The 288,358-nt window shown below is 40.4% G+C and overlaps 1 protein-coding gene across 3 annotated transcripts; it reads right to left on the bottom strand.

Annotated features, from left to right (window-relative positions):
* Positions 1 to 130,528: 130,528 nt before the first annotated feature.
* Positions 130,529 to 259,841, bottom strand: PCDH19 (protocadherin 19). 3 transcript variants are annotated; one of them, XM_042241775.1, is made up of 6 exons: positions 257,667 to 259,841; positions 254,740 to 254,880; positions 253,737 to 254,064; positions 197,341 to 197,399; positions 188,965 to 189,137; positions 130,529 to 136,315 (listed from the first exon to the last, which is right to left on the bottom strand). In XM_042241775.1, the coding sequence occupies exons 1-6, from the start codon at positions 259,811 to 259,813 to the stop codon at positions 135,726 to 135,728; spliced, it is 3,438 nt and encodes a 1,145-aa protein (XP_042097709.1). In that variant the 5' UTR covers positions 259,814 to 259,841; the 3' UTR covers positions 130,529 to 135,725. The 3 variants fall into 3 exon arrangements, with proteins under 3 accessions (XP_042097709.1, XP_042097708.1, XP_027818881.1); XM_042241774.1 differs by lacking the exon at positions 254,740 to 254,880; XM_027963080.2 differs by lacking the exon at positions 254,740 to 254,880 and having other exon boundaries at positions 188,965 to 189,134.
* Between the last annotated feature and the right edge of the window lie 28,517 nt (positions 259,842 to 288,358).

Genomic DNA, 288,358 nt, shown 5'->3' with positions numbered 1-288,358 from the left:
GAAAAAAATGACTCATTACATTGTAATGGTTCCAGTGAATGCATTCTGGTAGAAGTTTGGAGAAAATGACTGCCCAGAAATAGCCATCCTCTCTAAACAGATAGGGCACTGATAACCCCAGGTCTTATAGAAAAAAAAACTGGAAGCCCTTTCTTAGCCTCTAGGAAGTCCATTATAATAAAACAACAAGTTGTATTATGACCATTGGTCTCTGTTTGACCTTAGTGCCTAACACTTTTCTCACTCATTCCTTCATTCAGTCCACAATCATTTATTAGGTTTTTACTATGTGCCAGAAACTATGTTAGACCCTGGGTATACAAAGATATGGCAATCCACTCCAGTAGTCTTACCTGGAAAATTCCATAGACAGAGGAGCCTGGTGGGCTACAGTCTATAGGGTCACAAAGAGTCAGACACAACTGAGTGTGCATGCCCACACATACAAAGATAAATAAGACCAAGTTCCTTCCATCAATGAACTTACAGTCTACTGGGAAAGACAGACACAAATAATTACAATACAGTACAATAATTGCTCTACGAGAGAGAAGTATGAAGTGAGATGAGAATTCAGAAGGAAAAAAAAAAAAAGAAAGCTGCTTTTCTAATACTTTCCGGGGCCTAATCCATCAGCAAAATCCTCACCACACAGGACTAACAGGAAAACACAAGCAGATCATTTGTCCTGTCACTTGGCATTCCAGCTGCAGTCAGAGACTTCCACTCAAGAAAGGTGGGCAAGCAGATGAAGAGGAAACAGTGACATTAACAAACATAGCATGCCATTCTAAACTCAGGACACAAGTGAATTTCCTTCCTGGAAACTCATCCCTGACACCTCATTGCAGAGAGAAAAAAGTCTCCCACTTCACCCTACCACCAGGCTAAGGATGGTTTTGTGTCTTTGAAGCAACTTATCTACACATCTGTCTCAAGTGCACTTACCTGCCACCCAGGGCTCTTCTTAGCCTTTTCCATACTTTTTCCTTTTTAAACAATTGGAGACATAATTTATGTCAAACATATAATGAGAGCTACTGTTTTACCTAAGTCTACCCTTCATCAAAACACTTAACTCCAACTAGGGAGATGCAAGTATAAAGAGGTAAGCATTTTCAGGAAAAATAATTAAATTAATATTATATATATATATATACACACACACACACACCATAACTCTCTTTTTCAGTCATCAATTACAGGAGAAGGGACAAAATTCTAATATCAGCTATTGAACTGACCATATTCCCTGTTGCAATAAGTAAGCAATTCTAATAAAATAGTATATGATCCTTATCTCTTTTAGGTCAAGCATGTAGCAATGTGTTAAAGCTCCAAACTGCCCTAGAATCCTGGAGGAATAAAGGAAACTCTAGGATCTTTTCAAGGGAGCTCAAACCTAGTCTCTCTTGTTGAAAGGTGAAGGGCCAAGAGTTTCTAATGCTAAAGGTACTACCAACAGAAATAGAATCATTTGGGGAAAATGACACCAGTTTTCAAAGAGAATACACACTGAGGGAATCTCGCAACACTTTTTCCATCAGTATGTGGTATACATTAAGATTTACATGGATACATATGGCATCACACAAGACTATCGTATGCCACATCTGAGCAATTCACGTAAACAGTCCAGGTAATCTGCATATATTATTTCAAACATGTAGTGTCTCATCACTCCAACCCAGTATAGTGCTGATTGAGGTCTCCTTAATTGCATTCCATTTTTTTCTTTTACTCCTTTTGCAAGATAAAATAGACCTATTTCAGCATGGTAAAAAGAACCCAAATATCCCATTACTGCTTTTGCAAAGGTCACTCTCTTGCTTTGAGCTGGGGCTATTTTTAATCACAGGTTATATATCTTAAAGGCAAGGCCTTTATTGAAACCTCAAGTTCATTTAAAAAAGTCTCTGGACATATTGAATAAATCACACTCAGAAGTAAAATGTAGTGATAGGCTCTCCTTACATGCAAGGCACTAGGGAGCCTGTCTCCAACTAGCCTTACTTCCAATGCAAATTAGGTCTTCACCCAGCCAAGACCAAGATGATAGTGCTCATCTCAGTGTACTACAGGCTAGGAACCTTCAACCCATTGAAGACCATGGAACTAGTTTTAATAAAATGTAGACCAAAAGGAGCTAACTTCATGGGTCACTTAAAATCTCCTGGAAGCATTTCAGGAAGAGAATCAGAGAGATAATATTCTGGCTAAGTTCCAGGCTGAAGAACAAGGCAGAAGCTAGAATACACATTCATTTAAAAGGATAACTTCTATACTTCACTTGAAATATCTCACTCTAAGATTATCTCAACTTTTGTTACAATGTCTCTGTCACAAACACAGCTGGATTTCTTTGGTAATTGAAACTAAGAAAGTCTTATGAATAATATTTGTATTTGTTGTGACTCACCAAAGGTAATATATAAATAACTATTTATGGATTTTATTCTTCTCAGGCTCTATCTTTTTGATTTACAATGTTGTTTATATTACTGTTTAAGGTTAAAGCTGTGTTATATACCTGGATATTATATATAAATAGGCCAAATTTTGAATCAGATTAAATATTCAGAAGATAAAGTGGCTGTCAGCGTTTTCATTTGCTTTATTTTGAATGCCAAAGAACGAATAGCTTTCTCCAGATCTCAAAATCCAGCATAAAGAATCGGTTTCCTCCTGTTCGAGCATATTTTCTATTTAATATGTTAATATGAATTTGTTTCTTAGTTTCAGAAAATTGACTTGGAGGTTTGATATAAGAACTAAGATGCATAATCTTGCATTGTCTGTAATGAAGTAGCCCCCAAACATTATCTTACCATCAGCAAGATTGAGTTCTGATAAATGAATCCCAGTTGTCAGTGAGCAGTAACAAATGTTCTTGGCCTACCCATGTAACATTTCACATGGATTTAAGTACATTCTGCCATCCTATAATGACCTTTAATGAAGACCTTGTAAGACTGTCAACCTCCTTTAAGGGATAAGTAATAAAATTCTTTTTTTACATTTTGAGGGAAGGCAATAAAAATTAGATTCCAGCATATAAAGTTCTGCACCAATAAGCTTCTGTTATGCATTATTACCATTATCAATGTAGTAATCACATCTAAACTACTCTTTGGACATTAATAAAAAAGTGTTTCTAAAAGATGATTTTAAAATGATTGGTAGAGGTAGGGGATTATGAGGTACAAACTACTATGTGTAAAATAAATAAGCTATAAGGATATATTGTACAGCAGAGGGAAATATAGCCACTATTTTGTAATAATTATAAGTGGAGTATAATCTATAAAAATGTTGAACTGGTATTTTGTACACATGAAACAAATATAATATTGTAAGTCAAGTATAGGACAATTTTAAGTTTAAAAACTATAGGCCAAACTTTAAAATTAAAAAAAACACAAAATAATTGTTGTACTTCTTTAAATGTATCTTTATAAAATATTTATAGTCTTAAATTAAGGTATGTGTGGCTCAAAACTTTTCTACTGGAATAACAAGTAAAACGTCAAATTGAATAGCACTTGAAATAAGAAAATTCAAATACCTATCTTTATTTGCCTTATTTATATTTTAATTAATCTCTTTATTTTAATTGAAGGACAATTGCTTTACAATATTGTGGTGGTTTTTGCCGTACATCAACATGAATCAGCCACTGGTGCACATGTGTCTCCCCATCCTGAATGCCCCTCCCAGCTCCCTCCCCACCCCATCCCTCTGGGTTGTCCCAGAGCACTGGCTTTGGGTGCCCTGCTTCATGCACTAGTTATCTATTTCACATATAGTAATATACATGCTTCAATGCTATTCTCTCAAATCATCCCACCCTCGCCTTCTCTCACATAGTTCAAAAGTCTGTGCTTTACGTCAGTGTCTCTTTTGCTGCCTTGCATATAGGGCTGGCATTACCATCTTTCTAAATTCTATATATATGTGTTAATATACTGTATTGGTGTTTCTCTTTCTGACTTACTTCATTCTGTATAATAGGCTCCAGTTTAATCCACCTCATTAGAACTGACTCAAATGTGTTCTTATTTCATAGCTGAGTATTTACCACAACTTCCTTATCCATTTGTCTGCCAATGGACATCTAGGCTGCTTCTATATCTTAGCTACTGCAAACAGTGCTGCAATGAACATTGGGGTACAAGTGTCTCTTTCAATTCTGGTTTCCTCTCTGTGTATGCCCAAGAGTGGGATTGCTGGGCCATATGGCAGTCCTATTTCCAGTTTTTAAGGAAAAAACTGTTCTCCATAGCGGCTGTACCAGCTTGCATTCCCATCAGCAGGGTAGGAGGGTTGCCTTTTCTCCACACCTCCTCCGGCATTGATTGTTTTTAGACTTTCTGATGGCAGATACTCTAACCAGCATGAGATGATACCTCATTGTGATTTTGATTTGCATTTCTCTAAAAATGAGTGATATTAAGCATCTTTTCATGTGTTTATCATCCATCTGTATGTCTTCTTTGGAGAAAGGTCTGTTTTATTCTTTGGCCCACTTTTTGATTGGGTTGTTTGTTTTTCTGATATTAGGCTGTATGAGCTGCTTGTATATTTTGAAGATTAATTATTTTCCAGTTGTTTAATTTTCTATTATTTTCTGCCATTTTGAAAACTGTCTTTTCACCTTGCTTACAGTTTCCTTCATTGGGCAGAAGCTTTTAAGTTTAATTAGGTCACAATTGTTTATTTTTGTTTTTATTTCCATTACTCTGTGAGGTGGGTCATAGACAATATTTCTGTGATGTATGTCAGAGAATGTTCTGCCTATGTTTTCCTCTAAGAGTTTTATAGTTTCTGGTCTTACATTTAGATCTTTAATCCATTTTGAGTTTATTTTTGTGTATGGTTTTAGAAAGCGTTCTAGTTTCATTCTTTTTCATGTATGTGACCAGTTTTCCCAGCACCATTTGTTAAAGAGATTGTCTTATCTCCATTTTATATTCTTGCCTCCTTTGTCAAAGATAAGGTATCCATAGATGCATGGATTTATATCTGGGCTTTCTATTTTGTTCCATTGATGTATATTTCTGTCTTTGTGCCAGAACCATACTGTCTTGATGACTGTAGCTTTGTAGTATAGCCTGAAGTCAGGCAGGTGGATTCCTCCAGTTCCATTCTTCTTTCTCAAGATTGCTTTGGCCATTCGAGGTTTTCTGTATTTCCATACAAATTGCAAAATTATTTATTCTAGTTCTGTGAAAAATACCATTGGTAGCTTGATAGGGATTGCACTGAATCTATAGATTGCTTTGGGGAGAATCACTATATTGATTCTTCCGAACCATGAACATGGTATATTCCTCCACCTATTAGTGTCCTCTTTGATTTCTTTCACCAGTGTTTTATAGTTTTCTATATATAGGTCTTTAGTATTTTAGGTAGATATATTCCTAAATATTTTATTCTTTCTGTTGCAATGGTGAATGGAATTGTTTCCTTAATTTCTTTTTCTACTTTCTCATTATTAGTGTATAGGAATGCAAGGGATTTCTGTGTATTAATTTTATATCCTGCAACTTTACTCTACTCATTGATTAGCTCTAGTAATTTTCTGGTGGAGTCTTTAGGGTTTTCTTTGTAGAGGATCATGTCATCTACAAACAGTGAGAGTTTTACTTCTTCTTTTCCAATCTGGATTCCTTTTAAGGAAATTCACATAACTTTTTAAGGACAAATTTTAGCAGAACAGATGCTGTATCTATATCGTTTTCTTAACATTCTCAGCTTTTTAAATTTTTAATTGGCATATATGCATTAGTCACTCATTTGCGTCCAACTCTTTGGAACCCCATGGACTATAGCCCACCAGGCTCCTCTGTCCATAGAATTTTGCAGGTAAGGATACTGGAGTGGGTTACCATTTCCTTCTCCTTCCATTCCAGGGATTGAACCCGGGTCTCCTGCAATGCAGGCAGATGCTTTACCATCTGAGCTACTATATAAGTTGATTCAAAATGTTGTATTAGTCCCAGATGTACAGAAAAGTAAATCAGTTATACATGTATATGTATATCCATCATTTTTTAGACTCTTTCCCATATAGACAATTACAGAGTATTGAGTAGAGTTCCCTGTGCTATAAAATAAATCCTTATTAGCTATTTATTTTATACATAGTTGTGTGTATGTCAATCCCAATCTCCAAATTTATCCCTCCCCCTTCCTCATCACTTAGTGACCATGATTTTCTTTCTACATCTGTAACTCTGTTTCTGTTTTGTAGATAAGTTCATGTGTAGCCATTTTTCAGATTCCACATATAAGTGATATTATATGATGTTTGTCTTTGTCTGATTAACCTCACTCAGTATGATAATCTCTAGGTCCATCCATGTTGCTGGAAAATGGCATTATTTAATTCTTTTTCTGGATGAGTAATATTCGATTACCTCATATATGCAGATGACACCACCCTTATGGCAGAAAGTGAAGAGGAGCTAAAAAGCCTCTTGATGAAAGTGAAAGTGGAGAGTGAAAAAGTTGGCTTAAAGCTTAACATTCAGAAAACGAAGATCATGGCATATGGTCCCATCACTCCATGGGAAATAGATGGGGAAACAGTGGAAACAGTGTCAGACTGTTTATTTTGGGGGGCTCCAAAATCACTGCAGATGGTGACTGAAGCCATGAAATTAAAAGATGCTTATTCCTTAGAAGAAAAGTTATGACCGACCTAGATAGCATATTCAAAAGCAGAGACATTACTTTGCTGACTAAGGTCCATCTAGTCAAGGCTATGTTTTTTCCTGTGGTCACGTATGGATGTGAGAGTTGGACTGTGAAGAAGGCTGAGCGCCGAAGAATTGATCCTTTTGAACTGTGATGTTGGAGAAGACTCTTGAGAGTTCCTTGGACTGCAAGGAGATCCAACCAGTCCATTCTGAAGGAGATCAGCCCTGGGATTTCTTTGGAAGGAATGATGCTGAAGCTGAAACTCCAGTACTTTGGCCACCTCATGCGAAGAGTTGACTCATTGGAAAAGACTTTGATGCTGGGAGGGATTAGGGGCAGGAGAAGAAGGGGACAACGGAGGGTGAGATGGCTGGATGGCATCACTGACTTGATGGACGTGAGTCTGAGTGAACTCCAAGAGTTGGTGATGGACAGGGAGGCCTGGCATGCTGCAATTCATGGGGTCACAAAGAGTCAGAAATGACTGAGCGACTGAACTGAACTGAACCGAATATTCCATTGTATACATGTACCATGTCTTCTTATCCATTCCTCTCTTGATGAACATTTAGGTTGCTTACATGCCCTGGTCATTGTAAATACTGCTGCAATGAATATTGTTGCGTATGTATCTCTTTGAATTAAGCTTTTCTCAGGATATACCCATGAGTGGGATTGCTAGATCATATTGTGACTATATTTTTTAGTTATTTAAGGAAGCTGCATGCTGTTCTCCATAGTGGCTTTACCAGTTTACATTCCCACCAACAATGTAGGAGGGTTCTCTTTTCTGCACACCCTCTCCAGCGTTTCTTGTTTGTAGATTTTTTGATGATGGACATTGTGACCAGTGTGAGGTGATGCCTCGTTGTAGTTTTGGTTTCCTTTCCCTAATAATTAGTGATGGTGAAAATCTTTTCATATGCATTTTAACCATCTGTATGTCTTCTTTGAAGAAATGGCTTTTTAGACCTTCCACCCATTTTTTTTTTATTGCATTGCTTGATTTTTTTAAATATTTAGCTGCACGAGCTTTTTGTATATTTTGGAGATTAATCCCTTGCTGGTTGATGCTTTTCCAAATGTTTTCTCCCATCGTGACTGTTGTTATTTTGTCTTATTTATGGTATCCTTTGTTGTGCAAAAGCTCTTAAATTTAATTAGGTCCCATTTGTTTATTTTTGTTTTTATTTTCATTACTCTAGGAAGTGGATCAAAAAGATATTTCATGATTTATGTCAAAGAGTATTCTGCCTCTTCTCCTCTAAGAGTTTTACAGTATCCAGCCTTGCATTTAGGTCTTTAATCCATTTTGAGTTTATTTTTGTGTATGATGTTAGAGAGCGTTCTCATTTCATTCTTTTACATGTAGCTGTCCAATTTACCCAAACTACTTATTGAAGAGACTGTCTCTTTTCCATTGTATATTTTTGCCTATTTTGTCATATATTAGTCGACTGTAGGTGTGTAGGTTTATCTCTGGACTTTCTGTCCTGTTCCATTGGTCTATATTTCTGTTTTTGTGCTGTAACATAGTGCTCTGATTACTGTAGCTATATAGGATAGTCTGAAGGCAGGGAGTCTGATTCCTCCAGCTGTTTTTCTTTTTCGAGACTGCTTTGGTTATTTGTGGTCTTTTGTGTTTCCATACAAATTGTACAAAATCTTTTTCTAGCTCTGTGAAGAAAAATATCATTGGTAATTTGATAAGGATTGCATTGAATCTGTAGATTGCTTTGAGTAGTATAGTCATTCTGACAATACTGATTCTTCCAATCTCAGAACATAGATCTCCATCTATTTATGCCAGCTTTTATTTATTTTATCAGTATCTTATAGTTTTCTGAGTACAGGTCTTTTGCCTCCTTAGGGAGGTTTATTCCTAGGTATTTTATTCTTTTTGACGTGATGGTAAATTGCATTATTTCTTTCATTTTTACTGTACAGAAATGCAACCGATTTTTCTGTATTAATTTTGTATCATACAAATTTACCAAACTCATTGCTTGGTTCTAGTAGCTTTCTGGTAGTTGCTGGAGGATTTTCTATATATATTATCATGTCATCTACAAACAGTGACAGTTTTCCTTCTACTTTTCAAATTTGGAGTCCTTTTATTTCTTTTCCCTCTCTGATTGCCGTGACAAGGACTTCCAAAATATGTTGAATAAAATTGGCAAGAGTGGACATCCTTGTCTTGTTCCTAATCTTAAAGAAAATGCTTTCAGCTTCTTCAACATTGAGAATGATGCCTGCTGCAGCTTTTTTGTATGTGGACTTTATTAATATTATGTTGAGAAAGGTTCCCACCATCCCCCTTTCTGGAAAGTTTTTATCATCAATGTGTGTTGAATTTTATCAACAGCTTTTTTTGCATCTATTGAGATGATCATATGGCTTTCGTTCTTCAATTTTTTGATGTGATGTATCATACTGACTGCTTTGCTAATATTGGAAAATCCTTGCATCAATGGGATAAATACCACTTGATCAAGGTGTTTGATGCTTTTAATATGTTGTTGGATTCTGTTTGCTAGTATTTTGTTGATTTTTGCATCAATCTTCATCAGTTATATTGGCTATAATTTTCTTTTTTTGCTATTTCTTTAACTATTTTGGTGTTAGGGTGACAGTGGCCTTGTAGAATGGGAGAGTTCCTTGTAGTTTGGGAGTGTTCTTTTCCTGCAACTTTTTGGAATTGTTTCAGAGGGGTAGGTATAAACTCCTATGTTTAATAGAATTTGCCTGTGAAGTCATCTGGTCCTAGACTTTTGTTTCTTGGAAGATTTTTAAAAATGTATTTCCTTATTTGAATTGGAGGATAATTACTTTACAATGTTGTGATGGTTTTTGCCATACATCAGCATGAATCAGCCGCAGGTATACATGTGTGCCCCCAATCCTGAAACCCTCTCCCATCTCCCTCCCGACCCTATCCCTCTAGGTTGTCACAGAGCACCAGCTTTGGCTGTTCTGCTTCTTGCATCAAACTCATACTAGTCCATTGACAGATGAATGGATAAGGAAGTCATGGTACATATAAACGATGGAATATTACTCAGCTATCAAAAGGAATGCATTTGAGTCAGTTCTAATGAGGTGGATGAACCTAGAGCCTATCATACAGAGTGAAGTAAGTCAGAAAGAGAAAGACAAATACTGTATATTAATGTATATATATGACATCTTGGAAGATTTTTAATCACAATTCGATTTCAGTACTTATAATTGGTCTGTTCATATTTTCTATTTCTTCCTGGTTAAATCTTGGAAGGTTATATTTTTCTAAGAAATTGTCCATTTCTTCTGGGTTGTCCATCTTATTGGTGTATAGTTGCTCATAGTAGTCTCTTATGAGTCTGTATTGCTGTCATATGTGTTTTAAGTTCTCCTTTTCCATTCCTAATTTTATTGATTTGAGTCCTTTCCCTTTTTTATCTTGATGAGTCTGGATGAAGTTAGATCAATTTATCTTCTCAAAGACCCAGATTCTAGTTTTATTGATCTTTGCTCTTATTTTCTTTGTCTCAATTTCATGTATTTCTGCTCTTTATGATTTATTTCCTTCTATTAACTTTGGGTTTTGTTTGCTCTTTCTCTGTTTGCCTTAGATATAAGGTTAGGTTGTTATTTGAGATTTTTCTTATTTCTTGAGGTAAAATTGTTTTGCTACAAACTTCCCTCTTAGAACTGCTTTTGCTGTGTCCCATAACTTTTTGATTGTCTTGTTTTCATTATCATTTGTCTTTAGCTATTTTTTTATTTCCCCTTTGATTTCTTCAGTGATCCATTGGTTATTTAGTAACATATTATTTAGCATCCATGTGTTTGTGCTTTTTACAGATTTTTTTCCTGTAATTGATTTCTAATCTCACAGCATTATGGTCATAAAAGGTGCTTGATATGATTTTAATCTTCTTAAATTTACCAAGGCTTCATTTCTTACCCAATATGTGATCTATCCAGGAGAATGCTCCATATGCACTTGAGAGAAAACTGTATTCTGCTAGTTTCAGATGGAGTGTCCTATACATATCAATGTAGTCTATCTGGTCTAATGTGTCATTTAAGGCTATGTTTCCTTATTAATTTTCTGTCTGTACAATCTGTCCATCAGTGTAAGTGGGGTATCAAAGTCCCCCACTATTATTGTGCTACTGTCAATTTCCCCTTTTATGACTGTTAGCATTTGCCTTATATATTGTTGCTGTTGTTGTTCAGTCTCTAAGTTGTGTCCGACTCTTTGTGACCCCATGGACTGCTGTAGCTTCAGCAACAGTCCTTCCTGAATGAATATTCAGTGTTGATTTCCTTTAGGATTGACTGGTTTGATCTCTTTGCTGTCCAAGGGGCTCTCAAGAGTCTTCTCCAACAGCACAATTTGAAAGCATCAATTCTTGGCACTCAACATTCTTTATGGTCCAACTCTCACACATCCATATATGACTACTGGAAAAGCCATAGCTTTGACTGGGTGGACCTTTGTCAGCAAAGTAATGTCTCTGCTTTTTAATATGCTGTCTAGGTTAGTCATAGCTTTCCTTCCAAGGAGCAAGCATCTTTTAATTTCATGGCTGCAATCACTGTCAACGGTGATTTTGGAGCCCAAGAAAATAAAATCTGTTACTGCTTCCAATGTTTCCTCATGTTTTTGCCATGAAGTGATGGGACTGGATGTCATGATCTTTTTTTTTTTTTTAATTTTAAGTTTTAAGCCAGGTTTTTCAGTTTCCTCTTTCACTCTCATCAAGAGGCTCTTTAGCGCCTCCTCACTTTCTGCCATTAGAGTGGTATCATCTGAATATCTGAAGTTGTTGATATTTCTCCCAGCAGTCTTGATCCCGGCTTGTGATTCATCCAGCTTGGCATCTCACATGATGTACACTGCATAGAAGTTAAATAAGCAAGATTACAATATACAGCCTTGTCATACTCTTTTCCCAATTTTAAACCAGTCAATTGTTCCATGTGCGGTTCTAACAGTTGTTTCTTGACCAACATACAGATTTTTCAAGAGACAGGTAAGGTGGTCTGGTATTCCCAGCTCCTTAAGAGTTTTCCAGTTTGTTGTGATCCATACAAAGGTTTTGCTCATTTTCAATTCGGGTAATTTGTGTTTGTGTCTGTGTTTTGCTACTGAGTTGTATGAGTCGGTTGTATGTTCTGTATATTAATCACTTGTCAGATATGCAATTTGCAAGTATTTTCTCCCATTTCAAGGTTTCTCCTCAAAAATCTGCTAATGGTCTTATGGGGTTTCCCTTGAACACCATAAGTTGCTCTTTTCTCACTGTTTTTCAGATATTCTCTGACTTTTGACAATTTAACTATAGTGTTTCTCCATTGTATATTCTTGCCTCCTTTGTCGAAGATAAGGTGTCCATAGGTGTGTGGATTTATGTTGATGTATGGCAAAACCAATACAGTATTGTAAAGTAAAATAAATAAATAAAATTTAACTATAGTGTTTCTCTGTATGAGTCTCTTTAGATTCATCTTGTTTCATACTCTTTGCACTTCTTGGATTGGATATTTGTTTCCCCAAGTTAAGGAAGTTTTCAACCATTATTTCTTCGAATATGCTTTCTTCCCCTTTCTCTCTCACTCTTCTCTTTCTGGGACCCTTGTAATGTGTATATGAGTTCACTTCATGGTATCCCAAACTCCGTTAAGCTATCCTCAATCCCTTTCCATTCCTTTTAGTGTTTTGTTCCTGTGCTTAAATGAATTCCACTGCTCTGTCTCCCATGTTCTATAGTCCTATGGCACTCATGAGCACAGCCCCATTGGCTTTCAGAGCTAGATCTTTGGGGGGTGGGGCCCATAAGTCATATGTGAGCCTTAAAATTAGGGGCACTAGATGTGTGGTCTAAAGCTCCTGCTTCTCAAGAAGAAGCTGGGAGTTGAGGATTCCTTCTAAATTGTGTGGTGCTGTGCTGGGAGTGGGGTATAGGGTAAGAGTGTATCTCAACATTTTTATTTCAATGTGGATTTTATTTTTTTTTTGGCCCTATGTGTAGGTGTCACTCGGCTAGTTTCTAGATTACTTTCAGAAAAAATTGTTGCATGTGTAATTGTGTATTTGGTGTGTTTTGTTTTATTTTTTGACTGTCAAAGCAGCAAAGCCCTAGTGATAGGGTTACAATAGTCAAAATGAGACACCCAGAATAAAGAGTGCAGATCCTCTCTATCCTTGCTTTTGAATGATAGGCTTCCTGTAATACAAAATTCTACCATAGAAATAATAGCACAAATACTTGAATTATTCATTAAGCCTTCCTTAAAGAAAGCTTGGCCATTTAATGGATAACTGTGCGCTAGAAATATTAAATACTCAAGTATTTTAGGGATTGTTGGATACTGACTTTCAGTCAGTGGTAATCTCTGATGACTCATCAGTTAAAGTGGACCATGATGCAGACCAAGGTCAATAACCTTTCAGTGATAAATAGGGTACTGACCTCAGTCTGCATCAGGGGCTATTTAGTTAAATTTTAATGCTACCTTGAGTTTATTTCTTTAGTTCCTGAGTTAAATAGATACCTTTACCAACTGGTATGATTTCCATTTATACTCCATGAGCAATGCAGTAAGAATTAATTTATGAGAAAATAAAATTTAAAATTTTGTTTTATTTTTTGAAGGACAATGCAGCAAACCCCAATGGTAGGGTCACAATGGTTACAATGGAATATATAGAGTAAGAGAGTATAGGTTGTCACTATTCAAAGAAGATGTCAGTGCATATATATACAAATGAATATAATATGTAAAGGCACTTCACCAAATGCTTTAATTTCCAATTTCATTTTTTTCTGAATCTTCTTCTACTTTATTATTTAGGACTGTTAGGAGGAATCAATATTTCATGGTATGGTACTCAGTACTCAATGCTCTCTGACTAAACAGACATAACACTAGACACTATCAAGCTCTAGGGTTTCAGAGATGAATAGTGCACAGTTTATATGCCCAAGCAATTCATCATCTAGCCATGGACATAGACATGAAAATAGATAATTATAATAATAAGTATATTAGTATAAGTAGTGTCACAGTGACAAGCAAAACCTGACTTGGGACTAGGGCAACAGAGAAACTTTCAGGATAAGTCTTTCATATTGAGTTGAGATCTAGATAGACTCACAGATGAATAAACATTTCAAGCAGAAGGATCAGAGCATGCAAAAGTACAGGGGCATGTACAGGGCCTTCTAGGAATACAGGTAGTTTGTCGTTGTGGGAATAGAAGGTACAAGAGTAGTGACTAAAGGAGATTGGTAGATAAGGAGTGGATTAAAACGGACATTATATGCCATATCAGTAAGATTCCAGGCAGCTACCGATGGAACACTCAAATTGGGTAATTTAAGAAGAGTTCAAAAAAGGAACTATTTACAAAGATGTAGTATAGGATTTAAGGCAGGTAACAAAGGGTGTAGTTCAGTTCAGTTCAGTCGCTAAGTCGTGTCTGACTCTTTGCAACCCCATGAATCGCAGCATGCCAGGCCTCCCTGTCCATCACCAACTCCCAGAGTTCACTCAGACTCACGTCCATCGAGCCAATGATGCTATTCAGCCATCTCATCCTCTGTCGTCCCCTTCTCCTCCTGCCCCCAATCCCTCCCAGCATCAGAGTCTTTTCCAATGAGTCAGCTCTTCGCATGAGGTGGCCAAAGTACTGGTTTTTCAGCTTCAGCATCATTCCCTCCAAAGAAATCCCAGGATTGATCTCCTTCAGAATGAACTGGTTGGATCTCCTTGCAGTACAAGGGACTCTCAAGAGTCTTCTCCAACATCACAGTTCAAAAGCATCAATTCTTCGGCGTTCAGCTTTCTTCACAGTCCAACTCTCACATCCATACATGACCACAGGAAAAACCATAGCCTTGACTAGTCGGACCTTAGCTGGCAAAGTAATGTCTCTGCTTTTCAATATGCTATCTAAGTTGGTCATAACCTTTCTTCCAACGAGTAAGCATCTTTTAATTTCATGGCTGCAGTCACCATGTGCAGTGATTTTGGAGCCCAAACTAATAAAGTCTGACTCTGTTTCCACTGTTTCCCCATCTATTTCACATGAATGATGGGACCAGATGCCATGATCTTCGTTTTCTGAATGTTGAGCTTTAAGCCAACTTTTTCACTCTCCTCTTTCACTTTCATCAAGAGGCTATTTAGTTCCTCTTCACTTTCTGCCATAAGGGTGGTGTCATCTGCATATCTGAGGTTATTGATATTTCTCCTGGCAATCTTGATTCCAACATCCAGCCCAGTGTTTCTCATGATGTACTCTGCATATAAGTTAAATAAGCAGGGTAACAATATACAGCCTTGATGTACTCCTTTTCCTATTTGGAACCAGTCTGTTGTTTCATGTCCAGTTCTAACTGTTGCTTCCTGACCTGCATATAGGTTTCTCAAGAGGCAGGTCAGATGGTCTGGTATTCCCATCTCTTTCAGAATTTTCCACAGTTTATTGTGATCCACACAGTCAAAGGCTTTGGCATAGTCAATAAAGCAGAAATAGATGTTTTTCTGGAACTCTCTTGCTTTTTTGATGATCCAGCGGATGTTGGCAATTTGATCTCTGGTTCCTCTGCCTTTTCTAAAACCAGCTTGAACATCTGGAAGTTCACGGTTCATGTATTGCTGAAGCCTGGCTTGGAGAATTTTCAGCATTGCTTTAATAGCGTGTGAGATGAGTGCAATTGTGTGGTAGTTTGAGCATTCTTTGGCATTGCCTTTCTTTGGGATTGGATGAAAACTAACCTTTTCCAGTCCTGTGGCCACTGCTGAGTTTTCCAAATTTTCTGGCATACTGAGTGCAGCACTTTTACAGCATCATCATTCAGGATTTGAAATAGCTCAGCAGGAATTCCATCCCCTCCACTAGTTTTGTTCATAGTGATGCTTTCTAAGGCACACTTGACTTCACATTCCAGGATGTCTGGCTCTAGGTGAGTGGTCACACCATCGTGATTATCTTGGTGATGAAGATCTTTTTTGTACAGTTCTTCTGTGTATTCTTGCCACCTCTTCTTAATATCTTCTGCTTCTGTTAGGTCCATACCATTTCTGTCCTTTATTGTGCCCATCTTTGCATGAAATGTTCCCTTGATATTTCTAATTTTCTTGAAGAGATCTCTAGTCTTTCCCATTCTGCTGTTTTCCTCTATTTCTTTGCATTGATCACTGAAGAAGGCTTTCTTATGTCTTCTTGCTATTCTTTGGAACTCTACATTCAGATGTTTATATCTTTCCTTTTCTCCTTTGCTTTTTGCTTCTCTTCTTTTCACAGCTATTTGTAAGACTTCCCCAGACAGCCATTTTGCTTTTTTGTATTTCTTTTCCATGGGAATGGTCTTGATTCCTGTCTCCTGTACAATGTCATGAACCTCAGTCCATAGTTTATCAGGCACTCTATCTATCAGATCTAGGCCCTTAAATCTATCTCTCACTTCCACTGTATAATCATAAGGGATTTGATTTAGGTCATATCTGAATGGTCTAGTGGTTTTCCCTGCTTTCTTCAATTTAAGTCTGAATTTGGCAATAAGGCGTTCATGATCTGAGCCACAGTCAGCTCCTGGTCTTGTTTTTGTTGACTGTATAGAGTTTCTCCATCTTTGGCTGCATAGAATATAATCAATCTGATTTTGGTGTTGACCATCTGGTGATGTCCATGTGTAGAGTCTTCTCTTGTGTTGTGTTGTTTGCTATGACCAGTGCATTTTCTTTGAAAAACTCTATTAGTCTTTGCCCTGCTTCATTCCGTATTCCAAGGCCAAATATGTCTTCCCTGGTGGCTCAGACGGTAAAGCATCTGTCTACAATGCGGGAGACCTGGGTTTGATCCCTGGGTCGGGAAGATTCACTGGAGAAGGAAATGGCAACCCACTCCAGTACTCTTGCCTGGAAAATCCCATGGACGGCGGAGTTTGGTGCAGGCCACTGTCCATGGGGTTGCAAAGAGTCAGGCACGACTGAGCGACTTCACTTTCACTTTCAAACTGTAAATGAGCTCATGTTTTAGACAAATATTGATTACAGCAATAAATATAATCTAAAAATATTTTGTGAGGCAGCACCTTATGGAACCTTTGATATAAAGCACTTCATTCATTATTTATTCTACAAATATTTATCAAATATCCACTATGAGTTAGGTACTGTGCTAGGTGCTAAAAAGAAAATGGAGAACAAAACATATAGGATATTTCATTCTTGTATGACTTAAAAACTAGTGAGTAAGATCATGGAACCATAAACAAATTATAACATGCTGCCACTGCTGCTGCTAAGTCGCTTCAGTCGTGTCCAAATCTGTGCAACCCCACAGACAGCCCACCAAGCTCCCCCGTCCCTGGGATTCTCCAGGCAAGAACACTGCCATTTCCTTCTCTAATGCATGAAAGTGAAAGAGTGAAAGTGAAAGTGAAGTTGCTTGGCCGTGTCCGACTCTTAGAGACTGAAGCCTACCAGGCTCCTCCATCCATGAGATTTTCCAGGCAAGAGTCCTGGAGTGAGTTGCCATTGCCTTCTCTGAATTTATAACATAGTATCTGATAATTTCTAACTACTATAGGTAAACATACCTTTGATAGACAATAACAACAGAGACATATTAGACTGGGTGATCACCATTTTGTCCATGACAAGCCACCATTCACATACATTCCAAACACATTGTTACCACTGTATAAAGCACCAATATCATCACAAGTACCCAGAATATTAAGAGAAAAATAATTGCTCCAGGATAGAATATATGTTCAGACTAGCATGTCTTATCAACTGAGCACAGCACAGTACACAATTAGAAAAAGTATGGTTTGGGGAACTAATACAATTTTGAAAACAGGTGATTCTTAGATCAACTAGCATTCCAAAAAGACCAGACATCTCCATCAATACACTTAGTGCCTCTATACCCACGTAGGTGGAGTATTGTTCCCAACTTTTGACTCATGAGCACATAGCAATCTTATCTTCCAAAAACTGGTATGGAAGTGGGGTTTTTGTCAACATGAATGTGGGTTTATGTTATTGCTTGCATTTTTTAAACCACCCACAAAAATTGTTTCAAAAGCCTTCCAAATATTTTAGAAAAATAAAGTGCGTTGGGTTTGGAAGACAATTCGATATCAACTTTTTATTGGAAACACAAAGCATGAATGTATTTTTAAACCTTCGTTGAGATCCCATGTTAAACAATCCAAAGACATCAAGGTAAGTATGAATCCCAGAAGTCATGGAACAGCTGAGGAGGCCTTTTTACAAATCACAATATTGCCACATGTAAATTTTTTTTTTCCGCCTTTGTTATCTAAGCCTGCCAGTTTGTTGCCAAGAGCTATTCAGTAGCCAGTCAATAATAACGGGAAGCCATTGATTAATTCAGTTTTAAGAGAGCTAGGATGCAAAAATGAACATTTGAATCTTGAAAACAAGCCTCAACAGAGATGCCTGACCATGTCTATAACACCCCCCACTTCTGCAAACTTGGGCCTCAAGAAGCCCCAAACTAACTTAACATGTTATCTTCAGATTCAGGTAAAGCAAAGGACACTCATCAGGCTAAGTCACCTTTGGACTTACAGGTTTTAAATGCCAGTATCACTATCCATACAATGGAACAATTAATCCTGAGCTTTCAGATTCTCATTCAACTGATTCAAACAACTTTAGACACTATTTACTATGCATTTTAGTCATTATAATTGCTAAGTACCAAGTACATCAATGTCTCTTAGGCTGACTCATTAGCATCATATCAAATCAATATTTTATTTCCGGTTTCTGGGTTGGACTTCTACTCCAGAGAAAATTATCTGATATCATGACTTACATCTGAAATGAACATTAAAGTTACCATAAGGAATTTGGTTTGCACAGAGTGGAGAATTAAGCTGTTAAAAGAAATTCAGAAATATGACAGATTGGGTTTTATTTTTCAACCATGCAAAAAGCCATCAAATAGTTCTCATCAAACAGAAACTGGATCTTTCCTCTAGTGCTGAAGTCATCAATGCAATCATGTTTTCCTGCCAGCACTGTAGGCTTAGCTTGGCTTGCCTCTCTCATCTCTTTACCCAGTTCCAAAATCCCTTCTCAGTGCCTCTAGATATACAAGGGAAATATATCCTGGACTGGGATCAAGGCTAAGGAAAGGAAAGGAAGTAGGCATTTTTCAATGTACTGAAAAGAATAAACAATCACAAAAGAACCCCAGAGTTTGCTGACCTGAAAGCTTCCATGTTAATAGTCCAACCCATTTCCAAACACAGTCAACTCTGTCCTCACCCTCTTGGTATATAAATCCCATTCACCAAAGTTCAAAAGAAAGTTCGTGAAAAGGGCATTTTGCAATAATGGGCAACTCATCCAGGCCCAGCCATCAGGGAATTCATCATCAGAATACACTGCTGTGGTTAACAATGCTACAGACATATGGATCACATCGTGCTAAAAATGTACAACAGAAAACAGTTGGCAATTATTAAGCTCTTTATGTGTGCTAGACACTATGTTAAGTGATTAATCATTAATCACATTATTCTAATTCTTATAAAAATCCAACCAGATAAATACTGTTGATGTTCTCATTTTACAGATTAGAAAAATGAGGCATAGAAATGTAAAGTGTTCACACAGCTAGTAAACAACAGAACTAGGATTTGATCTGAGGGACTCTGCTTCTAAATCCACATTCTTCCCCCTTCCCCACGCTACATTCTTATTCACCATGATATAGCATCTCACTACTCACATGCAGAGGTATCAAGATGATACAGCATTAGCACTAATAGGTAAATTCACAGCCTCTTTCCCACTGAAATTAAGGGAAACTAATGCAGTACTTCATTCCTGCCTTGTCCTCTTTCCCCTTTCCAGATGATGTCTTACACTTTTCAGTTTCATCTTGTTATCTCAATTCCCTGTCTTCTGACAGAAACTTCTTTCTGCTTTCTGTTCCTGAACTTTAACCATTATATTGGGCCTTCTTAACGTCTCAATGTCCTGATGCCATCAACGTACTTTATAAAAATTGATTAACACTTCCTGTATGTTTATATGTGTTTTCTAAAATTAGCTCCCCTCATTGCCTCTTGTATTTCTTCTTGCTACCTAGCACTGTATAACCTTTCTTACAAATGAATGCATGAATATATTATCCATAATCTTTTCCAAATTCAGCCATGCAGGTCTGGTGACAGTCTCTCGCAGGGCACTGAAATAGGCATTTATGCACTTGAACACTCGTTTCAGGTATCTAAATATAAACATTAGCACTCTATATTCTGAACCACTTCTCAGTTTGTATAGAGGGCTTAATCAATAAGAGTTGTATTGTGCTTGATTTTTCCCTTAGTGGTTGGTGAATACACTATAGAGGGAATTTCTTGGTTGAATTACTAAAGGAGTTTAAAGTAAAAAGTTGAATTCATATGTTTGCACAGCTGAATAACCCTCATCTGGGCAGGCAGCTAGAGATGATGAGCAAAGGTCCTCCTATTTAAAATTTATATTTGTAAGCTCCATTTATGGAGCTGTTCATGAGATCTGCTTCTAAGTGTCAACTTCCCAGGATATATAAAAGCCATGCTTACAGTGTATCATAGTGGTTAGGGGCACAAGCTTCAGCAACAAATTTGAATTTTAATCCCAGCTCCACCACTTATTGACCTTGGACAAGTCACTTCACTTCCCAGACCTCAGTTTTCTCATCTATGCATGGAGATAGTATATACCCCATAAGTTCACCGTGGGCTTTAAATGAGATATTATATGAAAAGAATATGCACTAGTAAGCAGCCACCATAGAGCTCACCAATTCTACAAAGGCATTCTACCTTAAAAATTCTGGAAATGGGGCATAGATAATTCAGAAAACAAGTTTTAGGCCATCATTAGCTTCAAAGACAATCTTAGCATTCTCCTAAATAAGATGAAGGGAAAAACTGAAACCACTTCATTTGCAGTGTAGTCTGGTCCCATTCTGGTTGATGTCAGAAGAGATAACCACACATTTTTGGCTTTTGTAATAAAAAGTAGGAGGAGGACATTATAAGAGAGTTATTATACACAACAAATGCTCTTAATTTCCCTTGTAATGAAACAGAATGAAAGTGGATCATTGAAATCTTTCACTGGGAAATCAAGTAGCTCTCGTATTAACACATGTGAAACAATGATAACTTTGGCATGATTCTAGAATGAGACTGTGAGTGGCAAAATGCAAATGTCAAGGGAAATCAGTTGCTTTATTTTTTCATTATTAATGTTTTCCTTTTGTCTACTGAATTATGGAGATACGTTATTTAAATTCAATATTTGTATGTAATCTTGCCTGTGCTTGGCATTCTTCAATAAAAATAGTTCAGCAGAATAAAAACGAAATCTAGTAATTATGGCTGTAGCTACAATATTTGTTAAGACTCGAAAGCAGACAATAGAAATGGTTGTTCAATCATTGAAATTCAAAGAACAAAAAGCATCTCCCTGTTACCCTTTTGCTGAACCTGGCCCAGTGAAAGAGAATTACAGCTGAATGAACAAATGCAGATGTGTGCCTATTTTTAAAATATTTTTAAGGTGCAAAACAGATTGTCCAAAGCAAGTCTGGTGCTGATGAATTTTCTTCATTGATAAATACTGCCTATCAGGCTCCAGTTGCCAACATACAAGACAGGTGAAAATATGATTGTAAGAGGTGTGATGACAGCTCCTTCACCACACTTTATTAATTCCAAGATACACTTGTACAGGCGTTAAGTACTTTTTTGTGCTTTTTACTAAAAGACTTCAGGATATTTTGAGCAGGTGCACCAAAAAGGTGATGAAGAAATACATCTGTGTTTTACTACAATATAATGTGATGGCAGTCTTATGCCACCATGTGTTGAGATCATTCATTATTTATTAAGTCTTTCAGTGAATATTTATTGAGGGTCTACTATGCACCAGGGAATCAGCAGCAAACCTCAGTGATGTGATCCACTTCATAGAACTTTCAGTCTAGTAAACATGAGCAGTAAGCAAATAAACATAGTAATCCAAGTTGAGAATAAAAATATAGCAGGGGCCTATTGTTACCAAGTTCCTAAAGGAGATGAAATGTTCCTATGTAGGAGACAGGAAGAATAAAAGAAAAGCAGGCCCTGGCAAGGGCCGCAAAAGAAATTTATAATTATTGGTAAACTGGATGCTATAAGGCATGAGACGCTTGGAACAAGTCCGGAGAGAACAGTTCGTAATCTTGAAAACAAGACTGTTTCTCAACTGGCATCTCAGAGTTACATGTTTTACATAAATAAGAATATTAGTCTTAGTTACTGATTTGTTATTGATTACTGTTTCTTACTCATTACTCAGTGGTTAATGATCATTTTGTTCTTTGGCCTTGAAGGCCACATGAGTTATAGCTTAACTCCCTGCATATTCTTTCATTCACGACTGAGAGTATAATAGACTGGCTAGGATTCAGTTTTGGCACCTTCACTTTGGAGCAGTGTTGGTCCCCTGATCCTTGCTTTTCACTGAATTTTTGTGTCTGGTTTCTCATTCTCTTGCTGTATCATGCTTTCTGAAACCCTGCTTGCTGAGCCGGTCTTGACATTCCTAGAAAGGACTGAGTCCACTGGAGAAATTTTACAGTTTGACCACTTCAAGGATGAACTGACCACCCTGAGGCATGAAGATTAATGGCCCTGGTAAGTTTATCCCTGCTACTGTACCTGCTCAAGGCATTTACTTTATCTAAGGAAAACTTAGCGAAAGGGGGAAAAAAAAAAAAAAACATGTTGACATTCTGGGTGACATAGATGCCCTCATTTATTTCATGTGACACATGGAAAATGATTGGCTTTGAACTTTTTCCAGGATGATTGTTGTTTAATTTCACAAAATATTCTCTTATTCCCACATCATAGGAAAGCATAAATAAAGGTACCACTCAGCTATCCCTCTATCATTAATCATGCTCCTTCTTGACTTCCCCAATCCCTCCTCTCTTTTCAAAATGGAAACACTCTAGAGAGTTTAAATCTTCTCTCTTCTAGATATTTCTCATTTTGCCAATCATTTCCATTGCTGGGCTTTGTTTTTAATATTTTCTCTTTCTTTTGAAGGGACGCTGAACATGAAATAAAGCATCCTGAGCTGTTACCTCCCCTTCTGCAGCACAGAAGTCTTTATTGCACTGCTGACAAGATTCCATGAAAATGTTAGAGTGTAATCATTCATGTTATTAAACAGTCCCAGATCTGGCTTCTGCTGCTGCTGCTGCTAAGTCGCTTCAGTCTAACTCTGTGCGACCCCATAGATGGCAGCCCACCAGGCTCCCCTGTCCCTGGGATTCTCCAGGCAAGACTACTGGAGTGGGTTGCCATTACCTTCTCCAATGCATGAAAGTGAAAAGTGAAAAGTGAAAGTGAAGTCGCTCAGTCGTGTCCAACTCTTAGTGACCCCATGGACTGCAGTCCACCAGGCTCCTCCGTCCATGGAATTTTCCAGGCAAGAGTACTGGAGTGGGGTGCCATTGCCTTCTCCAGCACAAAGGAACAGAGGATGTCTTAGGTGGGTAATGCATCTGTTTGGCTGCTATAAGGAGTGGAGCTGCTGAAAGATCTTGCCCTTGTTGCATCTGCTTATATTGCCAAGAACAGCCATGCTTTCAAAAGGACTGTTTATTGTGGTAATGGTTTGTTTGAGTCTTAGAGCAGCAAATGATCAAATATGACAAATCCATGATGTTATATAAAACCACGGTCATTTATCAAATTAGGGCCCACTTCCTGGCACTCACAATAGGGTCAATGCCCCAATCAACCCCTGCTCTGATCTCCTCTGAACTCTGTCAAAAAACAGGGACCGTGTTGTTTATTACCATTATTCCAGGAAGGTACAGCTTTCTCTCATTTTCTGCATTACAACCCTCTCTCAAACTACTTTGTTGCTTCTATCCTTTACACTGTATCAAATCAATAGCTTCTTTTTGGAGGAAACTGCAGTGACTTTGGGGGAGGAGTAGTGGCACTGTGGCATAAGAAAGAGCCAAAGTACGCTCCTTGACTGACTCTTGGGGTACAGAAAAGAGCATAGCATCAGGGATAAACCAGGAAATGGGGTTATAAGCGCATACTCTTCCCTACACTTTTCAAAATGATTTGAAAATTGTACTGAGAGTAATGCCTAATTTCCACATGGCTGAGTTCTGAACTGATAAGCCCTATATTGTTTTTGTGAAGTTTTTTGTTGTTTTTGTTTGTTTGTTTGTTTTTACCTTTGATTGTTGTGGGCATTTAAAAAGGAATTTTAAAATAAAGAAATACTCTTCAGAATGTGTCTGGCAATAGGTATGGATCTCTCAGTGATGGGACAGGTACAAAAGGAAGGTGTTTATTCAGTGGGATTTCAAAACTGCAGAGCAATTTCTGGCATTTCAGCAAGGAGCTATTAAGCTCCAACTAACTGCTCAGTAAAATGGCCTTTTAATAGTGCGCTTTTAGGAAATTCCTTTGTTTGTTCTTTTTTTTTTTTTTCCTTCACTTACATAAGAAAGTGGGGGAAATCCCCAGCACCATTGCTCAGCAATATACTAAATTCCTATATAGTTGAGTGATGCTGAATATAAGTTGAAATCATAATTCTTACATAAACCATCCATTGGGATTTATGGATATCATGAAAATACAAAAGTTAGAAATTCTACAACCTTGCTTTAACACTATCATTGATTATAGAGAGACCACTGTTTGCAATATACTGGTAAATGTGTCTGAGTCTGCCTGGTCAGTCATGTCCGATTCTTTGCAACACCATGGGCTATAGTCTGCCAGGCTCCTCTGTCCTTGGGATTTTCCAGGTGAGAATACTGGAGTGGGTTGCCATATCCTTTTCTAGGTAAATATGACTATTTGCTTCTATATTGATATTCCAAATAATTATAAGCATCTGTCCTAGCAAGCAAGCCAACTGGGCAGCAACTCTTTTTGTGTAATCAGATTCTGTTGACTGTATCCTAATAATTGGTGAAAGAAAGACATGTTTCTCATTTCAATTCGCATAATATTCATCAAAATCTGAATTTGGTGCTGTAAGGAAGCCCTGTGCATAGATATGGAAGACGATTCTTTATGGGCTTTCCAGAAATGTGCGCACTTTTATAAAAGTTTAACAGAAGGCCAATGTAAGAACACAAGAAACAGGGATGATCTAAATGGTCATTTGAGAAGCTGCTCCTTTCAATCAAAAAGCCATAATTGATGAAAAAGAATATGGAGGGAGGTATGCCTGTTTGATTTTTACACAATCACTCAACGAACAGTAGCAGCAGGCTTCACAGGAAATAGAAATCAAGGGATTAATAACCTTGTCTTACCACACAGGGATCTAAAATGCAAACAGCTTCTGGAAAAATAATTAAGGCTTGGAGTTGCTCATGATGTCACCAAACAGGTAACTTGGGTAAATGATTCCCCAAGGCTCTCCAAATAAAATTAGAATAAAAAGAAAATCTCATATTACTGGAACAAAAATGTCTTTCAAAGATTTGGAAATTTTAAAAGATGATATGTAACATAAAATTAAACCAGTCAATCCTAATGGAAATCAACCCTGAATATCTGCTGGAAGTACTGATGCTGGAGCTCCAATACTTTGGCCACCTGATGCAAAGAACTGACTCATTGGAAAAGACCCTGATGCTGGGAAAGATTGAAGGCAGAAGAAGAGGGTGACAGAGGGTGAGATGGTTGGATGGCATCACCGATTCAATGGACATGAGTTTGAGCAAACTCCAGGAGATAGTGAAGGACAGGGAAGCCTGGTGTGCTATAGTCCATGGGGTCACAAAGAGTTGGACATGACTAAGTGACTGAACAACAAATCCAAAGCTAAAAGTTTATCTTTACAACTTTAGCTATAGCTTTTCCATAAACAATATTTTAAGAGATCCACACAATTTCACTAGATGTTAGCACTGATGGTCAAAACAGATATTTGAACACTTACTTCTCAAGGCAACCCTTGGTGAAATGAAGTTGGCAGTGCATCCAAAGCTTGGTAATCTACTATCCCAAACCCTACTGCAGTGTAAAAGATCAGTTAGCTCCAAATATGTGCAAAGTGGGAGAACATCTCTGCAGAACATTAATGTTTGATTATCAAACTCCCATTAGACTAAAAAAACTGTCCTGGGAAGATGCTATGCAGTTATACTGTTAGTAATGCTAATGTGTGTTAGTCAGTCAGTCGTGTCTGAGTATTTTTGTGACCCCACAAACTGTAGCCCGCCAAGCTTCTCTGTCCATGGAATTCTTCAAGCAAGAATACTGGAGTGGATTGCCATTCCCTTCTCCAGAGGATCTTCCTGACCCAGGAATTGAACCCTGGTCTCCTGCATTGCAGGCAGATTCTTTACCATTTGAGCTATAGGGAAGTCCTAATTGAATGCTAAACTGGGACTCAAATGGGACTTTTAGTACAAGTTACCTTTGTGAGTGGCAGTCTAGTAGGCCAAGAGTTACCCTTAAAGACTCATTTAGGATTTTATTTTTCCGATGAGTGCAATATACTCAACTCATGAGTATCCTTGTTGACATAAAATTAATCATTGTCTTGCATTTAAATACTTTTTTCCAAACATTTCTCCCCAAACTGATGTCTTTAAGCTGACTGGAGCTATACCAAGTACTGAAAGCCAGTAGCACCATGTTTCTGTGGAATTGCTTGAACTAGTGAACTCCAACTCAGAGAATCCTTATGTTCCTAAATATGGAGTCTATCACCAGACATTTGAAAACCAAACCTATGAACCATCAGTTAACATAATTTGACTTACCAAGCCAAAGATAGCAGTGCTTTAGGTAAAGGTTATATCCCTCAAGTAACCTATACACACACACACACACACACACACACACACACACACACACACACACACACACATATTTAGCACATTTTCTGGCTTGAGTTCACTCAGAGCAGATCCTGAGATAAAATTCAAATACAATAAGTTTTGGGGAAGCTAATTCCAGGAAACACTCAGAAGAATGGGAAACTGAGGCAGGGAAGGAAAAGAAACCGGTAAAGAGTGGCAACAGACAGTCAGTCTTGGTGTAGAACTCTGGAGAAAATTTTCTCTCCTGAGAGACAAGGAAGCTGGAATATTTATCCATGATATTCCCATCAGAGATTGGTTAAGGACTGATTCTAGGGCCATTAATTCGCTGGCATTTGAGGCTTGTCCTGTATACAGAGCAAGCACTCCCACAATCAAAAAGCAGAAATAAAATTTTAAAACAAACAAAATTAAACCCCTCAAGCAGAGAGTCAAAAGTGTTAGCAGTAAGCAATTTCCATGATGTAGAACTGAGTGGCAAGAAGCATAGGTACTGAGGGGACATATGTGTACCTATGGCTAATTCAAGTTGATATATGGCAGAAACCAATGCAGTATTGTAAAGGAATTATTCTTCAATTAAAAAAAATAAAACTGTAAAAAAGAAACATGGGTAATGTACTACCATCATCCATTTCATTCTGATTTATTAACCAGGGTGTTGTCCATTGAACAGCGACATCAGAACACTTAGGGATCTTCTTAGAAATGCAGAATTTCAGGCTCTACCTAAGATCTATGTATATTAAAATTTGAGAAGAGTTCTGGTATAACAGACGAGAGAGAGAGGAAGAGTAGATAGACAGAAACCTCTCAAAATACAATCAACAATGTGTGCGTGCAAAGTCACTTCGGTCATGTCTGACTCTGCGTGACCCTACAGACCATAGGAATTAATTATAGTTCCTTATCTTATAGGGTTGGGAATTATATATGTGAAAATATATAAGTATATATGTGCAGCACATATATACTTGATACATGTTAGATTTCATGTTTATAATGATTTTATGGATTCCTCATAGAAGTAACAGTGCATTATAATACAGTTAAAGTGTGTGGAAATTTGTAATTGGAGTTGCAATTCAGATTTCAGTAGGGTGTCTTCCTTGTCAACATGATAATGAAATTCTTAGATGCATGACTGGCTACCTGGGTAGCAGATTTTATTCAATTGAAGCTTCTCACTTTGTGACCTTGGCCTTGTTAACTCAGTATGCATTCCAGATATGAATTTCCAGCCCTCAGCCTCTCTTGTGCATGTGTGCCTGTTAAGTCACTTCCAACCCTTTGTGACCCTATGGACTCTAGCCTGCCAGGCTCCTCTGTCCATGGGATTCTCCAGGCAAGAATATTGGAGTGGGTTGCCATGCCTTCCTCCAGGGGATCTTCCTGACCCAAGCATCCAACCACCTCCTATGGTTCATTCATTGCAAGCAGGTTCTCTACCACTAGCACCACTGAGGAAGTCCAGTCTCTCATGCTGCTGCTGCTGCTAAGTCGCTTCAGTCATGTCTGACTCTGTGCGACCCCATAGACGTCAGCCCACCAGGCTCCCCCACCCCTGGGATTCTCCAGGCAAGAACACTGGAGTAGGTTGCCACTTCTTTCTCCAATGCATGAAAGTGAAAAGTGAAAGGGAAGTCGCTCAGTCGTGTCCGACTTTTAGCGACCCCATGGACCACAGCCCACCAGGCTCCTCCATCCATGGGATTTTCCAAGCAAAAGCACTGGAGTGGGGTGCCATTGCCTTCTCTGCCAGTCTCTCATAGACTGTGTTAAAATACCTATGGCGGAATAGTGCTTTCTCTCCTACCTCTACTTTCCTTGTATGTATGTGGAAGTCCTAGCACTGACAATTACTTCTGGATGGCCTGCAGCATGGGCCTCTGAGGGACTGTTTTAGGGATTTAAAAAGCTTAACAATGTCCATCACTGCTTTTGATTTTATAGTCCAGTCAACATTTTCTCATTAAATATACATTTTCTAGTATCTTTAATGAGAAAATGGATCAAATTTGGATCAGAATAACTATCACTGTGGAAACAGTAGTATATTGAGAAGCACCTACTATAATGGTCTTGACTGGTTTTCTGCTTGGAGATTCACAAGTTGCTAAAGCTCAAGGCAGCCTTTATGTCATGACCTTACACCCTTCAGGTATTAAGGCCACAGGAGTCTTGTCTTACAAGTGTCTGGGTTGGGAGAGCCCTTTCTTGTCTTGTTGATATTTGTCTTTGAAACTTTATATTTGTTGGCTCTGACAAAGCATATTAGTGGATAACTGAGTGTGGATTCTTTTGTTAGAATTCCAGATGACTCTTGTTTGTTTCAGCTAAAAATAGCACCTTAATATCCTTGATTCTGGGTTTCCCAGGTGGCACTAGTGGTAAAGAACCTGCCTGCCACTGCAGGAGACATAAGAGACCCAAGTTCAATCCCTAGGTTGAGAAGATCCCTCGGAGAAGGGCATGGCAAGCCAATCCAGTATTCTTGCATGGAGAATCCCATGGACAGAGGAGCCTGGCAGGCTAGAGTCCATAGGGTCTCAAAGCGTTGGAAGTTACTTACGAGGCACACATGCACAAGAGACATTGAGGGCTGGAAATTCATATCTGGAATGCATACTGAGTTAACAAGGCCAAGGTCACAAAGTAAGAAGCTTCAATTGAATAACATGTGTTACCCAGGTAGCCAGTAATGCATTTGAGAATTTTATTACATTGACAAGAAAGACATCCTACTGAAATCTGAATTGCAACTTCAATTACAAATTTCCACACACTTTAACTGTATTATAATGTACTGTTACCTCTATGAGGAATCCATAAAATCATTATAAACATGAAATCTAACATGTATCAAGTATATATGTGCTGCACATATATACTTATATATTTTCACATATATGATTCCCAACCCTATAAGATAAGGAACTATAATTAATTCCCATTTACAGATGAGGAAACTGTGACTAAGGGAAGATAGCTAACTCACTTGCACAAGACCATGTAACTAGAAAGTTGCAGAACTGGAATTTGAACAGAGATCTATGGTGACTCTAGAACCCACACTCTGACACCCAAGGCTCTCCTCTATCATTACACGATACTCTAATCCTTCCTATCACACTAGACATAGTCAAAAAAGTAGTCTCTCAGAAGTAAAAACAGGATTAAAAATTACTGGACTACCGTCTAAGTTAGAACTGGAGGATTTTCTTCTCTGCTCATTAAGTTTACTTTTTAATGTCAAAAGGAGATGATGTTTCTTCAGTGCACCCTCACCTTTGGATACTATATCCAAAGAATTATTTATATTAAAAGCTAATCTTATAAAATGTAGGAGATTGGTCAGTGCTCCCTGTTGAAGATTTATGATTCCCTTAAGGATGATGTCAGTTGAATTCTGGCCTTGTGTTTAGTTGAAAAAGATCTAGATTTTCATAGTAATACAGGGAAAATATTAAAGACATGAAGACAGCATGAGTCTGAGGTTTGGTGTCTTATTCTAGTCTTATGTTAAGCTGTAAGAAAAAAGAAAGAAATACAGAAAGGAATAAGGGCTCTGAGGAGAGAGCAGTAGTGCAATCAAGATCCCATCATGGAGAAAGGGTCAAGATAGGTTGACATGAAGGAAACTATCAGTATAAAAACAGACATTTAGAAAATGTTTTAAAGACTTCTACATAGAGGGACATTAGCAAGAAAATGCAGGTTTAAAAAAAAAAGATGATTTACCTTTTGCTTCACAACTTTGCTAACTCAGAATATAGTCAAGCAAGTTTACTTTGAAACAAAAAGAACCAGAAAAAGTATGGAAAAGAGCTAACTAAAGACTACAAGAAAGAGAGAGTGAGGGTGATGAGAGGGGAAAGGAAGAAGGCAAAGGGGGAAAGAGGAATTAAAAATAAGAAAAGATGGAGATAAATGACAACACATTCAATTTTTTAGCTTGTATTGAGTTGTCCAATAAACAAGAGAGTCTTTTAAAAAATATATATTCAGTCATAATAACTTTGAGTCAGAGTCATTTGCCTACAAATGAGATGACTATATATTATAGACACTTCATCTGTCTGATTTAAATAACAATAATTCATAGTTCAGTTGCTCAGTTGTGTCCGACTCTTTGCAATCCCATGATCGCAGCACACCAGGCCTCCCTGTCCATCACCAACTCCCGGGGTTCACTCAGACTCATGTCCATCGAGCCCGTGATGCCATCCAACCATCTCATCCTCTGTCACCCCCTTCTCCTCCTGCCCCCAATCCCTCCCAGCATCAGAGTCTTTTCCAATGAGTCAACTCTTCACATGAGGTGGCCAAAGTACTGGAGTTGCAGCTTTAGCATCATTCCTTCCAAAGAAATCGCAGGGTTGATCTCCTTCAGAATGGCTTGGTAGGATCTCCTTGCAGTCCAAGGGACTCTCAAGAGTCTTCTCCAACACCAGAGTTGGGGAGGGAGGTGGGAGGGGGGTTCATGTTTGGGAATGCATGTAAGAATTAAAGATTTTAAAATTTAAAAAATAAAAAACTAAAATTAAAAAAAAAAAACCCAAAAGTATCAATTCTTCGGTGCTCAGCCTTCTTCACAGTCCAACTCTCACATCCATGCAAGACCACAGGAAAAACCATAGCCTTGACTAGACGGACCTTTGCTGACAAAGTGATGTCTCTGCTTTTGAATATGCTATCTAGGTTGGTCATAACTTTTCTTCCAAGGAGTAAGTGTCTTTTCATTTCATGGCTGCAGTCACCATGTGCAGTGATTTTGGAGCCCAAAAAAAGTTTGCCACTGTTTCCACTGTTTCCCCATCTATTTCCCATGAAGTGGTGGGACCAGATGCCATGATCTTCATTTACTGAATATTGAGCTTTAAGCCAACTTTTTCACTCTCCACTTTCAGTTTCATCAAGGGGTTTTTTAGTTCCTCTTCACTTTCTGCCATAAGGGTGGTGTCATCTGCATATCTGAGCTTATTGATATTTCTCCCAGAAATCTTGATTCCAGCTTGTATTTCTTCCAGTCCAGTGTTTCTCATGATGTACTCTGCATATAAGTTAAATAAGCAGGGTAACAATATACAGTCTTGACGTACTCCTTTTCCTATTTGGAACCAGTCTGTTGTTTCATGTCCAGTTCTAACTGTTGCTTCCTGACCTGCATACAGATTTCTCAAAAGGCAGGTGAGGCGGTCTGGTATTCCCATCTCTTTCAGAATTTTCCACAGTTTGTTGTGACCCACACAGTCAAAGGCTTTGGAATAGTCAATAAAGCAGAAACAGATGTTTCTTCTGGAACTCTCTTGATTTTTCTATTATCCAGCAGATGTTGGCAATTTGATCTCTGGTTCCTCTGCCTTTTCTAAAACCAGCTTGAACATCTGGAAGTTCACAGTTCGTGTATTGCTGAAGCCTGGCTTGGAGAATTTTGAGCATTACTTTCCTAGCGTGTGAGATGAGTGCAATTGTGTGATAGTTTGAGCATTCTTTGGCATTGCCTTTCTTTGGGATTGGAATGAAAACTGACCTTTTCCAGTCCTGTGGCCACTGCTGAGTTTTCCAAATTTGCTGGCATATTGAGTGCAGCACTTTCACAGCATCATCTTTCAGGATTTGAGATAGGTCAACTGGAATTCCATCACCTCCACTAGCTTTGTTCGTAGTGATGCTTTCTAAGGCCCACATGACTTCACATTCTAGGATGTCTGTCTCTAGGTGAGTGATCACACCATCGTGATTATCTGGGTGGTGAAAATCTTCTTTGTACAGTTCTTCCGTGTATTCTTGCCACCACTTCTTAATATCTTCTGCTTCTGTTAGGTCCATACCATTTCTGTCCTTTATCGAGCCCATCTTTGCATGAAATGTTCCCTTCGTATCTCTAATTTTTTGAAGAGATCTCTATTCTTTCCCATTCTGTTGTTTTCCTCTCTTTCATTGCATTGATCACTGAGGAAGGCTTTCTTATCTCCTCTTGCTATTCGTTGGAACTCTGCATTCATATGCTTATATCTTTCCTTTTCTCCTTGGCTTTTCGCCTCTCTTCTTTTCACAGCTATTTGTAAGGCATCCTGAGAGAGCCATTTTGCTGTTTTGCATTTCTTTTCCATGGGGATGGTCTTGATCCCTGTCTCCTGTACAATGTCACAAACCTCAGTCCAGAGTTCATCAGGCATTCTGTCTATCAGATCTGGGCCCTTAAATCTATTTCTCAATTCCACTGTATAATCATAAGGGATTTGATTTTGGTCATACCTGAATGGTCTAGTGGTTTTCCCTGCTTTCTTCAATTTAAGTCTGAATTTAGCAATGAGTTCATGATCTGAGCCACAGTCATCTCATGGTCTTGTTTTTGTTGACTGTATTTGAGCTGTTTCAAATCCTGAAGGATGATGCTGTGAAAGTGCTGCACTCAATATGCCAGCAAATTTGGAAAACTCAGCAGTGGCCACAGGACTGGAAAAGGTCAGTTTTCACTCCAATCCCAAAGAAAGGCAATGCCAAAGAATGCTCAAACTACCACACAATTGCACTCATCTCACATGCTAGGAAAGTAATTCTCAAAATTCTCCAAGCCAGGCTTTAGCAATACACGAACTGTGAACTTCCAGATGTTCAAGTTGGCTTTAGAAAAGGCAGAGGAACCAGAGATCAAATTGCCAAGATCCGCTGGATCACAGAAAAAGCAAGAGAGTTCCAGAAAAACATCTATATCTGCTTTATTGACTATGCCAAAGCCTTTGGCTGTGTGGATCACAATAAACTGTGGAACATTCTGAAAGAGATGGGAATAACAGATCACCTCACCTGCCTCTTGAGAAATCTGTATGCAGGTCAGGAAGCAACAGTTAGAACTGGACATGGAACAACAGACTGGTTCCAAATAGGAAAAGGAGTATGTCAAGGCTGTATATTGTCACCCTACTTATTTAACTTCTATGCAGAGCACATCATGAGAAACGCTGGACTGGAAGAAACACAAGCTGGAATCAAGATTGCCGGGAGAAATATCAATAACCTCAGATATGCAGATGACACCACCCTTATGGTAGAAAGTGAAGAGGAGCTAAAAAGCCTCTTGATGAAAGTGAAAGAGGAGAGCGAAAAAGTTGGCTTAAAGCTCAACATTCAGAAAATGAAGATCATGGCATCCGGTCCCATCACTTCATGGGAAATAGATGGGGAAACAGTGTCACACTTTATTTTTGGGGGCTCCAAAATCACTGTACATGGTGACTGCAGCCATGAAATGAAAAGACACTTACTCCTTGGAAGAAAAGTTATGACCAACCTAGATAGCATATTCAAAAGCAGAGACATTACTTTGCCAACAAAGGTCCATCTAGTCAAGGCTATGGTTTTTCCTGTGGTCATGTATGGATGTGAGAGTTGGACTGTGAAGAAGGCTGAGTACCGAAGAATTGATGCTTTTGAACTCTGGTGTTGGAGAAGACTCTTGAGAGTCCCCCTTGGACTTCAAGGAGATCCTACCAATCCATTCTGAAGGAGATCAACCCTGCGATTTCTTTGGAAGGAATGATGCTAAAGCTGAAGCTCCAGGACTTTGGCCACCTCATGCGAAGAGTTGACTCACTGGAAAAGACTCTGATGCTTGGAGGGATTGGGGGCAGGAGGAGAAGGGGATGACAGAGGATGAGATGGCTGGATGGCATCACTCACTCGATGGACGTGAGTCTGAGTGAACTCCGGGAGATGGTGATGGACAGGGAGGCCTGGCGTGCTGCGATTCGTGGGGTCGCAAAGAGTCTGACACGACTGAGCCACTGAACTGAATGAGCTTCTCCCTCTTTGGATGCAAAGAATATAATCAATCTGATTTTGGTGTTGACCATCTGGTGATGTCCATGTGTAGAGTCTTCTCTTTTGTTGTTAGAAGAGGGTGTTTGCTATGACCAGTGCATTTTCTTGACAAAACTCTATTAGTCTTTGCCCTGCTTCATTCCACATTCCAAGGCCAAATTTGCCTGTTACTCCAGGTGTTTCTTGACTCCCTACTTTTGCATTCCAGTCCCCTATAATGAAAAGGGCATCTTTTGGGGGTGTTAGTTCTAAAAGGTCTTGTACGTCTTCATAGAACCATTCAACTTCAGCTTCTTCATCGTTGCTGGTTGGGGCATAGACTTGGATTACTGTGATATTGAATGGTTTACCTTGGAAATGAACAGAGATCATTCTGTCATTTTTGAGATTGCATCCACGTACTGCATTTTAGACTCTTTTGTTGACTATGATGGCTACTCCATCTCTTCTGAGGGATTCCTGCCCGCAGTAATATATATAATGGTCATCTGAGTTAAATTCACCCATTCCAGTCCATTTTAGTTTGCTGATTCCTAGAATGTCAACATTCACCCTTGCCATCTCTTGTTTGACCACTTCCAATTTGCCTTGATTCATGGACCTGACATTCCAGGTTCCTATGCAATATTGCTCTTTACAGCATCAGACCTTGCTTCTATCACCAGTCACATCCACAACTGGTATTGTTTTGCTTTGGCTCCATCCCTTCATTCTTTCTGGAGTTATATCTCCACTGATCTCTAGTAGCATATTGGGTACCTACTGACCTGGGGAGTTTCTCTTTCAGTATCCTATCATTTTGCCTTTTCTTACTGTTCACTTAGCACAGGCAGCTGCGCCCAGTGCACTTAGCATGGCAAAGAGGAGCTACCCTATGTCTGAGGTCAGGGGCAGAAGCCGGGAGAACCCCATGCCCCAGGGGCAGCAGCCAAGAAATAGACCAAATCAATGCCCCTTCTTAGAAAAGAAGAAAATGACCTTTAAGTATAGCTAGCTACACAGAAACCTCTAGAGTAGACAATCCATTCCAGCATTCTCTACACATATCTCAGCATCAAAACTATACAGTCTTAAAAAAAAAAAAAACTATACAGCTTTGTTAATTGCCCAGGATATTATTTTCAAAAGTAGCTTGGTCCTACCAGTGCCTAAATCCATGGCTGGGTGTAAAATCCATAGTGAGCTCTAAAAATGGAAAAATTTTCCTTGACAGCATGGGAAAGTATTGACAGATTCAACAAAAGAAGGAACATGATACTTTTGAAGGTGATAAATAGTTACAGGAAAGATGGCACTATTTTCTGTCCATCAAATATAAATGCTTACCATAGAAGCACCTAAATTTGTAGTATCCTTGTCTATAAATAAGTAAGAAAAATAATATAAATAGTAAGTCAATTGTGTTCTAATGATCAAAATCACTGATGGTGCAAACATCTCAAAGTGCTTAATCAGAAGTAATGGAAATGGACCCAGATAATAGTCCTATAGGGTTGTCCAGTGGCTTCCTTTAGCAAAGAAATAAGATTATTTATGTTATCATTTATCACTACTGTGCAGCCTGGATTCCTGGAAATTCTCTTGGGAATTTCAAGGGGCCTGTACATCATCAGCCAATTAAAAGTGATACCCAATTAAAAGGAGCTCAATCAATAACTTTGCTTTAAATCTGACCACAGAACCCTTGTCTACTCCCTTCTTTGCAAATGGGAATCATTGAACTCCATTATCCCACAGGACCAGCATGAGGAACCATTGCAAATCACTCTCCTCTTACATTCTACATCAATAGTTGCAAGGATAATGATTGTGTTGGTTTATAGCATGAACATTGAACCTAGTGTTTTTCCAAGGAGGCTCTCACAAACCACCAAATCATTTCCCTACCTCACTCTCACTTAATTTCGAAGTTTCTGCTCTGGGCATTAGAGTGGCTAAAATATTTTAACAATTAATTACCCTAACCTCACAGTGGTTACTTCCACTCTCTTACAGAAGACTTTCCTCACTCAGGGATCAGGGTATATATTTTTCTCCCTTTCTTCATTGCTGTCTTCTCTTGGCCTCAATACCACTCACCCACATTCTTTGGTACCACACTCTCAGTGGGTCTCTCTACCTCAACTCCATTCATTAACCTGTGTGTCTTAATCATGCTGCAAGACCAACACTGCTGCTAACTGTTCTCTGACATCTTTTACTGCAAGGACTTTCTCCTGAATCCCATTTTAGAAACTTACTCCCAGGGCCACATGGTGGACTTCATCTCCCACCATAACTGCTCCACTTCAGAATCCTTAAATGCCAATAGTTCTTTCTTTGAGTACTACTTTTTATTTGATTAATTCACTCCATTACTCTCACTTCTGTTCTTCATCTCACTGAGTTCTCCAGTCCTCTGGGGAGATTTCTTATTTTCATCAGCTTATTGATCCATTTCTGGATCACATTTTTCCTGTCCCAGCCTCAAGTCTGTGATTCAGTCATTAAATACTATTTTGCTAATACCTTTAAATCCATTGCCTCCTTTGGCAATACTATCGAAATTGTCTTGCAAATCTTTACCTTTTAATCAATCCAATCACCTACCTTCTCTATTCCTGTTTACTGGGTCCAAGCTCAGTCTGCTTGCTGGAAAATTAACCAAAAGACAAGGTGGTGAAGCTTGGAATATGAATCAAAAAGCTGGTTGACCAAGAAGATGGCAGACTAATGTCTCAAAATAACCATCTTATCTGGGTCTGGATGTCAAGTTCTTTTACAGAACAGAGATGCAGGAAAGGTGAGGAAACAAAGTGAAAAGGCCATTAATCTTATAAATATCTCCTAGAATGGCAAGCCTCAGGGAGGGGATGTGTTAAATTTTTCTTTCCTGTTTTCCCCGATAGACATGGTCCTGAACAAAAGCACTTTAGTTTAACAGTCAGGCAGAGTGACAGGGTTCTCTGAGGCAAGCCATTAGGTATGATTATAATAACAAAAACAATGAAAAGCAAATCAAAGAAATAATTCCAACATGGGGTCAGAATTGGCTCTTCCCTGCAACATTCCTATATTTAGACAACTGACCCTAACCAAATTTTAAAAAATCAAGCAATTGTTCTTGATACTCTGAAACATCAGTCTCCAAACTAAGTTCAGTTCAGTTCAGTTGCTCAGTCGTGTCTGACTCTTTGCGACCCCATGAATCGAAGCACGCCAAGCTTCCCTGTCCATCACCAACTCCCGGAGTTCACTGAAACTCACGTTCATTGAGTCAGTGATGCCATCCAGCCATCTCATCCTCTGTCATCCCCTTTTCCTCCTGCCCACAATCCCTCCCAGCATTAGCATCTCTTCCAATGAGTCAGCTCTTCGCATGAGGTGGCCAAAGTACTGGAGTTTCAGCTTTAGCATCATTCCTTCCAAACTAAATTAGACCCTAGTAAATAACCAAATAACCACCTCCCCACAGGTACTCAACAATCCTTCCAAATGTCTCTGATCTACAATTCTACTCTACTTTTCCTCTCTTATTTAACCTTTCATCCTGTTACAATTTGACTTTGTCTCCAGAAACAGCTATTGTCTATTTCATTCATCATACTTAAAGGCAAGAACCAAGGTTGCTTTGTCCCTCAGAGTATAACGGTAAAATCACTGGGCATCGTTGCCATTTTACTGAGCAGTATATGCAAACCAAAAGAAGAAAGGTGACTTTAGCAGGATATGAGAACCTTCCATGAGCTTCATTACACATATCAAGGATTCAGAATAACACATTCAAGATGGTAAAGTGAGGAGAACAAAAACACTGAAAAGGGAGTCACACTTCTTAGTTTGTGTTTCAAAAACCTAGTGGGAGCTAAACAATACAATCATAGCATGGGTACCGAGCCTTAATGAATCAGAGTTATATGGGTCTTATCTACTTGGAAGCCAATTTTACTTCACTTACTCTGTTACCAAGATCCAAGTAAAGGAGCATGACCTCTAGGCTTCCCTTAATTATTGTGTTACAAGAGAATTATCTCACTCCATCCATTCACTGATCAACAATTGAGAAAATGTCCTAAAATAGTTTGCATGAAAGTCCACTTGCCTTCTGTGTGTCAGCCTTCAGCACTCTAAAGTTATAGCAGCAAGCACCTATTCCATATGTAAGTAATAACAACCCTCATAGTCAGGAAATCATGCCTGGGAATGATATGATATAAGCTTTCTTTCCAAATCTATGCCAAACCAGCTACTAGCTGCATCTCAGTGGTACAGGGAGGCACTTTGTAAAACTAGCTCAGAACTTTTCTCTTTTGCTCTTGGGGAATTTGTCATTCAGTGTTTCATTGTTTCAACTCAGCATACCATCCATTTAAGAGTCAATGGCTAGAGGCGACGGTCCTAAGATGGCAGAGGAATAGGATGGGGAGACAACACCCCCCCCAAATTCATTGAAAGATCATTTGAACGTTGAGAAAATACCACAAAACAACTTCTGAATGCTGGCAGAGAACACCAGGCAACCAGAAAGGCAGCCCATTGTCTTTGAAAGGAGGTAGGACAAAATATAAAAGACAAAAAGAGAGACAAAAGATTTAGGGACAGAGACCTGCCTGAAGAGGGAGTTGTAAAAGAAGAGAACTTTCCAAACATCAGGAAACCCTCTCACCAGTGGGTCTGTGGGGAGTTTTGGAATCTCAGGGTAACATAAACGGAAGGGAAAAATAAATAAATAAAACCCACAGATAAACACGCCTAATCACAACTCCCAGCAGAGAAGTAGCCCAGATGCTCACGATCACCACCAGCAATCGGCGGCTGAACGGGGCAGCGTGGGCTGCATTGGTTAGGGTAAGGACCTTGCCTGAATGCCCTGAGGGCAATCTGAGGGAGCTAATTTGAGATAGAAACACAAATTGTGGGATGGCCAGAGAAAGAGAAAAAGAAAAGGAGGAAACTGAGAGAAAGAGAGAGAGAGAACTTTCCCACAAAAAGTGAACAAAGGACTGAGCTAATACCAGAGGAGAGCTAGCCGGCAACAGACTGGCCCATCTCCCACCAGGGGCAGAGAGGCAGGTGGGAGACAGCCAGAGCCAGAAAGCAAGGGGCAAACTCAGCCCCTCTATCAAATGTGAGCAGGCTCCCAGTTGCTAACCAAGTCTTCCTGGGATCCTGGATGGTTGACATCCACCCAGAGGGTGGCAGCCAGAGATCAGTTCCACAGAGAAGACATGGCACACCTGAGATGGCATTCCCGCTGCACACTCAGGAAACCAAGGGCCAGGACCAGGGAAGTGATAAGAGTCACCACCCCACCTAGGGAGAGTGTGTTCACCAAGCACCTAGTAGCCTGAGCTGCTCGGACCTGGGAAGGGCACAAAACACATGCCCAACTGATTCTGTGCCTTTGAGGACTACCTGAGAACCTGAACCTGAGTGGCTTAGACCTGGGAAGTGCATGCAACCCAGGGCCCGCTTTAGACAGTTCCTTTACAGAGCAACCTGGAGCCTGAGCAGTATAGACCAGGAAAGCACACACACCACGAGCGGGGGCAAACCCAGTACGGCTCAGACACTGAGAGCACTCCCCATACACACCAGTGGCATTTGTTTGCAGAGTTCCTACCTCCCCACAGCACAACTGAACAAGTGAGCCTAAATAAATGAATACCTTTTCCCTCTTGTGTCACGGCGGAAGTCAGATACTGAAGAGACTTGCAAACAGAGAAAGCCAAATAAACATAGAAGGGGGAACTGCTTTAAAAGAGACAGTTGCAACAAATTAAAACCCTATACTTAGCATTGACTATATTGGAAGGGACCTGTAGACCTTGAGAAGAAGTATAAGCTCAAACAAGGAACTATCTGAAACTGATGAAACCGCACACTGCCCTCAAAAGGTCCAGAAAAATTCCTAGGTATATTTTACTATTACCATTTTTATATTTTTTTTATTTTTAAGTTCTTTATTACTCCTTCAATTTTCATTTTTATAACCTACTATTGCCTTGCAAAAAAGAATATATTTTTAAAGAAAATTTCATATATTTTTTTGTGATTTTGCCTTGTTTTTTCATATTGTATTTTTGTGAGTCTTACCTCTAGAATTTTAATCTTTGCTTTTTGGTATTTCTTATCAATTTTGTACCTTTAAGAACCCAATCTTCAGTACCCATTTTTATGTAGGAGTGTGATTACTGGCCTGACTGCTCTCTCCCCTTTTGACTTTTCTTTTTCTCCCCCAGGTCACCTCTATCTCCACCCTCCCCTTTCTCTCCTCTAGCTAACTCTGTGAATCTCTCTGGGTGTTCTGGGCTGTGGAGAACACTTAGAGAACTGACTACTGGCTAGATCTGTCTCTCTCTTTTTGACTCCCCCTCTTCTCCTCCTGGTGACCTTTATCTCCCTTCTCCTTTTTCTCTTCTCCATGTAACTCTGTGAATATCTCTGGGTGTCCCTCAGTGTGGAGAATTTTTCCACCATTAACCTAGCTGTCTTACCATCAGTGCTGTATGGATGGAGAAGTCCTAAGGCTACTGTAAGAATAAGACTGAAAGCCAGAGATAGTAGCTTAAATCCAAAACCTGAGAACACCAGAAAACTCGTGACTCCACGGACCATTAATTGACAACATCTCATCCAAAAACCTTCAAATCTACAATGAATCACACTTCAACCAAGAGCCGACAAGTTTCAGAGCAAGACATACCAAGCTAATTCTCCAACAACACAGGAACATAACCCTGAGAACAAAATTACAGGCCACCAAAAGTCACACCAAACCCACAGACACCTCAAAACACACTACAGGACAATTCATTCCAATCCAGAGAGAAAAGATCCAGCTCCACCCACCAGAACATGGACGGAAGCTTCCCTAACCAGGAAACCCTGACAAGATACTCATCCAACCCCACCCACAGGGAGGAAACTCCACAATAAAGAGGAACCACAAACTTCCAGCATACAGAAAGGCCACTCCAAACACAGCAACCTAAACAAGATGAAAAGGCAGAGAAATGTTAAGCATGTAAAGGAACATGATAAAAGCCCACCAAGCCAAACAAAAGAGAAGGAGTTAGGGAGTCTACCTGAAAAAAAAAATCAGAATGATGATAATCAAAATGATCCAAAATCTTGAAAAAAAAAATGGAGTTACAGATACATAGTCTGGAGACAAGGATTGAGAAGATGCAAGCAATGTTTAACAAGGACCTTGAAGAAATAAGAAAGAGTCAATAAATAATGAAAAATGCAATAACTGAGATAAAAAACACTCTGGAGGGAAGCAACAGTAGAATAACTGAGGCAGAAGATAGGCTAAGTGAGGTGGAAGATAGAATGGTGGAAATAAATGAAACAGAGAGGAAAAAAGAAAAAAAAAACAATTAAAAGAAATGAGGACAACCTCAGGAACTTCTGTGACAATGTTAAATGCCCCAATATTCGAATCATAGGAGTCCCAGAAGAAGAAGACAAAAAGAAAGTCCAAGAGAAAATACCTGAGGAATTAATAGCTGAAAACTCCCCTAAAATTGGGAAGGAAATACCAACCAAGTGCAAAAAACCCAGCCCCAAACATGATAAACCCAAGGCAAAACACCCCAAGACACATATTAATCAAATTAATGAAGATCAAACAGAAAGAACAAATATTAAAAGCAGCAAGAGAAAAATAACAAATAACTCACAAGGGGATCCCCATAAGGATAACAACAGCTGATCTCTCAATAGAAACTCTACAAGCCAGAAGGGAAGGGCAGGACATACTCAAAATGATGAAAGGGAAAAACCTACAACCCAGATTACTATACCCAGCAAGGATCTAATTCAAATATGAAGGAGAAATCAAAAGCTTTATAGACAAGCAAAAGCTGAGAGAATTCAGCACCACCAAACCAGCTCTTCAACAAGTGCTAAAGAATCTTCTCTAGACAAGAAACACAGAAAAGGTGTATAAACTAAAACCCAAAACAACAAAGTAAATGGCAATGGGATCATACTTATTAAGACAAAGATTGGCTGAATGGATACAAAAACAAGACCCTTATATATGCTGTCTATGAGACCCACCTCAAACCTAGGGACACATACAGACTGAAAGCGAAGGACTAGAAAAAAAAATATTTCATGCAAATGGAGACCAAAAGAAAGCAGGAGTAGCAATACTCATATCAGGTAAAATAGACTTTGAAATAAATGCCATGAAACGAGACAAAGAAGGACACTACATAATGATCAAAGGATCAATCCAAGAAGAAGATATAACACTTATAGGCACCCAACATAGGAGCACTGCAATATGTAAGGCAAATGAAAGAGGAAATTAACAGTGACAAAATAATAGTGGGAGATTTTAATACTGCATTCACACCTATGGATAGATCAACTAAACAGAAAATGAACAAGGAAACACAAAATTTAAATGATGCAATGGGCCAGTTAGACATAATTTATAGGACATTTCACCCTAAAACAGTGAATTTCACGTTTTTCTAGCCTTGGTAAATTCAAAAGAATTGAAGTCATCTCAAGCATCTTTTCTGATCACAATACAGTAAGATTAAATGTCAACTACAGGGGAAAAGATATTAAAAACTCAAACATTTGGAAGCTAAAAAAACACACTTCTGAATAACCAACAAATCACAGAAGAAATCAAAAATGAAATCAAAACATGGATAGAAATGAATGAAAATTAAAACACAACAACCCAAAACCAAAAGGATTCAATAAAAACAGTGCTAAGAGGAAGGATCATAGCAATACAATCTTAGCTCAAGAAACAGGAGAGAAATCAAATAAATAACCTTTCTCTACACCTAAAGCAACTAGAAAAAGAAGAAATGATGCACCCCAGGGATAGTAGAAGGAAAGAAATCATAAGAATTAAGACAGAAATACATGAAAAAGAAACAAAGGAGATCATAACCAAAATCATCAAAGCTAAAAGCTGGTGCTTTGAGAAGATAAATAAAATAGACAAACCAACAGCCAGACTCATCAAGAAACAAAGGAAGAAGCAAATCAACAAAATTAGAAATGAAAATGGAGAAATCACAACAGACAACAACACAGAAATACAAAGGATCTTAAGAGACTGCTATCAGAAACTATATGTCAATGAAATGGACAACTTAGGAGAAGTGGGCGAATTCTTAGAAAAGCGTAACTTACAAAACTGAACCAAGAAGAAATAGAAAATCTTAACAGACCCATCAATAGCATGGAAATTGAACCTGTAATCAGAAATCTTCCAACAAATACAAGACCAGGACCAGACGGTTTCACAGATGAATTCTAACAAAAATTTAGAGAAGACCTAACACTTATCCTACTCAAACTCTTCCAGAAAATTGTAGAGGAAGGTAAACATCCAAACTCATTCTAAGAGGCCACCATCACCCTAATGCCAAAGCCAGACAAAGGTAGCACACACACAAAAAGAAAACTACAGGGCAATATCACTGATGAACATAGACTCAAAAATCCTTAACAAAATTCTAGGAAAGAGAATCCAAAGATTAAAAAGATCATACATCATGACCAAGTGGGTTTTATTTCAGGGATGCAAGGATTCTTTGATATTCACAAATCAATCAATGTAATACACCACATTAACAAATTGAAAGATAAAAATCATATTATTCCAATAGATGCATAGAAAGCCTTTTTGACAAAATTAAACATCCATTTATGATTAAACACCCTCCAGAAAGCAGGAGTAGAAGTAACATACTTCAACATGATAAAAAGCTATATATGACAAACCCACAGCAAACATTATCCTCAATGGTGAAAAACTGAAATGATTGCCCCTAAAATCTGGAACAAGACAAGGGTGTCCACTCTCACCACTACTATTCAACATAGTTTTGGAAGTTTTAGCCCTTCAATCAGAGAAGAAAAAGAAATAAAAGGAAACCAGATTGGAAAAGAAGTAAAACTCTCACTGTTTGCAGATGACATGATCCTCTACATAGAAAACCCTAAAGACTCCACCAGAAAATTACTAGAGCTAATCAATGAATAGAGTAAAGTTGCCAGATGTAAAATTAACACACAGAAATCCCTTGCATTCTATACACTAACAATGAGAAAACAGAAAGAGAAATTGAGGAAATAATTCTATTCACCATTGCAATGAGAAGAATAAAATATTTAGGAATAAATTTACATAAAGAAACAAAACACCTATATATAGAAAACTATAAAACACTGGTGAAAGACATCAAAGGTGACACAAATAGATGGAGAAATATACCATGTTCATGGATCAGAAGAATCAATATCATGAAAGTGAGTATACTACCCAAAGCAATCTATAGATTCAATGCAATCCCTATCAAGCTACCAATGGTATTTTTCAGAGAATTAGAACAAACAATTTTACAATTTGTTTGGAAATTTTAAAGAAAAAAATGGAATAGCCAAAGTAATCTTGAAAAAGAAGAAGGAAACTGAAAGAATCAACCTTCCTGACTTCAAGCTCTACTACAAAGCTATAGTCATCAAGACCGTATGGTACTGGCACAAAGACAGAAATATAGATGAATGGAACAAAATAGAAAGCCAAGAGATAAATCCATGAACCTATGGACACCTTGTGTTTGACAAAGGAGGCAAGAATATACAATGAAGAAAAGAAAATCTCTTTAGCTAGAACACTTTCTAACACCATACATAAAAATAAACTCAAAAAGGATTAAAGATCTAAATTTAAGACCAGAAATATAAAACTCCTAGAGGAAAACATAGGCAAAACACTCTCTGACATAAATCATAGCAGCATCCTCTATGACTCACCTCCCAGAGTAATGGATATAAAAGCAAAAATAAACAAAAGGGATCTAATTAAAATTAAAAGCTTTTGCACAACTAAGGAAATTATAAGCAAAGTGAAAAGACAGCCTTCAGAATGGAAGAAAATAATAGCAAATGAAGCAACTGACAAAGAATTAATCTCAAAAATATACAAGCAACTCCTGCAGCTCAATTCCAGAAAATAAATGACCCAATCAAAAATGGGCCAAAGAACGAAACTGACGTTTCTCCAAAGAAGACATACAGATGGCTTACAAACACATGAAAAGATGCTCAACATCGCTCATTATCAGAGAAATGCAAATCAAAACCACAATGAGGTACCACATCACGCCAGTCAGAATGGCTGCTATCCAAAAGTCTACAAACAATAAATGCTGGAGAGGGTGTGGAGAAAAGGGAATCTCTTGCACTGTTGGTGGGCATGCAAACTAGTACAGCCACTATGGAGAACAGTGTGGAGAGTCCTTAAAAAAACTGGAAATAGAGCTGCCATACGACCCAGCAATCCCACTGGGCATACACACCGCAGAAACCAGAACTGAAAGAGACACGTGTACCCCCAGTGTTCATTGCAGCACTGTTTATAATAGCCAGGACATGAGAACAACCTAGATGTCCTCAGCAGATGAATGGATAAGAAAGGTGTGGTACACATACACAATGGAATATTACTCATCTATTAAAAAGAATGCATTTGAATCAGTTCTAATGAGGTGGATGAAACTGGAGCCTATTATACAGCGTGAAGTAAGTCAGAAAGAAAAATAACAATATAGTATATTAATGAATATATATGGAGTTTAGAAAGAGGGTAATGCTGACCCTATATGTGAGACAGCAAAAGAGACACAGCCGTAAACAACAGACTTTTGGACTCTGTGGGAGAAGGTGATGGTGGGATGATTTGAGAGAATAGCATTGAAACGTGTATATTATCACATGTGAAAGAGATCGCCAGTCCAGGTTCAATGCATGAGAGAGGGTGCTCAGGGCTGGTTCACTGGGATGACCCAAAGGGATGGGATGGGGAGGGAGGTGGGAGGGGAATTCAGGATGGGGAACACATTTAATTCCATGGTTGATTCATGCCAATGTATGGCAAAAAGCACTACAGTATTGTGAAGTAATTAGCCTCCAATTAAAATAAATAAATTATTTTTTAAAAGAGTCAACAGGCACAGGTACACTATGTTTAGGCAGCGTAAATTAAGTCCATTTATGAGCTCGTGAGCCAATGAATTTCCCCAGTAGGTTGCCACAGAGTTGTTGAGCTCAAGTCTGTGTAATTGTGATACATAGAGACAATTCTTTCTTTTTATTTAATTATTTTACTTTACAATACTGTATTGGTTTTGCCATACATCAACTTGAATCTGCCACGGGTGTACATGATTTCCCAATCCTGAACCCCCCTCCCACCTCCCTCCCCATACCATCTCTCTGGGTCATCTCAGTGCACCAGCCCCAAGCATCCTGTATCCTGCATCGAACCTAGACTGCTGATTCATTTCTTACATGATATTATACATGTTTCAATGCCATTCTCCCAAATCATCCCACCCTCTCCCTCTCCCACAGAGTCCAAAAGACTGTTCTATACATCTGTGTCTCTTTTGCTGTCTCGCATACAGGATTATTATTACCATCTTTCTAAATACCATATATATGCATTAGTATACTGTATTGATGTTTTTCTTTCTGGCTTACTTCAGTCGGTATAATCAGCTCCAGTTTCATCCACCTCATTAGAACTGATTCAAATGTATTCTTTTTAATGGCTGAGTAATACTCCACTATGTATATGTACCACTGCTTTCTTATCCATTCGTCTGCTGATGGACATCTAGGTTGCTTCCATGTCCTGGCTATTATAAACAGCACTATGATGAACACTGGGGTACAGGTGTCTCTTTCAATTCTGGTTTCCTCGGTGTGTATGCCCAGCAGTGGGATTGCTGGGTCATAAGGCAGTTCTATTTGTAGTTTTTTAAGGAATCTCCACACTGTTCTCCATAGTGGCTGTACTAGTTTGCATTCCCACCAACAGTGTAAGAGGGTTCCCTTTTCTCCACACCCTCTCCAGCATTTGCTGCTTGTAGACTTTTGGATCGCAAACATTCTGACTGGCATGAAATGGTACCTCATTGTGGTTTTGATTTGCATTTCTTTGATAATGAGTGATTTTGAGCATTTTTTCATGTGTTTGTTAGCCATCTGTATGTCTTCTTTGGAGAAATGTCAGTTTCGTTCTTTGGCCCATTTTTGATTGGGTCATTTATTTTTCTGGAATTGAGCTGCAGGAGTTGCTTGTATATTTTGGGATCAGTTGTTTGCCAGTTGCTTCATTTGCTATTATTTTCTCCCATTGCGAAGGCTGTCTTTCCACCTTGCTTATAGTTTCCTTTGTTGTACATAAGCTTTTAATTTTAATTAGATCCCATTTGTTTATTTTTGGTTTTATTTCTAGTATTCTGGGAGGTGGGTCATAGAGGATCCTGCAGTGATTTATGTGGGAGAGTATTTGGCCTATGTTCTCCCCTAAGAGATTTATAGTTTCTGGACTTATGTTTAGATCTTTAACCCATTTTGAGTTTATTTTTGTGTATGGTGTTAGAAAGTGTTCTAGTTTCATTCTTTTACAAGTGGTTGACCAGTGTTCCCAGCACCACTTGTTAAAGAGATTATCTTTAATCCTTGTATATTCTTGCCTCCTTTGTCAAAGATAAGGTGTCCATAGGTGCGTGGATTTATCTCTGGGCTTTCTATTTTGTTCCATTCATCTATATTTCTGTCTTTGTGCCAGTACCATACGGTCTTGATGACTGTGTCTTTGTAGTAGAGCCTGAAGTCAGGCAAGTTGATTCCTCCAGTCCATTCTTCTTTCTCAAGATTGCTTTGGCCATTCGAGGTTTTCTGTATTTCCATACAAATTGTGAAATTATTTGTTCTAGCTCTGTGAAAAATACCGCTGGTAGCTTGATAGGAATTGCATTGAATCTGTAGATTGCTTTGGGGCGTATATTCATTTTCTCTATATTGATTCTTTCGAACCATGAACATAGTATATTCCTCCATCTATTAGTGTCCTCTTTGATTTCTTTCACCAGTGTTTTATAGTTTTCTATATATAGGTCTTTAGTTTTTTAGGTAGATATATTGCTAAATATTTTATTCTTTTCGTTGCAATGGTGAATGGAATTGTTTCCTTAATTTCTTTTTCTATTTTCTCATTGTTAGTGTATAGGAATGCAAGGGATTTCTGTGTGTTGGTTTTATATCCTGCAACTTTACTATATTCATTGATTAGCACTAGTACTTTTCTGGTGGAGTCTTTAGGATTTTCTATGTAGAGAGGATCATGTCATCTGGAAACAGTGAGAGTTTTACTTCCTCTTTTCCAACCTGGATTGCTTTTATTTCTTTTTCTGCTCTGATTGCTGTGGCCAAAACTTCCAGAACTATGCTGAATAGTAGCGGTGAAAGTGGGCACCCTTGTCTTGTTCCTGACTTTAGGGGAAAAGCTTTCAATTTTTCACCATTGAGGATAATGTTTGCTGTGGGTTTGTCATATATAGCTTTTATTATGTTGAGGTATGTTCCTTCTATTCCTGCTTTCTGGAGAGTTTTTATCATAAATGGATGTTGAATTTTGTCAAAGGCTTTCTCTTCATCTATTGAGATAATCATATGGCTTTTATTTTTCAATTTGTCAATGTGGTGAATTACATTGACTGATTTGTGGATATTGAAGAATCCTTGCATCCCTGGGATAAAGCCCACTTGATCATGGTGTATGATCTTTTTAATGTGTTGTTGGATTCTGATTGCTAGTATTTTGTCAAGGATTTTGCATCTATGTTCATCAGTGATATTGGCCTGTAGTTTTCTTTTTGTGGCATCTTTGTCAGGTTTTTGTATTAGGGTGATGATGATCTCATAGAATGAGTTTGGAAGTTTACCTTCCTCTGCAATTTCTGGAAGAGTTTGAGTAGGATAGGTGTTAGCTCTTAATTTTTGGTAGAATTCAGCTGTGAAGCCATCTGGACCTGGGCTTTTGTTTGCTGGAAGATTTCTGATTACAGTTTCAATTTCTGTGTTTGTGATGGGTCTGTTAAGATTTTCTATTTCTTCCTGGTTCAGTTTTGAAAAATTGTACTCTTCTAAGAATTTGTCCATTTCTTCCACGTTGTCCATTTTATTGGCATATAATTGCTGATAGTAGTCTCTTATGATCCTTTGCATTTCTGTGTTGTCTTTTGTGATCTCTCCATTTTCATTTCTGATTTTATTGATTTGATTTTTCTCCCTTTGTTTCATGATGAGTCTGGCTAATGGTTTGTCAATTTTATTTATTCTTTCAAAGAACCAGCTTTTGGCTTTGTTGATTTTTGCTATGGTCTCTTTTGTTTCTTTTGCGTTTATTTCTGCCCTAATTTTTTTTTTTTTTAGTTTTTTATTTTTTAAATTTTAAAATCTTTAATTCTTACATGCATTCCCAAACATGAACCCCCCTCCCACCTCCCTCCCCATAACATCTTTCTGGGTCATCCCCATGCACCAGCCCCAAGCATGCTGCATCCTGCGTCAAACATAGACTGGCGATTCAATTCACATGATAGTATACATGTTAGAATGTCATTCTCCCAAATCATCCCACCCTCTCCCTCTCCCTCTGAGTCCAAAAGTCCGTTATACACATCTGTGTCTCTTTCCCTGTCTTGCATACAGGGTCGTCATTGCCATCTTCCTAAATTCCATATATATGTGTTAGTATACTGCCCTAATTTTTAAGGTTTCTTTCCTTCTACTAACCTTGGGGTTCTTAATTTCTTCCTTTTCTATTGCTTTAGGTGTAGAGTTAGGTTATTTATTTGACTTTTTCTTGTTTCTTGAGGTATGCCTGTATTGCTATGAACTTTCCCCTTAGCACTGCTTTTATAGTGTCCCACAGGTTTTGGGTTATTGTGTTTTCATTTTCATTCGTTTCTATGCATATTTTGATTTCTTTTTTTATTTCTTCTATCATTTGTTGGTTATTCAGCAGCGTGTTGGTCAGCCTCCATATGTTGGATTTTTTTTAATAGTTTTTCTCCTGTAATTTGATATCTAATCTTACTGCATTACAGTCAGAAAAGATGCTTGGAATGATTTCAATTTTTTTGAATTTATCAAGACTAGATTTATGGCCCAGGATGTGATCTATCCTGGAGAAGGTTCTGTGAGCACTTGAGAAAAAGGTGAAATTCATTGTTTTGGGGTGAAATGTCCTATAGATATCAATTAGGTCTAACTGGTCTATTGCATAATTTAAAGTTTGTGCTTCTTTGTTAATTTTATGTTTAGTTGATCTATCCATAGGTATGAGTGGGGTATTAAAGTCTCCCATTATTATTGTGTTATTGTTAATTTCCTCTTTCATACTTATTAGCATTTGTCTTACATATTGCGGTGCTCCTATGTTGGATGCACACATATTTATAATTGTTATATCTTCTTCTTAGATTGATCCTTTGATCATTATGTAGTGTCCTACTTTGTCTCGTCTCACAGCCTTTGTTTTAAAGTCTATTTTATCTGATATGAATATTGCTACTCCTACTTTCTTTTGGTCTTTATTTGCATGGAATATCTTTTTCCAGCCCTTCACTTTCAGTCTGTATGTGTCCCTTGTTTTGAGGTGGGTCTCTTGTAGACAACATATATAGGGGTCTTGTTTTTGTATCCATTCAGCCAGTCTTTGTCTTTTGGTTGGGGCATTCACCCATTTAGGTTTAAGGTAATTATTGGTAAGTATGATCCCGTTGCCATTTACTTTGTTGTTTTCAGTTCAGGTTTATACACCCTTTTTGTGTTTCCTGTTTAGAGAATATCCTGTAGCATTTGTTGGAGAGCTGGTTTGGTGGTGCTGAATTCTGTCAGCTTTTGCTTGTCTGTAAAGCTTATGATTTCTCCTTCATATGTGAATGAGATCTTTGCTGGGTACAGTAATCTGGGCTGTAAGTTGTTTTCCTTCATCACTTTAAGTATGTCTTGCCATTCCCTCCTGGCCTGCAGTTTCTATTGAAAGATCAGCTGTTATCCTTATGGGAATCCCCTTGTGTATTATTTGTTGTTTTTCCCTTGCTGCTTTTAATATTTGTTCTTCGTGTTCGATCTTTGTTAATTTGATTAATATGTGTCTTGTTGTGTTTTGTCTTGTATTTATCCTGTTTGGGACTCTCTGAGTTTCTTGGACTTGGGTGATTATTTCCTTCCCCATTTTAGGGAAGTTTTCAACTATTATCGCCTCAAGTATTTTCTCATGGCCTTTCTTTTGTCTTCTTCTTCTGGGACTCCTATAATTCAAATGTTGGAGCATTTCATATTGTCCTGGAGGTATCTAAGATTGTCCTCATTTCTTTTAATTCATTTTTCTTGTTTCCTCTCTGATTCATTTATTTCTACCATTCTATCTTCTACTTCACTAACCCTATCCTCTGCCTCCGTTATTCTACTATTGTTGCCTCCAGAGTGTTTCTGATCTCATTTATTGCATTACTCATTATATATTGACTCTTTTTTATTTCTTCTAGGTCCTTGTTGAACCTTTCTTGCATCTTCTCAATCCTTGTCTCCAGGCTATTTATCTGTGATTCCATTTTGATTTAAAGATTTTGGATCATTTTCACTATCATTATTCGGAATTTTTATCAGGAGATTCCCTATCTCTTCCTCTTTGGTTTGGTTTGCTGGGCATTTATCCTGTTCCTTTACCTGCTGGGTATTCCTCTGTCTCTTCATCTTGTTTATATTGCTGCTTCTGGCAGTTTGTGGAGTTCTCTTTATGTGGGTGGGGTTGTATCAGTGGCTTGTCATGGTTTCTTGGTTAGGGAAGCTTGTGTTGGTGTTCTGGTGGGTGAAGCTGGATTTCTTCTCTCTGTAGTGCAATGAAGTGTCCAGTAATTAGTTATGAGATGTCAATGGTTTTGGAGTAACTTTGAGCTGCCTGTATATTGAAGCTCAGGGCTGTGTTCCTGTGTTGCTGGAGAATTTGCATGGTATGTCTTGCTCTGGAACTTTTTGGCCCTTGGGTGGTGCTTGGTTTCAGTGTAGGTATGGAGGTGTTTGATGAGCTCCTATCGATTAATGTTCCCTGGAGTCAGGAGTTCTTTGATGTTCTCAGGATTTGGACTTAAGCCTCCTGCTTCTGGTTTTCAGTTTTATTTTTACAGTAGTCTCAAGACTTCTCCTTCTATACCGCATCATTGATAAAACATCTATGTTAAAGATGAAATGTTTCTCCACATTGAGGGACTCCCAGAGAGGTTCACAGAGTTACATGGAGAAGAGGAGAGGGAGGTGGGAGTTAGAGGTGACCCAAATGAAATGAGGTGGAATCAAAAGAGGAGAGAGCAAGCCAGCCAGTAATTACTTCCTTATGTGCACTCCATAGTCTGGATCACTCAGAGATGTTCACAGAGTTATACAGAGAAGAGGAGAGGGAGGAGACAGAGGTTGCCAGGAGGATAAAAGATGGGAATGAAAAGGACAGAGACAGATCCAGCCAGTAATCAGTTCCCTAAATGTTCTCCACCATCTGGAACACACAGAGATTCACAGAGTTGGATAGAGAAGAGAAGGGGGAGGGAGGAGACAGAGGCGACCTGGTGGAGAAAAAGGAGAGTCCAAAGGAGGAGAGAGAAGTCAAGCCAGTAATCTCACTCTCAAGTAAAAATGGGTACTGAAGATTGGGTTTTTGAAGGTACAAAATTGATAACAAATGCCAAAAAGCAGAGATTAAAAATCTAGAGTAGAAGTTGGATTTTCAAAAATACAATATTAAAGAAAAGAAGAAGAAAAAGAAAAAAAGAACAAAGTCACAAGAATTATTAAAAATATATATGTATGAAGTTTGCTTTAAAAATAGGGTCTTTTTTAAAGTAATAGTAGGTTATAAAAATTAAAATTAAAGGAGAAATAGAGGACTTAAAATTTTAAAAGTGTTAAGAAAAAAAGAAAAGAAGAAAAAACAAACAGCAAAAAAAAAAGAATGATCATAAAAATAGTAAAGATATAACTAGGACTTTCTCTGCTGTTGTTGTGGGCAGTGAGGGGTCAGTTCATTTTCGGATAGTTCCTTGGTCTGGCTTATATTTCTCAAAATCTATAGGCCCCTTCCTATGTAGTCGGTACTAATGACAGGGTTTTAATCTATTGCACCTGTCACTTCCAAGGTGGTTCCCTCTGTTTTAGCTTCTTCTGTTTGCTGGTCTCTTCAGTGTCTGATTTCTGCCCTGACACAAGGGGGGCGGTCGTGGACACTTTGTTTTAGGCTCACTTGTTCAGTCGCACTGTGAGGAGGGAGGGACGCTGCAAACAAATAACACTGGTGTGTGCTCACAGTGTCTCAGCCACGTTGAGCCTGCCCCCGCTCACAGCGCACACAGCTGAGGCTCTAGGTTGCTCCATGGGGAACCATCTGAGGCTGGCCCCGGGCTGCATGCACCTCCCAGGTCTAAGCCACTCAGGCTCAGGCATTCAGGTAGTCTTCAGAGGTGCAAACTCAGTTGGGCCTGCGCTTTGTGCCCTTCCCAGGTCCGAGTGGCTCAGGTGTTTGGTGAGCATGATCACTGAGACTTATCGCCTCTCCCATACCTTCTGCTCAGTTTTCTGGGTGTACAACTGGTGCACCTTCTCAGGTGGATGATGACTGTCCAGAAGCCCAAGAAGTCTTAGTTAGCAAAGAAGCCTGTTTGCAGTTTGGTAGTTAATGTCTCTCTGGGGCTGTGATTGCCCCCTTCCGGCCCTTCCGGCTCTGGCTGCCTGTCACCAGAGAGGGATAGTCTGCAGCTGGCTATTTCTGTTCCATTCTTTGTTCTGTGCTTGGTCCTGGCAGTGTCTTATGTTAGAGCTTTTCATGTGGTAGCTATCCCACAGTCTGGTTTGCTAGCCCAACTCAGTTTGCTCTGGTTCCACTCAGGGCATTCGGGCCTGATCCTTAAAAAGCAGTGCAGCCCGTACCTCCCTGCCCAGCCCCCACTTGCTAGTGGCGGATGCAGGTGTCTGTGCTGCTTCTCTGCTGGGGGAGTTACTGTTGGGCTCGTAATCTGTGGGTTTTAATTATTTATTTATTTCCTCCCTGTTATGTTGCCCTCTGTGCTTCCAAGGCTCGCTACAGACTCGGCAGTGAGAGTGTTTCCTGGTGTTTAGAAACTTCTCTCTTTTTAAGACTCCCTGTCTGACTCCAATGCAGGAGACCCAGGTTCAATCCCTGGGTTGGGAAGATCCCCTGGAGAAGGAAATGGCAACCCACTCCAGTATTCTTGCCTGGAGAATCTCATGGACAGAGGAGCCTGGTAGGCTACAGTCCAAGGGGTCACAAAGAGTCAGACACGACTGAGTGACTTCACTTTCACTTTCTCTCTTTTCCCAGGACAGACCTCCCTCCCTCCCTCTTCTGTCTCTTTTTTTGTCTTTTATATTTTTTCCTACCTGTTTTCGAAGACACTGAGCTGCTTTTCTGGGTGCCTGATGTCCTCTGCCAGCATTCAGAAGTTGTTTTGTGGAATTTACTCAGCATTGAAATGTTCTTTTGATGAATTTGTGGGGGAAAAAAGTGGTCTCCCTGTCCTATTCCTCAGCCAACTTGGGACAGCCCCTCGAGACAATTCTTTACTGAAACACAGGAGTTCAGTGCAAAGTGCACTCAGGGACAGGTGCTGAGGTGATACTTGAAGGTCTGTATGGAGTATAAGTAAAATTCCTACAAAGAAAAATGCTCATCTAAAACTCTGAGTCATCCAAAGTTGGGAGAGTTTCAAAGGAAGCCCAGAGGGTGAGGAATAAAGAATAACAAACTTAATTAGGAGGACTATTACCACTGGAAGCCTTAGGCAGGGAGGAACCCCAGTTAAACACTCCCAGACATAAATCACCAGTGCTTACCAGCTACATAGGCGAATTGGCAAGCTTTACAAAAGACATGGTTGGCTTCCCAAGTCACACCACTTGAGACTTGGGAATGGAAGAAAACGAGGAGGCACAGTAGCAGCTGAGATAGCCAAACTGTTAAAGCAAATGCCCCCAGGAGATTCAGCAATGCAGAGCTGGAAGCAAGCAACAGTTAAATCATTCTCTAGTGGGGGTTTGTGCCTCCCTATGTAATGGACTTATAACTGTACATATTTTTATAAATTGTCTATTAAGCAATTGCATTTTTTTTCTCCCTAATTTGGTGCTTCCAGTGCTAGTTTCTCCCCTGGAAATTCCTCTGCCCTATGGTTGCCTGCAGGGTCTATGATCTCAGGAGCCATCTGGAGGCAGAAAGAGCTCAAGTTTAGGATTCCAGTCATGCTCTTCTAGGTGATTGCTTTCAGAGGCATTTACAGATTTTCTCTGATTGATTCTTCTTGGGAGGTGAGGGTTACGTCCTGCCCTCAGGGCCTTCCTTGTAACTTGGCTGAAGGATAGATTCCTTTGAGCAGGCCTTCATTTGCTTTTATGTCACTAATGGCAGGACTGAATTTCCTTGTGCTCTGAGTCTTCTGGAAAAGGATGTTTGGCCCTCTCTCCTCTTCCCCTAGCCTCCTTTCCTAATCCATGCTTCCTACACAGGTTCTCTTTTTTATTGTCTTTTCTAACCTTAAGTCCCACATCCTCAATGAAGGCTTCAGCTCACATACACTTCCCCTTCTCCTGAGCAGTTATGAAGCTTAGGGAAGTATTGTGACCCAGAGAGAAAAAAAATAAAACAAATTCTTGGAGTTATACAAACTTGGATATGAATGCCAGCTCCAGAATTTACTACCAAGGTAACTCTGAAAGAGTTACTTCACCTCTCTAAGGTTCAGCTCCCTCAACTGTAAAGTGAATATCACCATAGTCTCTACTTTATAAAGATTTATAAGGATTGAATAATAAAAATAATAACAACCACAACTTCTATTTGACTTAAAATGGGCTAAACTCTTTTTAAACTATGTTGGATATATTATTCATTTACTTTTGAGGCACAGAGATGTTAAGCAACTTGCCCAAGGTCACACAGCTGGTGGGTGAAGAAAGGAATTGAATCTAGGCAGTCCATGACCTTAACCTCTATACCACAGTGATAGGCTATATGCATATGATTTTAACAGGGATATAGCAAATATCCCTCATCAAGAGGTATGATAGAAGCTTTGTTTTTCCACAGGAAAGAGCATAGTACATACTATAAAATGAATACAGGTGGTCCTCAACTTAAGATGGTTCCACTCACAATTTTTAAACTTTAAAATGGCACAAAAGTAGATATGCATTCAGTAGAAATCATACCTTGAATTTTGATCTTTTCCTAGGCTAGCAATATGCTGTATGATACTCTCTCAAGATGCAGGGCGGCAGCAGCAAGCCACAGCTAAACAACAAATACACTTAGATTCTGTGTCCATGCAACCATTCTGTTTTTCACTTTCTGTATAATATTCAATAAATTACTTGAGAAATTCAATGTTTTACTATAAGACAGACTTTGTGTTAGATGGTTTTGCCCAACTATAGGCTAATGTAAGTGTTCTGAGCATGTGTAAGGCAGGCTAGACTAAGCTATTATGTTCACTAGGTTACATGCACCACTAAATACACTTCTGATTTACAGTATTTTCAACTTACAGTAAGTTTACTGGGACAAAACCTCATGGTAAGTAGAGGAAGATCTGTAGAGAACTGACAACAGGAATCAAAATCTCAGATGTATTACTTATTACCTGTGTGACCAAGACAAAATGACTCTACTGCTCTAAACTTGTTTACTCATCTGTAAAATGGAAATAATCATAGCACCAGTCTCTTGTGATTCTTGTGAGCCATCAATGGCACATAGTAGATACTCAGCAAATTCTAACTTACTTCTTAATTGTTTGCATCCATCATTTGACACTTACCTACACTGCCTCATATTGCTGATTCTCTCTTCACTTGTGAGTCCTGTCTTACTCAGTCTATAAGCTTTGAGGACTAAGACAATATCCTAAGCCTCTTGATAACCTTTTAGCATAATGCTGTGCCCACACAAAATTCTCATTAAATGGATTCTTAACTTTGTTGCACACATGCTTAGTCAAGCACTGTGTTAGGTGCTCAAATGCATTACTGATTTAAAATCTCATAAATTATAAAACTTTCTGTTTTTTGATAAATTTTATGTTTCCTGGAATAAAATTTCCACTGAGAAACTCGACATGTCATTTTCTTTGGGACTAATTACAGTGTGTAAGGATAACTTCAGAATCTCTCAAGCCCTTTTGTTGGCTGATAGAAATAAACCTTCCATCATCCTCCTTTCTAAATACCCTCCACTTGGTGACATTTTCTAAACAATTGATAGTGTTCATGCAGGTGGGAGTCAGGTTCTTCCTCTAGGGCTCAGCTATGTGAATCACCTTGAGATTCTTTTTCCTGGGAACTTTACCCTCAGCTACCTTTTCTCACTCTTGTTTTATTCATCTTTTTCAAACCTCAGAGAACATGGAAGAAAGGGCTGTGTAACAATACTGATTCTTAGCTTATTTAGGAGCAAAGAAGAAAAACAGAAAACTGACTGTGAAGAAATTAACCCTGGAGCTTTATTTCAATAGGCCAAAGAGTCATAATACAGACATGCTGAACCATGATTCTGTGCTCATTATTTTCATGATTGTGGCTTTATAATTGCTTCTGATGAAAAGCAGGGGGATGAACATTCAACATATAAACATAAATAACCAGAAAAACCTGACTGTGTGGGAAATGCACTGTACTAAAGGATTTACTTTCCCACACAAAAGACTGAAAATAACTGGGTTTGCTCCTATTGAATTCAAAGCAACTAAACTCAGCTTCTTTCTGTAGTTCAAGTTTCCAGCAAATGATTTACAGTATAAATGTACCAGTGGTTTTCACTGAACAAATGGTTGTGTATTGTACACGAGATGTAAATTAAGGATACTCGAGGGCAGTCCTAAGGTGGTGGAGGAATAGGACAGAGAGACCACTTTCTCTCCCACAAATTCATCGAAAGATCATTTGAACGCTGAGGAAATTCCACAAAACAATTTCTGAACGCTGGCAGAGGACACCAGGCACCCAGAAAGGTAGCCCATTGTCTTTGAAAGGAGGTAGGACAAAATATAAAACATAAAAAGAGAGGCAAAAGAGTTAGGGATGGAGACCCATCCCGGGGAGAGAGTCATGAAAGAGGAAAAGTTTCCAAACACCAGGAAACCCTCTCACCAGCGGGTCTGTGAAGAGTTTTGGAATCTCAGAGGGCAACATAGCCAGGAGGATAAATAAATAAATAAATAAATAAAAATCACAGATTATGTGCCTAACAGCAACTCCTAGCAGAGAAGTAGCCCAGACACTCACATCCACCACCAACAAGCAGGGCCAGAACAGGGAGACGCAGGCTACATTGCTTAGGGTTAGGACAGGGCCCGAATGCCCTGAGGACAATCTGAGGGATCTAACGTGAGATAGCAACCCAAACTGTAGGATAGCCAGAGAAAGATTTAAAAAAGAGAGAGAGAGAACTTCCCCATTGAAAGCTCTAACCTAAAGCACTGCCGGCCCGCTCACAGAACAAAGGACTGAACAATACCAGAGAAGAGCTAGCCAGCAGCAGACCAGCCCATCCCCCGCCGGAGGCAGAGAGGCAGGTGGGCAACAGCCAGAACGAGAAGGCAAGGGGCAAACTCAGCCCCAGAGACAGCATCCTCTACCAAACTGCGAGCAGGCTCCCAGTTGCTCACCAAGTCCTCCTGGGATCCTGTACGGTTGACATCCACCTGGAGGGTCACAGCCAGAGATCACCTCCACAAAGAAGACACATGGCACACCTGAGATGGCACTCCTGCTGCGCAGCCAAGAAACTGAGCAGCTGGGATGAGGGACGTGATAAGAGGCACCATCCCCCCTGGGGAGAGTGCGATCACCAAGCACCTGGTCGCCTGAGCTCCTCAGACCTGGGAAGGGCACAAAACACAGGCCCAACTGAGTCTGTGCCTTTGTGGAGTACCCAAGAACCTGAACCTGAGCGGCTTAGACCTAGACCTGGGAGGTGCATGCAACCCAGGGCCCACTTTAGACAGTTCTCCTACAGAGCAACCTGGAGCCTGAGCAGTGTAGACCAGGAAAGCACACATGCTGTGAGCAGAGACAAACCCAGTGTGGCTGAGACACTGTGAGCACTCCCCACACGTACCAGTGATATTTGTTTCCAGTGTTCCTCCCTCCCCACAGCACGACTGAACAATTGAGCATAAATAAGTGACCACCTTCGCCCCCTTGACTTGACTCAGGGCAGAAATGAGACACTGAAGAGACTTGTAAACAGAAGAAACTAAAAAAAAAAAAAAAAAAAAACAGAGGGAACAACTTTGGAAGTAACAGGTGCAACAGATTAAAACCCTGATCTTTCAACAGAAACTCTTCAGGCCAGAAGGGATTGGCAGGACATACTTAAAATGATGAAAGAAAAGAACTTACAGCCCAGATTACTGTACCCAGCAAGGATCTCATTCACATACGAAGGAGAAATCATAAGCCTTACAGACAAGCAAAAGCTAAGAGAATTCAGCACCACCAAACCAGCTCTTCAACAAATGCTAAAGGATCTTCTTTAGACAGGAAACACAGAAAGGGTGTATAAACTCAAACCCAAAACAACAAAGTAAATGGCAACAGGATCATACTTATCCATAATTACCTTAAACGTAAATGGGTTGAATGCCCCAACCAAAAGACAAAGACTGGCTGAATAGATACAAAAACAAAACCCCTATATATGTTGTCTACAAGAGACCCACCTCAAAACAAGGGACACATACAGACTGAAAATGAAGGGCTGGAAAAAGATATTCCACACAAAGAGAGACCAAAATAAAGTAGGAGTAGCAATACTCAGTTCATTTCGGTTCAGTTCAGTCACTCAGTCGTGTCCGACTCTTTGAGACCCCATGAATCGCAGCACACCAGGCCTCCCTGTCCATCACCATCTCCCGGAGTTCACCCAGACTCACGTCCATTGAGTCCGTGATGCCATCCAGCCATCTCATCCTTGGTCGTCCCCTTCTCCTCCTGCCCCCAATCCCTCCCAGCATCAGAGTCTTTTCCAATGAGTCAACTCTTCTCATGAGGTGGCCAAAGTACTGGAGTTTCAGCTTTAGCATCATTCCCTCCAAAGAAATCCCAGGGTTGATCTCCTTCAGAATGGACTCATATCAGATAAAATAGACTTTAAAACAAAGGCTGTGAGACGAGACAAAGAAGGACACTACATAATGATCAAAGGATCAATCCAAGAAGATGTAACAATTATAAATATATATGCATGCAGCATAGGAGCACCGCAATATGTAAGACAAATGCTAAGAAGTATGAAAGGGGAAATTAACAATAACACAATAATAGTGGGAGACTTTAAAACCCCACTCACCCCTATGGATAGATCAACTACACAGAAAATTAACAAAGAAACACAAACTTTAAATGATACAATAGACCAGTTAGACCTAACTGATATCTATAGGACATTTCACCCCAAAACAATGAATTTCAACTTTTTCTCAACTGCACATGGAACACTTTCCAGGATAGATCACATCCTGGGCCATAAATCTAGCCTTGGTAAATTCAAAAAAAATGAAATCATTCCAAGCATCTTTTCTGACCACAATGCAGTAAGATTATATCTCAATTACAGGAGAAAAATCATTAAAAATGCCAAGTTATGGAGGCTGAACAACACGCTGCTGAATAACCAACAAATCACTGAAGAAATCAAAAAAGAAATCAAAATATGCATAGAAATGAATGAAAATGAAAACACAACAACCCAAAACCTATGGGGCACTGTAAAGGCAGTGCTAAGGGGAAGATTCATAGCAATACAGATTACCTCAAGAAACAAGAAAAAAGTCAAATAAATAACCTAACTCTACACCTAAACCAACTAGAAAAGGAAGAAATGAAGAACCCCAGGGTTAGTAGAAGGAAAGAAATCTTAAAAGTTATGGCAGAAATAAATGCAAAAGAAACAAAAGAGACCATAGCAAAAAGCAACAAAGCCAAAAGCTGGTTCTTTGAGAGGATAAATAAAATTGACAAACCATTAGCCAGACTCATCATGAAACAAAGGGATAAAAATCAAATCAACAAAACTTGAAATGAAAATGGAGAGATCACAACAGACAACACAGAAATATAAAGGATCGTAAGAGATTACTATCAGAAACTATATGCCAATAAAATGGACAAGGTGGAAGAAATGGACAAATTCTTACAAAAGTACAACTTTCCAAAACTGAACCAGGAAGAAATGGAAAATCTTAACAGACCAATCACAAGCATGGAAATTGAAACTGTAATCAGAAATCTTCCAGCAAACAAAAGTCCAGGACCAAGTGGCTTCACAGCTGAATTCCACCAAAAATTTAGAGAAGAGCTAACACCTATCCTACTCAAACTCTTTCAGAAAATTGCAGAGGAAGGTAAACTTCCAAACTCATTCTATGAGGCCACCATCACCCTAATACCAAAATCAAGACAGCTCAGTTCAGTCTCTCAGTCCTGTTCGACCCTTTGCAGCTCCATGAATTGCAGCACCATCACCAACTCCCAGAGTTCACCCAAACTCATGTCCATTGAGTTGGTGATGCCATGCAGCCATCTCATCCTCTGATGTCTCCTTCTCCTCCTGCCCTCAATCCCTCCCAGTACCAGAGGCTTTTCCAATGAGTCAACTCTTCACATAAGGAAGCCAAAGTACTGGAGTTTAAGCTTTAGCATCAATCCTTCCAAAGAACACCCAGGACTGATCTCCTTCAGAATGGACTGGTTGGATCTCCTTGCAGTCCAAGGGACTCTCAAGAGTTCTCCAACACCACATTTCAAAAGCATCAGTTCTTCGGTGCTCAGCTTTCTTCACAGTCCAACATTCACATCCATACATGACAACTGGAAAAACCATAGCATTGACTAGATGGAACTTGGTTGGCAAAGTCACATCTCTGGTTTTGAATATGCTATCTAGATTGGTCATGACTTTCCTTCCAAGGAGTAAGTGTCTTTTAATTTCATGGCTGCATTAACCATCTGCAGTGATTTCTGTACAGTTCTTCTATGTATTCTTGCCACCTCTTCTTAATATCTTCAGCTTCTGTTCAGTTCAGTTCAGTTCAGTTCAGTCACTCAGTCGTGTCCGACTCTTTGCGACCCCATGAATCGCAGCACACCAGGCCTCCCTGTCCATCACCATCTCCCGGAGTTCACTCAGACTCACGTCCATCGAGTCAGTGATGCCATCCAGCCATCTCATCCTTGGTCGTCCCCTTCTCCTCCTGCCCCCAATCCCTCCCAGCATCAAAGTCTTTTCCAATGAGTCAGCTCTTCACATGAGGTGGCCAAAGTACTGGAGTTTCAGCTTTAGCATCATTCCTTCCAAAGAAATCCCAGGGTTGATCTCCTTCAGAATGGACTGGTTGGATGTCCTTGCAGTCCAACGGTCTCTCAAGAGTCTTTTCCAACATCACAGTTCAAAAGCATCAATTCTTTGGCGCTCAGCCTTCTTCACAGTCCAAATCTCACATCCATGCATGACTACTGGAAAAACCATAGCCTTGACTAGATGGACCATTGTCGGCAAAGTAATGTCTCTGCTTTTGAATATGCTATCTAGGTTGGTCATAACTTTTCTTCCAAGGAGTAAGCGTCTTTTAATTTCATGGCTGCAGTCACCATCTGCAGTGATTTTGGAGCCCAAAAAAATAAAGTCTGACACTGTTTCCACTGTTTCTCCATCTATTTCCCATGTAGTGATGGGACTGGATGCCATGATCTTCGTTTTCTCAATGTTGAGCTTTAAGCCAACTTTTTCACTCTCCTCTTTCACTCTCATCTAGAGGCTTTTTAGTTCCTCTTCACTTTCTGCCATAAGGGTGTTGTCATCTGCATCTGTTAGGTCCATACAATTTCTGTCCTTTATTGAGCCCATCTATGCATGAAATGTTCCCTTGGTAGCTCTAATTTTCTTGAAGAGATCTCTAGTCTTTCCCATTCTGTTGTTTTCCTCTATTTCTTTGCATTGATCGCTGAGGAAGCCTTTTTTATCTCTCCTTGCTATTCTTTGGAACTCTGCATTCAGATGCTTATATCTTTCCCTTTCTTCTTTGTTTTTCACTTCTCTCCTTTTCACCGCTATTTGTAAGTCCTCCCCAGAAAGCCATTTTGCTTTTTTGCATTTCTTTTCCATGGGGATGGTCTTGATCCCTGTCTCCTGTACAGTGTCACAAACCTCCATCCATAGTGCCATCCAGGCACTCTATCTATTAGATCTAGTCCCTTAAATCTGTTTCTCACTTCCACTCGATAATCATAAGGGATTTGATTTAGGTCATCCTGAATGGTCTAGTTGTTTTCCCTACTTTCTTCAATTTAAGTCTGAATTTGGAAATAAAGAGTTCATGATCTGAGCCACAGTCAGCTCCTGGTCTTGTTTTTGCTTACTGTATAGAGCTACTCCATCTTTGGCTGCAAAGAATATAATCAATCTGATTTCTATGTTGACTGTCTGGTGATGTCCATGTGTAGAGTCTTCTCTTATGTTGTTGGAAGAGGGTGTCTGCTATGACCTGTGTGTTATCTTGGCAAAACTCTATTAGCCTCCTTTGCCCTGTTTCATTCTGTATTCCAAGGCCAAATTTACCTGTTACTCCAGGTGTTTCTTGACTTCCTACTCTTGCATTCCAGTCCCCTATAATGAAAAGGACATCTTTTTTGGGTGTTAGTTCTAAAAGGTCTTGGAGGTCTTCATAGAACTATTCAACTTCAGCTTCTTCAGCATTACTGGTTGGGGCATAGCCCAGGAGGGCCAGCAGGAGCTACTCCACGTTCAAGGTCAGGAGGGACAGCTGTGAAGAGATACCCCTCATGCAAAGTAAGGAGCAGCAGCTGCGCTTTGCTGGAGCACCCGTGAAGAGATATCCCACGTGCAAGGTAAGACAAACCCTGGTAAGACGGTATCAGAGGGAAAACACAGAAACCATAATCACAGAAAATTAGTCAATCTGATCTCCCGGACCACAGCCTTGTCTAACTCGATGAAACTAAGCCATGCCCTGTGGGGCCGCCAAAGATGGGCAGGTCAGGGTGGAGAGGTCTGACAGAATGTGGTCCACTGAGAAGGGGATGGCAAACCACTTCAGTATTCTTTCCTCAAGAACCCCATGAACAGTATGAAAAGGCAAACTGATAGGATACTGAAAGAGGAACTCCCCAGGTCATTAGGTGCCCAATATGCTACTGGAGATCAGTGGAGAAATAACTCCAGAAAGAATGAAGGGATGGAGCCAAAGCAAAAATACCCAATTGTGGATATGATTGGTGATAGAAGCAAGGTCTGATGCTATAAAGAACAATATTGCATAGGAACCTGGAACGTTAAGTCCATGAATCAAGACAAATTGGAAGTGGTCAAACAGGAGATGGCAAGAGTTAACGTCGACATTATAGGAATCAGCAAACTAAAATGGACTGGAATGGGTGAATTTAACTCAGATGATCATTATATCTACTACGTGGGCAGGAATCCCTTAGAAGAAATGGAGTAGCCATCATGGTCAACAAAAGAGTCCGAAATGCAGTACTTGGATGCAATCTCAAAAATCAGACAAAGATGCCACACAAAAAAAGAAAACTACAGGCCAGTATCACTAATGAAAGAATCCTTAACAAAATTCTAGCAAACAGAATCCAACAACATATTAAAATGATTATACATCATGACCAAGCTGTCTTTATCCCAGGGATGCAAGGATTCTTCAATATCCACAAATCAATCAATGTAATACACCACATTAATAAATTGAAAAATAAAAAACATATGATTATCTCAATAGATACAGAGAAAGTCTTTGACTAAATTCAACATCCATTTATGATAAAAACCTTCCAGAAAGCAGGCATAGAAGTAACATACCTCAACATAATGAAAGCTATATATGACAAACTCACAGCAAACATTATCCTCAATGGTGAAAAACTGATAGCATATCCCCTAATGTCAGGAAGAAGAAAAGGGTGCCCATTCTCACCACTACTATTTTACATAGTTTTGGAAGCTTGGGCCACAGCAATCAGAGCAGAAAAAGAAATAAAAGGAATCCAGATTGGAAAAGAAGAAGTAAAACTCTCACTGTTTGCAGATGACATGATCCTCTACATAGAAAACCCTAAAGACTCCACCAGAAAATTACTAGAGCTAATTAATGACTATAGTTAAGCTGCAGGATATAAAATCAACACACAGAAATCCCTTGCATTCCTGTACACTAACAATGAGAAAAGAGAAAGAGAAATTAAGGGAACAAGCCAATTCACCATTGCAATGAAAAGAATAAAACTTAGGAATATATCTACCTAAAGAAACAAAAGATCTATATATAGAAAACTACAAAACTGTGATGAAAGAAATCAAAGAGGACACAAATAGATGGAGAAATATACCGTGTTCATGGATCGGAAGAATCAATATAGTGATGATGAGTATACTACCCAAAGCAATCTATAGATTCAATGCAATCCCTATCAAGCTACAAATGGTCTTTTTCACAGAACTAGAATAAATAATTCCACAATTTGTATGCAAATACAGAAACCTCAAATAGCCAAAGCAATCTTGAGAAAAAAGAATGGAACTGGAGGAATCAACCTGTCTGACTTCAGGCTCTGCTACAAAGCCACAGTCATCTAGACAGCATGGTACTGGCACAAAGACAGAAATAGAGATCAATGGAACAAGATAGAAATCCCAGAGATAAATCCACATACCTATGGTAACCTTATATTTAACAAAAGAGGCAAGAATATACAATGGAGAAAAGACAATCTCTTTAACAAGTGGTGCTTGGAAAACTCGTTAACGACTTGTAAAAAAAATGAAACTAGAACACTTTCTAACACCATACACAAACATAAACTCAAAATGGATTAAAGATCTAGAAAGACCAGAAACTATAAAACTCCTAGAGGAAGACATAGGCAAAACACTCTCTGACATAAATCACAGCAGGATTCTCTATGACCCACCTCCCAGAATATTGGAAATAAAAGCAAAAATAAACAAATGGGACCTAACTAAAATTTAAAACTTTTGCACAACAAAGGAAACTATAAGCAAAGTGAAAAGACAGCCTTCAGAATGGGAGAAAATAATAGCAAATGAAGCAACTGACAAACAACTAATCTCAAAACTATACAAGCAACTCCTGCAGCACAATTCCAGAAAAACAAACGACCCAATCAAAAAATGGGCCAAAGAACTAAACAGACAGTTCTCCAAAGAAGACATACAAATGGCTAACAAACACATGAAAAGATGCTCAACATCACTCATTTTGAGAGAAATGCAAATCAAAACCACAATGAGGTACGACATCACGCCAGTCAGAATGGCTGCGATCCAAAAGTCTACAAGCAATAAATGCCGGAAAGGGTGTGGAGAAAAGGGACCACTCTTACAGTGTTGGTGGGAATGCAATCTAGTACAGCCACTATGGAGAACAGTATGGAGAGTCCTTGGAAAACTGGAAATAGAACTGCCATATGACCCAGCAATCCCATTGCTGGGCATACACACTGCAGAAACCAGAATTGAAAGAGACACGTGTACCCCCAATGTTCATCACAGCACTGTTTATAAGAGCCAGGACATGGAAGCAACCTAGATGTCCATCAGCAGATGAATGGATAAGAAAGCTGTGGTACATATGCACAATAGACTATTACTCAACCCTTAAAAAGAATACATTTGAATTAGTTCTAATAAGGTAGTTGAAACTAGAGCCTATTATACAGAGTGAAGTAATCAAAACATAAAACACCAATACAGTATACTAACACATATATATGGAATTTAGAAATATGGTAATGATAACCCTATATGCGAGACAGCGAAAGAGACCCAGATGTATAGAACAGCCTTTTGGACTCTGTGGGAGAGGGCGGGGGTGGGTTGTTTTGGGAGAATGGCATTGAAACATGTAAATTATCATATGTGAAACGATGGCCAGTCCAGGTTCGATGCATGATACAGGGTGCTCGGGACTAGTGCACCGGGATGACCCAGACGGATTGGAATGGGAGGGAGGTGGGAGGGGGGTTCAGGATGGAGAACACATGTACACCTTTGGCGGATTCATGTCAATGTATGGCAAAACCAATACAATACTGTAAAGTAATTAGCCTCCAAAAAATAAATAAATATTTTTTTAAAAAAGATGCAATTGGTAGTGTGTGAGCTATAGAAAAGCAATCTTTGTTGCTTTACAAAACATTTTTTTCTAGACTTTAAAATGCACTAAATAAGATTAAAATTAAAAAGTAAAACATTCAAGAAAAAAAAAAAAGTCCAAGAGGGGCTGTTAAATGACAAGTTAGTACCCTAACTCAGTAAAAAGACCAAATTGATATAATCGGCAATCCCTAGCCCCTCACTCTCTGCTCCAGCCTGAGGAACATCTTCCAGTTGTCCCAATGTCCTGTTCTCTTTCATTCCCCCGAGCTTTCACCTCAGCTATTCTCTCTGCCTAGTTTATTCTTACCCTGCTACTTCACTTGTTTTACTTCTCTTTCTGGTCTAATCTAAAAATGTCATTTTGTCAAAAAGCTTTCCTTGACCAGCCCCTCTCCACAAGTCTGAGTTAGTTGATACTGCCACATGTAATCACAACACTATAAACTATTCCTGTCAGAAAACATAACACAGTGTATTATAATTGCTTATTTGCTTACCTAATCATCTGTGTTAAAACATAAGCTCAATAAAGCAGAGACAGTGTGTTTCTTTTTCACCATTATATTTTAGTACCTAGCACACTGCCTAGTAAAAAATATTTGTTGAGTTGAATCAAATTGAATACTACAGTATTTGAACTTCCATAGATATGAAAGCTACCAAAGGAGTAAATTTATGATTTGGAAATTTAACTTTTCTGGCAATATAGTGCAATATTTATGAGCTAGATTTTACCAAACTGTAAGCTTCTAAGTGCAATTACCATGTCTTTCATGTTCATTACTATATCCTCAGCACATTGAACAGTGCTGAGGATATGATGGGAGTTCAATAAATGTTCAATTAATGAATGAACAAACAGTTATCATATCAGACTTTCTCTCAATCAGGAAGAGTTCATGTCCTTGGAGAATAAGGGAGTCCCACCAGGACCTTAACACAAAATCTACCTCCTTCGTGAAGCACTCTAATTCCTACTAATCCCCCTAAACAGAAAGCTTTATACCAACTTAAATGAATAGAAAAGGCAAACCTATAAAATGTGAGCATTACATAAAGCTTAGAAAGAATAGTCAATAGGATGGATTACCAAATCAGGATTCAAAATGATCTCAGTAAACAAGAATAAAATGCCTACACCCAGAAGATTCAATTTAACTGAAATATGTGCGAAGTCTAGTATTCAGGTTCAAAATATCAATGTCACAAGTACAGGATAGGATGAGACCAGTCTCGACAGCAGTGTGTGTAAAATAGATCTGCGGATTTTAGTTGGCCTCAAGATCAATATGAGCCAGCAATGAGATGTCAATGCTAAAGGTGTGAGTGCAATATAAAAACTATACTAGAAGTATTTTGTCCAGTTCACTAAATGCAATGGTCCCACAGTACACTGTTTCAGTCCAACCACATCTGTGCTACTGTTTCTGACATTTTGAGAGAATCATTTACAAAGTAGATAAAGTTCACAATAGATAAACTGAGACCTGAAGGACCTGGGGACATTTGCATTGAGAATAGAAAATCTGAGGTCAGAGAATGTAACAGCATCTTTGAGTAAGTGGAAAGGAACAAGAGGTAAGGAGTGATGAGGGTCATATGTAATTTGAAGACATCTCACCAGTGACTCTAATATACACACTATTCACCATATCCACCCCCATAATGGTTGAGAACCACTGTTCCTGAAAACATAAACTACTCAGCTGAATAATACAGGAAGGCAATCCTAGAAATAATAATATAATGTTACTATAGTTGAGGCAATCAAGCAATGCAACAGACTTGCCTTATGAGGCAGATAGCACCACCACCACCACTGTGTTAGTGTGTGTATTAGTCTTTGTCATGTCTGACTCTCTGCAACACCATGGACTGTAGTCTGCCAGGTACCTCTGTCCATGGGATTTCTCAGGCAAGGATAGTGGAGTTGGTTGCCATTTCCTTCTCCAGGGGATCTTCCCAACCCAAGGATCAAACCTGGGTCTCCTGCATTGTAGGCTGATTCTTTACCATCTGAACCACCAGTGAAGCCCACCGTGTTCCTGGAAAATTAAAAAGAAACTGGACATTCACTGTCAGGACTATTAAAGGGAAAATTACCTTTGGAGTAAGTTGTTGAAGATGGCCTGAACAACGTCACCATGTTGTAAAGACACTATGATTCTATACTCTTCCAATCTTCTAAATTCCTAAATCATCTAGCTTACCCTGTTTCTCTCACGATTACCATTCATTTATTTCAGACAGTATTTATATTTAAGACAAAATTGAGGTTGGATTCTATGCACAGAATTTTATGCAGAGTAAGCTGTCAAATGTTTAGTGAATACATGAATTCTTGAATTGTAAAAAAAAATATTAAGAGGGTTCAGAAAACCAAATGTTTGCAATGCTTACTATAAAACCACTGAGTTTGGATTTAGAATATCAGGATTCTCAATCCAATTTGTTGTTTACCTTAATCAAGTCATTTGAAGTTAATTAACATCAGCTTTCTAATCTGTAAGATAAAAACAATAATGAGATAGTGGAGTTTATGATACTGCTGGAGCAGGGGGCAGTGGCTGCATGGCACTGGAGTGACAGGCAGCCGAGAGGAGATACTCCATGTCCAAGGTCAGGAGCAGAGGCCGTGAGGAGATACTCCACATCCAAGATAAGAGAAATCCCAGTAAGATGGTAGGTGCTGAGAGAGGGCATCAGAGGGCAGACAGACAGAAATCACAATCACAGAACACTAACCAATCTAATCACACGGACCACAGCCTTGTCTAACTCAATGAAACTATAAGCCATGCCGTGTAGGGCCACCCAAGACAGACGGGTTATAGTGGAGAATTCTAAAATGTGGTCCACTGGAGAAGGGAATGGCAAACCACTTCAATAATCTTGCCTTGAGAACCCCATGAATGGTATGAAAAGGCAAAAAGATAGGACACTGAAAGATGAACTCCCCAGGTCGGTAGGTGCCCAATATGCTACTGGAGGTCAGTGGAGAAATAATTCTACAAAAAATAAGAAGACGGAGCCAAAACAAAAACAATACCCAGTTGTGGATGTGACTGGTGATGAAAGCAAGGTCCGATGCTATAAAGAGCAATATTGCATAGGAACCTGGAATGTTAGGTCCATGAATCAAGGCAAATTGGAAGTGGTCAAACAGGAGATGGCAAGAGCAAGCATCAACATTTTAGGAATCAGCAAACTAAATGGACTGGAATGGGTGAATTTAACACAGATGACCATTATATCTACTACTGTGGGCAAGAATCCCTTAGAAGAAATGGAGTAGCCACCATAGTCAACAAAAGAGTCCAAAATGCAGTACTTGGATGCAATCTCAAAGAAGACAGAATAATCTCTATTTGTTTCCAAGGCAAACCATTCAATATCACGGTAATCAAAGTCTATGCTCCAACCAGAAATGCTGAAGAAGCTGAACGCTTCTATGAAGACCTACAAGACCTTTTAGAACTAACACTGCAAAAATATGTCCTTTTCATTATAGGGGACTGGAATGCAAAAGTAGGAAGTCAAGAAACACCTGGAGTAACAGGCAAATTTGGCCTTGGAGTACGGAAGCGGGGCAAAGGTTCATAGAGTTTTGTCAAGAGAATGCAGTGATCATACCAAATATCTGCTATAGGGGAAAAAAAATCACGTCCTTTTTTCTAATTTTGTCATAATAGGTGGTGTCTCATATGAAAAATAAATCTCCTTACTTCATGTTCTATGTCAAGACTGGAGAAAATAATTGACCAAACTATAAGATCCATATTCGAACCTCACTCTGTCAATAACCTCCTGTGGGTCCCTAGGTAAATCACTTTCCTTTTCTAGGTCTCACTTTATTCACCTGTAAAATGAATGTAGTTGGACTAAATTGCTTGTTCCTGAATGGTAGCTCATAGTCAAGTACCACTCAGTGACAATATTTACCGGTCCTGAGCAAAAATGAGATAATGAAAATGTAGAAGGTTTTTCATTAAGCTAATTTTTTTGAAAAAATTATGAACCAAAAAAAAAAATTCTGAACCTATGGACTTATTGGTATTGGACAAAAAAGGCCATTGTTTTTATTATATGGTAATAATAGAAATGGTAATATTTTTCTTAAACAATGTCTCTAGTTGGCAAAATTTAGTTAGCAAGCTTATATCAGTTTTCATGTTTTGATTTCCTTAAAATTAATGATAGATTATAATCAAAAGTCAATTACATAGTTTCTAAGATCCCTTCTTGCTTTAAAGTTCCCAGGATTATGCATCCTAGAACAATTTCTTGTCCAGATTTTGCCGTATATCATTAGAACTACACTCAAAAGTTTTGTCTTAAGAAACAAGGTATTGAGCAGTCACTTCAGAGGCATCTCCAAGAGATGTTGACGGAATCTGTTAAAACTTGGGGGTTTTCTCTACTTTCTCAATCCAAACCCCAATAAGCTTCAATATCCAAATGTTGGCCATCTTCAAAATTGGAGAATACAACTATAGATGATATTTTAAATATTCACACACACACTGAGAGAGAGAGAGAGAGAGAGAGAGAGAGAGAGAGAGAGAGAGAGAGAGAGAGAGAGAGAAATGACCAGAATTTCACTTTCTTTGTTCCCAAAGGATTTCGGGATCCTAGGATAGTCTGCCTTAAACATCACTGCCCTCAACATGAAGTCTTGCCTTTCTCAGTAACACACAAAAGTTTGCCCAGCTTGTCCTTACTGTGGTAGCCACAGATCCTGGTTAATCTACAGTGATACAACTACCTCACAAAGGTGCAAAGCTTTATGCTTTTCAGAAATTTTTCTGTACTTTATCTTGTTGGAGTTACACTGCATGAGCTGGGTTTACCACATGAGGAAGACACGTCAGTTCAGTTTAGTCACTCAGCCATGTTCAACTCTTTGTGATCCCATGGACTGCAGCACGCCAGGCCTCCATGTCCATCGCCAACTCCTGGAGCTTACTCAAACTCATGTCCCTTGAGTAGGTGATGCCATCCAACCATCTCATCCTCTGTCATCCCCTTCTCCTGCCCTCAATCTTTCCCAGCATTAGAGTCTTTTCAAATGAGTCAGTTCTTCACATCAGGTGGCCAAAGTATTGGAGTTTCAGCTTCAGCATCAGTCCTTCCAATGAATATTCAGAACTGATTTCTTTTAGGATTGACTGGTTGGATCTCCATGCAGTCCAAGGGACTCTCAAGAGTCTTTTCCAACACCACAGTTCAAAAGCATCAATTATTCGGTGCTCAGCTTTCTTGATAGTCCAACATTCACATCTGTACATGACTACTGTAAAAACAAAAGGTTTGACTAGATGGACCTTTGTTGGCAAACTAATGTCTCTGCTTTTTAATATGCTGTATAGGCACCCCACTCCAGTACTCTTGCCTGGAGAATCCCATGGATGGAGGAGCCTGGTGGGCTGCAGTCCATGAGGTCGCTAAGAGTTGGACAGGACTGAACGACTTCACTTTCACTTTTCACTTTCATGCGTTGGAGAAGGAAATGGCAACCCGTTCCAGTGTTCTTGCCTGGAGAATCCCAGGGACGGGAGAGCCTGGTGGGCTGCCGTCCATGGGGTCGCAGAGTTGGACACGACTGAAGCGACTTAGCAGCAGTAGCAGCAGCTAGGCTGGTCATAGCTTTTCTTCCAGGGAGCAAGCGTCTTTTAATTTCATGGCTGCAGTCACCATCTGCAGTGATTTTGGAGCCCAGGAAAATAAAGTCTCTCACAGGTCATTGGCATGAAATTTGTTGTATAAAAACAACAATAAAAAAAATAGTTACCATTAACACAAGAAGTGTCTCTATTTTCCTGATTTAAAGTAGTCTTTGTAAAATTGTTCCAGGTTACTCTTAGAAGCTCAAAAGAGAAATAAGTGTCTGTTTGCTTATTTGTGGGGAAATGTGTGTGTGATATAGAATTTTTTTTAAAAAAAACACAGCTGCAAGTGAAGATTTATCTGGTTGTATTGGTGATATATCAAACTTAGCTTTGTTGTTTTTGAGAACCCTTCTAAAGAGAATTTCTAGAAAGTTGTAGGACATTAGTCTCATGGCTTGGCCAAGGAGTTTTCAAAATGAAAAAAGAACACCAGAAACCTGGAATAAGGAAATAGTAGAAGTGAAATAGGCAGAAAAGGGGTTTTTGATGTCCTATTTCAAAGATGTTTAAAATAATCAGGAGTCTCCTTCTCAATGCAGAAACTTTGAAACCAAAGTTGCACCTCAGGATGGAAGCAATATAAGAGAAAATGGGGGGCTTCCATGAATTACCCTATTCCAAGAGAGCAAAGATTATCTAAAAAACCAGTGAGTAGTAAAGTTTCTTGCCAGTTAAGACTCTGCAACTTATCATTCTTTGCTCCCTTCTGCCATGCCATGAAGGAAAGAGTGACTAGAATCAACAGAGTATTTTGTCATAAGGTAGCCCCGTAGAACTTCAGCTAGCAGAGAACTTGACATATGTTGTTGTTGTTTAGACACTAAGTAGTGTCAGACTCTTTTGTGACCCTGTGGACTGTAGCCTGCCAGGCTCCTCTGCCCATGGGATTTCCAGGCAAGAATATTGGAATGTGTGGCTATTTCCTTCACTGGGAATCTTCCCAACAGGGGGACATTCAAAATTTGGTAACTTGGTTATGGTCAGAGGATAATCAAATACTTTTTGTCATTCAAACTGAGACATTTTTAGGAAAAGCTTGGCTGCTATTAATAATTACACTTGAACTTTCCTGATACCTCATTTGGTAAATAATCCACCTGTAATGCAGGAGACCCCAGTTGAATTCCTGGGTCAGGAAGATCCGCTGGAGAAGGGATAGGCTTCCCACAGTATTCTTGGGCTTCCCTTGTAGCTTAGCTGGTAAAGAATCTGCCTGTAATGCAGGAGACCTGGGTTTGATCCCTGGGTTGGGGAGATCCCCTGGAGAAGGGAAAGGCTACCCACGCCAGTATTCTGGCCTGGAGAATTCCATGGACTGTATAGTCCATGGGGTCGCAAAGTGTTGGACATGACAGAGTGACTTTCACTTTCATTTTCAGGATGGCAGGTATAAACCATAACTGTCCCCAGGCAAACCAGCATGTCTCATCATCCTAGTGATGAAGAACAGAATTCAGATGGTGAATTTAGTCCCAGAGACATAGCTAAATAAATAGAGGCTATGAAGTCTGATTGCAGAGAGGAGAGTTAAGTTGGGCTACTCAGGAGAAGTCAGATGATTGTTCAAAGATAACCAGATGTTCGCCATAGAGAACAAAAATCTGTCTGAACTTATCTCTAATTTTAGGTTTATGATGATTTTAATTATGTAAAACTATTAATTAAGAAAGACAACTGTCACAGCACAGAATAAAAAGTATGTAAACAATTGGACTGCATTATCATATTACCAAGAGTACGTAGCAGGCAAAAACTTTCCATTGAAGATCCAATGATCTCAAGAGAACAAGAAAACTGGTTCTCCCCCAGGAAGTTTCCCAAACAGCTCACTGCACTGCCAATAAGCTAACTTACATCAAGGTGAAAATGGCTTTAACTAAATGTCCATGAATCAAGTTTCCAGTCCCAACATGATTGCTAGAGTTGAAGGACAGGCCATCCAACCCTTCTTATGAGAAACTGAAAAGTTCTATGGATCCACAATGCAGCCTCCATTACATCTGACCCTCTCTCAATATTTATCAAATAGAAATCTTTCTGAATTAAGAGATATCATACATTCCAGCATGCAGTAGGCATTGTGCTGGTAATCTTTGTAAAGAAAACTTGCCAGGTTGGTCAAAGCACTGACTATACCAGTAAAGGCCACATGACCAACCAGCAGCCACTTAGCAACAATTCAAGGCTGGCTCCAGAATAGCTGGAAGCAATACAATTCCTGAATTCTTATTCAGGGAATCCCAAGAGTTCCAACAAAATTGGAGTCAGTCATTTAAATCTTTTAGGAAAAAGAAATTAACCCTGTATATTAGCATTAAGAAACCATGTTTTGAAAGTAAACATAATTCTGAGGGTGTAGAAAAATGCACCTAGATTTGTGGGATCAAAAACATCCTCAGTTCTGAAGTTAAGCAGCAGAAGGGAGGTGCAGTCTGGTTGGTCAGTGTCTAGATGGTTACCTGCACACGTGCTAAGTCGCTTCAGTCCTGTCCGACTCTTTGTGACCCTATGGACTGTAGCTCGTCAGATTCCTCTCTCCATGGAATTCTCCAAGCAAGAACACTGCAGTGAGTACCCATTCCCTTCTCCAGGGAATCTTCCCAATCCAGGGATCTAACCCACATTTCATGTCTTCTGAATTCACAGGCAGGTTCTTTACCACTAGCATCACCTGAGAAGCCCCTAGATGGTTAAGTGAAGTGAAGTCGCTCAGCTGTGTCTGACTCTTTGTGACCCCATGGACTGTAGCCTGCCAGGCTCCTCTGTCCATGGAATTTTCCAGGCAAAAATACTGGAGTGGTTTGCCATTTCCTTCTCCAGAGGATCTTCCCACCCAAGGATCGAACCTGGGTCTCTTGCATTGTAGGCAGACGCTTTTACCATCTGAGCCACCAGGGAAGTCTCCTAAGGAAGAGTGAAGTGAAAGTCACGTTTGACACTTTGCGACTCTGTGACTCTCCAGGCCAGAATATTGGAGTGGGTAGACTTTCTGTTCTCCAGGGGATCTTCCCAACCCAGGGATTGAACTCAGGTCTCCCATGTTGCAGGCAGATTATTTAAAAGCTGAGCCACCAGGAAAGCCCTAGATGGTTAATCCTGAGTAATTAAGAGCTGGCTTAAACATTCTTGGGTGGCCATACACTCAAGACAGGCAGGTCATGGTGAAGAGTTCTGACAAAATGTGGTCCAGTGGAGAAGGGAATGGCAAACCACTTCAGTCATCTTGCCTTGAGAACCCATGAACAGTATGAAAAGGCAAAAGGATAGGACACTGAAAGATGAACTCCTCAGGTCGGTAGGTGCCCAATATGCTACTGGAGATCAGTGGAGAAATAATTCCACACACACAAAAAAAAGAGACAGAGCCAAAGCAAAAACAACACCCAGTTGTGGATGTGACTGGTGATGAAAGCAAGGTCCGATGCTATAAAGGAACCTGGAATGTTAGGCCCATGAATCAAGGCAAATTGAAAGTGGTCAGACAGGAGATGGCAAGAGTGAACTTCAACATTTTAGGAACCAGCAAACTAAAATGGACTGGCATGGGTGAATTTAACTCAGATGACCATTATATCTACTACTGTGGGCAAGAATCCCTTAGAAGAAATGGAGTAGCCATCATAGTCAACAAAAGATTTCAAAATGCAGTCCTTGGATGCAATCTCAAAGAAGACAGAATGATCTCTGTTTCCAAAGCAAACCATTCAGTATTTCAGTACTCCAAGTCTATGTCTCTATCAGTAATGCTGAAAAAAGCTGAAGTTGAACGGTTCTATGAAGACCTACAAGACCTTCTAGAACTAACACCCAAAAAAGATGTCCTTTTTATTATAGGGGACTGGAATGCAAAAGTGGGAAGTCAAGAAACACCTGGAGTAACAGGCAAATTTGGCCTTGGACTACAGAGTGAAGCAGGACAAAGGCTAACAGAGTTCTGCCAAGAGAACACACTGGTCATAGCTAATACGCTCTTGCAACAACACAAGAGAAGACGCTACGTATGGACATCACCAGATGGTCAAAACTGAAATCAGATTGATTATATTTTTTTCAGCCAAAGATGGAAAAGCTATATACAGTCAGCAAAAACCAGACCAGGAGCTGACTGTGGTTCAGATCATGAACTCCTTATTGCCAAATTCAGATTTAAATTGAAGAAAGTAGGGAAACCCACTAGACCATTCGGGTAAGACCTAAATCAAATCCCTTATGATTATACAGTGGAGTGACAAATAAATTCAAGGGATTAGATCTGATAGACAGAGTACCTGAAGAACTATGGACAGAGCTTCATGACATTGTAAATGAGGCAGGGATCAAGACCATTCCCAAGAAAAAGAAATGCAAAATGGCAAAATGGTTGTCTGAGGAGGCCTTACAAATAGTTGCAAAAATAAAAGAAGCGAAATGCTAAGGAGAAAAGGAAAGATATACACATTTGAATGCAGAGTTCCACAAAATAGAAAGCCCAGAGATAAATCCACATACATATGGACACCTTATCTTTGACAAAGGAGGCAAGAATATACAATGGAGTAAAGACAATCTCTTTAACAAGTGGTGCTGGGAAAACTGGTCAACCACTTGTAAAAGAATGAAACTAGATCACTTTCTAACACCGCACACAAAAATAAACTCAAAATGGATTAAAGATCTAAATGTAAGACCAGAAACTATAAAACTCCTAGAGGAGAACATAGGCAAAACACTCTCAAACATAAATCACAGCAGGATCCTCTATGATCCACGCCCCAGAATTCTGGAAATAAAAGCAAAAATAAACAAATGGGATCTAATTAAAATTAAAAGCTTCTGCACAACAAAGGAAACTCTAAACAAGGTGAAAAGACAGCCTTCTGAATGGGAGAAAATAATAGCAAATGGAGCAACTGACAAACAACTAATCTCAAAAATATACAAGCAACTTCTGCAGCTCAATTCCAGAAAAATAAAGGACCCAATCAAAAAATGGGCCAATGAACTAAATAGACATTTCTCCAAAGAAGACATACAGATGACTAACAAACACATGAAAAGATGCTCAACAACATTCGTTATTAGAGAAATGCAAATCAAAACCACAATGAGGTACCACTTCACACCAGTCAGAATATCTGCAATCCAAAAGTCTGGAGAGGGTGTGGAGAAAAGGGAACCCTCCTACACTGTTGATGGGAATGCAAACTAGTACAGCCACTATGGAGAACAGTGTGGAGATTCCTTAAAAACTACAAATAGAACTGCCTTATGACCCAGCAATCCCACTGCTGGGCAGGCACACTGAGGAAACCAGAATTGAAAGAGACACATGTACCCCAATGTTCATCGCAACACTGTTTATAATAGCCAGGACATGGAAACAATCTAGATGTCCATCAGCAGATGAATGGATAAGAAAGCTGTGGTACATATACACAATGGAGTATTACTCAGCCTTTAAAAAGAATACATTTGAATCAGTTCTGATGAGATGGATGAAACTGGAGCCAATTATACAGAGTGAAGTAAGCCAGAAAGAAAAACACCAATACAGTATACTAACACATATGTATGGAATTTAGAAAGATGGCAATGACGACCCTGTATGCGAGACAGCAAAAGAGACACAGATGTGTAGAGCGGACTTTTGGACTCAGAGGGAGAGGGAGAGGGTGGGATGATTTGGGAGAATGGCATTGAAACATGTATACTATCATGTAAGAAATGAATCACCAGTCTATGTCCGATGCAGGATACAGGATGCTTGGGGCTGGTGCACGGGGATGACCCAGAGAGATGTTATGGGGCGGAAGGTGGGGAGGTGGTTCATGTTTGGGAACGCATGTATACCCGTGGTGGATTCATGTCAATGTATTGGAAAACATATACAGTATTGTAAAGTAAAATAAAGTAAAAATAAAAATTAAAAAAAAAGAATGCAGAGTTCCAAAGAAAAGCAAGGAGAGATGAGAAAGCCTTCCTCAATGATCAATGCAAAGAAATAGAGGAAAACAATAGAATGGGAAATTCTAGAGATCTCTTCAAGAAAATTAGAGATACCAAGGGAACATTTCATGCAAAGATGGGCTCAATAAAGGACAAAATCTTATGGACTTAACAGAAGCAGAAGATATTAAGAAGAGGTGGCAAGAATGCACTGAAGAACTATACAAAAAAGATCTTCATGACCCAGATAATCACGATGGTATGATCACTCACCTAGAGCCAGACATCCAGGAATGTAAAGTCAAGTGGGCCTTAGGAAGCATCACTATGAACAAAGCAAGGGGAGGTGAAGGAATTCCAGTTGAGCTATTTCAAATCCTGAAATATGATGCTGTGAAAGTGCTGCACTCAATATGTCAACAAATTTTGAAAACTCAGCAATGGCCATGGGACTGGAAAAGGTCAGTTTTCATTCCAATTAGAAAGAAAGGCAATGCCACAGAATGCTCAAACTACCACACAATTGCACTCATCTCACACACTAATAAAATAATGCTCAAAATTCTCTAAGCTAGGCTTCAACAGTACTTGAATTCTGAACTTCCAGAAGTTCAAGCTGGATTTAGAAAAGGCAGAGGAACCAGAGATCAAATTGCCAACATCCATTGGATCTTCGAAAAAGCAAGAGAGTTCCAGAAATACATCTACTTCTCCATTATTGACTACACCAAAGCCTTTGACTGTGTGGATCACAACAAACTGTGGAAAATTCTGAAAGAGTTGAGAATACCAGACCACCTGACCTGCCTCTTAAGAAATCTGTATGTAGGTCAGGAAGCTACAGTTAGAAGGGGGCATGGAACAACACTGGTTTTGAATTGGGAAAGGATTACTATGTATTGTCACCCTGCTTTTTTAACTTATATGCAGAGTATATCATGAGAAACGCTGGGCTGAATGAAGCACAAGCTGGAATCAAGATTGGTGAGAGAAATGTCAATAACCTCAAATATGCAGATGACACAAACCTTATGGCAGAAAGTGAAGAACTAAAGAGCCTCTTGATGAAAGTGAAAGAGGAGAGTGAAAAAAGCTGGTTTAAAACTCAACATTCAGAAAACTTAGATCATGGCCTCTGGTCCCATCACTTCATGGCAAATAGGTGGGGAAACAGTGACAGACTTTATTTTTCAGGGCTCCAAAATAACTGCAGATGGTGACTATAGCCATGAAATTAAAAGATACTTACTCCTTGGAAGAAAAGTTATGACCAACCTAGATAGTATATTCAAAAGCAGAGACATTACTTTGCCAACAAAGGTCCATCTAGTCAAGGCTAAGGTTTTTCCAGTAGTCATGTATGGATGTGAGAGTTGGAGTATAAAGAAAGCTGAGTACCGAAAAATTGATGCCTTTGAACTGTGGTGTTGCAGAAGACTCTTGTGAGTCCCTTGGCCTGCAAGCAGATCCAACCAGTCCATCTTAAAGGAAATCAGTCCTGAATATTCATTGGAAGGACTGATGTTGAAGCTGAAACTCCAATACTTTGGCCATCTGATGTGAAGAACTGACTCATTTGAAAAGACCCTAACGCTGGGAAAGATTGAAGGCAGGAGGAGAAGGGGATGACAGAGGATGAGATGGTTGGATGGCATCACCGACTCAATGGACATGAGTTTGAGTAATCTCTAGGAGTTGGTATGGACTTGGAGGCCTGGCGTGTCGCAGTCCATGGGGTCGCAAAGACTCAGACAGAACTGAGTGACTAAACTGGAAGTAAACATTCTTAGTTCATAATTTTACATGTAAGGCAAGCTTCTGATTAACTAAGCAGCTTTCTAGCTCCCTCCTTCTAGCCCATCTCTTACCAAGTCACCTGAAGCTATACCAAAGATTATGAAAACTTATTGATTTTATCAAATGAAATACTTCCCTGCTTATTCATATTTTGAAAGAGAATTTAAGCCTGCAACTTGCCTTCAAAATAAGCATGCCTATAGTGAGGTAAAAGACAGCCTGGTTTAAAGCAAATGTCACTAAAATGGAAGCCAAAATTCTAGCTTTTTCAGCAATTCTCTGGTTTATCTAGACAAAATTAATTTTGTCCTTATATTTTTTTCTTTCATGCAGTGGAAACTTTATAGTAAATGACCTATAATTGCACTTCCAGTATTGACAGTCTACATTAACTTTGGTCAGAAGAAATTTCATCTAGAGGAAGGCTGAACATATTCACAAATTTTATTTGTGTGAGTATCAAGACTATCCTGCATCAAACACACTTAATTCCATATCCTTGAATTATAGTCTCAGTCATACCACTGGAGCATCTTGGGCAAATCATTTAATTTATCTGGGTCTTTCTCTTGCTCTGTAAAAATATCAGGATAAAAAGGATCAGTAATTTTCAAATGACATTCCATGGAGACCTACAGAGCTTTGGGGCTTCCCTGGTGGCTCAGATGGTAAAAAAAAAAAAAAAATCTGCTTGTAACGTAGAAGACCTGGGTTCGATCTCTGATCCGGGACAATCCCCTGGAAAAGGAAATGGCTATCCACTCCAGTATTCTTGCCTGGAGAATCCCATAGACAGAGGAGCCTGGTGGGCTACAGTCCATAGTGTCACAAAGAGTTAGACACGACTGAGTTACTAACATATACATAGAGCTCTGAGTACCTCAAAAACCGCCATGAAAGAAAGCAAGACGAAACACCAGTCTTATGTGAGCCTCTTGGACACTATCACTATTACATACCAATCAAATTTCTATCTATATTAAATTGAGGGTTAAGTAATATTTCACTTGAAAAGGGTGTTCAACAAATAATAGAAAATTTGAAAACCATATGATTAAGTGGCTTCTTGAGTTCTGCTTTATAAAAAGCATTTATTATTTATTAAGTGACTGATTCTATGGATTTAAACCAGGCATCAGCAAACTTTTTCTTAGAAAGGCCAGAGGGTAAATATTTTAGGCTTTGTGGGCCATTCAGTCTGCCACTACCACTCAAATCTGCCACCATAGTGTGAAGGCAGCCTCATTAGACAATACATAAATGAATGGTCATGGGTGGCTGTGTTCCAATAAAAACATATTTATGGACCCTACAGTTTGATTTTTATGAAATTTTAATGTGCCACAAAATATTCTTTCTGGTTTTTTCCATCATTTTAAGATATAAAAGCCATTTTTAGTGTGCAGGTCAATAAAAACAGGTAGTGGGCCATATTGGGCCATAGACCAAAGTTTGCTGATTTTTTTTTTTTTTCTGAACTACATGATACTAAAGGAAAATCAGATGGAAACAACTATGTTATGAAAGGAACCTGCTCCCTTTCTGCCAAGCTGTGATTTGGAAGTTCCTATCAGGTAGCCTTCTTTATATGGATCTCCTTTCCAGTTTTCAGTAGCATCATTTTCTCCTCTGTCTCATCAAGTCTAGAGTAGTAATCACTTCTTATTGTTGTTAGTCTCAGGAAACTTCACCGCCCCTTGTTAGTTCCCTTTACCCTGTTCACATCTTTGTAAATACTGTCTTCAGCAATATCTCTTCAGTTGCCCTTTGAGTGTGCCATGTGCTTCCTATTAGAACCCTGACAAATACAGAGATGCTAAGTACATATTCACAACCCCATTCCTCTGAATACATGCTTTTCTATATGCTCCGTTTCATATATTTGATTCAGGAATAACCAACCCCAAATGCAGTACAGATCCAAATCAGTTTCCTTAGCAGAAATCTCTTTCTCTGCCCAAACCTGAATTATCCTTCATTAAACAATTGCTAAATACAATAAACTTCATAAAGTCCTACTTTCATATTTGCAAGTGTCTTACAACTCGTTGAAATTAAGAAAGAAGAAACAAGAAATGTGTCTTGGAGATTTAACAGGAAGCTTTTCTGTGTGAATTGCTTGACTCCTCTAAGGTTGAAATCAGCTCTCCTTCATCTTTGGGAGTTACAGTTCTGCTTTCATGAATCTATGGATCAGGCCAATGGCAACCAGTAGTTACATAACCCCTGCACAAACACCTAAAAACGACTTCTGATAATAGAAACACTGGAGGCATGACAAACGAATCTGACAGATTTTTATTTGTTTATAAATGGTGCAATGTGTTGATAAAGATATGAGGAAATAGATACACTCATTCAAATTGGTGAGAGTTCATACTGATAAATCCTTTCAGGAAAGTGATTTGAAAATAAGCTTTAGCATTCAAAATGAGTAAAATAGTTGACACATTTGATCAAGTAATAATGAGAGACTTAATGAAGAAATAATGAGAGACTTAAAGATGTATATATAAGGATATCCTTACAGAATTATTTATTACCATAATATTAATGTTAAAATAAGGAAATCAATAGAGTAGTATATTATAACCAGTATAATTGGGCACTAAAAGTGAAAGTATTAGTTACTCAATCATGTCCAACTCTTTGTAACCCCATGGACTGTAGCCCACCAGGTTCCTCTGTCCATGGAATTCTCCTGGCAAGAATACGGGAGAGGGTAGCCATTCCCTTCTCTGGGGGATCTTTCTGACCCAGAGATTGAAAGAGGGTCTCCTGCACTGCAGGCAGATTCTTTACCATCTGAGCCACCTTGGAAGCACCAATTAGGCACTATGTAGTCATTAAAAAGTATATTTTCAAATAATATTTTATTTTATAAAAATGTTCATAAGCATTTGTTAAATATATAGAAATGTGTTGTTCAGTCTCTCAGTCATGTCTGACTCTATACAACCCCATGGACTGCAGCAGGCCAAGCTTCCCTGTCCTTCACTATCTCCCACAGCTGGCTCAAACTCGTGTCCATTGGGACGGTGATGCCATCCAACCATCTCATCCTCTGTCATCCCCTTCTCCTCCTGCCTTCAATCTTTCCAAGCATTAGGGTCATTTCTAATGAGTAGGCTTTTCGCATGAGATGGCCAAAGTATTGGAGTTTCAGCTTCAGCATCAGTCCTTCCAATGAATATTCAGGATTGATTTCCTTTAGAATTAAATAGTTTGATCTCCTTGCATTCCAAGGGACTCTCAAGAGTCTTCTCCAACACAGTTCAAAGGCATCAGTTCTTCAGCACTTAGCCTTTTTTATGGTCCACCTCTCACATCCATATATGACTACTGGAGAAACCATAGCTTTGACTGTACAGACCTTTGTTGGCAAAGTAATGTCTCTGATTTTTAATATGCTATCTAGGTTGGTCATAGCTTTTCTTCAAAGGAGCAAACGTCCTTTAATTTCATGGCTGCAGTCACCATCTGCAATGACTTTGGAACCCAAGAAAGTAAAGTCTGTCACTGTTTCAATTATTCCCCATTTGCCATGAAGTGATGGGTCCAGATGCCATGATCTTATATATATTTACATATGTATATACACACGTATTTATATATGTACACTTACATACATACACACACGCTTATGAATGCATGTGTGTATAGGTACAGATATATAGGTATTATATAGATAAAGATATAGATATAGAAACCCAAGTAGCTCAGTGGTAAAATATCTGCCTACCAATGCAAGAGACATGGTCTTGATCCCTGGGTCAGGAAGATCCCCTGGAGAAGGAAATGGCAAGCCACTCCAGTATTCTTGCTTGAAAAATCCCATGGACAGAGGAGCCTGGCAGACTACAGCCCATGGTGTCACAAAGAGTCAGACACGACTGAGTATGCATGCAGCAATAGTATAGATTTAGATATATAGTGGTAGGCAGAATGATGGCCTCCCAAAGATGTGAACTTCCAATCCTTAGAACCTGTGAATATGTTACCTTCCATGACATAAGGAACTTTGTAAGATGTAATTAAAACATGTGACTAAGCAATTAAACATGGAGATACCCTAGATTAACTGGATGAGTTCAACCAAATCACATGGGTCTTCATGTAAGTGTGACTACAGAAGAATTGTCAGAGGGATGAAACTGCTTAGAAGATGCAGAAAGGGGGTCATGAGCCAAGGAAAGCAGATACCCTCTAAAAGTTGGGAAAATCAAGGAAATGGATTCTTCCCTAGAGCCTCTAAATAGGAATACGTTCCTGCTGACACCTTGATTGTAGCCCAATAAGATCCATTTCAAACTTCTGACCTTCAGAATTTTAAGATAAATTTGCATTAAGCACTGCAGTTAAGGTAATTTGTTACTGCAGCTACATACACACACACACACACACACACACGTGCACACATTATCTGTAAGTCATATCACTTCAGTCGTGTCCGACTCTGTGTGACCCCACAAACGGCAGCACACCAGACTCCCCCATCCCTGGGATTCTCCAGGCAAGAACACAGGAGTGGGTTGCCATTGCCTTCTCCACATTATCTGTAAAGTTTGATTCAAATTGCTTTGGAATTTAAATTAAAATAGGAGGAATTGCCATTTCCTCAATGCAGTGCTGTTCCCAATTGATTTTTTTTTTTTTAGTAATATTATGAAGAAGGCAATGGCAAGCCACTCCAATACTCTTGCCTAGAAAATCTCATGGACTGAGGAGCCTGGTGGGCTGCAGTCCATGGGGTTGCTACTAGTCGGACACAACTGAGTGACTTCACTGTCACTTTTCACTTTCACACATTGGAGAAGGAAATGGCAACCCACTCCAGTGTTCTTGCCTGGAGAATCCCAGGGACGGCAGAGCCTGGTGGGTTGCATAGAGTCGTACACGACTGAAGCGACTTAGCAGCAGCAGCAGCAGCATACTTAGCAAAATTAGAGAAAAACAAATACTGTATGTTATCACTTGCATTTGAAACCTAAAAAATAAAACAAACAAATGTTCCCATTTGATCTTCGTAACCTTGTTTAACTCTTTAACTCCAATTCTCTTGACTCCATCTCATGTGTTACTAATGTCAGTATTTTTAATTTTTACTTTTACATTACTCAAGATAGTCACGACAGGGTATTGATGCTTTATAGAATAAATGGTTGTTAAATTTACTCATGTTTGCTCATTTCTTAGGCTTCCCTGATAGCTCAGTTGGTAAAGTATCCACCTGCAAAGCAGGAGATGTTAGTTCGATTCCTGGATCAGGAAGATCCACTGAAGAAGGGATAGGGTACCCACTTCAGTATTCTTGGGCTTCTGTTGTGGCTCAGCTAATAAAGAATCTGCCTGCATTGCAGGAGACCTGGCTTCAATCCTTGGGTTGAGAAGATCCCCTGGAGAAGGGAATGGCTACCCACTCTAGTATTCTGGCCTGGAGAATTCCATGCACTGTATAGTTGCAAAAGTCAGACACAATTGAGTGACTTTCAATTCAACTAATATCTTATTTGCCAGCTCTTGCACCTCACTCCCTTTTTCTGAATTCAGTGCTGTTCATTGTTTTAACCCTTACTTTGAAGATTTTAGGACTTCCCTGTAACTCAAATGGTAAAGAATCTGCCTGTGATGCAGGAGACCAGGGTGTGATCCCTGGGTCAAGAAAATCCTCTGGAGAAGGCAATGGCAATACACTCCAGTATTCTTGCTTGGAGAATTCCATGGACAGAGAAGCCTGGTGGGCTACAGTTCATGGGGTCACAAAGAGCTGGACATGACTGAGTGACTAACACACACACACACACTCATTGGAGCCTTTATTCTACTTTCTTCTGACTTCTATTGTTGCTATTGAGAATTTTGCTGTCAGGCTAATTGTCATTCTTTACAGATAAACTGTCCTTTCTTTCTGCTGCCTTTTAAGATCTTCTCTTTGCCCTTGGTGTTCTATAGCTTCGCTGTGATGAAACTAAGTATAGATTTATTTCTATTTTTCCTGTTAAGGATACACTGTACTTCCAGAATGTGGATTCAAGTCTTTCATCAATGTTGAAAAATTCAGAGGTACCATTTCCTTGAATTTTGCTTCTCTCCCCATCTATTTTTTCTTTGGAGATGCTAATTATTCCCTGGTGGCTCAGAGGTTAAAGCATCTGCCTGCAATGTGGGAGACCTGGGTTCGATCCCTGGGTCGGGAAGATTCCCTGGAGAAGGAAATGGCAACGCACTCCAGTATTCTAGCCTGGAGAATCCCATGGAAGAAGTCTGGTAGGCTGCAGTCCATGGGGTCACAAAGAGTTGGACATGACTGAGCAACTTCACTTACTCACTTACTTACTTACCTACTTGCATAGTTTCTTATTATTCTTTAATATTTTTAGTTCTTTCTCCTATTTCTGTAATGATTTTAAATACTAATTTTATTGACTATCATATTGTGCTATTTTGTGATGTGCTTGGGATTCTAATTTTGCATTTTGTTGTATTTTCACTTTTCATTCATGGTGATATTTCTTTTTCAATTAATTTTGAGTTGTGAGCTCTTCTGCAACAGGACTTTGTACAACAAAATCTTTTGCAACCTGGTTTTATCACTAAAATCAGTTTTATCTGAAACCAATTTTCTGCTAAATCTTTGGCTTGCAGGCTCCTAAACCATGCAGGAAAATAAAATATGCAGGATACCATCCACTGTTACAAATTTTCAGGAGAGATTTTTTCATCACCCAGATTCCAAATAATGATAGGCTTCCTTGTTATTTTTCTGTATTATTGCATATAATTTTTTCTACTGCACATTTTGTGGGCTTCCCTGGTGGCTCAGAGGTTAAAGCATCTGCCTCCAATGCGGGAAACCCGGGTTCGATCCCTGAGTTGGGAAGATCCCCTGGAGAAGGAAATGGCAACCCACTCCAGTATTCTTGCCTGGAGAATCCCATGGACAGAAGAGCTTGGTCGGCTACAGTCCACGGTGTCACAAAGAGTCAGACACGACTGAGTGACTTCACTTTTCACTGCACATTTTCACTGATGTTGTAACCCTCATGTTCTTGTGTTTTTTGTTTTCTTTTGTTTTTTCTTGTGAGAGGCACTTTTCACTGACCCAAGGATTTACCTTTTGTCCCCTAACCATAACCCTAACCCTATAACCCAAGCCTTTAGACCACTGAGTGTGATACTCCACCCACTACCTCTAGGGTATCTGTATCATCAAATATATTACCTCATTGATTTTCCCTCTTTGTTTTGCAATCCTACCAATATTCTTTACTTTACTGATAGCTTAGTAATGTACTTAATAGAACGCTTGTTATAATTTATCTAATATTTCCAGAACCCTCCTGGAGGGTTCTCATGATATTTAGTTTACATTAAGTCTCTCAATATTATTAAAGTACTTTTAAAATAACATTTGCAAAATTTATTTTTTAGAAAAAGGGGTACATGGAATCACAAAGGAAATTTTTAAATAATAATGAAATGCAAAATCTTCTCTAATGAAGATATAAAACCTGGAATCTGTAAAGGAAATATTTGATAAATTTGGCTACATAAAAAACTTCTGCATGACAAAAAAATTAGTTTAAAAATAGACAACAAATGGCAAGCTAAGAACAAGTATTAGCTATATATTTGTCAGGAAAAGGCTAATTTCTCTCAAAGAACTATTAAAATTCAATAAGAAAAAGACATAAATAGAAAAGGAAAAGTCCACAAAATGAAAAATGAAAATCACCAATAAACATACAGATACATATTTAACCTCATTTATAATTGAATAATTAAAAATAAAACAGTAAAATACCATTATTTACACATTGTATCAACAAAGATGAAGATAATATCAACATTTTTTAAAGCTACAACAAGGGTGTATATATGTGCATAAATATATCTGCATATAAAGTTTCTGGAAAGATATATAAAAAACTTAAGTGACTACTGACTGCTACAGAGTAAGTAGCGTTGGGGAAGGAAGAGGATTTTATATTTCAACTTTTGTTCTTTCTTTACAGCTTGAATTTTTACATGAATAGAAATCACTTTTTCAACAGCAAAAGGAAAAAAAATACTAGATAGTAATAGGAACAATAATAAATGCCAAAATGAATAGGGCTCCATGGCCATAAACACAGGGAATCAAAGAGGAGAGGAGGAGGGAAAACTAGGACCCAAGCAAGCACTGAGCTGTTATATTTTCTGGTTGCTTCAAGAGACACAAGCCCACATAGAGATGAGGGACAAGGTGACTGTAAGCTCTTCAGTGGGGACAAGTGAGGCTTATTTCTATGCTGAGAGTGTTATATTGCATTCTGCACTGTAATACTCGGCGTTAATTTGACAATTTTCATTTACATGCACATTAATTGTAATTGCATTCTAACTTTCAATCCTTTTTTGAGGAATACAGGTGGCAGCCATTATCATTAGCTATTTACCAAGTATACAGACATATATAAAACTGTATTAATATAAAAAAGAAGAAAATAGACATATGCTAGCAAGAATTATAGTTTGAGAAATTCAAAAGTGCTTGAATCTCTTTCTCTTCCAGCTTAACTTGCAAACCCTTAGTCTAAGATCCAAATGTTCAAGCTCCCCTCAGATATTGCCCTTCCATTTTGATAAAGCATATAGTGCACAGAAGGGGAAAGTTCTGTCATCAGACTGGATCCGAATCCTAACTCTACCACTTCCTAGCTGTGTGAACTTAAGCAAGTTGCTTAAGTTCTCTGAATCCTAGCCAGTTTCCTCCTTTACAAAACAGAGACCATAAAAGTACCTACAGGTGTTGTTGGGAGAATTAAATGAGGTGATAAGCATGTAAAACACTAAGTGAAGTGGCTGGCACATGGCAAATAATCCATAAACATTAGCTATGATTATTGTGAATAATTAATCAACTGTATATTGAGGTCCCAGAACCATACTACGATGATGTGAGGGATAGTCTAACATCTTATAATGTTGCTGAGTGATGGAGCATGTAAATTCCAAGATGAAGCTATTGAAATCTTATATTGCTCACTGCCAGTACCCCAGAGCAGCCTTACATTCAAAGTTTAAAGGTTCAGCAGTTAAGCCCCAAAGAACAAAACTTCTCTTGTCAATAGTGGGTCCAACTAAAGCAACATTTCCAAAATGTAGTGGGAGGTACTTTCATGGTCATGGAAATAAAAGGAAATTCAGTGAGTGGGGAAAACCAGACTTCAGTGGGGTTGAATAGTCCAAATCCACAACACTGATTATTCTCAAGGTACATGATCTGAAATAAGTCACTAATTGAACCTTAACAGCTTTATATAGCTAAACCTAGAACTCTTTGATTACATTGGTTTTGTAGGAACTGGCCGACGAGCCAGTCAGCCGGAAACTATCAGCAGAGGACAGACCACCCTTTCCACAAGTGTTTCCTAGAAAGAACAATATATCAATCAAGTGGTTTACAAATGAAAGACAACTGTATCTGATGGTGCCAGAGGTGGGTGGGAGTTGATGATAATAACAACTGACTGGTAATGAATCTCAGAAGTGCTCTTATGCATTATAAATAACAAAATTGGGACTAGTCAAAAACTCATAGAAGTACAAAATATTAGAGCTCTAAAGGACATTAAGTCCTTCAAAGCCTGATATATGGTGGGCATCAAAATTACTTGTGGATATGTAAAGAATCTGCCTGCAATGTGGGAGACCCAGGTTCCATCCTTGGGTTGCGAAGATTCCCTGGATAAGGGGATGACTACCACTCCAGTATTCTTGCCTGGAGAATTCCATGGACAGAGGAGCCTGGTGAGCTACAGGCCATGGGGTCACAAAGAGCTGGACACAACTAAACAACTAACACTTTTCATGTATTTGTTAACATGCAGGATCCTGGGCTCATTTGAATTCTGACATTTTCATATTTATCAATGTTCCTATGCAATTTTTATGCAGCCTAAAGTATAAGAGGACTTCCCAGGTGGTGCTAATAGTAAAGAACCCACCTGCCAACGCAGGAGACAGACATGAGAAGTAACTTCTCTTCCTGGGCCCAGAAGATCTCCTGAAGGAGGGCACAGCAACCCACTCAGTATTCATTCTTGGAGAATCCCATGGACAGAGGAGCCTGGCAGATTATGGTCCACGGGGTCGCAAAGAGCCAGACATAGCTGAAATGACTTAGCTTGCACGCACACAAAGTATGAGGGTCATTTTTTAAAATTAATTTATTTATTTTAATTGTAGGCTAACTTCTTCACAATATTGTGGTGATTTTTGCCATACATTGACATGAATCAGCCACAGGTGTACATGTGGCCCCCATCCCGAAACCCCCTCCCACCTCCCTCCCCATCCCATCCCTCTGGGTTGTCCCAGTGCACCAGCTTTGAGTGTCCTTTTTCATGCATTGAACTTCGACTGGTGATCTATTTCACATATGGTAATAGAAATGTTTCAATGCTCTTCTCTCAAATCATCCCATTCTCTCATTCTCCCACAGAGTCCAAGTCTGCTCTTTATATCTGTGTCTCTTTCGCTGTCTTGCATGAAGGCTCATCGTTACCATCTTTCTAAATTCCATATATATGCATTAATATGCTGTATTGGTGTTTTTCTTTCTGACTTACTTCACTCTGTATAATAGGCCTCCAATTTCATTCACCTCATTAGAACTGACTCAAATGTGTTATTTTTCATAACTGAGGAATATTCCATTGTGTATATGTACCACACCTTTCTTATCCATTTGTCTGCCGATGGACATCTAGGTTGCTTCCATGTCCTGGCTATTGTACACAGTGCTGTGATGAATATCGGGGTACATGTGTCCTTTCAGTTCTGGGTTCCTTGGTGTGTATGCCCAGCAGTGGGATTGCTGGGTCATAAGGCAGTTCTATTTCCAGGTTTTTAAGGACTCTCCACACTGTTCTCCATAGTGGCTGTACTAGTTTGCATTCCCACCAACAGTGTAAGAGGGTTCCCTTTTCTCCACACTGAGGGTCATGTCTTTAGAGACCATTATTTTATTTTACAAAAGATGATCTTTAGCTGTGTTGAGAGTTACCTGCCATAGAATAACCAAGAAGCATGCTTCTTGGAAACAGCATAATGAAAGTGCATTAGCATAAAATTAGGCAGCATGTGTGCTTGCTCAGTTACTTCAGTCAAGTCCAACTTTTTGCAACCCTGTGAACTGTAGCCCACAAGGCTCCTCTGTCCATGGGATTCTCCAAGCAAGATTACTAGAGTGGGTGGTTGTGCCCTCCTCCAGAGGATCTTCCTGACCCAAGACTCAAACCCATGTCTTCTGCTTTGCAGGCAGATTCTTTACCCACAGAGCCATCTGGGAAGCCCTAAAATCAGACAGCCCTAAAACCAAATTATGCTTGTGCTACTTATAGTTCAGTCTTAAACAAAATACTTAATCTTGTGACCCTCTGTTTTTCTGATAAGATGAAAAGATTTACTTCTTAAAGTTGTTTCAAGGACTGAATAATATCCCACGCCTAAGCACACAGAACATAGTAGATGTTCAGTAAGTGTGCTTTCTTTAATGCCACACTGGCCAAGGAGATTTGAAAAGAAAGGAAGTTAGTATAGATTTAGTGTTCCCTGTGTGTTGGTAGTTTACATACATGTAAACTCCACAGGCTTCCTTGGTGGCTCAGAGGGTAAGGAATCTCCCTGCAATGTGGGAGAGTTGGGTTCAGTACCTGGGTTGTGAAGATCCTCTGGAGGAGGGCATGGCAACCCACTCCAGTATTTTTGCCTGGAGAATCCCATGGACAGAGGAGCATGGCCGGTTACAGTCCATGGAGTCACAAAGAGACAAAGCTAAGAGACTAAGCACAGCACAGCACAAACTCCACAACAACAGGGAACTTTTTCTGTTTTTATAACTGATGTATTTTGTTCACTGATACCTAAGACAGGATCTTGAACAAGGTAAGTATGAAATAATAATGTATAAAATAAATATTATTGTCTATTCTCTGGATCTCACACTACTCTTGACGATCAAATGGAAGGAGGGGTGGAGTAAGGTTAGGGTAAAGTTCAGGAATGAGCCAAAAGAGAAAGCTGTTGTACATATTATGTGTAACAAATATGAAGTTTGTATGCGTGTGCATTCTATATAACTGTTTTAACACTTGGACTAACAACTGCTAAGTCGCTTCAGTCGTGTCCGACTCTGTGGACTAACAACATAAGTCCATAAACAGTTAGTGTCAAGTGTGGAAAAGACATGAGTCCTATGTAAGACCTAGTGCAGAAAATGAGAATAGGCCTTGATCTAAAAACTGAAATCATGTTCCAGATTCAGGCAATAGAATTCAGGTGAACAGAACTTGGAAAGCTATCTTGGATGTTATTTAACCTCCCACCCCCAATATAGGAATTCTCTCTACCATATCCCTAACAGTTTACCATCTGACCCCTATTTCAACACTCTCATGGAAATGAAGGTCATTACCTGGCTAGTTAGTCCATCCTTTCTAAGCACCCCTGATTTTGACAAGGTACCCATGTTAAACCAAAGTCTGCCTCTTAATAACTTCTGGCCATTAGTCCTAGATTGTCCTCTGAAGCTCCAGAGAGTATCTACTCACTTTCCCACATGACAACTCTTCACATTTTAGAAGGCAGCTCTTCAGTCCTCTGAAGTCAGGCTGAAGTGAGGAATACATTCCTTCCTTGCCCTCATATACAACATGCCCAGGGCCAGTGGTCTCAGGAACATCCCCAGTGCCAGTGGAGCCCACCCAAAGGTGGAAGCATTTCTGAAAAAAAAAAAATAGAAATGTAAGTGAGCCTGGTGAGATAATCACTGCTAAAGACAGCAACTTGCTGTGTGGCCTCCAACCCACCAAAGCAAGCAGCCAGCACAAATGTGTTCAAGTGAGAAACTGGGAAAATGGATCCATTTTCTCTTCAGCAATTGTTCTTCCTGAAATTGAACAATTTCTCACACTGTTCTGCATTACACACTAATTATTCTCTGGTGCAAGGTCAGTGGAGGCTCCTTAACTCAAGTCCCAAAGAGAATAAGGCCCTCCCTCTCACCCCCTCGTTTCTACTGTCCTAGGTCAGGGTTTATTTGTCCTTGGAATCTCGGGGAAAACTGGAGTGCCCGCAGGATGGATGAGCCTGACACATGTGTTTTCACAAAATGACAAAGGGAGTGATTGCACTTGCAGAATTTCACAGCAAATTCGAAAGAATGTTGAGGATGGGAAGAATTTTATAAGAAATATGAGCATTGTCAAAAGTAGTAGAATTTCTGTGAAATTCTCTAAAATTCAGCCACACTCATCTCACAAGGAAATTGGTCATAACCTAATGGAACAGATTTTAATTTCATACTCTGTCTATGCAGCTTTCATTTATAGCTTAACAGTTTTAGTGAAGAGTTCATACCACACACTTTTGCTGAGCAGATTCATGTTTCCTAGATAATTTCAGGCACTTTCTCCCCACAGACTAGCTGTTGCCTACATTTCCAATGGTAACCTCCATTCCATCTTTTACAGATCAGTTTACTGGCCATGTTTCAATAAAACTCAGTGTTTCTTTACATTTCTCTCTTAGCGACTTCTCTGCCAGAAATGTCTCATTCCCTTGCCTCCATTCCTTCACATATCAAAATTCTGTTTTTTCCAAGGCCCATTACAAACTATTCTTTTTCCATGAACCTTCCATAATTCTCCCATCCTAGCCCCCTTCTCGGAATTCTCAGTTTACCTAAACAAAGCATGTTCTAGTCTTAGTGACAGAGGGGCAAGATGATGCTAGAATTCAAGGGGGAAAAATCAAAGGTGCAAAGCCAAGCAAACTGCTGCAGCAAGTTGAAAAGGCTACTATCTGGTTAATAAAATTTATTTATTCAATAAGTGCCTATTGAGTACTCACTACGTGTCTGGTACCCCAAGAGGCCAATACTTACATTACAGAAATAAAGGAGAGAGATGATACTTAAGAGAGGCAGATATTTATCAATTCACCACACAAACATAGATCACACAGGATCTTTTGCTTGAGCAACTAGATGAATGGTGGTGCCATTTACTGAGATGAGGAAAACTGAGAGAGGTATAGGTCAGGGTGAAGTGCTAGGGACTCAAGAGTTCAATTTCAGTTCCTATAAAGTTGGAGTGACCTGTGCAACATCCAGATGGAGATGTCAAGTAAACATTGGATATACAAGTCAGGGACTCAGAAGAGAGGCTGACACTAGAAATGAGAGGAAGTGATGAAACTCAACAACCAGGAAGTCAAGAGCCAGTTGAAAGCAAGTGAAAAGTGGCCAGCCTATCACCGTTTCTATACATGTTGAGCATCTCAAAAGATATTCCTTTTCTATATTGGTGACAGGCTTTGCAGAGTGAAGAGAAGACTCTTAAAGGGCCAAGTCACACTTGTGGTACTGATCATATTCACCTTTTATTATAGTTATATATGGACTTGTCTTATAACTCCTATTAGTCCCTGATGGGAGTAGAAAGAGGAGGCCAAATAAGTAACATTCCTTTGGATTGTGAGTCAATCACCTGCTAGACAATAAATTCAGACTGATGAAAATCAAAATATCACCTTTCTTATAAAGCCTAGAGTCAAGGACATAACTTGAGTGTTCTTCCTAATATCTGAACCCCAGAGTTACCCCCATCCCAAGTGACACTGGAAGTTAGAAGTCCTTCTCATCTAAGGACCTGCAGCTATGCAACTTCAGGCATGTAGGAGCAGCAGGATGTACCTCAAAGACACAAGTCACAGGGATCTCAAACAAAGCAGGAGGATTCAGCTGAGCTACACCTGCCCAGCACCTTCTCTGAAACTCACCAATCAGAGCAGTCACGTCTTCTCCGCAGGAGAGGAGGGGATGAGGGGGCAGAGAGAGGCCAGAATGTTCTGCTAATGAGATGTCACTCCATATGGAAGGAAACATCAGGACTGGGGAAGTGAACCTCCTTAACAGATTTGAAGCTCCTGGGGGAAGGCAGATCTGGAGCTTTTTACCTCCGTGTATCCCCCAAAGCACCCTGCAGAGTGCCATGCTACAACAGATGCCAAATAAATACTTACTGCATAAAAGAATGGTGCCAGAAGCTCTGTGTGTGTGTGGTATGGGCTTCCTTCATTCAAACCTCAGCTTAAAATTTTCCTCCTCAGGGAAGACTTTTCTTTCTCTATTTTATCTTAAATTGAAGTGTAGTTTATTTACAATGTTGTGTTAATTCTCAGTGTACAACAAAGTGATTCAGATATATATATAGATATATAGATATATATAGATATATATATATATATTCTGTTTCAGATTCCTTTCCTTTATAGGTCATTACGAGATATTGAATGTATTTCCCTGTGCTGTAGAGTAGGTCCTTGTTGTTTACCTATTTTATATTTATCTGTGTATCTGTCAGGGCTTCTCAGATGTCTTAATGGGTAAAGAATCTGCCTACAAAGCAGGAGATGTAAGAGACGTGGGTTCAATCCCTGGGTTAGGAAGATCCCCTGGAGGAGGGTATGGCAACCCGCTCCAGTATTCTTGCCTGGAGAATCCCCATGGACAGAGGAGCCTGATGGGCTACAGTCCATGGGGTCACAAAGAGTCAGACACGACTGAAGCAACTAAGCACTCACTCATGTATATCTGTTAATCCCAAACTCCTAATTTATCTCTCTTCCCCATCCCCTGTCCCACCACTATCCCCTATGGTAACGGTGAGTTTGTTTTCTATCAAGCTTTTTCTTTTTAAGCCTCCTTCGCTGTGATCACCTCTTCATTCTGGATTTCCACAGCCCATTCCTATTCTAGTTGATCATTTGAATTTGCACTCATTCGTATGATAATTTGCAAATATAAGTCATTTGCTACCGAAAAATTCCTCCTTTCCTCAGCTGGATAGCAAGCTCCTTGTAACCATGTGTTCTGTCCTTCCCTGTGCCTAGAGGAGTGGTGGGCTCCGACAGGGCCAGTACTGGCATTGCTAATTGTTGAGGTTGTCAATCTCCCATGAGAAGGAGAATGCAGTAACCTCTGAGACACAGAAGTCTCTGCTGCAGCTCTGACTTCAGTACTGGATGCATTCCTCCCTGCCTTTCTATCCTATGCTCTCAGAACAAGATTCCTTGCCTACTGCCTTTTTCAATCTATCGCAAATTCAATTCAGTCACTCAGTCATGTCCGACTCTTTGTAACCCCATGGATTGCAGCACGCCTGGCCGCCCTGTCCATCACTATCACAAAGGAGTGCCTAAAGAATGACAGGCTCCCAATAGATGAGGTTTCTTCCTACCCTTTTGCACTGAATGAACACTCCACAGTAACAGGGTTTTGAAGGAGATGACAAAAAGAAGCCCCCAAATGAAAGCTGATGACATGGAGATTTCTCTGCATGAGGTTGGTCTCACCCTAATTTCTCTGTGAGCTGAGTTATGAGCCATCACAGGTCACACAAACTGATAATGCGTTTGATAGGGCATTCAAAATAGCAGATAGGAAAAATTCTAGAAATAAGCTTTCACCCTCATGGAATTCATAGACGGAACTAACCCAGCAGATGTTAATGGAAATGCCAGTTCTGAAACTGAGGATCTTAAGTTTCTAGTGCCATCTTGACCTCATTCACTGCAGAATGATTTGACTTATACAAGTGGTAAAATATAAATTAACTGCACAAGGGAGGCAGAGCTTCAAGATGAATTAAAAATGAAAATATTTAGTGGGATCAAAGTTCATGTCTTAGCACGTCTGTGCATCATTCTATCAGCATGTGATATGTATGTGTGCTAAGTAGGGAAAGTGTACATGATCAGTAGACTCTTTGTATATGATGGAGGTTAATTAGCCTGATCTAGAAATATATAAAATATCAGACCTGAGAAGCCCTGATTCAAAGTCCTTATTCTATAAATCAGGAAAGTAAATCAAGAGAGGGAGTAAATTAGGCCTCAAAGTGGGCTTCTGATTCCTAGTATGTATCTGTCTTCTCACTATAGGATAGGGATTACTATAGGGTAGGCTACTTAATGGCAGTTCTCAACTTATTTGTCCTTTTAATTGTATAAACAATAGTAATAATATCTTTTTGGCCATCTTACTTCCATGTAACTCCAGAAGCACTATTCATATTATTATATGTTGCTGCTGCTGCTAAGTTGCTTCAGTCGTGTTCGACTCTGTGTGACCCCATAGACGGCAGCCCACCAGGCTCCCCCGTCCCTGGGATTCTCCAGGCAAGAACACTGGAGTGGGTTGCCATTTCCTTTTCCAATTCATGAAAGCGAAAAGTGAAAGTGAAGTCGCTCAGTCGTGCCCGACTCTTAGCGACACCATGGACTGCAGCCCACGGACTGCAGCCAACCAGGCTCTTCCATCCATGGGATTTTCCAGGCAAGAATACTGGAGTGGGGGTGCCATTGCCTTCTCCATTATTATATGTTATGACTCTGTAAATTAAACACCAAATCTCACCTTGCATATGTCACCACTGACTATGCTGACATTGGACTAAAGTCCAATGACTAAAGGATTTTTACAAATTCACAGAGGTGATTATAAACCCCAGTATTCCACCTTTACTCCCTGGACTACTTAGAAAATTGGACTTTAGAATAAAAATGAACTCATCTCTACTGCTTCCTTGATATGCCATATGTTTTCTTCACAGTATACCTTGCCTCGTGCTATTCCTTTGCCTGGAACATCTTCTTACCAGCCTGGTCATCCTCATCACAGTTTGTCAAAATTCTATCTTTCCTGGTACATACAAAGTATTACCTCCTTGATGCAGCCTTCTTTACACCCAGGCTCTCAAGCAAAATATCTTCTTTTCTTTGAAGCTACAGAGTCCTCAGTTTATTCTGCCCCCAAATATATGTTGCACTCTCTCTTAATGATAGTTATGTTTTTTAATGGCAAACACTGATGCCTACTCAATAACTATTTCCTCTACTTTCTTGCCAAAAGAAACCTGTATTGGAGGAGCAATGTGCCTAGCACCATAGAGTAAATTCTAATTTAGCTAAGCCAAATATGATTATTCCACTGTCCTTTGCCATATAATCTTCTAGCTTTGCTTCTCTCACAGCTAGCCATGTCCATATGAAAAAAAAAATTATGACAAATTAGACTGTCAAGAACAGGGAAAGATCTGAGATTTTACCCTATTTACAAACAAACAAGTTAACCTGCCACAGTGTTACGAATTCTGGCAGAAGACTCCCAGCTCCTGAGCCAGAGACAAGGACTGTATCACTCACAACAGTATTAATGATCAGAAGTGAAATGGAGTGAAGTCACTCAGTCGTATTCGACTCGAGACCCCATGGACAGTAGCTTACAAGGCTCCTCTGTCCATGGAATTTTCCAGGCAAGAGTACTGGAGTGGGTTGCCATTTCCTTCTCCAGGGGATCTTCCCAACCCAGGGATGCAGACACTTTACTGTCTGAGCCACCGGGGAAGCCGTTAATGATGAGAGTGTAGCTATTTTTTCAAACTTATTCTCCAATCCCCAATTTCCGCAGGATGATAAAAAGAGAGCTGCACAACGACTGTAGACTCGGTGTCTTAGGTTACTGAAGAACCCTGAAGCACAAATCATTTGTAATGGGCAGTAAGCAGGCCTGCCTTTGCCCTGAAAAGAATATTATCTCTGTCTCCCAAGGTGATTCGCTATACAAACATCCTTGAAAATAGTCCAGAACAAAAGTAGTCAGTGTCTCTGCTCATAAGACATGTTGAAATGCAAATGACAATTGGAGACTCATCTTCCAACAGAGATATAATTAGAAATAAAAATGTTAAATTCATGGCTGCACTAGGTCTTTGTTGCTGCACCCGAGTTTTCTCTAGTTGTGATAAGGGAGGACTACTCTCTAGTTGTGGTAAGGGAGGACTACTCTCTAGTTGTGGTAAGGGAGGACTACACTCTAGTTGTGGTACGGGAGGACTACTCTCTAGTTGCAATGCATGGGCTTTTCATTGCGGTGGCTTCTCTTGTTGCAGAGCACAGGCTTTAGGCTTGTGGGCTCAGTAGGGGTCACAGATCTAGTTAGCCTCACAGCAAGTGGAACCGTTCCAGACCAGGGATAGAACCTATGTCCCCTGCATTAGCAGTCCGATTTGTAACCACCAGACCACCAGTCAAGTCTTCATAAGTAGAAATTTGATGTAGATGTTTTGCAAAAGATTTTTCTCCATAATAAGAAGAAAACTCTGCAAAAAATTAGAACTCCTTCCATTTCTTCCTGCCTAGAGCACTTGCATATGAGGACATGCAAAACTTCTGCAGCCATCTTGAGATTCTGAGAAGAGGCTGAAAGAATTCCAGGGATGGCTACCCAGTGCCCATGAATCGTCTTGCTCAAAATTAACCCTGAAGTCACCCCCTTTCATAGAGTGACCTTAGAGCTTAAACCACAGTCAGTAAAGAAGTCTATATCTTCAGGCAAAAGTGCCCAACCTGAAACATTTTTTCATAGTTCTTACCATTCACCTACTTTCTGAAAGTAAGAACTATGTCAAATATAATAATTAAGATAGACACAGGTTTGAATTATTAGTCTTCTGTTGACTAGCTGTTTGTGTTAGATTGTTACCTAAACTCTCTAAGCCTTAGCTTTCATGTTTTAAAATGAATAGAATAATGTAACCCACCTCAGAGAGTATTGTGAAGATTAAACAAAATTATAAATATCAAGACCTTAGCCTAATGTCCAGTATATAATAAACATCCAATAAAGGATAGCCATCAGTATTTTTTCCTCCTATATAAGGCCTATGGCAAAGCCATTTACAGAGTCAGATGAATGTGTAAAATGAATTGGGCAGGGTCACATAGCTTGAGATTTAAATATAACTACTTCTCAACTCTCTATGAGCTAACCAGGAATAGGAAGAACACAGCTGAATAGTACCTTTGGATAATCTCTCAAATTCATTTTTGTCAGTATTTTCAATTCCTACCCCAAGCCCCACTGACTATTTTTTATATAATATTTTCCCAGTATAATAGTAGAGCATGTTCAGTGAACAAAACCAGGGAAAAAATGCAAAAAAAAAAAAAAAAAAAAAATTGGGAAGAAAATCCTTTATAGCACCACCACCCAAATTTAACAATTGTTACCATTCAGTTGTATTTCCTTCCATATTTTTTACTGTGCATTTATATGCATATTTTAAAATATAGTTGTGCTCATTCTAAATAAGTGCTTGTGTTTTTCCTCCAGTTAATGACAGCATAAGTATTTTGCCATATTATTAAAAACTCCTTGTAAGCACATATTTTAATGGCGGCCTAACAGCACTCATGTAAATATGCCATAATGTACTTAAACATATTCCCACATTTTCACACATTTTGGTTGTATCATATATTTGGCTAAAATAAATAAGTCACAATGAGTATATCTATGCTTAAAACTTTACCTACTTAATATAATTTACTTAGGTTATATAGATTCCCAGGAGTCAAATGGTTTCATCAAAAGTATCATTTCAGTTCAGTTCAGTTGCTCAATCATATCCGACTCTTTGCAACCCCTTGGACTGCAGCAATCCAAGCCTCTGTGTCCATCACCAACTCCCAGAGTTTACCAAACTCATGTCCATTGAGTCAGTGATGCCATCTAGCCATCTCATCCTCTGTCATCCCCTTCTCCTCCTGCCTTCAATCTTTACCAGCATCAGCGTCTTTTCAAATGAGTCAGTTCTTCACATCAGGTGTCCAAAGTATTGGAGTTTCAGCTTCAGCATCAGTCCTTCCAATGAATATTCAGGACTGATTTCCTTTAGGATGGACTGGTTGGATCTCCTTGCAGTCCAAGGGACTCTCAAAAGTCTTCTCTAATACCATGGTTAAAAAGCATCAATTCTTTGGTGCTCAGCTTTCTTTATAGTCCAACTCTCACATTCATACACGACTACTGGAAAAACCAAAGCCTTGACTAGATGGACCTTTGTTGGCAAAGTAATGTCTCTGCTTTTTAATTTGCTGTCTAGGGGTTGATCATACTTTTCTTCCAAGGATCAAGGTCTTTTAATTTCATGGCTGTAGTCACCATCTGCAGTGATTTTTGGAGCCCCCTCAAAATAAAGTCTGCCACTGTTTCAACTGTTTCCCTGTCTATTTGCCATGAAGTGATGGGACCGGATGCCATGATCTTCGTTTTCTGAATGTTGAGTTTTAAGCCAACTTTTTTACTCTCCTCTTTCACTTTCTTCAAGAGGCTCTTTACTTCTTCTTCACTTTCTGCCATGAGGGTGGTGTCATTTGCATATCTGAAGTTGTTGCTATTTCTCCTGACAATCTTGATTCCAGCTTGTGCTTCACCCAGCCCAGTGTTTCTCATGATGTACTCTACATATAAGTTAAATAAGCAGGGTGACAATATACAGCCTTGACGTACTCCTTTTCCTATTTGGAACCAGTCTGTTGTTCCATGTCCAGTTCTGTTACTCTCTGACCTGCATACAGGTTTCTCAAAAGGCAGGTCAGGTGGTCTGGTATTCTCATCTCTTTAAGTATTTTCCAGAGTTTATTGTGCTCCACAGAGCCAAAGGCTTTGGCATAGTCAATAAAACAGAAGTAAATATTTTCCTGGAACCCTTTTGCTTTTTCGATGATCCAACAGATGTTGGCAATTTGATCTCTGGTTCCGTTGCCTTTTCTAAATCCAGCTTGAACATCTGGAAGTTCACAGTTCACGTACTGTTGAAGCCTGGCTTGGAGAATTTTGAGCGTTACTTTACTAATGTGTGAGATGAGTGCAATTGTGCGGTAGTTTGAGCATCCTTTGGCATTGCCTTTCTTTGGGATTGGAGTGAAAACTGACCTTTTCCAGTCCTGTGGCCACTGTTGAGTTTTCCACATTTGCTGGCATATTGAGTGCAGCACTTGCACAGCATCATCTTTTTAATATAAATTTATTTTAATTGAAGGTTAATTACTTTACAATATTGTATTGGTTTTGCCATACATCAACATGAATCTGCCACAGGTATACATGTGTTCCCCATCCTGAACCCCCCCTCCCTCCTCCCTCCCCGTACCATTCCTCTGGGCCGTCTCAGTGCACCAGCCCCAAGCATCCAGTATCATGCATCGAACCTGGACTGGTGATTCGCTTCATATATGATATTATACATGTTTCAATGTCATTCTCCCAAATCATCCCACCCTCTCCCTCTCCCACAGAGTCCAAAAGACTGTTCTATATATCTGTATCTCTTAGCATCATCTTTTAGGATTTGAAATAGCTCAACTGGAATTCCAACCCCTCACTAGCTTTGTTCGTAATGATGCTTCCTAGGGCCCACTTAAACTCACATTGCAGGATGTCTGGCTCTAGGTGGGTGATCACACCATCATGATTATCTGGGTTGTGAATATCTTTTTTTGTATATTTCTTCTGTGTATTCTTGCCACCTCTTCTTAATATCTTCATCAAAAATATAAACTGTGTTAAACTGTTTTCCAAAAGAGTTATGCACATTTCTACTCCCACCAGCACCATTTGAGTGTGGCTATTTCATCATACCTTCCTTGGTCCTAGTATTTTCATTTTCCCCCTTTACTATTTTGATGGGGTAAAAGCTTTAATGTTCTAATTTGAATTTCTTTGATTATCAATGAAGCCAAACATTCTTTTTTCCATGTATTCCCACTAAACTGTCTGATCAGTAATGCTGACATATTACAGATTTTACTGATTCACAGTTGCCCTATTCCTACCATGGAAGTAATCTCCAGAAGACAGGAGGAGGTGAAACAAACGATAACCTAAAAGCCTCAAAAGTCCAACATGGCTCCTAAATAATCTGATTTGATTGTACAAATGGTTGACTAGAAGTTCTCCTTCCCACGGTATTTCCTGCCTCCGGGTCTGTCCTCACAAACATTCCAGTCACTGACTGAGCTACATTTGAAGTGGTTAAGAAGTGAGGTCCTTTCCCACTGCCTCTGGGTTTCCTAAACATCACCTGTAAGTGGCTTATTAAAGAACAAGCAAGAAGTGCCTGCTTTGGAAATCCCAACTTAGAAGTCTTGCTTAATAGGCAGTTCATCAGTCATCATGCCTGCTTTGAACTTTACTTAACACCAAGAGGCCTGTCAAGTTACAAGGAGTATGGTGCATGCCGTAAGTCTTTGTGCATCAAGATCTGACATATTTCTCACACCTGCCTCTCACCCCTCCTCCCTCACATCTACACAGTTGGCAGTGGCATGTCCCAAAGTGTGATGTGGGCTGACCTCACTGGCTGACCGCTCTGTCAGAAGAGTTTGCCGGGAGGGAAAGATGTGTGCCTTCATCATTAGTGTTTCTCCCAGGTGACCAACTGCATTCCGAGGATCAGGAAAGAGTCCTGCAAGGCCCCTCCACGAATTCTGCCTGAATATCCACATGGTTAAAAATACTTCGCAATTCCCTATCAAGTTTTAGATGCCTACTATCCAGGGCTGTCACGGTGGTGATCCATCTGGGCCCAGCCACACAGCTTTTCTGCCTGAAGGAGCTGACCTTGCCTCAAAAGCCTCTTCACTTGGGCACGTTTAACTTCAAAGAATCAGCCTGAGAAAAAAATTAAAGCTGTTCAGTATATGATGGAGAAATTCACTTCTGCTCGATCCAGATTCCTTTCTCAGCTTCCAAAGATTAATTGGATCCAAGAACTAGCTCACGTCATTTTCTGAAGCAAGGCCACTGCTGTGTTAGCCAGGCAACACAATAGATCAACATGACAGGAGGAGTCACTGAAGGTATTTTAAGATTAAACCCATCTGCACTTACCCAGCCTGACATAAAGTCGGTGCAAGCTTGCATCTCTTTTATAACATAATGGGCATTCTGTGATGCAGCTCACTGAAATCAAGAGTGTGAGGCTTGTAATGGAGGCATCAACCTACGACCATTTTCAGGAATAAATCCCGATAATATGCTTGCTCTGGGGCTGAAAGTAACACTATCATACTAACTTGGTCTGATTATCATGTCCCAGCCCACTCCTCTCAGCAGCTCTCTGATCCACTGCTGACATGTCAGACAAAGCAAAGCCAGGAAATTATGGACTCACCCTCCAGGGAGCATGTTGCAGTTTGACTCAAAGAGATATAAGTTCCATCCAGAAATCCCTTTTTCGTCCTCAGTTGATAATCTAGCTGCTTTTTGTCTTTATTTTTTAAAAGATGACTTTCTGTCCTGGTGAGAGTTGAGTGACTGGCTTGGGTGTCAGTACCATCTCACAGAACTGATTCTGTATTGGCTGAACCCACACATTCAGCACCAGAGCTCGGCGCCTGGCATTTGCTTAACATGAGATAAATGTCAAATTGAACTGAACCTAACCACACACAGTCAAACTGAATAGAACAGAATTCAGTTTATTTTGGCATATTAAATTGGGTCTTTCCTTTCACATATATGGCAGCCTCCCAAGTGTCTTATTTCAAACTTCCTCAAACAACCTGAGAATAACCAAATGATTACTAAAACATACAGCATAGATAAAACAAAGATAGAACTGAGTTCTTGTTTTGCTATTCTTTTCGTGGGTTTTTTTTTTTTTTGTCATACCATAACTTACTTATTTTCTTCCAGTTTTATGGAGGTGTAATTGACATACAGCACTGTATATGTTTAAGTTGTACAGCATAATTATTTGACTCATATATATCATGAAATGAGTAGCACAATACGTATAATGAACATCCATCATCTCATATATCTATACATACAAAATTAAAGAAATAGAAAAAAATATTTTTTTCTTGTGATGAGAACTCTTGAGATTTATTCTCTTAACAACTTCCATATAAAATAAACACCAGTGTAATTATATTTATCATGCTGTACATTACCTTCCTAGTATTTATTTATCCTATAACTGGAAATTTGTGCATTTTGACTTGCTTTTATAATAATAATCATCTAACTAGAGGAAGGCCCAGAATGGAAAGGTCACGTTTTCTGAGGACAAACTTTGTTCTGATTATAGTATTTTCTAAAGCTGACTTTTCCTTAGACTCTCAGTTTTCTGAGCCAACTACACAATTATCCTCCTTCTTCAGTTCAGTTCAGTTCAGTCACTCAGTCATTCGAGAGTCTAAGGAGAACTCAACTTTAGAAAGTACTATAATCAGAACAAAGTTTGTCCTCAGAAAACTTGACCTCTCCATTCTGGGCCTTCCTCTGGCTCTCTTAAGCTTCTAGTGCCCACCACATCCATAGGCTTTCCCCCATAAAAATCCATTCTTGAAAAAGAATGAAATGCATAGACTCATACTAAGATGTAAAGCATCAAAAAGTGTCGAAAGCATCAGCCCTCCTGAAGATGCCTACACATTACAGAGATTTAAAAGCTCATGCTAAAGGGATAAAGTGGTGTATCATTCTCTCTTGGGGAGAAACACTGGAGGTTGGGGACACCTTGGCACACCCAAATCATACCACATCACCAGGAAGTAATTTTTCCTCAAACTATTGTTTGACTCAATTAGAAAGTTAAAGGTTTTTTTTTGTTTGTTTGTTTGTTTTGCTCTGATTTGTTTTATTATTTAGGCCAGTGGTTTAACCCCTGTGGTCTTCACTTTCCCCATAAAAGAAAAAGCAAACAAAAAAACACAGAGGCAGTAATCAGACAATTCTTCTTGGTGATGCCTGTGGGCTAAGATGTTTGGGAGCACATTTTTTAAGAGTTAGTAGTAAAGCAAACCAAATATATATTTCAGTTGCCTTATTCTCTTCCCCAAGGAAAATCTAAGCTGTGCACCTGGCCATCCCCCAGTGTAAACTGGCTCATCTGTCCACTCGCAGAAGGTACTAGCTCTATTCAGACTAGTCAGTTTAGGAGTAGGAAAAAAATGCTAATCAGTGTACTTTTGAATGTGATGAGAATATCATAGAAAAACGATAGAAAAATAAGGGGAGGATTCTTTTTCTTTAAAAAAGTGAAGGAGAAATCACTCTTAAGGTCTACTACATAGCTACAAAAATCAAGACAGCTACATATGTGAAAAAATTGCATAAAACTACACACACATACACTAGCAGACACACGAAAGAGTAAATGGGTACATCCATAACTGAAAGAGCTCTGTGGATTGTACCAGTGTCAATTTCATGGTTTTGATATCAGACTATAGTTATGCAAGATGATTACATTGGGGAAGGAGGGGTGAAAAGTACATGGGACCTCCCTCTATATTTTTGCAGCTTCTTGAAAATCTATTCATATTTCAAAATTTTTAATGTAAGATGAAACCCCAGTTTCAATATGGGATGTTGCTGCCTTCCACTATGATACCCTGCCTTCTAGGTGCCAAGAAGTGTAAGGCTGGCTACAGAAAGCATTAAGCAGACAACTCACTTTGCAGAGACCTGACCCTGGCCTCTCCCTAGGGGTTGGACACTAACAACAGCAGCTAGTCCTGGCCTTGGACTTCTTTCTTGCTTCTACTAATGTTTTCGATCAGGGCCAGATTGCAATTGAATATAGGGGATTGAGACTGATTTTCTTGGAGTCCTTGAAGCAGGAACCCTGGCTGTGTGAGTAAAAGTAGAAGGTCTCCCAGAATACTGTGTGAGAGAGCAGAATGGAAATGTATCTTGGGGGCTGGCATCAGAGTGCCTCCCTGAAGAGAATCAGCATTTGCCCATTGCCCTTTTTAGAGACCAATGAAAATTAGAGAGGGAGCAGAAGCAGCCTATCTTATTAAGCTGTTTCTAAACTGCAAAATTTTATGCCTGATTGTTCTGCTTGCTAGTTTCATCTCCTGTGATGTGAAGAAGGAATGAGTTTTTGCTTCACTGAAGATTCTACTTCTAAGTTGTGTCCTTAAGGTATTACATGTTAACAAAATGTTGACAGATAAGACAGAATTTTTAAGTGCTTCTTTTTTTTTTCTTACTAGGATTTTTTTTTCTTAAGCAGAAGTACTGCTAGCAGCACCTTCAGTGTTCATTTCATCAAAGGACTCTCTAAACATATCGTATATTTATTGTATCTTTGGGAGTAATAATTTTCTTTCCAGCTTTCAAATTACTATATATTTGTTACTGCACCACTGGGGGAGGAGATCATTTGTTATTAGTTCCTTGTCTGATGTGAAACATTTAATTTGAACTGATACCACCCCACAAGAAAATAAACAGTGCATTTCATACACGAAGTGTCTGCTTCTCTCGCTGGGAGGCAGGGGGAATCATTTTGACCATATGGTGGGTATTTATCATCCAATGGCTTATGAGCTGCTCTGCTCTCTGCCTCCCTTTTCCCCTCAGATATGAGCACTGGCTCTTTTTCATAGAAGCGAGGTCAACTTGCTCTTAGAGCTTCTAAACCCTGGAGGTTCATCAGAATCCTCAGGGGAAATCTTTGTAAATACTAATGACCAAGCCACATCACTCTTAGGTCTATCACCATGGTGGGACAGTTTAGTCAAGTGGTTACTCTCTGGGGCTCTAAAGCTAGATTGCTTGACTATGATACCTAGCTTTGCCACTAACGACTGGGAGCTGGTAGGCAAATTATTTAGTCTTCCTGGGCCTCAGTTGCCTCAGTTGCAAAATGGAGGTAATATTAATATTACCTTAATCACAGAATTATTTATATATATAATTATATAATATTTTATAATTATATAACATAATACTAATATATCAATATTACCTAAATCACAAAGTTATTCATGTAAAGTGATTAAAACAAATCCTGATTCACAGGAAGTACCTGATAATGTTGGCTATGACCTTTACTGATGAATACTACATTTCTCACTTTTTCAAATTTTATTCAAGTATGGTTGATTTTCAATATTGTGTTTAAATTCTGCTGTATAGCAAAGGGACTCAGTTATATTGACATACACACTCACATACATATATTGAGATGGTTGGATGGCATCATCAACACAATGGACATGAGTTTGTTTGAGCAAACTCCAGGACATAGTGAAGGACAGGGTCGCCTGGCCTGTTGCAGTCCATGGGGGCGCAAAGAGTTAGACATGACTTAGCAACTGAACAACAACAAACGTAGTTATATATATATATATATTCTTTTTCATATTCTTTTCCATTATAGTTTGTCATCAGTTCAGTTCAGTTCATTTGCTCAGTCATGTCCGACTCTTTGCGACCCCATGAATCACAGCACGCCAGGCCTCCCTGTCCATCACCAACTCCCAGAGTTTACCCAAACTCATGTCCATTGAGTCGGTGATGCCATCCAACCATCTCATCCTCTGTTGTCCCCTTCTCCTCCCGCCCTCAATCTTTCCCAGCATCAAGGTCTTTTCAAATGAGTCAGCTCTTCACATCAGGTGGCCAAAGTATTGGAGTTTCAGCTTCAACCTTAGTCCTTCCAATGAACACCCAGGACTGATCTCCTTTAGGATGGACTGGTTGGATCTCCTTGCAGTCCAAGGGACTCTCAAGAGCCTTCTCCAACACCACAGTTCAAAAGCATCAGTTCAAGTTTATCATGGGATATTGAATATAGTTCCCTGTGCTATATATTAGGAAATTCTTATTTATCTACCCTATATATAATAATTTTCACCTGATAGTCCCAAACTTTCAATCTTTTCCTCCACTGCCACCCCATTTGGCAACCACAAGTCTGTTCTCTATGTTTGTGTGTCTGTTTCTGTTTTATAGATAAGCTCATTTGTGTTGTATTTTACAGTCCATGTATAAGGGATATCTTATGGTATTTGTCTGACTTACTTCAATTAGTATAGTTTCTTTGTTGTTGTTCAGTCACTAAATCACATCCAACTCTTTGTGACCCCATGGACTACAGCTCACTTGGGTCCTCTGTCCTCCACTATTGGAGATTGCTCAAATTCATGTCCACTGAGTCAGTGATGCTATCTAAGCATCTTATCCTCTGCCACACCCTTCTCCTTTTACCTTTAATCTTTCCCAGCATAAGGGTCTTTTCCAGTAAGTCAGTTGTTAGCATCAGGTGGCCAAAGTATTGGAGCTTCAGCTTTAGTATCAGTCCTTCCAGTGAATATTCAGGATTGGTTTGACCTCCTTGCTGTCCAAAGGACTCTCAAGAGTCTTTTCTAGCACCACAATTTGAATGCATTGATTCTTCAGTGCTCAGGCTTCTTTACAGTCCAACTTTCACATCCATATATGCCCACAGGAAAAACCATAGTCTTGATTATACAGACCTTTGTCAGCAAAGTGATGTCTCTACTTTTTAATATGCTGTCTAGGTTTGTCATAGATTTTTTTTTTCCAAGAAACAAGCTTCTTTTAATTTCATGGCTGCAGTCACCATCTGCAGTGATTTTGGAGCCCAAGAAAATAAAATCTGCCACTGCTTCCACTTTTTCTTCATCTATTTGCCATGAAGTGGTGAGATCAGATGCCATGATTTTAGTTTTTTGAATGTTGAGTTTTAAGCCAGCTTTTTCACTCTCCTCTTTCACCCTCATCAAGAGGCTGTTTAATTCCTCTTCTCTTTCTGACTTAGAGTGGTATTCTCTGCATATCTGAGGTTGTTGATATTTCTCCCAGCAATCTTGATTCCAACTTGAGATTCATCCAGCCTAGCATTTCTCATGATGTACTCTGCGTATAAGTTAAATAAGCAGGGTGACAATATACAGCCTTGACATCCTGCTTTCCCAACTTTGAACCAGTTTGTTGTTCCCTGTCTGGTTTTAACTGTTGCTTCCTGACACACAAACAGGTTTCTCAGGTGATAGGCAAGGAGGTCTAGTATTCTCATTTCTTTAAGAATTGTCCACAGTTTGTTGTGATCCACGCAATCAAAGGCTCTACCCTTTGTCAATGAAGCAGCTATTTCTGTGGAACTCCCTTGCTTCCTCCATGATCCAACGAATGTTGACAGTTCAATCTCTGGTTCCACTGCCTCTTCAAAACCCAGCTTGTACATCTGGAAGTTCTCAGCTCATGTGCTGCTGAAGCCTAACTTAAAGGATTTTGAGCATAACCTTGCTAGCATGAGAAATGTGTACCATTGTTTGGTAGTTTGATCATTCTTTGGCATTGATTTTCTTTGGGATTAGAATGAAAACTGACCTTTTTAAATCCTGTGGCCATCGCTGAGTTTTCCAAATTTGCTAACATTATTGAGTGCATACCTTAACCACATCATCTTTTAAAATTTTAAACAGTTCAGTTGGAATTCCTTCACTTCTACTAGCTTTGTTCATAGTAATGCATATAATGTACATAGTAATCCTAAGGCCCACTTGACTTCCCATTCCAGGATGTCCAACTCTAGGTGAGTGATCATACCATCGTGGTTATCTGGGTCATGAAGATCTTTTTTGTATAGTTCTTCTCTGTATTCTTACCTGTTCTTCTTAATATCTTCTGCTTCTGTTAGGTCCTTACCATTTCTGTCCTTTATCATGCCCATCTTTGCATGAAATATTCCCTTGATAGCTCTAATTTTCTTGAAGAGATCTCTAGTAGTTTCCATTCATTGTTTCCCTCTCTTTGCCTTGTTCATTTAAGAAGCCCTTCATATCTTTCCTTGCTCTTCTCTGGAACTCTGCATTCAGTTGGGTGTATCTTTCCTTTTCTTTTTTGCCTTTCACTTCTCTTCTTTTCACACCTATTTGTAAGACCTCCTCAGACAACCACTTTGCCCTCTTGCATTTCCTTTTCTTTGGGATGTTTTGGTCAGTGCCTTTTGTACAATGTTATGAAATTTTGTCTATAGTTCTTTAGGCACTTCTCTACCATATCTAATCCCTTGAATTTGTCAGCTCCACTATATAATCATAAGGGATTTGATTTAGGTCATATCCAAATGGCCTAGTGGTTTTATCTACTTTCTTCAATTTAAGCCTGAATTTTTCTATATGGAGCTCATGTTCTGAGCCACAGTTAGCTCCAGGTATTGTTTTTGCTGACTGTATAGAGCTTCTCCATCTTTGGCTGTGAAGAACATAATCTGATTTTGGTCTGACTATCCAGTGATTTCCATAAGTAGAGTCAACTCTTGGGTTGCTGGAAAAAGATGTTTGCTGTGACCAGCGTGTTTTCTTGTCAATACTCTGTTAGCCTTTGCTTTGCTTCATTTTGTACTACAAAGCCAAATTTGCCTATTATTCTGGGTATCTCTTGACTTCCTACTTTTGCATTCCAATCCCTTACGATGAAGAGGACATATTTTTTTGGTGTTAGTTCTAGAAGGCCTCGTAGGTCTTTGTAGAACTGGTCAACTTCAGCTTCTTCAGCATTAGTGGTTGGGGCATAGACTTGGATTACTGTGATGTTGAATGATTTGCCTTGGGAATGAACCAAGATCATTCTGTCATTTCTGAAATTGCACTCAAGTACTCAGGATTCTTTTGTTGAGTATGAGGGCTACTCCATTTATTTTAGGGGATTCTTGCCCATAGTAGTAGTAGATATAATGGTCAACTGAATTAAATTCTCCCATTCTCATCCATTTTAGTTCACTGATTCTTAAAATGTCAGTGTTCAGTCTTGCCATCTCCTATCTGACAACATCCAATTTACCTTGATTCGTGAACTTAACATTCCAGGTTCCTATGCAATATTGTTGTTTACAGCTTCAGTCCTTAATTTCACAACCAGACACATCCCTACTAAGCATCATTTCCACTTTGGGCGAGCCACTACTTTCTTTCTGGAGCTGTTAATTGCTCTCCACTCTCCCCTAGTAGCATGTTGGACACATTCTGACCTGGGGTGCTCATCTCCTGGTGTCGTATCTTTTTGCCTTTTCATACTGTCCATGGGATGCTCCAGGCAAGAATACTGGAATGGGTTGCTATTTCCTCCTCCAGTGGACTATGTTTTGTCAGAACTCTTCACTATGACCCGTCTGTCTTGGGCGACTCTCCCCTTCACCATAACAAGGCTGTGATCCACAAAGGGGATAATATCTTCTAGGTCATTCCACATTGTTGCAAATGGCAAGATTTCATTTTTATGGCCCAACATAAAAGTATTATAAATAAAGGAATGGGCTTCCCTGGTGACTCAGTGGCAAAGAATCCACCTACCATGCAGGAGATACTGGTTCAATCCCTGGGTCAGGAAGATCTCCTGGAGGAGAGCATGGCAACCCACTCCAGTATTCTTGCCTAGAGAATTCCATGGATAGAGAAGCCTGGCAAGCTACAGTCCATGGGGTAACAAAGATTTGGACAAGATTGAACAACTAAACAACAAAGTTGCTCTTACCCACTGAGTTTTTCCCCAGCCTTTATTAATTGATTGATGCTTCACACACACACACACACACACACACACACACACACACACACACACACATTCTACATGCACACATTCTACAAGATTGGAAAAGCCCAGAGCCAGTTTCAAAGTAGGCCCAGGTAGATTGGATCTTTTGCTTTGCTAAGAATCAGAAATGTCAAAAACAAGTGAAAAGAACCCTTTCAAGAAACCCTGATGCTTTTCATTCAACATATTTTAATACACACATACACACACACACACACGCCAAAATGCTTTGATATTGCAAACTTTTTGTCTAAGTATTTTTTACCATCTACACATCACTAAAAGATCAGGTACCAAAGTGGTAGAAAAAAAGAGTCTATCATCCAAATGATCAAAGCATTAGGTCATGAGACCATAGATACACATGATGAAATACAGCAAACACTGTAGTATCATATACTTCCTATATCGTCAAATTCACACCTGATAACTGGTTACAGTGCATCTGGAAGCACACATATTGCATTTCTGATGTCTTCTAGTCTTAGCTCTATAGGATGAGTCAGCGTCATTGGAGTGTTATTACCTTGAAAGATGTCCTTTGGGCTTCATAAATACATGCACCATTATATGGTTCTTTAGATTGAAATCATGCTGCTGTTAAGCCATCTCTTTAGTCTGCTTTAATATTGCAGATTGCCACATGTTAATGAGTTGTCAAAAATATAAAATATAAAAAGAATGTGAAGAAGAAAGCATATTGGACAGGGCTCTGAGTACTGTCATTTTACATGCGAATAAGTTAATTATAAACCCATTTTTTTTTCTTCCCACAGCACCTAGCAGTGCTTTCCACAGAGTATGTAGTTGCTCAAGATTTTTTGGCTGTTGAATAATATAAAACACTCTGTACCTCCAGGAGGGTTTACATGTATTTAAGGTGCAATGTGAAGTATTAGCATCAGTCCCCTTATTTTAATTTTTATTGCTTAAAAATAAAAGTTAAAAATGTCTTCTTTCCAGAGACACAATATGGAGTGATGAAATGTCTTTTACTTACAGTAAGTTTTAGATCTCTTCTGGTTATTGCTTATTTTTTTCACCATTCATATTCATCTTCTTTTATTGATGCTCAGCTACAAATCATAGCACTGTATTTATCATGACTTATTCATAACTCTGAATGAACCATCATTTGATAAGTGAGTGTGAATCACTAGCCTCTCTTATCTAAGTCTATCCTTCTAGATATTTCTAGTGCCCATTAGCCCATCAGCCATAGGTACAAAGCTAAATATATTAAATATACTATCCTTTCCTGTTAGAGATAAGAATGACACTTTGGCACAAAATTTAAGAGCCCCTGCATCACGTTTGGGGCTTCCCTGGTGACTCAGTGGTAAAACCAATGCAGGAGACATAAGAGATGTGGGTTCGATCCCTGTGTCAGGAAGGTCCCCTGTAGGAGGAAATGGCAACCCACTCCAATATCCTTGCCTGGGAAACCCCATGGACAGAGGAGCCTGCTGGCTACAGTCCATAGGTTCAGAAAAGAGTCAGATACAACTTAGCGACTAAACAACAACAAATCACATTTTGACTGTCATTTTCAAAATATCAGTATATTGTGTTAAATTTAACCCTCAGAATGTAACTACCTGTCTTCAAGTGAATCTGTTAAAGAAACTAGTTGTATTGCTAAATGGCTATGCTTTTTCCACTCCTGGACGCAAAAGAAAGTATGGAAAGTTACTAACACACAATATTCTTTCAGCACAGCCCTGCCATGTTATAATAAGGTTTTACTTTTAGATCTTCAGTTTAACACAGTATGGATTTCATTATCTTAAGAAAACTATGGACCAAAAAAAAAAAAAAAAAAAAAGGTGGAGAGAGGGGGAAAAAAAAGAAAAAATATTTTACAATCAGAAGGCTAATGGCCTTATGTGAAAGGGAATTTTGCAAATGCTTTTCCTTTAAAGTGAAATTGGACAAAGGCCAAACTGATTATTGAGGGAACAATGCTGCCATGGTTAGGAGGAAGTGAGTTAATTGACCTGATAGGTTCTTTCCACATGGGATAGCCATGACTTTATCATTCAATTCACAAGAACGCATCCACTGACAAATGGACTATGATCTTTCCATGTATACATTACAAGGAAACATGTGACTATCTGAGCCTTGGGTCTCTCATCAAAAGAGTAATGTTGAAATTCACACATGGGAAAGTCTTTTTACTGGAAAGACAATGTGTACTCATTTGACATCTGCAGGTTCAAAGCCACTAGACACGGAACTATTCAGGAAGCAATCTGGTGAGATGACAAACTTCAGTCTGCAATGCTCTGTGAATTTCCAGTCCACGCCACTTCCATCTGCTAAAAGTGTAGCAGCCCCAGCGCGGCCCCCGCACTCCGTATTAAGAGCAGATGTTCTCTCTGCAAATAGGTTTCCCTTTTAAAGTTGAACCATCAAACTCCATTATAATCTACTCTCCTGTCATTTCCTTTGTTACACTTTTTGTGCCAACAGATTGTGAGGCACTAAACATTTTAAGCAAAGTCCTGCAAAATTGCTAATATCTAGCAATAAATATTAATGATCAACTGTTACATGATAATGAGAGGTGGATATAAAGTTGGCTAACCTTGATAATCAGTGGCAAATCATTACCTGATATTCATTTTAACAAATGTGATCAAGTATGGAAAGAGTAACATGGAGACTTATATTACCATATGTAAAATAGATAGCCAATGGGAAGTTGCTGTATGGCTCAGGAAATTCAGACAGGGGCTCTGTATCAACCTAGAGGGGTAGGATAGGGAGGCAAATGGGAGGGAGTTTGTGGCTCAGACGGTAAAGCATCTGTCTACAATGCAGGAGACCGGGGTTTGAGCCCTGGGTTGGGAAGATCCCCTGGAGAAGGAAATGGCAACCCACTCCAGGACTATTGCCTGGAAAATCCCATGGACAGAAGAGCCTGGTAGGCTACAGTCCATGGGGTTGCAAAGAGTCAGACATGACTGAGCGACTTCACTTTCACTTTCATGGCTGATTCATGTTGAGGTTTGACAGAAAAGAGCAAAATTCTGTAAAACGGTTATCCTTCGATAAAAAATAAATTAATTAAAATAAAAAAGAATGAACTCTTATTAGTAAGATAGGCATGAAATATAGTTTTACGAGTGATTCTATTATATAGCACTTTCCAAAGGGAAAATCATAACAGATGACTAAATGAATGCCAGGCATACTTTATTATATTGTAGTTAATTGGGATGGAGAAGTTGGGGACAGAGAGACCGAGTCCATATTTTCACATTTACAGGCGCATACACACACAAGTCACTGAAAAAATAAGTACTTCTCATTGTTCTTCAATGGAGAAGGCAATGGCACCCCACTCCAATACTCTTGCCTGGAAAATCCCATGAGTGGAGGAGCCTGGTAGGCTGCAGTGCATGGGGTTGCTACGAGTCAGACACGACTGAGCGACTTCACTTTCACATCCTTCTTCAAAGAGGCTTTTCCCTCCTCTTCAGCCTCTTGAAGAATTTGCTTTTAGTGCTAGGAAGCTAAAGTGAAAGTGAAAGTCGCTCAGTCATGTCCGACTCTTTGCGACTCCATGGACTGTCCATGGAATTCTCCAGGCCAGAACGCTGGAGTGGGTAGCCTTTCCCTCCTCCAGGGTATCTTCTTAACCCAGGGATTGAAGCCAAGTCTCCCATATTGCAGGCGGATTCTTTACCAGCTGAGCCACGAGGGAAGCCCACTAGGAAGCTACGGTACAGAAATCTTTTTTTTTTTTTTTTTTAAGATTTTATTTTATTTATTTATTTATTTTAATTTTAGTTTTTTATTTTTTAAATTTTAAAATCTTTAATTCTTAAATCTTAAGTAATTTGCCAAGTCTGAAAGAGGTAGTAGACTGGATTTGAACTCTAGGCTGAAAGAGTCTAAGGATAAGTTTAGCCATTATACCATCTGCTGCTTCCGCCAGGACAAAGCACCAGTTTTGAAAGGCCCTACAAAATGCTATTATGAAAGCAGCCTGCAACACCAGCACAAACTTAGCAGACTTTCTGGAGACATTAGGCCAGTAATATCTAAGAAATTGAGCAGCTAACTTAAGTGGCCTTTCAGAGACCATCGCAGAGAAGCACATCGGGCCTGCAGTATGAACAAGCTACCGAAGATCAAAAAATAAGCAAAAACAAAGGCTGGGGGTGGGAGGGTTACAACTTTGTTATTCTGTAAGACAGACTGTTCGTGTGCTGGGGTGCTATATCTTAAATACTTATTTGGAGAGCACTACATTATTGTAGTTAAGGACATGGGATGTAGAACCTGATAGTTGTTTCATCTGTAAAATGAGGTTCGTAATATAATTCTTTAGGGCTGTTAGAAAGATGAAATGAAAGAATATATGTCAAACTCTTACCACAAAAACTGGAACAAAGTAAGTACTCAGTAAGCGTCACGTCATGCTGTTTTTGTTGTTTTATAGTTGATAATTTTCTTGCCTGTCTTCACAAATTGTCCATGAATCACTTGACTGCAAAGACTCTTATTTCTCTTTGAAAGAAAATGAGGAACACATGTACACCCGTGGCTGATTCATGTCAATGTATGGCAAAAACCACCACAATATTGTAAAGTAATTGGCCTCCAGCTAAAATAAATAACTTTAAAAAAAAGAAGAAGAAAAACAAACAGAAAAAAGAAAGACAATAAACTATAATAGTTGAAAGCAGTCCTGGGACCCATACTACCTGGATATAATCCTGTCTCTCCACTTCCTGCCAATGAGATCTCTATGTCTAGGCTTCTCTATCTATAAAATGGGCTTAAACATAGGATTAACCTCCTAAATGTGTCAGAAGGATTAGAGCATAAGTTCCATGAGGACATTAATTTTTGTTTGTTTTGTTCAATCATGTAACCCCAGTGCCCAGAATGTAACTGGTATACAATAAGTGCTGCATACAAATATACTAAAAAATTAGACAAAAATCACCTCGAACAGATCCTGTAAAGATATATGAAGGTTAGCTCTTATTTACAGCTCTACCATTGGAACTTAGTGCAATGCTCTGCACAGGTTAAGCCCTCAAGAAATATTAGCAGAGTAAATGAATGAATGTTGTCCCTCTAGCCAGGGTCAGCCCGCCTTCACGAGAAACTGTGAAATTATTGAAGTTTTACCTTTCACACCATGGCCTCCATCACCTGCATCACATACATACATGTGTAACTAGCTTTGGTAGTTAAGAAAAATTTCTGAGGAACAAACAAAATAGAATGTCAGATATGTAAAAGTTTTCAGATCCATAGTTCAAGCCTTCCATTCGCTGATTTATTCTGTATTCAGTAAAAATTATTTTATTGAGCACCTACTACAAGCTTGATCCTGTGATTAGAAGCCGGGCCTACAATGGTAAGCAAAATATTTATGATCCCCACCCTCATAGAGTTATAGATCTTATAGCCTCATCATTTTCCTCCTCTGTGGTTCATTTTCCTCTAAAAAAAATAGGAAGTTGAATGATCATTAAGGTACTTTCAGCTTGGAAATAAAATGTAACATGTTGGTTAAAATCCCAGGTTTTCAGATAAGGCTACTTGTATTTGAATTTCATTTCAAGTACTTGAATAGCTGTTTGAACCTCAATCAAGTAAAGGCTCTCTAAGCCTCAGTTTCCTCATCTGCAAAATAGGAATGATCTTGATAATAGGAACTATGTTGCTGTGATGTTAGTTGGATTAAACGAGAATATATACATTAAATTTTGATGGTGCCTGACACATACTAAATTCTCAACAAATGATGATGAATATTTTTCAACTTCTGTCAATCTATAGTGTGCAATCCCTGAGGCCCCAGGTGGGAAAATGTTCCCTATAAGGCCAGCTGTATTTACAGAGGTCAAATAGGGCCAATCTGCATCTCAGAACTATTTTTCTGATATGTCTTTGGATTTCACTTCCTTTTGATTGTCAGGTAAAAAAGTGAAAGCCCTCAGCTCCTGCAATACTTGCTTACCTGTGCCATATTGCTAAGCAGCATCTAGATAGCATCAGATTGTGATAAATCATTAGAAAAATCAAGCAGGAAAAAATGGATAGTAAATGTCTAGGATGTTACTAAAACTTTAGTTAGGGCAATCAGGAAAGGCCTCAATGAGAAGTGCCACCACCACTCAGAAGCCCAGTATGTGTGTTTACTCCCTTGAGGTTTCCCAATGTGGGATTCTCTTTCTTAAGGTGTCCTGGGAATGAAGGTCCTCTTGTACTCACCGCTTTCCGACTGAGGCTGCTATTCTAATCACAGTATTCTTTGCTTTATCACAGCCAGATGCAGCTCCCTGACAAAGTTCTGGGAGGGAATTAAAACATCTTCAACTGCCTTTGGAGACCTCAGAAGGGATTTATCCAGGCCAAATATTTGACCTGTCATCTGAAAATAAGTAAGTGAAAAACTACCATATGTTTAACTCAAGCAGCACACAAGTGCTGTTTCCAGAGCTCAGCCCAGTTCTCTGCACCATTCCCCAAGGCCCAGACTGTGACCAGTAAGCACAACCTTCTCTGATAGAAACTCACCAGTGAGTTCTTTGTGTCAAACTAGCTATTTTCTAAGCAAAATTATAACAGTGGCTCCAACAATTATCAGTTGGCTCCGTTATTGGGAATAATTACTGATCAAAAGAATGTAAACATTTATAGGCACTCTCCCTTCTCACTTACCCCATCGCAGAACCTTCTAAGCACCCTTCTCCATATACATACCCACACACAAATAGACATACCTATACCTTTTTGTCTCAGTACTATCAAGTTTCAGGGAAAAGGAAAGTGAAGATGGTGCAAAAAGTTAAGCTTGACATTCATTCTATGAGAAAACACTACAGTAAACTGTTAAGAACTCATATTTTTCAAGAAACAAAGAGCCTGAACTTTAAAAAGTCAATGTACTGTGAAAAGAAAAAAAGTGGTGAGTGAAAAATAACTATTGGCAAAGTAAATTACTTTTTCCATGGAGTTTTTATGCTGAAATATAACAGTGAGGTAATGTTTCATTGAAAGAAAAAGAGGAAACACCCGAAATACAATGAGTAAACTGAACTGCAAACTTTGAGGAGAAAAAAGTCAACCATCAGATATCAACCTCATAACCTCTATACAGTTGCATTCCACCAGCAGCTCAGGGATTTCTACTTTTCCTTAGTAGATTTTTCTCAATTCTAGAAGTTAACACTTCCCTTCTCTCTACCTCTGGATGTTCTTCAGTACAGAAAACCTGAAGATGTCTCCTATTTCTGGACCAGACTATACTTTGAATCTTCTGATTGCAAGGAAATAGAACGTCACAATTCCAAAAGACAGGGTCTACTCACAGTTCCATTCCCCTTTATTATCTAGGAAATATAAAGCCCAAGTGGATTAACAATTATTAAATTATTAAATACTATCCCCTCAACTACTATGTATTGATATATCGGAAATTTTTCATAATAAAATTCAAGAATTCAAGGCCCAAACAATTTCCAGGTACTTGTTACTCTGCTTCCAGCCTTCTACCAACAGGAAGGAATTGTAAGTTGTCTAGATGGTCCTGAACCTCAGGAGTGGCATCACACATTTGATGATTCTAGAGCAGGCCAGAGGGGATTTTGCCTGTAGCCCATTCATACAGGGAATACTGCTCAAGTAAAAACAGAAAAAAAGGATCGTGTTATTCTGATCCATTAATTACTTTTCCCAGGGCCGATTAGGGTTTCCTTTTACTCATAGGGCTTCCCTGGTGGCTCAGACGGCAAAGAATCTGCCTGCAATTTTGGAAACCTGGATTTGATCCCTGCGTTGGAAAGATCCTCTGGGGGAGGAAATGGCTACGCACTCCAGTATTCTGGCCTGAAGAATTCTATGGACAGAGGAGCCTGGCAGGCTACAGTCCATGGGGTCGCAGAGTTGGACACAACTGAGCGAGTTTCACTTCACTTCACCTCACTTGTACTCATTTAACTTAGAGAAGAACAAGTATCCTGCTTATATATGTATGTGCGCGTGTGTGAGCATGCACACATGTATGTGTGTGGGCTTAGTCGCTCAGTCGTGTCTGACTCTTTGCAACCCCATGGATGGCAGCCCGCCAGGCTCCTCTGTCCATGGGGTTCTCCAGGCCAGAATGCTGGAGTGGGTTGCCATATCTTCCTCCAGGGGATATTCCCAACCCAGGGATGGAACTCAGGTGCCTGTCCCACGTTGCAGGTGGGTTCTTTACCATCTGAGCCACTAAGGAAGTCCATATATATATATATATGTTTCAAAATGCTGCAAATCACACTACTTTGCAAGGTGATAGACACCACAAAGGGGATGGTTACTGTGCAGTGTATATAATCAGAAACACCTGATATTGAAAAAATTATTTCAAAGACATTCTAGTTGCCTGCTTTTTTTCTCCCCATGGCCCTATTTTCTCACAATTATTTCCTCCCTTCCCCATTACCTATTCTGTCGCACCTAACAGAACCTTATACCTCCCCAGCATTTTGCAATTATTCTTGCCTGTCTCCAGTCTTTATTATTTATTGATATTGATATCATCATTTTGGGCTACAAAGAGACAATGGGGAATGTATCCAGATTGGATCACTTCTCACCTTCTCCATGGCCATCACCCTGATTCAGGCTACCATTTTCTCTGGCCTGAATTATTGTAATAGCCTCCTAATTGGTCCCTCTGCCTCTGCCTTTGACCCTCTGCAGGCCATCAGTCAGAGTGATACTATTAAATTCTGAGTCAGATTACCGCTCTGCTCAAACCTGAAGATGTCTCATATCTCTGGACCAGATACAAATGTGGCTACTAATTCAGTTCTCTTAGGTCTTTACTCAAAAATCACCTTCTCCGTGAGATTTTCTCTGGCGGTCCTAACCAAAGTTTCAGAAACACCTAAGGCTATCTTATTTCCCTTTATGATTATTTTCCTCTCCTTGGCATTCATCACAATCTGACATAACATATTGTACTATCTATCCTGTTTATTGTCTGTATTCTTCACAGAATGTAAACGTCATGAGGGTAGAGATTTTTGTGTATGTTAATCATTAGTATATTCCTAGCACCTAACCAGGAGATGGTGAGGGACAGGGAAGCCTGGCATGCTGCAGTCCATGGGGTCGCAAGGAGTCTGACATGACTGGGTGACTGAACAACAGCAACAGGCACCTAACAGACTACCTATCACGTAGTAAGTGCTCAATTAGTATTTGTTGGATAAACGAATGAATCAGAAACCACAATAGCTACATGTGTATGTCTTTGTGGGTGTGTGTTGATGGTGGTAGGGCTGTTGGTTGAAGGATAAGGTGAAGTGAAGTGAAGTCTCTCAGTCGTGTCCGACTCTTTGCGACCCCATGGACTGTAGCCCACCAGGCTCCTCCCTCCATGGGATTCTCCAGGACAGAATACTGGAGTGGGTTGCCATTTCCTTCTCTAGAGGATCTTCCCAACCCAGGGATTGAACCCAGGTCTCCAGCATTCCAGGCAGATGCTTTAACCTCTGAGCCACCAGGGAAGCTATAAGGATAAGGTAGGAAATAGTATTATATGATCATATTCCTCTAATCAGACCATTATAAATTCTCCCATTTGCCAATTCTTTTTGCTCATTTTTGCCCTTTAACCCTCAATCAAATAATAAAATTTGTCAAGTTTTCTTTTTAGTATCACTGCCACTGTCCTAATTCAAGTCCTGAAACCTCATGCCTGAATTATAGCAAGTCTTGCACTTATTTTCCTCAATGTCCCTGGCACTGTCAAGCCATTCTTCAGAGGAGTCTGCAACTCAGCAAGCACTCAGAAGTGATACTTTCTGAAACTGCTTAAAGCTTAGGCTATGTGCAATGGGCCAGGGTCGTAAAGGTAGAAATATCGTATATGAGGCTCAGAAAGAAGGAGGGTAGACGCAGCTAGATTTCTTGTGATGTTCAGAGATGGACTAATCCTTGAAGAAGGAAGAAAGACAGAGACAGGCTGTAGAGGAAAATAACTAGCTCAATTTCTCAGACACAATAGTAGGCACAAAAATGAGAAGAATTGAGAAATGTAGGGAAAAAAAAAAGAACTGTACAGCTAACTCTAAGATTCAAGCTTCAGAAATCTCCTCAAAATTTGCAAGGTGTGTAGGTGATATCATCTAACAATTCAAGCTAAAGTGCTATGAAACAAGGGTATCTCTTTCTTCCTCTGAGTTGTGTTCTTTGAAAAGATTCATTTTGTAAAGTTGGGTTGGAGATTGAATTTATGTAAAATTGTGCTTTACTTGTCACGTACACATATGTACTTATTTGCATACATACATGTGACATATACATTGATAAAGGAAAGAGAGAAAGAATTTGTTCTGTGACGTTTATCCTCTCTCTAGTGATTGTGAAAAGTATTTTCTAGCTCATTGCATGCTAATAGACAAATATTTCAGTTGTATTAATACTTCAAGGGGAAGAAATATAGAAAATAAGGAGTATGACATATAAAGGGGACACTGATGTGGAGCTTCTCAAGATCTGGGCCTATGAGTAAGACACTGTATGATGCCTAAATGTCTCTAGTTGCAGTGCTTGCTACTCAGGATTGGGGGTGAGTTGCTCTGCATGTGAAAACTGGAGGAATCTCTGTGTGGGGAATGTACAAAGTCCTCGGAATTGTAAACAAAAGTATTTATATACACACTACAACAGTAAAGTTTAGTAGTGGCAACAGGGATCCTCCCGCCTATGCATGCATGCTGAGTCCACTTCAGTCGTGCCCCACTGTGCAACCCCATGGACTGTAGCCCGCCAGGTTCCTCTGTCCATAGGATTCTCTAGACAAGAAGATGGGAGTGGGTTGCTATGCCCTTCTCCAGGTAATCTTCCTGAAACAGGGATCAAACCCACATCTCTTACACCTCCTACATTGGAAGGTGAGTTCTTTACCACTCAACCCACCTAGGAAGCCCATCATCCTACCTACAAAACCTAAAATACATACCATGTGTTCCTATACAGAACAAGTCTGCTGATCATTGGCATGCAGAGTTGAATGGAAAATCTCAGAGTACATTGCAGGTAACAAAGATTAAGTGTTTGTGAAATGTTTGTTTCAGTTGTGTGTGTGTGTGTGTGTGTGTGTGTGTATGATACTAAGTTATCATGCAAAATGCATTTCTTACTATGGGGAGCAATCCCCCCAAATTGAAAAGTACTCTTGTAGTCCATGGTAAGGAGTTTGAACTTCACCTTAAGAGAAACCATTGACAGATTTTAAGCAGAGTTGTGATTTAACCAGCATTGTGTTTTAACAAGATCTTTTTTGGCTACAATGTGAAGAATGTGAAAAATAGAGGCAAGGTGGATGAGAGGAGGAAAATTAGGAGACTATTTCAGTCATCCAAATGAGGGATGCTGTGGCCTGGATCACAGTGGTGGCAGAGTAAAGCTTATTGGATATTTGGGGGAAAGTCCCTCTCTATTAATTTAGGAATATAAAATGCCTCTGTCTTGGTCTATGACATGCCATATTTTTCTGCTAAAAGAAAAAAATATGCCAGAATAGAATTGGCAAAACACCTCAGTGCTTACTTAGCATTGTCTGTAACTCAGTTCTGACATCCAAAACCCTAAAGCATTGTATCCCAGACTGAGAAAGTTCTGGACCACTGAGGAAAACTGGACAATGTCTTTTCAATAATAAGAATTTTAAAATGGGTTGGCCTGTAAATTCTTTACCTCAAGGCTTCTTTTAGGGGAACCTGGTATATTCATCACCAAAAAACTTCATTCATGTAATTGGGATCATTCCTCTCCACCCTTACCATTTTTCTTTGACCACACTTCTTAGTTTAGCTCTGTGTTAGGGCCTTTGCTGACTTTGAAGGGCCAGATAAAGGGCCTTTGAGGGCCTATCAACACCTCTTCGTGACCTCACTTGAACAATGAAGCAGGCATGGTAAATAATTCCTAGGCCTCTGGTGGCCAAGTCCTCACAACTGATTCAGCCACTTTTCTCAGCTAGTTTTTTTTGTTTTGTTTTGTTTTGTTTTTGACTCCTTGATATCTTTCCTTGCAATAGTCTGGGTTTCAATTTCTCTTTCACATATGTCTCCCCTTCGCACCCCCACAACCACCCTGTTTTAGCCTTCAACCTCTCACCCTCAACCAACGTTTGGGATCTAAAAAAGTCACCAAGGCCTCATGTGGACATATTTTTGGTATTAATTCCAGCTGTGCTGACCTGTAACAGACATGAACACATCCTTCACAGATTGCTTGAAACCTAGAGGGACAGATGAATATAGGGTTCAGTTCAGTTCAGTTGCTCAGTTGTGTCCGACTCTTTGTGACCCCATGAATCACAGCACACCAGGCCTCCCTGTCCATCACCAACTCCCGGAGTTCACCCAAACTCATGTCCATCAAGTCGGTGATACCATCCAGCCATCTCATCCTCTGTCGTCCCCTTCTGCTCCTGCCCCCAATCCCTCGCAGCATCAAGGTCTTTTCCAGTGAGTCAACTCTTCACATGAAGTGGTCAAAGTATTGGAGTTTCAGCTTCAGCATCAGTCCCTCCAATGAACACCCAGGACTGATTTCCTTTAGGATGGACTGGTTGGATCTCCTTGCACTCCAAGGGACTCTCAAGAGTCTTCTCCAACACCACAGTTCAAAAAACATCAATTCTTTGGCACTCAGCCTTCTTCACAGTCCAACTCTCACATCCATACATGACCACTGGAAAAACCATAACCTTGACTAGACCTTGGCGTACTATCTAGGTTGATCATAACTTTCCTTCCAAGGAGTAAGCATCTTTTGATTTCATGGCTGCAATCACCATCTGCAGTGATTTTGGAGCTCAAAAACAAACAAAGGCTGACACTGTTTCCAGGTGTTTCTTGACTTCCTACTTTTGCATTCCAGTCCCCTATAATGAAAAGGACATCTTTTTCGGGTGTTAGTTCTAAAAGATCTTGTAGGTCTTCATAAAACCGTTCAACTTCAGTTTCTTCAGCGTTACTGGTTGGGGCATAGACTTGGATAACTGTGATATTGAATGGTTTGCCTTGGAGACGAACAGAGATCATTCTGTCGTTTTTGAGATTACATCCAAGTACTGCATTTCAGACTCTTCATGGGAAATAGATGGGAAACAGTGGAAACAGTGTCAGACTTTATTTTGGGGGGCTCCAAAATCACTGCAGATGGTGACTGCAGCCATGAAATTAAAGAAAAGTTATGACCAACCTAGATAGTATATTCAAAAGCAGAGACATTACTTTGCCGACTAAGGTCCGTCTAGTCAAGGCTATGGTTTTCCTGTGGTCATGTATGGATGTGAGAGTTGCTGAAAGCTGAGTGAATTGATGCTTGAACTGTGGTGTTGGAGAAGACTCTTGAGGTCCCTGGACTGCAAGGAGATCCAACCAGTCCATTCTGAAGGAGATCAGCCCTGGGATTTCTTTGGATGGAATGATGCTAAAGCGAAGAGTTGACTCATTGGAAAAGACTCTGATGCTGGGAGAGATTGGGGGCAGGAGGAGAAGGGGACGACCCAGGATGAGATGGCTGGATGGCATCATTGACTCAATGGACGTGAGTCTGAGTGAACTCCGGGAGATGGTGATGGACAGGGAGGCCTGGCATGCTGCGATTCATGGGGTCGCAAAGAGTCGGACACGACTGAGCGACTGAACTGAACTGAACTGACACTGTTTCCACTGTTTCCCATCTATTTCCCATAAAGTGATGGGACCAGATGCCATGATCTTTGTTTTCTGAATGTTGAGCTTTAAGCCAACTTTTTCACTCTCCTCTTTCACTTTCATCAAGAGGCTTTTTAGTTCCTCTTTCACTTTCTGCCATAAGGGTGGTGTCATCTCCATATCTGAGGTTACTGATATTTCTCCCAGCAATCTTGATTCCAGCTTGTGCTTCTTCCAGCCCAGCGTTTCTCATGATGTACTCTGCATATAAGTTAAATAAGCAGGGTGACAATATACAGCCTTGAGGTACTCCTTTTCCTATTTGGAACTAGTCTGTTGTTCCATTTGCCAGAACTTTATTTCAAGGACTGTTGACCAGCTAGAGTGCACAAGCTCTAAAAGGAGCCGTAGTTGTCATGCATGAGTGATGTAACTTGAAAGGCAGGCCCTGGGTATAGAAGGAGTAGGGGGTTGCCTGTGAGGCTAAACGAAATCCCCCTGACTTGAAAATCCCACTGCTGCTACCACTTCTTTGGACCATGACACTGAGTTCACAAAGATCTCAGTTTAAATGTATGCTTTTTAGACGGATAAATGCCTTAAGACATTAGCATCAATTGTTAATACTCTAGTAAGGAAGAACTTAACAGGTTAATTTCATGTTCCTTAAGAGTAGTTGAAAAGAATAATAATGTCTAAGTAGGTAGATGTGGTTTTGAATCGCAGCTCTGCTACTTAATAGGACCTCCTAACCCTCTAAGCCTCAATTTACTTATGTATAAAATGGAGATAGCATCATCTACCACACAAAGTTAATGTGATGATAAAATTAGATGTTTGCAAAAATGCCTGGCACATGGTAGGTTTCAATAAAAGTGTGACTCCCTTAAACCCTAGCAGAGAAAAACCCTAGAAGAGATGCGATTCAGCTAAGTTTTAGAGATAAAGTGGAATGGGAAGTAGGAAGGCCCTTACAAGAGAGAAAATAGTTATGGCTGGGAAGAGGGGACATACTGGAAAGCCTAGACAGCTGAAAGAAATTAAGGCTCTGGGAATCTGTGCCAAGTCAAGACACAAAATCACAAGGAAAAGGAGAATAGGGAAGTGTTGGGACCATTAGCCCAGCTCTCTCCTCACTTCCAGGCAGAAACAGCAGGGTTTCCTAACAGGGCCCAGTAGACTTCCTGCAGCGCACTGATTCTTGAGAGTAGGGTGGGGTTACAGCCAGTGATCCAGGAATTGCATGTAATGGAGGGAATCTTGTGTCAAGTCCTGCCTATCCTCCTTCTCCACATAAAAAAGGTACAGAGATGCAGTGTCAGACACGGGCAACTAGGTCATCTGTCAACATGAAGGTTAAGGACCAAAAACTCTAAGAGAACACCTCTCTTCTCCCAGCCTGGAGAATTTTGTTTTGGGGGTTAAGGGTCTAATCCCTTTACAAGCATTGGCAGTGCATCCAAGATGCTCCTCTGTCAGGCATATCTCTACCCCCAAACCAAAATAATCAAAATGGTTAGTCCTATATTTGTTCCTGGAGCAGCTGTCACCTCCTATCAGAAACTATCCTCTTAGGCATCAATTCCCAACATGGTTTCTTGACAGCCATACACAGCAAATCAGTGACATGTTTGATGTAAGTCACGAGCACTTTGTTAACCAAAATGCAGGGGATTATTTTAATGATTTGTTTTGTTGTGTTTTATAAATTTCAATAGCCTTGATGTTATGCCTCTAACTTGGTCACTCTCCAACATTAGGTAGTGATCCATGACTTTGGATATACGTATGTTGGACATGTGAATGCCCTTCATCACATGACCATTTATTTTCTCTTGCTCACTCTTCTTTTAAAGCAGGAGTTTCCATTTCTTGTTCAGTGTTAGTCACTCAGTCGTGGACTGGAGTAGATAGCCATTCTGTTCTGTTCTCCAGGGGATCTTCCTGACCCAGGGATTGAACCCTGGTCTTCTGCATTGTAGGCAGACTCTTTACCATCTGAGCCACCAGGGAACCCCTCCACCCACCAAAACAAAAGGTAGGTGGAAGAGGTTTGAAAATCGTTTCTTTGCTTTGTTGGTATGGACCAACCCAGAAGCACTCACACGTGCATGCATGCCAAGTCGTTTCATTCATGTCTGACTCTGCGTCCCCATGGACTGACCCACTAGGCTCCTCTGTCCATGGGGTTCTCCGAGCAAGAATACTGGAGTGAGTTGTCACGCCCTCCTCCAGGGGATCTTCAGGACCCAGGGATCAAGCAAACGTCTCTGGCATCTCCCGCATTGGCAGATGGGTTCTTCACCATTAGCACCACCTGGGAAACACTCATAATGGCCTGAAAGTGAAAGAAAGTGAAAGTGAAAGTCGCTCAGTCGTGTCTGATTCTTTTCGACCCCAGGACTATACAGTCCATGGAATTCTCCAGGCCAGAATACTGGAGTGGGTAGCCTTTCCTGTTTCTAGGGGATCTTCCCAACCCAGGGATCGAACCCAGGTCTCTCACATTACAGGCAGATTCCTTACCAGCTAAGCCACCAGGGAAGCCCAAGAATACTGGAGTGGGTAGCCTATCCCTTCTCCAGCAGATCTTCCCGACCCAGGAATTGAACCAGGGTCTCCTGCATTGCAGGCAGATTCTTTACCAACTGAGCTACTAGGGAAGCCCTACTAAGACTTAATGGCCTCCGAGCAAGTGACAATACACTTTTGTGAGCATCTGTGAGTCTGTGTGAACATCTGCACATATATCAATCAGTCCATGCGACTTGTGTGTCCCTGCACGTCCGTGTTTACATTGTGAGGTAACATCTGCTAAACTACAGCACCAAATAGCTGGCTATTGCTGCAGCTTTAGGGCTAACGTGGTGGGGAATAAGATGCAATCTCCATTTAATACAGGTTAGTAGAGATAACAGGAAGATGGAGATCCAGGGAATCAGTGGATTTCCTGGAGGTCAATTTTTTTTAATTGTCGAGACGGTAGGTCATGCTAAAGCAATTTAGCCTTTTACCACTAAAGGCACTACTTGGAAATGGTCTGCCATGCTCCTTTTTTTCCCTCTTGCTCATGATTTTTTTTCCTGCCAGTTGAATACTTACAGCCCAAGTGCTAATTCTCAGAGAATAATTGTTTGGATAAAGAAAGCTTGTCAGGGCTTTCACTGCAGCCTTGTAATGTGCGAAGTCAGAGTCTCTCCTGTTGCTTTGCTTTCAAACCTGAAGGCATCAAAGGAGCAGCTAGATCATCTTTGTTTTAAACTCTCTTTTCCCCTGCTGTCAGCCTCTACTATTTCTCACCTTTTTTAAAATTAATTCTTCAGAGAAGTCCTACTGTGAAGTTGGCCTGAAATGGTTTATTCTACAGAATGGTTTTAGTGCTCTTGTATAAAGTACCACCCAGGAAAGTACCTCTCTGGATGCGAGTGGGTCTCCCTCCTCAGAAAAAGGTATTGACTGGGATGGGAAGGACAGGAGGTACTGAGGAAATGACTGGAGCCTGGCTGATGGAAGAATCCGCTCTTAGTTGGAGAGCTGTGATGGTGTGGAACGAAAAAGGCAAGAGAAATCCTTTGGGTCCTCATGGACCTCACAGTCACTCCCAACACCACCCCCCACGCCCAGCCAACCAACACCCTCCGAGACACAATTCACCAATCATTTCTCCATAATAGCCTTTAATACTAAAATGCATTAAATTTTTGAAGCAGAGAAAACACATTTAAGGGGAAAACAGAGAACCACCAGATAAAAGGAAACAATGTGGCAGATAACACCATTTAAAACATAACTGTAATAATTTAATAAAGCTGCTTTATCATCTTCATAAAATAGAGTGGTGATTCTTTTTTGTCTTTTTTTCTTTCTACAATGATTCAATCACTGTGAAAATGTACATAACATACAGATCGGCATATACAACAATTTCACCTTCATATAGTCAGCAACAGAGACTGCTTAATGAAACATACTGTACTTGCATCCCTCTAAATTTCCACCCTGGTTTGACAGGTAAACAGTAATAGTGTCATCAGGCTCATTCCCCTCACTAGAGGAGCGAAGGCGTAAGCCTTTTGCAACTAATACCTTAGCATTCAAATAGCACAAGAAGGTATTTGTTGCTGAATTTCTAGCTCAAGCTAGTCTGGCTCTTGGTCATTAAAGTCTGCATTCTAGCCTTCCTCAGCTGAACGCCAGCCAGTGCCAGTAAAAATCTACTTAACCAGTGCTGTAATGGTGTTAGCTGGTTTGTTTGCTAAGGTTGACAGCAACTTTCAGTTAGTAACAAGGTCATTTTTAATTGCCAATACAGCTGGAGCAACAATCAGCATCATCAGTTTTCCCTAATGACCTACAATGCTTTCCAATCAAGATCAGGTTTTCGTGGGTTGTTCTTTACCAAGAGCACCTTACAATATATATTTCAGACAAGGTGGTTGATTTTCTTTGTTTTTACAAAAGCAATATGAGTTCTATTGGAAATTAATTCACTTTTACACAACATGTGACCCACAGGCCAATTCCAGCTTCACAAGAAAATAAAGAGAGCTGCAACAACTTCATTAGGACAATGTGTTTTGCTCTGGAATATTTCAGTATCAATATAAAGCCACCCAGTCCCAGCCCCACCCCCACACATCCCCTTTGAATATTACTTTGTTACATACTTAAACTAAAGAACAACATCTCAATACACTTTAGTGTCAGCAGATACAATTTTGACTCATGAAATGACATCCTTAAATGTAATTTTACTGAGAAGGCAAACACTAGGACTGTATACAATGGACTTTTTAAGCTCATTTATGCCAGTTTTTCAAAGTCAGTTAGGGTCTTATTATCCTGGATAAAGAGCCAAGTGGACCAGACTTGTCAGGATGCTCTGGGACCATTCAACATCAAAATGATCCTCATAGAGTGAATTGGAATTCCAGCCAGAACTTCTATTATGTACAGTAATGATCCTTTTCCCACACCAGATGCCCAGTCAAGCTATCCTTACACACTTGTGTCTCCCAAAACTGCCCGTTGCCCTTGATGCTTCAACTGGACCACTTTTGTTTTGCTTGTTAATATAATAGAGCAATATGAAAAGTTCAACTGAATTCCCTTCAATCAGGTGTATGTTGAAGTAACACTATTGGGATGACACTGGATGGCTCCAGTTTTCAGAGTTCTAAGTTGTATTCCTCCAATATTTTTGAGCAGTGATCAATGGGTCACCAACTTATCGGTCTAAATGGACACCTTAGGTGCAATTAGCTCTACTAGGCAGGTTTACACTGGAGCAGTGATACTTAAAATGTGATCCCTGGACCAGATGCATCAGCATCACTTGGGAATTTTTAAATCAGCAAAGGCTCAGGCCTCACTCCAGACCTACTGAGCCAGAAACTCTAAGTGCAGAGCCCATCAACCTGTGCTTTATCAAGTCCTCAACCTTTAGTGGGCATTTAATTCATATAAATTGCTAGGTCTCACCCCCAGAGGTTCTGCTTCAGTTCGTCTTTGTGAGGACAGAGAATTACCATTCCTAACAAGTTCCCAAATGATGTTAGTACTGCTGGTCCAAGGACTACACCTTGAAACCACTGCCTTTCAGGAAGTGCGGGGTCCCTTGGCCCATTACCTATTTGGGCAATAAAGTGGGCCATAATTTACTCTACTGGCTTTAAGAGAATCCAAGGGATGGTAAGTTTCCTTCTGAACGGGTTCATAGATTAGTCAGTATAGAGAAAAGAAAAAAGAGACTCCACACAGCACGGCTCCCTTCTTCCTATTTCTTGTATATATATACCATGTTCCCATATTTGGGGAGAAGCGATTGATCAGTGCAAACTAACCTGTTTATATTGCATGAAACCATTCACCTGCTCAGGGACATGCCCAAAGCAGTTAGTAGTAGAGCATGTCATACCTCAATATGTCACACCTAAACACACCTAAAACGTCAATTCCTCCCTGAAAGGGACATCAGAATAAGTGGAATAGAACTCCCTAAGATTTAGAAACTGAAATTGATCGCTCATATTTAAGTGTGTAACATATTTAGCTAGGAAAAAAAGGGAGAATATTTGGCCCTCTGGCCTTTGTGGCTTTTCATCAGACATGTTGGAAAGGAGAGAAAAACATGAACCAAAAGGGAAAGTTAGGATGCTTGCACAAAATTTCTTTTTGCAGGCACAGCCTGACTATAAAACCAGCATACAAAGCCCTCCTAGGATGCACTTGTGCTTCTGGGAGGATGTATACATCAGACAACTGTAGAGGGGGAAAAAAAGATATTTTCTTAATGAGGGAAATTCTCTGAACAAACTCAGTAAAGGATTTGGAAGCCAAAAAATATCTGACTGCCCATTGTGAACAAAGTATTTTGAGAAGGAAAAAGGATTGGTCTATTGCTTGAAACTGAATTCTGGAAAAAAAAATGGGGGGGGGTGAACATAAGGGAGAAGCAGAATCAATGTCACCGCTACAGTGACCATTTTCAATTTGGCTGGTAAGAGACATGGCAGCCAGTGGCCACATAACATTGAATGTTCTCACTTGCCACGATCTTTTCAGCTCCCTCATCCCCACTGAGCACATAAGAAATACACCTGTACAAAAGCTGTCAAATCTGACTTGAAAGTGAGGTGGTAGCTAACAGTATAGCTAACATCTGGATGGATCAGTGGAGGAACAGTCTAAATTCTATGGGCAGCCATCATAAATTAAATTGACAAAAAAAGTTAAGTTTTAACATGCTAAATAAACTATTCACTTGCCAACAAATAAATACTTAATTCACAATCTACTACTAAAATGAAATGAGTTAAAGGGGAAAAAGCGAGAGAATTAAATGAGCCAAAATGAAGATGCTATGATAATTGATTTCTAATTGTGTCAGTTTCAGGGGGAAATTTGCAGTCACACCAATATTCTGTATGAGGTAGTATTCAGCACTGAATAAGAAATAAGGATGAATTTGTAGCTTCATTTATAACTTCTTTTTCAGAAATATTCTCCCCTACTAACCCCATTCCCACTGCCTTACCCAGCCCCCTCCCTCAAACCCTCCTTTCCACAAAAGAAAATGTTCCCAGTTAATGTATAAAGCAGGAACTCAGGCAAAAATAACTAAAACATTTAAAAGAGTGGACTTATCTACCTAACTTAAGAAAATAAATCGTCTTTTGCATTCTTAATACTCTAAGCCTTTTTGTGTATTCTTGAATTTCAAAAAGTGAAACAAATTCGAACATAACCACAAAACTTGTTTCTCTAGAAACAACTCTTTTAAAACCAAGACAGAGCAAAGGTGACATATTTGTTTTTAAATTATGAACTCTTAGGCTGCAAGAATACTATGTCGGCTAGTGAATATTAATAGACAGTTAATAAACAGGGGAGTTTGAGGAATGTTAAACAAACCGAGAAAGAATGTGTGTAACAAACTTGTTAATAAAAATGGTGTATTCCTAGCCTACAGCAAAGAGTTGGCTAAATCTAAAGGATTTTTATTTTAATAGTTTCCTGTTCACATTTTCAATTTAAAAAATGTATCACTCATAAATACGAGTTCAAGTGTCCAAGTGTCTCCATTCAGAAGGCACGATAATTGGATTAGGGATGCTGTTATCTGTTACCTGTCTTTTCCTAAACATATACTTTGTACTGCTTCCTCGGTTCCTATTTATACTCCTATGATACAGAGCCACATGGAGTTCTCAATTCCAGTCCATGACGTGCTTTGCACTCTAATTTCTAATCGTGTTTGGGAAGCACTGAATCAGGAAGTATGTGTCTGAAAGGATGCTGATTTAAAATTCAAAATAGATTCAGTCTTTTTGAGTTTTAGATGATTGGAGATAGGGAATTTCTAAACCTGGAAACTGATAACTTCAGGAGCAACTTTCCTGTTCAGGGCCTGAAAATCAGAAAAATTGATCTCATAAAATTTTCAGCACAATATTTCTGACAACTGCAAATTAGATAGCAGAATATCCAAAAATGACTTTCTGTAATGATCTATCATGGATCTGGGCAGAAGCCTGAAAGTCAGGAAAAATACTCTGCAACGTGGTGAGCAACCATTCTGTGGGTATCCTATGCGAATGAGCACCCTCCAAGGACTCAGCCTATATATGTGGCATTACTCACTCACTTGCCGTCTCAGTTGTTTGCACTTTGTTTTGTCTGTAGTTTTTTTTTTTTTTTAAGAAAAAAACACCAATTTCTATAAGCCTTTTGCCACCACCACACACGTAGCAATTTGCAATATCAAATACGACAATAGCACAGCTAGCAAAAGGGTTCTTTAAAGCAGGGGTGTCCACAGCAAAGTAGCGGCATTGGAAAGTACTCGAGCTTCAGAAACAACCATTTGGGGACTCAATTTCACATCACCAAATCAATGAATAGTACACAATAAATGACCATTAACTTGTCTACACTACAAAACAGTGGCAAACTTATTAAAGGTGTCCAGAGCCTTTTTTTTTTTTTTTGCTTTTTTTAAATGTAATCCTCCACAAACAATGGTAATTTTTATTATAATTTCGACATAGAAAAATATATAAATTCAAACACTTAATACATAATACTTTTCACAACTGAATTTGTCTCTGTTTCCCCAACATCAAGGCCTCATGAACGACTCAAGCCAAAGCTAATTTGCTCCAACGGAACACCCCTGCTGCCTGTTGAAACGAGAGGGATTGTCACAGATTGATAGTCATTTATAAACAATACATTTAGGGAAAGCTCTGAAATACAGCCACTCAAGAACCAACCATTGGTGAACAATTACAAGGATCAGCTACTGCTTCTTAGCTAGCCAGCATGGTTTCTCTCTTTCTTCTTCCCCAGAACTGATTTAGAGAATGATATCCTTCAGACGCTTCGCACCAGGAGACTCTTTGTCTCGACCTTCCTTCAGAATGGGGTTGACCTCATGCACGACTTTCTCGCCATCAGCTCCACGGGGTTCAGCTTCAGAGGGACGAGAAGGACCATTGTTGACATACTGCTCCAGATCACGGGCAGGGGGTGCCAGGGCGACAGTGTAAGACACAGAAGGCTTGGTAGGCAGAGGGCTCTTGAGGTGCAGAGGGGAGGTGACAGGGCTAATAGCCTCACAGCCATTGCCCGCCTCCCGGATAGCGCTGGTGACCTTGGGGCTACAGGTGGTCACATCAACAGTCCTTCTCCCTTTGAGGGTGGGCCTCTCCTCAGCTGGGTGGTCGCTGACATCCTTTCCAAAGGTGGCGAAAGTCCGCTTGGTGGGGCCGCAGTCGTCATAAGCTTCAACATCAGCAGCAGTAGCTTCGATGGACAGCGTGATGATGTTTCTCACATGCTCAGGGGACTTGGAGCAGGTGGGCATGGGGTTCCGGGGCATCCAGCACCTGTCAGAGTGGCCAAGAATCCGGCATTCTTCCCTGCAATGAAATCCTTCATTCTGATCTGTTTGGAGAAAATTAAAAATGTCAATTTCATCAGCTTTTCCCAGGAATCATCGTTACTTCCCAGTGCTCAGGTTTCTTAGGTACCCAGAGATCCTTTGGGGAAATGACACTTTTAGATAGTCCTTTATTGCCTTTTGGGACAAGTGTGAAGAATTGGATTTTTAAAAAGCTGTAGATCTCCCCCCTAAACACTCTCCTGCCTTTTTTATGATTATTTTTGTTGCTGCTTCCACTGCTGACAAAACTAAAAACCTAAAGGGGAACACACTATGATGAAAAATTTTATTTTTTAAAAAGTTTATCTGATGGTAAAGGTGCTGAGACTCAGCATTTTATCAACAATTCCTGCTAAAAATCAACTGTGTTTGAAACAGGTTCTAGCAGATATACTGAGAAGTCTTGGCCATGTTTTGGAGTAATAGCACTGTCAACCACATTCCTACCCTACTTGTCAATGATATTCAATGCTTAGTTTTAGATTAGTAACATACTCTTTGAAAACCCAATCACATCACTTTTTTTGGCCACCAGTCTCACCAGCCAATCTTCTCACTAAACCCTTTACATGACTTAGGTTTCCCATGAGAAAGAATATACTGAGATCTCTTCCTTCAGTCTGATCCAGAAGCTACACCTGGCCTTATGTACACATCCCTCATGGGTTGAACATCATTTAATTAATACTCAGCTAGCCATTCCTTCTTATTTTTCTTATCTGCAATTTCATTTGGGTCATATTTCTTAACATAATTTCTTCCTGGATTACTTTAACCCTATCATAGATGATCTTAGCACACAAAATTCATAATTAATGGTAAGACGTGTTTTTCTCATTTTATCCCAGGTTCATTTAGAGTTAAGGTTTTAATTGGGCTCTCAGAAAAGCTTTCTATATGGGCTTCACTAAAGTATGGACTCAGGGTTAACTTCTACCTGTCCATTGGAAAACTGTTAATGTCTGGTTTAGAGCTCTAGTTTTTCAGATCAATTTATATTTATGTTACATTCTTGCATGAGGATGACCTAGTAAAATTTTTCATATCACACTGCACAATGCATCAAAGTATGAGCAGCTTAACATTTATAGATATCCTTGGGGTAGGACTGGAAGAGGTAGGGAGACAATAAGAGATTGCAAAGACAAAAAAATATACATCAAAAAAAGTTGGAAATATGTGCTATGAGTGCTTTTTTTTGCAGGAAGAAGTCTGCAATTCAGGGACTTGCCTGATATTAGTCTACATACAACACACCTTCCTTTACAATTGTATTTCTATTTTTTAGCATTTTTCTTGAGTTTTTAGAGTAAATGACACAGCAAAGAGAAAATTCTCTGCCTCATTTACCGGAAGTTATTTTGGTAAAAGGGTACTTGGGAGGAGGCTCAAGAAATAATGGTTGAAATGAGTGTATATTTCATCATTTGGAGAAAAAGTGTTAGAAGCAGCTAAATGTCAAGGCTTAATCCAGGCTGAGTTCAGATTTCAACATGACTCTGGAAATGGCTTTTGACCTAAATTACAGAAAAAACAGCCAAAGATAAGACCTCCTTCAGTATACCTGGACACAATTTGCTGACTTATCTTTAAGATGGCCAGTTTAAGCCCCCTTTCAATGCTGGAGAATGAAACTCTCCGAATTTTGTAGAGTTGGAACCAAATAACAAATAAGCATTATCACCAAGGAGATAAGTGCCTTCTTCATACATAGGACAAAGCTCCCACAAACTCCAGCACACTTCCACGTCAGGAATGCCTGACCACCTCTGAAAAACAAGGGTTTGTCAAAGCCGTTTCTCTGCCTCTTCCCTGTAAACTTTCATTACTGCCACCTGATGACTTGTATGCACCAGGATCCAGAGACCCCACAGACACTGAGACAAAACTGTGTGTGAGTGTCTCCTATGGAGGTATGGGTCAGCAGTGGACTGCTGCAGGGGCAGGGGCTCTGGTGCAGCAGACCCGGGTACGGCATAAGCCCTCTTGGAGGACGTCACCATTAATCCCACCACCTAGTCACCAGAACTCTCCATCAGAGAGCAGACAGACTGAAAATAACAATCACAGAAAACTAACCAATCTGATCACACAGACCACAGCTGTGTCTAACTCAATGAAACTATGAGCCATGCTGTGCAGGGCCACCCAAGACGGGTGGGTCATAGTGGAGAGTTCTGACAAAATGTGGTCCACTGGAGAAGGGGATGGAAAACCACTTCAGTATTCTTGCCTTGAGAACCCCATGAACAGTATGAAAAGGCAAAAAGATAGGACAATGAAAGATGAACTCCCCAGGTCAGTAGGTGCCAAGTATGCTACTGGAGATCAGTAGAGAAATAACTCCAGAAAGAACGAAGAGATGGGGCCAAAGCAAAAACAACACAGAGTTGTGGATGTGACTGGTGATGGAAGTAAAGTCTGATGCTGCATAGGAACCTTGAATGTTAGGTCCATGAATCAAGGCAAATTGGAGGTGTCAAAGAGGAGATGGCAAGAGTAAACATTGACATTTTAGGAATCAGCAAACTGAAATGGACTGGAATGGGTGAATTTAACTCAGATGACCATTATATCTACTACTGTGGGCAAGAAGCCCTTAGAAGAAATGGTGTAGCCATCATAGTCAACAAGAGTCGGAAATGCAGTACTTGGATGCAATCTCAGAAATGAAAGAATGAACTCTGTTTCCAAGGCAAACCATTCAATATCATGCTCATTCAAGTCTATGCCCCGACCAGTAATGCTGAAGAAGCTGAAACTGAACAGTTCTATGAAGACTCACAAGACCTTCTAGAACTAACACTCCTAAAAGATGTCCTTTTCATTATAGGGGACTGGAATGCAAAAGTAGGAAGTTGAGAAATACCTGGAGTTACAGGCAAATTTGGCCTTGGAGTACAGAATGAAGCAGGGCAAAGGTTAACAGAGTTTTGCCAAGAGAATGCACTGATCATAGCAAACACCTTCTTCCAATGACACAAGAGAAGACTCTACACATGGACATTACCAGATGGTCAATGCCAAAATCAGATTGATTATATTCTCTGCAGCCAAAGATGGAGAAATTCTATACAGTCAACAAAAATAAGACCAGGAGCTGACTATGGCACAGACCATGAACTCCTTATTGCCAAATTCATACATTGAAGAAAGTATGGAAACCCACTAGAACATTCACGTATGCCCAAAATCAAATCCCTTATGATTGTACAGTGGAAGTGATAAATAGATTCAAGGGATTAGATCTGATAGACAGACAGAGTGCCTGAAGAACTATGGATGGAGGTTCATGACATTGTACAGGAGGCAGGGATCAAGATCATCCCCAAGGAATAGAAATGCAAAAAGGCAAAATGGTTATCTGATGAGACCTTACAAATAGCTGTGAATAGAAGAGAAATGAAAGGCAAAGGAGAAAAGGAAAGATACACTCATTTGAATGCAGGGTTCCAAAGAATAGCAAGGAGAGATAAGAAAGCCTTCCTCAGTGATCAATGCAAAGAAATAGAAGAAAACAATAGAATGGGAAAGACTAGAGATCTTTTCAAGAAAATTAGAGATACCAAGGGAACATTTCATGCAAAGACTGGCACAATAAAGGACAGAAATGGTACAGACATAAGAGAAGCAGAAGATATTAACAGATGGCAAGAATACACAGAAGAACTGTACATAAAAGATCTTCACCCTCCAGATAATCACAATGGTGTGATCACTCACATAGAGTCAGACATCCTGGAATGTGAAGTCAAGTGGGCCTTAGGAAGTATCACTATGAACAAAGTTAGTGGAGGTGATAGATTCCAGTTGAGCTATTTCAAATCCTAAAAGATGATGCTGTTAAAGTGCTGCACTCAATATGCCAGCAAATCTGGAAAATTCAGCAGTGGCCACAGGACTGGAAAAGGTCAGTTTTCATTCCAACCACAGAGAGGCCATGCCAAAGAACGCTCAAACTACTGCACAATTGCACTCATTCACACGCTAGTGAAGTAATGCTCAAAATTCTCTAAGCCAGGCTTCAACAGTACATGAACTGTGAACCTCCAGATGATGAAGCTGGATTTAGAAAAGGCAGAGGAACCAGAGATCAAATTGTCAACATCTGTTGGGTCATCGAAAAAGCAAGAGAGTTTCAGAAATATATCTACTTCTGCTTTATTAACTATGCCAAAGCCTTTGACTGTGTGGACCACAACTAACTCTGGAAAATTCTTAAATATATGGGAATACCAGACCACCTGACCTGCCTCTTGAGAAATCTGTATGCAGGTCAGGAAGCAACAGTTAGAACTGGACATGGAACAACAGACTGGTTCCAAATAGGAAAAGGAGTACGTCAAGGCTGTATATTGTCACCCTGCTTATTTAACATATATGCAGAGCACGTCATGAGAAACACTGGGCTGGATAATGCACAACCTGGAAATATCAATAATCTCAAATATACAGATGACACCACCCTTATGGCAGAAAGGAAAGAAGAACTAAAGAACCTCTTGATGAAAGTGAACAAGGAGAGTGAAAAGGTTGGCTTAAAGCTCAACATTCAGAAAACTAAGATCATGGCATCTGGTCCCATCACTTCATGGGAAATAGATGGAGAAACAGCAGAAACAGTGATAGACTTTATTTTGAGGGGCTTCAAAATCACTGCAGATGGTGACTACAGCCATGAAATTAAAAGATGCTTACTCCTAGGAAGAAAAGTTATGACCAACCTAGACAGCATATTAAAAATCAAAGACATTACTTTGCCAACAAAGGTCCGTCTAGTCAAAACTATGGTTTTTCCAGTAGTCATGTATGAATGTGAGAGCTGGACCATAAAGAAAGCTGAGCACCAAAGAACTGACGCTTTTGACCTGTGGTGTTGGAGAAGACTCTTGAGAGTCCCTTGAACTGCAAGGAGATCCAACCAGTCCATCCTAAAGGAAATCAACCCTGAAAATTCATTGGAAGGACTGATGCTGAAGCTGAAGCTACAATACTTTGGCCACCTGATGTGAAGAACTGACTAATTGGAAAAGACCCTGATGCTCGGAAAGATTGAAGGCGGTAGGAGAAGGGGACCACAGAGGACGAGATGGTTGGATGGCATCACTGACTCAATGGACATGAGTTTGAGTAAACTCTGGGAGTTGGTGATGGGCAGGGAGTCCTGGCCTGCTTTATTCCAAGGGGCTGTAAAGAGTCAGACCCAACTGAGCAACTGAAATGAACTGAACTGAATTGAACTGATGATTTATCATCATTCAAAACATGTGTGTTCCTGGGAGGCTGAAAGTATGGGAAACATGTTGGGATATACATGGGAAACACTTAGTGTAGACCCAAACATTATGAGTGAAAGAGTCTATAGCTGATCACCCACATTTTTTCATTCAAATCTAGTGCTTTCTCCAGAAGACCCCAGGATCCCTATAGTAGGACAGAATTCACACCTCAGAGTTTTCCCAAATATGTTTCTTCTTCAACATTTCCTCTGAGGCCTATCTTGTAACTCTCCAAGTAATACCTGTAAAAAATTAGTCTATTTGTTTGGAGGTAGAGAATAAAGAGGTGCAACTGGAGGACCAGTCCAATAACTAACTTCCCCATCTACAATTCTGAGTAAGAGTTCCCTAGAAGTCTGGAGAGGCAGGTAGGGAGGAAGGGAGAGAGAGAGAAGGAAGAAAAGAAAAAAAATGTTCAGAAGGTTATGGGATCCCTGGCCATTTTGTCCAAAATTAAGGCAAGGAGGCATAGAGCTCTTAGCCTTTGAACCCTGAAACTGCAGCCATATGACCAGCTATGAAGAGGAAATCCCAGGTGAACTTCAGACTGATATTGCTCATACTCCCAGGGCAGAGCAGTGATGAACTACAATCTAGGAGAATATTCTCAATAGGTTCAAAATAAAGCTCTTTTAAGTCTCAAGTTTTGAGTTTCAAGTGGTTGTCTTAAAATTTGAAGATGTAGCTCTTTTTTCAACACAATTCAGTAAGAGAATGCCATCCATGCGTCACCCCCAATCCATGCACAGTTCTCCTTCCCTATGCTGAGTGAGTGATAGTCACTCAGTCATGTCTGACTCCTTATGACTGTAGCCTGACAGGCTGCTCTGTCCTGTCCTCTGGAATTTTTCAGACAAGAATCTTGGAATGGGTTGCCATTTCCTTCTCCATCCCCTACGGTAGGCTGCTTCAAATGAACGTGAGGAGACCTGGATCCCCAGCATACACAGAGGGCAAAGACTCCAGAGTCAGACACCTGTGAGATCTTATGAACTGAGGAAGACCGGAGCAGGGAACTTAATCATGTCAGAAGTTTCTCTGCAAAGACAGTACTTGCTTTCAGCTGACCCACTGCCTAAGTGAATAGATCACTCTCAGGGAAGAGGAAAAGGTAAACTTACTCAGGGACCCCAGGAATGCAATTAGTTTAAGCCTACATACCAATTTCACTAAGCCCACTTCAGTCCTATAGAGTGAGAATAATATGCAATTTTCTTGGATTAATTACGTGTACATATTAGGTACACTGCTCTTACCCCATGCAAGTGAAGACTTGAATCTAAAAGATTTATTTACTCACAATGTCTCACTCTTGGCTTAGATCTAATCTCTTTATTTCTTTAAATCCTTACCAAGGGCAGAGATAAGACTTGCTGTTTATCATTTTAGTATCAAACAACACTCAGTGACATTTGTGTCAATACTACTGAAACAAAATCTAACCTAGCTTTAGTGTTTATGGACATATGAAATATGAAAGAAAACACGGAGAATATAAGTGGACAGAAAGAAAGTGTCTTCCCAACCCAAGGCAATCTACATTCATAAATGTAATGTAGATGAATTGTTGTTGTGTGTTTAGTTGCTGAGTCATGTCTGACTGATTTGTGACCCTGTTGACTGTAGCCTCTTAGGCTCCTCTGTCCATGCAATTCTTCAAGTAAGAGTGCTGGAGTGGGTCCAGGGGATCCTCCCAACCCAGGGATCAAACCCAGATCTCCTGCATTGGCAGGTGGGTTATTTACCACTGAGCCACCAAGGAAGCCCCTAAAGCAGACGAATTACCTTTTGAAAATCAAACCTTCAGTTTAGTAAGGAAATTAAATATACATTAAAAGTGAGAAAGTCATGACACAAAGTCCCTTTAAGAATAGCAGTGATGACAAACCAGATGAAAAAGGCAAAGAGACTACTTCTGGAATTGCCTAGGCCTGATACAGATCATATGCCTGCCACCATGTAACACTGTGGCTAGGGATGCAGCTATGAGACGAGAGAGAAACCATTTTGCATCATCACAAGTTAATTGTCAAGATGCTGGCTCCAGGTGAAATAGAGGTAAGCTAACAATTCACTGGAAGAAACACAAGCTGGAATGAAGATTGCCGGGAAAAATATCAGTAACCTCAGATATGCAGATGACACCACCCTTATGGCAGAAAGTGAAGAGGAACTAAAAAGCCTCTTGATGAAAGTGAAAGAAGAGAGTGAAAAAGTTGGCTTAAAGCTCAAAATTCAGAAAACAAAGATCATGGCATCCGGTCCCATCACTTCATGGCAAATAGATGGGGAAACCGTGGAAACAGTGTCAGACTTTAATTTTTTGGGCTCCAAAATCACTGCAGATGATGACTGCAGCCATGAAATTAAGACACTTACTCCTTGGAAGAAAAGTTATGGCCAACCTAGATAGCATATTCAAAAGCAGAGACATTACTTTGCCGACTAAGGTCCATCTAGTCAAGGCTATGGTTTTTCCTGTGGTCATGTATAGGTGTGAGAGTTGGACTGTGAAGGCGGCTGAGCGCCAAAGAATTGATGCTTTTGAACTGTGGTGTTGGAGAAGACTCTTGAGGGTCTCTTGGACTGCAAACTTGTGATGATGCAAAGGAGATCCAACCAGTCCATTCTGAAGGAGATCAGCCCTGGGATTTCTTTGGAAGGAATGATGCTAAAGCTGAAACTCCAGTACTTTGGCCATCTCACAAGAAGAGTTGACTCATTGGAAAAGACTCTGATGCTGGGAGGGATTGGGGGCAGGAGGAGAAGGGGATGACAGAGGATGAGATGGCTGGATGGCATCACTGACTCGATGGACGTGAGTTTGAGTGAACTCTGGCAGTTGGTGATGGACAGGGAGGCCTGGAATGCTGTGATTCATGGGGTTGCAAAGAGTCAGACATGACTGAGCGACTGAACTGAACTGAACAATTCACCAGTTCCTGGCTAAGATTTCTTGTATGAGCCTATTTGTGACTCTATACCATGCTATAAATTGCTGGGAGAAATATCAATAACCTCAGATATGCAGATGACACCACCCTTATGGAAGAAAGTGAAGAGGAACTAAAGAGCCTCTTGAGAAAAGTGAAAGAGGAGAGTGAAAAAGTTGACTTAAAGCTCAACATTCAGAAAACTAAGATCATGGCATCCGGTCCTATCACTTCATGGCAAATAAATGGAGAAAGTATAAACAGTGAAAGATTTTATTTTGGGGGGCTCCAAAATCACTGCAAATGGTGACTGCAGCCATGAAATTAAAAGACACTTACTCCTTGGAAGAAAAGTCATGACCAATCTAGACAGCATATTAAAAAGCAGAGATACTACTTTGCCAACAAAGGTCCATCTACTCAAAGCTATGGTTTTTCCAGTAGTCATGTATGCAGGTGAGAGTTGGACTATAAAGAAAGCTGAGTGCCAAAGAACTGATGCTTTTGACCTGTGGTGTTGGAGAAGACTCTTGAGAGTCCTTTGGACTGCAAGGAGATCCAACCAGTCAATCCTAAAGGAAATCAGTCCTGAATATTCACTGGAAGGGCTGATGTTGAAGCTGTAACTCCCAACACTTTGGCCACCTGATGTGAAGAGCTGAGTCATTTGAAAAGACCCTGATGCTGCTGGGAAAGATTGAAGGCAGGAGGAGAAAGGGACGACAGAGGATGTGATGGTTGGATGGCATCACCGACTCAGTTGGCATGAGTTTAAGTAAACTCCAGGAGTTGGTGATAGACAGGGAGGCCTGGCATGCTGCAGTCCATGGGGTTGCAAAGAGTCGGACATGACTGAGTGACTGAACTTACTTACCGTGCTATATCTTTCTGTGAAAGTATTAACCTGTGTGCGTGCTAAGTCGCTTCAGTCATGCCCAACTCTTTGTGACACTAGGAATGTAGCCCACCAGGCTCCTCTGTTCTTAGAGTTCTCAAGGCAACAATACTGTAGTGAGTTTCCATTCACTTCTCCATGGGATCTTCCCAACCCAGAGATCAAGCCTGCATCTCCTCCAGCTCCTGCATTGCTGGCATATTCCTTACCACTGAGCTACCAGGGGAAGCCCAGAAGTATTAACCTAAGTTTTAACCTAAGCCTAGGCAAAGCAAAATATAAGACTCTAGAACCCATACATAGTTGTAGAAATTTAAACATATGAACATGTACAGATGAATGAAAGCAGCTGTCTTTATTTCAAATACACACATGATTAGGGGTGAACCATGAATTTGCACATTGGTCTTCCCTGCTTCTGAATTTGCCCTAGGATCTGCAAATGAATAAATGAAGAGAATGCATAAGTTTGGAAAAGAACATGAATCTTGAGGCTACAGAACACCTTAGTTCAAAACAGATCCAATTATTCTAGACAATTTTTTTAATATAGAGAAAAGATAAAGCTTCTTCAATCTAGGTAGTAATAAATAAATTTTCGGTCACAACTTTTCATTAGGGACTTTGGTGAGAGGCTCCCAAAACTTTCAGCCAAAAAAAAAAAAATTAAATCTTAAAACATGAGTCCTATGAGAACACAGGAGGCCTAAGGGGCAGCAATGTCTAAGTCACAATGGATAAGGAAGTAATTCAAATAGAAAAAGAACAGAATATGTTATTTTGTGTAGATAATAGCAAAACTTTTTGCAGCAATTACTCTCTTCCTCAGGACATGAAACTGCTGTCTCTTCAGATGTGGGCAAACAATATGCTTCCACACTGTAGAAAGAGCTTACCAAAGGTCCCAACCAAAGTAAAAAAGAAAAAAAAGAAAATGATGAAAACATCACCTCAGGCTTTGCTAAAACTTTCAAAGTCCTGGTGCAATAGAACAGCTGAGAGGCTCTGTTGGGTTTGTATAGGTGTCCAGTTACAATGGATGTGTTCAATAATGCTGGCACTCTGTATTGTGATTCAGAGTTTGCTGTATTAACTCAAAGATCCCGATGATCAGAGACAAAACTCCAGGACTAAAATAGTTCAAGGTAAGAGTTACAAGAGCAATGTGTTACCTCCTCAAAAGTGATCTGCAATCAATGAGGCAGAAAAGGAAAGTTAAAGTGAGTTCCAGTTCCTGAGAGCTCAAGTAGTTAGCTATTTCTAAGTAACAGCAATAACATAACCTAGAAACAGGTGATGTATAAATCAGAAAAGCTTCCTGCATTGTACTCATATCTATTCACTTAGCTTACCCTGCATAACACCATAAGCAAAATAATCTATGATCAAAGTGGGCCATTTTTATGAAAAACAATGGAAGGGATTGTGGCAATGATTATGAAGTGGTTAAATGCTATTAAAATTGATTACATGAACCTAATCAAAAAAACATAGCTATTGAGAAGTGTCCCCTCTTGGCCTACCTAATTCCTGTACATCTGAAGCAGGCATAACAAACTGCCTACCAAACTTTCATATCTATTTTTTATACTAGAAATGGGGCTTCCCTCATAGCTCAGTGGGTAAAGAACCTGCCTGCAATGCAGGAGACCCTGGTTTGATTCCTGGGTTGGGAAGATCCCTGGGAGAAGGGAATGGCAACCTACTCCAGTATTCTTGCCTGGAGAATCCCCTGGGCAGAGGAGCCTGGCAGGCTACAGTCTATGGGGTCACAGAGTCAGACACAACTGAGTGACCACACCACCACCATACTTGGAAACGGAACCCCTCTCCGGTTAAGACTGGCAATGTGCCAGCTAAAAATCTACATTTTCCAGTATTATCTGTAGATAGGGGTGGCCATGTAACTAAGAGTGAGTCAATGTTATGGAGGTAGGATATAAAAAATCTCCTTAAAAGAGGGGAACTGACTTAGCTGGGGGACCTTTCTCCTTATTCCTCCCTGCTTTGTCCTATCTGAAATGGAGACATAATAGGTAGAGCTATAGCATCCATCTTACTACCATGGGGCAACTCTGAGGATGGAAGCCACATGCCTATGAATAGCAGAGTAAAAAGATATAAGGACTATGGGATATTGGAGATACTCTAGCCCCACCTTACTAGACCAGAACTTCTTTTAAATAAGAGAAAAAAAGCCTCTCTCTTATTTAATTCAGGGGCTCCCATGGTGATAAGGAATCTGCCTGAAGTGCAGGAGATGTGAGTTCAATCCCAGGGTTGGGAAGGCTCCCTGAAGAAGGAAATGGCAACCCACTCCAGTTTTTTGCCTGGAGAATCCTGTGGACAGAGAAGCCTGGTGGGCTACAGTCCATGGGGTCACAAAAGAGTCAGACACAATTTAGCAACTGAGCATGCATGCTTATTTAATTCATAATTTATTTTCCTTAGTTGAGAAAAAGGGATTTTTTTTGCAAGCAATCAAACACTATTCATATCTGATACATTATCCTTAAAGTCTCAACTTAAATGTTACTTCCTCAGGGAATCTTTCGCGGATTTCTTAGATTAAGGTAGGCTCCATCAGTTGGGTTCAGTCGCTCAGTCATGTCCGACTCTTAGTGACCCCATAGACTGCAGCACGCCAGACTTCCCTGTCCATCACCAACTCCTGGAGCTTGCTCGAACTCATGTCCATTGAGTTGGTGATGCCATCCAACCATCTCATCCTCTGTCGTCCCCTTCTCCTCCTGCCTTCAATCTTTCCCAGCATTAGAGTCTTTTCCAATGAGTCAGTTCTTTGCATCAGGTGGCCAAAGTATTGGAGTTTCAGCTACAACATCAGACCTTCCAATGAATATTCAGGACTGACTTCTTTTAGGATTGACTGGTTGGATCTCCTTGCAGTCCAAGGGACTCTCAAGAGTCTTCTCCAACATCACAGTTCAAAAGCATCAGTTCTTCAGCATTCAGCTTTCTTTATAGTCCAACTCTCACATCCATACATGACTACTGGAAAACCCATAGTTTTGACTAGACGGACCTTTGTTGGCAAAGTAATGTCTTGCTTTTTAATATGCTGTCTAGGTTGGTCATAGCTTTTCTTCCAAGGAGCAAGCATCTTTTAATTTCATGGCTGCAGTCACCATCTGCAGTGATTTTAGAGCCCAAGAAAATAGAGTCTGTCACTGTTCGCATTGTTGCCCCATCTATTTGCCATGAAGTAATGGGACCAGAAGCCATGATCTTAGTTTTCTGAATGTTAAGTTTTAAGCCAGCTTTTTCACTCCCCTCTTTCACTTTCATTTTGCTTTCTGCCATAAGGGTGGTGTCATTTGAATATGTGAGGTTATTGATATTTCTCCAAGCCGGGAAAAAGGTAGGTCTCATACCATCTCCTTTTATATTACTCATCATACTTGTAATTGGTTGTTTAATATATATATATATAATGCAAGCTTGTAAACTCTAAATGAGCAAAGATTACATATGTTTTGTTCCCTCTCAGGCCAACATAGAATTCCAGTGGCACAGCACAAAGCAGGTACTCACAAAACATTTTAACTGAATGAAAAAAGTAATGAAAGAGTGACAGCAACAAAATGAGAATCTTGGTCACCACACCAGATACTGTACCACTAACCCAATGCCTAAAAGCAGAAATAACTAGTATATTCTATTTAGTAGAGATGCTATGAAAACCTACATAGAAAATTATGTAGCTTTGCTGAAGACAATAAAGGAAGTGAACACTTGAGAAACATAAAAGTCAAGCGTCATCTCAGCCTCTTAGTGGCTTCCCACACACTACATGCAGATCTTCAAGAGATCTGTTAGGTTCTGATGTCCAGTTGAAAATAATATTTGTCATGTACCTTGGAGTTTTTAATTCTAACAATAGTTAATTGGGCCTGTACTCTGATAAGTTAACAATACAATAAGCAGAAACATCTATTTTATGAAATTAATCTATTGTTCAAATACCCACCACAGATGCTGGCTCTTCCTGACAAAACTAATTTAAATACCCAATGAAGAATTAATGCTTAAGTCAAATATGCTTGGGAATTACCAAACGAAAGAATTATTCTGTAAATAAGTCTTAAAATATTTTAAGGCCTGCAAAGTGTCAGGAGATAAACATCCATCCTTTATTTATAACTTAACAAGGTGAACAGAGTAGCAAGGGACTCTGGAAAAGGAAAGGAGGGATGGGAGAGGGAAAGAAAAGAGAGCAGGAAACACCATCTAGGCTTCAGATATTGCATCTTAGTTTTATCTGACTGACATCTTAAGGACTGAGCTTCTTTGGGTTATTTAGGTACCATTTGAGCATCTTTGAAAATTCAATAAGGGCTTACTTTGAAAAATCACAACTTCCCCAAAACCCTACCCTTCCCCAGCTGTAATTCTGGGAGTTTATGCTCATTTCCTAATGGACTCAAAGTTTCTGCAAGAAAAGATGGGGCTCCATCTGTAAACTATTCAAGGCTACACCAGTGATGGCTGAGAGTTTTCTAGAGACTCATGAACCAATGACACCAAGCTATCCTGTAGCCAACCAGTGTGACAAGAAGTAAATCACAGATTACATACACTACAAACAGCTCCCTGTCTCTTTCTCACTCTCCTCATCTTTTTCTCTCAGCATCTTCTACCATTTTGGTGCTTCCCTAATGCTTTCTCTCTGTTCTCCTGTTCCCTAGCCTCCTGCTAGTCAGCAGCCCTACCTGAGGCACTATGGCCTCACAGACAACAGGCAGAAGGGGTAGGATGCCAGAACTGTGATTAGCATTCAAAACACCTATGTGGTATTATTTGACAGATGCCAAAGAAGTATACAGTAAAACAGCACTTAGACCATGAAGAGGGATTCCCACATTTTTCATTTACTACATACAGGCATTAAAGGTCCTTGTTAAAATAAGAGGATTCACTGTCAAATTGAGATCATCAAATTATCTTTGGTCATATATCAAAGCCCTGGGTAAATGGTACCAGGAAAGGAGAGTTTGATAGGGTAAGCAGGACTAGAAATGTCTGGAGGCAGAGATACCTCAGGAAAGGCAAGGTGGGGATAGGGTGTGGGAACAAAGTTCCTGAGACAGACAGGGAGAAAAGTCAGCCCTGATCAGCATAAGTTGGCATTTTCAGGATGGCTAACAAGTTAAACAGCAGGAATTCTGTGAACTTTAATTTTAGCTTGCAATAAAGAAGATGGTCGAAAAGATTGATGAACTCCAACCTTGTCCTAGACCATTTGGCAGATCAGCATCAGTTAGCAAGTGCCACCCAATATTTGGTCTCTGTGATGCCAAATAGTATGTGGGCCTCTACTCTCATTCACAGTCTATGCACCTGTAATTCACATGCAACATTAAAATAGATTAAAAAGATGCCCCTTCCAGAATGCAAAGCAATTGAATTATCTTCAATGGAATCTTCAGTGCTGAGCTGGTCAGAGAGACAAAGTTAAAACATATTGAAGTATAAGTGGTTGAGAATTTAATATTTATGATAGATGAGAGTATGGCATATACAGTCATACAATCTAAGTTGCAATTTTGGCAATCACAATAGTTCCTGGAGTTTTCATTTTTGTACTGGGGCTCAATTCAATTCAATCCATAAAGAAGATTTCAAGATGTGTATAAGTACAAATCATTCGTGCTGATGCATGGGGAGCAAGGAAATGAAGCAGAAGGCTGCCTAGAAAATTGAGACAGAGAAATAAGAGGCGCTGACAGTGACTGAAATAAGCAGAGATTGACTAGGTTGGAATGTTTGTATTTTGGTTTCTATGGTGGAGCAAATTATTTGACTAAGTGCTGCACTTCATCGAGGTGCTTAGCAACCATTTGAAAAAGCTATACAAGTAAAATACGAGGTGTCACAGAAGACCACTGAACTATTCCCCCAAAGTAGGAACACTGAGATACTGCAACTCTGAGCAAAAAGGGACCATTTTTGAGAGTTTCATTCTACCATATCCACAGAATTAAGTTTCTTAGCCTATATCCATGGGACAGCTATCACACCTCATCACTTCTGCAAGAGTTCAAACCAAATGTTTGGCTTTGTGTAGACAAAAAACAGACCATTTCACACATTATACAGGTGGTTATGTCACTGTGAAGACAGAACTTTTAGATGATACTTAGTAGCCCTGAATCCAATGTTATTGCCAACTTGGTTTCACTCTTTCATCAAAAATAAGGAAGTCACTGATACATACATCATTAGCATGAGAAAAAAGCCACTTTTATTCTGGTCTTAAGTTTCTAGGTATAGGTCACAATAGGTTGTGAAGATGGCAGAAATAAGGCTGGTACAGAAAGCAAGAGGGACAGGGCATGTTAGGTAAAAGAAAAATCTTCCCTTTTTGAGTGAAAATTTAATGTTGGTGGGAGAAAATGGAGCCAGCTGCTCGAGTTCTTAACAGGAACTGACACTTCTTTCAATCAAGTCCCAGGACATTTAGTTTTGTGGAACAGGCAATGCTATACATGAGTCAATGAAAAATCTTGCAACTGTAACTTCTAAATTCTTTAAAGATTCTCAACTGCAAAAATGTCCCTGTTACTGGGCGGAGAAGCTAAGAAGCAACATCGGTAATTCTCCAATCACTTCCTTCCTGTTTGAAAAATAAAGTGCTCAATAAACCAATCACTGTTTCTTGCAATGATTCAAAAAGATAGTGTGTCTGGAGCCGATCATACAGAGTGAAGTAAGCCAGAAAGAAAAACACCAATACAGTATACTAACACATATATATGGAATTTAGGAAGATGGCAATGACGACCCTGTATGCAAGACAGGGAAAGAGACACAGATGTGTATAACGGACTTTTGGACTCAGAGGGAGAGGGAGAGGGTGGGATGATTTGGGAGAATGACATTCTAACATGTATACTATCATGTGAATTGAATCGCCAGTCTATGTCTGACGCAGGATGCAGCATGCTTGGGGCTGGTGCATGGGGATGACCCAGAAAGATGTTATGGGGAGGGAGGTGGGAGGGGGGTTCATGTTTGGGAATGCATGTAAGAATTAAAGATTTTAAAATTTAAAAAATAAAAAAAAATAAAAATGAAAAAAAAAAAAAGTCAAAAAGATAGTGTGTGTCATATCATAAGCTAGCTAAGAATCATTAGAAATAGTCACTGGAAGCAAATAAGAGTGTCAGAGGGATTAATATCTATTAACTACCTAGGTTGGATTATTCATTACCAACAAAAGGAAAAGTCTATCATCTTGATATTTCAGCATAACTTCAGCAACCATCTGGAATACTGTAATTGCAATGACACTGCTTCTGGGTACAGCAAACAGCAGAATCATTTAAAAAAAATTCATTTCAAATATGTGCCTAGAAGCTAATAAATTTTACAGCAGTTTCAACCTTTCCTCATTGCAACAAAGAAAAGCATCGTTCCAGACAAATTAAAAGTAAATTGATTGCTTAGGGGACTCAATTCAAATATCACTTTTCCATGTTAGAAATCTCTTTTCTTAAAACATTAGAGAGAGAGAGAATGAATGAATCTTAGATGGGGGAATGAGATGGATGATGGAGATAGTGAGTGTGAAAGGGACAGAAGCCAGTATATGAAAAAAAAAAATATATATATATATATAGCAGCAAGGGAGAGTGAGAGATAACCAAAACCATTAAATCCTTGTTTGCAAAACCAGGTAGAAGTCAACTTAAAATGAATGCAAATATGTCACTGGGGTGCAGGCCTAACATTTGTGCTGGAATTTATTAATAATAACTATGAATAATGAATACCAGAATTGAAGGGATCAAATGCCATTTTCTGTGTTTACCTGTCATTATCCATCTTTCACAGACAATGCTCAATTTTATTCATTTGCTCTTTTCCTTAGAATTTGAATTATTCTTTTTCCAGTTGTCCACTTAATCATAAAGAAAGCTGAATGCCGAAGAACTGATGCTTTTGAAATGTGGTATTAGAGAAGACTCTTGAGAGTCCCTTGGACTGCAAGGAGATCCAACCAGTCAATCCTAAAAGAAATCAGTCCTGAATATTCATTGGAAGGTCTGATGTTGAAGCTGAAACTCCAATACTTTGGCCACCTGATGTGAAGAGCTGACTCATTTGAAAAGACCCTGATGCTGGGAAAGATTGAAGGCAGGAGGAGAAGGGGACGACAGAGGATGAGATGGTTGGATGGCATCACCGACTCAATGGACATGAGTTTGGGTAAACTCCAGGAATTGGTGATGGACCAGGGAGGCCTGGTGTGCTGCAGTTCAAGGGGTCGCAAAGAGTCAGACATGACTGAGCAACTGAACTGAACTCAGTTATACGAGTAGGAGAAGCCAAGCTATACTTTTCAGGGTGTTGCCTCAAAAGCGATTAGACCAATTCAGAAGCAAGGCCAAGTAATAAAGTTTTTAAGGAAGCTTGATAATTTGAAGGCACCAGACACTAGTCTTGCTGCTCATTTTAGGAAGAAAAAACTCTTTACAATTTTAGCACATAGTGGTTCCAGTATAACCTCCTGACCTTCAGCTTGTCCAACTGTACTTGGAAAGAAAGAACGGCTGCTCCATCTGAAGCATCAAGAAAGTCTTGGATTCTCTCTGCACCACAGATGTGAAGGCTTTTTTCTGAGTTGGTTTGAACTCTGAATACAGAAATAGCAGAAGGTTTTTCGGTTGAGATGACCTGAGTTAAGACATTCTGACATGGCTCTAGAAAAAAATCTATGTAAGAGCTGATACATAGTAATCCTGAATTACAGCCACAAAAAACTATCACAGATACACATGTGTGTACATCCACACATTCACCAGCACCACTATTAGTCCTCATCACCCTGAATACTCATCTCCATTCACAAGTTAAAACAATGACACATCAATCGTATCTTAGTAAAGCTGGGAAAAAAAAAATAAATAGAACAAATCAAAAGATTACTAAAAACCAGTCTGCTAAATTTAAATGTTCTGTCCATTTAGTACAGATCATGTATCTTTACACATTTGGAATAAGCTGTTTTTCCAAAACATTGCATCTTCTGAACTCCAGTTTTACTGCATTTGCCCCTTGCTGGTTAAAATGCCAGTCTTTCATGACTGGGTCTGGGAAACATGAAGGAATGCCATGCTCTGGCTAAAGAAGCCCTGAGGAGTCTAGTTCTATGTTCAGGAAACAAGAGAGCACCGGGAGTAGAGAATTCGACGCTTCATTCAAACCTGCACGATTTCTATTATCTGAGATGCCAATTTGGCAATTACAGAGAGGGAGGGGCAGACTTGTTTAATATAAGATGTTGGACTCTAGCATAAAAATGTCCTAAGAGTAAATGGAAATTATTAATTAAAGAAAAAAAGCCTTCTTTGGCCCCAGAGCTTTCTTATCCCCTTAATTCCACTTTGCAATCTCTTTTCCTTTACTTCTATCAGTTAGTGAACAGCAAATAATCTATCTTGCTGTTAAAACTTCAGATAAAATAGTCATTTTTAGCAAAATGCAAATGGTGACTAGCTGAAGAGCTAAGGGTCATCATCTGCTCACATATTAAGACATGACACAACTCCTTTAACTATCCTAATGGTCCTGGATTGGGGACAGGGGGTAGAAAAGGGTTGGAAAGGAAAAAAGAATGGGGCAGATGCAAAATTATATTTTCAAACCTCCTGCTGGCATTCAACAAGCTCTTTGCTGTTCTTAATCACACACAGAACTGTAATGCTGACATAGCTTCCTGGATGAGATACTTATAGGACAGTAACAAACAAAGACATTGACCCATGGTTTTATTCTCCTGGGGAATCTTTGCCCCACCCCCCTTCTTCCAGAGTTTATGCAAACTGAAAAGTTTCTACGTTTAACACCCTGTTATCCATTCCAATATGGGAGGTCAGCGGTATTTCAACAAAGAAACCACTCATGAGTAATGATTTCATGGAGACAAGAGTTTTTATGGAGACAAGAGTAGGAAAACAAACTGTTTGAAATGAGTTTAATTCCTTGTGTGACGGCTAATAAAAAGAAACATCCGAACACAGTGCTTGAGAAGCATTTTTGTACTGTTCAACAGACTGAAAATAACAGCTTTTTTTCTGGTCTGCATTAGCATTAATAACAGCCTTCCCTTCTGGTCATCTGTGTTTACAGAGGGAATAAAGATTCATAGAAGAGCTCGCCTTTCTTCTGTACCACCCAACTAGACACAGACTGTCCAGATGATTTTTTTAAAACACAAACCAACTTCCATTTTCAAAAGTAAAACTAATTAGGGTACCTAAGTGTTTCAGAAATTACTTAGGAAGTGTGAGGAAGCAAGAGAATTGTCAAGAGAGCTCTCAGAAAAGTTGTTTGTGGAGAGTACTAGGGGACTTTGACATCTCGCCTTTGTTTAAGGAAGTGCTTGAACGCTCCTGCGAGGAAATTTATCATCAGTTCTATTTTCTTTCTTCTGGCCACACCCCCAAAAATATCCAAGGCAGGGGAACAGTAGACTGATTATGTACCAGATAGAATATTCCACGAACTGCAGGTTTTCAGCTCCCCCAGTGTATTTAAGATGGAATTGTCTTCACAAAATTTCAACATATTCATAGGCATTGCATACTGGAAGGTTCCCCTGGAGTTCAATGGACCTTTTATTCGCACCTGTAAATAATAAGTGCTCTCATGAATTAATTCTCATTTCTCTTTTCTCGTCTCGTTTCCCTTGTCTCCATTCCATAGTATTCAACTCATTTCTGCCCTGCCCAAAACATCCTCTTGTCTTACCATTTTGCTCAGACCTCGTTTCTCTTCGTATAGCTTTGTAGCCTTTCCTCACTGCATCAAATCTTTCTGCCTAGAAATTCACACCTCCAGGGAAGCTACAGGGAGGCAATCAAAAACAATAGCAGTGGCCAAGTCTCTGACAGAAAATCCACCAATATGATAAAAGGTCTGTTCCCTGGGACATTTCTTACTTCCCACCGAGGAAACTTCAGAGTAAGCCTGATGGTTCTGTGGGAGCCCCTCTGAATATTAGAAACAGCTGTGTCTGGAATTTCCTTAGCCCAGTATGTTCACCAGCACCCCTTACAAGAAACACTCGAGGACAGGAATATTATTTGTACAACTACATATTCTGCACACCCTAAAATAGAGCCCACATTTTCCTATTAGGAGAGTGAATAGTTAACATTTATTGTAAAATAAAATTTTAAGACTTATGATTTCCTCAAATTCTAAAAAAGTTGCCATGAATGTTATGTCTGCCAAAAAATATCCAAATGGTATTCAGTAAAACACACAACTATTTGCTCACTGGAAACTCAGTCTAGTTTAACACTGGCCCTCTCCTGTCCTTCATGTTAATATCACTGGGCCATCAGCCAAGGCCTAGAAAAGGAGTAAGCTTCATCTTGGTGAATTGGAATCTCTGTGTCAGATACAGTCAGCCTGACTAATGGGAACCACTGCTTGCCAAAATCTACAGCCTCACTGTCTGATCCACCTATCAGATATGCTTAGAAGTCCCATGGCACAAGCCCAGCAGTCTACAGATCCCAATCAACTATCAATAGCTTAAGTGTAAGTGATTGTAGATGAAGTACAAGCCAAATGTGTTTCCTTTTTAGTTGCAGGAATTCCAGTGCTATTATAGCACCCATAATGCTCATACCTAATGGTTCAGACAAGTATCCAGGAGCTAAGTGTTATGGGATGCTCGCCACATGCTACAATTACAGCAGTCAGCACAGCACTAATAAGGATCCTAGGCTCGAGTTCCAAGGGCACCACATGCACAGGATTGACAGGATTGCCCTCTTCCCTGGTTAAATATGATGGAAGATGTAAGGGTTCTCATACGCCCTGCTGCTAGTCTGGATGCCTGTTTCTCCCTCTTCAGACTCCCACAGCTAGTGAGCAAAGAAATGCATATGTATACATTATAGGCTATAACTCTCCAGTGAGTCTAGGGTTCCTGACACCCCAATATTGCATCAAATGGTAATTTATTGAATTTTCCTCCCTTTTCTATTCTGGAACACTTCCCTTATGATTCAAACTCAGTGCTCTATCAAAATAGTTTTTTCTTCTCAAACCAAAGGCTCCCATCCTATAAACACATATGCTACCTCAGAAATATTATTTTGAAGTGAGCTGCTCAGGAAAATCATTTTTCAATAGCCAGCTGTGTCAGGAGTGAATCTGACTGAGTTATCTCTGAATGCAACAGCATCCCAGTGCATTTAAAATGTAGTACTTTATTTTCTTTCTTGATCAGGATCAGATCCTGATATTCACATCCAGAGGAAAGCCAACTGTCATTGTGCTAACTATCACTGGCCCTCCCCGAAGAATAATCAGGAGAATCCAAGACATGGAAACCTGCTGTCTCCTGAGAAAGTCCATACCTTGGGGTTCAGGAATATGCATGCCTGTGTGCCTCTTCAAAGGGACTGAATAATTACTAGATCCCAGACTTTATTGAACTGAACAGACTCAACTTTGAACATAACTGTGGGTGCAGGATGGAGATGGAAAAATTGGATAATCCATAATATTTGTATTTGTATCACTTCCCTTCACTGATCATATATTAAAAGTCTTTAGCATTATTGACCTAGTCATTATTTAAACAAATCTCAGGAATAAAGCATTCCAGATATCAGAACAAATCAGTCCCTTCCAAAGGCAATATTGCTCTGCTCTTGTTTCCAGTGAACATGGAGAGAATCAAACTGAATATAAACGTAGCTACAATTTCATCAGGCATTTTCTTTACACTGTCATATTTAATCTTTCAGAGGTCCTTATTTTTCCCCTGTTTTCCATTCCTCTGTTTTCTAGCATCATAACTGGAGCATATTTGAGGATGTGGCTTTAGATTTTCACAACCTTTGCCTAGTTTTCATCCCTTACTGATAAGAAGGTATGACAGTATAATTAACACCAGCTGTCCCACGTTCACTTCTGACTCTGCTGCTGCTGCTAAGTTGCTTCAGTTGTGTACGACTCTGTGAGACCCCAGAGACGGCAGCCCACCAGGCTCCCCCGTCCCTGGGATTCTCCAGGCAAGAACACTGGAGTGGGTTGCCACTGCCTTCTCTGCTAGGAGCTAAGAAAGCCAATTTCATGGGGTGTGGACTAAAGTGGGTGGAAGAATGTCAGACCCACCCCAGCCACAGTGGGCCTCTCCCAAATTGCAATCCTCCTCCATTAGACAATACCTAAGTTCTTCCATCATGTTTACACAGCTGGAACTGTGCAGACCCTGAAAATCACACAAAGCACAGGCCGCTGAAGACTCTTCCTTGCTTCATTCTGGATTTAATCCTGTTTATCTAAGGAAGAATAAATGAATGTATTAAATTCCTAGCACTGGGGTAAAGGCTACCAGGAAAGATAGCTCCCCTTTCTAGAAGCAGCCCACAGGTGTGAGGCTTTATGTCTGCTTGTAAGTAAGCAACAGCCAATACAAGTTTAGTCCAGAAGGAAAAGCAGTAATCCAGGAAACACAACCATTCACATCAGAAGATAATTTATTGTGTGACTGTGTTGAAAACTACCTCTAGTGAAGAGACTGGCACTGCCTTAGTGAGTGTTTCTAGCCATCAGCCCTTGAGCATATGGGTGAGCCTGCTCTCACCTTCACAGAGCCTCTGCCATGAGTTTTTCATGTTCCTGCTGGCCAACACCGAGGAAAACCCTCCATACAGCTCCATCAGCTCCAAAAGTAGAGAACTGATAGAGTGTATGTTTGGTCCTAGGCACTCGACAACCATTCCTCCTGAGGACCTAAAGCCATAGGGACTGGTGAAGAAAAATTTTAGCACGGCTAATTTGGGGGATGCAGAAAAGCAAAAGTATACTGTTCTGATGCAGCGCTATGTCCAAAGGCAAGCTTCTTTCCAGACAGAATGAGGGTGTATGTACACTGCTATATTTAAAATGGATAACCAACAAGGACCTACTGTATAGCTCATGGAACTCTGCTCAATGTTATATGCCAGCCTGGATGGGAGGGGTGTTTGGGGTAGAATTGATGCATGCATATGTATGATGGAGTCCCTTTGCTGTTCACCCGAAACTATCAAAACATTGTTATTTGGCTATACTCCAGTACAAAATAATAAGTTGTTTTCTTAAAAAAAAAAAAAGAATGAGGTTTATGTAAATCAGACCTACTGGAGTAATCTGCTCCTTGCCAAAAGGAAGCTTACCACCCTGCAGTGCATCTGAAACCAGCTTCTCTCAGTGAACTGTGTGTTTGAAAAAGGTACCATCCCTCTCTCCCAGAGGCAGTGTAGCATAGAGTGTACACTGTAGGCTCTGGAGCAAGACTGCCTGGTTCAAGTCTCAGCTCCACTACTTAACAGCCTTATTGGAAAATTACTTAAAATGATTCTCTGTGTCTTGGCTTTTTCCTTCCATCTATAAGATAGGAATAATAGCACTGGCCTCCTGGGGTTGTTGGGATAGTTAAAAGTATGTATGTGCATGCTAGGTCACTTCAGTCATGTCTGACTCTTTGCAGCCCCATGGACTGTAGCCCTCCAGGCTCCTCTGTCCATGGGATTCTCCAGGCAAGAATACTAGAGTGGGTTGCCATGCCCTCCTCCAGGGAATCTTCCCAACCCAGGGGAACCCAAGTCTCTTAGGTCTCCTGCATTGGCAGGTGGGTTCTTTACTAGGACTACCTGGGAAGCCCCAGTTAAAAGTATAAATGCATGTAAACCAAGCTAAAGAGTGCCTAGGACAGAGGAAGAACTCAATACATATTTAGGTCAGGATGCTCTAACTCTTTGGGGATATAAAGGAAGGGATGCTGAGAAAGATCCCATGCTAAAGACATCAACCTCATCAGCCTACCTGAGTGGCCCAAATGCCACCATTAATTATTCCCTTATATTATCATCCCATCAAGATATCAAGTGCTTGGAAAGAGAGATCAATGAGTTTAGCAGATATTTGGGAATAATTAGGACCTTGGGGAAATGGAACATGGAACAGGTAAGTTTATATGTGGGAAGCAGGAAACAAAGAAAACCCGAAAATGCAGGACCCTGAGTAGTAGGGCTAACAATGACAGAAACTAACAAAACCCAAGGGGAGTATTAGATGCCAGTGCTCCCAAATGGAGGGGAAGGGGCAAACAGATAGATATAGTCACAAAATAGACACAATTTTGCCAAAGGCTCACCCTTATACACTCCTTCTGAGAACGTGAGGAATGCTGTTTCCCTCTATGCTTTTTTTCTTTCTTTGTTTCTAGGCACAAAACTAATTCTGACTCTCTGCTGCAGTATATTTCATCACTTAAGTGAGGGGGCAGAGGACACATGCAGAATTGACCCCATGGACTGCAGCACGCCAGGCCTTCCCGTCCATCACCAATTCCTGGAGTTCACTCAAACTCATGTCCATTGAGTCAGTGATGCCATCCAACCATCTCATCCTCTGTCATATCTTGCTCCTCCTGCCTTCAATCTTTCCCAGCATCAGGGTCTTTTCAAATGAGTCAGCTCTTCACATCAGGTGGCCAAAGTACTGGAGTTTCAGCTTCAACATCAGTCATTCCTATGAATATTCAGGACTGATCTCCCTTAGGATGGACTGGTTGGATCTCCTTGCAGTTCAAGGGACTCTCAAGAGTCTTCTCCAACACCACAGCCCAAAAGCATCAATTCTTCGGCACTCAGCTTTCTTTATAGTCCAACTCTCACATCCATACATAACTACTAGAAAAACCATAGCCTTGACTAGATGGATCTTTGTTGGCAAAGTAATGTTTCTGCTTTTTAATATGTTGTCTAGGTTGGTCATAACTTTTCTTCCAAGAAGTAAGCATCTTTTAATTTCATGGCTGTAGGCACTACATGCAGTGATTTTGGATCCCCAAAAAATAAACTCTGACACTGTTTCCACTGTTTCCCATTCTATTTGCCATGAAGTGATGGGACCAGATGCCATGATCGTTGTTTTCTGAATGTTGAGCTTTAAGCCAACTTTTTCACTCTTCTCTTTCATTTTCATCAAGAGGCTCTTTAGTTCTTCTTCACTTTCTGCCATGAGGGTGGTGTCATCTGCATATCTGAGATTACTGATATTTCTCCCCACAATCTTGATTCCAGCTTGTGCTTCATCCAGCTAAGCATTTCTCATGATGTACTCTGCATATAAGTTAAATAAGCAGGGTGACAATATACAGGCTTGACATACTCTTTTCCCGATTTGGAACCAGTCTGTTGTTCCATGTCCAGTTCTAACTGTTGCTTCCTGACCTGCATACAGATTTCTCAGGAGGCAGGTCAGGTGGTCTGGTACTCTGATCTCTTGAAGAATTTTCCACAGTTTATTGTGATCCACACAGTCAAAGGCTTTGGCATAGTCAATAAAGCAAAAAATAGATGTTTCTCTGGAACTCTCTTGCTTTTTCAATGATCCAGTGGATGTTGGTAATTTGATCTCTGATTCCTCTGTTATGTGTGTTAGTCGCTCAGTCGTGCCCGACTCTTTGCGACCCCATGGACTGAAATCCACCAGGTTCCTCTGTCCATGAGATTTTCCAGGCAAGGATACTGGAGTGGGTTGCCATTCCTTCTCCAGAGGATCTTCCCAACCCAGGGATTGAACCTGGGTCTCCTGAACTGCAGGCAAATTCTTTACCGACTGAGCTACAAGGGAAGCCCTTTGCCTTTTCCTAAAACTAGCTTGAACATCTGGAAGTTTGCAATTCATGTACTGTTGAAGCCTGGCTTGGAGAATTTTGAGCATTACTTTACTACCATGTGAGATGAGTGCAATTGTGTGGTAGTCTGAGCATTCTTTGGCATTGCCTTTCTTTGGGATTGGAATGAAAACTGACCTTTTCCAGTCCTGTGGCCACTGCTGAGTTTTCCACATTTGCTGGCATATTGAGTGCAGCACTTTCACAGCATCATCTTTCAGGATTTGAAACAGCTCAACGGGAATTCCATCACCTCCACTAGCTTTGTTCATAGAGATGTTTCCTAAGGCCCACTTGATTTTGCATTCCAGGATGTCTGGCTCTAGGTGATTGATCACATGATCATGATTATCTGGGTCGTGAAGATCTTTTTTGTACAGTTCTTCTATGTATTCTTTCTACCTTTTCTTAATATCTTCTGCTTCTGTTGATCCATACCATTTCTGTCCTTTATTGAGCTAAGTATGAGAAGTTAAATTGGAAGAGGCACTTGGGGCAGGGAAGCAAAAACAGGCTGCAGCACACACATTTGGAATGACAGTAATAAACTGATAACACAAAATGCTTTTGGTTGCTTAACAGGGAGCATAATGTGAGAGGGAAGATGGAGTGGCGTGGAGAAGCTGACTTGATATCTTATATGTAAGGGTAAGCTATGATAAGCGCAAAGCCCACCAATTAACAACGGAAGTCAGTCATCTGTTATAAAATTAGAGGCCGGTGGGGGGGAGGGGCAGATAACATCAAAGCACCCAAAGTAAAAACAGGAATTGCTTTCTAAAATACAGGTACATAAATGTAAAATGAAAAGATCAATGGGCAAGAAGATTTCTTAGGAACTGAAGTGGAGACTCTGTGAAACAGACAAAGGAGAGCCACTTAATTCAGTGAAAGTGTAAGTGTTAATCGCTCAATCGTGTCCAACTCTTTGCAATCCCATGGGCTGCAGCTCACCAGGCTCCTCTGTCCACGGAATTCTCCAAGCAAGAATACTGGAGTGGGTTGCTATTTCCTTCTCACGGCATCTTCCCAACTCAAGGATTAAACCTGCATCTCCTTAAGCAACCAGGTTATTCAGGGGCAAAGTATATTTAGGATCTTTCTTATCCTCTGTTTCTCCATCCAAACCACATCAGAGACATTGGCCTAGGTTCTTCTCACAGACTAATTAGCATCTCAAAAGGCTGAATAACAGAATCACTGGAGATTATTAAAAAATAATCTAAAAAATATTTTCCACGTTGTTAAAAATGTCTCTCATAATGAGCCAAATGGAGCTCTGAAAGATTGCTAAATCCTCCATTTCATGTGAATTAATTTCCCCTAAAGATTGAAAGGCACCAAAAGGAACAATTTTGGTCATCAGATTTGGGACTTGCATCACCAGGAGATGGGCTAGGAGTCCTGAACAAATGAATACCTAAGAAATTGAAAGAAAGAGCTAACCATTCCATTTGGGGAAGGCAGAGGCAGCTGCCAAAGCAACAGAGAGGGAACATCTGTGTTCTTCACTTAGGGGAAAGACCTAATTAAGTTGTAAATTGCAAACTATTCAGAAATTGATGATTCAGTAAGGGAGAAGGAAGACGAGAACATGAATCGGTTGTAAAAGGAAAGGAGGACCATTTCCACAAAAATGCACACACTTGAAAGCAGAGTTAAGCTAAACACACGTAAACAGAAGTCAAAGAGGAGGAAGAAACTCAGTATGTTTAACCCACGCTCTCTTCACCAGTGTTTCACCCTAATCTCATTTGCCACAACAGAAGGATTTTTACAACCCAAAGCCCCATGGATGAGTCACATTTCCTATCCTGTCTTGGTCTTTAGAAATACAAAGGAAAATCTAACTAACATGCCTTCTACTTCCCCTTCTACATCTACTTCGTACTTTCATACTAATGAAAATTGAACATTCATAAAGAATCAGCGATAATAAGTCCCTATAAATCATTCCAGTCTGAACTCTTCATCTATAGATGAGGAAACTGGGGCCCAATACGATAAGGAAGTAAGTCATTTAAGATCACAAATGAAGTCAGTTACAGATCCAGGACTTGAATGCAGATGCCTGAATCAGGACTTTTCCCCTCAAACAACAAAAATCCCAATAAAAAGAAAAAACAATAGGAAATACCCGAATAAATATTAGGAAGTGAAGAGTAATCATAGGGTGCTTTAACCATGTGGAAAATATTTTTTAGATCATCTTTGAGAGCCTTCTCCAAAATGCCCATACAGTACCACAAAGAACCAACCAATCTAGAATGACTGGGGCTCAGCAAACTTGCAGTCCCTTAAGTGAGAAAGAATGAAGCCATCTGATAAAACAAGACATTTATCTTAATGAGAACATTTGACCCCAAATAGTCCAGATCAGAGGAAATGATGAGGGGAACAGAAGCTAAAGATTTTAATTTCATCAGGCATTTTTGAAAGAAAAAGTTTTAAGCCCCAACATGAGTAAGAAATTATCAAGGTTAGAGGGAAGGAAACTTCAAGACTCAAGCTGTGATTCAATTGAAGTGTTATGGTCAATGAAATTGCCAGTGACACAAATTACACAGCAGGCCAAATCAAAGAGTAAAATGTTAAGAAACAAAATAAAAAGTCAATATCTATACAGATGCCAACACTGTAGACACACCCATGTACTATCAAGCATGCCCCCTGGGCTAGTTAGGAATGCCATTTCTTTCCTTCTATCTCATAGTAATGCTTCTGCCTCCCTGATCTTTCTGGCTCCACTGTTATATTCAGCTGCAGTTTCCCTAAACAACATGTCTTCTAAATTGGAGGACATAGTCCTTTCGTAACAGGAATGAAAACTTCCTGCCAATCCAGTAGCCTTTGAGATTTCAAATGGAAAAAGAACAATGCTCTGGAGTCACATAACAAATCCAGGAAATATAAACTCTCTTCTGATTCTCGCCCTGTCTTAATCATTTTACCTCTGGCATCTATAGAATGGGGTGGATGAGAACTGCCCTGGAGATCAAACATTGGTGTCTGGCATCTGTTGTTTGGTAGTGTTCAAAGCAATGAACTGATGAACATTTGCCCACTAAGGGTCTTCTCTATTCATAGGAGTGTGTTATGAGCTGTGTGGAAGGAGGGGAAATGTAATAAAGAAGTCAACTCTACCAAATGAAAAGAAGCCATAAAAATCTTCAATAAGGGAACACTGTAACCCAATAAATTCTTGATGTCATTTAAAAATCTCTATTTTTCATAAAAACATAATGATGATTGAGAAGTTGCCCCTAGAAGAAAAGAGGACAGAATTATGCTAAGCTTAAAAGAGGGAGATTCGGAGAAAAAACTAAAAAAACATCAAGGGGAAAAGTCGGGGAGGGGAGTGGGGAGAGTCTATAGTAAAGTTAGCAGCTAACAACTGACCCCATAGAAGAAATGACAACAGATTTGGCTTAGTGTGTTAGATTTAAGAAGAACGGTTTGACTGTGAGACATGTGACATGGTAGCCAAGGAGGAGGCCTAAATGATGTTTAAGGAAAACGGAGACAGGTACCAAGCAGGTATGGTCAACTTGCTTAGGGAAAGAAGAATGAACAGACAATCTAAATCCACTGTGCCCTTGTTTGGCCTCTAACACTAGGGTGAAAAGCCCCTTCTTGGTAGAACTTCACTGATCCTTAGTTTTAACCATAATTATTTTCTTTGAGAAACCCAAAGCCTGGACAGGACAAGTAACTTGCATACAGGTGCACAGCTATGAATTTGTGCAGCATAATGAGAACCAAAAGCCCCTGACTCTCAGGTCAGTAATTATCTGCTAAACTAGATTGGGCTGATAGTAAAGTCAAAAGGCAAGGAGAAGAATGGCAGAGAAAAAAATAGCTATCTGACTCACAATTATATTATATCAAGAAAAGGTATTCTACACATATAAAAAGCATTTTGGTTATTGATCCTAGCAACATTATTGAAATATTGCTCATCAGCCCCTCTATAAATATATGAATTAAAATTTTGAAAGGTTAGTGACTTATCCAGGGCTCTGTGATAAATAAATAACAGAGCGAAAACTACACTTCTCTTTACCCTGGGCAACAAGGCATTAAATCATTTTAGGACTATAATGATCTTTTTAGGATTTTGCATATTGCCTGTGACACAGATTACTGGATTCTGTGTGGATTATGTGGATTGCAATTATTAGGAAGGCAAAAACTATATCCTTCCATTTACATTGATCATCAGATGTTACATTCAAGCTAGGAAAGATTGTTTTTTATTTTCAGAATCTGTCTTTTTTTAAAAAAAACACTGTGTGTTCCTGAGTTAGAAGTCCTTTTTGCTGCTGCTACTGCTGCTGCTGCTGCTGCTAAGTCGCTTCAGTCGTGTACAACTCTGTGCGACCCCATAGACGGCAGCCCACCAGGCTCCCCTGTCTCTGGGATTCTCCAGGCAAGAACACTGGAGTGGGTTGCCATTTCCTTCTCCAATGTGTGAGTGAAGTCGCTCAGTTGTGTCCAACTCTTAGTGACCACATGGACTGCAGCCTACCAAGCTCCTCCGTCCATGGGATTTTCCAGGCAAGAGTACTGGAGTGGAGTGCCACTGCCTTCTCTGTAAGTCCTTTTTGCATCTCCCTAATTCCGTTCTGAGCTTCCCTGGTGGCTCAGTGGTAAAGAATCTGCCTGCCAATCCAAGAGACGTGAATTCCATCCCTGAGTTGGAAAGATCTCCTGGAACAGTAAATGGCAATGTACTCCAGAATTCTTGCCTGGGAAACCCCATGGACAGAGGAACTTGGTGGGCTGCAGTCCATGAGTGGCAAAAGACTCAGACATGCCTTAGTGATACAGTTCAGTTCAGTTCAGTTCAGTTCAACACTCAGCCGTGTCCCACTCTTTGTGACCCCATGAATTGCAGCACGCCAGGCCTCTCTGTCCATCACCAACTCCAGGAGTTCACCCAAACTCATGTCCATTGAGTCAGTGATGCCATCCAGCCATCTCATCGTCTGTCATCCCCTTCTCCTGCCCCGCATCCCTCTCAGCATCAGAGTCTTTTCAAATGAGTCAGCTCTTTGCATGAGGTGGACAAAGTACTGGAGTTTCAGCATCAACATAAGTCCTTCCAATGAACAGCCAGGACTGATCTCCTTTAGAATGGACTGGTTGGATCTCCTTGTAGTCCAAAGGACTCTTAAGAGTCTTCTCCACGGGTGTACATGTGGTGGATTCATGTCAATGTATGGCAAAACCAATACAGTATTGTAAAGTAAAATAAAGTAAAAATAAAAAATTTTTTTAAAAAAAAGAATGAAAGAAAACATACCTTGTAATAAAAAAAAAAAAGAGTCTTCTCCAACACCACAGGTCAAAAGCATCAATTCTTCGATGCTCAGTTTTCTTCACAGTCCAACTCTCACATCCATACATGACTACTGGAAAAACCATAGCCTTGACTAGATGGATCTTTGTTGGCAAAGTAATATCTCTGCTTTTCAATATGCTATTTAGGTTGGTCATAACTTTCCTTCCAAGGAGTAACAGTCTTTTAATTTCATGGCTGCAATCACCATCTGCAGTGATTTTGGACCCCCCAAAAATAAAGTCCGATGCTGTTTCCACTGTTTCCCATCTATTTCCCATGAAGTGATGGGACCAGATGCCATGATCTTCATTTTCTGAATGTTGAGCTTTAGGCCAACTTTTTCGCTCTCCTCTTTTACTTTCATCAAGAGGCTTTTAGCCCCTCTTCACTTTCTGCCATAAGGGTGGTGTCATCTGCATATCTGAGGTTATTGATATTTCTCCTGGCAATCTTGATTCCAGCTTGTGCTTCTTCCAGCCCAGAGTTTCTCATGATGTACTCTGCATATAAGTTAAATAAGCCTTGACGTACTTCTTTTCCTTTTTGGAACCAGTTGGTTGTTCCAATGTCCAGTTCTAACTGTTGCTTCCTGACCTGCATACAGATTTCTCAAGAGGCAGGTCAGGTGGTCTGTATTCCCATCTCTTTCAGAATTTTCCACAGTTTATTGTGATCCACACAGTCAAAGGCTTTGGCATATTCAATAAAGCAAAATTAGATGTTTTTCTGGAACTCTCTTTCTTTTTCGATGATCCATTGGATGTTGGCAATTTGATCTCTGATTCCTCTGCCTTTTCTAAAACCAGCTTGAACATCAGGAAGTTCACGGTTCACATAGTGCTGAAGCCTGGCTTGGAGAATTTTGAGCATTACTTTACTAGCGTGTGAGATGAGTACAATTGTGCGGTAGTTTGAGCATTCTTTGGCATTGCCTTTCTTTGGGATGGGAATGAAAACTGACCTTTTCCAGTCCTGTGGCCACTGCTGAGTTTTCCACATTTGCTGGTATACTGAGTGCAGCACTTCCACAGCATCATCTTTCAGGATTTGAAACAGCTCAACTGGAATTCCATCACCTCCACTAGCTTTGTTTGTAGTGATGCTTCCTAAGGCCCACTTGACTTCACATTCCAGGATGTCTGGCTCTAGGTGAGTGATCATACCATTGTGATTATCTTGGTTGGGAAGATCTTTTTTGTGTAGTTCTTCTGTGTATTCTTGCCACCTCTTCTTAATATCTTCTGCTTCTGTTAGGTCCATACCATTTCTGTCCTTTATTGAGCCCATCTTTGCATGAAATGTTCCCTCGGTGTCTCTAATTTTCTTGAAGAGATCTCTAGTCTTTCCCATTCTGTTGTTTTCCTCTATTTCTTTGCATTGATCACTGAAGAAGGCTTTCTTATCTCTTCTTGCTATTCTTTGGAACTCTGTATTCAGATGCTTATATCTTTCCTTTTCTCTTTTGCTTTTCACTTCTCTTCTTTTCACAGCTATTTGTAAGTCCTCCTCAAACAGCCATTTTGCTTTTTTGCATTTCTTTTCCATGGGGATGGTCTTGATCCCTGTCTCCTGTACAGTGTCACGAACCTCCATCCATAGTTCATCAGGCACTCTGTCTATCAGATCTAGCCCCTTAAATCTAATTCTCACTTCCACTGTATAATCATAAGGGACTTGACTTAGGTCATACCTGAATGGTCTAGTGGTTTTCTCCACTTTCTTCAACAATTCCTTGCTAGTCTTTGTATATGTCCTCACTCCCTCATTCATTCTCTGTCCTTCTCTCTCTCCAACTCAATCTATTGGCAAACACAAACATGTCATAAGTTCCGTTATAAGCCAAAACATTTTATGACACAAAACCACAGCCTGCCAACTAAATTCATTGCACTATAACCAGTGAAGATGAGTCATCTGACTTCACAAACAGCTCTAAACAAGGCAAGAGTAAAAAGAAAGAAAGAAAATTCATTCATCAACTGAGTACCTGAGTGGCTCTCTCTTGGCATTTATATAGAGAGAATATTATTAAGGGGCTTTGGTTGAGGTTTTTTTTTTTTTTCCTATCATTAACAAATTCATTTTTTCACTACAAAAGAGGCAGAAATCCAAAGACACATAAATTCCCATCATTGCTCAGATGACACTGTCCCCTTGGACCTGCTGTGAGCTCATTCATATGATAAGGAGATATGACCTTTCAGGTACTAGCTGGGTATTTTTCAATCCACTGGCAGAAAAAAAGAATAGAAAGGGTTCTTTGCAGAGTGACTTTTTTTAGAGAAAAATTATAAATGAAAAATGTATCTCCTCATTTATTTTTTAATGGAAGTCTGGGCATGAGGTAAAAATAACAACAAAAAAAGGAATCAAAATGATGTCCCATTAGCCATTTAAGAGCAGTGAGGTAAGAGGAGAACAGGGAAGGATAGAGCCCCTGGGAGTTGGGATATGCACATTTATGCAGAGGGAAAGCAAAGCAGAGTCAATGCCAACAGAAAAGAACTAAAACTTTGCTTGCCTTACCACAGGTGCTCAAGAATATGTGCATTTTGTAATGTAAATTAACATGGACCTCTCTTCACAGTTCCACAATGAAACCAAGGAGGATCCTGTGGGGATCCTGGGCACAGAAGCCTTTCCATGTTCCCTATTTCTTGTTTGTAGGAAATAGACTCCAGCCTCTGTGACCTTCTCTGAGTTCCAAAGAGCAGAGGCAGGCAAGGAGAGCAGTCAAGAAACAATAGTGAAGCCTTAGGACAGGATCCTGATTTTGCCTTAAGGGATACACATAAAAATATCTTTGAGCTCTTCTCCAGAATTCAGTTCAGTTCAGTTCAGTCCCTCAGTCCTGTTCCACTCTTTGCAACCCCATGAACCACAGCACGCCAGGCCTCCCTCTCCAGCTCCCAGAGTTTACCCAAATTCATGTCCGTTATGTCGGTGATGCCATCCAACCATCTCATCCTCTGCCGTCCCGTTTTCCTGCTGCCCTCAGTCTTTCCCAGCATCAGGGTCTTTTCAAATGAGTCAACTCTTCGCATCAGGTGGCCAAAGTATTGGAGTTTCAGCTTCAACATCAGTCCTTCCAATGAATATTCAGGACTGATTTCCTTTAAGATGGACTGGTTGGATCTGCTTGCAGGCCAAGGGACTCACAAGAGTCTTCTGCAATACCACAGTTCAAAAGCATCAATTCTTCTGCATTCAGCTTTCTTTATAGTCCAACTCTCACATCCATACATGACCACTGGCAAAACCATAGCCTTGACTGGATGGACCTTTGTTGGCAAAGTAATGTCTCTGCTTTTGAATATGCTATCTAGGTTGGTCAAAACTTTCCTTCCAAGGAGTAAGTGTCTTTTAATTTCATGAATGCAATCACCATCTGCAGTGATTTTTGAGCCCAGAAAAATAAAGTCAGCCACTATTTACATTGTTTTCCCATCTATTTGCCATGAAGTGATGGGACCATGATCTTAGTTTTCTGAATGTTGAGCTTTAAGCCAACTTTTTCACTCTCCTCTTTCACTTTCATCAAGAGGCTCTTTAGTTCTTCACTTCCTGCCATAAGGGTGGTATCATCTGCATATCTGAAGTTATTGATATTTCTCCCAGCAATCTTGATTCCAGCTTGTGCTTCCTTCCATGTGCGTTTCTCATGAGGTACTCTGCATATAAGTTAAACAAGTAGGGGGACAATATACAGCCTTGACATACTCCTTTTCCTCTTTGGAACCAGTCTGTTGTTCCATGTCCAGTTCTAACTGTTGCTTCCTAACCTGCACACAAATTTCTCAGGAGGCAGGTCAGGTGGTCTGGTATTCTCATCTCTTTCAGAACTTTCAGTTTATTGTGATCCACACAGTCAAAGGCTTTGGCATATTCAACAAAGCAAAAATAGATGTTATTCTGGAACTCTCTTGCTTTTTCATTGACCCAGCGGATATTGGCAATTTGATCTTTGGTTCTGCTGCCTTTTCTAAAACCAGCTTGAACATCTGGAAGTTCATGGTTCACGTAGTGCTGAAGCCTGGCTTGGAGAATTTTAAGCATGACTTTACTAGCGTGTGAGGTGAGTGCATTTGTGAGGTAGTTTGAGCATTCTTTCGCATTGCCTTTCTTTGGGATTGTAATGAAAACTGACCTTTTCCAGTCGTGTGGCCACTGCTGAGTTTTCCAAATTTGCTGGCATATTGAGTGCAGCGCTTTCACAGCATCATCTTTCAGGATTTAAATTGCTCAACTGGAATTCCATCACCTCCACTAGCTTTGTTCGTAGTGATGCTTCCTAAGGCCCACTTGACTTTGCATTCCAGGATGTCTGGCTCTAGGTGATTGATCACATGATCGTGATTATCTGGGTCGTGAAGATCTTTTTTGTACAGTTCTTCTGTGTATTCTTGCCACCTCTTCTTAATATCTTCTGCTTCTGTTAGGTCCATACCATTTCTGTCCTTTATTGAGCCCATCTTTGCATGAAATGTTCCCTTGGTATCTCTAGTTTTCTGGAGGAGAACTCTAGTCTTTCCCATTCTATTGTTTTTCTCTATTTCTTTGCACTGATCGCTGAGGAAGGCTTTCTTTTTTTCTATTTTATTGATTTATTCATTTATTTTTTTAAATTATTCATTTTACTTTACAATATTGTATTGGTTTTGACATACATTGACTTGAATCCACCATGGGTGTACATGTGTTCCCCATCCTGAAGCCCCTTCCACCTCCCTCCCCATCCCATCCCTTTGGGTCATCCCAGTGCACCAGCCTCGAGCACCCTGTATCATGCATCGAACCTAGACTGGTGATTCATTTCACATATGATAATTTACATGTTTCAATGCCATTCTCCCATATCATCCCATCCTTGCCCTCTCCCACAGAGTCCAAATGACTATTCAGTACATCTGTGTCTCTTTTGCTGTCTCGCATACAGGGTTATCATTACCATCTTTCTAAATTCCATATATATGCATTATTATACTGTATTGGTGTTTCTTTCTGGCTTACTTCACTCTGCATAATAGGCTCCAGTTTCATCCACCTCATTAGAACTGATTCAAATGTATTCTTTTTAATGGCTGAGTAATACTCCATTGTGTATATGTATCACTGCTTTCTTACCCATTCATCTGCTGATGGACATCTAGGTTGCTTCCATGTCCTGGCTATTATAAACAGTGCTGCAATGAATATTGGGGTACACGTGCCTCTTTCAATTCTCGTTTCCTCAGTGTGTATGCCCAGTAGTGGGACTGATGGATCATATGGCAGTTCTAGAAAGCCCAGTGATAAATCCACTCATCTATGGGTACCTTATCTTTGACAAAGGAGGCAAGAATATACAATGGATTAAAGACAGTCTCTTTAACAAGCAGTGCTGGGACAACTGGTCAACCACTTGTAAAAGAATGAAACTAGAACACTTTTTAACACCATACACAAAAATAAACTCAAAATGGATTAAAGATCTAAATGTAAGACTATTAAACTCCTAGAGGAAAACATAAATCACAGCAGGATCCTGTATGACCCACCTCCCAGAATATTGGAAATGAAAGCAAAAATAAACAAATGGGACCTAATTAAAATTAAAAGCTTCTGCACAACAAAGGAAACTATAAGCTAGGTGAAAAGACAGCCTTCAGAATGGGAGAAAATAATAGCAAATGAAGCAACAGACAAAGAATTAATCTCAAAAATATACAAGCAACTCCTGCAGCTCAATTCCAGAAAAATAAAAGACCCAATCAAAAAGTGGGCCAAAGAACTAAATAGACATTTCTCCAAAGAAGACATACAGATGGCTAACAAACACATGAAAAGATGCTCAGCATCACTCATTATTAGAGAAATGCAAATCAAAACCACAATGAGGTACCATTTCACGCCAGTCAGAATGGCTGCAATCCAAAAGTCTATAAGCAATAAATGCTGGAGAGGGTGTGGAGAAAAGGGAACCCTTTTACACTGTTGGTGGGAATTCAAACTAGTACAGCCACTATGGAGAACAGTATGGAGAGTCCTTAAAAAACTGGAAATAGAACTGAGAAAGGCTTTCTTATCTCTCCTTGCTATTCTTTGGATCTCCCCCAACAAATGGAAGATGTTACCATCCTTCATTCCAGAGAAGATCAGTTTGATAACATCAAGAGAGAAACTCATCAGGAGACTACCTGAGGCCAGTTTAAAGGAACCCGAGAAGTTCATCAGGAGACCACCTGAGGCCAGATTAAAGAAGTGAAGGCCTTACACACACCCGGGTCCTTAGTAACCCCACTGTTGAACCCTTGCTATAAAACTCACCAAATCCTCCTAAGTTGGGACAGATTTTGAGGCATTACCCTGTTGTATCCCCTTTGTCTGGCAAAGCAATAAAGCTCTTCTTTCTACTTCACCCAAAACTCTGTCTCCAAAATTCTATTGGTCACTGGTGCACAGAGACCACATTTTCAGCATCAGTAAGAACCTTTTGTGGACGCTCTTTAATATCTCAAACCAAAGACTGGGCTAATTCAGAAACATGATTTGATAGTAAAGGCAGCTTTTCAGCATTCAGATATTTCACAGTGAGTAATTCAAATAATTATTCAGCATTCATTTGGACATTGACAGCTCTGGGCAAACTCATGAGGTTGTCATCTTTGACACCCCATTTTAGTGCTTTTCCCCAACTGCTGAGTCTCTTATAGTCTTCACTATTCTAGAAACCATCCCTCCCCCCCACTCACCCCAAATCCCAAAGTTAGAAACAATTTAATAGCACTCATTTACAATTTACTGTGAAACAGAATAAATGCATTCCCTCTTCCCAAAGGCTACTTGAAATTTGAACTATAATTGTAAAATTAAATGCCTGACCCTCTGTTAAAAGTATTATAGACAGCAGCAAGCAGATGAGAGGCTCTGAAATCATGCAAAGTAGATATTTTGAAAACTGAAATCTCCATAGTAATAACAGCACTTTCTATTTTTGAGTACTCACTATGTCAGGAAGTAACACTAAGTGCGTTACCTAGATTATCTCACAACCACCCTGATAATTAATCTCTGTGTTTACTCCTATTTTGTAGATGATAATATTTAGGGCTCAAAAAATAAGTAATTTGAGTAAGGTTAATAACTACTAAGAAGCAAAGATAAGCATGGCACTTTGTTTTATTCCAAAATCTGTATTCTTAGTCACTATGATGCTATGCTTATCTTCAGATTTACAGGCACACTAGTGGTGTTGATCTTAAAGAAAAGGAATAGGCTAGAAGCTGACTCAATGGGACTTGCTTGTATTAGTTGGAGCCTGAATTGATGGGACAGTGTCTAGAAGATTCTAATGACAATTAGGATTCTCGGGTTTACCTGTAAGGATTGAGTATGACACCAACCTTATTGCAGAAAGCAAAAAACTAAAGAGCCTCTTAATGAAAGTGAAAGAGGAGAGTGGAAAAGTTGGCTTAAAGCTCAACATTTAGAAAACAAAAATCATGGCATCTAGTCCCATCACTTCATGGCAAATAGATGGGGAAACAATGGAAACAGTGACAGACTTTATTTTGGGGGGCTCGAAAATCACTGCAAATGGTGACTACAGCCATGAAATTAAAAGACACTTGCTCCTTGGAAGAAAAGCTACGACCAACCTAGACAACACATTAAAAAGTAGAGACATTACTTTCACAACAAAGGTCCGTCTGGTCAAAGCTATAGGTTTTCTAGTAGTCATGCATGGATGTGAGAGTTGGGACTATAAAGAAAGCTGAGTGCCTAAGAATTGATGCTTTTGAACTGTGGCGTTGGAGAAGACTCTTGAGAGTCCCTTGACTGGAAAGAGATCAAGCTAGTCAATCCTAAAGGTAATCAGTCCTGAATAGTCATTGGAAGGACTGATGCTGAAGCTGAAACTCTAATAGTTTTGGCCCTCTGATACAAAAAAAAAAAAAAAAAAAAAAAACTAACTCATTGGAAAAGACCCTGATGCTTGGCAAGATTGAAGGTGGGAGGAAAAGGGGATGACAGAGGATGAGATGGTTGGATAGCATCACAGACTCGACGGACATGAGTTTGAGCAAGCTCCAGGAGTCAGTGATGGACAGGGAAGCCTAGTGTGCTGCAGTCCATGGGGTCACAAAGAGTCCATGAGGGGAAACATCATACTTATGGAAGCCTTAAAGTAGACTGTGTTTTTGGAAAACTGGATTTTAAACCAAAGATCCAAAGCAGATAGTTTTATGAGCCCCTAATTAGCATCACAAAGGAAATACCAAAAGGTTAATGAGAGATGGTTAGTTTGGAATGGTGGCTTCCTGGTGCCAGCTCCAGCAGCTCAGACTGTTTGCAGACTCATTAGCTGCCTAGATTGATCATCAGCTGAATTCAGAAAGTGCTCACTTGCTGTGTTAGCAGAAGGCTAGTGTGATTCGAGACATCTATGCTATAGATAACTAACTAGGACCAAACAGTAAGGTAATGTTTTCTGCAGTCAAATAAGGCAGGTTTTCTTTGCCTTCAACTTCAGTTGACATCAATTATAAATCTGAAAGTGTTTGGTGAAACTCTGAGATAACAAAACTTTCTAAGTTGACAGTCGGTACAAACAAAGGTCTGGCTCCAGGTCCTTAAGTTCCAATTTGTGCATAGACACCATATTTCTGAACTCACATTTTGCGCTAAGCAGAATCATCCAGTGTAAGAAAATCCAAACTTAATAGGGCACTCACAGATAATCACTCAACTTCTAAAATGTACAGCTTGATGGACAGTGAGTCAACAAAAAGAATTTGCACTTTGGGCTTTACTCTGGACTTTGCCACTGATTTGTGTTCTGACACGAATAAAGTCTTCAAATTCTTAGTGTATCAGTTTTTCTTCCAGAAAAAAATATATGGAACAGATAATTATATGAAGCATATCTCTTAAATAAAATGGTTCCTTGAATTAAAAGAACTAAATTTTCTAACTAGTGACAATAATAATAATAGCTCCCTAAATTTAATAGAGTTCACATTTGCATATGAATGATGGTTCAGCTTCTGCATTGGACTTGCTTCAGTTTATCAACAGTTTACATGACTCTCACAAGCTGGAGGCATTTTTTTTTTCCCAATAAGCTGATTTTAAAATTAAATTAAAATCAAAACCATTCTTTTGGTTTACTTCCCAGATTAAAACAACTGACAATCTCATTAATAATTGAAAACATCAGGTGGTGATGTCTTAGAACAGTCTGACCAGTCTATCTTGGAACCTATAACATTCCTCTTCCCCCTTTTTCCATATATTAAAAAGGAAAGATTCTATTGTTCACTCAGGTTGGAAACTCCATGGAATGAAAGAGGAGGGAAGAAAGCAAGTAGTCAAACATCTATTATTATCCAAACTAAGAAGAGAAAAGAGAGACTATATGAGCTTAGAAGTGGTGACAGAAGCCATATATTGGAAAAAGTATCTCTGGATTTGAATTTACAAACTCATGGCTGGGAAGCTGCCTTGCTGTAATTGACTAAAATTACCAAGTTTCTCCAGGTGATTACAGTAGTGTTTGTTTACAGATATCTATTAAAAGGGAAGCAACATAATGAGTTGCACTTTTATTTTAAAGCAGACTACAGTTGAACTCCTGCATGATTTAGTATAGGTATTAAACCACAAATTAGAAAGAACTTAAGATCAAGATTGCCAGAAGAAATCAATAACCTCAGATATACAGATGATACCACCCTTATGGCAGAAAGTGAAGAACTAAAGAGCCTATTGAGGAACGTGAAGGAGGAGAGTGAAAAAGTTGGCTTAACAAAGATCATGGCATCCGGTCCCATCACTTCATGGCAAATAGATGGGGAAACAGTGGAAACAGTGTCAGACTTTATTTTGGGGGACTCCAAAATCACTGCAGATGGTGACTGTAGCCATGAAATTAAAAGACGCTTACTCCTTGGAAGAAAAGCTATGACCAACCTAGACAGCATATTCAAAAGCAGAGACATTACTTTGCCGACTAAGGTCCGTCTAGTCAAGGCTATGGTTTTTCCAGTAGTCATGTATGGATGTGAGAGTTGGACTGTGAAGAAGGCTGAGTGCCGAAGCATTGATGCGTTTTAACTGTGGTGTTGGAGAAGGCTCTTGAGAGTCCGTTGGACTGCAAGGAGATCCAACCAGTCCATCCTAAAGGAGATCAGTCCTGGGTGTTCTTTGGAAAGAATGATGCTAAAGCTGAAACTGCAGTACTTTGGCCACCTCATGCGAAGAGCTGACTCATTGGAAAAGACGCTGATGCTGGGAGGGATTGGGGACAGGAGGAGAAGGGGACGACCGAGGATGAGATGGCTGGATGGCATCACTGACTCGATGGATGTGAGTCTGAGTGAACTCCGGGAGTTGGTGATGGACAGGGAGGCCTAGTGTGCTGTGATTCATGGGGTCGCAAAGAGTCGTACATGACTGAGCGACTGAACTGAACTAAACTTATGCTGTGCATAAGTTTCTAAAAAACAACTCTTCTGATGGTTCTAAAGGTCAGTTCAAACCTTTTCTGATTTGGTCCTTGGTGATTTTTCCATGGCTAAAGTTTTTTTGGGGGTAAGCCTTGTAGGAAGAGAAATTGAAAAGACTTCCTTGTCAAGCCACATTTCCAAAGTGTATGTGTTAAATTAGCTTTCATTGGCCCAAAATAAACAGATAATGAGCCATCTGGTAAGGGCAGAGATCAAAAATACCTGGGGCAAAGACCTGATCCTGGATGATAAAAAAGCATCTACAGTAAGAGAGGAAAGCCATCTCACAGATATTTTGCCTATAAAATAAGGAAGTAATACAGGATTTTGGTATTCTTGAAATTGCTTTTTAAATCGGGACTCAATTCTTCATATTTATTTCATAAGAAAAGGGTTAAAGGGAAGATGAACAGAAAAAAATATTTCATAAATATTTAAATGGAAAGTTCAGTTTGTTTTCCGAGTTTATTTATGGTGCTTAACCATCTTAATGATGGAACAGAAATGATGTTAAATAGATTGAAAAACCCAAAGAAGATAATGATCTTGATATTTCAATGGACTGTTTCAGTATGTGAACCAATCATATGATTTATCCCTATAAAACAATTTGATTTGCTTCTCATCTGTTGTCCGATTGCCAGCATCCCTACTTACCATGGCCTACAGAACTTGCTTTATCATGAAGCAATTGGAAAAAATTCACCTAGCAAATCACCCAAATAGAGCTGAATTTTATCTCACATGCTATCTTGGGGCGTGGCTTCCAGTATTCCTCCAAAGGAATCCCATTACACAGAAGTGTCTTTTGAAAAGGATTTTGCTTTCCAGCTGAAGTTGTCTTAATTAATTTCTTCACTGATCCCATGCAATCTATTCCATACTGGACCATTTGTGCTATTGGGCCATAAACTCCTAGAGAATGAAATTCTTAACTGTTCAGTGTGCTCCCTTTACAGAGCCTCCATCCTCCAATTCTTTCCAAGTGCTCAGAAATACAGAAATTCTCAGTGTCAACCAGTCAGGAAAGACCTCTGTATTTATTCTCTTGATGAATAATGAATCCTCTACTATAGGTAATTATTAATAATAATAAAATTTAAAATAGACAGTGACTTTGAGACAACTAAAAGTTTGAAGTGGATCAAGAAAACATTACTATATAAAAAAAGAGGAAGAATGCTTTTATTTCAAAGTAGATAAACTTGAGCTGTCCTAAAAGAATTCTCTGACCAAAAAGCCCACGCCAAAAGAACGCTAGCAAACAACAACTAAGAGCATGAATGTTTCCATTAGTTCGGCTGTGCTGTGCTTGTCGTTCAGGCATGTCCGACTCTTTGTGACCCCATAAACTATAGCTCACCAGGCTCCTCTGTCCATGAGGGTTCTCCAGGCAAGAATACTGGAGTGGATTGCCATTCCCTCCTTCACAGGATCTTCCCAACCCAGGGATTGAACCCAAGTCTCCCACATTGCACATGGATTCTTTACCGTCTGAGCCACTAGGGAAGGCCAAGATTACTGGAGTAGGTAGCCTATCCCTTCTCCAGCGGATCTTCCCGATGCAGGAATTAAACCAGGGTCTCCTGCATTGCAGGTAGATTCTTTACCAGCTGAGCTACCCGGGAAAGACCTTCCATTAGTTAAGGACAACATTTTATTCTAGTGGCCACCTTACTAATAAAATGTAAATAATGCTTTGGAAGGAATCCATTTATCTGGTGCAACAATGTAGTTGAAATAAACAAAAGCATCCACCTGTCCTCTCTCTTCCCACCTACCCACCCATTGCTGAGACTGAGAATGGATAAAGGTCCTGGACCTCAAAAGGAAAGAGAAACTGGGTATTGAGTATCACTGAGTACTTCCTAACCAGAAAGGTAAAAAGGCATGTCAGAGATTAAACCTACCGTTTTACAATGACATTAACTAAAATTAAGCAGGAAGTTCAATCTCAGAGCAGAATTTCAAAAGAAAATCCTTAACATTGTGACTGTTCAAATTAGATCAAGGAAGATTCTTTCATGATACTCTTATTAAAAATATGACCTTGACTGTAACTATCTTCTTTTATAGTTTCTTCTGCTTTATTGGCACAATATTAGTAAGATTCATATTAGTCCCAGGCTCTATTCTTAGAAATATTTCTAAAATAAAAGTTATTTATTTCATCATTGAGCTGACCTTGGTCACCCCAGTAAAACCCAGATAAGCAAATCTAAAAAGGTGATAATTTTCACAGTCAATAACAGAAGTAGCTGACACTTTCCCAGAGCTGGACCTATTGCTGAATGAATGAATAACAATATCTATGCATGGATTGTTCCTATCTGGTATTAGAATGCTGTATACCTGAGGCAAGATGAGAAAACCTGAAAGCCATATATATAGAAACTCTATATACATTACTGTGTTCAAGTAATTAAACATTTTACCTGATATGTTTTCAAGAGGCTAAAGACATCTTTAAACAATTCTATATGAGCTAAAGCAGGTGAGAAATAACCACATGAATTGCAAAACAGTATATCTAGCCTCAAAGATGCTAATTTGAATCCAGGGGGAGCTAATCAACCTCTTTGTTGAAGTAAAGATAAACCTTTCTGACAGCAAATACTATCTGATAAAATGCAATTTTCAATTACTCTATGAACATCTGGTTCATGCTGCCATTTCTGGAGCCCAGCAGCACACTGCCTTGCAATGTCACAAAATATTCTCCATTGAGAACTCCCTATTTTGCTAAGAGACTAATTGAAATGAATGTTGGCAGTTTAGTGAGGTGAGAGGTGAGTCAGGGGATAGGTAAGAGGATAAGGAAGGGATGTTCAGTTATGGAATCATAATTTCATTAAAAGGCTATAGGAAAGGAAATTACATATTGTTGATAGAGTGTTGAAAGTGTAAACGTCCTAATACACCTGTGCTTGAAACTAGGATACGCATAGTGTGCAGCCTCCAGAACATTTTCATGGCTAATTTGCAATAGCAGTTGCATTAGGCACAGCTCAAGTTCTTTAAATCCATGTTTTATACAACAAACATGTTAAATGATATACAGGTGATGAAAATAGCAAATGAATAAGTTTAGGAAAATGCGAAGAACCTACACTTTCAGAAATAAAGCAGTCATTATATTGCATTTGGGTGCTTTTGGATGTGAAAATCAGATAGATGTTCTCACAAATTTCTGTACACTGCTTCCATTTGGTATCAATTAGCATGGGAGGGAAACCAATTCAGTGTTGTAGTGAGCTCCAAATTAGGTGCATATTATAGCAATTAAATTCATCTTTTCAGCTGATGAATTTATAATCAATAATTAAATCATAAGGTAAGAGACATCGAGTGTGATTTGAAACAAATTAGTTAGGCATGGGACAAGTATGTACAGTTCTTAGACATGAACCCATAAACTCTAATTTCATCAGAACTACACATTTGAGTATTCATAATGGGATATACAAGTCATCGCAAATGAGCATGCAAAGAAGCAAGGAGACAAAAGCCTATTAAACCCAGCACTATTCAACCCAGAAATAGACAGGAAGGGGTTGCAGTCCTGTCAGACTCCCAAATGTGCAACAAACCCTCGAGCCTCTGGCACCTCTGAGCACTCTACTTTTTGGTTACTCTTCTTAGAGATTGTCTGCAGAAATTGCACAGGGCAAAATTTTTGTCCCTGCCAGAAGGTGTAATTTTACCAAATAACTCAAATTCAGGGAGGGAAAACATTGGTTAAAAGATTTGAGTGTGACTCCCCAACTCAGCACCAAATCAGGTGGTAAACTATGCTGAGTGACAACACTGACTTGTTTTCAAGGTACTCTGTGAGCTACATAGACATAGAATTGCAATGGCACCCCACTCCAGTACTCTTGCCTGGAAAATCCCATGGACGGAGGAGCCTGGTAGGCTACAGTCCATGGGGTCACAAACAGTCGGACACGACTGAGCGACTTCACTTTCATATGCCAGTAGAAAGTATAGGATAAAGAATGCTCCATCAGCTCCTTTTCTGGGAAGCCATGACAAGAGCTACAGTACTGGGGGCAAGCTGAGACATATTAATTCAAAGGCACTATAAATAATAAATGTAATTCAGATACCTGGCAACTGGGAAATTTGGCTCAGTCAGTTCATCAACCCACTGATCAGGTTTTAGGCATGTTGTGAGTGATACTGCCGCTGCTGCTGCTGCTAAGTCGCTTCAGTCGTGTCCGACTCTGTGCAACCCCATAGATGGCAGCCCACCAGGCTCCCCCGTCCCTGGGATTCTCCAGGCAAGAACACAGGAGTGGGCTGCCATTTCCTTCTCTAATGCATGAAAGTGAAGGATTGATAATAATTCAGAAAGTAGAGATTCTTACCATTCCATCTTATCTCCACCCTGACCCAGCTCACAGATATGTCTGGTTGGGGCAATCAAAAAAAGAACTGAAACCAACACAGTTCTGTAAAGTAATTATCCTTCAATTAAAAATAAATAAATTTACCAGAAACTATAAAACTCCTGGAGGAGAACATAGGCAAAACACTCTCCGACATAAATCACAGCAGGATCCTCTATGATCCACCCCCCAGAATTCTGGAAATAAAAGCAAAAATAAACAAATGGGATCTAATTAAAATTAAAAGCTTCTGCACAACAAAGGAAACTATAAGCAAGGTGAAAAGACAGCCTTCGGAATGGGAGAAAATAATAGCAAATGAAGCAACTGACAAACAACTAATCTCAAAAATATACAAGCAACTTATGCAGCTCAATTCCAGAAAATAAACGACCCAATCAAAAAAATGGGCCAAAGAACTAAATAGACATTTCTCCAAAGAAGACATACGGATGGCTAACAAACACATGAAAAGATGCTCAACATCACTCATTATCAGAGAAATGCAAATCAAAACCACAATGAGGTACCACTTCACACCAGTCAGAATGGCTGCGATCCAAAAATCTGCAAGCAATAAATGCTGGAGAGGGTGTGGAGAAAAGGGAACCCTCCTACACTGTTGGTGGGAATGCAAACTAGTACAGCCACTATGGAGAACAGTGTGGAGATTCCTTAAAAAATTGCAAATAGAACTACCTTATGACCCAGCAATCCCACTGCTGGGCATACACACTGAGGAAACCAGAATTGAAAGAGACACATGTACCCCAATGTTCATCGCAGCACTGTTTATAATAGCCAGGACATGGAAACAACCTAGATGTCCATCAGCAGATGAATGGATAAGAAAGCTGTGGTACATATACACAATGGAGTATTACTCAGCCGTTAAAAAGAATTCATTTGAATCAGTTCTGATGAGATGGATGAAACTGGAGCCGATTATACAGAGTGAAGTAAGCCAGAAAGAAAAACACCAATACAGTATACTAACAAATATATATGGAATTTAGAAAGATGGCAATGACGACCCTGTATGCAAGATAGGAAAAAAGACACAGCTGTGTATAACGGACTTTTGGACTCAGAGGGAGAGGGAGAGGGTGGGATGATTTGGGAGAATGGCATTCTAACATGTATACTATCATGTAAGAATCGAATCGCCAGTCTATGTCTGACGCAGGATACAGCATGCTTGGGGCTGGTGCCTGGGGATGACCCACAGAGATGTTATGGGGAGGGGAGGTGGGAGGGGGGGTTCATGTTTGGGAACACCTGTAAGAATTAAAAATTTTAAAATTAAAAAAAAACTAAAATAATAATAATAATAATAATAAAATACATCAATGCCAAAATAAATAAATAAATAAATAAAGATCATGTCTACACAATAAATAAATAAATTTAAAATAAAAATATTGTAATTATCCTCCAATTAAAAATTTTAAAAAGATTTTAAAAAAAACTAGCAAGCTGATGGTACAAAGGAATGCTGCTGCTAAGTCGCTTCCGTCGTGTCCGACTCTGCACGACCCCATAGATGGCAGCCCACCAGGCTCCCCCATCCCTGGGATTCTCCAGGCAAGAACACTGGAGTAGGTTCTATTTCCTTCTCCAAAGCGTGAAAGTGAAGTCGCTCAGTTGTGTCCAACTCCTAGCAACCCTATGGACTGCAGCCTACCAGGCTCCTCAGTCCATGGGATTTTCTAGGCAACAGTACTGGAGTGGGGTGCCATTGCCTTCTCTGACAAAGGAATGGGGGCTGTGGAAATTCCATCTGGGTGATAGGTAACCCAAGGTATCCAGGTGGCAGTAGCAGGGACACCCAGAGCCCAGCATCCATGGTGTCAATAGTGTAAGCTGGGGAGTCTGTATACAGCAACAGCAGTGGTGACCTCACCACACAAGTTCTATGTTATCATTTGGATCACTGTTTCTGGCTCTGCATCTCTTGGGCAATTCAATATCATTTGAATGAATTCTTTATCTACTCAAATTAATAAAATGTAGAACATATTGACTGTAACCAGTATGTTTCCATTAAAATTAAAAGTAAAACAAACAAACAATCAAAAAAAAAAACAACCCACAATCTGAAGTCAAGGGTCTAAATCCGGACTCTTGCCCTTTGAGTACAAAATTCTTCCAGCCATTATCCTTTGGTTAAATATAGTGATCCTGGGTTCCCTTGTCTAGGAATGTTCTCAGAGAAAAGTAGCTGAAAATTAAGGGATCTGAGAATCTCAAAGCACCCTTGACATTCACACTGAGCATTCTTTAGCTACAGTATAGCTAAAAAAATAAACTCCAAAGAAAGTTTTGGCAGTGTGAAGAAGCACAGGGCCCTGGTGTCTAAGAAAATGAGAAGCAAATACTGTTTGTACATTTTCCTCAAACACTAGCAACACAATATGAGCTCAATGAACAACTTGCTCCTGTTCAAGGAAAAAAAATTAACAGTTGAATAAAATTATCCTTATCTGGAAAATCCTGAGATTCTTCATTATTGATATGTCTATATATATATATATATATATATATATATATATATATATAATTCCGCACTAATATCCAAATTGGAAACATCACAGAGAGATCTACACACATGAAATCCAAGGTGAGCTAAATTCCCCCAAACAAAGGCGTAAGGTGAACTGTATTGGGTATATTTGGTCCAACTTTGGAGTAATTCTGATAGGACCAGAAAAAATAATTATCAGGATCAGAGTTAGTCTGACAGTATCATTATAACCCTTACTCTTCTCCAGAGATATCCATTAAAATCTCAAAAACAGTTCAGCTCTGGCACCTTTTGGATTTCGGGGTACTTTGGTTTGAGATGCCTAACACAGTATCAGTGAACCAAAGAGAACTGGGACCTTTTTTCCTTAATATATCTTTGAGACTTTCAGCACAGTCTGAGTCCAGAGGAGATTCCATTTTCCCTCCTCACCTTTCTAGATCAGTAGTCCTCAGGAGCAACAATATCATGTTGCCCTGGAACAAATCTAACTAGAACCACACTAATTATGATTACTATTTATGTAATTATGTAATTAGAATGGTTACCAGATTAGGCAGGCATAAATTTGTTCATATTTGTCTTTCAACTACTTGTGTGAAGTCAAATGGGCCTTAGGAAGCATCACTACAAACAAAGCTAGTGGAGGTGATGGAATTTCAGTTGAGCTATTTCAAATCCTGAAAGATGATACTGTCAAAGTGCTGCACTCAATATGGCAGAAAATGTGGAAAACTCAGCAGTGGCCAAAGGACTGGAAAAGGTCAGTTTTTATTCCAATCCCAAAGAAAGGCAATGGCAAAGAATGCTCAAACTACCACACAATTGCATTCATCTCACACCTAGTAAAAAGTAATGCTTAAAATTCTCCAAGCCAGGCTTCAGCAATACGTAAACCGTGAACTTCCAGATGTTCAAGCTGGTTTTAGAAAACGCAGATGAACCAGAGATCAAATTGCCAACATCCGCTGGATCATGGAAAAGCAAGAGTTCCAGAAAAACATCTATTTTTGCTTTATTGACTATGCCAAAGCCTTTGACTGTGTGGATCACAATAAACTGGAAAATTCTGAAAGAGATGGGCACACCAGACCATCTGACCTGCCTCTTGAGAAATCTGTATATAGGTCAGGAAGCAACAGTTAGAACTGGACATGGAACAACAGATTGTTTCCAAATAGGGAAAGGAGTACATCAAGGCTGTATATTGTCATCCTGCTTATTTAACTTATATGCAGAGTACATCATGAAAAACGCTGGGCTGGAGGAAGCACGAGCTGGAATCAAGATTGCTGGGAGAAAGATCAATAACTTCAGATATGCAGATAACACCACCCTTATGGCAGAAAGTGAAGAAGAATTAAAGAGCCTCTTGATGAGAGTGAAAGAGGAGAGTGAAAAAGTTGGCTTAAATCTCAACATTAAGAAAAACTAGATCATGGCATCTGGTCCCATCACTTCATGGCAAATAGATGGGGAAACAATGGAAACAGTGACAGACTTTACTTTTCTGGGCTCCAAAATCACTGCAGATGGTGACTGCAGCCATGAAATTAAAAGACACTTACTGCTTGGAAGGAAAGTTATGACAAACCTAGACAGCATATTAAAAAGCAGAGGCATTACTTTGCCAACAAAGGTCCGTCCAGTCAAGGCTATGGTTTTTCCAGTAGTCATGTATGGATGTGAGAATTGGACTATAGAAAAAGCTGAGTGCAGAATTGATGCTTTTGAACTGTGGTGTTGAAGAAGACCCTTGAGAGTCCCTTTGTCTGCGAGGAGATCCAACCAGTCCGTGCTAAAGGAGATCAGTCCTAGGTGTTCATTTGAAGGACTGATGTTGAAGCTGAAACTCCAATACTTTGGCCACCGGATGCGAAGAGCTGATTCATTTGAAAAGACCCTGATGCTAGGAAAGATTGAGGGCAGGAGGAGAAGAGGACGATAAAAGATGAGATGGTTGGTGGTGTCACCGATTCGATGGACATGGGTTCGGATGGACTCCAGGTGTTGGTGATGGACAGGGAGGCCTGGCGTGTTGCAGTTCATGGGGTCACAAAGAGTTGTACATGTCTGAGAGTCTAACAGTTTCACTTAAGTACCATTATAGGAAGCTCAGTAGTACTGGGATATCATAAGGTAGAGCCAGAGATGTAAGCAAGACCTGAATTCCCTTTGTACCTAAACTTTAATGACTCAACCAAATTGTAAAGAACAAACACAAGGGATGGTTCAAGGTTTAGCCACTGCTAGAACAATGGAAAAAATGAAGATACATGTATGAGAACTGAATATTGAGAAACAAAATGTAGAAGTATGCCAAAACAGAACAGCAAAAACGTGTGTGTGTGTGGTCCCCACCTTAAATGTAGGAGAGTCTTGGGATAATGCCATACATTTGCTTTAGAATCTCATTATTACACAATCTATAGGATACACATACAATACATCCCTTTTGTAAGAAACACCCCCTCAGAAAAACTAGCTCCAGTCCACTGGTACTGTTTTCCTAGAGATATGGGACCAAAAAAAAAAAAAAAAAAAAACAGATGTTGTTCTAGACAGGCACAAAGTGAGAATCAATTATGACTATTTCTTTTCCTGGAGTTATTTCATTTTAGAGAGCATATAACTAAAACCCTTTCTGATATAAATGAAAAAGCATTTCTTTGAGACACAAGACTAGTAAATGATACACATCAGTCTGTATTCTGTGACATGCTGCTAATCCTCTGAGAATTAAATAGCCTCTGTTTCAGTTATATGTTTAATTTTTTCATCTTTAGTCTTAGGTTGCTTGGAAAGTATATTATCCCTGCGGATGTCACCACTCACCAATTAGGGAAGGCAGCAGCTCACAATTGGTAGTGACTTACATATATTACAGACTTTGACACTTGGATCTGCTGGGAAAGGGATGGATTAAACAATCTAATAGAATCTACGGTGACAAACTTTTTCCCCACAGAAAACATTTTGTTTTGTGGATCATGCATTTTTTTTCCTTTGGATTCATTTACAAGACCAAAACAAAGCCATTTAATGATGTATAAAGTGAAATGAAACAGTTGAAGACCAGCACATAATCACCATATTTTGTTTTCTCATCTTTAAGTCTTTTAGCAGCAGGGCTTCCAGCTGAGCTTGCGTCTAGCTACTCTCAAGACATAGCCAAGCATCTGAAGCTTCACTGAGCCTAAACACCAAGCTGAATTCATAGTTCTTAATTGAAAAAGACAGGCTGTTTGCCTAGCAGGTTTGCATCAGTAAAACATTGAAAATGACAGTTGTGCCCAAGTCCATCTGAACATTCTGCCTTAGCTGAACTCTGCTAATGTTTTTATACCCTGGTTTATGCTTGGAACAGTTTTAAATAGCTCCTCTTGCTAAAGCATGTGTGCTAGATTCCCAAAACTAGACTCTTCTTCATACATGAGGATGTCGTTCCTGACAAATACTTTGAGGCATTTTTGACATGCACAGAATGTTACATTCAGTTTTCTTACTCTGGTGTCTCCTATGACCAGTGGCTTGCATTTGCTTGGTAGCTTGAGGGATTTGGTGGCATCACCACCTCATAGACAAAATGGGAAGTTTTGTACTCTGTCTCCTCGGTAAATAGTATGCAATACGTGGTCAGAGAAGAGTCTCCTTCTGGGTAAAGCTAACTAGCCTGATATGGAAATAAAACTCACCCCTTTGGTGTCCTAAGTGCTGTGTTCTCTGCAACTCAACTGATCGGTTGAATTCAGGTACTAAATCAAAAAGAGGCATTTATTCCTGGTGAGAAGGCATCTGCTCATTCCCTATGTTTGTGATATAGTTATGATTGACAAGTGTGTACGCAATATGCATAGGTAGTCAGCTTTTTAAGTGCTTAAACGTTTATATGATCATAGTGGATCCACTCATAGAGGGCAAAGAAGAGTCTGGACAGGTGTCAGGACATCTCAAAACCCTTTAGGTGCTGCTGAGGCACGAGCATAATACGCACCTTCAACACACACTCATTACAGTAAAGAACAGTATAGGAGTACAGTGAGCCGCCAAACCTCCTGAGTTCTTATAGCCACACAGCCCTTACCATGGTCAGGCATCTGAGATCCCATGGAGGTCACACTGGTGTTCAGCACGTCATTGACCGCTGTGTCACAATACAGGCTCCGCTGGATATCATGTTCACTGTCGGTCTGGTCACTCTCCTCATGGCCGCTATCCTTTAGGCTGTTGCCCTCTAAGTCCTTGAAGGTGGAGCTGCTGGGTTGAAGAAAGAATGATAATTTATAACTGTGACAGATCTGATTTTTAAAAATCTTTCAGAGCCAGGATGATGTCAGCTCTGTGATGAGGCCAACAGCGACTGTATGGTCCAACACGACAGGAGGAAGGAAACTTTCTGTTTAAAGATCATGGAACTTAACACTGTAGAGAGGTTCCCACTATTGGATTCTGATGAAGCTAATCACTTTCATTCACTTATCTTCAGGGCATCACTACAGGCAAGGCAGAAGGAACTACAATTCTGAAACAACCACCTGCAAAAAATATCATCATTTCAGAAGGTTTTTTTCCTTTTATGCAGTCAAAGTAAAATAATAACAGCTAAAGTTTACTGAGGGATTACTGTGCATGAGGCACTGTTCTAAGTGCTTGATATGAATTCACTTTTTTAAATAATCACAACTCTATAAAAGAAAGGTGCTATTAATATTCACATTTCGTGAAAAAAAAAAAAAGAGGCACGCATAAGTTGAATAACTTGTACAAGGTCACACAGCTAGTTAAAATGTAGCAGATATAAGACCAAACCCAGGCGGTCTGACTCCAGAGCCTGGCCCCTTAACCCCTATTTACACTGCCTCTCCAAAGATGTCTACTAAGCAACTATGAAAGTGAAAGTGGCAGAAACTGATGTAATGCAATTCAGATAGAAAGGGTCATCAGGATCAGAGAACCTGGGGTCAGATTTAACTGAGAGAGGCTGAGGGACAGAGTCAAAGAAAAAACAGGAGAGGTAGGAGCTGAGAAGAAAGCCTTGGTACATGGAAAGTAAGACAAAAGTGAGAACCAGAGGAAACAGTGAGTGCAGTTATGCTAAGAACATGGCACCCTGCAGCTCAAGACCTTGTGGGTAAATTTTTCCTGCACTTATTAAACCAAGCCACCATTGCGTGCACTAACCATATTACCCAAGAACCCCACTGCTGCTGCTGCTAAGTTGCTTCAGTCGTGTCTGACTCTGTGCAAACTCCATGGACTGAAGCCTACCAGGCTTCTCTGTCCATGGGATTTTCCAGGCAAGAGTGCTGGAGTGGGTTGCCATTGCCTTCTCCACAAGAACCCCACACCATTTCTCAAAAAATAGAGACTAATACATCAGGTACATCCATAGAGGCCTCATCTTCTCTAATACTTTGTATGTCCTGACAGAATGTGCAGCTGTGATGCACCATGGACTATAAATTATGTATCTGAAATACCTAGTGAATGGCGAATCCATTCCCCAGTCAGTAAGGAAGCAGCAAAGGCATACTCAAGAAAATGTGTTGTTGTCTCAACAAGGGAGAGCAGCATGCTTGTGAATTAGGACAAGTCCCAACAGACCTACTGTACTTCTGAAAAGGGAGCCCTGTGGAGATGACACTGCAAACTCACTTGATCTGCTCAACCCTGAACATCCCCAGGCCTGGCTCTCTGAGGCTTTGATAAGAACACTAAGTACGTATGATGAAGAGCTATGCCATGGACACAATGGCTACATTGTCATTCTCCACACTGGTCAGAAGGAATGACAGCGGATTTTTAACATATGACCAACCTAGATGTAGAATGTTTGCTGCCCTGAATATGAAAAGGAAAAGATCAAAAGGGCAGTAACTGGAAAGCCATAATTATCAGAAAATGAAGGGCAAAAGGGGGTGAAGCACTGACCTATTCGCTAATTATTTTCAGAAAGAATAACTGAGGATCAACTGTATTAAAACTAAAATCACTCAATAGGCCAACTCACTCAGCTCCTTCAAATTATGTCATGTAGCTACTCAGCCCTGTGGACCCACCAGGATGCAGTTCTATTCAAAAACCAATCATCCTATGAGTATTTTATGGTCATTAACACCAATTGGAAACAGATGCTTTAAAGTGTGTCACTATCTCTAGCTTCATGGCACAGATTTGGAGGCTTCCTGTAAGTACTAATTCCACAGAATGAACAGATTCAAAGTTTGCTTTTTAGAAAAAAAAATCTGGTCCTGTCCACACGTACCCTTGCACCTCAGGAGAAAGGAAATGACCTGCCTGGATGGTCTTACTGGCTCCTACATTTTTATAACAAATCATTTTTTACCTGCATTCACTCCTGCTATCTGAAGCATGTGAAAATTTCTTTAGTTCACAATGCACGATTGTTACCTTAAACCACAGAATTCAACCCTGACTTGACTGCATTTCAGCAGTTGCTAAAACTTGCTTGAGATAGATGATAGTGAGGGGTATAAAATAAGGACAATGTAATTAACCATTCTTTCAGAGCAAGGTTCCCAACCTTGGCACTGCGGACACTGTATAAGTCTGTTGGTGGGGGTGGCAGGTGTTCTGTCCATTATAAGACGTTTAGCAGCATCTCTGGCCTCTGTGCACTAGATGCCAGTCATGCCTCTCCCAGAAGGCACAACCGGAAATGTCTCCAGACATTGCCAAACAACTCCCAGTTGAGAACCACTGCTCTAGGCTCTTTAAACTCTATTCCTGTAACATGTTATATTTCCTGACTGTAGTGTAAAGAGCATTGAACTTGGAGTCAACAGAACAAGTGATAATCCTTAGTTTGCCACTTCATCTATGGGAACCTGGGCCTGATACTTAATGTCTTTGTGCCTTGATTTCTTTGTCTGTAAAATGCATCTGCTGGGAATTTCTTGGTGGTCCAGTGGTTAGGATTCCATGCTTTTACTGCCAAGGGTCTAGGTTCAATCCCTTGTCAGGGAACTAAGCACATGATTATTAATCAACTATACTCCAATTTTCAACAAAAAAAAAAAAGAAAAATTAAACTCTAGAAAAATGCATTTGCTAAAACCTCCTTTAGAAAGCCATTTTGAGGACTTCATCAAATACTTCACATGAAGCACCAGTTATACACAAATGCTCAATAAATGGTTATTGCTTAATATGATTATTATTCCCATATATGGTCATGATTTCATTGACTAACAACTAAATATTATGTACATAGTTTTTTTTTAATTGGAGGCTAATTACTTTACAATATTGTAGTGGTTTTGCCATGCATTGACATGAATCAGCCATGGGTATACATGTGTTCCTCATCCTGAACCCCCTTCCCACCTCCCTCCCCATCCCATCCTCTGGGTCACCCCAGTGCACCAGCCCTGAGCACCCTGTCTCATGCATCAAACCTGGACTGGCGATCTGTTTCACATATAATAATATACATGTTTCAATGCTATTCCCTCATATCATCCCACCCTCACCTTCTCCCACAGAGTCCAAAAGACTGTTCTATACATCTGTGTCTCTTTTGCTGTCTCACATATAGGGTTATCGTTACCATCTTTCTAAATACCATATATACGCATTAGTATACTGTATTGATGTTTTTCTTTCTGGCTTACTTCAGTCGGTATAATCAGCTCCAGTTTCATCCACCTCATTAGAACTGATTCAAATGTATTCTTTTTAATGGCTGAGTAATACTCCACTGTGTATATGTACCACAGCTTTCTTATCCATTCATCTGCTGATGGACATCTAGGTTGCTTCCATGTCCTGGCTATTAGAAACAGTGCTGTGATGAACATTGGGGTACACGTGTCTCTTTCCATTCTGGTTTCCTCAGTGTGTATGCCCAGCAGTGGGATTGCTGGGTCATAAGGCAGTTCTATTTGTAGTTTTTAAGGAATCTCCACACTGTTCTCCATAGTGGCTGTACTAGTTTGCATTCCCACCAACAGTGTAAGAGGGTTCCCTTTTCTCCACACCCTCTCCAGCATTTATTGTTTGTAGACTTTTGGATCGCAGCCATTCTGACTGGTGTGGAGTGGTACCTCACTGTGGTTTTGATTTGCATTTCTCTGATAATGAGCGATGTTAAGCATCTTTTCATGTGTTTGTTAGCCATCAGTATGTTGTCATTGGAGAAATGTACATAGTCTTTTTATAGGATTGATATAGGAAATGTATATATAATAAATGCTTCTATATCTTCTATAAACTATAGTCAGACATTGTCCACTACATTAATTTCTTCTAAAATTAAGGGATAGGAAAAAAATTCTCCTATCCAACGGGTATCCTTCCTTTATTGAAAAATGAGATTGACATGCTCTGGTATACTTACTCTGTCTTGGCTTCTCAAAAGCTTCAAGGAAAATATAGTGTTTAATTGCAGTGAGTTAGATGCCAGGGATCTTTATTTTGCTTTTCCTAATTGGTTTTGGCTCTATCTTTTAAAATTTTGATCATCATTTTTATATATACCTAAGTATTATAAACTACATTGGAGCTTTTGGCTTTTTATAGGAAGAAGAGAAATAACAAAATAGTGAAGAATCGGCTACTTGGACTTAAGGGACTGGTAATTTGAGAATGAGAAGTCATGTGCTCTCTAAAGGAAAAGCAAAGTGTATTAACCCCCTCCGCCAAACCTTAAAATAGTTAACTTGTATAAAGAACAGTTTGCCCGTCTGACAAACTAAGTGCCACTTACTCTCATCCTATAAGGACATTTAGTGGCCTAACGAATGGATTTCTGTAGGACAGTTTAAGACTCAGTAAGCAAGATGCTGCAAATTGTAAAACAGCCTGGTAAATGGCCACTCACCCCAAACAAACAACAATTTATGCCAGGCATAAAAAAATACTGATTTCACTTGTTTATTACCTGTGTACCTGTTGGGAGATGAAAGACTTATAAAGCAACTTTTGTGGGACAATAAATTGGGGTTCTTTTTGCAATGGTATTATAAATACAGATGTTTCTATTACTTGTTCTGGTGACTAACAGAGGAACAAATTTGAAAAAATTTGGAATAAGATTCTGTACGAAGACTCAGAGAATACTTGATGAATGAACATTACTAACATTCTGACCCATATTTACACTTAAAAATATTAGAAATCTTTCCAAAGAACAGAAAAATCTGAAAGGAGAGCATATCTTTCTAGTAGGTAACACCACATACCCGGGAAATAGCTTCTGAGAATAAGAATGGACTAAGTCAAAAGAGTAGGGTAACTATATTAAGAAACATTAAACCTTAGAGTGGTTCTTGGATCACCTGTATCACAATCACCTTGGGAACCTGTGAAAACTGGAGAGTCTCTAGGGATGGTGCTAGAGCCTGCATTTAACAAGCCTCCCAGGTGATTCTGATGCACATAAAAGGCCAGAAACTGCCTGTATAAAGGAATGTTTAATGCTAGTTTTCAATGGAAAAATGCTGAGTTTTTTTAAACTTTTTTCATCCATTCCTTCAATAGACATGTACCAGCATTTGTTACAGACAAGGCACCATACCAGGTGCTGCAAAACCCCGGGACAATTCAGGTGGAAAAGGAAAGCACTCTGCATGGTTTAGGAGCCAATGCTCATTTTCTTTCCCATGCTGCTTCAGAGCCATGTTCATTTCCTGCTTTATTTTCTTTGAGCTACAGCCCCAGCCCTGCTTGATATTGCTCAAAAGCACTACAGGAGCGGGTAGCAGACAGCAGTAAAGGAAACTGGCATGAGGAAAGACAGTGTTGCAGCAAGGGCAACGTCCCACTGCTGGCTTTCCTTGCTCTGACATGATAGCAAGGCAACAAACATAGCAGGAAGGAAATTCGTCCGGAAAAAATTCTGAACTGGCTTGGCCTGTTAATCTGGGACTCTGACATAAACCTTGGGTATACCTACAGGTTACAGATGACGTTCTGCAAGAAAAAAAAAAAAAACACTACAGAAATAAATCACTAGATTACTGAATGCAGAAGATTATGGGGCAATGTGCTATATATCTTCCGTTACACTTCTGATCTACTCCTCACCCTTCCGAACCTTAATTTGTGCTAGGAGAAACCCCGCTGCCTTCTGGCTTTCTGTTGGTTTACCTCAGGTAGACAGATGAGAGAGAGAAAAGGAAGCCTGCACGTAAGACAGTTAATAACCCCTGGAGAATGCCAAAAAGCAGGGTCTAAGAAGAATCCTTTGGTGGGTGGAAAGTGAACAGAAGAAGAAAAAAATGGATAGGAAAAGAAATTCTCAAAGTTGGCCTGGAATTGGATTGGCATTTAAAGAAACAAGAACTTGATAATAAGATTAAGACTGATAATCAGATTCAGAATTTTCTGGCCAGGATATTTCCCATGCATGTAAGTGGATCCTCAAGAAACCACATACAGTGAAACACCTTTCAGACATCACTGTGAGCTATGTGAACACAGTTTGTGTGGTTTTATCATCTGATGTTAGTTACTACTCTCTTAACACTTTCCATACATTTTACATTTAAAATAGTTAGTCCCCCTCAAAAAGCATAGCACACAACATTCCCTGTGTCTTTCCAGGTATTGTGCTTTGTCTAAATTCAACTGATCCCATAAATTCCAAGACCTTTGTAGTTTTCCAAAGCTCTCAGGGTTCCAAAAACAGAACCTGGCAAAAATGCTTGTGTCCTTGAACTTTCCTCTTAACCAAGGTGATCCCTGACTGGAAAAAAAAAAAAAAAAAAAGCACTATCTTTGATCTCAGGGAACATCAAGAGATTTTTTCCATTGAGAGTCTATTAATTCCACATTGTACCTTTTGCCTGTGCATGTGTATAAACAAAAACATATAATTAATCAAAATCAGAAGTTTTAGTGAGTACAAAAGCTGCTAAAGAAATACATGTGTCCCAAAAGCTAAATGTTTGAACATAAGTCTTCATCTCATCAGTTTGCCTTGCGCATTGGATATTCAGGTCTGACCTAAGATGCTGAGGGTTCCCAAGAGTCTTAGCCTTCTGCCATGCTATGAAAATCAGGTTCATGCTATGAGTTTAACCTGGTCGTAGAATTTCCAGGTACCCAGAGCTAGCCCAAGGGGCCTGTGAGGATAGGTAACTCACTGTTTTTATCAGAAATCTGAAAAAAGGAGCTTTGAAATAACAGTTCTGAAACAGAAAAGAAAGCAATTTTCTGCTGCAGTTACTCTAATCAGTGTACAAAAAGAGGGCTTTTATCCTTCCTAATAAATCAGTTGAATAATTTTGATTTCCTCACCTTTTGATTTCTTCTGTGGGCCAAGAAAATATTCAAAATGAATCCCTCCCAATCCCTCAAAAAATTCTAAACAATGCTATGACTGTTAATACTAGGCTATCCATTTTCACATAATTAACAAACTGTCACTTAAGGTCACAAGTGATTCCAGACCGATACAGATAAGCCTAGCATGTTAGTAGGCACTACTGCAGCATCGTGAATTAAATTAGATCTGAATTAAAGTTCTTTCTACAACAAACTAGTTTATTCCTCAAATCCTACCCTTCTGGTGATATAAATTTATGGGATTAGAGCCAGCAAAATAATAGAATTTTCAGATCTTGTCTACTGCAGCTCTAACATACCCTGCTTGCTTCTCTATTTCATTTCTATTAACAATCACACACAGAGTTCAATTTTAGCTACAGAATAACCTCTGGACCATTTAAGAGGACAATTGCATCAAACAGTAATAAAGGCATCATCTGAATGGTCAGTACCAGTTTTTCTGCACAAATTCTCTGCTTAGAGGACTCCCTAAACCATTTATCTTGCCTGCCTTGGGCACCTTGGTGACCACGGCACCAGATAGAATCTTCCTTCCTGGAATCTTCCCGCCTTGGAATCTTCCAGGCAGTATTCAGCTCTGTATCCACATACATTTTGTCTCCATGAATAACTGGGTTATGAGCAACCATTCACACAAATCTCAACTTCGAATGCTTCGCTTGAAATACCTATTTTAAAATTTATTGTATTAGCAAATATATTATCTTTCCCTCTCTCATTTATAAAGTTTTTTAAAGATAAGAAATTAGTTTATCTGTCGTTAAAATAGCCTTAAAATGATTTCAAAGTTGCCAAAATAACAGCCATCAACCATCTTAAAAGTCAATAGAAGATACACAGGAGAAAACTTTAATATCAGATTTCTAAATCATCAAATCAATTTTATTTTAATATGACCCCAATTTTAATTATTTCTGTATACAGTTACATAAACATGATAAAATGCCAACAGTGATTTTGGGTGGTGGAATTACCAGTGATTTTTATTTAGTATTTTTTAATGCTTTTCTGAATTTTCCTAATTTCCTACAATAAGCAGATAAGCATTTTCACTTTAAAATCTGAAAAGGCATCATTTAAAAATATCTTCATGCTTTTTGTACTAAATTGAGCTCAATTGTAGAAATAGGCAAGCAAACCAACATACCTTTTGATTAAATGGGCTCGGCTGTTCACGTAGTTGGAGTCAAAGGAATAATTTTCAGTCTGAAATAGGGAAAGAAAAGATTAAAAATGTTATGGAGGTGATTCATGAAGAGAGTCAAACTGTCCTACTTAGGAGGAATTTTTCTACTGAGCAAGAGGCAATGAATGAATGAGAAACTAAGGCCATAGTAGGGCAACGACCCTGACGAATACCTGCCACCTCCTTGGGACCCTGGGGGCTCTGTGGAGGCAGGCCCCTGGACAGAGGAAGATGAACTTGACACAAACATCCCCTAGGATACGCCTGACTACTCACTATGCAACCACTTACGGAAGATACAGCATGACCCAAACTCTTTACAGAAACTAATTGCTTCCCATTCCCCAGTGGACACAAATCTGTGCCCATCAAATTGACTGGAAGTTCAAAGGTATTTTCATTAGTAGTAGATAATTAACACGTTAAAATATTTATTCCACAGATATAGAAATGCAGGCAAGGTAATCCTCCACTGTGATTTAAACTCTGCACTTCCCTTTAAGACATTTTGCTCAGCACTGGTTATATAGGGAGGCCTTCATTTTATCACAGATATAGAGGCAAACAAGTATTACACCTAAAACAGGGTGAAAAGCAGTCCACAGTGGATGCCAAAGCCTTTCATGTGAAACATGAAGTTTGAAAGTAAACCCTTGTCTCAGCTCCTATCATTAAAACACCACTGTCTAATGTGGTTACAGTAGACTGCCTGAGCAACAGCTTTGCAAAAGCAAATGCAGAATACCTGCCAGATAAAAGAGTTGGGAAAACAGCTGATAAGCATCCAGAGGTTGGGGCGGATTGCAGGGGGGGGTCAGCCTTAGGAGGGGGAAACACAGGGAAAAGTCAACACTGAAGTAACTGGAGGTCCTAAAAAAGTGGATCTTATGTCCAAAACTAAAGTACACTCTCGTTAATCACTGTATAAACTGAAAAGTACCCATCTCCTTTGCCCTCCTGCTGGTCTACCAGAAATTCTCACCATTCTCACCATTCCTTAGGGCCTTCAGAAATCACTTCAACTGAAAGTGCCTGTGAAAGGAAACACAATAGCTGTCGAGCTAACAACAGCAGATTCCTTTCAGATGACTACATGTCACACAGGAACTATGCTAGGTTCTTAGATGCAGCTTTAGGTTTCAGGGAGCTCAGACTCCTTGAAAACAGGAAAACAGGACAGGTGATAGCAGTTCTAACACATGAGCACCAAATAGCCAACAGTCTGGATAGTGACCCTAAGTATCTAGAGTAGGTGGGGATGGGGGTGGCGAGCAGGTGAGAGAAAGAGAATGTAAGGAGAAGAAAACCAAATCCCCATCACTCTCCTGTACTTGCTGGTGCATGCCCATGTTCCCCCCATGCCCCTTATTTGAAAATGAGCTGTGTAATTATATCTGGGCTTCCCAGGTGGCACTAGGAGTAAAGAACTTGCCTGCCAATGTAGGAAACAGAAGAGACACAGGTTCAATCCCTGGGCTGGGAAGATTCTCCCAGAGGAGGGCATGGCAACCCACTCCAGTATCCTTGCATGGAGAATCCCATGGACAGAGAAGCCTGGCAGGCTACAGTTCATGGGGTTGGAAAAGAGTCAGACAGGACTGAAGTGACTGAGCATGCACGCATGCAAGCACACTGGCTTTTTCTAAAGGAGAAAATCCCCTTGAATGAAAATCATAAGTAAGTTTCAGTGTTGTTGGAAGGAATGGATTGGGAGAGTTAAAATCAAAAGGGTTAGTTCATTTCTAATTGGTTCATAAGAAAATGGAGGCTGAAATTGTTGCAAACATAACTACAAGAGGAGGAAGCAAACTTGAAGCTGCCCTGGGAATACAGTGCTGGAAGAGGTTATCCCTCAGTGTGTCAACCAACAAGCACTTCTTAAATTCATTTCTACACCAACATAAAAGGCAAAAATAGTGTTGGGTAAATGTATTCTTCTATGATATTCAGTACAATATATAATTTAATAAGTGGAAGTCTGCTAACTGCTTCCCAGGTAGTGCTGGCGGTAAAGAATCCGACTGCCAATGCAGGTAGACGTAAGAGATGCAGGTTCGATCCCTGGGTTGGGAAGATCCCCTGAAGGCGGGCATGGCACCCCACTCCAGTATTCTTGCCTGGAGAATCCCATGGACAGAGGAGCCTGGTGGGCTACAGTCCATAGGGTTGCAAAGAGTTGGACTCAACTAAAGCGACTTAGTACACGAAACATGCTAAGTGCCCCCCACTTACCCACACAAAAGGATTCTGCCCAAATAAAGCAGGGAAATGATTAAGCACTGAGTTTAATTATCAGTTTGTGCAACCTAGGGCAAATTACTTAATTTCTATGTGTCTCACTTTCCTCCTCTGTAAAATAGGCATGCGTTCATGTGCGCTAATTTGCTTCAGTCATGTCCAACTCTTTGCGACCCTATGGACTGTAGCCTGCCAGGCTCCTCTGTCCAGGGGATTCTCCAGGCAAGAATACTGGAGTGGGTTGCCATGCCTTCCCCCAGGGGATCTTTCCGACCCAGGGATGGAACGCATGTCTTATGTCTCCTGCATCAACAGGCGGGTTCTTTACCACTAGCGCCACCTGAGGAGCCCTAAAATAGGCATAACAGAAAACAAATCCTAAGGGGAATTTCAAGTGCATTTGTCATAACTCATGGTAGGAATGGTGGAAATCCTTATCCTCTGCTTTCTGCAGAACACGGATTCCCACGTAGGATCTGAGATTTGCCCCATTTGGGCAATAAAAGAGTACCATGCAGCACACACTCCATCACAGCTTCCAAACTTCCTCAATCATTTTTTCAAGGAAGTTAACAGAGACACAGATGTAAAAGAAAGGAGGATACTAGCTTTGCACAGAAAGCATGAGCAACATTCCAAGATATTGTCACATTAAGTCAGTTTTCAGGTAGAATATTTCATACCGCTTTGCATATATGGATTTCCAGTCTGTGTGCACTGTGCTTCAAATTTGGAGCCCTGTGGAGATATGACAGAACTCTGGGCAAATAAACTAAATCATACAAATTTATCCCTCGTGACTGTACTACTTCTTGGTCCTAATGGAGTACTACATCTCACCTTGAGGATTCCCACTCACAGGCACTGAGTTATAGGAGAACACAGATCTAGAAGACTTACTTATGGAAATGTAGCAATTCTCTTTCCCTTGCTGTGGTATGCAGATGGGTTAACCTGGACAGAGATGTCACTGATCTGCCACTGTAGGGTAGGAAAGGATCACTGAAGCTTATCACCTTGCTATCTTTCTCTTTTTACTCTAAAAGGGTAAACCCCCCCACCCCCGCCACACATTTTCATCTGTCCTGACCTTCAAATGTAAATATTCTATTCCCCAAACCAGCACAAACCATAATAGACAGATGGCCCATGCTACATCCTCATGCAATTAGAAGCACTAGTCATGAGGCAGGGTCCTAGAACCAATTTTCCCACAGCAGATGGAGCTATGCTGAGTCATCCATTGCCTTTTGCCTCTGTAATCAGTCTCAGGTCTCTTTGTGAGGCAGCTTGGTGAGACTATGGACACAACCTATGCAACAGAATTATTCTATTAATAATTGGAGAGGATATACTATTCTGGCCTCATTAGGACTACAGTCCAAACAACTGAGCCAACTGGCCATAGATGGCCTATGATGAGTCAGGGTAAACTAACAGCAAGTATTCTTGCTTGTACTGATTCAAAGCGTGTGTTCAAATCCTAATGCACTGAAAGAGTACATTTTTTTTTTCACACTTTAGGTAGAGCAAAGAATGAGACTCAGACCACCCCGAAGAAGGAAATAATTTTTCTTAAGGAATAGTTTGCAAGTCTTAAGCCAATGGTTCTAAGCCCTAACTATACGTTAGAGTCAACTAGGGAATTTTTTTTTTTTTTTGAATACTGTTGAGAAGATCCCACTCCAAGAGATTCTGAGGTGATTGGTCTGGAGTGGGGCCCAGGCATTAGTACTTTTTTAAGAGCTTCTTAGGTAATTCTAACCGACATCCAGAGTGGAGAACTGTCTTGGGCGAAAGACCAGACACTGGCTTTGACCCGATGTGCTGTGTTTTCTAAGGCAAGCCTAGAAGATGGCATCTCTTTTGCCAGAGTATCTACCAAGGTCATCTCAACAAAGACTAAAAAATGACAAAAGAAACACATGCTTTAGGAAATAATAAAAGAGCTTTTCTTTTTTGCGTGAATGTATTGGCTCCTGGTTAGCCTTATTTAATCAAAATTTGCTTGACATTATTCTAATCCCCTCTCTAAGTATTCTAAATGGGAAATAACATGAAACATTTGAGAGGGGAAATTTTATCTAAATGTCACATTAATTTCACTAGGAAATGTCCCCATCTCCAATGAGACAGCCAAATTAACACAGGAACACAGCAAAGAGATAAGAACATTTGTTTCTGAAAAATCTAAATTTTGACATCAAAAAAATGGGTCTAGAGCAAACTTTTATTATATAGTATTTTTATGATAATAATTATATTCCCAGTCTCAACAGTAAATGTCACTTTCCTATCACTTAATATATTCCTCCCAAACCCTTTCTCTAATTAGAATTCTTTATCCTAGGATTCAATGACAACAGACTTCTCACTTTGTTTAGTAATGAAGTCGCTCAGTCGTGTCCGACTCTGCGACCCCGTGGACTGTAGTCTACCAGGCTCCTCTATCCATGGGATTTTCCAAGCAATAGTTCTGGAGTGGGTTGCCATTTCCTTCTCCAGGGGATCTTCCCAACCCAGGGCTCAAACCCGGGTCTTCCGCGTTGTAGACAGACGCTTTACCATCTGAGCCACCAGGAAAGCCACTTTGTTTAGGTTTAATCAAATCTGAATTTTCTGAAAAAAAATAAAGAATAAATACTTGTGGATAGTAGAGTTTTTTGGATAGCTTAAAGCTTTCTTCTCTAAGGACTAAAACTTTGGTTTAAAATCCTACCCATTATGCCTTTCTTTTTAATTTTTTATTGGAAGATAATTGCGTTATAACATTGTGCTGGTTTCTGGCATACATCAACATGAATCAGCCACAGGTATACATATGTCCCCTGTCTCTTGAACCTCCCTCCCATCTCGCACCATATCCCAACCCCCCAGGTTGTCACAGAGCACTAGATTAAGCTCCCTGTGGCACACAGCAAATTCCCGCTGCCTATCTGTTTTACATATGGTAATGTATATGTTTCCTCACTACTCTCTCAATTCATCCCACCCTCTCCTTCCCCTACTGTGTCCACAAGTCTGTTCTCTATGTCTGCATCTCTATTGCTGCCTTGCAAATGGGTTCATCAGTACCATCTTTCTAGATTCCATACACATGCATTAATATACAATATTTGTCTTTCTCTTTCTGACTTACTTCACTCTGTACAATAGGCTCTGCTGCTGCTGCTGCTGCTGCTAAGTCGCTTCAGTCGTGTCCGACTCTGGGAGACCCCATAGACGGCAGCCCACTAGGCTCCTCTGTCCCTGGGATTCTCCAGGCAAGAACACTGGAGTGGGTTGCCATTTCCTTCTCCAGTGCATGAAAGTGAAAAGTGAAGGTGAAGTCGCTCAGTCATGCCTGACTCTTAGCGATCCCATGGACTGCAGCCCACCAGGCTCCTCCGTCCATGGGATTTTCCAGGCAAGAGTACTGGAGTGAGTTGCCATTGCCTTCTCCGACAATAGGCTCTAGGTTCATCTATCTCATTAGGACTGACTCAAATGTGTTCTTTGTAACAGCTGAATAATATCCCATCATATATACGCACCACAATTTCTGTATCAGTTCATCTCTCAGTGGACATCTAGGCTGCTTCCGTGTTCTGGCTATTTAAAAATTGTTGCAACAAATTGCCTTGTTTTTGAACATTATTGCAGTTTCGTCATGCTTCCTCTGAAGCACCTTTCTAAACATAAATCACTGTATCATGCAGGTTTGCCTGTACACTCACTGACTCCAAAACACTGTGTTATTTGAATTCTTACCTTTAATTTTTAACATATGTCTCCCACCAACTTGCCATAAAACACTCAATATTGTTACTTCTCTGTGCTATTAGTACACCAAAAGCAGCTCCTCTTCCATTTCAAGTTTGATACTTTTCTCCTGTGTTCTTGGAAACTATATATTTAGAATATATAGAAGATATTCTATAGAATACATTTAGAATATATAGTTAGAATAGTCTAGAAAATGAGACTTAAGTTCTGGATAGAGAGATGAGATCTTTTTCTAAGAGGGAAATGGCATGATCTTTACTGCAAGGACTTTTCTATCATGTTTTGGGTTTTGTGGTTGTTTAGTTTGTTTTTTAACCTACACAGGAGCCTTCTTTGCTAACTACTTTCAATTCTCATCTTCTTTCTGGATGTGGGACGTTTCTAGAGAGACTTTGGGGTGGGTGGTATGTTATTATGTTAATGAGCCTGGCATATCACAAGTCAAATACTTCCACGTTGTCAGGCCCCCAAGGTACCAGAATGCCCTACTTTAACTGTCATTTTGCATCACTTTCACAGTTCACTGAGTTGTGCCCTAGTCTCTGGAAGAGTGACTGTGACTCTCAGTCACCAGTCTTTATCACCAGTATAGACTTCAACACTAAGGAGAGAGAAGCCCAATAAATGCATATATCCAGGACTAGAATCTTTGCCCAGAGGCACAAATCCCCAGGCCACATTATAAAGTTAAAACAGGTTACAGATGCTGAGATGAAAACCTTAAGGTTTTCATTTGAAAATGAACAGCCATTTTAAAGTATACTTTAAAAGTCCCATCAAACTGAAAAACATTATAGCTGCAATCTGCTAACTAATTTCTTTTTAATTTTTCACTCAGTCATTTCATCAATACAAACAGGAAAACTAGAATCCCAAATCAGATGCACAGCAAAATGATTTTTAAATGCTGGGTTCTCTTTTTAACTGCTGATGTCTAATAATGATAATTGTACCTATTGATCATATGATAAGACTCATAGCCTTTTTCTGAAAGTAACTGCTGTTTTAGATGTTCAAATGGCGTCTTTTCACAAAGGCATTTTTTTTAAGGAAACAAATTGACAAATGGCCTTTCCCTCCTTACTATCTTCAGCACATAAAAATGAAAATGTAAATTCTATATAAAAATAAAGCTAACATGCCTGTAGCTACAATGTATATTCAAAGACTCATTCATCCAGACAGCAGAAGCTGAATGATAAATTAGTGAAGACAGAATAAAAGGCACCATCCGCAGAGCTGCCATCACTAGAATTACCCTGAACTGGGAAACAAGCTAAGTAAATTTCCACTAGCCATGCCTATGTACACATTAGCACTAATTCTCATGTACACACACACACACAGTCTGACTACAGTAAGCAATGTGATGTAGGGGAGGGGGTGAACTGAATTCTCTCCTCATGTCTGTCACTGACTCATTGGTAGCCTTGAATAAAGCACTTGATCCCTTTTGAAGTGTTAATTTATCTATCCAGGAAATAAAGAGAACAACCCAAATGATGCCAATGTTCCCTTCAAGCCCCGGCTCTTGTTCAGTCATTCATTTTTTCATTCATTCCTCCATTCAACAAACATGCACCAAACTCTGAGAATGAAAACAAAACAAACAAAAAAAAAGATATAGGCTAGACCAGCAAGGAGATAACAAATTTGATAGACTCTGTGCTAGAGATGGTTATACTTGTGCACAGGCTATGGAGTGCCCCTTTGAGAACTGTACCATAACTCAATGTAACTAAAGTCTGTCGCTAAGTGGTATCCAACTCTTTTGTGACCCCACAGACTGCAGCCCACAAGGTCCATAGGATTTCCCAGGCAAGAATACTGGATTGGATTGGGTTGCCATTTCCTGCTCCACTATGGAATTAATTAGCACCCTAATGGCTTGATGATAGTAGGTGACGCACATAGGAGGATTGGGCCATTATATTTGCTACACATACAAACCCATGTCACAAATACAGGGAACCTCCGTCCCCTATCAAATGAGTTATAAAACTTATAAAATTCTGACAAATAGCATGCCCCTTTGGCTCCACTTCCACAGCCTTCATCAACTGGTGCCACTGCCTCTTCATCTCCATCTGCCTTTCGCCCATTCTGCAAAATGCTATGTGAATAACCTTTCTTGCCCACTATTTTCATCACAACATTTCTCTTTTCAAGGCTTCAAAGAAACCTTTCAATGGTTCCCTGTTACATTTAGCATTAGTAGTTTAGTCGCTAAGTCATGTCCAACTCTTGTGACCCCATGGACTGCAGCCTGCCAGGCTCCTCTGTCCGTGGGATTTTCCACGCAAGTATACTGGAGTGGATTGCCATTTCCCTTCTCCAGGGGATCTTCCCGACCCAGGAATCAAACCCAGGTCTCCTGCATTGCAGGAAGATTCTTTACTAACTGAGCTAACTTGAAATTAAATCTTTAGCTGAGCAGTCCTCCAATACCAAGTCCTCTACTTCCCTCATATCTCAACCCTCATTTCTAATATGCCTACATCTCTGATCATCCCACACAGCTTAACATGTTCTCAGCACTTAGTGTACAGACTGTGTGATGTACTTATGCTTTTCCTCAGGTTCTATGATTATTTCATGTGTAGTATGTCAGTATATCCTCCAACTAGACTGGAAGCTTTCTTTTGAAGTCTCAGTGCCACAATGCTGGACACTTAGCAAGTGCTCATGTAATGAATCCATCAATGAAAGACCAGAGAAGGGGTGGAAGAGGTTAAGAATAAAGCTTCTTATTACTGTTAAAGCAGATGACCAAATCTGTAAGGCCAAGGTGGTCTGTTTCTCCAGAAAGCATCCCTTCTGCCCACTGTCTTCTGTAGTTACAGTTTGTTCTCTGTCCTTACTCCCAACAATGACCTTATAAATACACAGTAGTCTAGATATAACTGCCAAGGATAAGATGCCACGGTTAGGTGATTCCTGCCCATCATCCATCAGTCCTGCCATATCTCTGGGAAGGGCCGTAATGACACATGATAGTGTTTCCAAAACAGGGTAGACAAAATTTCTGTGAAAAGATAAAGCTTTGCCTTATCTGTAGAATTCTGAGCCACAGACTGACAGTGTGACAGCTACTTTTCATCATGTGAAAGAAGACTCTAGGATTCCAATGGCTTGCAGACAGGGCTATCAGTAGGAAACATAGGCCATTTAGTTAACATCCAAGTCAAGTTGAAGAGTTCCCCTCTTGGTGGCCTTTTATCATCACTGTTAAAATTTCACTGGCACCATCGATGTAGACAGACTACCTAGAGGTGACAAAGGCAGCTTAGAGAAAGCCCTTTTCTCCACCCTCATCTTTTATTGGGTCAAAGTTGTGACTTTAGAGGAGCAACCCAGTACATATTTTACTACAAAGGCCTCCTTGAGAAACCTAGGAACTTTCTGTAGGAATCTGTGCAATTCAGAAGCAAAGAGCCTACTGAATGACCAGACTAAACACCATCCCATTATATAGATAAGAACAGTTTTCTGTTCTTCTCTGGGACCCTTTTCTAAGTCCTTTGTGGGGTACAGTGCACTTGAAAATAATATCTGCTTATAAAAAGCTCTGAGGAACTAGTTAATGCTTATTCTACACAGGAATGCAAAAACAACAAGACTTTGGTGTGGATACAAGTAGTTTAAGACTAAATAAAATGACTAACCCAATCACATGAGTCATACCGTCTCATCCCACACAAACAAAATTCAACCTGAGAAGTAAATAGCTATCAACCACATTCGCCAGTGGAACAAAACCTGGAGGGTAATCATCATCCCCAAATATGTAGCTGCTGCTGCTGCTGCTAAGTCACTGCAGTCGTGTCTGACTCTGTGCGACCCCAGAGACGGCAGCCCACCAGGCTCCCCCGTCCCTAGGATTCTCCAGGCAAGAACACTGGAGTGGGTTACCATTTCCTTTTCCAATGCATGAAAGTGAAAAGTGAAAGTGAAGGCGCTCAGTCATGTCTGACTCTGTGCGACCCCATAGATGGCAGCCCACCAGGCTCCCGCATCCATGGAATTTTCCAGGCGAGAGTACTGGAGTCAGGTGCCATTGCCTTCTCCAAAATATGTAACTACCACACATTAAAGCTATTTCGTAGGCTCAGAGTGCCTTTCATCCCCAAATATTAAAGTATTTTACAGCAGGTGCCAACTGTTACTCTGACTTAAACAGCCAAGAAAACAAACACACAGGTTAAATGCTACAGCCACGTTAAATACTGACTCAGCTAGCTGCTGCTGCTGCTGCTAAGTCACTTCAGTTGTGTCGACTCTTCGCAATCCCATGGACTGCAGCCTACCAGGCTCCTCCGTCCACGGGATTTTCCAGGCAAGAGTACTGGAGTGGGTTGCCATTGCCTTCTCTAGACTTAGCTAGAACAAGTCACAAAAACAAGAACAACAAGAAAAAAACCCCAGGAACACTGTTCTTGGCATGACCTACACAAGACGGTAACATCAGAGAAGTGATTAGCCTGCTTTATACCTATTTTTGTCTGAATGATTTTCTTGGCTATTTTTTGTGAATGGGTCAGGAGAGCATAGCATAGCAGAGAGACAAAAGAAAAATTTGGCACACACTACTGCAGGTAGTTCTCCAGACGGAGATGGCTCCAGGAATGAGCTACTTTCTTCCCTGCAACCTTGGTGACCATTTCAATTGTCCTTTAGAGATATTGACAACCATCTTTACAAGGTGACATAAGATGACTAGTGATGACTTATGGGGTAGCTTCAATTTCAGAAGCTATGATTTGATAAAGTTGATCCAACTGACAGTAAGAAACCAATATAAGACCTTCCAAAGCAATGGCCCAGGTATCCACAGTATGAGCTCTCCTGAATCCAGCCTATCTTTGAGCCCTTCTGGCAACACACTCCAGTATTCTTGCCAGGATAATTCCATGGACAGTAAAGCCTGGCAGGCTACAGTCCATGCAGTCACAAAGAGTCAGACATGAGTGAGCAACTGAGCATGCACTGCTTAGAGAAGGTTCAGCACTCTGGTCCATTTCTGCTGAATTCTATTTCATTGGCCTCAATTGTCTACTACTTAGCAGCTACGGAGTCCTGACTGCCTACAGAGCGCAATTTCTATTAAGCAAGCCTTGTCAGCTGAAAAGCTTTCAAAATATTTGGAGGGAAAGCTGCGGGTAACTCTGTGCCTGTGGGCCCAAACAACACCCCCAAATCCAGTTCCAGACCCAATCTCATTATTTATATTATACATCACTTAAAGCCCAGTTGCCTCCACAAGCTTAGAGTGAAGGAGAAACAGCCTTTGGCATATCATTCTAAATTCATTTCCCTTGTACCGGCTTGTTGCTCAAGCCTGTAATATGTGATCATGCTGACAAAAACAACCAAGTTCTACACCATCTTGAAAATAGTGAATGTGTTAGCTTCTGATATTAATATTTTCTAATTAGAGGAAACACAATAGATCATTTTCTTGTTTGTGGTCAATGAAAATTTCCATAGTTCTCTTTTGGTGTAGTTATTCTGATGACCGTGGCAAACACAGTTTACTGGGAGGCATATAGGCAAGAATGTGCATTCACGGCATCCATTTATATTTACTGTCACCAAAATGAAAACAGATTATTTCTGATCTTTTTAAGTACTAATTTCAAATTTAACGAGGCACAATAAACATTTCTCAAAATCAGACTCCATGGTTGCTTACTATTGGCAACCCTCTAATTATGACCAGAGTTTAAATAAAGGGCATTCAGTTCTGTTGAAATTATTAGGCACTGAAGAAAATCCATGGTAGCCTCCAGTTTCTAGTGACTTACACAAGCACTGCAGAAAATCTGTGTTGGAAGCAAGACAGAACTTACACTTCAGCATCACTTCATGACACATAAATGAGAAGCAATAGAAAGAGGATTTGGAGGAGGAAACGGCAACCCACTCCAGTATTCTTGCCTGGAGAATCCTGTGAAGAGAGGAGCCTGGTGGGCTGCTGTCCATGGGGACGCGCAGAGTTGGACACGGCTGAAGCAACTTAGCATCCATGCATGCAATGGAAAAGGCAATGGCAACCCACTCCAGTGTTCTTGCCTGGAGAATCCCAGGGACGGGGGAGCCTGGTGGGCTGCCGTCTATGAGGTCGTGCAGGGTCGGACACGACTGAAGCGACTTAGCAGCAACGACAACAGCCAAAGAGGATTGATTCAAGGAAGTAATGGAAATGTTTACTCGTTCTTTCAAGACCCCTACCTATCCACCCAGATCCTAACAGATCTTCTCATTTTATGCTGGGAAGGGGCTGGTGAGGGCAGGCTGGAATTTGACCTGATTTTGTCAACAGATAAGAATGCCAGCAACCACGCACAGTAAAGCCATAACTACACCTTGAAAAGTGGTTAATATTATCAGCAGCTTGAAATTGTCAGAGTATTAGAAATCTGTAATGCAGTTACGCAGTGTAACAACAGAACAACAATTACTAATATGCCTTTCATTTATACGAATCTTTCATCAAAAAGAATTTCAGAATGTTTAAAAAGGGTTTCAGGAGAGAGCGAAAATGTACTCAACCTTAGAGCAACCATAAGACAGAGGAATATTCTTAGATGGCAAAAAGACAGCCAAGGTGGAAACTGGGCCTGAAGGTGGTTACATTTTCTACAGAGCTTATGGTTTGGAACTGAAGAATTTTGCTTTTCATCCAATCAGCGAGACTTCCAGGAGGTGCTTGATGAGTACAATGGAGCAGGTGTCTCCTGTCAATATCACCGTGAAACAATTAGCTTTTGGAAATGTGTCCATTTCCAAATACAGAAAACTTTACCCCATTTTTCTTTCTTTCCCCTCTTAACCAACATTAACTACTTAATCCCACTGTTACTATCATAAGCTAAATAAATATTATTAACCGCATTAACAGCAGGACAAAACAGGTTAAAAGACTTGCCCTCTGCTAGAGAGGAGCAGTGTCACATCCAAAACTAGAATTCAAGATTTCTCATTGCAAGTCCCACACTCACAGGTCACACCTCATTAGGATTCTAGGGAAGGCAGTGAAATAGAAGTAATTAGGACTGGATGACTGGGTGTACTATTTGGGAGAAAAAATAAATACCCTAGCCTGCTTAAACATGACAGGGTCAAGGGTGGTGAACACAACTAGGGCAATTTCCTCTTGCAGGAAGACTGAGAAATAATTAGGGGGAACACTTCACCCTCCCTCTCCCATCAGACTCCCAGCAGCAAAACCCAGGAATAATTCCAAACTTAACCTTAAAAAAAAAAAAAAAAGAAAGTCAGAAACATAACACTGTACTGTGCCTGGCAGTCCTACTCATCAACCTGTTCAACTAACTTCTACATTTCTTTCCCATACAGTTTTTAGCATTCAGCCTCCCCAACTTTCTTCTTAGTTTTTCTCCATTCACTTTTCTGTACACACACACCCTTTCTCAAACAAACTAGCACCCTCACTCCTCATCCTAATCTGTCCAATACTTGTGTCTACTTGATAACAATGAGAGATTTTGTTTGAGATTCAACCTGTACAAACAGGTGTGGGCAGTCATATCTCCATTCATAACATACACAGAGATACACACATATTATATATAATTTTTATGAGGGAAAAGTATTTGTGTTTTTGCATCTCCATATTAAAAAATGCTTGTTTCTGGCAGACACAGATTCAGCTAGGGCCATAAGTCATGCTGATGATTGTTTCTTCAGGTTGTTTTAAGCTTAGAAAAGATCACAGACTATTCAAAGAAAAGCCCTAGAAACCTTAAATACAGTCTTCAATGTAAATATAAAGTTCCTACTGGCTGCGTGATTTTATAGAAATCACTGAACCTCTCTGACCAGCAATTTCCTAATCTATAAAATGAAAATAGCACCTGTCCTTACTATCTTATAGAGTTGCTATTAAGATGAAATAAAATAATAAACGTGCAGATGCTTTCTAAAAGTGAACTGCCAGACAAAGGATAAGTCATCTGATTATCAGGTTATAAACTTGATTTCTCTTGAATATCCATTTCTATTTCCAACAAAATTTCCAATGTATATTTTTTTCATGTGTAGTTTTTTTTTTTCCCTGAGGTTTCTTACAGGATATTTTATCTCATTCTCCCCTTATCTGTACTATCAGAAAAATAAATAATGCAGTGAACAGTCTTGCCTTGTGCATGCTCAGTCACCACAGTCCTGTCTGACTCTTTGCAACACTATGGACTGTAGCCCTCCAGGCTCCTCTGTCCACAGAATTCTCCAGGCAGGAATACTGGAGTGAGTTGCCATGCCCTCCTCCAGAGGATCTTCCTGACCTAGGGATCGAACACCCATGACTCTTACATCTCTTGCATTTGCTGTCAGGTTCTTTATCACTAGTGCCACTGGGAAGCCATATATATATAGACTCAACTTCTCTAATTGCTGATTCAGCACCTTAACTGGAATGCCTGTGTACCTCTGTGTGTGTGTGTGTGTGTGTGTGTGTGTGTGTAGACAAAGAGAGAGAGAATATTCAGATTAAAGAGAGTTGAAGTAACCTCACACCATCTGAAATTATGTAAAAGGCAAGATTCGAGACACTTTAAAAGCCTTTATAAACTAGTTTTTCTTTGCCCCATTTGCTTTCTCTGTTATGATTGAACTGTCACAGAATCTCTTTTAAAAAAAAGAAAGAAAGAAAACCTCATCTCAGGGTTAAGTAAAGCACATTAGCATGCATAATTCAGAACCTTCAGCTGGAAATGAGCCATTTCCAGTGTAGTGTGTGGATAGAAAAACATGGTTAAAGGGCTATAGCAGCTTGACCAGGACCTTCTAAGATCCAAAGCAATGAGAGAGTTCAACTCAAAAATACCCTGAGCCTGACTGTGGGCTCATTTTACCATTCCTTAGAGTCGTGCTGCCCAATGGCATAGATACTATAAACAATAACACAGACATAGGTAGGCAATTATTTAAATTTAGCAAAAATTGAGTTAAATTTTTAGTTCCTCAATCACAATAGCCATCTTTCAAGTGCTCAGGAGGTAAATGTTGCTAGTGGCTAGTATATTAGACAGCACAGATATAGAATATTTCCATCATCCCATAAAATTCTACTGGACAGGGTTGCCTTAGGAAGACTGTTGACCAGTGACTCAGGACTCTCCAGTCCTGAAATGTGATGCCCTTGGTGACCTAAGGAAATACAAAGAGTAGACCTACCTCTATTACATCATTTAACACCTTGCATTACCTATGTGTCAGCCACATGTGGCTGGAAACTTAAGGGCGTCAGTGGCCGTCACCACTTCTGGCACAGAGCAGGTACTCACGCACTGCTTGTTAGTTAGCATTAGCTAATGCTAGCTGATGGTAGACCCATCCGTCAGATAGGAAGAGCTCATTTGCCTCTTTCATAGATGAAATGAAAGGATTTTTGCAAAGTTCTTTTAAGAAAGGAAGGCTACTGTGCTTCCTCTACTTGTATTTGTTTCAACATTTCTCAAGAATTTAGATTGCAGGGAAAACTGGCTTAAGTAAAAACTAGCCTTCTGTCTTCCCAACCCTGTAATCATATCTCTTTCATTCATCCAAAGAATCATTTCAGAACCTAAAATATTGGAATGCCATGTTTACTAATATGCCAGTATACACGTACGTCATATTGAACATGATATCATCTATACCTTTAAAAAGGGTTTTTAACCAGAATTGAAAGGACACGTGTACCCCAATGCTCATCACAGCAATGTTTATAATAGCCAGGACATGGAAACAACCTAGATGTCCATCAGCAGACGAATGGATAAGAAAGCTATGGTACATATACACAATGGAGTATTACTCAGCCATTAAAAAGAATACATTTGAATCAGTTCTAATGAGGTGGATGAAACTGGAGCCTATTATACAGAGTGAAGTGAGCCAGAAAGAAAAACACCAATACAGTATACCAACGCATATATATGGAATTTAGAAAGATGGTAATGATAACCCTGTATGGAGACAGCAAAAGAAACACAGATGTATAGAACAGTCTTTTGGATTCTGAGGGAGAGGGTGGGATGATTTGGGAGTGTGGCATTGAAACATGTATAATATATATGAAATGAATTGCCAGTCCAGGTTTGATGCAGGATACAGGATGCTTGAAGCTGGTGCTCTGAGATGGCCCAGAGGGATGGTACAGGGAGGGAGGAGGGAGGGGAGTTCAGGATGGGGAACACGTGTATACCTGTGGTGGATTCATGTTGATGTATGGCAAAACCAATATAATATTGTAAAGTAATTAGCCTCCAATTAAAATTAAAAAATTATATTAAAAAAATAAAGAAATAAAAAATAAAAAGGGTTTTTACAATCTAATACAGTGAGACACATTTGTTGGGCTGTGTCTCTCAATGGTCCAATTTTAAAAATTATTTTCTTAAATGGCACCTTGTTTCAGTATGGCAACTGTTTTTTCATATAGCCTTGCCCTAAGATCTTTTCCAATAACCATAGCAGTTTTAAGAAGTACATAGGCAAGGTATTATTTTCCCTTTTTAAAACATGGAAAAACTGAGTCCCAGAGAGTTTTTTTAATTCAAGATCAATAGCCAATTATTGGCAGAGTCTGAGCAAAAGCCTAAGGCCCCTACTTCCCAGACCAGGGTACCTTCTACTCGGTCTAACTTTCCAGACAGTAGGAAATGGAAACCCAGTCGGCTTACACTGCTTTTATTTTCAGTCTATGGTCTCCTCTAAGTTCTAAAACTCTCCAGAAGGCAGCAATAGAAGGAAAATACCTCAAAGTAATAAAAGCTATATATGACAAACCCACAGCAAACATTATCCTCAATGGTGAAAAATTGAAAGCATTTCCCCTAAAGTCAGGAACAAGACAAGGGTGTCCACTTTCACCACTACTATTCAACATAGTTTTGGAAGTTTTGGCCACAGCAATCAGAGCAGAAAAAGAAATAAAAGGAATCCAAATTGGAAAAGAAGAAGTAAAACTCTCACTGTTTGCAGATGACATGATCCTTTACATAGAAAACCCTAAAGACTCCACCAGAAAAGTACGAGAGCTAATCAATGAATATAGTAAAGTGGCAGGATATAAAATCAACACACAGAAATCCCTTGCATTCCTATACACTAATAATGAGAAAGTAGAAAAAGAAATTAAGGAAACAATTCCATTCACCATTGCAATGAAAAGAATAAAATACTTAGGAATATATCTACCTAAAGAAACTAAAGATCTATATATAGAAAACTATAAAACACTGGTGAAAGAAATCAAAGAGGACACTAATAGATGGAGAAATATACCATGTTCATGGATCAGAAGAATCAAAATCATGAAAATGAGTATACTACCCAAAGCAATTTCTAGATTCAATGCAATCCCTATCAAGCTACCAATGGTATTTTTCACAGAGCTAGAACAAATAATTTCACAATTTGTATGGAAATACAAAAAAAAAAAAAAAAACCTCGAATAGCCAAAACAATCTTGAGAAAGAAGAATGGAACTGGAGGAATCAACCTGCCTGACTTCAGGCTCTACTACAAAGCCACAGTCATCAAGACAGTATGGTACTGGCACAAAGACAGAAATATAGATCAATGGAACAAAATAGAAAGTCCAGAGAGAAATCCACACACCTATGGACACCTTATCTTTGACAAAGGAGGCAAGAATTTACAATGGATTAAAGACAATCTCTTTAACAAGTGGTGCTGGGGAAACTGGTCACCACTTGTAAAAGAATGAAACCAGAACACTTGCTAACACCATACACAAAAATAAACTCAAAATGGATTAAAGATCTAAACATAAGACCAGAAACTATAAAACTCCTAGAGGAGAACATAGGCAAAACTCTCTCTGATATAAATCACAGCAGAATCCTCTGTGACCCACCTCCCAGAATATTGGAAATAAAAGCAAATATAAACAAGTGGGAGCTAATTAAAATTAAAAGCTTCTGCATAACAAAGGAAACTATAAGCAAGGTGAAAAGACAGCCTTCAGAATGGGAGAAAATAATAGCGAATGAAGCAACTGACAAAGAACTAATCTCAAAAATATACAAGCAACTCCTGCAGCTCAATTCCAGAAAAATAAATGACCCAATCAAAAAATGGGCCAAAGAACTAGACATTTCTCCAAAGAAGACATACAGATGGCTAACAAGCACATGAAAAGATGCTCAACATCACTCATTATCAAAGAAATGCAAATCAAAACCACAATGAGGTACCATTTCACGCCATTCAGAATAGCTGCTATCCAAAAGTCTACAAGCAATAAATGCTGGAGAGGGTGTGGAGAAAAGGGAACCCACTTACACTGTTGGTGGGAATTCAAACTAGTACAGCCACTATGGAGAACAGTGTGGAGATTCCTTAAAACCTGGGAATAGAATTGCCTTATGACCCAGCAATCTCACTACTGGGCATACACACTGAGGAAACCAGAATTGAAAGAGACACATTACGTGTACCCCAATGTTCATTGCAGCACTGTTTATAATAGCCAGGACATGGAAGCAACCTAGATGTCCATCAGCAGATGAATGGATAAGAAAGCCATGGTACATATACACAATGAAGTATTACTCAGCCATTACAAAGAATACATTTGATTCAGTTCTAATGAGGTGGATGAAACTGGAGCTTATTATACAGAGTGAAGTAAGCCAGAAAGAAAAACACCAATACAGTATACTAACGCATATATATTGAATTTAGAAAGATGGTAACAATAACTCTGTATGTGAGACAGCAAAAGAGACACAGATGTATAGAACAGTCTTTTGGACTCTGTGGGAGAGGAAGAGGGTGGGATGATTTGGGGGAATGGCATGGAAACATGTATAATATCATATAGGAAACGAATCACCAGTCCAGGTTCGATACAGGATCCTTGGGGCTGGTGCACTGGGATGACCTGGAGGGATGGTACGGGGAGGGATGTGGGAGGGGGGTTCAGGATGGGGAACACGGGTACGCCTGTGGCAGATTCATGTTGATGTATGGCAAAATCAATACAATACTGTAAAGTAATTAGCCTCCAATGAAAATAAATAAATTTTAAAAAACTGACCTTTTATGCAATATTAATTATTTCTCATATCATGACAGAGTCTTTAGTTGCTTTTCTACCAAATGTGGTCATTTGCAAAGGTTCTTGAAGTCATTAGTGCAGTCTGACGATGCTATGCCCTAGGCTTTGAAAAATTTCCTTTTGGCCTCATGACTATCACAGAATCAATTACCCAGAGAGTATTAAAGCTCAAAAAGATCTTAGAGAGTATCTAATCTCTCTTTGTGTCCCTGTCCCTGTCTCTCTCTCTCTCTCTCTCTCTCTCTCTCTCTCTCTCTCTCTCACACACACACACACACACACACACACACACATTCAATATTTTGAAGACAAGGAAATGGGCCCAGAGAACCTTACCACCACCCTCAAAGTATCACAGCTGGTTTTTAGAAACCCAGACACAAGTTTAGAACTCAGCTCTTCGGCCACCAGGCCAGGACTCATCCCTCTCCACCTGCCCAACTTCTTCCTGTTATTTCTCCTAAGAAGTCCTCAAAGAGTAAAACCTAATGCTGTAAATTCTGTCAACAAAATTCCTCAAGGGAGGGAAAAGTAAAATTTAGTGCAAATGATGTTTGTAAATCATCTGTCAATATCCTATCATTAACAAAAGTAATTGTTCCTCAGGATACTGCAGAAAGAGGATGTATGATCCACCCAAGGAAACAGAGTAATCTGAAAAAGCTGAGTAATCTGATAAAAAAAAAAGTGAAATGATAAAGCTCAGTGAAATACAGTCTCATTCTAGCAAATGACTTGTTTTGTTGCCACTTAAATTGCTCATCTATAATTGCTAGAGATAAATTGCAATCAAAATACAGTATCTTCTATTAGTGCCCACTGGGGATTGTTTGATCATAGTGAAATTATTGAAAAGGTAAATTTGCTCATTTTTACTGCCTCAGTGGAAATTGGCATTAGACTACTGAGGGGGGCTAGACTGATGGCAAGTGTTGCTTCCTGGTGAGGGAGTTTTCTCCTCTTTAAATAAGACTGAGGCCCTGCCTCTGTGACTAAAACTAAGCAGGAAAAGAGGAATTTGCTCTGCCCACCTCCTCAAAGCATCATTCTCAGGCTTAGTTTCTTCTCCATGTTGTACTAATACCTTTGTAGTTCAGACGTCACTAATTCATATTTGGTGATCATTCTGATAGAGATAGGCTGCTGTATCTATTTTTAAAAAGGTTTACTGAGCAAATTATGGTGTAAACAAGATTACAAGGGAAGTGTTTAAACTACTTAAGAGAATAAATTGTTTTTAAGCACTTTAGAAGCAATTTACAAACAATAAATATGTTAATTGCACATCATTCTTATTTAGTCATTAAAGCAGATCCAAGGACATCTACTTGGCAAAACTTCCTGGCAAGGGCTTTGTTAGCTTACTTCTTATTATTCTATGAACTTGAAAGTAATAAAATTGCACTTTTTTTTCTCTGTAATTCCAACTGGCCTTCCCCCAAGTTAGTCTAAATTAATCAAATTTGACTGAGTGAAGAGAGAATTATAATGACATGTTGTTAGTACTATAACAAGGGTATATAGAAAAGAGAGCAACATAGAAGGTTCTCCTAAGTGGCACTTGCCATCAGAACTACCTTCAGATACATGTGATCCGAAGCAGGGGATGGAACTAGAGAAATTATTTGTTCGGGGGAAAGAGTTTGCTTCTCTCTAGCTCTAATTCTTGATTTTGGAAGCTATGTATGAGTGCCAGGTGTGAGAAAGAACATAAGGCATGCTGAATAAATTCAAACAACTTCCCTACAGCCACAAATTCAAATGAATTTGGGTTGGCTCTTCTATAAAGTTTGGAAGACAAGTCACATTCAGCACAGTGCTGAAAAAATCCGTATCCAAAGAGGTAGCTAATTAAACCACAGAGACATTTTTGAGCTAGGAAAAGTTTTCTCCAGTGGTCAGATGCTCATGACTTTAAAATTCTTCATGTAGCCTTTGCGTAAAGATGAGTCCTGAGACAAGCTGACCCTAGTTTGGATACTCTCTTAAAAATTACCCTAGTCTACTTGTCAGAAGTAGGAAAGATGGAGGTATTCCCTACAGCAGCCTGTAGGTGGACACCTTCACTCTCTTCACATGGCCAACCCACCTGCTCTCAGCTCTACAAGAGGGGCTTCCTTGGTGGCGCTACTGGTAAAGAACCCTGAAGGGACTTACACACAACACTAAACATACACAATAGAAGAGAGGGCCATAAAACTGCACATTTGATGGGAAACAGAGTGAGCACTCTCCTTTCTTCTTTTATGGAATCTAAGGATGTGAATTTTATGCTTGTTCCCTTCCTCTTCTGATTGCCTGACGCTGTGCCTTTTTCCCAGAAGAAGCTGGAAGTGTTTGGGTCACCCTCTTGCCTTCCAGGTACTGCTAGATCCCCAGTCCCTCCCAATTACCACCTAACCGAGTGCCATCCCTGGAGGCCTGATCTCATCCAGTACTTCAAAATGAGGGAAGATCACAGGAAGAAACAAGGGAAATCTTGGCTTGTTCACAAATACGCTATCTCTGCTCTGGGAATGAGGTTTCTGTGTCTTCCCTTCCTGGAAATCAGGGCCAGGATATGCTCTCAAGTCAGACTCTTTCTGTCTACTACTGGCCTTAAGCCAACAATGCACACATACTGTTTCTGTGCAAACAAAGATTACTCTGATCTCTTCCCTCAGAAGTTTTTTCCCTCGTTTGGGAATGCATGTAAGAATTAAAGATTTTAAAATTTAAAAAATAAAAAACTAAAAAAAATAAAAATAAAAAATAAATGAATAAGACATGAGAAGATAGACAATTACTAAATAAAGGTATGAGTGACCCCTCCCTACATGATCTAAAAATAATGAGGATCCAATGGAGGCCAACCATTTCATAAAATTTGCCTTTTGAATATTTATTTTCACAAGTTAATGTTTCTTCTGTCATTTGGGATAGTGATGATGATGATGATTAGAAATGCCTTTTAGAAAGTCTATAAACCAGAAAATCTCAAAATTTCCCACTACATGCTCACCTTCTCAATATTCTTAAGAGAAAAACAAGCCACATCTAAGGGTATGCCAAGATATTAACTCTTTCCTGACTCCACTAAAAGCACACCACTACGAAGCCAGAAAGGATGTCAAGAAGATGTAAAGATAGAATACTAGCCATCAGTCCAAACTTTCTAAGACCTTGCCTCTGACAGTGGTGTTCTTCAATGATGAGAAGAGTAAATAAAGCACTCTAAAAGGCAGAGGGAAATCCTCATGATCCCCCAATTATCCATCAGGTTTTGGCCTCATACCTGAGAACCAGTCTTCAGGCTGAATATGTAAAAGCTATTGTTCTGGTCAAACAATTAGCTAGTGCTGGATTCACACAGTATACATTTTTCAAAGCAACTAATTCAAAGTCCAAATGTTAGGAAAAAGAATGTTTTACGCTTTTGTGACACTTTGGTTTCAGTACCTTCATTTCAATACATTTTCCCAATGCAGACCAATGATAATGTTGACTTCACACAACTGAGTTTTTGCCTGTATTATAATAAAGCAATAGAAACGTTGTTCCACAAATGATGTGGTCTCCAGGCCTTTTATCAATTTCTTAACCTTTTCTTGAAACTTACTGCAGCCTGTCAGCGTCCTACTTAAAATAAGGTATGCAGAATTGAAAACACTACAGATGTAATCTGAGCAGCAAAGAATTCAGAGAGGCTAATTCTTCCCATAATCGGGAAATTATTCTTCATTACTGAGGCCTAAGATCCTATTTGTTTTAGAAATCCACTTACCCTCAACTTGCTTCCCCCATAACATTTCTATCATTCCTGAAGACTCCTTCCATTTTGGCATTACCAGTCCCACTCCAGATTGACATTGGGTTGGAACTTTCGAAAAGACCACCAGATAGGCAAGCAGAACCACTGAAAGAAGAGTAGACCAAAAGGGAAAGTAACAGAACATTCAAACAAAATAAATTATCCTCAAAAGGAAAGAGCACAGGCCAGCTAATAGTGTTACCAAAGTGCCCAGATCAAAAGGGCAGTTGGAGACTGCCAGAGATGGTGGCATGGAGAAGGATATCATAGCCGTGCCTGTTGTACTCTTCACTTGTTAACAGCTAATTTCTCCTGCTCACCAAAGTAACACCACATCAACCTAGAGATTATCATACTAAGTAAGCCAGACAGAGAAAGACAAATACCATTTAATATCCATTATATGCAGAATCTAAAATATGATGCCAATCAACTTAGTTACAAAGCAGAAACAGACTCACAGACATAGAAAACAAACTTATGGTTACCAAAGGGGGAGGGGAGGGATAAATTAGACTGTTGAGATTAACACATACATCAGTTCAGTTCAGTTCAGTCACTCAGTCATGTCCGACTCTTTGCGACCCCATGGACTGCAGCACCCCAGGCTTCCCTGTCCATCACCAGCTCCTGGAACTTACTCAGACTCATGTCCATCAAGTCAGTGATGCCATCCAACCATCTCATCCTCTGACGTCCCCTTCTCCTCCCATCTTCAATCTTTCCCAGCATCAGGGTCTTTTCCAATGAGTCAGTTCTTCTCATCAGGTAGCCAAAGTACGAGAATTTCAGCTTCACCATCAGTCCTTCCAATGAACATTCAGAACATATGCATAGATGCTTTTGAACTGTGGTGTTGAAGAAGACTCTTGAGAGTCCCTTGGACTGCAAGGAGATCCAACCAGTCCATCCTAAAGGAGATCAGTCCAGGGTGTTCATTGGAAGGACTGATGCTAAAGCTGAAATTTCAATACTTTGGCCACCTCATGCGTAGAGGTGACTCACTGGAAAAGACTGATGCTGAGAGGGATTGGGGGCAGGAAGAGAAGGGGACAACAGAGGATGAGATGGCTGGGTGGCATCACCGACTCAATGGACATGAGTTTCTGTGAACTCCGGGAGTTGATGGACAGGGAGGCCTGGCGTGCTGCGATTCATGGGGTCGCAAAGAGTCGGACACGACTGAACTGAACTGATATATTAAACAGATAACCAACAAGGACCTACTGTATAGCACAGGGAACTATACTCACTATTTTGTAATAACTTATAAGGGAAAAGGACCTGGAAAAGAGTATATGTGTGTGTGTGTGTGTGTGTGTGTGTTTGTGTGTGTGTTTGTGTGTGTGTGTGTGTGAGAGAGAGAGAGAGAGAGAGTATGTGTGTGCAGCACTGCTGCTGCTGCTGCTAAGTCGCTTCAGTCGTGTCCGACTGTGTGCGGCCCCATAGACGGCAGCCCACCAGGCTCCCCCGTCCCTGGGATTCTCCAGGCAAGAACACTGGAGTGGGTTGCCATTTCCTTCTCCAATGCATGAAAGTGAAAAGTCAAAGTGAAGTCGCTCAGTCATGTCCAACTCTTAGTGACCCCATGAACTCCAGCCTACCAGGTTCCTCCGTCCATGGGATTTTCCAGGCAAGGGTACTGGAGTGGGCTGCCATTGCCTTCTCATACACACACACATACATATATAAAAGTGAATCAGCTTGCTGTACATGTAAAACTAACACAACAGTGTAAATCAACAATGCCTCAATTTTTACAAAATGAATTGTGCCAACAATGCTGGTAACATAAAAAAAGTAACACCATAGCACATAAAGGCAGATATCAGCATAAATAATCTAACTGCTGTCTACTTGAAGACTAAACAGAACGAAAAAAAGTTAGCTAAAGTGTATTCCACAGATGTCATTTCAAAAGTCAGAACTTTATAAAAAGTCATGCTCTCCTGGACACACATTCATCTCAACTTTCCTTTTGCTCTTCTATTCCCCACCCACCAGCCTCTCTGCACTATTAAGGATTTGGTAAACATAATCAGTTATTCTAAAAGTGCCCAAACTCTCATTTCAACTTGTTTCCCAGTTAGTGTACCATAGCAGAGAATGAATCGCTATTACAAGGAACTAAAAAATATTTCAGAGTCCGTAATTGGCTTGTCTTACAGGACTTTTTAGGGAGCCAAAGTCCTAGTTCTGGGCTATTAGCCCTTGGTCCGTAGGAGAAAAAAAATTATATATTTAAATGAGGAAATGGTTTAAACATAAAAAGGATGCATTTTATCCTACAATCTTTCATTTTAGGGGATTTTGAATCTTTGCAGGAACAATGAATGGAGAAGAAAATCGAATAGGCACTCTAAAAATCAGCCATCATTTCATTAATGCTTTCCCTCTGTTTAAGTCAGTTTTCTAGCAGCCCCACAAATTCACCACATCACACAGTCATTAATTTGTTTTCCAGAAAAAATATAGCCATATATATGTACATGAGTATTTCAAATCAAATACCAATAAATAGCTGGATTGGAGGCTGAAGGTATCTATATGCAATTATAGCAATCAGACATTTGAAATCACAAGTTCATGGGTTCCTAGACACAACCAAAACCAAATGAGACTTTCTGTTTTGTAATCATGTCATCATGGTCTTCCCTACTATACTTCGGTTAGCAAATGTTCAGTGGTCTGCCTGTGGTCTTTAGCCTCATAGAGCTGGTATCCATGTCGTGGCCTCCATGTGCGGTACATGTTAGTACCCTCTACTGCTTTCCACCACACTTATGATTGCAAGTCATTATCTGTGTAACCATTTTTTACTGTCTCCTGTGCTGCAGTCTGGGCTCCATAAGGCTAGGAGAATTATGTTTTGTTCTTAAATGCATATCCCATGTAAGATACAAAGGCAGTTGGTAGAGCAGGTACTAATGAATGAATAAACTATCAGCCTAGCTGGAAAAGTGTGTGTGTGTGAAGTGAGAAGGAAAAAAACATAGGTTTCACTGAAGCTTTACCTAACTGCCCTATTTAATTTGCATAATTTCTCCAATATTCACAATCCATTGTTCTCCATAGTACCTATTTTCTAAACTACCATATAGTTAGCTTACTTATTTTATTATCTCTTTCCCCCTACTAGAATGTTAACCCCATGATGTTAGTAATTTTTGTCCGTTTTGTCCACCATTCTTCCTGGAATCCTGAAAACACTGTCAGGTGTGAAGTAGGTATTCTGTAGCTATTTGTTGAGTGAATTAATGTTCTTTAGGGGCTAGGCAAATGCCTATGCATGAAAAAATTCTTAATACTAAATGTGTGATACTCATTCTAAATTTTGTAAGGGAACACCAGAGAAACGGGCCTACATTAGCTCCCCTTTGTTAGTTTTCAGCTTCTTAAGATACCAGAATATGGTCCTGTTTTACTAGGGGACCACACCCACCTCCACTTCCCATGTGTCCTGTGTGGTCTCCAAGTATCATCAAGTCACTTCAGGCAACACAATGCCTTTCTTCCATATCAGGGCAACTATATGCAAAACAGAGAAGGAAATTGCCTTTTTCTGATCATGAGATTCCAGTGTGACATGGGAAGCAAAAGCTGTGGTCATTTCTAAAGTATTAGCCTCATGCCCTCTACTACAAGTTTTTCCTAGAATTGTCCCCAAACTCAAATTTTATGGGTCAGCCAGAATGCTAGCCTCTGACCTAGAAATCTCAATTGCCAAGGAGGCAGAGATGCAAGAAAGTCTGGGTAGTTTAAGTCAAGGGGAGTTTGAATAGCCCATCTGGAATTTGTACTAGAACTGCTAAAAGCCTGTCACTTTTCTGGAAAACTCCACTACCTGGTGTGGAAAGGACTCTGGATCAGAGAGACTTGGTCATTCTTGATTATGTGTGACCTCAGGAAGATTAGTTAACCTTGAAATACTTTACTTTCTTCATCTGTAGAAATAAGATAATACTGTTTCCCATTTCATGGGGCTGTTGTGACAAGCGTTACTTAATATAAGAAAGGATCACGCCCAGGAAATGATACAGATTTGGTATCTAACGAATGTCCTCAGTCCCCTTCTCTCCTTGGCTTCCTTTTCCTTGCTTTATGGAAGAAACGGGGAGAAATCAATTTGCTATTCAAAAGCACTACAAAAAGTCTTGAATTCATTTTGTGAACAATGGTATCCTCTGAAAGGATAATCTCATTGGGGAAAACCGGTTTCATTTTTAACCTTTCCCTTTGTCTTTACACTGTAATAAGGAAAACAGCTCAATATACTGAGATACACAGAGAAACACTTGCACTTTTCCTCTCTACTTTCTCAGGGGCAAGAAAGAGAAAGCTCTTCAGAGCTAGTCCCTTTTCCTCTCTTGGAAAAAAGAGCAAAACCACCACCAGGCAATGTTAGATAGTCCCCAAGGTATTAAATTTCAAAAAAGGTCTCCAACAAAATTAAAAGTTGGAAAACCTCTGAGGGGCGGAAACCTGGGTAAGGAAACTCACGACTTCCTTGTGAGGGGAAAAATAAGAAAACCAATACCATGAACAGGCTGGAGAGCAAGGCAAGCAAGTTCTAGATGAGAGGAAAAACAAAGTGAGGCTCTGCCAAAAGTGGAAGCCAGAGGGACTGGCCCTTGGGGCTCTCACGGGTGACTAAAAGGAGAGAAGCAACCCCAGGGAACTGGCAACTTAGCTCCTCTTTTCAACTACCTTTTCTTCAGGGTGGCTCGTGCTAGCTGGTTCTGAAATCTTCAAAAGCAGGAGAAGATTCCATAAAATAAGGCTTTCTCTAGCCACCTGCGGAGGCTGGGTGGTTTTCACTGACTTTGAAAGTAGCTTTCTTAGAAGAGGGAAACAAACTCTCCCTTTTTATTCAACTTTACCTCTCCCCTTTTGATGATGCATAGGCAATACCTTGGGAAAAGGGGGCCAAATATCAGTTATTAATTACCCTAATTAACCCAATTCATAAGACATATTTGTAAGGCTGTCATGACAACTGCTTTGACTAACTTGCCAAGAATAGCTTAGCTGTCTATTCAAATAAATCCCTGATAATTACCAGTCTAGTTTACTGGGCTTCTTTGATAATAATAATTAGTGCCACTGTGCAAAAGGTCACACTAAACAGTTAATGAATGATGCATTTTGCATGGTGATTATGAGTCACAGGCAATGCTCAGAATGTACACCATTATGCTATTAACATGGAAGGGGGTGGCCAAATTTTGAGAATGTGACTGACTATGGTCTTTATAGCTAAGGCCTGTCCAAGGAATAGCAGGGTTCATTGGAACCGACTGTTTCTCTGAAGCCATAATCCAAAGTGACGGTCACAGTCTTGGATTCAAAAGGGGGTGAAATACAAAATAGTTGAGTTATAGAAGTACACACTCCAGTAGGAAGATGCTGTGTTACACATAGTAGAAGCTCAGTAAAGGCTCAAGAACAGAGTTCAGGATAACAAAGTCTGCGTTCAGATGTGCATGCTAAGCTCTATGCAGTAAGGACAAACCTCAGAAAACAAAACATCTCTTAACAAGTGGTGATGACCTTGATCAAGTAAGGGAGTAGGGCATTCCAGTTGAAAGATCAATATTTTATTATTCTAATGAAACAGTGTTATGGTCCACATGTTTGAAGAGGAACACATCTTTGAAAAGCGAGTTTCGAATATCACTGTCACCTTTCCATACTAGTGAAACATCTTTACACAATTAGAATAGGAAATACAGATCTCATACTCTGGGGTTTAGATGCACTGTAAACTTGACTTGTTAGAAAAGACTGAGTCAATTGCAAAAACATTGGTCCTGCCACCTCTTTTCTACTTTGACTTATTTTGGTTCCCTCTCTTCCAGGGATTTTTTTTTTAATGGCACCATATTTTGGTGTCGAAGAAAAAAAAATTAGACTAAAGTTTTGGGTTTTATTTCATTCCTACATCAAATAATTGAATTTATTAGCTAAGTCTTTTTCTAAACTACACTTTTTTGAGATCATAATTTGTCATTTCAAGCTTCAGACTGTGCTATAAGTACTGTTCACATCAAATTAGAAATTTGGCATTAATGAAGCACTCTGGTTGAGCTGGAAGAAAAAGATACAAAACATATCCTTTTGTTGCCAGTAAACTTGGATTTTTTTATTGACAGCAAATGTGGAGAAGGTTCACTGGTTTGGTGAGCAATTACTAAGATGCTACAATGCCTGACATGTGGTGAGTGTTCAAGGAATGAGGATATATACAAAGAAGGAATTAGGCAATACACTAATGTGGGACACAGACTGTGATTTTGCCACCAGGTTGAGATTCTTGAGCATTAAGAACACAATTGGTAACATCTGTCTCCTTGCTGCTCCTTCTGGGAAACCATGACTGACTCCATTTCCCATTACCATTGGTCTCCTCCCTTCCAGGGATGAATAAATTGTGCATATTTTGGTGTCAAAAGAAAAAGACATAGACCCTAGTCTGTATGTAATGTCAAGGTTATTAGAGAGTAGACTATATATGAATTTTTATTACTCCATGCCTGATGGGTACCTCTTAGAATCATATGAGTTCTAATATCATGCTGGGTACATACAAAAGCAGGATTGAGTACGTTAAGAGACCCCAGAATTCTCTTTTTGTAATTCAGCCAATACCTGCAGTAGAACCCAATAAAATGTCCATTTTCACTCAATTATGCTTCCAAATGTTTTCTTTTTTCATTATGGAACAGAGCGCTGGCAAAAATGGCATAATAAGGAATGCGTTGCCTTCTAAGGTGCTTTAATTATGCCAAATAAAACCTGTTATTAGCAAAGTGGTAAAATCAATGCTTACCCTTCAGGCATACACATCTTATGCACTGCCCTGTCCTCTCCCTGACCACTAGACTGTAAACTCCTTGAAGGCAAAGATTATTCCCCACTCATGTTTATAAATCCTGCAGGCTCGTGACACACAGATGTTCAATAACCGCATAGCTGAACTGAACAAAACCTGTGAGCAGACAGGGCTGCCTGCGGCACTGCCGTGTATGGTCAGAGCTCAGGGAGAGCCACGCCTTAGAGAATATGCGAGAGAAGTGAATCTGCAAGTGTGTAATTAACAACCCAGAGACTGCTGATGGGAAAGAGAATTCAATACTATGCGGCACCAAACACAATTTAACAAGCAGCAACCCATGTAAGGAAATCTAACACTCTCCACATTGTGGAGAGGAAAATCCTGCTAGGCAGTGAGGTGTAAGGGAATCTAATCTGCTATCAATGGAAGGCAGCCTAATAGGGTTTGATGTGATTGGAAATCCAGTGTGCTGGAGTAGACAGGGAATAGTAGGGAAGAGGGAATAAGCGTTAGTGATTAACCAAACTGGTCACTGGAAGTTTCCTTTATTCCAAAGACACAAAACCAAGCCCGATAAATATTCAGCCCAGGACTGCAAGTCTATTGAGAAAGGGCAAGAATGACCCTGACTATACAAATGCTTTTTTAAAGCTGGTTACTTATACCACACAAGCCTGGGCCCAATTCCCAACCTTGCTCCCATCATACAGAAGCCATCCAAGAGAGAGTAAGCTAGCAGCACCACTCACTCCATCAGAAACAGTTACTGTGTTAAATGTCCTTTGTGTTTAGAGTCTTAGTGTTTTGCTGGCATAGAAAGAAAGAATACTTCTACTGGGCTCACAAGCTAACATGAAACCTGCCCACGTGGATCTTGGAGACAAGGAGGGCAGCCCAGAGTCCCAAAGGGAAAGGCTGAAAGGCATTTTATTGGGAAATCATTTTGCTTTTTAAATAACCTGTTCTTCAACACAGTTCTTTTCCAAACTCGCTAACAGGAAATTTACATGAACAATGGCCTTTCGGAGCTATCACTATTATTTATGAGAAAGCTATAACTGCCTGATGCTTTAACAATAAGGAGAATATGCTAAACTAAACCTTATTCATTTCTCGTGTGGAGTTATTACAAGACTAGTTAGTCATACAGTGCCCTGCACTAGTATCAATGTGTTAGCCACTATAACTACTCCCCAGCCAAGCAATTCTTTGTGGCACCAGAAACCTTTGAGCAAAGCAGAACAAAAGTCAGGTTAAGACATCAGAAGGAGATTGGCACTAGGGGCGGAAGAATGTGAAGTGTGTGGGCTTTTGTCAGAAACCTGTATTAAGCCGCACACCTCCTCACTCCCTGCGGCTGGACTCTGAATGTCTTCTCCTATTATGTCATTGACACAAACAAGTCTCCACCTTCGTCAGCACTGCCACGCCAAGGCATCTTTGGAGGAACTTAAACTAGCTCTCGTCTGCCTCTCACACATCATGCACAGAACTGTCACAGACATATGTGGATCGCTTTCTACAGCCAGTGATGTTGGAGGCAGACAGGCTCCAGCTGGATTCTCTGACCTTAGGCAGAGTGAACAGAGCACACAGTTCAGAGGAGACAATGCACTTTGGACTTCAGCAAGGAGCAAATTCAATGAAGAAGTCATATTGGGGAAGAAGATGAATCTCCCCCTGGCCACATCATCTGCATTATTAGGACCTGTCAGCAAGCAGGGCAGCTGCTCTGAGGACAACAGCCCAGGGAAAGCAAAGAAGAAGAGCCCAGGCTTTCTGCCTTGCTATTGGCAAAATGAGTCCTTTCCAAATGAGTCATACAGGGTACCAGCAACTCTGAGATCTGTCTCACACACACACACCCACACACACCCACACACACCATATACATATACAATTTGTTCCCATATATCAGGGCCTTCCCTTGTAGCTCAGTCAGTAAAGGCTCTGCCTGCGGTGCAGGAGACTTGGGTTCGATCCCTGGGTTGGGAAGATCCCCTGGAGAAGGAAATAGAAACCCACTCCAGTATCCTTGCCTAGAAAATTTCATGGACAGAGAAGCCTGGCGGGCTGCAGTCCATGGGGTCCCAAAGAGTCAGACACGACTGAGCGACTAACACATACACACCAGGAATATAATCCTGTTCTGTCTTTCTCTTTTTATCTAGACAGTAATTTTTTCCCACCTTTCCAAAATCGGTGGGGAATATTTCCCTTGATGGAAATATTACAAAAAGAAAAGGCCAAGACGCATCCCTGTCTCTAAGGGATATAAAGATGAAGAGATAAAGACAATGAAATTACTGTGGCCAGAGGAATACAGGCTGCATTTTAGTGCATTTGTGCGCCCTCTGCTGACTATCAAGCAGAACTTCACAGAAAAAAAAAAAAAGTTGGAGCAGAAAGGAGAAAGAAGCCAAGACATAGGGAAAAAAAGAGTTCTTTCTTCTCCGGGGCCTGCTGTCTATTTATCCAGAGGGGAGATAAAAAGGAGAAATTCCTTGCCTTCTTCTCTATTAATAATGCCTTGACACTACCCATTGCACATCATAAATGTAACTAGCTAAGCCTGGTGTGTGCCACAAACACCATCTCAGAGAGTCCAGTGGTACACTACTCACTAACGTGTTCGGATGCAGCAGGAGTACAAAAGGCCATCGAGCAGAATGGGCTTGAACTACAAACCATCCACCTGAAGCTGCCTGCAGGCTGCTGCTTTCTTTACTTTAAAAGCAATCCTTTCCGTGGCTGCTTTTCTGAAATGAATTTGTTTGCTGCAGAATTCACAGTAGTCTCTGTGTACTACTCTCCTGCCTCAGCCTGCCTCCGCTGCTTGAACCAGAGGCTGTGTGTGGGATTCAAGACATCAACAAAGTCAAACCGCCTGGCAGGGGAAGAACAGTCCATTGAAATTAAGCGGAGGTGTTCATTCCAGATCCACACCTCACCAGCCACAGCCTGTGATGTTTCCCCATCGCCCACCTGTTTAGATTCTCCTGGCCCTCTCACTCTAGCTCCACCAAGCTCTTGCCCACCTCAGGGTCTTCACACATGCTACTCCTTTTCTCTGCTTTCAGCCATCACACCATCTCCATACCTTTTTGCATCACCAACTCTTGTTCACCTTTTAAATGTCAACTCAAATATGACTTTCCTAATCCCCCAGACTAGCTCACGTTCTCCCATTTCCCTTCTTGATGACATGATCCTTCTTTCATAGCACTATAATTTTATCTTGGGGTTTTTGTCTCCTCACTCCACAAAGGCAGGGACCATGTCAGTTTTGCTCACCACTCTTTAACCAGTATCTACAATACTAAGAACACACTGGAGGCAGAGTTTATATATATACATATTTTATACTTACTTTATATGTTTATATGTTTATAAAATAAGTATAAAATATATGTATCCATAGTAAAGCAAGCTAAACTATTCAAGAAAAGGATTTTCTATTGACATAAGGCTTGAAAAACATTTTGGAACATCTCTGTTCTCTGGTTCTTATTCCTCCCAAACACCCAGATAAACTTAGTTACATCAAGAAATGCTGGCAGAAATCTTATGCCACAGACTGCTTTCTGCTTCAGTCACCTTTATTTCTGTTTTCAAATTTCAAATGAAAATCTTGTTCTCTGCTACAACTTACCACTCCAACTGCTTATGCTATGTTTATTTAATTTTCAAACCAAGAAGTCAATAAAACATTATATTGATAACATAATTTCATTGTATCCTGCAAACAGGCCATCAGCTGATGCTCACCCAATTAATACTGAACTCTGTGTACTCTCATTTGATCTAATAGTCACATATGGTATTTACAAAGTCCATTATTCATCAATAAAAAGGCCTACAATTATTTGATTTCTGACCTTTAGGTTCTAAGAAATCTTTTTTTCCATTTGAAATATTATCTATAAGGCCTTTTACTAAACTATACTGTCTACGTGGTACACAAAGTTCATGGCCAAAAATAAATGTTATTATTTTAACCCCCCCCCCACTAATAGATGAATAAACATAAACTATTACCTAACCTGCAAATGTTTAACATTGGTAAGAAAATACCAGAAGGTCTTAGCTTAGTGAAATGTCATCTGCTTGACTTAAAAATGGGTTAATGCAATCCACCAACAGAGACATTTTAAAGTTTTCTGTATTGGCATATATTTACTATCACAAAAGACAGCACAATCTGACAAACTGAAACCCTTAAACCAGTGAGTGATTTGTATCCAAGCTGCTTGTGATCACTGAAAGTCGATTTTTTTTTTCCTCCGCCGCTCAGCAATAGGGAAATTAAATTTCATTTGGGGTTAACTCTTACTTGATTTGATGTGGAGGGGATTTTTCTCCCCTTGGTTCTTTATTTGCACCAAGAGAAACTACATCTCAGAATGTTTTAGCTAGGCTGTCAAGGTTATGGTACACAATGTATATGATACGCTTTGCTCTGCCACATTGTTATCTATCACCAAATTACCACTGGCCTGAACAAGAAAGCAAGAGCAAAGAGGGGAATCTGTTTTGTTCACGGAACTACTTCTACAATGACATTAAAAAGAACTGTCCACCTGAAATGAATCGTTAGATAAGCTTTGTATTTTGAACATTTCACAATACTTAGGATGATGTAATATGGGCAATTACACACAAGCAACTAGAAACTTGTCGTCCAAAATAGCTACAGCACAGCTGAGGTTTACTCTGGGTCTGTGGTTTACAGCAAAGCAACAACCTTCCTTATGCACAAAAGCCAGTAACACTTCGAAGGAAACCCTGAGCTGTATGTGGATATCATTTTAATTGTACACACGTGGATTACAACTTTCTAAGCTAGATAGGAAATTTTTAAAAAAGAAAAATCTATCAGCCTGTCCTTAAATAAACAGAAAGTGTCTGGTATTCAACTGCGGACTCTAATAGGGACAATATCTAGTCATTTCAAAAAGCAAACTAGTGTATCAGGGCTACGTACAACCTGATTAGGAAATCATGGCACCCAGCTATCTACCGTTTTGTTGGTGCCAATGGGTAAGTGAGATCATGTTTGCCAGGGTTCACAATCTCTATTCAGGTTAAATATATTCACTTGGAGTAAAGTCACACTTGTCAGGGTTCACACTTTTTGTAGTAAAGTCACACTTGCCAGGGTTCACACTTTTCATTCACATTAACTATTAAAAGGAGAATCAAGTTTCGTTCTCCCTTCCCACCCCCTACCAACCGCCTGGCATTTCTCTAAAGCTCCCCAAAGTGTAAAATGGTCCCTTCGTGGCCAAAGTGGAACTGAAGCCCCTGTCCTGGCCCTTATAGCCCTTCCTTAAAATTGAGAAAAGAGAATAAAATATCCCTCAATAAGAGACACAGGAACTGGTTTCCTGGGTGGAAGGCAGGCATGTCTGACACAGAGCACGGTCCTGGGAACATGAACTCAAAAGCTCCTCACCATAAACTGGCTATTTAAAATTCATTTGTAAGTCACTTGTATGAAAGAGAGAAGAAAAAGCAGTGGCCCTGAAACAGAGCCCAGGTCTCCGAAAGCACAGGTCACAGGAGAAGAAAGGCTTGAGGCAGTATTTACTGAAGTGCAGGTCACAACCCCAAGCCAGTGGTCCATGAAACTGCCATCTCCAAAGCTTCCTAGCTAATGGAGATGCCCAGCACAGAGTCACATAGGAGAAAGGTTGAAAACTCCAGAGTAAGGCCTAAATTGATATCTACCAACTCTGCAAATAAAATACAAGGAGATAACATCAGAGAAGGGCTTTTTGCTCTCCTGCCAGCATATCTAACTCTGATTCATGTAAGACCTCCTCAAACTTTGCAGTTGAACTAGATATGAGTATCATAGTAAAGAGCAATGATAAACCTTGAAGGAGCCACTAATGAAAAAACTAAATATTGTCATGTAAAAGGGACTTCATGTAACTAAAAGCAAAAACATATGATAGGGTGGAATTTATTTGTAATAATTAAATAGAGGCAAAGGGAAAATTTCCTTCATTTCAAAACTGGGTTGTGTTGCCCTCTACAGTACATGGTTAGGGGACATGAGAATCTTATTGCCTCCTCCCAGATGGAGAAGTACAAATTAGATGTCTTCTTAGGCATAAAGAGATGATAATAACAGCTACTTAGTATTTGTGGAAGGCTTACTGTGTGCCAGGTACTTGAATACTCACATTAAATGTTCACAAGAATCTATGAAGTGGGTTGTATTATTTTCATTTTCAAATAAGAAAGTTGAGGCTCAGAGAATATTAATAACTTCACTTAAAGTCACCTGCTAAAGACTAGCTTCATTAGAATTCTAGTAGTCTGCATCCAGAATCCAAGCACTTACCACTCTCCTGACTATTCTATGCCTAGATGTGTAAGTCCAAGTCCTGTCTTTTTGTTTCCCAACCACCCAACTGAAACCATGTCTAAGAAAAACAAATAGCTACATACAAAATATAGCTGCAAATGTCAAGACCTCTCTTACACACTCTACCAGAAAACATAATGGGGTAAAGAGCCCACTCAAAATAACAGCAAAATGATAAAATAGTTGAAAATAAGGTTAACAAGGAGAATTATATACATTTAATGATGATAACAGAATGAAAGAAGCATGACTAAATGGAAAGATACTGACAATATATGCATGTCAATTCTTCCTAAATGGACTTATCAGTTGACATTTTCCAAACAAAATATCAACATAATTATTTTTACACTTAACAAGATTCCAAAGTGTATCTGAAAAATTACAGAAAAACAAAAATTTTATTTAAAAAGATAAATAAGGGGAAACAATGCTATTATTTACTAAAATCGCTATAAAGTATCTGATTAAATCAGTGTGGTATTAGTAGAAAAGTAGACAAAGATCAATAGAAAAAAATGAACAACACAGGAAAGTACTAGTATATGTAAAAACTTAATATATAATGTTTTTGAGAAGTACCAGAAAGCAGTGGGGAAGGAGGAGAAATAAACAATAAATGATACAAAGTCAACCAACTAACCATTTAGAAAAATGTTTACAGTCACCTCCAACCATATGCCACAATAAATTTCTAATGAATTTAAAATGTAAAGAAAAGTGAATTCAGAAGACTACTGGGAAAATGTGATATATACATGCATGCAAACTCAACCAACCACAAATAAAAAATATTCAAAAAAATTCCAGAAAGTTCCAAAAAGCAAACTTTGAATTTGCCACATGTTGTCAACTATCTACATAGCATTTACTTGTATTAGGTATTTTAAGTAATCCAGAGGTGATTTAAAGTATATGTGTAGATGTACAGGTTATATGCGAATACTATGACATTTTATATAAGAGACTTGAGCATCCACAGAAACAATCTCCCACAGATACCAAGAGATGACTGTATATATTAATATATACACATATATATATAAAATATCTCTGTTGGGAGAAAGTTTCATAGCTTAAAGTAACAAATGATATCACAGAATAAAAGACTGATATACTTTTATATATAATGATTCCAAAACACTGTAAATAAAAAAGCATAAACAGAATTAAAAGTCATACAATGCACTGAGAAAAACAAAACCTTTGCAATAAATGATATGAATTTTTTTTCAAAAAATCAAAGAAACACAAATTTAAACTAAAAATATACCAATTTTCATCTACAGAACTAATCATTTTCCCTCCCATTCTTGTGCCCTATCTTCTCATTTGCCAGTTTCCCAAAAAGTATCCATTCTAATTAATTTTGTTTTTCATTTCATACAATTTGTGCATATATAAAACAATAAAATGTATATTTTCTTTCTTTCTCCTTTTTTACAAATGATAGTGTGCTTATACATCTTAAGGAATCTTCCTTTCATTTAATTAACAATATATGTTATATGTCTTTTAATAACGCTGTATAAAACATTCATTTTTGAAAAAGTTATATTGCTCAACATATGTGTTATTTTAATTTTTGCTATATCAAATGAGATATTAATGAATAATCTTGTATTTACATAATTTTGCACATTGTCAAGTGTATCTATGGAATGAATACCCTAAAAACATAATTGCTGGGTCAAAATATATCCTTTGCAATTTTGAAGAAAGTTGTCAAGTTGTCCTCCAAGGACTGGTAACAATTTATACACTCAACAATGTATGAGACTTCCTGTTTCCCCATGGCTTCATCAAATTGGTGATGATATTTTATACTAATGCTTTATGAGTACAGTGAAATGGGTTCTTATACACCATTGGTGGGACTGTACATTGGCACTTTTCTAGGAGATACATATATCAAAAGTCCTAAAAAGTATAAGCCTTCAGATAAAACAACTTCACTTTAGGGAATTTATTCTAAGGAAATAATCAGAGATTACAATCAGATTTATATATAAGGATATCTATCATAGTGTTTTTTATAATACAACAAAAATTTAAATAACTTAAAAGACTACAGTAAGGTTGTTAACTAATCCTATCTACAGAACAGAATACAATTCCACAACTAAAAAAGTATCTTGCTTATGTTTTCTAATGACATAGAAAAAACTCTTATGATATCATGTAAAGATGTGAAAAGAAACAGAATGATCTCAACTAAAGTGATTCTAATCTTCAAACAGTAAAAATGCAGAAGTTTTTTTCATTAATTCACTAACTTTTATTAAGCATTTATTTTGTATTGGACACTGAACAGAAAGTTGGTGGTGGCTGCTCCTGAGTAGTGGAATTATGGATGATATTCCAACTTCCTCAAATATTTCTGTTCTTCTCCATAGTCTTCACAATGAAAATGGATTAATTTTATAATGAGTAACCAATAAGAACAACAATAAAGAAAACACTAAGGGGAATTCCCTGGTTGTCCAGTGGTTAGGACTTTGAACTTGCACTGCAGGGGATGGGTCCCTGGTTGGGGAACTAAGATCCTGCAAGCCCTATGGTGCAGACCAAAAAAAAAAAAAGGACATTAGAACTCAGCCTACCATTCCCCTGAGAGGAGTAGGTTTCTTAATAATTGTTAAGTGAAAGTCAGATAGTATACTACATTCACTCAGAACAATTGCAGATGTGTCTTTGAAGATATAACACATTTGAGATTACCATTTATTGAAGGGGGCTTTTGTGTGTCTATAACTCCCTAGATGGCTCAGTGTCTCTCATAAAAGCACTGGTAAACAAGAACTTTTCAGCCACAAAGTCTAATCAATTATGTTCTTGGGTCCTGGGCAAAAAACAGCTATGGCAAGTGGAAGGTAGGGAGAACTTCAAGGTCTTTAGAGCTATCCACGCCTGTAGGTAAGATCAAAATCAGACCTTCACACACACTTGACAGCAGCATGTGTTTAGCAGGGCCTTCTTTACATCTAGCACCAAACCCCACTGACTGGCAAGCGCCTATAGGATCAGAATTCAGTAAATGAAATTCCTTGCTCTCAATCTTCTTATCACCTTCTGGAGATTTATACTTACTTTAGTGGTGATATGAATTTATATAGTATTACATTTGATTTTTTCATCTAGAACACTCTGCTTTATGACATTAACTTCTTTCAAATCCTGGCTTAAAATTAATTAAATATTTTAATTTCTTGGGAAGTCTTTTCTGATCCAAACAATCTCATCTTTAAGCCATATGAAGGGAAATGTGGATCTTTTCATAATCAAGTTTCAAGCCTTCTCAGTATTTCTTTAAATGAGGACATTTTCATTAAAGATCTAAGAAAAGAGAGGGGTCAGGAGGAAGGTAATGGTGTTTCCTTTAATTGTTCTTAATATTTAGTCCCTTCTTCCTGTGACTACACTCAAAAAAAAAATGAAAGCTATTTATTTCTATCAAATACTCCATATTATACCATGAAATTATAACATGCAATTTGAATCAAAACTGATCTAGTCAAATGACTGCACATATAAGAAATACAGTCCTACTGAAGTCCATAGTCTCCATTTATCCAAGGGACAAACTATAGAATTAGGTCACAGATGTTTTCCCGTAAAAGGCAAACACTTCATCTACAATCAGGATGGCATTGTACAGATGACATCCTCATCTATTAGCTATGGTGGCGGGGGGGAGGCGGGTGTGAAACATCTGTTTGTTTGTTTGTTTGTAATGAGAATTTCCTTTACGATATCTAGTTCTGATATCTACCCAGGGCTACTGAAGAGTCATTTTACATCTAAGACAGTACTCAGTGTGTGAGAAGTTTACAAGTCGTCATTGAAAAAGTGGATAATGGGTTTTGTTGTATTTATGCTGTTTAAAGTTAGGCTACTAGATGAAGAGGCAATCAAATAAATGTGCCTTTTTTAAAAAAGGATTGAACTTATTCCACTTGGGAAAAAAAAAAAAAAACAATGCATTTAGTCAAGACGAAATTTTAAACTTTGAGTATCTGTATGACTGCCAACTCATTAACTCCCTCCTTTTCATTGTTCCAAATTGTAAAGGCTATCTTATGCCTCAGAGCCAAGAAGCCCAAGCACGAAACCAAATACTGAGGAGTATAAAAATGTTCTCCCTCAAATTGGCTTTTTGGTCCTGGAAAGGGCACTGGAAAAATATATTTTGCGAAAACTGGCCCTTAGAAAAGGCTTATATAATTTTTATAGTATTAAAAATCTGTACAGATTAAAGTTAAATGTTACTATTTCAAAACCTCTCATTCTAAAAATAAAATTTGTGAACCAGATGTCTAACACTGGTGAAATCTACGTTTGCAAGAGTATGCATATGGGCAAGAAGAATGAAGGAGGAAAAAATATTTTTCATAACATAATTTCTCACACTTAAAAGGTAAACTGTAAAGAAAAGGGTTATTTTTAAATGTAAACCTTTATACCTGTTATCATCTTAGAGAGATCTCAAAAAAAGGAAAAAGAAGAAATATTCAGAAGGTATGATCTCACTGAAAAATGAAAATGAAGAGTATAATTGATCTGTCCCTCCACATAATAACTTACAGTTCTGTTTACACCACCTCTTTATTCTTTAATATTTACTGGGTAGTATAGTGGTGATGGTGGTTTACTCGCTAATTCGTGTCTAACTCTTGTGACCCTGTGGACTGTAGCCTGCCAGGCTCCTCTGTCCATGGGATTCTCCAGGCAAGAATACTGGAGTGGGTTGCCATTTGCTTCTCCAGTGTAGTATAGTGATTAACTTATTAAAATAATTCTTCTCTAATGTCAAAGATAGTACACATTCCATGTACAAAAATTGGGAAATTAGAAAAGCATTTTTTAAGTAAAAAAGTAAAAATCAACTGATTTCCTCCATCTTAGATAGCTATTAACACTTTAGCAATTTACCCTCCAGGGGTTTTTTCCTCTGCAAACATCTCTTTAAACGACTGGAATCAATCTATATATGCTGTTTTGCTGGAATCAAGATTGCCTGGAGAAATATCAATCACCTCAGATGACACCACCCTTATGGCAGAAAGTGAAGAGGAGCTAAAAAGCCTCTTAATGAAAGTAAAAGAGGAGAGTGAAAAAGTTGGCTTAAAGCTTAACATTCAGAAAACTAAGATCATAGCATCTGGTCCCATCACTTCATGGGAAATAGATGGGGAAACAGTGGAAACAGTGTCAGACTTTGTTTTTTGGGGCTGCAAAATCACTGCAGCCATGGTGATGGTGACTGCAGCCATGAAATTAAAAGACGCTTACTCCTTGGAAGAAAAGTTATGACCAACCTAGATAGCATATTCAAAAGCAGAGACATTACTTTGCCAACTAAGGTCCGTCTAGTCAAGGCTATGGTTTTTCCTATGGTCATGTATGGATGTGAGAGTTGGACTGTGAAGAAGGCTGAGCGCCGAAGAATTGATGCCTTTGAACTGTGGTGTTGGAGAAGACTCTTGAGAGTCCCTTGGACTGCAAGGAGATCCAACCAGTCCACTCTGAAGGACATCAACCCTGGGATTTCTTTGGAAGGAATGATGCTAAAGCTGAGACTCCAGTACTTTGGCCACCTCATGCGAAGAGTTGACTCATTGGAAAAGACTCTGATGCTGGGAGGGATTGGGGGCAGGAGGAGAAGGGGACGACAGAGGATGAGATGGCTGGATGGCATCACGGACTCTATGGAGGTGAGTCTGAGTGAACTCTGGGAGATGGTGATGGACAGGGAGGCCTGGCGTGCTGCGATTCATGGGGTCACAAAGAGTCGGACACGACTGAGTGACTGAACTGAACTGAACTGATGCTGTTTTGCCTACTGATCTTTTTCAATTAATGTATAAAATAAGCATTTTCCTGTGTCACTAAATATTCCTCAAAATATTATTTTAGAGGCTTCATATTATTCTAGCAATATATGTACCATATTTAGTCATTCACACATTGATGATATTTGGGATATTTCCTATATTTTATCCCTGCAAACTATGTTGAAATTAATACCCTTGAACATAAATTTCTAAGTAAATCTAAAATTACTTCCTTAGGATAACTTCTAGAAGAAGAAACATTATATATTTAGTGGTGGTTTAGTCGCTAAGTCATGTCTGACTCTTGTGGCTTCATGAACTGTGGCCTGCCAGGCTCCTCTGCCTGTGGGATTTCTCAGGCAAGAACACTGAGGTGGGCTGCCATTTCCTTCTCCAAGAAAGACTACATTAATTTTAATTCTATCAATTATACTCCATGTGTGATAACCACAAACTTGCCAATGCTGAATATATTTTTTAATATCTTTCCTGAATTTGATAAGTAAAAAATGACATCTTGTTCATCAAATTATTGTCTATGGTTTCCCTGAGGTAATGTGGATTGGTGAGAAGAGAGTTGTGAAAACTTCAATTCTATTTTATACACTCTTGTATTGCTTGACTTTTTAATAAGTATATGTAGTGTTTTTAATTAAAAGTTGATAATGTCATTTCATTGCAATTATTGGTTATTAAGATTGAAATATCTTCATATCTACTGGAAATTAGTACAACTTCTTTATGAATAACCTATTTATGTTCTTTTTATAATTGTTACATTGTAGTATTTGTCTTATTGATTTGTAAGAGCTCTTTATATTTTAAGGGCATTGTTTAAATGTCCCCTTATCCAAGATGTCTTCCCTGACCTTCCTAGAGAACACTCATTCCTGGTAGAACATGTGCACTTTACCCTTCCTTATTTTTTTTCCATATCACAGCCTAACAAATTATATATTTATTTGTTTATTGTTTGTCTGTACCCATAAAAATATAAACTTAGTGGGGAAAGGGACCTTGTTTTGTTCACTATTGTATCTCCAGCACTTTGAATAGTAACGAGCACACAGTAAGAACTTTATAAGTATTTGTTGGAGTAATAAATATAGGTTGTTTGGAATGTAAATTGAAAATATTTTTCTGATTCATGTTTTATTTTTTGTTTACCTTTTGATATCTGGGTAATATAGATATTTTAAAATTTTATGTAGTCAGAGCTGCTGGTATTTTTGTTTGTGCTCATTTCCACTACTTTTTAATGCTTTTGAAGTTCTTCACAATTTCAAGAGTAGGTGAATACTTATGTTTTCTTCTAATAATTTTATTATTTGAACTCTCATCTTTAAGTTTTGACTCTCTAATCCATGTCGAATTTGTCATATAGTGAGAAATAAAAACTTTTTAAATTGTTAATCAATTATATGGCATCACTTAGTGAATAATCCTTAGTTTCCCCATTAATTTTTAAAATGTGTTTAAGTTCGCATTATGCCTCCTCAATGACAATATAAGCTATAAGGGTAAGTACTGCTTCTACTTCCTTTATCCCTCAGGGCTGAATACATGCTGGTCAATAAAGGATGATATACAAATATTTGGTGGATGGATGAATGGGTGAATATTTTTAAGCCAACATATTCTCTTGAAAAAAGTCTAACTAACTAAACAGTAAGTCCATTCACTAAAGTCTGGAAGCAATCCACACAGAGGGCCAAGCTTTACCTAGAATGAATACCCTTTAAATCAGGGCACAATAACCACCACAGAAACTGTATAAACTCATGAGTAACAAAACATAGTAACACTTGACACTGTACAGAAGCAATTGCATAGAACTGGCCCTGCCTTCAAGAAGCCCCTGAAAAATATTCTTCAGGGAGCTTAAAACTAAAACAGAGCTTTCCAATAGCTCTCCTACTGATCTCTCCTTCCCCTGAAATAACAGTTTACTTTCTGAAAGAAATAGATTGCTTTGTTACAGGTAGTGCCCCAAATCCTACTGAATGCAATCCACCAGCCTCCAAGATGCATTGGGTTTAATAATTCTGGAATCAAATCTGCTTTAAAAGAAACTCTACCTCATTTTTGGCTCTCAAGCAAAACCTCAAGTGCCCCCATGTGTATTGATTCTATAAGGCTCAGTTATCTGCCTATGGCCTGAAATTAAAAACAACAACAACAAAAATACATGTTTTTATTGAATTTCAGCTCTTTGCTGACTGTCTATATCAAACAGCAAAGTGAGCAAAGCCATGGTGAACTGCCTCTTGTGCCAACAAATGCCCCAAAAAGAATGACGATCAGGAAAATATATTGTTGAGCATAAACAGTAGCTAAAAAATATTTATCTCTCTTGCAAGGTATTAAAATGAGAAAACTTTCAAAGTAGAAGCTTCAAGCAATTGCATTAGAAGTTGCATAATTCAGTTAGACTAACCTTAGAATGGAATAAAAAGCTGCTTATTTCCATAACGTTGGCCTTTGACAGTATGAAAGGTTAGATAATTTATCATGATATACAAAACAGTTCTCAAGAATACCAAACTTAAAAAGGAGGTCTTGGTGACATACAGCTCTGTGAACCTTTTGGTAGTGTGATAATCAACATAATTTATACTTAAGTGAATTTGTGTTCTTCTCAAAGGTCTAGCTTGCCAGGCAAGAGAAATGTATCTTCTACTCATCCTTAGAACAGATACAGACCAACTGAAGCAAAGTTAGGGTACTCACTGTTTCCTTTATGACAGAACTCACATTGAACAAGGAGACCCATCTGACTAGGGAGGCTACGAAGTTTTGATATACATATGACTCACATTAGACAGAACATCTTGCCCTCATGTAAAAACTAAAGGGCTGTGTGTCTTGTGTCACCTGTCATAGTTAAGGCCCTCAGTCTCAATACCACCTACAGAGCAGCCATGGCCATCGCAAGGACTCAAGCCCTTCATGAAGCCCTCAAACCAATGCTGCAGAATTCAAAATCACACCCAGAGCTACAGGAGAACTTGGCGCTCTCCTGACACAGTCCCCTCAGACATTCATTTCAGGGTTGGTGTCATTTGGCATCTGTTTGGATTTTTCAGAATTTTCAGTGTCTTAGAGTCTCACTTATTTCGTAGTAATAGATTTCAATAAACTAAAGCTCATCTTTTATGAGGTTTTTAATTTTTTCATGTTTTGCTAGTGACCTCCTCCCCTATTACATAATTGCAGGCTTCTAGACTATCTTTGGGAAAACAGTGACTAGGGGCTGACACACACATTACGGATAACTGTCCCAATAGCGTTGGCTAAGCTCAGAGAGGGAGGAAAGCAGGGTATTGCAAGTGTCACACACATTTTTTGATGCCATGTCTCCAAATACAACACCACGCACAGCAACAAACCTTTGCAGTTCCGGACTTTTTTTCTCCACCTTCCAAGATCACTTCTTGAGGGTGCTAGATGATCAGATGTCTATCAGTTTTATAAGATTTTGCTCTATCATGCCATTACACAACATAGAGTTTGTACAAAAGCAGTTTAACTATCTCTCCACTTGATGCATTTTTCCTTATTGTATTTCTTGCTGCAACAAAACATGTGCCTTTTTTCCATTTCTAAAGAATTACTAGTAAAGACAAAATTAGAAAGAGTGACCTAGAGGTGTAAGAACATGCATTCCATTAGCGGGCTCACAAACCACAAGAAAATTGGTGTTTCTTAAGTAGTATTTGAGATTTGTTTCTAAGGAGCCATAACTATCATCAATTGTTTTGCAATTAAAATATTAGGCAAAATCTCCCTATAAAAAATTCATTATTTAATACTAAGGCCATCATGTTCTCTCCCCTAAGCTCTTAGGAACAAATGTTGCCATTAGCATACTCTTTCACTCAAAAGTCTATACTTGAGAAAATGGAAATGCACTAATTAAAGAAATGATCAGGATGGTGAGATCAGAGTCCATGCCAGTGTTCTGAGTATGGCGAACCTGTGTCCTCACTATGGCCTCTGTGCCTGGCAGCACAAAGAAGGGAATCATTCTTCCAGCAAGTCGTTTGACACTACCTATAGCCAGATGCTTCTGTTTGTCCCTGCATTTCCAGAGCTTTGCAACCCTAAACCACGTCAAGTTTCAAACATGGATGCTAGATTATAGGCATCTGTGTGTGTGTGTGTGTGTGTGTGTGTGTGTGTGTTTGCGTGTGTGTGTTAGTAGCTCAGTTGTGTCCGATTCTGCAACCCCATGAACTATAGCCAAGCTCCTCTGTTCATGGGATTTCCCAGACAAGAATTCTGGAGTGGGTTGCCATTTCCTTCTCCAGGGGATCTTCCTTACCCAGGATTTGAACCCAAGTCTCCTACACTGCAGGAAGATTATCTTTTTCACTGCCACCAATTTTTTTTAAGTTGCTTAAAGGTTAAGTCAACCACTGGGAATGTAGTCTGATCTATTCTCCCCACTCATATGTCCCACTTAGAAAAGATATGGTTTTGCAGCAAAGTCCCTGTACACATAGCCAGCTCAGATTTTCCTGAGCCAAGTGAATTAAAGAGGAAGACTTTAAACAGAATTATGCCTAAAAAGACAAAAAGAAACTGAGCCTCAGAAAATAATTTCCAAAGAAATGAGATTCCCTATAAGGTTTTCTTAAACTTCACTGTATGTACAGCAATGGTTATTCGGCTGCTTCCTACTCAGAGCTCTCAATTAAAAATAGTGTCCAGGAGATCTGTCCCTGGGCTATATCAAATTTGGGTGCTCTAGTCTCACATTTGAGGGATCACACCCCTCTGTGATGAGGCTTATAAGCATTTCCTCAGGGAGATAACCAGTAGAGTGTCAAAGATTGGGAAGGTGGCCTCTGAGAACCTAAGATCATAGACGTGTACAATCAGGCCAGCTCACAAAGGCTCTGTCACCTCAGAGGAAGAATAAGTGGGTGAGATAGCAGATATGTTCCCTCGCTCTCTCTTTCTCAGTCACTCTCTCTCTCTTGCTCTCTCTCTCTCTCTCTCTCACACAGACACACACACACACACACACTTCCCTAAAGGAAGAGTCTGACCTTTTGATTGAACGTATCTTCCCATCAGCTTACACAGGGAATCCATTTTGTTCAGAAGAGCAGACTATACAATCTGAGACGAAGTGCCCTTCATGCTCTGAAAATCAAATTTACGAGCAAAAATAATCCAAAAAGCAGAGACTGCCAAGACCGGTGCTGGTGGCAGTGAGGGAAAGCAGCTTGCCACAGAACAGTGGCCAGATGGGGCCCGGTGGGAGCAACTAGAAACTGGCCACCCTGGCACTTAGAGACTTAATGGAGCATCCAGAGACTGTGCACGCCACTGCAGCGCTTAAGCATCTGACATGAAGAAGCCCCAGTGCTAGGCCGTGGACACTGAGCTCAAGGAGAATGCAGACTTCACACCAAACTTCTTGCCTGCTTCAATACCAAGTGGTCTGCTCAAAACTCGAGATAACTGCTTGTGACATCTGTCAATTTACTCTCTCTCTCTTTTTTTTCTTCTCAAAAAGTAATTTTATCCCTCCCCAAAGGCTGAATTTAAAGAAAGTTTAAGATCGCCTTTTCATTTTCCAAAGTAATTCCCAGGCTCTACTCAATCCAGGAAACCAATATTGACTTTGGAAGCTTTCAGGACCTGGAGCAAAACAATGAGAGCCCTCCCTTTCAGAAGTGAGCTCAGGAAGCCAAGGCAAAAGAGCACCAAAAATATTCCTAGTGGGTTTCTCTTCTTCCATTTTCAGAGTTGCAAGGAATGAATGGAGAGAGAGGAATAGGATGGGAAGAGGACAGCTGTAAACTTTTATTTATTTTTTTAAAAAATCTAGAGCAAATATAAATGTTAACATTTGTTAAATCTGACCAATATTATCTGTCTTCTCTGGACACCATATATTTTAGATCTTACATTTTTCAAAAGCCTTGTAAATCTTAACCAGTGTGAGGAATTGCACATTAAGCAAACAAGACGTGAAAAATGCAGACTTACAAAGGAAATCAGTAAGAAGTTGATTATTCACATTACGCAAGTGGTCTTTCCTTTATGAAAGACTCCAGCACAGGGTTTTGATAGGAATGCCATCACTATGATTAACGTGGGGTCTAATTTCCAAAACAAGTACTTTGCCACTGGACAACTTTTTAGGAATCCAACTACCAGCCAAAGGTACAGCCGCAGGTCTTGCTGTGGAGTCCAATCAAGTTTTCTGTTATGTGACAGAAAGTACTTGGAAACTGCAACAGAGGAACTGCTATCAAGCAAAATGGAGTCCAATTTGGCCCTAAATGATGTGTGTCTGGGTAAGTCACTTGCCTTCTCTGCAACTCCATTTTCATGATGGGTAGAAACACTGGTCCTTTCTGACACCTCTTCCAGGAGTGCTGTGGAGCTGTGTGGTCCTAACCAATATGCTGACGCACAATCCTGAATGATGCTGAATAATAGCAAATGAGATTTCCTCATGGAAGCCCAAGTTCCGAGAGCTGGCAGAGCTGTTCTCCAGCTTCAAGCTGCAGTACTTTCCTCCTGGTTCCCTAGCAGGCTGGAGGCAGGGGGTGCTGAACACAGAGAGGCACTGGCCACCAGTGTATACCCACTGGAAGCAGACTGACCCTCACCATGCAGCCCACTCAGAGACTACTCATAACTACACAACAGCCAAAGAGGAAATGTAACTTGAAGAGCATTTTCCTCTACAAACAACTGATCCTCTGGGATTTTCACTTCAAGTTTCCCAATTGTTCAAAGTAAATGAGGCTCACATTAAAGGCCAGCCAGTCACACATCAAGAAATCAAGCCTCCTCTCAGTGGGGGAAAATGGCCGCTCCAGAGTCAACCTCCTGCCTCTCATACACATGCCTCTTGTACAAATGGCTTCATTTACTCACATCTGAGACACTTGATCCAGCCAAGCTTGACCTCCCCTAAGCCCTGGAAGCTGAGATACACATACAGAGGGGTAAACATCTCAAACTTCAAGCAGACGCCTTAGATCCACTGCAGCATGATAATTGAAAGACTCCAGCTTTGCCAGGAGGTGACTTGATCCTCTTTCAGTCTTCCAATTCCTAATAAGCAATCCCCCCACCCCATAGCTTCAGCCTCGGAGCATGATATACTAAAGCCACCGCAAAGACTACGGCAAAGTTAAGGAGGGAGAGGTCTGCAGCTCCTCTCGCCTTAGAAATCTGACTGAGAGAAAAACCCAGGTGGGGCTACTGGGACCCAAAACAAGTGGTCCTCTGATAAGAGGAATTCCAAAGTCTCAGAGCCCACTATGGAAAATGTCCTGCCTCCAGTCCCCTAGGGAGAGAAATCTCAGGATCATTAGCAAGTGCTCTGGCTGAGCTCAACTTTAGTGAAGGTGTATGGGGAGAGAGGTGATCTCTAAGGTAACCAGTTAATTGCCAATAAGGAATGATAATAATAAATTAGCAAATACTAGTGTAAACTAACTCAGTTCTGTGGCAGTTGCATGGAGACGACAGAGGAACAGTTTATTCTGGGACACATCTTGCAAGCGGATCCCCTCTGGGAAATGCACTGCCTGGGCTAGATGTGAAACAGACCAATGAGATGCAATGTAGGCAGCGGGTGGCCCTAGAGTGTCTCTCAGTTCAGAGTGGAGCCTTTGATATTTTTTCAGAAAACTGGAGTGAGCTTTGAGAAGATGTGGGCTGCACTGTTTTCCATCGCTTCCTTCTGCAGCCTGAGGGGGTACTTTCAACTCTTAGGGATAAGACTCAGATGGCTCAAAACGAGGAAAGTACAATAAAATTGCTCACTGAAGGGTTTGTCGGTTTGTTTAAATTGGAGGTGGTGATTTGTGTCATTACCTTGCGATCCAAACCAGTCTCATCATACCTATTAATTTTCTAGAGACTTCTTAATCTGACATCTGATAAGTTTGGGGCTGCTTTTCTACCTCCTTAGCTCAGAGTTCCACTCAAAGCACTGCAGATCCCTAACTTTAAAACTGTTTTGAGGAAACAAAACATGCTGAGCTATTTCCTTCTTATTTTTCTTCAAAGCATAACGGATGTTTTAGTTTCATTATTTGAGCTAAGTTACCATGCGCTGAGGCTTTCAGTAGGATAATTAGAAGCATTCAATTTGGTCTGCTACATACATCCTGGTCCTGCAAACTCGTCCACTGCTCTTAATACTACACTACTACTTATGAAAATTCTCTGTGAGTGACCACAGCAGACCACACACACACCGTGAGAATGTCTCACATCAAAGATGCTACAGTTAGCTAGTTAAAGGAGGAAAAATTAAAAAAGGGCTCAAGATTGAGTTAAACCAAAATCTATAGCCCTATGTACCCTATGAGTAGAATTCTGGAAGCTCTTGCCCACTATCACTGGCTTAGAATTTTAAGCTCCGAAACATTCAATATTGAAAAAAAAAAATTCAGGTTAAAAAATGTCTCACCAAAGAGACTGGATGCTTGGCTACTTCACCCCTCCTGAAGGCAAGGAGAGATCAAACCAGCAGAAGAAATGAGTTTCGTTTTCATCCTCCAACAGTGACTATGGGCTGGGTGATGAAGAGTAATGCAGGAATGCAGTACAAAACAGTAATACTTTGTAGCCTACAGAGGTATCCGGGAGGCATGCCCCATTCCATAAGAGTGGAAGGAAAGTTATTTGCCATACTGAAGTGTCAAAATATTGGAATAATTTTAGGAAAATCATAGCAATCTGACAAAACTACATTCTCTCTTCTCCATTCTCTATGTTTTCAACCTCTTTCCCCCTTTCTTTACTCTCCCCCAACTCCAAACACCCATACATACACACACACACACACACACAAACTCTCTTATATATACTCTAAGTATGGACTAAATAAACCAAAATGCCAAAGAACGCAAATCTCACCTTCAATTTAAAATATTCAAGAGATACGTGACATCACTAATTCTACAGAAGTCTTCTGTAAACAGCAAAAGCATCCTCCACGTTCCCTCCTCAAATTTGCATACATAACCACAAAATCCACACAAATGATTTCCTGACCAACATCAGAGGAGAGGGAAATGACCTGTGCGAGACGGTCTCTGTAATTCTAAAGGCTGAGTTCCAATCCAACTCATTCCTTCTGCTGGTAACGCAGACTTGGGTGGACTTTTTCCTGCCTTCTGGAGGGGTGAAACAGTCAAACATCCATTCTTTTTGGTGAGGCATTTTTTAAATTTGACTTTGTCATATTGAATGTTTTGATGCTCCATCCCCTCTGCCTTTACCTACCTAACTTCATTTAAAGTCACATTCCCTTCGGTTTCTAGAGTCAACAATGTTCAGATGTGACTAGGTCTGCACACTGATGCCAAAGTTACTCTCACATCAGCACCAACCCTTAAGAACTCAACAGTCAATCTAAATCTAAATGATGGCAGGGCTGCCAGGGGAGGAGGAGCAGGAGAGCACTAAGGAGGCTGGCAAAGTTTCTGCAGGTTACAAACCCTTTCTTTTGCTTACAAGGAACTCATGTAGGGACTCAACTTAAATAGCTCCCCAATCAGACTATGACCTCTGAGGGCAGATGCTACATCTTATATTTCCTTATAGCTCAGTCGGTAAAGAATTTGCCTGCAGTGCAGGAGACCCGTATTCGATCCCTGGGTTGGGAAGATCCCCTGGAGAAGGAAATGGCAACCCACTCCAGTATCCTTGCCTGGAAAACCTCATGGACAGAGGAACCTGGTGGACTGCAGTCTATGGGGTCGCAAAGAGTCGGGCACGACTGAGCGACTAACACATACATACCACACAGTTGAGCACACAGTGGACACTCAAACTATGCTTACTGATTTGGTTTATTCCATGATGATAAACGTCAAAGTATGATGGAGAGTTGTGAGAAGAGCTGTTCTCACTCCTCTCTAATGCCATTGCCAGTAAGGTTTGTAACTGACTCTGAAGCTAATGAGGTGAGTGAGTTTACAAAGTTGCTCAGCAAAGGAACCTAATGTGTAGTGACCTTTGGTTCCAGTCTGACAAGTAAGAATATAACATATGCTCAGGAAAGAGATGTTCTCCTGAATTGAAACGAGCTGTTTACTTGCCTGTCTCCCTGTAAGCTCCCTGGGGTCAAGGATCGAGTGTTTTTATTTTTGTATCCTTGGCAAGCTGTACAGGGTCTGACATGTTCTAAGTGTGCAATAAATGCTCCCAGGTTGTTAATGAACAAATATAAAATGATTTAACAAAATAACATACAGAAAAATGGATATGACATAATAAGATTTAATACAGAAATTTCTAATGAATCTTTTAAATACCACATCATAGCATTCATCACTCTGTGCTATAATAGCTTAATAACTGTTGGTTTCTTGGGTGGATTAATTAATAATTAATTAACTAGGAAAATATAATGTAGGAAATATATTAGGATATTATTGTCCTAGTAATATCCCATTGTATCTGAAAGTAGCATTTATCACTCCATACCACAAGTCACCTATTTTTTCATCTCTTCCATTACAATGTTCATTCTTTGAGATCAGAGAACATCTTTTTCATTTCCCTAACACTGGATGCCTATAGGAGAACCTATACAAAGACTAGACAACAAATATTAGTTAACTGTATGAATCAGCCATCCTTGTCTTCTATAGATTTCACTGAACCTAAGTATTCTACTAAGTCCATGTTCAACAGTCTCTGTTATGGAGAGAAAAGAAGAAGTGTCAATTTCCCCATGTAGGACTTTGTGATAGACAAAGGTTAAACGACTTGATTCATGCTATGCTATGAGTGGCTCTCTCCCCTTTCTGAATGGGTTTGTCGAATGAACTCTCCAGGACTACATGTTAGAAACACATACTTAACCTCGCTGTGCCTAATATATGCTGTGTTGGCCCTGAATAGCCCTAGATAATAGATCTGTATGATTTTGTTAACTAAGAAAACATCTGGTTTTGTGAGTAAGAGATGGGATTAGAATTCAAATTTTCAATGGCTTTTCTAAACAACTGAAGCAATATTTGGTTTCATTTTACCCACAGGAGAATCTCAGAAAGAACACCAAGATCTTAGGTCAACCATGCAGACATAGCCAAATATCTCCTGCCCCCTCGAAGCATCCCAGGCTTATGTTACCCAGGCTTACACTTCTCTATTATCTTGAAATGACTGCACAGTCACCAAGCCCTCAGGATTCAATCCTTTTGTCCATCTCCACAAGCAACATCAGTCAGCACCTGAGTCCATTACCTTGGCATCTTTTACCTCCTTTGTTTAAAAGTCCAATATGAATACTCTAACCAAACCACATTGTAGGCCTTCTTTACACAGACACCAGCCTAAATTCCTCTTTGGTTGTGTCTATGGAGTCACACTCAAGTGTACAAGCCATTACAGTAGTCACTCTTCAATTATCATCTGGTGAACAGATCTATGATTCAGGGGGCACCTCTGTCTCAGACACCTTACATTATATAACGTCATATTATTCCTTGGATCAACCTTGCATGACAGATGTATCCATTTTGTAGACGAAGAAACAGAGACTCAGAGGTAGTCCATAGCAGGACATGTCTTTCAGATTCAAAATCATGGTCTATCTGATTCCACTACATTGTACTACCTTTCCGTCTCTATTGCTGAACTCTTGGTTGTCCACGAGTAGTTTTCTACAAACTCTATGGTCTAGTCCCTAGTAAGTATTCACTGACATTCATAATTATAACTGAGCCTACCTAGCATAATACTGGATTTTCAGTAAATCCTTATTTATAGATGTATGGACTGACAATATTGGAGTTTCTATTGCCAGAAGAAGATCCATTTTTCATTAAGAAGCACTGCTTTTTGGCCTCATTACTGATAAGAAATATTTTTCAGGAACTAGGAAAAACAGTCGATAAAAGTGGTCCTAAAACACTTTGCCCTACGAAATTGATATAGATACTGTGAGGCCATTTTCTATGCATCCCAGCCCAGGTATGTCTGGCTAAATTATTTCTGAGCCAGGAAAAGTGTGGAAGGTGTCACTGAAATAGCACTGCACTCTCCAGAGTTATAGAGTCCTGAAATGTGGTCGTCTCTCTCTCTCTCAATATCTATGCTCTGTGAGTCTCAACAAGTCCCTTATCATCTCTGGAGCTCCATTTCATCATCTACTGAAGGACAATAAAAATACCTGATTGTAAGAATCACAGAAGACAACAGTTGTGAAGTGCTCTCCGAGTATATAGTATTCCTTTCATTTGTGGCCTGGAAGAGGGCATATGCCTCCAAGCGCATCAAATTTCCAACCAAAGAGGGACTTAAGCAATTCAAGGAAAAATGAAATTAACTTAAAAACTGTTATTTATAGCCTTCCACCCAGCCACCAACTCACCATCATCCATATTACTACCCTACTATCCTGAAATATTTCAAGAGCCAGCAAACATCAGAGCACATACTGTGTAAAAAAATACTTCCATTTGAAAACATTCATTCCGGGTAAAGAGAAACAGAGCTAATACAAATGCTTAGTTAATTCTGAAATTTTAATTATTCGTGAAAATTTCTACATCCTCATTTGTCAAATGTCACCATAAGAACTATTAAGCAATAACAAAGTGACTTTTTTACTTTCTTTTTGTTTGCCTCCCTTTAACCAGCCCATCCATAACCACAGCTAAGCATGTATGCTGCTACTGCTGCTAAGTCGCTTCAGTCACATCTGACTCTGTGCAACCCCATAGACGGCAGCAAACCAGGCTCCCCTGGCCCTGGGATTCTCCAGGCAAGAACACTGGAGTGGGTTGCCATTTCCTTCTCCAGTGCATGAAAGTGAAAAGTGAAAGTGAAGTCCCTCAGTCCTGTCCAACTCTGAGCAAACCCATGGACTGCAGCCTACCAGGCCCTCTGTCCATGGGATTTTCCAGGCAAGATTACTGGAGTGGGGTGCCATTGCCTTCTCTGAAGTATGTATATGACCAAACAAAAAGCAAAAGTAGGCTTTAGGAGGCTGAATCACTCTTACACTAGGAAACTGACCCTCAAGCATTCTAGGGTTCATCTACCTTTAAGACTACTTGTTGATTATTACTTAGCCACTTTAGCTGGCATACAGGTACCACAGGCTGGCAAGCATGCTGTATTTGCAACAGGTAGTAGAATTCATATCTTACTAGACTGCCAGACAGGTATTCCAAAGGCTCAGACCTTAAGCTCCCACTCCCAACATCTATCCCTACAAAGGACCAATATATTGGGTTATCAATCAAAAAATGGGCCAAAGAACTACACAGACATTTCTCCAAAGAAGACATACAGATGGCTAACAAACACAGGAGAAGATGCTAAACATCACTCATTATCAGAGAAATGCAAATCAAAACCACAATGAGGTACCACCTCACACTGGTCAGAATGGCTGCTATCAAAAAGTCTACAAAAATAAATGCTGGAGAGGGTGTGGAGAAAAGGGAACCCTCTTACACTCTTGGTGGGAATGCAAACTAGTACAGCCACTATGGAGAATAGTGTGGAGATTCCTTAAAAAACTGGAAATAGAACTACCATACGACCCAGCAATCCCGCTGCTGGGCATACACACCGAGGAACCCAGAACTGAAAGAGACACGTGTACCCCAGTGTTCATCACAGCCCTGTTTACAATAGCCAGGACATGTAAGCAACCTGGATGTCCACTGGCGGACGAATGGATAAGAAAGCTGTGGTACATATACACATTGAAATATTACTCAGCTATTAAAAAGAATACATTTGAATCAGTTCTAATGAGGTGGATGAAACTGGAGCCTATTATACAGAGTGAAGTAAGCCAGAAAGAAAAACACAAATACAGTATATTAAAGCATATATATGGAATTTAGAAAGATGGTAATGATGACCCTACATGCGAGACAGCAAAAGAGACACAGATGTAAAGAACAGCCTTTTGGACTCTGTGGGAGAAGGTGAGGGTGGGATGATTTGAGAGAATAGCATTGAACTATGTATATTTTCATATGTGAAACAGATCACCAATCCAGGTTCAACTCATGAGACAAGATGCTCAGGGCTGGTGCGCTGGGATGACCCTGAGGGATGGGATGGGGAGGGAAGTGGGAAGGAGTTCAGGATGGGGAACACATGTACACCCATGGCTGATTCATGTCACTGTATGGCAAAAAAAAAGCCCCTACAGTAATGTAAATTAATTAGCCTCCAATTAAAATAGCCTCCAATATAAATTCAAAATAATAATAATAATATATATTGGGTTACACTTTGCCCTGAGAAGCACAGGTAGCAAACCTTGACTTCAGAAATGGGCATAGGCAGAGAAGTTCTCCCCACCCCTGCCAGGGAATGTGTCACCATAGAGGATAATGGAATCAGGGGAGCAGCAGGGGATAGAGGCCAAGGAGGACCTCACAGAGGCGCTTAGCTACACTCACCTCGGGCAGAGGCATGCCATTGATGATCAGGTCTGGTTGCTGGGGGCCCTGGCTGTTGAAAGAGTGATGGTAGATGTGGTTGGCGCTGGTATTGCGGGTATTCTGGTTCTCCACGTTCAGGAAAGTGCTCTCAGAGCGGCGGCAGCCCAGAGGAAGGGTCTGCTGGTGGTAGTCGAAATAGTTGAGAGAGGAGGTCAGGGAGGAGCAACTGACAACATTCATCTTGTCTGTCTCCTCCACATCCCGGGGTACCAGGCGGATGTCATTCTTACTGATTTTTTTCTTCTTGCTTGATTTCTTTTGATGACCATAGGAGTACTCAGCGATTCTATGTGATAGAAAAGGCAGCATGTATCGCTAACGCCCTCCCAAACCATGCATCAGTTCATAAACATCAAGCACCCCAGAGGGTTGCACCCCATCTCTGCTCCAGCTTCTTATTCTGGCACATCGCATCATCGGGTTTCTCCCTGTGCTTTTTACATGCGAAAACAAGCTGAGGGCCATAAAGTTTTTACATTAAGTAGTAACCTCTCGCTACCCCTTCCTCCTCAAAAGTTTGGATTTGGAATTTCTCCTTGTGAGTGGCCATTTAACAAGGGTGTGGGGACAGGGGAAGTTGAGCCTATGGGAGAGAAAGCATGAAAATGCTCAAGTCTGGAGCTTCCCTGGAACCCAAAGGAACTCCTGGGTGAAATAAGCAGCAAGTCGTAATTTATCAGAAGATGACAGGAAGGAAATAAAACCTAATCCCCTTTCCAGTTCCTCCAGGCACCTGCCATGTGACAAACAACCTCAAGTCAGGTTCCTTGATGATTGACCTGATCAGTTTTCGACTGGAGCAGTCAGACCCTTTTCTTTGACAAATCCTCAGCTCCTCTCCTCCACACCCTCCTTCCCCCTGCCCTAGCCCTGCTCCCTTCAACTCCCCACCCCACCCTCGCGTCTCCTCGAGAAATCTGATAGCCAAACCCATTTGAATGAGGGGGAAAAGCCTTTTTACCTCTTTCCCCTTAGGCTCACTTTCTCCTCAGCCTTTTTGTCTTGCTCCTCGCTAATGGGAGAAACCGAGATGCAATGCAGACACTTGCTGTTTTGTCCTTTTATAAAACAGCCGAGGAGACAAGTGATGGTTAAACAATTACTGCAAAGGAATTTAAAGGTTAGTGCATTCAGCATCCTTCTCGATTCAGGTGTACCTACAAGCAGCTGTGCTGCAACTGGAACATAAAGAGCTCAATTTAATTAACACTGACAGAGACCCAGCAATGTGCACCAAAGACACCAAGCATTAAGAGAGTTGTCCCCAAAAATACATTTAAATGTAGCCAGATTCTCAAAGTCATTTATTACTTTGCATATAATGATTCAGCTTACTGTCTGTAAACTCAATTTCTGAGCAATAATCAGGAAAACAATTGGGTTAATAAATAATACAGGGTTATGTTTACAAGGGAAAAGATTGTGCCTGTATTCTCACTCGACAAAGCTAATTGTGTGAGTACAAAAAGGGAGCCCAATTCAAGCAGCAAGTGCAGATAGATCATCTCACAAGTCTCATAAATGAATTCATTTCAGGAAGAGGCTCTGCAGAGGCTGAGAACAAGAAACCTCTGCTTAATACCTGGAAAGAGAAGCTCTTGAACTTTACGTTTCTGAAAAGTCTGAGCAGATGGGAAGATTGCATATCGCCAGAGGCCCATTCTTGCTCTGTCCCCAGGATCTTCCCGCACCTGTGCAGTCATATCAGCCTCACCCTTACACTCTGTGCTCAGGCAGACTTGCAGAGAGGGCGAGCTGATGCTACCAGGGCTTGGGAGCAGAGAGAATCCCAAAGACCCCAGGACTGGGCTTGATTTTCTTTTCTAGTCTGTTTAAAATCAATGGATAGTTCTAATCATTTCATTTATCCATGATGGGTAAGTTTGGCAATGCCCAGTCCAATTATTCAGCTGAAGCATTCATTGCGACCCCTTTCTGTATTGATCAAATATTTAATTAAACTGTACTTCATTAATCCCAAACCAGTGCAGGGAACAGAGCTCTTTACAAAATACACATATGAGTGAAGCTGGAGAGCACTAAGATTGCCACCCCCCTCCCACCAATTCAAACGCTCTCCTCCCTGTTTAATGATCTCCCTGGCAAGCTCTCAGAATGAGCTCTCACTTCAAGTCATACATCACCAAGAGGTGGCACAGCTTTCAATATCTTTATTTCAAGCTGATTTCTTTTTCATCAAGAAAGGGTCTTATGCGTTTACTTTATGCTGAGGAAATGGCTTTAAAAGAGTCCCCTCTATCATTATCTCCATATAAATAAAAGTTTGTAGACCCCACATTTTTCTCCTATAAAAATTGCCACTGGCAGTCAGAGGTTTCAAAGGTAAGAGCAATATTAATTTCCATTTCTCCCATCTGAAATGACTCGGAGCTGAAGGAAAGAAAAGTCATGGCCATTTCACTAGTAACAGGATTAAAGCATTTATGAGGCATTGCAGCTGCTCTTTTATGGTACCTGATTGGTATTCATGTGTGGTTAGCATTTGTCTACTAACTTGTGTAACGCAGAGAATAGTAAAAGGGAAACAATAATTGCATGACTGTTACATATTCAGGGGGCTCTGATTCACAGAAGTGTGCATTTCAGTTGGTGTCAAATACAAATCAGACCTACAGGAACATATTTTGACTGGTTAACATGCAAGCACAGATGGCACAAAAGACACACTGGATGTGTAGGTGTGTTGAAAGCACACACACACACACCTTCATTGGAAATAGCAGCATCATTCATTATCAGCAAACTAAAGAAACAACTTTTTTTGTTTCAACCGTTTCGATGAGACACTGCTGGAAAAAAAAATTCCATGTATTATCCTACATTGGATATTGTAAGGAGGGTCAGCAAGACCCTCCAAAGTGCTGACCAGGAAACCTTTTTTTTTTTTTAATGACTATGTGTTATTCCAGTTTCCAAATTTCTTCCGCCTTTCTCTCTCTTCACCTTCCCCTCCCCCATCCTCCCTCCCCCACCCATCTCTCTCTCACTCATACCACACATATACCCTGCACACATTGCAAGGGAAACTGTAACAAAATAGCTCATAGTGACATCCACTGGTAGGGACCAGCTCTTAGTACCACAACAGAGTTCCATATTAGAGGAAAGAGCCATCAACTCCAGAAAATTGCTATTTTTAGTGACAGATCTGGTGCAAAAGTCCTGTCCCTCATTGGGACGTTTGGTGTCTACCCAACAACCAGATATTTGAAAACATATAGATGACTGCTAGAATTTCACTTCACATAGCAAGATGCTTGAGGACTGGATACAAAACAAGCCAAGGACACACTAAAAAACTCTCATCACCTGCTTCCCCACATACTCCTGTTCTCTCTTCCTCCCACTCTAAGGTTTCCTAAGATTCCACTCACAGGCTCTCTTCAGAGTTTCTCTCTGCACAGGACAGGGCAGCTGCCAGCGCTCCCTTTCCTTTCAGTACTTGTCCCCAAAACTCTACAGCCCCCAAATCAAGTTGTGTTACTTCAAGGTTTTGCCAAAAATCAACCTTTCTCTCAAGTCTCTCTCTCTCTCTCAAAATCTCTCTTTCCCATTAAATTTTTTCCGGCCATAACTTCATGGAGACAGCTGTGCAAATTTTAAAATGATAATTGCTTTTCTGCTCATCATCATTATGTGACAGAATCCATTCGAACAGTAAACGGTTGTCTTCCAGCAAATTGTCAGATCAAAAGAATTGATCAGCTGGGGCTAACACAAATTCCCCTTCCCCCGCAAAAGAAGCTGCTGTAAGTAGGATGCATGCATTTAAATAGGAAACAAAAGCATTGGGATTTTCACACAGAGACACAGATACACCTTATTCACCCAAGACAAAGAGGGAAAGAAAGAAAAAGTTGGCTCTACCTGCAGTTGTAGGTCCGGATCTCTTTGTTGTCTCTCTTGCACTTGATCGCCACGAAGATCATAGTGACAAAGAGGATGCCAGCAATGGAGCCCAGGGCGATAATGAAAATCAGAGACAAGTTCACCGAGCCCATCGACTCTTGGGCGTCGAGAGCAGGGGACAGGTAGATTAGGACGAGCGCAGAGGCGGAAAGAGACGTCTTGCCGTGGTCGTGGGCCACCACAATAAGCTCATAGGAAGCCTTGGAGCTCTCGCTGAAGGTGCGAGTGGTTCTGACTTCGCCATTGATCTGGTCTATTTCAAAGAAACCGCGGTCGCCCTCTGTCATGTCATAGGTGACCCGGCCATTCTCTCCCTCGTCGTAGTCATCTGCTTTGACAACGGTCACCAGGTAGCCTATGCCTGAGTTGCGGGGGATGTAGACTTCCGCGGTGCCGTTGATTAGCGGCGGGGCGGTGATGACTGGGGTATTGTCATTGACGTCGAGGATGATGACTCGAACAGTGGCATTGCTCTGCAGCGAGGGCAAGCCGCCGTCCTTGGCCAGCACCTTGAATTCAAATGCCTTGGTCTGCTCATGGTTGAAGGATCGCAGCGCATAGATATCACCCGAGTTGGGGTTGATGGAGACATACGTGAAGACAGGCATGTCTCGCACCTGTGACGGCACGATCTGATAGGAAACACTGCCATTGAGACCCAGGTCGGGGTCTCGTGCCGACACCGAGAGCAGATAGGCACCGGGTGTGTTGTTTTCCTGCACAATGACCTGATAGTAGGGCTTAGAGAAGTGCGGGTGGTTGTCGTTCTCGTCTGTGATGCGCACGGTAAAGGACTTGGCACTCTGCAGCATGGGCACGCCGCCGTCGCGCGCCTGGATGGTGAGGTTGTACTGGTCATGCTGCTCGCGGTCCAGGCGTCCGTCCACCAGGATAGTGGAGAAGCTCTCATACTCCTGCAGCCGAAAGGGCACGTTGCCCAGCAAACGGCACTGCACGCGCCCATTGAGGCCAGAATCTCGATCAGACACCCGCACCAGTGCAATCACGTAGCCCGGGGGGGCGCTCTCGCTCACCTCCACCAGCTCGCTGTTTACCGACAGCAGGTTGATGACCGGCGGGTTGTCGTTGGTGTCCAGAACGCTGACGGTGACCTTGCAGTGTGCCGGGATGGAGTTGGGCCCCAGGTCCTTGGCCTGCACATCCAGTTCATAAACGTGGCCTTCTTCATAGTCTAGGGCACCGGTGACGGTGACCAGGCCGCTGTGCGGGTCGATCTGGAAGAGCTCTCTAGTGCGGTCATTGACGTAGCCGTAAAATGAGTAGACCACCTGGCCATTGGTGCCTTCGTCTGGGTCTGTAGCGTTGAGACGGATGACGGGAGTGTTGGGAGGTGAGTTCTCTGGCACGCTCACTGAATAGGTGGACTCTCCAAACACCGGGTTGTTGTCATTGGAGTCGGTCACTTTGATACTGAGGCCAACAGTGCCCAGGTGCGGCGGGTCGCCGCCGTCGAGCGCAGTGATGCGAAAGCTGTAGTGCGACTGCGTCTCGCGATCTAGACTCTTCTCCACCACGAGTTCGGCGAAGCGCGAGCCGTCGCCGCGGGTCTTGATCTCCAGGCCAAATAGCTCGTTCGGAGTCAGCTCATAGGTCTGCACCCCGAAACTGCCCGAGTCCGGATCATAAGCGCTGTCCAGCGGGATGCGCGTGCCTGGGCTGGCCGCCTCCGAGATCTCCAACTCAATCTGTGCCGCCGGGAAGCTGGGAGCGTTGTCATTAAGGTCCTTGATCTCCACCTTAATCACGCAAATCTCCATTGAGCTGGACATGACCTCGAGCGAGATGATGCACTTGGGGCTCTGGCGGCAGAGCAGGTCACGGTCGATCTTCTGCTTGGTGACCAACAAGCCCGAGCTGGGGTTGATGTCCACCAGGTGCGGAGCCGAGTTGGACACCACACGGAAGGCAGAGGCCTGCCGTGGGTCCAGTGCGAAGCCCGCCTCGCGCGCGTCCTTGGCCACGTTGGCGATCACTGTCCCGGCGCGCTGTTCCTCTTCTACCGAATACTTGAGGTTAATGAGGGCGGCCGCCTGTGTCCATAGCACAGCCAACAGCAGCAGCACCGGCAGCAGGAGTGACTCCATGGCTGCGCGGGGCTCTGCCTGGCCTCGCCTCTCCACACCCCTCCGAGACCGACGCCGCCGGCGCTCCAGCTTCCCGCCGACTCGGGACGCCTGTTGCGCGCGCCCCGGGGCCCCGGAGGCCGCGGGAGGAGTCCCGCCCAGGGCGGCCCGGCGGCGCGGGGGGGAAACCCGCGCCGGCTCCAATGTTGAAGTTGTGGCGGACCCGGCGGGGGCTCTCGCGGGGCCCGGGGGCTCCGAGGGGCCGAGGGAGCGCCGTGCGGCCCCGAGCCCCCTCCCTCCAGCCCGGCTATTCAGTTTTCCCCCTTCAAAGTTAGCCCGGCGCGACTGGCCGAAGCGGCGCAGGGCTGCGGGCGGAACCGCGTCTGAGAAGCCGGATCGACGCGCTGCTGAGTCCGGACCGCACTGGAGGCGAAGGCGGGGAGTGCAGTGCGGGTACAGCCTCTCAGGCCCTGCCCGACCCGCCGCGGCACGCCGGCACTGGGGCTGGTGAGCACGCTGTCTGTGCACCTGGCATGCGCGAGGATCTACCCCCAGTGCCCCTGGCTCACTGCAGAGACAGCACCCGCCTAGAACGCGCCCTCCGGGATCCTGGGGGGCCACGCTGGCCTTTTCGAGGCCTGTTGGGGAGAAAGGGGGGTCGCAGGAGGGAGTTTGAGTTGCTGTCAAGCGCCGCAGCCGTCAGAGTATCCGGCTGAGCGGGATGGCAGTCCTCCAGCCCGCAGAAGACGGGGGAGGGGATAGAGGCTGCCGAGACGAGAGCTTGCTCCCTTGCACTGTGGTTGGCTTCAGAAGGCTTGAGGGGCGCGTGTGTCCAGGATCGGAGGTGGACACGGAGTCACCCCCACTGAGCAGCTGGACTGCGGACTTCTGCGTCTCAGAAATTAAAGTTACCAATGCAGCCCGAGGCTCCACGTCAAGTCTGTGAAAACCGGCCGATGGAAATTTGTCCAAGAAAATAAAAGTCCAGGCTTTCCAATGGCCGGGGGGCGGGGTGGGGGGGGGGGGAGGAGGGGAGGGAAAGCAACAACAGTACCGGCCAGGAGAGGCGGGGCCGCCGCCGCTGGTACCAGGGGCTTCTCCTCCTCCCTCGGTCTGGACTGGGGTGTCGCTCCAAGGGCCGCCGCTGCCGGGGGAGGAAGCCCTCCTAGCTCAATCGCATGTCGCTGGGGTCCGCCTCAGCAGCTGCCACGGTCGACGGTTATGTCGCCGGCAAAGTTTACTTGCGGGAGCTTCTTGATTCCATCCTCCTGGAGAGGCGCTGGCTGCGCTGCGTTGGGCTCACACCCTCCCCGGCGCTCGCGGGCATGGGAGGTCTATCTCGCTTTCTCCTTCTGTCTTGGGCTGTGGGTGAATGTGTGAGAGAAAGGAAGAGTGAGTGTACGGTGCGAGGAGTGTGAGTGGGGAGTGTGAGAGAGCAGGGGTGGGAGGTTTCGGATCTCGGATGAATCCGCTCAGCCGGAATGCCGCGGGGCGCAACGCGCCAAGGGCCCGCGCCGGGCTAGGGACGCGGGTGCCAGTGCCCCCCAGGCAAGCAAGGGATGGTGCGCGAGAGCCGTGCTGCCGTCTGCGCCCGCTCGTCAGTCTCCCCTCTGTGCCTGCCGCCGCCGCTACTGCTGCTGCTGCTCCTGCCGATGCCGCAAACTACTGGCGGTGGAGTCTGGAGAGAGCAGGAGAGAGCCGGAGCTGCTGAGACAGGCTACGCCAGGCACTGGCCAATCAGCGCTCAGCCGAGCGGGCCCCCGCCTTGGGGCGGGGCCAATGCGCGGGAGGGGGCGGGGCCAGCCGGAAACTTACACACTGGCGGGACCAAGTGGTACCCCGGCCCGCCGAGGCAAGGCAGCAGTCTGGGAGGCCAGTCAGGCCCAGCAGGGGCCAGAAGGCAGGGTGGAGCAAGTCGAGGGGTGCGCTGGAGCTGCAGCTGAGCCTCCCCAGGAACTGCGCGCCTCTCGTGTTTGTAGAGATTGCAGGAGAGATGAGGATTTGATTCTCTCGGTGTGTTTATCTCCCTCACATATCTTCATATTTTGAATATAACATTCATATTCATATTCTTTCTCTCCCCTCCTCCCGCCCTCTTTTTCTCTTCGCCCTAGGTTTGGTCTGTCGGTTTCTCTTTCTTCTTCTCGGTTAGTGGAAGGAAGAAAGGGAAGGAGAAAGCGCCCCAGACGTGGTCATTCATCCAGCTCTTGGCCAGTGACTCTTCAGCTAAGAGCCGCGGCAGCCATCCTCCCGGACCGTCATCCCATCCCTCCTTTCGGAGCAGACCTGCGAGCCTCCACCCCCACCCCTGGCGCAAGCAGGGTCCCTGACCCGGTTCGGTTCGCTCTTGTCTGTTGTCTGTTAATCAAATGGGATCTGTGGCGCAGGGACTGAGCCACCCAGAGGGCTGGACATATTTCGTTGCCCCTCACCCAACCCCACTGGAGAATTTAGCTCCCTATAAATAAACTGTACATTTGAGAAGAGCAGGTGGGCGGACGCCGCCGCACCGCGCCAAGCTAGGAGAGCCGCGAGCCCAGCGGGAGCTGCGGAGCTGGTGCGCAGTCTACGTTGGTCGCCGGCAGCTGGAGCCGGCGCGGATGTGCGGGGCGCCCCAGCTTTCCTGCAGTACCTCAGTCCCAGGGGGCTGCCAGCTTCTCTCTGGCGGTGGTGGCGACGGTGGCTGGCGTGTGTCGGTGCTGAGAAGCGGGAGGCCGGCGTGGCCGGGGTTGATATCAAACGGCTTCCCTTCTGGACTGAAGGCGCCCTGGGGACAGAGGGGGACTCCTCCCTGGCCCGTCCTGATTCTCTTAATTAAGGTCATGGGCTGGAAGAATCAAAAGTACTTCTCTGAACAAGTTGGGATGTTTTGTTTTTTCATCATAGATTGGGGGTGGAGGAGGGCTGGCTTCTGAATTCACAATTCTTGAAAGAGTGCATCACCCTTCTGAGTGAATAGTCTTGGATATTTGGGAGTCTTGGGTGAGCAAATTCATAATTAAGCCAGAGACACTGGCCTGAGCCTGTGTGCTTAAAATGAGACTCACTTTTGCCCTTTTAAAAACATTAAATAAGGGGAAAAGGCATTTGAACACATAATAGGTTTTCTCAAAACTGCCATGTTTTTGCAGAGAACAGCCTAGCTGCTTTTTAAAAATATTTCTTTTCCCAAGAGGAGCTAGTTTAGCGGCCTTTACTTTGGCAGGAGGAAGAAGAAGACAGCTTTCTCCCTCAGAAAGGAATTGTTCTGGGATTGAGTTTGAGACCGCCCCCCCGCCCCCCGCCCCAACGTGCATCTGAGACCAAGGGGAGGGCGCAAAGAGCTTGATCCGCTTTCCGCGTGGGGGTCGTTTCACTCTCTCATATTAGGATGCAATTCAGCCCAGAACATCTAGGAGAAAATCGAAGCATCTGCAATGAGTATCATTTAATTTGGTCATTTAGAGGTGCAGGTGAACAACAGAGTTGTGACTCGAGGGAGCCGCGTGGCCCGCCTGCTTTTCCGCAGACCCTGCCTGCCGAGGACAGTGACAACATGGCAGGCAACGCGGATGCACCTCACAGGCTCCGCAAAGAAGGGCTCCATTTGATTTATCGCAGTTATTTACCTTTGATGCCAGCGAGTGGGAATGAAGTGCATCTTGGTCTAATTAAAACGGCCTAAAAGGCATTTGAAATGGGCTGCTATCTGATCACGGGATATGAGTTCGGCATTTGGCAGCGTTCTAAAATATTGCTTGGACTATTTAAACAGAACAATTAGCAGCATGCTAAAATGTTTGCATGCTATGCTTAGAAGCTTTAGCTGTAAACTTTAAGGCGATCTGTTCTCCTTTAAGTCAAAAAAGGATGATGCTGCTTCCTTGTGGCGAAGGCTGTCAGGAACCCACTGATCAATAAAAGTAAACTGGCGCCTCCATGGCTTGACTGAGCGGGAGCAAAGAGTCTGAGAAGTAGTCTCGGCCATTAACAATCCCCCAGGTAACGAGAAATGGAAGAATTACTCAGGTAAAATGATTATCATTGCCGTGGCATCTGAAAAGACGCACACAACAAGATAAGAGGGCTGAGGATCTCTTACCTTGGGGAATGCTAATAGAATGTCTATAGTCTGTTGTCTTTAAAAGATAAATAAGAGAATTCAATCCATGTACAATGTCATTACCTTTGTAATTGCAATCACATTGTAAAGACATGTTCTGCATTTGCAAAGACAAATGTGCTCGCTTCGCTACAGAGATCACACGGGGTGCCCAGGGTCCTGCTCACTGTTCACACTCAATGCTCCCCGCCTTTCCAAGTAGAACACCAGAAGTATTCCCAGCTATACTAAACCGCTTTTATGAAAACCAGGTGCCAGGGAGGCTGGGCCGTGTGCCTCTGCTTTCCTTCCTTCTCATCACCCGCAAGCTCAAAGTGATAGTGACACCTCCCCTCCAAAACATAGTTCTTCCATCCCCCTGGTCTACTTCCACAGATAGCCGTAATACAGCCGCCGCCGTTTGCTCTCAGAATGTATTTTTTGCTAATAGACGCACGTTATCATTATACTCCAACAATGTTTGCTAATAAACACACTTGATCATCGTACTCCAACAATGCTACTAAGTGAGTAGCCGAAAACACCTTCACGATCAGGAATTTATTAATTGAATAAAAACAGTTATGGGTGTAGATAATGAAAACAAAAAAAAAAGTTCTCTCAGTCTTAGGTTCCCTTTACTTCAATCCTGAAGTGAGCCCCGCCTCTTCAGCCTCTTTAGAGACACAAGAGGGACATCTAGCGACCGTCCTCAGTATTTTTGATCCAACCGTTGCTGAAAAACACTAGGCTCCCCTGGGTATCAACTACATTTCTGTGCAGCCCAGGGCAAGCTCTCTGGGCCATTGCTATGCGAAGGAAGCCAGCTCTCTGGGCCATGGTAGCTCTTTGGATCACTGAGGCAAGAATCAAAATGATAAGGAGATTTTTTTATTAATGTTTAAGACTTCAGTCATGCTACTGAAATAATGGTGAATGGCAATGAGTGAGTGAGTGAAGTCACTCAGTCGTGTCCGACTCTTTGTGACCTCATGGACGGTAGCCTACCAGGCTCCTCTTTCCATAGGATTTTCCAGGCAAGAGTACTGGAGTGGGTTGCCATTTCCTTCTCCAGGAGATCTTCCCAACCCAGGGACCGAACCCAGGTCTCCCACATTGTAGGCAGGCGCTTTACCATCTGAACCACCAGGGAAGCGCCCAATGGAATGGCAATGGAAGAATAAAGTGAGGAAAGCCTTATATTTAAATTAATCTGATATATGAGGTCAATTCTTGGTGTTCCAACATTGACAAGGATAAGGTAAAAAGGTTGAAAGGTTAAAATTGATGGTAGAAACTAAAATACTAGCATATGAGGACTGTAGCACTGACAAGTTTGAAGGATGTTTCTGAGATGTGTTTTTTAAATGTTTGCTTCAAGCTCCAAAGAGCTCAGCCTTCAAATAACTTCGTTCTCACCCTTTCCCTCTCGCCCCCAGTGCCCCTGCTGCAGAAAACTGGATCATCTGCTAGCTTGGCTCTTGTTGCATCTCATGGGCATTCCATTCTATTCAACCAATTTGATCCGATGAGGTTCTCTTGGGAAGAAAAACTTGATTTTAAAAAATTGCCACAGCCAAACTTTTCCAGCCTGCACATATGATCTTCTTACTTAGGTTACCATGCCTAGAATAGAGAGAATGAAAGAATGAAAATGGAGATAACAGCACAAAACTGCAAAGTGTACTTGATCAAGTCATTGTCTTATTTCATCTTTACAGTAGCCCCGGGAGGCAAAACGACTTTGCAGATGTGGAAGCAAACGTGCAGAGCTGTTCACCGACGTTCTAAGATGACCTCATTACACACAACTCAACCACTTCCCTTGTGAAATCAACTAGTGTTGGCTGTGTGCCCAGCACTGTGTTAGGGACTGAGAACTTTTTTTTTTCTTAAGCTGGTCTTGCCCTTGTGATGTTTTAAATTCAGTTGATTAATTTAAGAGCAGTGTGTAATTCTACAAGCTATAGAATGACATACAGCTAACTGCAGCTTCCTGAAATTCTGTCCTTTCTGCCCAAAGTGATTGACAACTTCTAGTGAACCACCACCCACACACACACATGTAAACAGACACACACACTCCCAGGCATCACAAGGAAAGGCCTTAAGAGGAGCAGCAAGGAATGTATGCCTACTGGGCATGGGTGGGGTGCATTTCCAGCATCCTGGATGCTGTTTATGACCCTTCTGAAATACCAGGAAGACAAGAGAAGGGGGCCAAGAAAAGTCTTTGAATCTTTGTGCTTTTTCCTCTCTCTGCCTCCCAATCCCCCTTTCTTTGTGACAAAGGATAACAGTGACAGCCAGGGAGCTGTAGCAGGAAAAACAAAGAGCAGACAGAGAAAGTGTTCATCACGACCCTGGTGCTTGCCTTTTCCAAGAAACACAAGAGAGTTAGGGGACAGTAGTGAAAAAGAGACAGAAATCTATTAATCACGCCAAGTCTTCCCATTTTGATGAGGCCAGCATAAGTGAACAGATTATGCCCAAGTCCCTTCCATGCTTATCCCCTCTCATTAGGAATGGCACTTCCTACAGGGCCAAACTCCTGCTGCTAGAAAACTCACAACTGGTCCTTACATAAACACACATCGTGGGGACCATTTAATTAGCAAAAGCTAAATCAGCGGATACATTTCAATAAATGACATTACTCTCTAACACCTTCTGTACTATCCTGCAGTGACTACCTGTAATGTTTTGACAGCACCATTTGGGCTCACAGCATTATTTCCTGAACCTTTTCATGTGAATTCTCTCCAAGTGGGTCCCAAATGCTATTTTCCTAGGTGCAAACTCTTACCAACTGTTATTGTTCCCCACCACTAGCACTTTTGAAAACAGAAAGGTCTCCCTTCAAAGGCATTCTGGTCAGATCATGCCCAGCCTTCTTCCCACCACTAATTCTCTCACCCCAAGGAGGAGGGTGAGAGTGATATTCCACACCCTCACTACCACCAGAGGAAGTGCTTTCTTGACAACTTGGGGGAAAAAAACATCACTAAGTAAGAGACCTCAAAAACCAATTGAAATATGAACTGAATACTAAAAAGAGGAGATAATCAAAAATGTACAGACTGGGGATGCTTTCTGTTAGGCCAAACCATTTATTATTTCACTACTACCCCCACATTTTAGTACTGCAACCCAGTAGATCGATCCTAGGAACCCCTATACAATGTGTAACTCCCTAGATTAAAGCTCCAGATGCAGGCTTTGGCTTTTGACTCACAGCCTAGACTTCTCTCAAAAGCTCTTCTGCTATTTCTCGAGTGTGTCAAGTGGAGCATGAAAAGAAGCAGAAATATCACTGAAAAGAATGGTCGATGAGTGCTGAAGGACCCCTGACAAAACTATCAGGCTTACAGGATAGGTTTTGAAGACCAGCTTTCCAAAATAAAAAAAAAAAAAATCTATCTCGTTGCCTGGTTTTATAGAAAGCTGGGTTCTTTTTGGAGATGTCCATAGGACTGGAAAAAAAGCAAATCAAATTTTGAAGACTTAGAGATAGATGGTGATGGAACTGGGGTAGATGTGTGAACTCCATGCTAGGAAAACCCTTTTGCCTTAAGTTCAAATAAATAGTAATAGCCAAAGAGCTGATGAAAAGAGGAGTACAAAAAATCTGATGAGTCAGCTTCTTTGGTTTCTCTAGTTATCTTGGGCAAAAGATTATTTCAATGAAGACCCCTGACCTGCTGTACATTCTTTAGTCCTAGGTGACCAGGCTGAGCCTGGGGTTGTTCTTGGTTCCTCCAAAACTTCTCCCAGAAATCAGAAGAAGCCTTGTGTAGCTCCCTGAGAGTTTCAGCTGCTCCACTGACTAATTTGTCACTGAACTAGAAAACTTACTACTTGGCTTAATGTCAACTTAAGAAGGAAAGAAAGACAACTAATAAACGTGAAGAACTTCTGGTTTGACAACTGCAGTTACATTACCTGGGCTAGCAATGTAAGTACCAAAGGCATGTCACGTATTCCACTAACAGCGCAATGCACAGTATCTGTTCAGGTTGACAAGCCCTGGGGCAGTGGAGAGTAAACTGAAAGATGGAGATCCCGGTAGGAAGCAGAGAGAGCACCACAAAGGGGACAGATAGAGCAGAAGTGACAGAAAAATCATTTTAGCAACAGAGAAATTATTCACTTACCAGCCTGGAAAGCATCCCCATACGGGGTCCAAGAGTTTGCATACTGGTGCACTGGACTTGGGGAGGGAATGCATATTAATTTGTGTCTATTGCCTGTAGCTGAGTCCAGGACCATGAGACAGAACCAATGACCTTTCTTCCAAAAGCTGGGAGGAGTAGAGAAAGACGGTGTCCTGTATCACAGAAGACATCAGCTGGGCTGAGCTGCGCTGGTCCCTTTCAGCAAAGATCACAAAATGCAGTGACATCAGTACCAGGAAGTATCCATTCAGGGATAGCCGCCTAGGCAGCAGTGATCAAATTAAATCTTGCACCTAATGACAGGCTGGTAAGAGAACTAACAGTCTTGGAGTGGAGCTGGCCTAGCTTGAGGCCCAGGCAGCTCCGCATGTTTTCTGCCCTAGCAAACAGTGGAACTTGAGAAAGCTTTGCCGTCTGGCTGTGCAGTTTTGTTTGGGGAAAGAGGCAATCAGTTCTGGAAGGCTGACCGAAAAGAGTGGACAGGATGATAGCTCAAAATGAGATCTATCAATGACTTCGTTGCAACCCCAGCCAAACAATCAAAAGCAAATAGTGAGTTTCTAAAATCAATGCTTTGTAAGATGATGAGCCAGCCAGTGGAGTTCAAGTTGGGGTAGGGTAACAAGGAGGTTGGGGAGGGAGGGTGGAAACATTCCCTCTCTCAAGTCACCCACCAAAGCAAACAGCTGCATTTCCTTGAAATAGCAGGTTTTGGTCCCTAGCAAAACCAGGCATCATAAGGAACTGCAGTCTCCTAGCACAGCAAAACAAAAGAGCAAGGGGCAAAACACTTTTGAAAACAGGAAGGCGTTTTGGCAACAATCACAAGGGGGCTGGTAAGTCATTGTACTCCTGGAATCCATCTGCTGAGCTCCAGAACATCCTCCCCACACTCCACCCCCATACAGCTCTCAGATTACATGCCCTGGGTCAAGAGCAGGGTCATTCAAAAAGAAACCTTAAAGTGAAAAAGACAGGCTCAGCCTGAAGATGACAAGTGAGAAAATCCAGGTCTGATTTCTTCCATCCATGGAGGTGTGGTGGGAGAGACAGGAATGCCCTTCTGATTCTTGGTGCCATTGCAGAAAAGCAAGAACGGGTTCAATTAAATTAATGGAAAATACATTTAAAATTAAAATCAGCGTGCAACTTCTTATCAGCTTAGAATTTGCTGCTGCAAGAGACCATTGAGAGAAGCCTAGCAACTGCATCTTTAAAGACTTGAATAGTTTTATAGCTATTAATAATTTTGTTAGTCATGCAATGTAAGTGAACGCTAGCAAGGTAATCAAATTCCATGCTCCATAGCAGAGATCAGGGCTATCTGGGGAAGAAAATTCTAGATAGTCTCTCTCTTCAGTGTTAATGTATATGGAGACGTCTTCCACAGACATTTTCTCCTAATGTAAAGAGAATTATATATAATGACATGACTTTACATGTATTTATATATATTTTAAATATGTATATATATATATGTGCATGTATGTATTTTTTAATGGAGTGACATACTTGATCTCATAGTTTGTGAAATCACCAGTTTAAAACCCCAGCAGAGGTAGTCACCTACCAGTCAGAAGAAAATTCCCAACTTTGAATTTCACATATTTTCTTATACATTAGAGAAGATTCACACATGGGCCTCTCTTCTTTTATAACTCATGGTTCTGAATATTACTTAGTGAACCATTAACCTGTTCCAATATAGCATTACATTTGTCTAGCCAAGGAGAGTAAAATAAAGATGCTTAATTTAGTTCCCTTTTCCATGAGAAATAAATAGCTGTCACACATCCAGAACCGCAGGGTTCATGAGCAGCTTTGGAACATGGAGATCAATGAAATCTGATCCTCTCTTGAGAAAAAGAGATCTACATAGAGTTTAACCAAAGATTTCCTACCATAGGCAGTCCCTAGTCATCAGGAAGTCTTTGAAGGCCCTCCCAGGTTTCCTGTTCAGGCTTGTTTGATCTGCTGTGAAACATAATTATTTTAAAGCAGTTTTATAAATGTAAATTACTCCACAAATGCAAAAATACTTATGTCCAACCTAGGCAACTAATTTCTAATTTCTGGAAGTTGCCATAGAGTAGTCTAAGATAGACATAAATTGGTCTAAGAAAGGCATATCAGGATAATTCAACCTCTGAAGCAGATTTACTTGTAAGGACGATGGTTATGATGATGACTATTTCTTCCCTGTCCCTTCACTTTCTCATCCTAGTAACTAATATTTGCACATGAGAGGACATTAATGTTTTAATACATCCGTATGTAATATAAATCTCTTGCCAACTATAATTAATCATGACCCTTACTTCAATTTGTTTTTCCATCCCCATTTAAGCTGTCACCAATAGTAACTATTACTTAGTTGATCTAAGTTCCTATACTTGATGCTTAAGGCTGAGAATACTTAACAGTGTAAGATGTGAATCCTCCCCTCCAAGGGCTTAGGGCCTAGCTATGAGTATCATAAAGTAGAACTACAAATAGAAGGAAGCATTTATCAGGTATCCAAACATAAGTACTCAGCATTGAAATAACCTAAGTCCCAAGGAGCAGCTAAAGACCTAGAAACTGTGGGGGAAGTCTTTCAGTTGAGGGAAAAGGTGCTTGCAAAGGCACATAAGCTGCAGTATGTTTGTCGTGTTTGGTAAACAGGAGTATGAAAAGTAGTGAAAGTGTTAGTTGCTAAGCCATATCCAACTCTTTGAGACCCTATGTGCCTGCCAGTCCCCTCTATCCATGGAATTCTCCAGGCAAGAATACTGAAATGGGTTGCCATTCCCTTCTCCAGGGAATCTTCCCAACCCAGGGCTCAAACCTGGGTATCCTCCATTAGCAGGCAGATTCTTTAATGTCTGAACCACCAGGGAAGCCCAAACAAGAGTATAGTTTGGCTCAAATATTTATTATACAGACACCATTGAAGTAAAAAGGTGTAGTTACTAATGGCACAAGCTCTGGGGATAAACAGATCTGGATTCAAATCCTCGTTGTACCATTTCCCTAGCTGAGTGACATTTGGCAAATTAGTGTAGTATCTATTTCATTAATTGGCAGGATTACAGGAGATGATGCTTGTGAAGTGAGGTGACAGCTGTAAAATAGTTCCTGTTTTACACGCGTAGCCCAGAGTAAAGAACTCAATAATTTTTAGCTGTTATATCTACTGAGCACCACAATGTGCCAGATATAGAGTGCCAGGCTACTAGTAAAGAAGATAAAGCCTCTGCCCTCAAGGATCCCGAAATTTTATGTAGTGGAGTAATGGGAATTAAGGTTAGAAAGTTAGGTAGAGGCTACTGTGCAGGGCCTTGATTGCTAGCATGAAGAATTAGAAACCTTATAATGGAGGTCAGTGGGATCATCACAGGCTTTTGAAAGAGGTAGCAACTAAGTATCATTTACATGATTCATGGTTCACTTGAAAATAAATCAGGTTGGCTCTGTCTTCCTTCCTCTAGTTTACCCACATTTGGGCCTCCCAGGTGGTGCTAGTGAGGAAGAATCAGTTTGCCAATGCAGGAGACACAAGAGACATGGGTTTGATCTGTGGGTCGGGAAGATCCCCTGGAGGAGGGCATGGCAACTCAATCCGGTATTCCTGCCTGGAGAATCCCATGGACAGAGGAGCCTGGTGGGCTACAGTCCATAGCGTCGCAAAGAGTCTTGACACGACTGAACCGACTCAGCACACATGCACTCCACGATTCTTACACACGCCAAATTCCAATACAACACACACCAAGGCAGTATAACTACAGTGAGTTCAGGATCCAGGCTGAGAATGGTTGGCAACACTGAGACCAGAGGTATTGCAAGTCAGAGGAGGCTGGTATCAGCAATGGTAGAAATAATCCAAGGCATTGTTTCCAAGGAATTTATGAAGGCCCAAAATATTTCAGGGAAGAAGAGGACAGGATACATCCAGCAGTAGATGATTCCAGGTAAAAAGCACAGGTGGAGTCTTTAGTTGGTTCCAAGACATCTGACTGTGACAGAGGGTACAGTGAGTAGGATCTATGACTTGGAGGCTACATAGTCATCTAGGGTACCTTGCTAATACACATCATGCTACGATAAAGGAGTCTTTACAATTTTCACAATACATTTAAATTATTTCATTGTGTGTACCTTCCAAATCCCCCTACCCTCAATCACTTAGCCTTACTTATAGTTTGGATGATTGACATAGGCTCTGGGTCTGGACCTAGAAATGGGTCTCAATAGTAGATCTAGTTGTAAATAGCTGAAAAAGGCAAAGGCAATAATAAAAAGAAAGAGATTGACAGAGAAGACTGCAACGTGTTGCCTTGGCATTTTTGTTTGTAGCAAATGTTCCTTGAAATATAGTGTTCCATTGATTGAGATCTGGGAGCCTTATTACCGAGAGATTTTATGATAATAAGAGCTTGGAGGAAAGAGATACTTGAATTACTTAAAAATATTCCTTCAGTTCAGTTCAGTTCAGTTGCTCAGTCATGTCTGACTCTTTGCGACCCATGAATCGTAGCATGCCAGGCCTCCCTGTCCATCACCAACCCCTGGAGTTTACTCAATTATCATTAATTTACTAGTCCAGTATTTATTGAGCTCCTACTTTGTGCTGGGCACTGAGAAAAGGAGAATGAAAAAGCAAATACAAATGTGGTTTCTGCCCTCATATAGCTTTCAGAATAGTGGAAGAGAGAGACTTTAAAAAAAAAAAGACTAACACCTACAACAATTTAGTTATAATAAGTGATATGAAAGACACACATGTGGACTGAAATTGTAGTGAGGAGGAGGATGTTGATGATGATAGCCAGGCACTGTTCTAAATGCTTTATGTACTATAACTAATTTTCACAACAACCCTATGAAGTGTGTACTATTATTTGCCTATTTTACTAGGAAACTGAGATGCAGAGAAGCCAAGTAACTTGCCTTAGGTAACATAGCTAGTGGTGGACAGAGCGATGGAGCCAAGGAATGAATGCCTGACTCTAGAAATGTTTTCTTACTGTACCAAATGGGAGGTTGAAGAAACTAATTTTAAAACAGAAGGTCAGCAAAGGCCTCTCTGTAAAAGTAACATTTAATATGAGATCTAAAAACCAACTAAGGCAGTCTACATTGATAAGAATTCACTAAATGCCAAGAGATGGCCTGTTGAGCAAACTGGGTTTTCTTCAAGATATTTGCTAGAGATTAGACCAGGAACATTTCAGCAAAAGCAGTTAACAACTTTGTCAAAAGGTTACACAGTTTAAGGAAAAGACCAGGAGCCAGAGGCTAATATAAGACCTACTGGTAGAAATGAAAATGATTAATTCTGGGAATCCTGACAGTATATCTGTAAAACCACGTATTGTTTTGTTTTGCACACTCTTGGGGACAGAAGATCCTGGAACTCTCCTGTGTACTCCCATAATTTCCACCACTTTCAGATCTCATGACTGCACCAAAAGTATGGTGTGTTCTAAGCCTATGACATTTTTCTATAAGCCCTTCCTTGCTTCCCTGGTGGCTCAGAGGTTAAAGCGTCTGCCTGCAATGCGGGAGACCTGGGTTCGATCCCTGGGTCGGGAAGATACCCTACAGAAGGAAATGGCAACCCACTCCAGTATTCTTGCCTGGAGAATCCCATGGGTGGAGGAGCCTGGTGGGCCACAGTCCACGGGGTCGCAAAGAGTCGGACACCACTGAGCGACTTCACTTTCACTTTCACTTTGACATAATGAAAAGTCATGGTGTCTAAAAGCAGCCAGATGACCAATACAACCTCTTCCATATGAACATAAAGCAGGTCTGACTTTGAGAGTGGATCCAGCAAATGATAGCTCACTTGCTACTACCCACACAATTGCTTTAGGCCTGACATGTAGACCAACTCCTTTCAGTCCTCTGAACTCCAAAGGAGTTCTATAAGACCTTTCTATAAGACCTCCCCATCTTGCACTAGGTTTCACTTATCAATAATGAAGTAACCCCTCCTCTCTCCTTGACAACAAAGAATGTAGCAGATCAAGCACTTAAGTCCATCTTCTGCCAAGACCCACAACTGAAGCCTGTCACGAGGATGGACTATGGTGGCACCCAAATTGCAGTATAGATGGAACCAAGGAGATAAGTGACAGGGTTCTCAATAAAGGTTGATGATAAGATAGCCAATCAACTTTCCATACTTCCCAGGTCTTGTAAAGCACTGACTGTGGGCTCCTCGTGTAATTGATAAGGAGGTGCTCAGGCTCTCTTGATACCTATATGTCCTCAGAGAAGAGGTTAACAAAAAGAGTGGAAGTGCAGTTGGGCCACAAAATTAATTATGCCCTAGCACTGGTCAGACCTAGACTGTTTCATGAATCATAATGGATAGCTGTGGCTGGTGAAGCGTATAAGAAGCCTGTTTAAAAATTCATTACTTCCAACCTTGTAAATTACATTCCGTAGTTTAGAAACCAAACCCCATTCCATAGACAGACGCTTTACTGTCTGAGCCACCAGGGAAGTCCATTCCATAATCAAGCAACTCCTAAAGAATCAAGAAGCTGAGCAGATTGAACGTTCTCTCTGTAGTAGACTGGCTCCTAGGAGAGAGCTAAGAATTGCTGTTGAAATCCCCTTCAATTCCAGGTGGTGGCAGCACAGCTCTAGCTCCAGAAGCTGAGGCAAACCTTTTCATGCTAAGCCTTGGAGCATCTTGGCTGTTATAAATGACTAGGCTCAAAGGGGAAATGGAAAGTCACAGCAGCGACAAAGTAACACTAAAACAAATTCATGGCTGTAACTGAGGTCCCTGCTCTCAACCATACACAACTTCAACAGGGCCCTTGGATTCACCAATGGCCCTTGGCTAGCCACTTCACAATGATATCTGTACTCAGTAGACCTGAGAAAAGTTTTCATGTCACTCAGAAAAGCCAGATATGGATCTGGTCCGTTTTCTTTTGGAATTGTGCTTGAATAAATACTGCCCCCCCCCAAATAGATTAGAAAGCTAGGAAAGAAGAGACATGGGACAGAAATCATTCCCCTTCTCTTTAGCTGAACTCCACTCTTCCCAGCCTAGGAAAAAAAAAATGATGTAAAAACTTTGACCTACTCAAAGAGGAAGGATGAAGTCAACCCCACAGCAGAGCTGGAATGCCATCTTCTTTTCCTCTCTGCCACCTAAAATTTTCATCTCACAAAGGATGCTATTCCAGGCATGACTAGAAAGTGGAGTAAGCTCATGCCAGGAGTAGATGTTATTTTATTGGAAATTGACCTGTTCCTTAGCATTGCAATATTGACAGAAGTTTTTTGTTTTGTTTTGTTAAAAGGTATACCAAAAGACCACAGGAAAAGTGAATGTAAGGAAGTATCCAGGACAAAATTTGATCCCTTGAATATCACAGAGGAATAATAATGGCTGCCTTAGATACCTACAGAACTCTAGTTTTTTATAAAAGACTTTCACATTTACTGCTGCGCCTGAGGCTCCCAACAGCATTCTGAGATAAATCATAGAATAACATTTTACAGATGAGGAAACTGAAGTTAATAGTTAAGGGACTTGCCCAAGGTCACTCAGTAAACAGAAGCAAGACTCAAACCCAGGTCCGCCTGACTCCAAATTGAGCTTTCTTTCTACTATACCATGGTTTACAATCTCCTTTATGAATATAAGGATGCCTTCTCAGATCAAAATATTTCAGACTCCCCCAAAAGAGGACTGTTCTTTTTTAGCAGTCACTGAATTAATAAAATGAATCATGACAAGAAGCCACTCTTAATTCAGTAATGCTTTTACATGAATTTACAGTATATCCAAGCAAAATCAATATTAACTTAAAATATTAGATGATCGCATTTTTAAGTCTACAGAGAATGCTTGACACATATACAGAGTCATGCTGCTGCTGCTGCTAAGTCACTTCAGTCGTGTCTGACTCTATGCGACCCCAGAGATGGCAGCCCACCAGGCTCCCTTGTCCCTGGAATTCTCCAGGCAAGAACACTGGAGTGGGTTGCCATTTCCTTCTCCAATGCATGAAAGTGAAAAATGAAAGTGAAGTCGCTCAGTCGTGTCCAACTCTTCGCGACCCCGTGGACTGCAGCCTACCAGGCTCCTCCATCCATGGGATTTTCCAGGCAAGAGTACTGGAGTGGAGTGCCATTGCCTTCTCCATACAGAGTCATAGACCCTGTACAATTGTTGGGAACCACTTCTCTAACCACCAAGGCAGGAGGACCTGATTCTCACTCTGACCTTTAAACAATCTAACATGGCGATTAAATGCGTAGGGTCTGGAATCAGACTTTCTGGAGTCACACCATGTATATGCAAATACTTGATTCTGATACTTATTAGCAGTACTGCCTTGGTCAAATTACTTAATCTTTCTGTGTCTTGGTTTTCTCTTCTTTAAAATTAGATAGTTCATAAGATTATTATGTAAATTAAATGAGGTTGTGCACATAAAATAATTAGCACAATGCCTGACACATACAAAACACTCAAAAATGTTGGATATTATCTGCTACTAACTAAATATATTAACTTTATCAGATCACTGAAATTGTGTTCAATTATTTCATCTGTAAAATGGAAACGATGATAGCATAGAGACCCTAAAGCAAATGGTTCACCATGCTATCTTGTGGTCCTTTCCAACTCTAAGTTATGTGGTTCTGAGACTATCACCAGCTGGTGCTCATAACAGGACTAATTTAGCTTCTAGCTTAAATGAGCCATAACAAGGAAATCTAGAAGCAATGAAGCCTATAAAACCCCAATAATTCAGAATAACCAAAGCAACACACCTAATCCGGTATGACTTCATCTAAACTTTATTACATCTGTAAACATTCCATTTCCAAATAAGGTCACATTCACAGGTTCCAGGTAGACATGAATTTGAAGGAAAGGGCACCATTCAGCCCACTGCTCCTGGGAATGTCACTTAATATGCCCACTCCTCAGTTTTCTCATCAGTAAATTGGTGATCAGTAAGTTGGTGACAAAAATGGGCTCGAAGTATTTTGATGATTGTGGTGATTCCAAATTTTCCAGAATCTATCTTTTTTTTATGGTCTCCAAGCACACTGAGCTTATGGTGGTGGGGGGTGGGCGGTGGAGGCAGGCACTGAGACAGCAGAAGAATTCATGAAAGAAATTTGAGAGTGTGAAGGATTGTGGTCAATTGTCCAAGCAGATCAGCACAAAGCATTAACTGACCGTAAAGTGCCAACTCCCATACTGAGCCAATACTATGACTGACAGTGGGGACCAGGTCTTTTATGAGTTTTGAACAAGTAAAACCTCACTCTGTGAGTGCTTAATAAGTGTTTATCATCATCATTATCATTATCGTATCATAGGCTACCAGCAGAGATTAGAAAGTGCTCATTACAGCTCTATTTTGAGATAGTCTCAGTGGGGGAAACCAGAGAGGAAGAACGTGTTCTCTACATGACGTGGATTACCCAATAGAGCAAGTTTTGCCTCTGGACAACATCTGTGGGATCTTTATATGGCTCTCCTCTTAAAATTCTAGTCTGTTACCTACCTCCCCATAATTACAACACCCTAAAACATAAAATGAGGGAAGATCCCCTGGAGGAGGGCACAGCAACCCACTCCAGTATTCTTGCGTGGAGAATCTGATGGACGGAGGAGCCTGGCGGGCTACAGTCCATAGGGTCGCACAGAGTTGGACACGACTGAAGCAACTTATCATGCAAAATATAAAATGCCATAAATCCCAAAGATAATTATTTCCATAACTTATTTTTACTGAAGATAGTGAGAGTAACTGGGAGAAGAGGCACTCATAGGGAGGCACTGAGGTGTCTAGAGTTCAGAAAAGCCTAACTGCATCCATGTACCTACTGTTCACTATCTATGCAACCCTGGATTGTTAAGCTTCCTAGGGATGCGGGCTTCCCTGATGACCCAGTGGGTAAAAAAGCCACCTGCCTATGCAAGGTTGGGAAGATCCCCCTGGAGGAGGGAAAGGCAACCCACTCCAGTATTCTTGCCTTGGAAATCCCATGAACAGAGAAGCCTGGCGGGTTATAGTTCATGGGGTCTTAAAAGAGTTGGACACGACTTAGGGGCTTCCCTTATAGCTCAGTTGGTAAAGAATCCACCTGCAATGCAAGAGACCCCAGTTCAATTCCTGGGTAGGGAAGATATGCTAGAGAAGGGATATTCTTGGGCTTCCCTGATGGCTCAGCTAGTAAAGAATCCGCCTGCAATGCAGGAGACCTGGGTTCGATCCCTGGGTTGGGAAGATCTCCTGGAGAAGGGAAAGACTACCCACTTCGGTATTCTGGCCTGGAGAATTCTATGGACTATACAGTCCATGGAGTTGCAAAGAGCTGGACACGACTGGATCTTCACTTTCACTTTAGTGACTAAACAATGACAACAGTGATGATGTTACAGATTCCCACAGGCTAGGCTTAAAACACCAGAAATTTATTCTCTCACCATTCAGGAGGCTAGAAGTTTGAGATCAAGGTGTCCATTGAGTCACACTCCCTCTGAACGTTCTACAGAAGAATCTATTCCATGATTTTTTTCTACCTTCTGCTGGTTGTCGGCCATCCTTCCGGTTGTCTTATAGTTGCATCACTCCAATCTCTGCCTCTACCAGCTCATGGTCTTCTTCCTTTTGGTCTCTATGTCTCTGTGTCTCCAAACCTCCCTCTCCTTATAAGGATGTCAGCTAATGGATTTAGGAACCAGCTTATTCCTGTATGACTTTGTCTTAACTTGATTATATCAGAAAATAACCTATTTCCTGTAAGCTCACATTCATGGTTTCCAGGTGGAAATTAGTTGGAAAGGGGGCACTACACCTGGGACTTTCACTTAATCTTTCCATGCCCTATCAGTAAGTTAGTGATCATTTCTCCCATCATGTCTATCACACAATGACAAGATATTTTTTTTAGGGAAGTAGTGTGCACTTGTGGAAGTATGCATCCACATTTGTGATTCCAGAACCAGTTTGGAAGATGGAGAAGTAATTTGTTTCCCCTTCCAAAATACAAATCAAATTCACTAATAATGTCTATGGTTGGATGTTTACTGCAAGAGTGACAATAAGCATAAGATTGCATGCTACAAAACTACAGTTTGGGTTTCTATAAACCAATCCAACATATACATTGCATTATTTAATATAAATAGATATTTCAGAGATGACCACTTTTGAAAAATAAAATATCTGTCCTTTAAATAGAAATAACCCTACTGAGCCATAATCAGTGAAATAGTTTGAAGTATTTTTCCAGAATAAGAGTTCATCCAAACATTCCCCCTAGGTCCCCATTGCATAAACATAAACCCAAGGCCAGGGTAATGAGATCAGTCTCTGGCTACTTCAAGTAGCTCCCTGGGTATTTAAAACAGTTTAGAAACTGAATACACATTTCAGTGAGCCCTGTTCCGTTTCTCTGAATCCTACAGAGATGAAAGCATACCAATAAGTTTATCATTATTTACAGCTAATCAACAATAAGTTTTAAAGTTAAGTTCAATAAATAGAATGCTCTTAGTTATAGCTTCCTTCTGCTGGAGGCTTTTATATATCTCTACTTGGTTCAGTGAAGTCAGCTGTTGTATTCCATGTGCTCCCTTGGGAAAAGGTGCACCTCCCATTAACAATACTTTCTACCTCCACTAAAATGGAAAAAAAAAAAAAAGCAACACAGAAAACAAATCAAGGAATACCCTTTGGGCTAATCCTTTAGTAGGCTCCCTTGGGCCATCTTTGTATTTAATGATGGATTGTTCTGCCACACTACAGGACTGAGAAAAATCCATCCTTTCTTTCAGTCCAACCCACCTACACTTCAGTAATAGCTTTACACAAAGGAAATAGAGAATTGTTTTACATGAAAATTAAGTATCCAAGTAAAAATTCAAGTAGAAGTTCCCCCAAACAACAGCTAGGTGTCAAACCACACTTTCAAGGAAAGGTGTAATTTGAAGATTTAAGAATGCCAGAATTCTCCTCTTCTTTTGTTAACCAGATTCATTTTTCTAATCAAGCATTCAGAGAGAACCAGGTAGCTCAGATGACTCGGACTGGTCTATGCAGAAGAAATCTCCTTGGTACTTTCAGAAGAGAAACACAGCCAATTTGAGTGAGAGCATAGACTCACATGCAATGCAGGAATCTGCCTGAAATGCATGAGGGGTGTGTTCAATCCCTAGGCCAGAAAGAGCCCCTAGAGGAGAGCATGACAATCCACTCCAGTATTCTTGCCTGGAGAATCCCATGGACAGAGGAGCCTGGCAGGTTGCAGTTCATGGGGTCACAAAAGTCGGACATGACTGAGCAACTAAACCACGACTACCACCACAGGCTCGCCAGGATCTGTCTGCAGCACTTTGCAAGGAGATATTTGTTTGAACCAGTCTCTAAAATGAGCTGGGGAAGGAGGTTATCAGGTTTGAAATACGGAATGTCTGCATGTAGCATTCGCGTGGTCTCTGCAAAAGCAGCGCCTCTCCTCTGAGTCTCTTAGAGTCACCCTGGGGCCAAGGCCAGATTATTTAAATTTACCACGAAAATTTTGAATAGTATTATATTTGCTATATAGAGAGCAAGGTGATCATTATGTCAAAATCAAAAGATTTTTGGACTTTCTACATTTACTTTACATAAATGTAAAGTTTATAAAATAGAATATATTTTCACTTTTGAATTACATATGGGGAGAATCATAAGATATTTAGCACTTAGAGCCACTAAGTGTTAATCTGATCAGCACTGAAGCCATGGTAAAGAAATTGCTTACTATGTGAATAATAAAAGCATTGTTAAAAGATATTTGAGGAATAGGATATGAGCTCCAGAATCTGGGGGTTTGGAGTTGAATGATTCTTTCTACAAACAAAGGCCCTTACCCATACATAGGTTCTAGGAGAAGCCTCCTGTTTATCTGCAGCAGGTTAGTGGGGGGCCTGGAGGGAGACTTTCAGAATAGTTTCCAGAGAGCAGATGCTAGCTAGTGAGCCCTGTTTACCAGGCCATAGCAGGTCTGCCAAGCAGAAAGACCCTGTGGAGAGGCTGTGGGTTGGAGACTCATGGCTATAGTTGTTCTGAGATGGTCCAGAGCTCCAGAGCTGCCAAGCAGGCACCTGCTCCCAGCATTGAGATTAGGAGAGAAATCAAGCAAACAAACAGTCCCATCAAACCGTATTTAACCTCCTGTTGCTTGGAGCTGAGATTTCTTGATTCACTGGGGATGATGGAAAAAAGTACTGGAGCAGTAAGGCATGAGTTTTATATAGGCTAGTGCCAAAGAGGTTCAAGTTCCCCTCGGAAACCAGCCAGTACAAAGCACACTCGGCCTCACAGTGTGATCAAGAGTCACATTTCAGCTGCTCAGTCATGGAAATGAAGCTCCTTGAAATACCACTTGCCTCTTTAAACAAAGAGAGGCTTCAGTCTTCATCCTGGGCTCTTGCCTGAGTCTATATTAGACAAGGATGGAAATCCAGTTCAGGATTTTACTTCCACTGTCATGGACTGAAGTATTAACTCAGAGACTTGGCCCAGCCAGCCAACTAGGTATCTGCTTGAACTGGTGCATTGACTTGAAATAATTTAGTAGTGGGGGTTCTCACCTTGGGAAGCATGGGTAAATCCTAGACTAGTGGTCCTTGTCATTCCTCAATGGACTGCATATCTCCTGCTGCCGTGCCTTCATTAACAAACTCTGAATAAACTGAAGGGGAAATAAACAAGCCTCTTGCCATGCACACATGTGCTCACAACCTCTCCTACTTTCATCTCTTGCCACCTGGGATCCTCACCTCATGATGGGTTCTTTAAACAGTATTTTCCTTAGCATCTTTTTACTCCAACAACACATTTCCTTCTTTCAGCTCTACTCTCTTCAATTCCTATTTCTTTGCTTCCCAGCTGTACAGTGTCATCAACTTCCACAGAGTTCTTTTTGTTTCCTCTGTCTACAATGACAATTCATGCTCAAAAATAGAGCTCTCCCATTCCCAAATTTTGTCCTCCCCCCCGCCCAATATAAGCAACCCTAAATAGCAACCCATGTCATCATAGACGAGGAGATCAGGGCATGAGTGATTCACAATGCCATATCCAGACTCAAAGGACTAGACAGCTCCATTTCAAAAAGGACCATAAGAAGGAATAGACATGGACAGTGCACTAGAAGGAGGCCTGAGTTTGGTGCTTGTTGGATGACCTTGACAATTTCATGATAGTTCCCTACACCTTTGTCTTCCCATCTGGTAAAAAAAAAAAAAAAGTACAGACATAATAGAAATGCTAGTTACCTGTACATTTCATGGAAAACTCATAATTCAGTTGCAGAAAAGAAAGATTTTACAAAAGGCTTAAAGAACTCCATAAATCCCTCTCTGGAAAAGTAGAAAGTGTATTGAACATTGGGGGATGAGGCTGCCAAACTGTGGCCCATGAATCTGTCTTGGACTCTCTTCTTTTCTCACTCCATTCTCTCATCATGAAATATGTCATAGCTAAAATATCAATCTATGTGCTGATAATTTCCAAATCTGGATCTGTGAGACTGACCTCTCCACTGAGCTCTGCTCTTATGTATCCAATCGCATACTTACCGAACATCTCATATACACTTGGATGTCTAACTGACATTTCATATTTAATTTACTCTAAATCCCCCCTTCCCTTATTCCCTAATTCATAAAGAGCCATTATCCATCCAATTATCATAGTCAAAACCATGAAGGTTAGCATCTCCCTCACTGCCACCTCCATCCATTCTACCTCTCCATCCCCATCGCCATCACTGTAGTCCTGGACGTCTTTATTTCTCACTTGTATTACTGCCAAAGCCTCCTAACTGGCCATGAAAGCTCACCTTCGTTCACAGTCTTCTATATACTGGTCACCGTGCTTTCCTCTACAGCTATTCCACTCCCGTTTCCCGCTGCCACCAGTGTCGGGAACTGAGTCAGACCTCTATATGCGTATTCCCATTTCATTCTGACAACAAGCCTTTTCCATATACATTATTATTGTCACCATTTTATGGAGGAGGAAACTAAGGCTCAGAGAAGGGTAACTTATTCAAGAACAAACAACAGCTCATTTAAATTCAATTGCAGATCTGTCAGACTCCAAAGTCTATGTCTTTCCCACTGCACAACATTGTGTCCGTTTTTTATTCATTACATCGAGGTTTTTTCATAAGACTCATTCAGTTCTCCTCTCCCTACCATACTGTGTTTTGGCATCATGTCATTCTGGGTTGCTAAAATATATCTAGTACTAAGCAACATGTCTGGCCTCTAGCAGGTGTTCAATATAGAATCACTGAATAACAATAATGACTGGTTGAAATCCACTAAGAAGTGTTCTCCAGCAATTCACACATCTCAATTTTTCTTTTTCACTTCACATCCTCACTAGCACACCACTTCACATATTGTGCCCACATGAGGCCTGGTTTGGAGTTATAACCTGGGACAATGCATCAGACTAATTTCATTGATTCTTCCCCCACTTTCCTTATGATGGCCCAAGGTACTTTTCAACCTGTTGGGTTTTTATGCCTACTAAAACCTTCTCTCATTCCTAGCATAGCCAAGAATCTGGCTGAGATGGCAGGAATGGGGTGGGGGACGTGAAGGCTGAGTTGTCTCTATGCCTTCCAGCTAAGAGGGCACAGCCCTGTGCCCCTCAGAACTAGGCAGAGACAATCAGGCTAACCCAATATATATTTTTGACCAATAGAATTTGGCCAAGAGCCAGCCATTTTGTTTAATGATGCAGTACATGCTCTTGGCACTTGAACTCTAATAAGAACTGTAGGGGCACTTGGCATCCCTCGTTCTATCAAAAGGTTTTGACAACTAGAAAGCAAACAAAAGGATAATTTAAATGTAACATCACATCCACTCAGGCTGTCATTCAAGTGCCTACCAGCGATCTGACACCAAATCAATAGAATTATGGTTCACTGAAGTCAGATCAATGGCTTCACAAAGTTTCAAGCAGCAGCAGCAGAATAGCAAACTTCATGTCTCCTGTCTATTATTACAGAGGCGGTAACCACTGTCTGGCTTCTCTCAGTGCCAAAGCAAAGACTCTGGGACTCTAATTGAGATGACTGGGCACACCATGCCATTTTCTTCTTACCCACGACTAAAGCAACTTAGCATGCACGCAGACACGAGAAGCCACTACAAGAGTGTAAGTTCCTAGAAAAAAAAGACTACTTTTGAAGCTTGCTCTATCTTGGAGGGTTTCAAATGCCTCCTGGTTAATTTACCCCCTGTACATTCGAGTTCATTTGACCATGAGAACCTGTGAGAGGCTTATCTTTTCAATAAGCAGAAGACCCTGCCTGAATTGCCACTTCCTGTCCTTTTCCACTTCTTCATAGCCCCAAAAGCTAACTTTGGGGAGTGTCAATTTTCCAAAAGTTTCTGCAGAGGAGCATAATCATTTGACGAGCTTAATAGGGACTATAAAAATATAAATTGCCCAAAAAATTAAATGAGGAAAAAGCACAATCTCCATATGCCCCCAGTGAAAGGGAAACTCACCCAGAGCTCACACGCACGCATGCACCAGGGGCCTACTAAGGTTGAAAAGGCTCTGGTTACTGGGACAAGCAGCATTAGATGGGTGGGTCAGACAGTGGGTACATTGATTTCAGGGCTCAAATGAATGTTTCCCTCATGCCAGAGCACCTATTGTACTCACCAACCTAGCCAAAGGCTTGCTTATACATCAATGAGATGAGGATGAATTATTGAAAAGCTTCTGTATAAAATGCTGCACTCTGCCATTTCCTACAAATCAAATTATTGAGAGAGATATTTGATTGTAAACATATTTAGAAGATGATTTCATTGTTGTTAGGTTGGTTTTGCTTGCTCCTCCACCCCTGAAATTTCATTTGCATTAAAGTGCTACAAAGTTAAAAAGGTCGTACACATATATCCCCTCCCAACCAGGAGCTTGCACGCCAGCCACAGATGTAAATAAATTCAATCAGCAAAAAATGAAAACCTATTATAAGCAATAGAAAACCCTTTAAATCATGGCTAACATCCTTAAACAGAATTGCCTCCTCCTCACCCAGGCCACTAACACATAGTTATCCTGCCAACAAATGGCTTTCTTTTTTTTTTTTACTTGGAGAGACCCAAATTCTATTTATAGTTCTCAAGTCGCAGACCTAATGGGGTTAACTAGGTTCCACTGTTAGCTCAAGGAAGATCTTAATTTCAATCACAGCTCACTTTTCAGGGCCTGCTGTCTCTGGAAGAGGAAGTGGAGCCCCACCCTGCTGAATCTCTAGGGGGATGCACCCACAGGTACAAAAGCCCACTTAGCCAAGGCTGAGAAGACTCTGTTTCTTGCTGCCTTGGGCAGAAAAGTCATGGAAAAATGAAACATCGGAGGATCCACAGGCCAAATAGTTTTTCTTGAGGGACTCGCCTAATGGCATTCAACTAGGATGCCATTGCCCAGGGGAGCCTCCAAGCTATGCCTTTGCTCTGAGCATTTGAAAAACAAAGAAATGAATATTGTGGACTTCCCTGCTAAGACATACAATAACAAAGAGAAGCATCTAGTGGCAAGAGTGAAGGATGAATTAATTTAGTATTCATTTTTCCAACAATCCTGTTCTGAGGTCCTGCTATATGCCACATATCAGATTTAAACCAGCATCATGCAGTCCCATCTTTAAATTTCCAGAACCCTCAGACTCAGTTTCCCCCTGGAACAATGACAGTAGTGCAGGTATGAGTCACTGAGGTATCATGGAATTTGATCTATCAGAAATGAGCCTCTAGATAATGTGAACTGATAATTTATTCAACATAAATTTATTGATTGTTGACTTTGCGCAAAGAATTGAACTAAGCACAGTGACCAATGGGAATGTGGTGGGAGTAGGACACAAAGGAAGAGGAAGGCATGCTTTCTCCTCTCAGGTTGATTCAAACAACAGTGGGGATGCAAGAAAACAATGAGAAACAAAGTCCAGTATTAACTCATTTGGCTCCGTTTCAGCTGCAACTGAACAAAGCCACTTTGTGTTTTAAATTCATTTATTCATTCACTCACTTGACATTATTTGAACACCTGTGCATTCAGCACAATGCTAGACAACCAAGGAATGTAGAAATAATGGCTTATATAATAACAGCAAACACTAATTAAAGAGCTATCGGACCCCATGATAAATTTACAGGTTCCTTTGCATCACAAAATCACTGCAATTCAAATGATCTGCTGTGTAATAATGTATAGAAGTTGTTTTATTTTTTTATTTTTTAATTGGGGGAAGATTATTTTACAATGTGTTGGTTTCTGTCATACACTGAGGTCGTTTCAGGTACAAGGAAGAATACCATTCAATAGCTAATAGTGCCATATATGTAGCATAAGTGAATAAACAGTCCTTGAGAAGTATTACCTTAAGAAACATTATTATTTTACCATTGTTTGTTATAATTCTGTTATTATATTCATTGTAATGATAGCAACAGGTAGAACCATTTGTTAATGTGCCGAATACTCTACCAGTGTGTTTCTATGCATTATTGCTTTCATTGAGCACAACCAGCTCATGAGGTATTATTATCCCTATTTTACAAAGAAGGAGACTGAGGCACAAGGGGGAAAATAACTTGCCCAGGACTCCACAATAAGAAGCAGAGTCAGGGTTGGAACTCTCATCTGGCTGCCTCCCAACTTCTTTCCATTATCTTCACTTCAAGTCCCTGAATAGTTCCCATTGTGTGGGGGAAAAAATGAGACACACCCAATAAACAGTTAAATGTAGGATGGTAGTCAACTCATCTGACCACTCAGTTTCCTGATAAAAGATGGGGACAATAATACTCAGCTTACCAAACTTGAAGGGTGATTGTGATAATGAAGTGAAATGTTTTAGAAATCTGTTTGTATAACATTTTGCAATTTAGGTGTGTGTGTTTGCGTGCATGCTCAGTCATGTATGACTCTTGGCAACCCCATGGTCTGTAGCCTGCCATGTTTCTCTGTCCATGGGATTTCCCAGGCAAGAATACTGGAGTAGGTTGACATTTCCTACTGCAGGAGATCTTCCTGACCCAGGGATCGAGCCTGCATTTCTGGTGTCTCCTGCATCGGCAGGAATATTCTTTACCACTAGTGCCACCTGAGATTTATAAAGTAAAACCAAAGAAGGAATGTGGATAGCAATCACTGCAAGGTCCACCTATTCCAACAGCCAGCTGCCTTGGAGGCCTATTCTTCATGTTTTTCTTTATAAACCCTTCAATAGAAAGACCCAATACTCTAAGAAAGAACAGGAGACTTGGGACCTTGACATTTGCTTTTCCTCTGCCTGAAATGCCCTTTCCCTAGAGCCTTCCATGCTTGCAATAATAACCAAAGAAACCCCTTCATTCACTGTTCTATTTTTCATGGTACTAATCACTACCTGAAATTATCTCACTTATTGCTTTGTTTATTATCTGTCACTCTCCACCCACTGAAATACATTCCCCTTGAGAGCAGCAGCTTGCTTGTCTATGTTCATTCCTACAGCCTCAGTTCCTTAAACAGGAACATAGAAGATGCTCAATAAATATTGCATCATAAATGGGACAATAATAAATGGCAATGAAAAAAGAGGCATGAGAAGGCTTTATAAATGAGTAGGTATGAGCATATGAACTAGAAATTCAAAAGAGGGAGCAATTACTTTGAGCTGGAATGGACCAGTACAAGATCAAATGGACATGCACTTGAGTTGCTCCTTGAGGAATGGGGAGCATTGGAGCGCACGAAGGGCAGCCAGGAGGGCAGGATGGATGGCATCAGGAAAGGGTGAATATAGGAGTGAATATACCTTGTCCCAGGCTTCCAACGTGGCATTAGTGGTAAAGAACCTGCCTGCCAATGCTGGAGCTGTAAGAGGTGTGGTGGGTTCAATCTCTGGGTTGGGAAGATCCGCTGGAGGAGGAAATGGCAACCCACTTCAGTATTCTTGCTTGGATATTCCATGGACAGAGGAGTCTGGCAGGCCACAGTACATAGGGTCCCAGAGTTGGACACAACTGAAGTGACAGCGTACATGTATACCTTTTACCAGGAGTAGTGGTGAGGTCTGTCTTCTGAAGCTTGGTGGAGTACAGAAATTAGAAATGTACATAGGTAAGTTGTGGGCAGATCGTAGAGATCCTTCAGTGGCAGGTTAAGACGCTTGGCATTTAAGGAGACTTTTCCTTGGAAAAGCAGTGAAAATGATAATGATGTTAATAATAATAAAGAGTGAAATGGGGATTAGAAG

Source organism: Ovis aries, chromosome X (genome assembly GCF_016772045.2).
Source record: "Ovis aries strain OAR_USU_Benz2616 breed Rambouillet chromosome X, ARS-UI_Ramb_v3.0, whole genome shotgun sequence".
NCBI classification, from domain to species: Eukaryota; Metazoa; Chordata; class Mammalia; order Artiodactyla; family Bovidae; genus Ovis; species Ovis aries.
This window is presented reverse-complemented; position numbering and strand designations above follow the sequence as displayed.

Excerpts from the sequence above, each read along its gene's own strand:
- PCDH19 (XM_042241775.1), bottom strand. The coding sequence starts at position 259,813 with ATGGAGTCACTCCTGCTGCCGGTGCTGCTGCTGTTGGCTGTGCTATGG. Across the intron at positions 254,881-257,666 it reads ATCCGGACCTACAACTGCAG|TAATTGTTTAACCATCACTT; the intron begins GTAGAGCCAACT and ends ATTCCTTTGCAG. Across the intron at positions 254,065-254,739 it reads GTGAGCCTAAGGGGAAAGAG|AATCGCTGAGTACTCCTATG; the intron begins GTAAAAAGGCTT and ends TCTATCACATAG.